The 247,810-nt window shown below is 44.0% G+C and overlaps 1 protein-coding gene across 3 annotated transcripts; it reads left to right on the top strand.

Annotated features, from left to right (window-relative positions):
* The first annotated feature begins 33,712 nt into the window (after nucleotides 1–33,712).
* On the top strand, nucleotides 33,713–193,434 carry TBC1D7 (TBC1 domain family member 7). 3 transcript variants are annotated; one of them, XM_069219740.1, is made up of 8 exons: nucleotides 33,713–33,848; nucleotides 44,537–44,652; nucleotides 78,152–78,232; nucleotides 127,041–127,228; nucleotides 140,353–140,490; nucleotides 171,593–171,738; nucleotides 178,007–178,136; nucleotides 185,900–193,434. In XM_069219740.1, the coding sequence occupies exons 2-8, from the start codon at nucleotides 44,538–44,540 to the stop codon at nucleotides 185,984–185,986; spliced, it is 885 nt and encodes a 294-aa protein (XP_069075841.1). In that variant the 5' UTR covers nucleotides 33,713–33,848; nucleotide 44,537; the 3' UTR covers nucleotides 185,987–193,434. The 3 variants fall into 3 exon arrangements, with proteins under 3 accessions (XP_069075841.1, XP_069075843.1, XP_069075842.1); XM_069219741.1 differs by lacking the exon at nucleotides 33,713–33,848 and adding an exon at nucleotides 36,394–36,470; XM_069219742.1 differs by lacking the exon at nucleotides 78,152–78,232.
* Nucleotides 193,435–247,810: the final 54,376 nt, after the last annotated feature.

Here is a 247,810-nt window from a genome sequence, read left to right as displayed (position 1 = left end):
TAGTTTGTAGTATCCAGGTAGTATACAGGCCAGGGTGGTTCAACTGGATGCCCTTTCTTCCTAGATATAAATAACTATGTAAGACTTGTCAAAAACAGATGCCCATGGGAAGAAATGAGGGGAGGAGTTGGGGAGAATGAGCTCTCCAAGGTAGTCAATGATTACTACCTTTCCTAAGGAACAACCTTGGACAGCTCAATGCATTGAATGTCAATAAAAATGGTTAACTAGATAAAAGGAATGCAGTAGACATTAGAATATGATTGGATCCTGTGGTCTCGTTTTCACCACAATCATGTCACTCCTGCCTTATATGTGCAAAGTTTATGTTTTGGTAATTTAACCCAGTTTTATAAAAGGTTCGTATATAAAATGTCTGTTCACTGTTGCCGTACTTAAGATGTATTTTTTAGTTCTCTTCTTTATTTTCCTTCACAAGTTGTATGTGACAGCAGCAGTTGTCTGTTCCATTATTTTCTTGCCTTTTATCATCCATATTTTTGTTGTTTCCAAAGGTGTCAGTATCCATTGTAAAGTTTTTAATTAAAAGAACAATACAACTTTCATGTATGTTGCACTGTAATGGGTGATTGAGAACACTACAATTGTATAACCGCTTCTTTGAACTACTCCCCTGTCTATATATTATTCGAGCTTGGGTCACAGTAGAAGGGAACAAATATCAAAACATGAGGCAAAAGCACAGGTGCCTCAAAGATTCTGGTATGGAAAAGTTCTGTGACAGATCCAACCATCAACCCACTGTGTCTCCTCCTCTGCGGGCCGATGGTCGGATATTCCACAAGCTGTGGGACAAGCTGGTATGGTATTTAGAACACAATATTTATGTAAGACAGTATTCCAACCACAGTATTCAGGCACCACATCTTCAACATTCTTAGTTACACACATTACTTCTTATCACATACCTATCCTTATTCTTACCCCCAACAAACATACCTAATCCTGTTCAGGAATGAACACAACACAATCCAGAAAAGTGCTTAGGACTCAGCTTAATGAATGGCTTAATCAACGTAAGGTAGATTTTAAGTTCACAATGAACTATGACGTCAAGAAAATAAATTTTTTAGATTTATGGATTTTATCAAAGCAAGGTCATTTAGGAGTGAGTTTATATTAAAAAAAACAACCAACGGCAATGCTTTGTTACATTTTGCCAGCGGTCACCCAAGAACACCGAAAGAAAATCTACCCTATGGTACATTTTTATGGATCAGAAGGAATTGCAGCAATAGAGATGATTATTTTGACAATGCGAGTGAGCTGATCAACAAATTGGTAATGGAGGATATCCGAAAAAATTAGTAAAGGCAGCTTCCAAAAGAGCGTGGTTCACCCCTAGAGAATCTCTATTGACATGCATAATTACTTACAGTCCCAAAGCCAATAAAATAAGATCAATTATTGAAAGAAATTGGAGAACATTGAGTCGATTAGGAATTGAGAAACCTTTATTTTCTTCCAATAAAGCACAGAATTTACGTGAATATTGGGTAAAAGCATTGTACCCTGTAGAAAAGAAGAAAGATTTAAGAATGATGCTCCAATGTCCTCCTTTACAAGAACATTATAAATGCAAAAACTGTATAGCATGCCAATTTACGAGTCATACAAAGAAGGAACGGGTGAATGGTTTTGTGCACCATCAAACATGGTTTTCTAACTAATACTAAGAATGTGATCAATTATATTGAATGTCCGTGTGATTTGGTACATACAGGACAAACATCACAGCCAGCAAAAACCAGCCTCTTGCAACCTAGATCTAGAATCAAATGTGCAATTGAAAATGCAGCATTGGTTGAACATTATCTTGAATTGAATCATAAACCAGACGAAATCTGGTGGACAGTACTACAGGTGGTACATTAAAAAAAGATGGACGATAGAGCTCTACAAACCTGATCGGAATGGAGGCCAGACTAATGGAAAAATATGGAACAGCAAGACAAGGCCTGAATGACCTGGATGAAATGTGGGCTCTGGTTTAAGAAGACTCTAAACCTCAGCAGAAATTGTTTTATTGTCAAAATAGTGATTTAATGATGCAATGTCAAGTGGATCACACTGTTTTATGTGATATATATAAAAAAAATTGGGTGTTCTTGAGAATAAGGTTGTTTAATAGCTACGTTGTGCAAACTATTACAGGAACATCAGGAAATAATTTTGGTTCAAAACTTGGTTTTAAGCTATACACTCATATGATTTCATCCCCAGAAGGAAAAATGTGAGATTGTTTAAGATGGCCGCCACAATAAGCATAATAAGAACGAGTCAGGTAACATCTAAGCTTTCCCAGAAAACATTTGTTAGATAAGCAAGAACGTTTTTCTCCTGAAGAAAAAAGGTGCAATTCTTTTAGATCCTGAGGAACATAAATTCTCTTAGAATATGATGTAGTGGGTGGTTATAGACAGCTCGTGACGCAGGCCATTGTTTAAGATCAGGCCATATGAGTATTAAGATGCCCGCTATGTTTGAGACAATAAGGTTTGATCCCCTTTTTGTAAATTTGCCGTCGTAACTCTGTTATTAGATATAATGTGCTCAGCAGCGACAAGTGGCAGCTTGACAAGCACGCTTTCGAAAGTGGTATAAGTAGCGTGAACATAGCGATAAGCGTCAGTTAAGAGAGTATTGACATGCCGGCCACCACATTTGAGACATTTAGACTTTAGTCCCCTTTATAAAATGACCGCTGCAATTCGAGTCATCAGCATTACGCATCCGGAGCTTGGTAAGCAGCAGCTCGAGAAGCACCCGGATGAGAGTTGCAAGAATGCAAAAATTAGCGGCAGATAAGTGAGCACTTACAAGTCTTATGGACTTGCAATTGATTCAACAATGATTATTATGTTAGGAAACGATAACTTGATTTATGTAATTCTATTCAAGACAGGAGATTCAGGATAACATGCGACGTTTGAGCACATCTGTTAAGGTATAGATAAGATTCGATTTCACATGAGGAGGTGAAAATGATAGCTTCTAACATATATTTATAGCTGCACTTTGCTTAAAATGGGCTTCTTGATTTGAGTAGCGACATATGATATACTGTATGATTAAGCATTAAGTCATCAAACTGGTGGGGTGTAGTAGACACCATGGAATGGGGAGAAATATTTTATTTAATCATTTTTTTTACTTCCTCACGGTGAAGGCTTTTAAGGTTTAGATAAGATTTGAGGGAGTAACGCGTATTGTTTGTATTTATCAGGTACTTACCTCTCCATTAGTCCACAATTGGAGAGGTTGCAAAGAAAATTGATTTGACTTTTAAGTATCTCAGATAACATCTCTTCTTAAAAATGATGGAAAACAAAAAAAGACTAGAGATGTGATTAATTAGGCAACCATATCTGATATGTGAATTATTGTTATTATTAATGAACATAACCACATTGATTTAAATTATGGAGAGCTGTGAAGGACCTTGTATATATGTATATATGGTTATTTGTCTTTTTGTATAATTGTTTTTGTGAATCGTTTTTTGGCTATCCTTAATGTTGGAAAGGTAGAATGAAATAATCATGTAATTAAATTGCAATCCCAATGATTGATTTATAGTTTCATTGGATGGGAATCAACGTTTGATTTTTTCCTACTATATGACCATTTGTGTTCACATATTAGGACTCTGCTTCAAGCAGACATCTTTTCCTCGAGCGAGCTCCTCCCTGCCTCCTTTGTCATGAAGTCTGATCTAGTTAGCTCCCTTGTTTAACCAAAGGAGACAGAAGCAGTACACATGTTTACTCTGGCAACAGGTGTGTTTATTTTAATGCTCTTTACCTATTCCCACTCACTACATTCCTTACACTAGAGGGGGATTTGTGGCACGATTTACCTTTTGCTTACCGCCCTGATCAGGTGGAGATGATGTGTGGCCTCGGTTCTTGTAAGTCCTGCTCTGACTGAGGTAGGGGATACCCCTTCCGGTAGCCACGGTGCTGCTGACAATAGTACACCACCACAGTCCGTGCCCTCCAGAAGTAGTCCCAGAGAAAAAGCCCCAAAGGGAAAAACCCTCTAGAGAGGAACTCCCTGGAATAGGAAAAAAAGGACACAAGAAATTTAGAACTTCAATGCCTGGAGAATATCACTGAAAAGGCAGGGGAAAAAACAGGAGCAAAAAGTGGAGCCAGAGAGAAAACCAGCCGGCGCGTGACCACCACAGGAAGAAGTGTTGCAACACAAAGAGAAGAAGAATCTAACCCCTTGTATACCCCTTAGCAGGAAGTGACATGAAGGAAGAAGTAGGAACGCCATCTTGGATTGGGGAAGGGGCTATAGAACAAGATAGGAAAGGCACCATTTTAGTAAGGGGAACAGATGCATGCAGGGAAGGGGAAGAAACGAGAATGGTATGCTGTTAAATGAAAAATCATGGCTCCACCAAGAAGAAAGAAGAGGAGAAAGCCCTAGATCAGGGCACCAGATAAGTGAAAGAGCTGGGGAGGGAGCAGGCACTATGAGCAAACATCCGTGCCACGCATTGAACGCAGCAAGACCCGTTGCCCAACCCTGGGCCTCCGGCCTCGCCGCGGCTAAGAAAACAGGCTGCGGTAGGAAAAAAAGGCCACGGTGGGCCCGCAAACCCGGAAAACGGACCTCAGCCCCCAAAGCGACCCGACCAGGGTCACCACCCTCGTAGCCCCAGGTTTGCCTGTAAAAAGACAGAAGAAACGGCGGACCAAAAGAGGGGCATGACCTGAAGAGGAGTCTTCCCAAGAACATTCACTAAGAGGATAGCCTTTCCAGTGGATAAGAAACTGGAGACGTCCCTGGAAGAACCGAGTCACAGATTTCTTGGACCTCGCATTCAGGCACATCATCAACCAACTGAGGAGGACAGGAGAATTGTCTGTGAAAAGCATCAGGCACATAAGGCTTCAACTGAGACACATGAAACACATGATGTATCCTCCAAGTTCGAGACGGACTGATACGGGATTGATTTTTTGAAGGATCAGGAATGGTCCATAGTACCAGGGTTTAAACTTGTTTTGTGACAAACGGAGAGGTAAGAATCTGGAAGAAAGCCAGACCTTATCATTAAGTTGATAAGACGGGCATCACAATGTTTTTTTATCAGCCATCCTTTTCATTTGTAGTTTGGTAGCTTGAAGATTTGAATGTATAACACGTTGGATACCACGTAGTCGTCGAACAAATGTTGTGATGGCAGGGAGTGTAGATGATTCTCTGAGAGTAACAAGAAAGGCATTAGGAACCCATAAGAGCAATAAAAAGGAGTGACCCGTTGTTATACGAGAATTCGTCGAGTGGTAAGTACATAGACCATTTGCTTTGCATAACATTGCAAAAACTACGTAAATATTGTTCAAGACATTGATTTAGGCGTTCCGCTTGACCATTTGTTTGAGGATGGAAACCAGATAACAGGGCCACCATGTCTATCCACCTGGAAGAAGAAAGAAGAGGAGAAAGACGTAAATCAGGGCACCAGATAAGTGAATGGGCTGGGGGGGCAGGCACTCCACGTGAACATCCACTCCGCACATTGAAAGCGGTGAGACCGGACGCCCAACCCTGGGTCTCTGGCCTCACGTGGCCAAGAAAACGGGCTGCGGTCGGAAAAACGGCCTTCGGTCGGAAAAACGGCCCATGGTTGGGAAAAAGGGCCGCGATCAGAAAAAAGGGCTGAAGTGGGTCCCGCGACCTGGAAAACAGACCACGACCCCCACCGCGGCCCGACCACGGGAAGCCGCGGGAGCCCACGGCATGAAAATATGATAGGAAGCTATCTGCTGTCATCCTCTGAACTTGGAGTAGTGGAATAGATTCCATTTGCACTACATGTCCATGAAATTCATGTCTAGTGAACACTGGACCCTTTCTACATTTGGAAATCGAAATTCAGGACCCCCTTCCCAAATTATCTCCAAATACGTTTTTAATATTACCAACCAACAATTTTAATAAAGACATTTTATTACACAAAACTAAACATTACATGCACGTAGTTTACACAGATTTTTTTTTACAAACTGACAGCTGACAGAAGATGAGCTTTTAAGAAACAAATTTATTTGAATCTGATGTTTATGGTTTATGTACTTTAAGCCGTTAATTACATTACATTAATACAGTATTTTCTCTATAGAGTCTGTAATGTAAAGTTTTCGTTTCTTTGAGTCGTTTTCTTCCATCTTTGGAAACAATTTTAAAAAGCTTGATTGTAATTTTCTTTCAAAAGCAAATCAATATTATTTTGATCCGTTGTCGCAGGGCCGCTACAAAGAACGGGGACCATAGCCCGGTGCCTATTTAGTAATCTGGCACTGAGGATAAGCACCGAAATTGGTTATGGAATTTTAGGACTCTCATAAGAAAAGTTCCTGGTGTGCTGGGAGTCTTCCCCTAGCATGTCAGGAATATTTAACAAAAAAGTCTGTGTGTTTGTGTTAATTTCTGTGATTCCTGGATAGAAGGGACTGGCAACAATGTAATCATCTGGATTTGATGGACTAATGCCTCTACTGCAAGGAGCATGTCACAGGTTCGAAGCTCAGCCGGTCCACTAAGCCTGTCAGCCTCCTGAGATCAATAAAATGAGTCCCTCTGAGCTGGGCAACAATAAACATGGGTTATTCAGCACCAACATACTAATGGGTGAATGTATACTTTACAAATGCAAGTGGTGACGATCCACTGTACATTGGCTGACCAGTCCAACACTATTCTCATCAGCATACCATTCACCAAACATATGTTCTGAATGGTGATACTAGATAAAGCAGGGTAGATGAGACTTTTAGCTATTTTAACAGGGCCATCTTCTAAAAGAGGTCTAAATGTTTAAGAGTCTAAATCCTTCAGCAGTAGCTCATATGTTCGAAACCATATTTAAACGCATGTATCACCATTATGTGTGTTCTACATGTGTCCAAACATAATTTTTCTAATGAGATGTATAGCTATTCACAGAGGAGAGTAAGCATGGATATTCCTGCCTTGAAATGTTCTGTTGCATGAACCTTTACTTTCTGCATTTGCACAGACCATGTGTGGATAAAACACAGAGACTGCCATTAATAGGATGTTCAAGCATGAACATCAATGCGCCCAAGTGCTGGGGTACCAGAAATTACATCACAGCCTTTGACCTTCAATTTCACTCACACGCACGCTTACACATACATTCACACACACAGTCTCATGCAAACTCACACTCAAGCCTGCACACAAAATACATTTAAAAGCCTTTTTATCCTTACCTCAGCTGCCAGGGAAGGTCATGTTCCAGCTAATTGTACACCATTTAATAATACACTAATAGTGAATAATGAAACATTATTCACTATTAGTGTAGTAAAAAAACTGGAGGTAAACAAAAAAGAGTGTTGCCATAACTGACGTCCATAAGGATGCAGGCACTATGTCCCCGGCACTGATTTTGCCACCTCTGTGGCAAGGGATTGCGAAGGCAGTGGCTGGAGTTGCAAGGGGTAAGCCAAGGGTTACAGCTGTGGCCCCTGTTTACCTCTAAATGATGTCCATGTGTACAAATGGTGGGTCAAGCTGAGTTGCAGAGACAACCTGTATAGCCAAACCCGTGCTACTACATTCTTAATTATATCAGCATTACCAGGGGCACCATGTGTTTTGGTCTTGATGCATATCCGTAATCCGGGTCCAAATCCTTTGTTGTACAGTTGACTGTTTCTGGATGTCATGATGTCACCACACACAGGAATATGTGGTAGGCTAGTGCCCTCAAGAAGCTGCCACCTTCTCAGGAGGAAAAACCCAAAGGCATAAAGAAACCTTCTTGCTAGACAAGGACTATAAAGAACTGAAGAAAACCAGGAATGCGGAACCAGACAGTGGAATTCTTCAGGAGGGAGGAGTCAGGATTAGCAAGTAGGGGGAGTGAGGAAACAAACGAAAAACACAGCTTTTTTGAGGCACATTTTCCAATCAGACTGTCAAATTTATATACTAAAAGAAAAGGAAAATAAAATGACATTAAACATCACTTGAAATGCAAAGGATTGGGAAAAACAGAAAGGAATTGAGAAAGAAACAGTATAAGGGAAAAGGGAAGCAAACAGGAATTAAAACCTGCATTAGGCATGTGGGATCTTGATTTGCACAGTCAAAGCAACTAACCAAGTTGGGCATCAAATGGGGCTTCTCTTTTTAGGACAGCAGTTTGACACTGATAAACACTACTAAAGAAGTATGATGCTATCTTGATTAAAATTAATTGTGTGGAAAAAGGATGGTAAAGCAACTAAAATAGAAAGTTTAGTTGGTATGGAAGTTTCTACTATCAATACTTATTTCTAGAGTAAAATCCAGCAACTAGTTCCCTAGCAAGTGTCCATGAGGTGATATTAAGGCAAACTGAATTCCAGCTAGAAAAAATCTATTGACTTTTTAAAGAACACAAAAAATCTGCAAGCAAAGCTAGGCCTATTGGCCTTATCAGTGCTTGATGACTTGTTTGCAATTGATATCAGTATTAGCCAGGGCAACACATAAGGAGTGTTGTTTCTGCATGACCATGTAAATGAAAAGTGTACATTTAGCCGAAAGCACTGGAGTCTGGCGAAAGAGACCAATTAGAGGCCTTCACTGCCTTTTATCAAGACATATAGTGGCCTTGCACTGCATGCGCAAGTAACAGCAGGCAAATAGATCCCTGAAATTAGAGTGTTTTGTTATGTCACCAACAGGCTAACATTTTAATTCGTAGGGTCCCTATCACATGCACTTGAGAATGTTCTAATTTCCCAAAAAAGTGTGATGAACACTGTAATGATATTAATTAATAATGTTTCCCAGATAGAATGTAAGCAAGAAGAGAAAGTAAACAAAGGTCATCAGAACCCTGTTTTGCGTCTGCTTCTGGAGCTGCCATTGTGGTTGAAGAGGCCAGGGGTTGCAGGGGAAGTGCCTGGGGTAGCAAGAGAGGAGCCCTAAATGATGCCAGTGAGCAATGCAATAGCTGTGCAGTGCAAGATGGTACTATTTGGGATTATGTAATGCAAATTATCTAAGGAACACCTACACAAAATAAAACCTCGAACCATTGATTAAACAACAAGTATATTATCATAATGACCATGGACTAGATATATAACAATGTGAAAACTTGCATAGCGTTGTTGAATTACATTTTCAATCTCAAACATGTAATGTTTTGTCAACATAGGAAAGCATAATTAACTTTTGAACAAATTGGGTGTGGATAGATAGTGCTTGTGAAAACACATTTCTTCATTGCGATAAAAGTAAACGTGGTGCATGCTCGTAGTGAAGAAGTCATTAAGGGTCAGTCCTGGAAGGTGTCCTTTCAGAGAGAAGAGAGGCACATTGGTAAGCAAAGTTCATAGTTTTCTCTGAAATGATGTAATATTCAATAACTCTATCCTGTGTTTCCCAAACTGTGGGTCATGACTCACTGGTAGGTCGCAGGCCGATATTTGGTGGTTTACAAATGTCCAAGCAAAAATTAAAGACACCTTTAAATTCTCTATTTATTTTGTAACATTTGCTGTGCTTCAATAAAAGAGGTCAAATGTGAGGCTATGTTTTCTGGCAAATTGCTGCTTACTTTTTTAACATGGGGATTGGTGTTTACAAACCCCTCTCACTTTGTAGAGTCAGAGAAAGAAAAGTAGAGTGAATTATATGACAATCTTACTGGGGTACAGTGTGTGTGAAGGGAAACTGAATGATGTAATTTGTGACGCACACAACAAAATGTAAACACCTGTAAATGAACTGTACACATTCAGGAGTCTGGGAAGTGTGATGTAAGCAAAGATTTCAATTGGGATCAAATAAATCAAGTCACAAATGATAAATATTCACTGAAAATAAATTTCCACACATTATCATTTGTGTGCAATATCGTTTTATTTAGTGCTTAATTTGCAACTGAATAAGTGGCAGTGCCCAATATTTTGCCTAGAAGGCAGCAGCTGGTGCAGATACATTTCGGAATTGCAGAAAACCGAGGCTACAGAGTTTGGGTTCCACCTCATGCTTGTTTCTTCACCCACTGTAGACTCCCTCCTCCTTTACCTCTCTGGAGTCTCCATTTGCTTTAGCAACATATATATGAGGACCACCTACCACTAAAAGCATAACAACACACTACAAGGTGTTTCTGTTATGTTCAGAGAATTATAAATATGTAGGTTGTAAGATACATTACAGTGATACTATGAGACATTCTTGGTACCTCTGCTGTGTCCTCCTTATGCTAATTATTCTGCGAGATCTTGTTTCTTCAGCACAGTACAACACAGGCAATACCTGCCACCCCTCTCACTACAACTGGATAACTAATGCCAGAGACCTATGGACAGAATAAATATGATTTTTACAGAACAAAGGTCTTAATCACTGGGTCCAGGGGAGAAAAATTGAAAAGACTTGGCCCTCTTGCAAAAAGAGCCGGTGCCAAGCGCCGGAAACCACCAGCACAAATTAAAGACTGGTTTTATCAGTAAAACTGTATGGCTGTACAAATTTAGTGATCATTTCAATGGAATGACAGTGCACTGCCACACAATACTTTAGTTACATGTAAAAGAAATTGCTGTCTCGTGCCCATGGTCTATGCAATTGTTTCCATTAAGGCCACAATTATTTCTAGTCCCTGGAGATATTATTTTTGTTGAATATTTAATGGTCAGAGCACCTACTGTGTTTGTGTACATGTTTTATGTAGGGCTAGAGTACCACTTGTCTCCTTAATTGAGCCCAGCGTTATCTTAGTATCCTGAGTTTATCGAAAGAAGCCGTGCCACGAATTCTGACAAAGTATCCACCTTTGCATGCTTGAGCATTGAGGAAGCAGCATTTAGTAAAGGCATGTAAATATGACAATGTGGCTATCAGGTATATGTCAGGCACCGGGACACCTCTTAATAGAGCCATGGAAGCACCCAGGGCCCTAGGAGAATGGGTGGAAATGCCATCAGGAGGATCTCTCTTGGTGGTTATACAACAGACCTTAATCCAAAGGGTAATCCCATGTGGAAAGGTATACTTGGTTACCAATTTGTCTTACTTGGCTCTGGTGAAGCCCATAAAGAGCACATCATCTATTTTGTCCGTTCAGGTGTGGTTGAAATTACAAGCCAGGGGTCTAGTCTATGCACTATATTCTCCTTTTTGGTGGGCTAAGGAGAACTAAAGAAGGATGGGAAAGGGATCTACTGACCCATGTGAAAGGCAGATACAATGTGAAGTAAGAAGCACAGAACTAGTTTATCGAAGAAGGAAACCATGATTGGTGGTCGAGCCATTTACCAACCCCATCAGTGGAATTCATTTCCTCTAAGAAAATAGTTTTCAAATTCAAAAGTTGAACAGGAAAACTGCTCAACTTCAAATTGGGATTCACTGAGGAGTGCTAACTCAAGATTCAAATTCCAATGAGGAATATGTGGTGAGTATGAATATATCCCATGGGGAACAGGGTCAAGACTGATTTGCATATGGCTGGGTCCAAACTGGAATGGCATGGTGAGCAAAACAACTGATGGATTAAACCCAGATCCGTGACTAGGGGTGAATGTTTGATTTGGTCTACATTCCGTCCATCAACTGTTCTTTTTGCATTTGTGGCCCAAAGTGGGAAGGGTATGCCCAGACGTGGGTCCCGTGCTCACTAACACCAGATTCAAGCTAGCCTGGCTGAAGAGGGGTGATACCCCGAAACCGGCCCTAGGATGCTTGTTTCTGGTTCAGGGAGGACCTGACCTGGCAATTCGGGCTGGATTCTTCCCATGGGGAACAGGGTAAAGACTGATTTGCATATGTCTGGGTCCAAACTGGAATGGCATGGTGAGCAAACAAACTGATGGATTAAACCCAGATCTGTGACTGGGGGTGAAAGTTTGATTTGGTCTACATTCCGTCTATCAAACGGTTCTTTTTGATTATGAATATATCAGCATAAACAATTCTGCGTTCCCACTGTGTGGCAATCGGGATCAGCTGTAATCAAGCCTCCTGCACCTTTTGTGGGACAGAAGTAAGATTGGAGGAAAAACCTAAAGTAGGCATTGTGCCCAACTCATCCTGAAAGCATTTCTAATGGAACCATTCAGACAGAAGTGTATAGCATAAAACTGAGGACACTTCCTGTTCTGAGTCATGACAAAGAGATCCATGTATAGACACCCAATTTTGAGATCAGTACTGTGACTTCTAGATGACTTTCTGTTCCTGGTTCTCTTAGGAGCGGCATTTCAGACCATCCACCCTCATGTTGATGGTAGTGTTTTGTTACTAGGAAAATCAATGTTGCTGAGCCACTGCCTAATCACCTTCCAACACTGGGTTTATTACTCTACTCCACCTTGCCTGTTGATGTAATGGACAGTGATGGAGTACTTCAACAGAACTTCAATGGCACTCTGAGAGGAGGAGGAGAAATGCCTTCACTGAAGGACAGACCATCTGCAACCCCAACACATTCATGGCAGACATGGCTCTGAGGTGGACCATAGGCACAGAGTTATGTCCCATAGATGGGTGTTTCAACTCAATGAGGAGGTGCCCGTAACCCCAGTAGCCTGAAAATATGGCATAACATACCAACATATTGGATGGACATATTCACCAGTGCAGATGCGGTATGGCAGAATCAAAGAACTGCATCTGAGCTGAGAGACTTCTCTAATGGTGGAGCCATTGTTTCTTAAGGGACCATTGAAGAAGATGTATCTGGCATACAGCACAAGCAGGATGCACGAGGCCATCATGTCCAAAATATCTCCAATCTTCAAGTGGGAGAAATCTTCATAAAGGCTGTGTCTAGCACAACTCCTATGAAGATCAACCTGTGTGATGGGTGATAGGATGTCTAAATGTTGACTCTGAAAGCTAAGCCCTGGAGAAAGGGATGGTGCCCTAAAGATGTTCTGTGGCCAGTACAGTGGACCCTTTCACCAGACAGTAATGACTAGCTACCAGAATACATGGATTTCTGACCTCCACAGTGAAGCCGCCTACATGGCTAGCACCTCGGAAAAAACAAGCAGTGTAGTTGTCAGCCCAATTAGCTTAACTGTACCGAGACCTCCAAGGTGCACTTCATGTAGTGGATGTGAAAAGGTTGAATTGGCAGATGAAACAAGGGGTTCTAGCAGTCCAGGGACACCAGCCAACACTTGTTTTGAGGAACAACATATCCCTAGCTCAGAGGCCACTTTTTGAACTTGTCCTTCCAAATAAAAAGATAAAAGAGGCAAACATCCAGGAGGGGTCCCAGATCTTCATCCTTTCTCTGGGACAAGTAGAGATTAAACTTCTGTGTCCCTTCCCTGTATTCCCAGTATGGGCACCCCCTCTATGGCCCCTTTCTTCAGCAGGACAACAAAATGATGCCTTCAAAATCAAGAGGTGCTGCACAGCAATCTTGGTGTAACCAGGGTCGTTCGGACAAGAAGGGAAGGGCATAATCCTCATGGATTAGTTGGATAACCCAGCAACCTGTCATGATTGTCTTCCAACTGGTAGAGACCCCTCTACCTTCGGAAGTTGGTGGTGCAAGGGGGGAGTAAATCATAGGTTTTGAGGCAGCAGAGCCAGGGGAAGACGGAGGGGATTTAAGCTGCTGTTGCTGCTAATGGCATCCCTTAGATCCACCAATAAACAGGAAGAAGCAATACAGTTGTTGAGGCATTTGTCTTGGCAGTGAAGGTTGCCCCAGCCAGGAAGGTTGTGCCATGGAGTAGTCACAAAACCTTCTGTTCTGCTAGTAAAATTATTTAACTGTGGAAACCATGCTCACTGAGCATGCCATTGCTCTGCTGTTTTTGAAACTCTCCAAGGTGGAATCAGTCTTCTCTTCAAACACCCACTCACTATTGAAGGCCATGATCATGAGAGTCCACTGGAATCTATGCAAGCGTGGAGTGTAAGAGGAAAGAAGTGCCCTTGGATCTATCCAATGAGTCTGTGGAACCCAGTCCACACTTCAGGATCTGCTCGAATGCATCCAAAACATTATATGAACAGATTAGACAAAGGCTTTTCTCATCTGGTGAAGCAAACTGATATTAGTCACTTTTGCCAGCTCCCAGAAGGCATGATCATAGTGACCTAGATGGCATGTGATGTTTGCATTGCAAAGGGTTAGCCCAGCAGAGGCAAAGACCTTTTGGCATCGGAGTTCACTCTCTTAGTTTCTCAGTATGAAAGAGCCTTAGGAACCACATTGGGATTCAACTTAGCAGAAGAAGCTTGGACAAGAAGGCTCTCCACAGAGGGAATTGACAACATTTTGGGACACAGAGAGAGCAGACTCCAGGAGAGGCTCATTAAAAGATAACAGAGGCTCTGAAATTGCAGAGGAAGGCTGCAAGCTTTCAAGCAAGATGCTAGATTTGGTCTCAGTGTCGAGTAAAGGGAAGTCAAATGCTTTTGCTATTTTTTTTACCACTAAAGCAAATTGAGAGACTTCCTCAGCCTGCAGTATTACTAATTTTCTATGCAGGAAATTTTGTATAAGAACCCCTTTATTTTGGGGATGAGCAATAATAAAGATATACTTATAGAGGAGACTTTATTGTTCTCATATAGATGCTGTCTGTTTTCTTTAGGATTTTGTTGCCCATTGAAACTTAGAAAATGTTCTGTTTTTTTTTTAGCATACCCTGTATAACTTTGCAACTGAGATCGTTCATGGTATGCCTTAATTCTGTATTGCTATTTTTTTTATTTTTGTAATAAAACCTGTTAACTTTTTATTGATCAAGAACCCAGTTATTGAGTAAAATCAATTTCCTTAATGAACTGTATTACTCTGCTAATTTGATGTTAACACGGGGAAACACTACCTCAAGAAATTGAGGTTTAACTTCATTTTCAACCCAGTAAAACTGTGGGTGAATCAAATGAGGTAAATTTTAGGGTTTCAAAATTTTGGGGTTTCAGTTTCGCTCTCACAGAAGCACAGAGTTTGCCAGCATCCGATTCAGAGCCCCCGGAAAAGTGAAACCAGCAGGAGCAGGGCCACTTTTGAGGTGTGACCGAGAGGGTAATGGGGCTGTCCTAGAGAGGCTAAGTATGACCTGCCAGAAGGCCTTAATGTGATCAGTCAGCTAATGGAGGTGCAAAATCTGACTTCATATTTTTCAGTGACAGAGCCCACTCTGACAAGGAAGCTTGGCATTATGGTATGACACTAGGACTCTCAATGGTCGGCCGTTTCCTCGAGGAAGATGAGGACTTTTCCTACCCAGGATATTTTTTGGGGCTTTTTTTGTGGGAAGACTTCTTTGAAGATTGATCATACCTGAGGCAGCATCACACCATTTGGTGGTGCTAGTTAACTCTTGCGGGGGAAACATTTTTGGAACCAATGTGGTGCTTGGAGAATATTTATAAGGTGAGGAATCTACATGAAGAAAATATATATTTGAAGCACAGTACATGTGCTACCTGATTGAGCGTACTCATTAGGCACTTGCAGAGACTCCATTAAAACATGGATCTTCAGCTATGGTGATTCTGATATGCTACTAAAATTTTCAATTGGGCCAGTCCCATAGATTCATTCAGATAAAAACTCAAAGAGACCAAATGGCGACCTTGAATGGTGAATAGCCCAGTGGGTGAGAAAAAGTACGTCTTGACATCCCTACTAACAGTGAAGCTGCCAACAAAGGTGGACCATGTAATAACCTGGATAAAAATGAAAAACTGAGCACATGGAACACTGTATATGTTTCTCCAAGTAGGACGAGCCAGATTTCTTTAATAAACTACTTTGGAAATAAATAATTATTTTTTAAATAAACTATTTATTTTCTCATTTAACATCAGACAATGCACTTGATACCCATCAGAGTGTATAGCAAAGTTTTCAAAAGAAAAAAACAATCTTGTGTGACACATTACGCAGTGGGATGTGTTACATCTACTCCCCTGTTAAGGGGGAGGGCGTATGAATTAAACCATTCTGTGAGTAAAATCCAATGATACAGTCAGGCATATAATCGATAAAAGATGCAGGGACAGTGAGGATGTACTGCAGAGCTATATCAAGGTCAAGCAGTTTTAGTGTTGTTGTCAGTTTTCAAGGCAAAGTATGTCCTGAAGGGTTCCCATATGTTGCTTGGATGGGCTTGGGGGTGCTGCAGCTCTGCATGGTTGTCAGCTCATGTCTGAGATAGGGTGGTATCTTTCAGCCAGTTTGTAATCTTTGGTGTGGCAACCTTTCCTTTAGCAGCAGACCAGTTGCTTCTTGGCCAGCAGCAGTAGCACTCCGACCAGTCGTCTGATCAAATTTGGGACATGTATGGGGCACCCGGTAAAACAGTCGTATGGGTTAAAGTCAATTACCATTTACACAATATTTGCTATGGTATGGCACACCTCCTTCCAATACTGTCATATAGGTGGGCATTCCCATTCCGAGGTGGAAGAAACCCGCTGGGCCGCAGGGACAGCAGGGGCATTGTGCTGCCATTGTGCAGCCTGTGCAAATGTTGTGGGGTGCAGTACAATCTGTTAATAAACTTGAAGTGAAGTTGTTTATAGTTAATCAAGGCAAGTTTAATTTGAGCGCAGCAATATTTCCAAATTTCTAAACTTATATCTTGGACTGGGTGTTTTTTCCACTTCTCCAGCGCCCTAAGGTCCATGTTTGTGTATACCTCTACGTCAGTTAGTATACTGCAGAGACTCAACCTTGACAGTCTGGTCTCTGCAGAGCTGGGTAAGTGACGGGAATTCAGAGTCATTTGGTAGGAAATATAGGCCAGGTGGAGAATGCTGCACTCCCAGGTGCATGTAGTTGATTATGTCGAGAGTGATGGTGACTGGCTGCCTAAAAAAATGGTCTAAGCTAAGGAACACGCAATTTACAAAGAACTGTTCCAGCCTCATCAGACCGACCCTCTGGAGTTTGTTCCTCACCCCTACTTCAAAAGTCGAAGGAAGGCAGGGGTTGTCTAGTAAAGGACAATGGGTGAATAAGGGCACTGAAGACACACTCTTTCCTTCTTGTGCCAGGTGACCCAGGTACAACAGCGTACTGTTTGTATATCCTGAGTTGGTCTCAGGAGTTGATGTCTACACAGGCCCGAAGGTCCTCAGGCAGTACCTGAGTACGCTCTTTTGAAATGTGGGGCGTCTAGTGATTCTTTGTACCAGCAGGTGATCTAGTATGGCTGTGCAGCGTGATAGTATCTTTCCAAGTCATCATCAAAATATCTTTATTCAGCTGAAGCCAGAAAAGCAACACATCATTACTAAAATTCAAAATATTAACATTTCAGCAAAAGGCATGATGTCAGACAGTAAAAGTTAACATATTATTGAACAATTTAAAGAGCATATATATCACAAAAGTTTACAATTCATAAAGTTTCCTAATAGTAAAAGCCAATTTAATCAAATTTAAAATTGCATAGCAAATGTCTAATGAGCTTAGGCACTGCAGAAACCCAAGCCCATCCTTATGATGCCTCAGATTTGCCTTACGTAAAATAGGAACCAAAAAGGAAGACCGAGGGGCTGAATATAAACAGCAAAACAATGTGAAGTGGCTCGTACTTTGCATAGAAACATTGTTACAATAACATGGAGGAATATCTTGTTGCCAAGCACCTAGCTGGGGGAGGCAATTTTAAAGAGCAATGTGCATAAACTAAAAAGTGTGACATAGGAAGAACGAATAGGGTTCACAATCCATTCTAGATACGGTTCCAGACTCCTTGTTGACACTTACAATCTATTCCTTATACCGGGCCTTCTCTAGGCGTAGATTCATGCAATAATTTAAATAATGCTGTTTAACTAATTCTTTGTGTTTGATCACAGTTTTAAGAGTTTTTAATACCATTTTGAGAGGCCTAAATCTCAAACATTCCCCTCAGATAAGAAAGCCAAGGAATCAGATCTACCCTGCCAAGGGACAGTCAGTAATACAGGTTCTGACAAGTCCAGCCTCCTGGGTTCCCCAATATTTAATCTAGAGTAACAAGGCAGTAAGACCAATTAAGTCCTCCAAATATAATATTCAGAGTTCCTCATGACATATAAAAGTGGCAGGACCTCCGGAGACTTACAGTCTCAACTTGAAATGATTTTCGGCACGCTGAAGAACCCACGTATTGCAGTAGCCCCATAGCCCTGCACCGTATCCCCCCGCCAAGATACATTTGCTTTTATAAGAAAACTTAGCATCTCTTTGATTGGCCTGTGCTTTAGTCTGTGTACAGATCTAAATATAGCCTCAATATTCCTGTTATAATGCTGGGTTTTAGAAGTTAACAGTGGGATCCAGCTACAAAAATGTGCTAAAAAGAATAAGTGGTGAGAGTGGGCAACTCTGCCTTGTGCCTTTTCAGATTGGAAATGAGGCTGACCGACAGCCATTCGCATGAATCCCGGATAGGGGCTTAATAAATAAAGATTGAATTAATTTCAGGAGTTTGTAAGGTGTGCATAGTTTGCAAAGTATTGTAAATAGGAAGGGCCACTCAAGGGAATTAAATGCCTTTTTGGTGACGACCAGGATCACTATTGCAGTGACTTCTGGACGCTTCAGTGGCATGAAAGCAAAAAAAGTGTGTAAATTATAAAGTGTGGCCCAGCCTGGTACAAATCCACATTGTTCCAACAGAACCAGGCTGTGTAACAAAGAAGGCAACCTGCTCATGACAACCGATGCAAGTATTTTGTTATTTAGGATCAGGAGAGATAATGGTCAGTAGGGTTGACAGAGTTGCCCATCTTGGCTGGGCTTCAGTATTGCAGAAATTATTGCTTTCCTTGAAGCAGAACCACAGCTTCCTGGTATAGAGTAGCTAAGTGTGGTGCCAGTATCTGTTTAAACACTTTATAAAACTGAGACGTGAGGGCATCGGAGCCTGGGGATTTTCCACTTGAAACACTGTCTCTGGCTATAGTGATCTCTTGTCTGTCAATAGGTTTAAGGAGGAACTCTTGAGGTGCCTCCTCAATCCAGGCTAAGACAATGTCATCTAGGTGCGTTTTCACGTCGGAAGTTGTTGTTCATGTGCGACTGGCGGACTATCCTTCTGGTTCCCCTGTGTAGATCTGGAGAGAATGTATGTAGTCCTTCATGCACATACCCTTGAATAGCCACAAGAGGGTTTTGATGGGGTAGTCTCCTTCACCACATCTGCAGGCTTCTTTGTCTTCAGCTAAATATCTTGATTTGATATCCATCAGCTCTTGCACCTCTGAAGCGGCTCTACGGACATCTGCAAGTGTTTGTGCCTTGTGAGTCTGTTCACAGGGTTCTTCTAATTGCTTTAACTGACTTTCTGGCTTACTCAGCTGTGTCTGAATCAGTCAAACTCCTACATATTTACCTAACTTGAAACCTCTGATAGAAGACCGTGAAGATCTCTCAGACTGAGGCAAAGTGTTCCACAGAGCCAATATTGTTCTGGAAGAACATCTCGATGTTGTCGCAGAGATCTCCGAGAAAAACTGTGCCTCTAAGGGTCCCATTGGGAAAGTGACAAAAGTGGTGGAGTGGGCTAACTGCAAGAGTTTCTATTATGAATACAATCAGGGAATAATCAGAGAGTGTGCACAGTAAATGTTCAACTTACGATCCACAGGAGAGTCTCAGCTGATCCAAGCCAAAAACCAATGCAAGAATGAGTGATGCGGATATCTTCCTGTGGCTGTCATCCCTTCTCTATCAGTTATTTGCTGTAGCACACTAGCAGCTCAGGGGTAGTCAGAGCAAGCGGGTTTGCTGATATCAATCTCAGAGCACAGGTTGAGGTTGAAGTCCCCTCCCCATATTACGTTATGTGCTATCCGCTGTCTGCGTAAGGACATCACTTTCTCAAAGTACTCAGGGCTGTCAATGTTAGGAGCATAGTGGTTGGTAAGGGTTAGGTGCATTCCATTTAGTGTACCTTAAATGTAGATATATCACCCTTCAGGGTTGCTCTGATGGAACAACAGGTTAAAATGCAGAGATTTCTTAAGGAGTATGGCTAAGCCCCAGTTTAAGTGCTGTAGATGGCAAAGTAGTTAATCGGTCCCCACGTAAATGCAAATGTCACAGGCTTAGAGGGTCCAAGATGGGATTCCTGTAGGAACCCTATCTCAATGTTATGTTTGGTCATGTATGTCAGAATCTGGTGCTTCATTTTTTGGTTTCCGAGGCCTCTGATATTCAAGGTTATTGTTTTTATCTTAACCATATGGAGTTCTTGTGTGCAGGATGGTGAGATTGTCTAATAATGTCATCTAGCCCTGGTGTGTATGTATATTGTGGTGTGTTTTTCTCAATAAAAATAACTAACATCTCCCTGTCCCCTCACACTGAATTCCACAACTATATTGTATTCCCATGCATCTTACAAACAACACACAAACAAAAACCAAAGCACATTGTTTGAGAGGGGGGCTAGTGCCATCCATCCATCACTCCCCAGTAGGTTGGACCCATGTCTCCAAAGAAAAGGATACACAGTGTGTTAATGTGCCTCCAAATGAAGTGGTGGCTGTTGCGTCATATCTTGAGGGAAATAGTCCACACAGAACTATCTGTGCTGCTTATCACACTGCAGCGTTGCAAGTATCAGGGTTATGGTGGTGATTCTTATGTCTAGTAATCAAGCAAGTACCAGGTAAAGTCACTGTCCACAGTGTTCAGCCCCCATAACACCTCCCACACGGAATTCCGCAACCATCAGTTTATTCCCATCAATTTCACAAACTGCCCCCTTGCACCCTCCCACACTAAAATCGCCCAACTATCAGTGTATTACCGCACATTTCACAAACAACATGCAAACAAAACCCAAAGCACATTGCTTGAGAAGGGGACTAGTGCTAGCCATCCATCACTCCTCAATAGGCAGGACCCACGTTTCTAGAGAAAAGGATGCACAGTGTGTTAATGTGTCTCCAAATGAAGTGGTGACTATTGCATCAGATGTCGAGGAGGATAGTGCACAAAATACCATGGAGGCACCTCTTAGGTCCAGTGATCAAGCAAGTAGCAGGCAGAGTCACTATCCACAGTGTCTTGGGGCTCCACACATCGGAAGGGTTTGGTTGATTGGTTGAGTTCTTCCCTGCTTTTTTCCCAAATGTCAGTGCCTCCTTGAGATTAGTGTAGATTTGCACATTATTGTTTCCTTGGATGCAGAGTCAAACTGGGTAGATCATTCCATACTAGATCAATTTTAACTCTTAAAGAGACAAACCATGTAGTGAGCACCTATGATGGGCTCTTAAGGAGACAAACCATCAATCTCAGCTACCATCTCTGATAGCATGTCTCCCTTATAAGTAAAACGCCTAAGAAATGCAGCTTGACATGAGGCCGTGCAACTAGGCCAAGACCTCGCAAAGTGAAGGCCTACAATTAATAAAGCTAATACATAATGCATAACCCTTAATATGACATACTACTACATTTATCAAACATAAGCTCAACGTTTCAAATTGATAAGCCATTAATAACTACACTTTGTGAACATTGGTGGCCACTCTGGTGGGTGCACCTTCAAATGCATGCATTATTTTTCTCTAAGTTAATACATTTTCTATGCAAATCAAACACTCAAAAGACATGAATATTCATTAATAAACTCAGCGTTAACACTGGCAAAACATGCTCTTGGATAAGAAAGCTTCACTACCAACTAACAAGTGTTTTCAGAAAAGCACATGTGAAAATCTTTAAATGTAATAATCACTCAGTCTCTTTGCTGGTCTAAACTTTCCACAAATTGGGTTAGTGGTTATGTGTAAACTTACATTAATGTATACTTGCAGTGTTTTCAAACCAGAAATATATTTTTAGTAACCAGAAAAAAGCATAGTATTTTTTATTTGCAAGTAAGCAATCCTACTCCTGGCCAGCAATGTACTGTGAATTGCAAAACAGTACCACACATTGAGCTAAAATATAACATGAAGGGTTGCAAAGAGCACTTCAGCAGGTACAAGATACTAGAGAAAGCGAAGGGGCTGTTCATTTGGCTTGGAAAGAAACAGAAATATTTTTTCACATTTGAGCTGGATGTCTACTGTTTTCTGTGCTCCAGTCGTGCAGCAAAGGTTTTTTTCTGCACAGAACGACATTTGACCATGAACACTGCCTATTTAAAAAATAATATTAATTCATCAAATTTGAATGTGGTCTTGTACAAGGTGTGCATACATATTTTTATAGATTCAATGTTATTCACAATAAAAATTAAAAAAAATTGAAGACAGTGCACAGCCAGTACTAAGTTCACATCAGAGCATATCAAATATTAATTCTAAATGTCTGTCCTCCAATAGCTTCAAGTCCTCCTAAAAAACATACTTTAACATTTATGGTGACCATAGTTCGAAAGCTGAAAAACAGGCCAGGGCACAGACTTAGAAAAGTGGCCACAAATTGACAGCGCGCAGACACAGAAAAGCAAATATAAATTATCGATCTTAACTGAGTTGCTATTTACCTGGGTATTTGGGTATTATGTAATAAAAGTGCATATTATACACTAACCATAATATTTTGCATTGCATAGATGTATTTTCCAAAGTGTCTCTTTTTTGCAGGTTTGTAATAATATTCAATAGAAAAATGGTCAACATGATACTTTGGAAATAGCCCTCCAATGCAAAACAATTCACCGCCAAGAAACTATGAATTCTGTACTCATGGAAGACAAGAAAACACAGCATAAAGCACCAATCATATCATCTATCTGACTGACACAGCGTGTACTTCTTAAAGATATCAATGTCAATTCAATTGGAGGCCTACCTTTAGTCGCTCTCAAGGTGGTTACTTTGATTATTTTGTGATCTAAGGCAGTGGTTCCTAGCCTTCTGACTTCTGTGGACCCCCACTTTATCAGTAGTGGAACACGAGGACCCACACCAAAATCATTATTGGAATCTGGGTACCCCCCAATGAGTCAATACTGAAACCTGGGGACCTAATCAGTTAACATTACTACATTTTCTAAGCAGTCATTGACCCCCTGAGGAGGCTTATGGACCCCCAGAGGTCCCCGGACCACAGGTTGGGAACCATTGATCTTAGGTAGTTTGTAGCAGAAACAGGAATCATCCCATTCACTTTTGAACCACTGTTTTTTTTGCACAAATTAAAATTATAAAGGACGTTGTTACAGGTGAGAGCTATTACAAATGTTTTCTTAAAATCTGGAGTTTACTGCTTAAGTTATTGTGAGGAAGCAGCATCTTGTAATATTATGTTACATTTCAATTACGACATTTTTGTTATCACCAAGAAGGGATCATTGTGTATATTATCGTGCAACCCTGAGCCTTTTCATAGAACCAGTATTCAGTACCAATGCACACTTCATGTCAACCTGCAATTGTTGAAGAATTGTAATAATTAAGTCTTTCTATCTTTTAAAAAAAACAAGAATGATCTCCCATGCAGATCTGAAATTCCACAGCAGGTGATTTTCTACTTCGAGGTTTGACACTCTTGAATACTGAAACCCTTCCCTCTATGTAATGACTCTTGTTTCCCATTAATTTTTAAGCAATTGTATGGGGTCACCGTTTCTTGTCTCCTTTATGTGAATTCAAACAGTGTTCTCATTTGATGGTGCCTGGGGAGCCCCACTCAAGTAAGCAAAATAAAGGAAATCTACACAAGGAAGAATGTGCATTGTGGGTTGCAGAGCTTGGGAGTCACCAAATAAAATCCAATTGTGTCTGGTTACTACTTCTGAACCTCTCATGTGATCCCTCTTATATGATCCCTACCTGGGTTTCCACCATTCTATAGCCTCAGTGTGTCATGTGATGGTATCTCTTCTGTGTGGAGCACAGGAAGCATCAAGTGGTGCTTTTTCATTGCATCTCCAAACTTTTCATGTACTGCCTTATCCATCTAGGTCAAGAGTACCATGTGGGAATGATAGATGCCCTCCTCAAAGCAGCCCCATGAGCCTCACATGCAGCCATCTGCATGGTATTCGAACACAATGTGTGTTTCTAAGCCACAAATGCACAATTAACTATCTAATGTTTGAATTATGTTTTGCCACCACCCTGGCAGTCCATGCCCATCGTACACCACTGATCAACGTCATCATGTGCTTCCACTGAACTACAGCACAGGGACCAGGGTGTGCTACCTACTCTCTGCAACAAACACCAGGCCACTAGGTCCTCCCCTTCCCCTTCTGTGCCACTCAGATCATACTACAACTCCGCATTGTGATGTGTGTCACCACCTGGCAGTCACTTACATTGCATTGCCCACTCTCTGATGTCTCACAGACATAAAGTGCCACCACATACTAAACTCAAACAGCATTGATTGTGGTCATGTATGCACATGTGTTATTCTGGTTTAATCCACTACAGAATCATGTGTGCCCACTTTTCACATAAACCCCGGGGGCATATCTACTCACCTCCTCTCAACAGCCCTAGGGGAATAGTTTGCAGTCCGAGTGCTATCTCTGTTGCTATACAGGTTTAATGTGATTCCTCCTATTGCCAACTGCACATGTATTATATGCTGAATCCCTTTATAAAGCATTTCACATCCATAGCTAGCAAGTACCTATGTCAAGGACAGTACTAATCTGATCATCTATAACTGAAGATCTTATTTTTGACGGTGTAGTGGTATGGTTAGCCACCTTAATCATTCAAGCCTTATATGCCATCATTTGTCAATGAGAAGCATTGAATGTTATGCAACAGACACTAGACACAGGTCCTCTGCCTTCTTTTGTACCCACCAATTTCAGTGTGCTTGTTGGGGCGGAAAAGTCCTATGCATAGTTAAAGATTTGTACCCCTACGCTAAGTGCCCACCTGTACTGTTATCTGGATCCCTAAAGCTGATTTTTTTGTCTCACATGAACAGGGAACGTGTGTATGCGCCATGACAAAGGCCTCCCTCATGGATTGCCGTCTTGTAGGACTGGTTGGGAAGCCCAGAGCACTACCCTCATAGTGGTGGAATGCTACCACCTTCACTAAGTGTTAAGCGGCAGAATTGTGGTGGAGGGGCATACCTTGAGTGAACCTTAATAGTGAACATGTCTTTTTTACCCTGTCACTGCCCACATTTTTTAACTGCTTCATCACTGGAATCTGAAAAATCCGTGGATTCCCAGATATTTGAGTCCCAGATGTCAGGATCCAAGTTTTTTTTAATTGATTTTACATTTCCGATACTGATGTTGCGCAACTCTGATAGCTGCCTTCTCGGCGACAGATTGCTAAGTATCTGCTTTATCTTGTAATAGCTTATTCTGACAAGACAGCATGGTTACATTATTTTTAGCTTCAAGTAGCTGCCTATCTAATTTATGTTTTTCTTGTACCAGCTGCCTACATTTTACATGCATTTTTCTATAAGCAGATAACAGGATCCATCCCCTTCTGCCTAAAATAGATAAATCACATCCATGTTCCAGAGGTACTTTCAGTAAACACAGTAAAACATTTTTGGGCTAAACATCGCTAAGACATCCGTCCCAGCTCTCACATAAACCTGCATACAAGACCATTTGTTCGCAAGGACATTTTAAGGTTCATTCTCCCACCCTGGAATCTCATGTGAAGCCTTGGAAAGCGCCTTTGACTGAGGATTTGATTTCTTGTCAAACATTTTTCACTTCAAAATCTTTCACTTTTCAACCTCCGACCTCATACTGCTGACTATGCCAATTTTTTCTGCTTTGCTTCAGACTGAAAAGGAATTCATCTCTTAGAGTGGACGCATTGCTCAGAGTATTCCTGTTGGGGTGGTCTCTCCTGTCTCAGCTGTCAGGAGTTCCACAGCTTGACATTGGCAGATAAAGGATAATGTTGTTGGATTCAAGCCCCATGGGGATGCATTTTTAATTCTTAATATCTAGCTTTACTGTGTGCATGCATAAATACACGGAGTCACTATATATATATATATTGTTGATGTATTGCATTTTCTGTGATTATTATTATTTCACTGCTCTGCTGTGATTATTTTAAGAGTTGCATGTATGTTGCTGCATTCAGATTCAGTGCTCACGTTCTTCTCTTTGTGTTTATGAAACCTGGGAAGTACCTTAATAAATGCATTACTCAGACTCAGAGTGCTGCATTCTTTTAGCTTTGTTCCCTCTCAGTCTGAAGCAGAAGCAGAACAGAACATTGCCTGGGAAGGGTACAGTACAGCGATAGAGCATAACTGTGTAGTTAGTGCATGTACAAGATGTATAAATGCATGCAAGGAATTCAATTCATGAGAGATGTAGTACTGTACAGTGCGTGCACAATGAAAGCATGTGCTGGGTATAAGCCTGCCTGTGTGAAGTACAATACACAAAGGGTGAAGTGTTTGGCTGTGAGCATATGGTGAGTGTGTGTGCTGGCACTGTGTGTTTCCAAATAACACACCCTGGTACAATACAGAGGAGCTACAGTACTCAGCAGTGTGTGCAGACTGCATGTGTATGCTGAATGCATGTGTCTCTATAGTGGCATAATGCCTTGCGGGACACTACTGGAAAATAAGTGTGCTATTAATGTAGACTGGGTGCACCTGTGCCTGCAATTGTACATTACATGAAGGAATCTGGGTTCCATGGTGAAGACATGAGGAGAGGAATTCCCCCAGATTTGTGCATTGCTGCATTCCTGTGAGGTGGGTGGAACAAACACTAGAGGAAGGGGCTCTTCCTTCTTTACACTTCAAAAAGGTTGCTCTTTAATTCAGTGATAGATCTCAAGCAAGGGGCCTGGACACATTTCAGGAAGGAGTCATAATGAGTATGGCTGGGAGCCTGGGATTGACCTTTTGATGCACATATCACTGTGGCTGACATCCAAGTGTGAACCCTGGTCACTCCCATAAATTGTGTTGCGGATCAATCAGCTTGTGACAGACATACTTTCAAGGGGGAAGAAGAAAAAGAGAAGCGGGCACTCCAAAAGAAGCAGACCCCCAACATAAAACTTCAAAGACTCAGACCCTAAATCACATTTTGGTGGCTAGAAGGGCTCTATGACAGTAAGGGGAGGTTGAGACCTCAAACTTTGTCATCTGCCAAGCAGCAAAACAGGCTTTGTGAGAACAGGAAGCTCTGCAAGACTTCTGCCTTTGACTGGGGGCAAAGGCCTGTTACACTCCCTGCTTGGTGAGAGGGCATCACCCAAGAAAACCAAGAACACTTGCCCTGTAGCAACAGCACCTGCCTGCTTGCCAAGACCAGTGTGCACTGTGAGGAAGAGTAATGCGTTGGAGGGAGCGAAGTCCAGTGGGGGCCCTACCATGAGGACTACCTGTGCAATATGTGAGGATTTGACTGTGCACCAATTGTGTCGTAGCCTGTGAGCAGAAGAGCCGGTTTGGCAACCCCAGTATGCCAGGAGGGGGCTGCCGTGGACTGAACTGTGAGACAGAGTCTTGCGGGACGAGCCACATTGTGGTGACCCTGAATGCCAATAGAGACTATCGGTAAAGTTGCTACTGTGAGAGATCTGAGGCTCATAATCGCTGTGGTGGGGGTGGGTGCACTAAAGGAATCTGGGCTTGTGATGTAAAGTACCACAGCAACCCTGTATGCAGGATGGGTTGCCAGTATCAATGTTACCAGAAGATTTTCGGCTGTCATTTGAGGAAAAGTCTGAGACTACGTTTGGCGGGTCGAGCATGTACACCAAGAGAACTGACCCTGACAGACTCTTGAGATAGCAGAGGACGACGCTGACGATGTTGCACCCTCGCTGGACCCCAGTTGGGAGCGGAAGAAAGGATTCCAATGACCCTCTCGCACCTTGAAGGTTGACTTAACACATCTTTGCGAGCTGCTCTGATAACTTTAGAACTCCAGCAGTGCAGCTCAAGAGTGCAAGCCTGCACTGCCAGGTTCTGTCTTTATGGCTAGGAGCAGCCCAACTTCTCCGAGCAAAATCAGAACTCACTAGTGCCCATGCCAAGGGCACTTGCTACAGTGCTGAACGCTTCTGTGCTGCAAGAGCAGGTAAGACTTGAACTGGGCGTGTTGGACCCTAGGGCAATCCCTGCTAACAATGCTGCAGCACCATAGTCACTTTTGACTAATTCCTGACGAGTCAAAGGGGACCTCTCGAGTATGACCTATTAGTGAGCATTCTCTGGATCTGGCCACCAGTTAATGTGGAATAAGCCTGATCATGTTACAAAGCAAAAGGTGGGACAGGGATTTGGCTGACAACTACAAGAGCTCTGACCTCAAGGGGATTGTGTTGTTGCTTCTGAATGTCATTATTCCTTTGCATGCGTACAGTTAAAGATGTATTGTTCATACTGTTTGCACATTGAGTTATGTTCACTTGCCTATAACTTCCCCCACCCCTGCAAGGGAGTTTTGGACTGTGCATCCATAGCTACCACTTAGAGTCAAGTCCAGAAGGGGTACTTGGTCCAGTTGCTCAGGACCCACAGTATGGCAGATCCCAGAAAATCAAGAATAAAAGACCTCAACCACCACAGTAGGGGCCCAGTAGCCCCTGCATGACCTATGGCCCTCCTAAAGGGGTTCTGAATGTGCAACTGACTGAACTGGCTCCATCTATAAATTACTGCAACTTTCAGGAACAGTTCTATTAAACTAAGAGAGTTGCAATGGGGTTACACTTAGCTATGAGCCTAGCAAAAGTCTTCATGGATCAAATGGCACCTTATACTTCCAGCCTCAAGTCCAACCCCTACACATCTGCAGTCGCCGGAGTATCATGACTCTCCCTGAAGCCACCAGTCCATGAAGTCAAACATCTTTTGTCAAGTCTTGAGCTGCAATCCTACTACAGCCCTAGGGGCATTATATGTTGCCTCCTATCCAGAGATTCAGGTTCCGTACCCCTGCCTACATTCCCTTAAGCAATATGTGATAGTACATGCCATCAGCTACAATAGAATCTCTCCTTACAGCAGCATGGATACCTTGAGCTGCCTAGTTTAATCAGCCCAAGGGGGATAGACTGTTGCCACTCCATAAAGTCCTAGGGAATAATAAACCTACTTATTTCAGCCATGTAGCTTTAACATCATGAGCTGCCCTTTCCTAATGTCCAATAGCATCATTGGCTTCTCTTGTTTTGCAACATCAACAGCATAGGTACTAACTCCATTTTGAACAAACAAAGCTATCATATGCCACCCACACCCTGTAGCACAGGAGAATGAAGTGCAGCAGTATTTATGAAGTTCCATGGCATGAGCTGCTGTAAGCCCTTGGAGCCCATAAATAATGTTTACCTTTTGTCCCTTTAATGCAATTCCAGTGCATCATGTCATAAGCCATCTCTACCAGCTGCTAGATGGAGGAATGTCATGCATGACAACTCTAGCCAGTGTTGGGTAATGAGCAAGCCATTCTGGGATTTTCTAATACATACTTGCAAAGATAAACATTAAACAACTTTCGGAGTGTTAAGTACTGTTGGCCAAAAAGACAAACCCTACTTAATGTATTACACTAAAGGTAGGGCCATTTGGCAGATTCCTCTGGGGTGTGTCTGCTATGTCACTTACAGATGTGCCCTACTTAAAGACTTAACATTACTCTAGGTGATAAAATACCTATTAGTTATAGCCCTTCACACCATGTGCTGCTATCGCCTAGCATTCCTTGGGGCGTCATGTGTTGCTCCCTCCCTGCAGTGACCAAGAAGGTCCTCACACTCTGTAGCCCCCTCCTAGGCTTCAAAAGTTTCCCCTTCATCAGGCCAGGGTCAGCTTGTGATTATTCCTAATTACAAACAGAAGCAACTATTCTGCCTTGGACTTACAGTCAGATGTACAGTGTGCATTTACCCATACAATAATTTGCTCATATGTGACTCACCGAACCATGCAACAATCCGTGCATCTTGTCACCCAGTGTCTTCAGGACACTAAATAAAACAGAAGATAATCATAAACGTCTGAGATCCCCGCATTTGGTTTCCATATATGTAAATTGTGTATCTATGAGCACATAGGAAATGTTTGCATTGTAATGTTAATACTTCAGCTGTAATTGCAAAAGAGGGCGTGAGAAGACTGTGTCCATCATTCCTATGAAATTACATGACAACACATGGTTTATAGAGGTGGGCGAGACAATGAAGGCTCAAGCCAGATGCCTGGCTCTGGCTAAGCTCTAGGTCCTCATAGACACTTGAGCCCAAAACGAGCTGTCTTTTGTGGTTTCTGCTGACAACCCATGTGCAAACCTGATGCAGCAGGAATTAAAGACAAAGGCCTGATTTAGAACTTGGCGGATGTAATACTCTGTCACAAACATGACTGATATCCCATCTGCCGTTTTACGGTCCTCATAGAATAGAATGGGATCTTAATACAGCAGACGGGATATCTGTCATGTTTGTGACAGAGTATTCCCCTCCGCCAAGTTCTAAATCAGGCTCAAAGTATTAGTGCTTTAAATGTCTGGATACTGCCCAGTGCGGAGTACATGCACTTCATTAGTATGAACTAGAGAATAACCTGCACTTCTGCCATACATAGGTAAATTACCAGTGCATTTCAGGAGCACACCGGTGCTTTACATAGTATCAAGACTGCTCTACAGGGAGTGCAGAATTATTAGGCAAGTTGTATTTTTGAGGATTAATTTTATTATTGAACAACAACCATGTTCTCAATGAACCCAAAAAACTCATTAATATCAAAGCTGAATATTTTTGGAAGTAGTTTTTAGTTTGTTTTTAGTTTTAGCTATGTTAGGGGGATATCTGTGTGTGCAGGTGACTATTACTGTGCATAATTATTAGGCAACTTAACAAAAAAAAATATATACCCATTTCAATTATTTATAATTACCAGTGAAACCAATATAACATCTCAACATTCACAAATATACATTTCTGACATTCAAAAACAAAACAAAAACAAATCAGTGACCAATATAGCCACCTTTCTTTGCAAGGACACTCAAAAGCCTGCCATCCATGGATTCTGTCAGTGTTTTGATCTGTTCACCATCAACATTGCGTGCAGCAGCAACCACAGCCTCCCAGACACTGTTCAGAGAGGTGTACTGTTTTCCCTCCCTGTAAATCTCACATTTGATGATGGACCACAGGTTCTCAATGGGGTTCAGATCAGGTGAACAAGGAGGCCATGTCATTAGATTTCCTTCTTTTATACCCTTTCTTGCCAGCCACGCTGTGGAGTACTTGGACGCGTGTGATGGAGCATTGTCCTGCATGAAATCATGTTTTTCTTGAAGGATGCAGACTTCTTCCTGTACCACTGCTTGAAGAAGGTGTCTTCCAGGAACTGGCAGTAGGACTGGGAGTTGAGCTTGACCCCATCCTCAACCCGAAAAGGCCCCACAAGCTCATCTTTGATGATACCAGCCCAAACCAGTACTCCACCTCCACCTTGCTGGCGTCTGAGTCGGACTGGAGCTCTCTGCCCTTTACCAATCCAGCCACGGGCCCATCCATCTGGCCCATCAAGACTCACTCTCATTTCATCAGTCCATAAAACCTTAGAAAAATCAGTCTTGAGATATTTCTTGGCCCAGTCTTGACGTTTCAGCTTGTGTGTCTTGTTCAGTGGTGGTCGTCTTTCAGCCTTTCTTACCTTGGCCATGTCTCTGAGTATTGCACACCTTGTGCTTTTGGGCACTCCAGTGATGTTGCAGCTCTGAAATATGGCCAAACTGGTGGCAAGTGGCATCGTGGCAGCTGCACGCTTGACTTTTCTCAGTTCATGGGCAGTTATTTTGCGCCTTGGTTTTTCCACACGCTTCTTGCGACCCTGTTGACTATTTTGAATGAAACGCTTGATTGTTCGATGATCACGCTTCAGAAGCTTTGCAATTTTAAGAGTGCTGCATCCCTCTGCAAGATATCTCACTATTTTTGACTTTTCTGAGCCTGTCAAGTCCTTCTTTTGACCCATTTTGCCAAAGGAAAGGAAGTTGCCTAATAATTATGCACACCTGATATAGGGTGTTGATGTCATTAGACCACACCCCTTCTCATTACAGAGATGCACATCACCTAATATGCTTAATTGGTAGTAGGCTTTCGAGCCTATACAGCTTGGAGTAAGACAACATGCATAAAGAGGATGATGTGGTCAAAATACTCATTTGCCTAATAATTCTGCACTCCCTGTAGATAGTACAAGGACTGCTCTATTTCCACATAAGGAAATCCAAAGCATTAAGGGCGATGTAAATCAGACAGAGAAAGAGATATGTATCTAGTGATTGAATAGCACAGTTCAATCCAGAAAACCTCAGCTCAATGCCAGCTTCATGGTTGTCCAACTTGTGTGATAAGAGACATATTTTATTTAACTGCCCCTCCTTTTTCTTCATTATTGCATAGTAGGGCACCTTGAAATGTGTGAGAACAGAATATGCACTGTACAAAATCCACTGGTGCTTGATGTAAGACTGTAACGTTACTACTAACATAATGAGAATCTAGGCCACATACAGGTTGCACGACAGCTGATTGCACATTCACTAATGGCATTGTCATCAGGGTGAGAAAAGCATGCATGTTTCCATGTTCAGTTTAAAAGCTACCACTTTTAATAAATGCCTGTCAATGTGGTGATTAAACATGCCAACAGTTCTGATTCATACTGGAAACGCCCGATTTTTTTTATGCCAAATGGCTTTATTTTTTGCCGTCTTCCACCTGAAATTGCCTCTCCGTCAAGTCAATGGGTGAAAAAAACATTGTCCTGATTATTTTATTAAAATTTCACACTTTCCTCTTCTAAAATCTTGGCATGGATGAGTGGTATAACATAGTGTAATGAGGTGAAACTATTCTGAATGTCAAAAAAAATAAAAAAAGACTTCTGAATATTGCGAAGACTATCACGTATGTATATGTTGCTTGTTTCACGATATACATGCCAAACACGTTCATGACGGCTCGAACACGGAATTTTAGAGCCACACCAGACCCATGGCTCAACCACTTCTAACATTTGTCAATTTTCCCTACACCTTTGATTTGTTAGGACTGGCGTCATGCTTTCGACATTCGAAGAGCAGCTGGGTCCAGTGCGGTTACCCGACACTACACAAAATTAATACATAATAACCTTATTCGTACCTTTGGGACCTAATTATTCGTGCAAACCCACGTCTTTGTTAGTTCATAGGTGATGCGGGTCAAGACTGTAAACTTAAAATCAATAGAAGTTCTATTACACCCTGAATGACTCAACAACCCTAAATAAGTCGGGCCCACAAATTAAAGTCTTAAAGCGGCGGCAGTAAACCGGAGTCGCGTCTCAGGAACTATAGGTCACCCCACTACGTACAAGCCGCTCGCCCTGGTCCCTAAAAACGCGGACTTTAACTGCAGACAAGAGCCGCGCGGACCAATCCAGACGAGCCTACCACCCAACAGACCGTCGCGAAAACCACAGGAACCGACTTCTACTACTACTAGTGAAATTAACTCAGCATCGCCTCCACCCCCCACAAACAATCGTAACCCTCATTCTCCACCCAGCTAAAACTTTCTTATTGCCGTTTAATCTCTAACTCATTAGCCCAGCACTCCCGCTGGCGCAGAATTTATGCATTTCAGAGGCACGTGTTGACTTCTCAGCCAATTAGCACTTGGGAATCCGTTGACTGAGATGCCGACGCCGGTCCAATCATAGGTGACTTTAAACGTAGCAAGCCTTTCCGGTCCCAGTGTTTACGACCGAACGTGGGATTGGTTGTCATGCAACCCGGAAGTACCGAAATTACAGATAGCGTTGTCTGTAACTGGATCAATGATTGATAATTGACGTTGGGTAGCTAATAGGTGGGCACGGCTGAACTAGTGACGAACGGATGGGCAGAAAATGGGTATGAAAATACTGCAGTTAATATTTTCATTCTAATAACGCGTTTACACATTTCCCAAAATAATGTGTAATACAGATATTTCTGATTGAATTAGAAACATTTATAAAACGTATGGATAGATTTAAAAATTCTGCACATACATAAAAACGAAATTTTTGTCTGCAGCAAGAGTAAAACGTGTTATGTTCCACAGCTGAGCTATATAGATTATGAGCCACGCGATGATTGGAAGCCCTGGATTTTTCTTTGTTTAATGATCCTATTGCAGTCTTTCCTAAACAGTGAATTATCTACTTTAGGTATCTTGGATTTCCCTACAGTATAGTGACGGCCTTCTACATTTTCGATAGATGCATGAGTAGCAACGCAGAGATTGCTTGATGCCCCCCCCCCCCCCCCCCCGCCATTCAACACTTTCAAGGAGATTAGCTCCCATGGCCCTTCTAGAAAATAGTCAGACTGTGCATGGACTGCTCAAAATAACGACAGACTCTGTTATAGGAACTTCAGAATACGTGAAAAACTGAAGAATCAGGAGTCTGGTATAGAATAGTCCCTAAGTGAGAATGTTGTTAGGTCTTGTGCCACCCCATGTCAAACAAGATCAATTTAGAAGCCATCCCAGAGTAAATGGATGATCATCCAACTATCTTAGAAGTCATTTTCACATCATCCGACATCATCAGGCTCCTAAAGTCATCAGCAGAGTTTAGAAAAGTGTGCTGGATGATTTGAGGATGCCTTGAAAATGACTGTCCGATTACTTGGCAAGCTAGGTTTGTTCTTGATGATTTCAGGATGACTCAAAAATGAGTATCTGACGATTTCACAAAATGGGATTATTACTGGTGATTTGAAATGAGTATCTGGTTACTGCACAAGATAGTCTTTTTTAAAGTAGCCTCAAGAACCATCCTATCAGATTACTTCTAAAGTACTAACAAATGGAAATGCTTCCTGATGATTTAAGGATGTGTTACTAATTACCTCAAGGCCATGACTATCATTTTGGTTTCACTTTTGTTAGAAAGTTGTAACCTGTGGCATGGTTTCAAAATTATTTGCAGATTATTGCAAATTGAAAACCATTTAGATGGTATATATACGTTTTACACTAAATGCAAATAAGCATGAAATATGCTTCAGAAATCAATGTGTAACGTTAATAGATTTATTGGCTTGTATGCACACTTTAAATGAAACCTGTGATTTCAAATTTGGTTGCAAATTGGGTTAGCACAAGATTTTAAGTGGGGATGTAGCTCTTTTAGCACACAGCTTTCTCGTAGGTCATCGAAAATTGTGCCAGCCATTTCCTAAGTGTTTACCAAGTTGTTTGTTCTAAGGTAGTTCAGTAGGCTGATTGCCGGTTTCTGGTTTGAATCTCAGCATGGTGATGACTCATTCTCCACTGCACAAGATGGCTACAATGAGAACATTTGGACAATGATGACTTTTATAAGTGCCACTGAAAAAGTCTATGGAGTACCACATTATGTTTCAGGGATGAATATATAATGTAATTTCAAAAGATGCAAAACTGCTCGGCGCGTTCTGCACCTGTCATTGTTTTGACATAACCCACACTAAAACAGAAGGGATCCCAGCACTACAGAAAATATAAAGATTTACAGTTACAATTATAAATATTAAGTAGTACACATTCTAAATGTTATCTACCAACAAATATTTATGAGTCATGAATTTTCTCCTAAATTAGAAATGAAGTCAAATAGTTCTAAGCGGTAGAAAGTTAAAATATTGCTATAACTTGCTGTAAAAATCACGAGTCTCCTTCGTAAATGTAGCTTGTTGACTTAAATGACTAGCAGATTACGAAGACAGTGCCTGCTGCAGTGTGTGTCTGCAGACCACTCTGAATTTGAAACAAACAAAATGAGCATATTGGTTGTGAATAAGCGTGGCATCTTTTAGTGTGATCCCAGCATATCGCAAAAGATATTTAACATTAGGAAATTATCTAAGAAATAGACTATGAAATCGGCTCACAAATAGAAATCAACACAGCGCTTCCTAATAAATGTGCCGCATCTACGCGATTTAGCAGGGTGTTCTTACAGACAGTTGTTACCATTTCATCAACCTAATACAGTGTGTCCTGGAGTTAGTTAATTCTCAGCAACCAAGTAATTCTTTTCTGGGGCGTTCCCGTTTAGATTTTCACACCTCTACACAGTGTGAATGCTTTCTGCCAGCATGGAGCCAGGGACCCCACACATCCGACGCCTCCCCCTCCCTTCCGGCAACAACAAAGCATTTGTTTCTCAAAGGATTTTGACGCCAGGGCTGTGGGTTAAACCAAAATCAGGAAAAAAGGGAACATTATTACAAAAGTTTCTTAGTACATAAAGCAGTTTGTACTTCCATGGTACTTTCAAAAATGAAAGTAAAGCAGCAATAATGAAAAAGTCTGCATTAGGAGTGTCTTGGTGCCCTATTCTAAGTTTACAATTTATGGAACACTCCGCCCCACCCCCCCACCATCCTTAAGGAGGCTGCTGGTATAACCCAGGCTTCCTTTCAATGAATGACCTTTACTCCTCAGTTGAGATCGAGGATGGACGTATTCAACGTGCGGATGGGAACGCGTTGCAATTCCTGGTGAGACAGAGATTCTGAGCCCCGTGAAACATGGAGGCCCACGGCAGACTGACAGAGACACGAGGAGACAGACAGATGTCAGGCCCCCCTCGAGGGACAGAGGGAGACTAGCAGAGAGGTCTTAAAGGCAGAGGGGCAACGCTGCATAGGGGAAAAAACGGTTGGCCTTGGCCAGTGTGAAAGGTATGCAGGTTCATGATAGTACAAGTGTCCATATATGTGACACCTTCAGCTGCTCTGGGCATTTTTTTTCTCCAGCAGCACAGCCAGTCCAGGTTTTTATTCAACAGTACTTTGCACATTGGGATTTCTGGATGCATACTACAAGTCCCAGAATGCAAAGTGGCCCTGTCTGAAATGCAGGACTTGGTGACACAACGGCGTGCGTGTCTCTTGCACTAGATCCAAAACCACCATTCTGCCCAGCTATCACAGACATCTAAGCCTTATGACCTGTTACATATGCACCTCCCCAGCCAACATTACGTCTCTACCTAGCTTGACGGACCCCAATCCAGACTTACTGACACCTGCTCATGAGGTTGCAAATTTCCGAGAGACAAATACTGGCCATTTGTTCATGTTTTAAGATTCTGCAAAGCCCCGAACATGATAAAGAAATAAAACTTTATATAAAAGCGTCTGTATTCGTTTTTAATACTGCTTTTTCTGCCTTTGTTTACTTTTATTGTCCGAGGGGTCATTAAGGTAGCTCTACAGCACGTATTTAAGTGATTTCTTCTTATGATTACGGTTTAAAGTATGTACTGATAAGGGGAGAATACTCAATTTGTTATCGTTCTAATTTTTGTAATATGTTAGTACTGACATGTAGTCCTACCTCTCTAAAATAATGCTCATGCCAGTAAAAAAAGGACTATGTGGCAAACTAGCTATCCATCAGCCAACACAATGATTTCTTTCCCTGTGCTTACAAGATTTTCAAAACTAAAAACCAAGACATGCTACAGACAGACGTAGGATTACAATATGTCAGTACTAGTACAGAGAAACACAAAGCATCTGGAACATTGCTGTTGACACTTCATTAGAATCGTACATCAACATACCCGCTTCAGGCGCAACACATAAGGGAATTTTCATGGTAATCACAGAGTAGAAAAATAAAGGACATTTTTGTGATGCACTTTAAGTGTATACGTTGTTGCTAACACAAGGCAATGAGTTGTGTTAGCAACAACGCAATGAGCAAGGCAATGAGTTGACAAATGAAGAGTGAGTTCAGGTTGTCATTCTGGGCCAAAGGGGACTGATGAACCTGTCATGTTACCAGATATTCCCTGCTTTGTGCCCACTACCAGTTGTTTTTAGGTCAAAGTGTACCAGACAGCGCTGCCTACTAAACTCTACCTTACCCAAATCGACCCCTCTCCACTTCACTCCAATGCACCTAATCTACCCCACCCCACTCTACCACACTTCATTCCACTCGACTCAATCTACCCCACTTCTTTTTACTTAACTCTACCACATGCTACCCAAATCTACCCCACTCAAGTCCAGTGTACTCTAATCCTCCCCACTCCCAAACTACCCTACCCAAATGTATCCCACCCTAACTCAACCTACCCCACTTTGATGTACCCACTCCAACCTACCCTACCTTAATCCTCCCAATCTACCGCACTCCATCCTATCCGAATTTACCACACTCCATTCCAATCTACCCCACTCCACCACACGCTACCCATATCTACCCCACTCCATCCAATCTAATTTAATCATCCCACTTAAATTTACCCTACTCCAAATTATCCTACTTTAGCCCAAACTACCCTGCTCCATTCTACCCATCCAATCTGCCCCACTTCAATCTACCCCACTCTTCCCGCAATCTACCCCACTCCTATCTTACTCAAATCTACCCCTCTACACTCCAGTTCAATTTACCCTACTATAATCTACTCCAATCTAACCCATTCCACCCTAATCTACACCACTTCACTCCACTCTTCCCAAATCTACCCCACTCCACCCCAGTATATCCCACTCCACTCTGCACCAATCCAACCCTCTCCACGCATTCCTCTTCAGTGTACCCCACTCTATTCCAAACCCCCTTAATCTAATCCACCCAGTCTACTCCACTCTACTACACTACACTCTTCCACCAGTCTCTCACTCCATTCCAGTCTCGACTCCAGTATATCCAACCCAATCTACCACATTCCATTCCACCCTTCCCAATCTACTGCACACCACTTAGCTCACTCTACCACATACTACCCAAATCTACTCCACTCCATCCAATCTAATCAAATCCACACACTCCAATTTAACCTACCCCACACCAAACTACCCTATTCCAATCTACCCCATCCAGTCCGTCCACTCCACCTCACTCCACTATTCCTGAATCTAACCCATTCCACTCCATTATACCCCACTCCAATCTACTCTGCTCCACCCAAATCTAAAGCAAGTCAACTAAATTCACTCCTATCTAATACTGTAATCTATCCCACTTACCCCTTTCCAATCTACCCCACTCCACGCTACCCCAGTGTACCCAATCCCACCCCACTGCACGCCACTAACATTTAGTCATGCTGAACAACGTCCACACTAGTGTATTTAAAGACTACAGAACATTGCCAAAATCAATAGCTCTTTCATAGGGGAGGCCTATTGGCCTGGCCAATGACTTTTTTTTTCTAGGAAGTAACACTTTGCAATCAGCAAAAAAAAAACATTGTTTACAAAGGTGCCTTAAAATAAGACTAGATCATACATGCCAATTGGCCCAATTCAGGTGAGAGATTCTCACTCTTTCCTGTTAAAATGTTGGTAAGTAGGAGGGGCATAATCATGAGATGTGCTATGCCACAAGTCAGCTCAGGTGATACCACTTCTGACAGGGATGGAAGAAATGGCAGCAGGCAGCTGGGCTAATAAAGGACTACCTGCTTTCCTACTGCAAGAAAGTCAGAGGTGTGATCATGAGCAACATTTACTTGCATTGTTCATGATAACCCCAGCCACAGGTAGCCAAGTCTAGACACTTTAAATAGTCTTCTAGGCCCAGATGAAAAGAGAACCAGGAAATACAGTGGAAATGGCTGAGCTTTAAATACTGTTATGGTCAACCCTTATTGGCATATTAACGTCTTGGCCTGGTAATGTTGAGACCAGTCAGCAGATTTTTTCTGCTGCTAATGCTGAGACCTGTCCCTGACAGCAAAATAACTGCCAGTGATATCTTCGAGAATGATAAGGATATGCAAATTATGACATGAATAGTTGCCGACATTACAGCTGCATCCCTCGGTAATACCTGAGACATTTTCCTAATTATGTGTAGAGTAGAAAATGTGTGTAGAATAGAAACTGTCGGCTTTGTACTTTCATGCCATAGACACAACACAGGCCCTGTACTCACACTCCTTGCACACTACAAGTCCTGAATTCTTATCCCTCAGCACACAGCACAGATCTTGGACTCCTATCCCTCATCAGACAATGCAGGTCGTTGACTGCCCCAGTTCCTTCCCAACCCCCATCCCTCATACTCCAGAGCAGACCACACCTGCCCTGGACTTCAACATCCTTTCCTTGATACGCTGCTGCTGGACTCCCACCCCTGGCACAGGATTCCCACCCTGACTTACAGGTCCTGGACCCAAACTCTGCAGTTCAGGGCATGGACTCACCCCAACAATCATGAACTTGACTCCAACCCTAATACTCATCACAGGCAATTAGCATAGTCCCAACACAGAGCACAGGCTGTGAACTCCTGCCCTACTGCATGCATGGAGGCTTTGGACTCCAGTCCCTACATGGAGGCCCTAAACACCTACCCCATTATTCAACAACAGGCCTTGGACTCACACCCAGCACCCAACACAGGCCTTTGATTTGCACCCTACCACACAACAAAGGCCCTGAACTTGCACTGTTTGGCATATAAAACAGTCCATAGACTACTACTGCTGTACATATACAGGCCCTGTACTCTCACATCAGACCCAAAACTCTGCCCTGAGTTCTTTCCCAGCACACCCACTGGTACACAACACATGTCCTGGCCTCCAATATCCTGATACTGACAGACGATCACAGCCCTTGAAATATGGGTGTTGGGCTCCCACCTCTGAGGTACAACACAGGCCCTGTCATATCTTAGCACACAAAACAGGTTTCGGGCTTCCATTCCTCGGCAAACACGAGCCCTTGTTTCCCATCCAAGCAAACAACAGGGCCAGAATGAGTTACTTGCATGTAGTCACATGATTTCTAATTCTTATCCTTATTACCTCCCAAGAAGCTTTCAAATACATTCTCCTGACATCAGTAACCCACCTCCTTGCTGCTTAACGTCCTTGCAGTAGTTCACCTGCTCACGGTTTTCACCCTCTATAAAAAGAACCTTAAAGCTTCCCTCACCCTAAATTGTTTACTTACTGAACCACTCTCCAAAAACTGCTCAACCAACTGACACTTTGTCACAAATGGAGTTTCCTGTGTCTCAGTCACTTGCCTACAAGCAGCCTTTTGCTTATAGCTTCTCTTGCACTCAGACGCCCACCTAAGGATGCTCTGTCATTCATAGTATCCATAATGTTCCAGTGTACACCCTTAGCCACAAACCCACTACTTCTACATTTAATTTGTCACCTATCCCCATCACAGGTCTTCTTATCTGCATATTCTCTCATACCTAAAGCTACTTATTTACAGCTTCAGTGCCCTTAATTGTCCAGCCACTTACAGCATATCTCATCTAGTAAGTCATCACTTACAGCTTTCCTTCCTCAAGCTGATTTGCTTGTAAACGGTCAGCCACTCATAGCCTACCCCATCCACTCACCTAAAGACAATCACTCACAGCTTCCTCTGCCCTCAGTCACTATCTTTCTTATGTTGAACAACCCACTCTGCACGTTTCCTTCAACTGTTCAATTATGGATGCTTAACCATTTTCTCCCAAATTTGATCTTACTCTATATTTGACCCAGAGCGACTCAGGAGCTCACAGCCTCCCCTACTCTCATCAATCACCTGCAAACACTTTGCCACTCACATGTTCCATCAGGCGATCATCTGCAGACACTCAGCCCCCTTGCCCTCAACTGTTCACCTCTTGTCACTTATTATTGCTTGGCACAGCATGTTCTTATGGCTCCTCATAAACAAAACACCCACTTCCTATTAGGCCTTCATCCATTCATGCCATTTATCATCTTTTAATTGTTCCACCATTTGAGTTTCCCTCCATTGACCTTGCCCTCAACACTATACTTGACCTGTGATGTAGAATAGGCAACTGGCAAACATTGGTGACTTCTCCTCGTAGGACATAGATGAGAGGTTCAACATGGTTCTGCAAAACTGAGAAGGGGTAGTGGCGGTGGTGTGCCTCGAAGACCTGTGATTGAGGAAATTAAATGGCTTCCATCATGGACGATCTCTAGAAAAAGGTTTGGAACCACGATGTACAAGTTCAGATCTATCCTAAAGTTTTTTTTTTGCTTTTGTTTACATCATCAAGTAGTAATCCTCACTCATACTTAAGTTATTACAGTGTCATCTCAGATTATTTGAGGCTCATTCTGAAGTTGTCATATAATCATCCTAAAGCAATGCGCAGGCTTCTTCAGGCTGTCGTAGAATCATCTTGAAGTAATCAGGACTTATCCTGAATTGGTGATGGTCATTCTGAAATATTCTGCGCTCATCTCAAAGTTTTGATATAATCATCAAGGAGCAGTCTTCACTCATCCTGAAGATGTCATAAAGTAATCTAAGAGTAATCCACACTCATTCTCAAGTTGTCCTGGAATCATTTTGTTGTGATCTGCACTAATCCTCAAATTGTCCTTGGGTAATTTTGTAGTAATCCACACTCATCCTCAAATTGTTCTGGAATCATTTTGTAGTAATCTGCACCAATCCTCAAATTGTCCTGGAATCATCTTGTAGTAATCCACAGTCATCCTGAAATTGTCCTGGAATCATCTTGTAGTAATCTGCACTAATCCTCAAATTGTCAGCTGGTACTCCTGGAATAGTACGCAGTCATCACACACTTTCAAATTAAATCATCAGGAACTCATCCTAGGGTAGTGTTTGTGATGACTCTGTAGTCATCTCATTTAAATATTTCGCCCTATACACATACTTCAGGATGGTTTCGGATGACTTCCCCAGATAGTTACAAGAATAGCTCAGCTGAAGTCATCTGATGACTTCAGAATGACTCTAGGATGATCTTCCTTTTTGACCTGGGACTCTCTCATTTACCTATACATTCCCTTAGTGAGTAAGCCACCAGCTGGAGACATCTGTTTGTAGCATACTTGTCGCTCATGCCTCAACTGTACATGTTCTGTGAGCGATGAACACCTGTTTGTGTGTGCCCTGCAGAGCTTATTCTGAAATGAATGGAACATTCTCCTTTACTGCCTTCTATGAGAGGGGAGCTTGTTTTGCTATTGCCATGATGCACGTGTTTTGTGAGGAAGCAAAACTTGCACTGCTGCTGCCCGATTTGTACTTCCTGTGATGGAAAAAGCTTTTATACTACTACCTTATAGACGTAAATGTGCTCTGAAACAGAGACACTTGCACTGTTTCTGCCCAGGGTGACCCTGTTCTATGAAAATGGGTTGTTGCCACTGCTATTGCTCCAGCTTATAAAAAAAACGAAGGAAATATTGAATTCACGGGAACTTGCAATGTAATATGGCCGTGATGGCCTCAGCATCTCAATATTTGATGTGAGATGCTGAGACCTTTAGTCATGAACCAGGTGCCCGACCCAGCAAGACCACCAAAACATCATCACTTCCATTTCATCTTCTTGTGTCTAGTTCACATTTCCAAACTTGCACTTTGCTTAGCTTTGACCTTTTTAGGGTCGAACCTGCGAGTGCATGCACTTGCGCATGCGTCTCGTATGCAAGATGCTGTTGTGTTCAGTAAAGGGCTCCAAGCCCGCCTGTCACTCACCATTGCGTCGTAATTCGTCAAGGCATTTCTCCCGTCATTTCCGTTCCTCTGTGTGAAGCAGGGATCACACACTAATTGATTTCAACTTAATTAGTGCATTCCGCTGCCCCCAGCATGATCAAGGTACTATTTTGTTCTAACTTCCAGTGCCCCGCAAACAGAAGGCTTGTGACTGGCTAAAATGTGCGCAGTAGGGCAAACAAAATTGCAAAGTTTTATTTTTTAAAGCTAACTTTATTTTGTTAAGTCACATTTACTCAGTTTCCACTCATGTTTTTTTTTTGTTTTTTGCTCGTGGTCGCTGTTGTCAAAAAAGATGACAATTGTTCAGACCTATTGCTTTGCCAATGCTTGTTTTTAAAAGGCTGCTGCAATAGGACAGCCATCATGTCCCACAGTCGGCAAACCCCGCTGTAGAAATGATACCGATTTGTGGGAGGTTTTGTACTATTGTGGTAACTGCATTTAAACCCCGGGCTACAGTTGGTGATGTCCCCCTTTTCATACCCTATATGGTTTGCAAGTGTTACGTTCGGCTTTCTCAGAGGTGGTAGAGAGATTTTATTTCAAGTCTAACTTTTGGACTTATAGCTGTATCATGCTACCACGGTTCAGCATTTGGACCTCAGGGTATAATTCAGAAAATAATTCTGCATCTTTCAAAAATAAAAGGAAATATATAGAGATCAGTTTGTTCAAACATTTAAAGCCACAAAGACAAGCTCAGAGACACATTTTCTCAGGGTGTGATTGTCTGAAAAAATATTTAAGTAAAATATAAACATGAATCGCACACATTGCCATGTGCTGTTGAAGCAAAATGCACAGTGCAATGAACATTTGCCTACCTACTTCTCCGGGCATTTGTGCTACAGTTAAAAGTAATGGGACCAAAAAGAGCATGCTAATGTTAGCAGTGAGCATTTCTTTCCTTAAGTTATTTGTACATTGGGTTTTGTAAAAATTTTATGCTGGGAAAAATGTTAAAAAATGTTTACAACAAACTTGCAACCAAGCTGATTTCGTTCAAAGTTTTTGAAGTGCTCACAATGTTGCTTCTAGTATGCTATATATGCTTCTGTTTTCAAACTTAGAATGATGGCGGATGATCCACAGAGGAACTTTCGCTCCATTTATTATGAAAAAGTTGGATTTCGTGGGGTGGAAGAGAAAAAGTCTTTGGAAATCCTACTGAAAGATGACCGACTGGGTAAGGTGCATTTTAAATTTTCTTTTACATAAATCCTCCGTTCCGAAAGTTTTGCAGTGAAATTAGCTGCCGAACAAACATGTCTTCCATAGAAAGGACATCTAGATAACACAGATAAATATGTTGTTCCTTTCTAATAATGTCAGTAAACTGTTTTATAGGTATTTTTATCACTTGGCACTTCTAGTATTTTCCACCCTAGAAACAGAAAGACATTTCTGAAGAGGATAGATAGTGCTGTCGGAAAATTATCTGCATCAGCAAAGATGCAAAATAATGGTTGAATTTTATTGTGGAAAGTAAAAGAAAATGAAAATTCTTATGTCACAACTTTATAGTTGTATTGGATACCCTGCTCTCTCCTGATGTAATTACCTGGCCTTGAAAGTGAGGACAGGCTTATAAATAACGTTTCTTTTTTTTTTTTTACCAAAGTACTTAAAAGAAAAGTTATTATTATAGCTGAATTGTGATTAATCGAAAACATCAATAGTTAGAAATATCACATTTTATTTTTGGTAAAAAGATATGCCTCGTAAAAAACAGTGCTAATTTATTTAAGCTACTTGTAGGAGATTAAACTCTTGCCATTTCTGAGTGTGTGGATTGAAGTTGTATGCGGCTGGTGACCAATCAAACACATTTTCACCATACCTGGTAGTACTTCCCTTCTAGGACCTTAGTAGAGCCACCGTGTTTCAAACTTCTTTGCATAGCCCTCTTTTCATTTTATGCCTCACCTAGCACTATATTAACACCATTATAAGGGACGCTATAAGGCATGAGATGATGCTGTGGGTGTGTGACCTCCTAAATTAGGCAAAGGTGAAACGTAATAGGGCAGTGACATCTACTACCCTCAGAGATCGACTCAAATCTTTTGACTCAGACAGGAGTAATAAGATCATCAAATCAAACAATGCAAATTAATAACCATAAACAACCAAAATTTACAATGAGGAGTCAGCAGTTTATACACACCATGACCTATGTTGTCATGAATCACCACACCAGTTTAGTAAATTGTAAACATTTATTGCCCTTACATTAAAAGCAACGTAAATGATGCGCAAAAAAAAAAAAGATAGCAATACAGAAACAAAAGGAGCTGTCCAAAGCGTCTGAAAAATCTCAGTCCGACAAGTGCAATTACCATTAAATACTCCAAAAGAATTATACAGAACGACAACAGAATTATTTGAGAAATGGCAATAGATTTCATTAGTTGTGCAGTTGAAACAATCATAACCAATTAATAAACATTCAATTTAGTTATCGGGTCAGACATCCTAGCTACCAAATTCTGATTAGAAAAGCATGTGTGGGGCTGGGCTTTGTCATATGAAAAAAAAAAAATAAGACAAAAATTAATTGGAAAACATCTAACTATGACGCTATCAAAAATATGCCATTGGATTTCTTAGGGGAAAAAACTGCAAAGGAAAACCAATGCACATTGGTTATACCTCTTCTAAACTTGACAGCAGTTAGCAGAGTCTTTGTCAGCAGAGCACAGGAACAGCACGTCTTCAGCGATCACCATCAGGAGCATGAAAAGGGGCAACAGTTCCCTAATGTTGGGGCTAAGGTATCTGAACTGTTGAAACATAAGTAGCTGGACAGAAAAGCTGTGCAGAGTTAAAACTGGAAAGAACTGAACTGAACTGAAAAGAAACTGAACGGAACTGAACTTACATCACCTAAAACTTTGCCTAATTAAATTCTCTAGGTTTCTATTGGACAGGTCTATGAGGTGTGATAGTGAGCATCCTATTGAATTTCATCTCTTCTTCATTTTGTATCTTTCTTCATTCCTTCTCCAAGATAGGCTTAGGGTGAGGCTCCTCCGGTTGGCAGTTTCCGCAGAATAATAACATTGTAAAAAACAGCACAGAAAACGATTCAGCACTGTACTTGTGGAAAAAAACTAAAATGTAGGCCTTTTTACTAATGCTAATACATGAAGACACTACATGCTACACACTTCCAGATTAATATCACTTCATCTGTTTGGACATGTGAATAAAATGTATCATTGTAGAGTCTGTCTTTGAGCTGATTTTATCTTTTTACTGTTGCAAATAAAAACAGGTAGTTCAGAGCTGATTTATCGACCAGGCTTCTCTGTTACAAAAGATCAGTAATGTTGTTAAAAGTGAATAAATGGGTTCTAGAAAACATAACCTCAAACACATATTCTTGTCATCAAAGATGAAAAGACTGAGTTGCTCAAAATAAAGTCAGAGGCGAGGGAGAGAAGACAGTTGTCTGAATTTGTGGTAGCATGAAATCTCAGAAATTGCTAATTTTTATTTAGGAATCAAGTCTATATGTTTAGTGAAGTATCCTAGACTTTAGCTTGCTCAGTCTCTAGAACCTTACAGAGGCTCGTACACGGGTCTGCAAAGCTATCATTGGTGGACAATGACTCCCTGTCTCTCAAACATGCCACTGAGAAACTGAGATAACTAAGTCGTTGCCTCTGCAATTCCATATGCTAGGGTCTGAATGAAATAAAGATCACTTTGTGGTAGTGGTATCATAATGCATGTAATGGAAGACTGTACAGTAATATGAATGAGAAACCCGAGTACCATGCTATGGCTTTGAGAACAAAAAAAACCATGAAATGCAAATAAACAAACTCGTTTAAAAAAAAAAAAATACAGAGACTCACAAACACTCATTCTCAGTATACATTTTCTCAGGCCTACCTGCAGGACAGTTTACCAGCATAAAGGAAAATTACAAAGCTAACATTTTAATTTCTAAAAAATCCATTGTAAATCCCCTAAACAACATTTTTCAAATGATATTTCAAATGCAGTAAACAAACAAAAATAAACTTTTAAAGCTGGTAATGCATGGTTTCACACACCCCCAGTTCTACAACTGCATGCAGGCCCCTTTTATGGCAGGTTTTATTTAACTAAAATCAACCAAATTTCCACTATTCTCTAACAAAATGGATCTGCATTTCACACTGTATGTAGTCAGTGGAGACATCATTTTACTCTGAGTCATATACAAATACATCTGCTTTCCTCCCTTTTTCTTTTTTTTTAATGCCCTCCAGTTAAAGATTTTTCCCTGTATGTTAAGTCTTGTGAATCTGGCTCACCTCCAATCAGTTTCCTGATAACGTCCCGAAAGACCTCCCAAAGCTTACTAAAACAAGTTAAAATATCGTCAAGCTCTTTTTACAATCTGGAATCCCACCACTGACCTAAGGCAAGGTATTGTGAAACAATTCCTAACCCAACATTGACATGTAGAACCCTGCAAATTACTATTCCATCTTTTTATTATCAGCTTTGAAAAACATTCTTGAAAACATTGTGGCTAATTTAGAACTACTAGAAATAAATTCACTCCTGGAGGATGTCCAGGTAGGCTTCTTGTCCTTACAGAAGCTCTGAATCAGTATTATTTGCCGTTCTGTATGATTTGTTGATAGTTGCTGACATCAGTTTAACCAGTATCCTAATTTTATTGGACCTGTCAGCCGCCTTCGACACTTACGACCATACCATTCCGATCTCGGGGTTGTCTGAAAGTGGGATAAAGAGAACAGCCTTAGCATGATTGAAATCATTCCTTCATGGCAGTATCCGAAAAGTAATGCTGAGTAATTTTGTCTCTTCCCGTTTTTTAGTTAAAAGTTGGCTATCTCAGGGCTCCACGCTTTGGACCTACCTGGGTACAGCAGGTGTGTGCACACACTTTCTGCACCCTGGGGCACTTTGATACTGCAGAAGGGGGCACTGACGCCTGCGTGCCCCTGAGTAGTACAGATAGCGCTGATGCAGATGTAACACAGGAGCTATCCTAAGGGGGTTTTCCCCCATTTTCATGAGAATCACAAATTCTCCTGCTATCAAAATCATAATTCTAATTTTGCACCCTGAGCATATAACTAACAACCTGTAGGATGCTGGCCTGGTTTGTAGTGGGTACCTTGGGTACTTACACCAGGTCCAGTTATCCCTTGTTAGTGAATGTAGTAGTTTTCTGGCAGCTTAGGCTGAACTAGGAGACTTGCAAAGCTCATGCAATACAACTTATGGTTACACAATACTTATACACAAGTAAAGACTATACTCACTGTTTCCAAAAATAAAGGTATTTATTTGGGGTGACACAGTACCAAAAATATCTTAGAGGCAATACTCCTTCTGGAGGTAAGTATTATACACAATATATACACTAGACACCAAAATTAGACAAGTAAATAGTCATAGAACAATACAAACAATGGGAAATCCTATAGAATGCACTGGGAGAAAATCTAGGGGCAACACAAAGCATATACTAAAGAAGTGGAATGTGAATCACAAATTCCCCCCTAGATAAGTGTATTGTGTGCAGAATCGCTGGGAGAGTAAGAATACAGTAAAGGTAAGTAAATTACCCCACCTCAGAGCCCAGATAAGCAGGAGTAAAGTACTGCAAGTTTCCTTGGGACACACTACACCTCGTTTTTGGGATTTTGCAGCAGCCAGCCAAGTCTGTAAACAACAACTGCTGGATTATTGGACCTGAAGACCTGCAAAGGAAGGGGACCAAGTCCAGAAGTTGAAAGACGTTCCAGGAAGGACAGGATCCCCTGCCAACCCAGAAGAGGGTGCAAAAGAAGAGTCCCCGGTTAGTCGAAGACTGAAGAAATGCACCCTAGGAAGATGCCAGTGGGTTCCAGCATGATGCAAAAGATGTCCCACAGCATGAAGATCGTTGCAGACGAGATTTCGTGTTGGAAGTCACCAACAAGCCTTGGCTACGACAAAAGTAAGTTTTGCAAAGAAATGGCACTGGATGGACCCAGGAGGGACCTGGGGGCTTCAACTCTTTATGAGGAGGAAGAGGGGTCTCTCAGCACTTTAGAGAGCCCTCAGGATGCCAGCCAGCACCTCGAGAGTCGCAGGATCCGGGGACAAAGGTGGTGCAAAACGCGGTTGATGCAGCACAACAAAAGAAGGTCCAACACCGCCGGAGAACAACTCAGCGAGTTGAGCGTCGCAGGATGGCGTGCTGGGGATCTGGGCCAGGCTTTGCATGAAGTAATTTTGCAGATAGTGCACAGAGACCTCAGGAGGTGAAGAAGACGCAGTACACAGGGGTACCGTCGCTCTCAAGGAAGGCAACGTCTTACCTCCTCCAAATTGCGTCAGCAGGACCTCAGGACAGTCTATGTCGATGATGTCCACCCTCTGTGTCCTACGGAGCACGCTCGTCGCCGTGAGAGGAGTCCAAGGATACCGGTCGTCTTCTTGGAAGGTGCTTGCTTGGAACAGGGGAGTGACTGTCACTCCACAGGAGATTTCTTTAGCCCTTCTGGTGCAGGATGAAGACAGGGAATCCCCAGAGCTTGCACACCGTGGAAACTGTTGCAGTTGCTGACTTGGAGCTGAGGTTGTTGAGAAAAGTGTCTCTTGTAGACACTTTGTTGCAGTTACAGCGTTTCTTGGAGCAGGCTGCGGTTGATCTGAGGTCAGAAGAGTCTGAAGTTGTTGCACAGGATTCTTGAAGGAAACTTGCAAGCAGAATCAGAAGAGAACCCAGAGGAGAGCCCCTAAATAGCCCTGAGAGGGGGATTGGCTACCTTATCAGGTATGGACCTATCAGGAGGGGTCTCTGATGTCACCTGCTGGCACTGGCCAATCAGATCTCAGAGCCCTCCAGAGTGCCCCCACACCTTGCAAAGCAAGATGGCTGACGCTGAGACACACTGGAGGAGCTCAGGGCACCACCCCATGGCTGGTGATGGAAAGGGGAGTTATCACTCCCCTTTCCTTTGTCCAGTTTCCCGCCAGAGCAGGGGAGAAGGGGCCCCTGAACCGGTATAGACTGGTTAATGCAAGAAGGGCACCATCTGTGCCCTTCAAAGCATTTTCAGAGGCTGGGGGAGGCTACCGCTCCCCAGCCTGTAACACCTATTTCCAAAGGGAGAGGGTGTAACACCCTGCTCTCAGAGGAAATGCTTTGTTCTGCCTTCCCGGGACTGTGCTGCCCAGACCCCAGGAGAGCAGAACCCTGTCTGTGAGGTGGCAGCGGCTGTAGCTGCAGTGCAAGACTCAGAGAGCTGGTTTGGCAGTATTGGGGGTCCATGGTGGGGCCCCCAGGATGCATGGAATTGGCTCCCTAATTCCAGATTTGGAATGGGGGGACAATTCAGTGATCTTAGATATGTCACATGGCCGTATTCGGAGTTAGCATTGTGCAGTGAAAATGGCTGTGAAATAACATGTGCGTTATTTCACGCAGGCTGCAATGGCAGGCCTGTGAAGGGTTTGTCTGAGCTCCCTATGGGTGGCAAAATAAATGTTGCAGCCCATATGAATCTCCTGGAACCCCAATGCCCTGGGTACCTAGGTACCATGTACTAGGGACTTATAAGGGGGATCCAGTATGCCAATTGAAATTGTTAAATGTAGTCACTGGCCTACAGTGACAAATGTAAAAGCAGAGAGAGCATAAACACTGAGGTTCTGATTAGCAGAGCTTCAGTGACACAGTTAGACACTACACAGGCATACACATTAGGCCACAAGGCTAGCAGGATCCCAGTGAGACAGGCAAAACACACTGACATATAAGTTTTTATCTATGAGCACTGGGGTCCTGGCTAGCAGGATCCCAGTGACACAGTAAAAACAGACTGAGACGCTCTCACAAACAGGCCAAAAGTGGGGGTAACCATGCTAGAAAGAGGCTGCATTCCTACACAACCCTACTGCCTATGGTCTCTCTGCTATAGCTACGTTTAATTTAAAAAATTTTTCCCTATGGAGGTTGTTTTAGCATTACAGCTTGCGGTCTTACTTTTTGTGAATACAGTAGGAGCACCTTTAGGGTGAGTGTCTCAGTTTTGGCATTGAGTGAAACTGTTTCACTGGTATTAACTTGTGGCTTAGGATAAGAATTCAGCTCCAAGTTTCATTATCCAACATGTCTCCTATGTTTGACAATGTAGTTGGCCACTGATTTGTTTTTGTTAGAGGCAGGTTTCTGCTGTGTAATATGGCACGTGTGGAACCCTGTTTGTGTGGACGCAGCGGAGTTGACAAACTAGATGAGCTTTTACGCATGTCATGTAACAAGTGCATGTTTTTCTGTGGTAAAATAAGGATTGATAAAACAGTGATTTTGTTGAACGCCAGTTAAGTTCATGCACACGGTCCAGTTTACTTTCTAGGGAATTGACATACTTGATAGATGAAAATGCATATCATTAATACGTGTACACTGCTCTAGGGTAAAACATGACCATTGGTAAGATGGAGGCTAAGTGTAGCACCGTTTCTGTACATTCATTCTGTCCAGTTGACTTTCAGGGGTGGCTCCTCCTTTAGGGTGGAGTAGCAGCCACAGGGATTTGAAATCAAAAACAGCTAGTCGCCTACATTCCAAGGGACCAGCAGCATTGAGTAAAACAGTTATATTTTGGTTACACAGCGGTCCGCCTACAACCTTGGGGGCATGCAGCGTTGCTAAGGCATTTTAGGTATGAAATACAAATAACCCAACCAAACAACCACCCTCCCCCTCCAATCTCCTTCATAACATTAAGCTAAATAGTCAATGGTGGCAATATGTTGAGGCAACTAGTAGGTATGTAAGTGTGCAAAATGGCCAGTAAGATTAGATTGGGGCCGAACTGCCCATCGGCTCGGGCGCTGGTAGTAAGCGAAGACATTTAAGATAAGTCGGGCAGGTTAAATTGTTAAATTTGGAATAGAGGATCTGGATAAATGGTGCCCACAGTTCAGAGTAAGAGGCTCTCCTCTGGTCAACAGACAGAGACAGTTTTTTCATCCCTAATATTAATCCTAGTTTATAGAGCCAAACGGTATAGTTAAGAACCCTGCCCGTACCCCATGAGGAGAGAATTACCTGGTGGGCCACGCCCAGAACAAAGGCCATTTGCCTCCTCTTCATAGGGCTAAACAGGTAGGTCAAGGGGTTAGAAAGTCCCAAGATGGTGTAGGCTGGGAACCTCTGGATAGTGGTGTTGACTGCTTGGTCTACGTTCTTTAGTATGTTATGCCAGTAGATGTCTAGTTTCGGGCAGTGCCAAAGGAGGTGGAGTAGTGTGCTTGTGCATGGATGTGAAATTATTAAAACAAAATAAAAAAATAAAACTATTTGTCCAAGGAACAACAGGCTACAGAAATCTACTAGCCCTGCACAAAAATCATCTTATCAACTTGCCTGGTCTACTGCATAAATCAGTTATCTGGGCTTCCAAAAAATGTACCTGTTATGTGTAGCACAGACAATGGCACTATTGACTTTACACAGTTAAGCTTTTGCTTGAGAGAAAAAAGTGATATAAAATTACATGGTGTCTACTGTACTCGAAAATCAGTATTAACTATTTACATAGTTTACATTTTGCATTAGGTATTACACAGAAATAAAATACAGTAACAAGCATTTCAGACCACAGCTGGTATTTACAATAAATCTGTGATCCAGCCCTATGCCAGAAATTGATGTAAATGTTTGAGTGTATCTCAAATAGTGCTAAGTTTTCTCTGGCAATGTGAAGAATAGCTTTTCTAACTCATCAGGGAAGAGAAGGAGTGTGAGGGCTCCTTTCCTAGGAGACAGTTCTGCAGATCTCATTTCAATTTACAACAAAGCATCATCTGTCAAGGTGTGAAGGATTCTCACTGTTAGCTCCCAGCAGGCTTTTGATCTTCCATGGTAAAAACTGTAAGGAGTTCTGAATGTGAAAATCCGTTTATATGCTTATGATGCACCGCTGAATGAATCCTGTGTGATCAACAGGGCTCAAAAAATTCACTCGACCATTGGCGAGTCTTATTTGCTCAGGTCATGCTATTTTTAATACCTATTTGTCCCTTCTGGTGAGTTGACACTGAACATGTGTTCTGTTCAGTTGAAAAGTGGAGGGGCAATAAAAGATGCCTTTAAATCTTGTTCTTATGTCACATTTGCTCTGTGTTCACAGTCAGAGATCAAAAGTCAGTTTTTCTTACAATTAATTTTCCTTCTGACTGCAGAGTTCCAAGACTTTGTAAGGTGAACTGTGTGACCTACTGCTTGTAGTGTAAAATAAAATGATATAGAGGGTGTCAGGTTTTTCCTGACACACAACATTTAAATGACTATGTCAACTGTGCAAACCTTTCAAAATATATTTCAGTAGTTGTGAAAGCCCTTTTTATGTTTGTGTGATGAAAAAATATTTTAATAGGATGAAAACAAAACAGAATACTTTACATGTTGATGTGCAAAGGATATGTTTTCTGAAACCCAATTTTCACAGATTGTTAATACACTATATAGTTTTATCAGTAAAGCTGTAAGTTAGTGGAGAGGCTTTTGGACATTTCTTGGAAAGTTAATGTGTGTAGATGACAATATGTCATGGTTTAGTAATATATTTATTAAAATTGAGTGTTTAAACAAACAGAGAAACATTCCTGCCCTGATGGCAATGTTGTTAGTAAACTAAAAGACGTCCCAGGTTATGTGGGCTAGACCTCATGGGTATGTGGGCTAGATTCTTGTGATGCATGAAGCAAACTTTAGTCTACTTAATGAAACAAAAGAGGGTTTTTGTATTACAGAAATGCTGAGCTCACATATTTGAAGGTACAATCATAGGTAAGAATTAAGAAAAAAGTCGACTCTGTAAACTATTTGCCTAGGATCACACAATTTAAGACCTGTTTACGGGTCAAGTACATTACAGTTAGGTCGAGTAGATTATTTTAAGTTACTCGACCTGCAGGTCTAGTTACATTTTCATGATTTTCCAAGCCCTGACCAATATAAACATGATATTGGAAATTAAGTCTGTGCCTTCAAAATGGTTATGGTTGGAGTTGTGAGGTTTCACCGCTAATAGTTAACACAGTGCTATGACAGAATTAGACTTCTGCAGCAAAGTTAACACAGTATTTCCATATTGGGTGGCCAGCATTTGCCACAATAAATATCCTTGAGTGAGAGCTATCTACTTTTTAAGAAAATCCAGTTCACTGCCCAAAGTGTATTTTGAAACTTTCAAGTTAGACTGAAACCAAAGATACCTCTTCATCAGAACAATAGATGTTTAAATATTACGGTCTAGAGTGTGGTTTGGCTCAAATACTGGTTGCCTACCTCTAGGTTGTTAAAAATTGGATGCTCAAGACGGCCATTTCTTAAATCATGTACACTGTGCTTTAGGCAAAAGCCCAAGAATGCATGCAGAAGGCGACTGTCAGGAGAAATCTTCAAGCAAAAAAGCACAAATGATTTGATGCAAAAAAGCTCCTTAATATGCTCAAAATAATCCTTGGCTGGAGAGCTATTTTCCAGAGGCTGGGGCATGTTGCTTGCCTGAGTGCAGGGTAGGCATAGGAGAAACCAACCATACATGGGGGCTTGGGTATCAGTTTTACAATGAGCTGTGCAAACATGCTTTGGCCTTTTGTCCCAGAAGGTCATCTCACGAGTTAGGAGATGGGGTTCAGGTTTGGTCCTAGGAAGCTAATATTAGGAGAGTTGGAGATAGGGAAGAGTCTGTGTGTTAGGCCATATACCAGAAGAGAAATAATAAATTAGGTAGATTGGAGGAAAATAAAGGTAACACACACACACAGCGGAAACCATCCTTCTTCAGGGCAAAGTGCATTTCAAGCTGCGTTGATGTCTGCCTGTGAACAGCAGCTAAAGAATAAGTGCAATGAGATTATAAATTCAGCAAAGCCGGTGCCCTAAACTAGGGAGGGTAAATGAAAGTGATTGTTTTTTTCCATTACAACACATGATCTAAACATACCCTGATACACAGACATGGTCAAATGTACGACAGAGACAAAGGCACTTGGAGACATTCACAGCAAAGTTGGTGAAAGGAGAGTTTTTCATTGGGATAGAGAAATGGGGAAGAGATTGCACAGATATCCTGTGATGGCTGATGGTTTACAAAATGAACCCCTTATTACTGGTGGGTTCCACAGGAAGCTATTGTTATTTTTGGGGAGTTACTGAGTGAGCTTTTAGTAGGATATGATTTTCTGAAGGGAACCAGGGATTCTCAGCTGGAGATGGCTTAAGAGTCATGGTGGAAGCTGCTGATGGCTTTGTGGTTACATGTGGAGCTAGTGTTAGGAAGTTGGCTAGAGAAAGGGAGGGATGATTGAGAGTTTAGCTATAGATTTAGACATGATATCGATGCAGTACTATGAACAAAAAGGATAGCAGTGAGCTTTAGACAGGTGAAATAAGAGATGGAGGGTGGCGTGATGGAGGCTTGATAGAGAGGTTATACTGTCAGCAAGGTGGGGATTTGATTGAGTGCATGAAAAAGGAACGGGTCAGACGTGGCTAGAGATGGTTCTGGAGTTTGCTGTGGAGGAAGAAAAAATATGGGTATTATGCATGGCTAAATGTGCTGTGTTCGTTAAGGAGGCCATGGGCTCGTTTTGGTGGCTTTGTAGGTTCGGACCAGAGTTTATGGTTGCTGTAAGCCATTCTATATAAAATGATTCATGTTCTTCTCTGGCTAATTTTCCTACTCAGTGCCTCTACTGAGAGCACTCTAATGTTTGCTGTTCCTTTGTTTAGTTGCCTCTAACAAGACTTCTGCTTGTGATTTCGTGCCTTGTGCGCAGTATGTTTAGGGCAGATGAATAACTTCAGTACTCCCTGAGTTGGGGCTAAATCTTGCGCTCTGTGGTCCTTTCTAAATGTTACCGCCATTGCGAGGGATAGCTATTTGAGCACACTAGTGGCAGTTTGGCAAGAAGCCAACCCAAAGTCAGAGAACAGACTGTGAGACACAGGAAGGCGTTTAAAGTGTGAAAGCAAAGCATGTCTAAGCATTACTGATGAGAGGGGACACCTGGGCCTTGTTAGTCTATCAACGTCATGCCAGAAGTGGTACATGACACCTTCAGACTCGCCAGACTCCCTCCTCACGTTTTCTATGATCATTGTTAAGATGCCCATTTTATGCCCTTCATATAAAAAATTGTCAAGCATATTTACAGTTCTCCACTTGTGGTATATCCGGGGTAAACGTTCCAGATGTTGGCCTGGTATTGGCATAAAATGCATCATGCTATTGAAGATCTAAACTGTTTGCTAGATTAGCATCTGTTAAATGAGGGCACCTGTTCTTGGTCCACTCACCAAAAGGGTCGAGTTGAATCTAAAAATAGTTCAACCTCATAAAATAAAACTCACTATAGCCTGTGTTGTGTGTCAAGTAGATTTTTCGAGCCCTGGATTCAATTTCCCCACTCCTGTTGTTATAGGGTGCTTGTTTTACCGCAACCTCTCTTGCACACTTCTGCAACCTCTCCTGCACTCTTTTGAGCATTCTTGGTTCTGTGTATGTAGCCTTGATGGAGTCATCTACTAGTATGACACTGTTTTGTATGCCGTTTCTCTACTTGCCTGTGTGGGCTGTGTGCTGGACTCTGTAAAAGATGCCATCCCAATCTTTGGCAGAAAGGTTTCTGACAAGTTCCACCTCCCATCTGATCTGTCCCTTAGTCTTGGTCGGTGCGCACCCTTTACCCCATAGGGCACAGAGCTTGGCAAACTAAATGTTTGTCCTCTTTTTCCAGAAAAAAAATATTTTTCGAAGGGGTAAGGGGCCTCCCTCCGTGTAGTTTAATGGATCACCCTGTATCACCCAGTGTCACTCTTGGAGGTATTGAATATGAACTACTTCTTCCAGAGCATAGCCAGATTTTAGCTGCTCAAATGAAAATATCCCCTGGGTGTCAAACAGGCATCCTGTGCGTTTACACCCTCCACCCTGCCAGCGCCGTTTCTATCTTGCTGCAACTCCAGGGTCAAGTCCGGGTTAAACAGGATTGGGGTCATAGGGGATGGGAAGGAGGTCAAGCCAGCCTTGGTTGTTACGGCTTCTCGTATTCTGAAACGTGAACTAGTCACTAGTGAGGATTAAATACCCCAAGTCCGGTGCTTACGAGGGAGCCAGGGTCTTTCCACATATGAGAGCCTGCCGCTGCCTGATCCATGAAGCATCAGTGCTTCTCAGAGCATGGTCGGCTCCATTCCACAAGAAAACAGAGCTGGGTGGCATAGTAGCGCAGTAGCATGGGCACTGCAATTCTGCCTTCCTGGGTTGGTCAGTACAGTTGGTGTTTCTGAAGGAGGTGGGGTTTCTTCCCTTCCCATATAAATTTATTGAATTCTAATAGCATTGAACGAACAGCCTGCTTCAATGGGGTTAGGGGAAGCGCCCGAAAATGATATAAGATGCACAGTAAAGTTGTAATTTCAAAAGCTGATATTCTGCTCAACCACAAAAGGCGAAGGTGACACTAAGGGGGTCATTACAACCTTGGTGGTAAAAGCCGCTTACCGCTGTCAGAAGACCGCCAACATCCCGCCGCGGCCGCAGTAAACCACCACGGTCATTCTGACCCACAACAGGCAAACCGCCAAAATACAGACATCCACAAAAGTCCGCCACACCAAAGGTCAGCGAGAAACTGGCGATGACCAAACCTCCACCGTCACGCCAACAGAAATACGCCCACACTATCATGACACACGAATCCACGCGGTGGTCTTTCAACCGCGGTATTCCATTGGCGGGACACACAGCCGCGCTCAAAATACACACACTCTTACTAAACACAGCCACATTGGACAATTCAAAATACACACACCTGAGACACATACACACACCACACCCACACACCCAATTAAATATAAAACACACACCCACATCACCCACAAACCTCCACTCCTGGAGAATCGGTACCACGCACAGAGAAATAGATACCCGAGCTCCCAGACACGCATATTACATTCACCCAGCAATATTACCACGCACTTCACACAACACACCAATACACATCACCACACAATCCACCCCACACATCACCCACACCACCCCATGGCACCGCAAACACACCCCTGGTTTTCTGAGGATGAACTCAGGGTTATGGTGGAGGAAATCGTACGGGTAGAGCCACAGCTCTTCGGAACACAGGTGCAGCACACCTCCATTGGCAGGAAGATGGAGCTATCGAGCAGAATAGTCGACAGGGTCAACGCTGTGGGACAGCACCCAAGAAATAGGGACGACATCAGGAAGCAGTGGAACGACCTACGGGGGAAGGTGCGTTCAATGGTATCCAGGCACAACATCGCGGTTCAGCGACTGGCGGCGGTCCACCACCTGCTCCCCCAGAATTTACAACATGGGAGGAGCAGGTCTTGGCGATCCTGCATCCTGAGGGCCTCGATGGAGTATCTGGAGGAATGGACTCTGGTAAGTCTCATCTTCACTACTTCATCCCCCCCACCCCACCAGCATGCCAACTCATACCCCCACCCACACCCTCACCCCCATCACACCTACTCCTTGCAAATGTCTCACCATCACAACCCACCCATCCAAACCCCAAGCCCTGCATGCGACCACAAAGCATGGACACCCATCACCAAAGCATGCCCACTGCACATCCCCATTCCCCCCCAAACCACCGTCACAAAAGCCCCCACACAGGAATGCAAGCACTGGGGTACACGGGCACCCACCCATTGCACGCTATGGCACACACAGATGCAATAACCATCCCTTTATACCCCTGCAGGACCCGAACGCCACGTCACCGCGCAGGAGGGTCCACAAATGTCCACTCCACCCCCAGAAGAGGCCCACAGTGATGACAGCACCTCTGTCGACCTGGATCTAGATGACCAGCCCGGCCCATGGGGGCCTCGGGACAGTCGGTTCCCCTCAGACAGCCACAGGCCACAGCAGACCTTCCCCCCTCTGGGAACACCAGCACAGCACCCACCCAGCGGGCCCATCCCTCTGTCCCCAGGACACGTCAATCAGCGGTGTGTCCACCACTACAGGGCACCCAGGTTAACCCACCACCCCAACAACAACAGGGACCTGGGGGCAGTGGTAGTGGGCACACGGTCCAGGGGACAGAGGCCCAGGGAAACAGGGGAACTGGGAGGGCTGCAGTGTCACAGGGGGGGGACAGGCCCATGGAACCCACTCTCCACGAGGCCCTCTCCTCCATCATGGGAGCCTACCATCATTCCCAGGAGACGATGGCGACGGTACTGGCCAGGTTTCAGGAGATCCAGCTCCTGCAGGAGGAACAGTATTTGGGGTTCAGGGAGGAACTATGAACCATCAGTTCCGCCCTGGGCACCATTTTAGGGGCTCTGAATCTGGTAGTCATCACATTGCGGGACACTGTGGCACCACAAAGGGCCACTGACACTAGCATGGACCAAGAACTGCCTACCACCTCTGCCGGCGCTAGTGGACAGGAGGCCCCGCCACAGGACCAACAGGCCACCAGCACCCCACCCCCTGCAGAAGGAGAACCACCCCGCAAGCGGGCCCTGAGATCCAGGAAGAAGACAGAGTAAGATGCCAAGACCCCCGCCAGGAAAGGATACCTTCCTGATTGTCATCCCACTGTCCCACATTGTCACCCTGTCCATCCTTAAACTGCCCCTGCTCCACTTTCCACAGGCATTTGGACAATGAACCTGTGATACAAATAGTCTGGACTCTGCCATGGACAATCCTCCACCATCACCCCTCACCGATTTGCAACCACCCACCAATATAGAGCACTGTAATAAACACAGTTATTGCACAAAACAATCAGGAGTCTGGCTGTGATTTTGAACAAATGTATTAGGCATTAACGTGCCAAAATGCTTATTTACATTGTGATGCCAACATACCAATGTCACACAGCTGTAGTTCATGGGGAAACAAAGCAGATGTCACGCAGTGGGGGCCACATCTCTGAAATCGGAAGGGAAAGTCACAACTCAGTTACCATACACTGGGGGAAAAGGACAGACAGTAGGGAGGTAGTAGTGTTTAAGTATATGTAATATGCTGGTGTGTATTCTTACCTGTGTGTCATTGGCAATACTGCGGTATTACTGTGTTCCTGTTGTCTATGTTGTCTTCTTCAGCTTCCTCGTCTTCACTCTCCACAGGCTCCACAGCTGCTACAACACCACCAGCTGGACCATCCTCCTACAGAAAAGGCACCTGTCGTCGCAAAGCCAGGTTGTGAAGCATACAGCAGGCCACGATGATCTGACACACCTTCTTTGGTGAGTAGAATAGGGATCCACCTGTCATATGGAGGCACCTGAACCTGGCCTTCAGGAGCCCGAAGGTCCACTCAATCACCCTCCTAGTCCACCCATGGGCCTCATTGTAGCGTTCCTCTGCCCTTGTCCTGGGATTCCTCACTGGGGTCAGTAGCCATGACAGATTGGGGTAACCAGAGTCACCAATTAGCCACACACGTTGCCTCTGGAGTTGACCCATCACGTAAGGGATGCTGCTATTCCGCATGATGTACGCGTCGTGCACTGAGCCAGGGAACTTGGCATTAACATGGGAGATGTACTGGTCTGCCAAACATACTATCTGCACATTCATCGAATAATAACTCTTCCTGTTTCTGTACACCTGTTCACTCCTGTGGAGGGGAACCAAAGCCACATGGGTCCCATCAATGGCACCGATGATGTTGGGGATATGTCCAAGGGCATAGAAATCACCCTTCACTGTAGGCAAATCCCCCACCTCAGGGAAAACGATGTAGCTGCGCATGTGTTTCAGCAGGCCAGACAACCCTCTGGACAACACCTTGGAGAACATAGGCTGGGACATCCCTGATGCTATGGCCACTGTTGTTTGAAATGACCCACTTGCAAGGAAATGGAGCACTGACAGCACCTGCACTAGAGGGGGTATCCCTGTGGGTTGGCGGATTGGTGACATCAGGTCTGGCTCCAGCTGGGCACACAGTTCATGAATAGTGGCTCAGTCAAGCCTGTATGTCAGTATGACATGTCTTTCCTCCATTGTCGACAGGTCCACCAGCGGTCTGTACACAGGAAGATTCCGCCATCTCCTCGTATGTCCCAGCGGACGGTGCCTATGAAGGACAACAGCGAGCACAGAGTCAATCAACCCACAGGTACGTAAACACAGCTTGCACATAACACGATTCTCACTCCATTGAATGCTTTGTATGAGTGTTGATGCAAGGCCTAGGTATGTGTGACGCAGTAAAAAGTAAGCCATGTGGGCCCCTGAAATGGCGGCTGCCTGACCTGTGAAGTGCGACAATGGGATGTGAGGTAAATGCGCTGGTGTGGAACACCGTGGTGGTAGGCGGTCGAAGACCGCGGCACAAAGCAGGATTGGTTAACATTGAACCCTATGGGTCTCATGAGCCAATGACGATGTGCGCCGGCGGTCGCGGTACGCACCGCCGCGGGCGTGACCGCCATTTTCTATCTGCTTAATCACTCGATACCTGATCTTCGACAGGAGAGGACCTACACTGCAAGTGCTGCTGTGACCTCGGTCTGGAAGAGACAATGGCTCATGCGACTGGGGAAAGGGCCCCTGCCTTCACAGCTCAGGAGTTGGAGAAACTTGTGGATGGGGTCCTCCCCCAGTACGCGCTACTCTACGGTCCTCCAGACCAACAGGTTAGTACTGAGGGAGCATGCTTTATGGGCAATGCCTGTGTTGAGTGGGGTGGATGAAAGATGGTGGGGAGGGGAGCGATTGAGGCATGCATCAAACGACGGTGAGAGCATGTGCCACATGGCAAGGGTAGGGATGGGGGCCCACTCACATTGACTATGCAGAAGGTGATGACTATTTTTCTCCCCCTGTACATTTCACATAGGTCAGCGCCCACCAGAAGATCGATATTTGGCGTGCCATCGCCAAGGACGTCCGGACCCTGGGGGTCCACCACAGACGGGGCACCCACTGCCGGAAGAGATGGGAGGACATCTGCCGCTGGAGCACGAAGACGGCGGAGGCTCAGCTGGGGATGGCCTCCCAACGTGGGAGGGGTGCCAGTCGGACTTTGACCCCCCTGATGTCCCGGATCCTGGCGGTGGCCTACCCCGATTTGGATGAGCGCGTGAGGACATCACAGCAGACACAAGGGGGTGAGTACACTCTCATTCTGTTGACTTTGCGCGCAGTGGAGGTGTCTATGTGGGGGAGGAGGGCTGTGGGTATCCCTAGGCCAGGGCGATTTCTGTAGGCTAGGCCCCTCCGTAAGGCATGGCCCTGTGCCCCCGCCCCCCACCTCTGCAGGGTGCCTAGTACAGCTATTCATGGCCCTGTGTCATCTATGTGTGCAGATGTCGTCCATAGGCTTGTAGGCCATGTCCCACGGATTGAATAGTCGACCCCAAGTGCGCGGCGTAGTGCAGGGGGCTTCTGTGTCGTCCTGTCCGCCAACGGTGTCGCCAATGCATGCACTCAACATGTCTTTATTTTCTCCCCCCCCCCCTTTTTTGTGGTCTTCCTGTTCATGTGTGCATTAGCATCATCAGGCGGAGGAGAAGTGGCATCGGAGCACGAGGGAGCTGCATCCCACATGGCCATGGAGGGCCATGCATCGGACTCCGAATTCACCAGTGGGACAGAGGGCGATGGGAGCTCCACAGCGGGGACTCGGGCAGACATCGGTGACACCGACTCGTCCTCTGAAGGGAGCTCCCTTGTGGTGGCGGCAACATCTGTGCCCGCCGCAACAACAGGTACAGCCGCCACCCACCGCACCAGCACCGCCCTCCCAGCAGCCCCTCAGCGTTTGCCCCGTGCCCGCTCACCCAGGAAGGTGGGCATCTCCTTCGCCTTAGGCACCTCAGGCCCCGCCCCAGTCACCCCTGCTGCCCTCCGTGAGGAGGTCATTGACCTCCTGAGGACGCTCACTGTTGGGCAGTCTACCATTTTGAAGGCCATCCAGGGTGTAGAAAGGGAGGTGCACCAGAGTAATGCATACCTGGAGGGCATTCATTCTGGTCAGGCTGCCCTTCAGCGATCGTTCCGGACTCTGGCCTCAGCACTGATGGAAGCCATTGTCCCTGTCTCTAGCCTCCCCCCTCCAACTTCCTCCACCCATACCCTATCACCTGTACCTCTGCCTATCCCAGGGACACCATCAGACCAGCCTGCACACACCTCAACACCCAAGGGAAGCTCAGGCAAACATAAGCACCACACATCACACAGGCATTCACCCAAGCAACATCCACATACAGACATACCAACACCCACTGCCTCCACTGTGTCCCCCTCCTCCTCGTCTCCCTCCTCCCTCCCTGTCACGTCTCCACTCACACCTGCATGCACAACATCTTCAGCCACTACGTCCTTCAGCAGCACACACACCAAAACCCCCCGCACACGTGCAGTCACCACCCCCACTGCCATTTACACGTCCCCTGTGTCCTCTCCCAGTGTGTCTGTGACACCCTCTTCCAAGATACACAAACGCAGGCAGCCTCCCACCCAACAGCCATCCACCTCACGACAGCCTCCAGCCCAAGCACCTGCACCCAAAGACATCAAACTTTCAACTCCTACAACCACAACCTCTTCCTCCACTCCCATACCCACTACACCTACCCGTCCCACTGCTCCTAAAAAGCTTTTCCTGTCAAAACTCAACCTCTTTCCCCCAACTCCCCCACCCCGTCCATGTCATAGGACTACAGTCAGCACCTCAGCCACGACAAAACCGGCCCCCGTCACCACAGTCTGCCATGGACTGTGGAGTGCCCCACCCTCCAGGGCAGCCAGTTCTGTACGAAGCCAACGCACGGGCAGTCCACCCCCGGAGAAACATCCCAAGATAGGCAGTGGTCGGCGCGAGAGGGTGAAAACACCAGGGACTAAAACCCCTACCATGACTCCGGCAGGAAGTGTGGAGACAGCTGGCACACCGCCCAAGGTGGGGAAGGGCCACAGGCGATCAGGGAAGGCTGGGAAGGGCAGCACGCCCGAAAACACCGCCATCAGCCCAGCTGGCCAGGAGGGCCCCGCCAGCCCCATCCCAGGTGGGCAGGAGGCCACCAACAGGCCCGGCACAGCTGCCCAGGAGGGCCCCGCCAGCCACAGGACAGGTGGCAAATGACCTCCCCGCCATGGCCGGATCCGCTGCACTGGGCCCTTCATCTCAAGCACCACTGAACTGGGCACCGCCGTCTCAAGTACCGCTGAACTGGGCCCTTCATCTCAAGCACCGCTGAACTGGGCCCTTCATCTCAAGCACCGCTGCACTGGGCACCGCCGTCTCAAGTACCGCTGAACTGAGCCCTTCATCTCAAGCACCGCTGAACTGGGCACCGCCGTCTCAAGTACCGCTGAACTGGGCCCTTCATCTCAAGCACCGCTGAACTGGGCCCTTCATCTCAAGCACCGCTGAACTGGGCACCGCAGTCTCAAGTACCGCTGAACTGGGCCCGTCATCTCAAGCACCGCTGCACTGGGCACCGCCGTCTCAAGTACCGCTGAACTGGGCCCTTCATCTCAAGCACCGCTGAACTGGACACCGCCGTCTCAAGTACCGCTGAACTGGGCCCTTCATCTCAAGCACCACTGAACTGGGCCCTTCATCTCAAGCACCGCTGAATTGGGCACCGCCGTCTCAAGTACCGCTGAACTGGGCCCTTCATCTCAAGCACCGCTGAACTGGGCACTGCCGTCTCAAGTACCGCTGAACTGGGCACCGCCGTCTCAAGTACCGCTGAACTGGGCCCTTCATCTCAAGCACCGCTGAACTGGGCCCTTCATCTCAAGCACCGCTGAACTGGGCACCGCTGTCTCAAGCACCGCTGCACTGGGCACCGCCGTCTCAAGCACCGCTGAACTGGGCCCTTCATCTCAAGCACCGCTGAACTGGGCACCGCCGTCTCAAGCACTGCTGCACTGGGCCCTTCATCTCAAGTACCGCTGGCCCATGAGCGGCAGGGACTGGCCCGCATCTGTGTCGGGCAGGGCTGCACGAAGCACTCTGGGCACCAGGCCCCCTCCAGAACCAGTGGAGACTGTTATCCACTTGTGAGACTGTGGCTTTGCACTCCCCAGGATGTAACAGTGGGCAGCCCACCCACTGTCTGGACTTGTGAGACTGTGGCTTTGCACTCCCCAGGATGTAACAGTGGGCAGCCCACCCACTGTCTGGACTTGTGAGGCTGTGGCTTTGCACTCCCCAGGATTGAACAGTGGGCATGGAGGCACCTCATGGATCTGGCGTCGTGCCCTCATCTGGCTGAGGTGCCCCCCTTCCCTTCCCCCTGAGGTGCCTGTAGTTTTGCTATCTGATGCCCCTGCAGTGTTCTCTCCGTTGGAGTCAGGTATCCTGTGTGGGCTTTGCCCATGTGATTTGGGCCCAGTGGTCCACGAACAATGCCTGCTACAATGCTTGGACTTGTACATTTATGTATATAAGAGTTTTTGATGTGTATATATATTTTTTTGGCAGTAATACAATATATTCCAATGTTTAGAATCATTTCCTTTTGTATTTGCATTCTTCCGGGGGGTTTGGGGGGTGTCACTCTGATGTGTTGCTATGCATGATGTGTGTGTTGTAGTGGGTGAGGGTGGGTGTGTCGCGTATGTGTGTACCCGTAATAATTTCCCGTCCCCCCTCCCCTGTGTCGTAGGTGCAGTACTCACCGTTGTCTTCTGCGCCGGCGTTCGTGCTCCTGGTAGAGGAGCAGGAACACTATTGCTGGGAGTATGTGGAGTTCGTGTTCCATGCTGTCCTGATTCCTCGTGGGTTGTATGGAGGTGAGCGTTTTCCCTTCGAAATGGCTGTTTCCGATGTGTTTTTATCTGTGGGCTACCGCCCCGGAAAAGGTGGCGGATTGGTAGGTTGTGATACAGTGGGCGGTACATTGTCTCCCGCCTGTCTGTTGGCGGTGACCGCCGCGCTGTTTGTTTGTACCGCCGTGGCGGGCGGTGTGTTGATGTGGCGGTCGCTGTTGGCGGTTTCCGCCAGGGTCGGAATTCCATTTCTTTTCCCGCCAGCCTGTTTGCGGTTTGCCCGCCTCTTTAACACCGACCGCCAGGGTTGGAATGACCACCTTAGTGTTTAAGGCAGCAAGTATTTGCGATGTAAGGGAGGCATAATTGATTGTTATGGTTTGAGGGCTAATGCAAGCTAATTTAATGCCACAGTAAGGTATTGTGTCTTTTGCCCACTCAAAGGGGAACAGTGAACAAAGATGATCTTCATGTAGCGGGTGTTACCAAATGGTTTAGGATCTGAGACATTTACATGTTAACGTTAAATCCGGAGAGATTCCCAAACGCCCACAGCTCTGTGATGAGGGTGGGTAGCAATGTCTTCGGGTCTTTGATAGCTAGAATTACATCATTGGCATAGAGGCTGATGAGGTGGTGGTCACTGCCAAACGATATCCCAGACATATCTGGATTAGCCCATATTCTTTGAGCCCCGGGGCTCTGTATGTAAGGTGAAAAGAAGAGGGGAGGGGGACACCCCTGTTGTGTTCCCCATTGGATAGGAAAGGACTGGAACAGCACTCTGTTGACTCTTACTGATGCTCTGGGTACACTATAGGTAAAACAGACCCATCTGCAGAATTTGTCACCAAGGCCAAATCGTCTTAGTGTCTCAAACAGAGAGGGCCAAACTTGGTCAAACGCTTTCTCTGCGCCAATTGAGAGAAGAGCCTCTCTTTTTGGGATCCGTGGTTCTTATCCATCAGGTGTAAAATAGGTTTAGTGTTGTTACCACATTGGCAAGGATGCTGATAAAAAGTTCAGCATTGATTTTCACAAGGGATATGGGTCTGTAGGACCTACAGAGCACCGGGTACATGCCAGGGATTGAGGTTTCAAGTCTGGAATCAGTGAGGAAACCAGTATCAACAAAGGAGTTGGTTAGGTGTGTGAATAATGGAGCCAGTTCTTGGCAAAAGATTTTGTAGAATTGGGACGAAAAGCCATTGGACCCAGGGGACTTCATCAGTTTTAGGCAGGCAGTGACAGAGATTACCTTCATGATCCAAATGGGGTTTTCCAGCTCTTTAGAGTCGCAGTGTGTGTGGGGTAAGTGGAATTGCCTCTAGATAACCCGAGAAGTCAATGCCAGGGCCACTAGAAGGTGTATTTAGTGCGCTATACAAGTTTTGAAATGCTGGTGCTATTTTTGCATTGGTATGTACCTCAGCAGATGGTCCGAGTCTGATTACCCGGACCAAACCTGTAAAATTGTGGCTCTGAGACAGCAAGCTAACGTCCATCCACATTGATTGCTACCTAGATAGAACTTATGTTTCAGGCGTGCCATTGGATACTCTGCTCTGTCTAGGTCTAAGTGCTTTAGGAGTAACCATGTTTTTTTCCAGTTCCCTCCATACTCTTGGGTTCCCAGTACACTTTTGCATGGCTTCAAGTTCTGGGACTGTCTGTTCTACACTTAGTCGTTTCTCCCAGCGGTGGCAGCAGTTGTCCTCTACGGATATTGCTATGAGTTCCCCCATACCACTAGTTTTATAGTCTCCCAAAAAGAGGCAAATTAAGTCTACCCAGTGTTGTTGTTTTGGAGGTAAACAGCGATCGCCTTGTGTAGCGAGTCAATCGTGAATTGGGTTTGGAGCAAGTTCTCCCTAGGATGCTAGCACTTCTGTTTGATCTGGCTGGAGTGGAGGCATAGTACTAGATTGAGGGGCAGTGTGGCCGGATAGGGACCTGAGGCAATGAAGGGGTCGCTCACAAGGGCCTGAAGGGCTGGGGTTGCTAGAAAGTGGTTGATTTGTGCGTAGGTTTTGTGTGCTGCTGAATAGAATGTATAGTCATGTGTGTTGGGTAGTGTCAGCTGCCAGACATCTTGTAAGCCACAGTCCATTAAGCTGCGGAGGCCCTGAGTTGAAGCGGCCCCAGTTTGATCAGTGTTGAGCAGAGCGGTTCAGGTAATTGTCCATTAATAGTTTCAGGTCATTGTCCATTACTAGATCCTCCTACTAAGAGTGTATCATCAGGGAGTGATGCACAGGTGCAAGGGAACTTATGAGAATTGCCTCTTGGTGTATGTTGGGTGCATAAATGTTGGCAAGCATAGAATGAAAAGAGCCCACCCTAAACCTATAGGCAACTAGTTGTTCTTTAACTTCTATTATCTTAGACAGAATCTCACCCTTAAACCCTCTAGATCGCTACCCCACTCTGTTTCGTGGAGCCAGGCGACCAAAGCTGGTGTGGAAACCATCAGAAGTGCAACGTAGGTGTATCAATGGGGAGAAGATGGGTCTCCTGTAGGAAGCAAAAGTCACTGCCTCATTGTTCCAGAAGGGAAAAAACAGCTGCTCGTTTAGTGGGGTTATTGAGGCCTCTTACATTTGCGCTTGTTACCTTAAGTTCAAGAAGGATTGGCAAGAGTAGTAATGCATCATGGGCTACCTTGAGTCGAGGTGACAGGATGTAGGGCAGAGGAGTGGCCTACCTGCTGACCATTACCATATACCCCTTAACACCAAAAGCAGACCATCAGGGTGAAGGAGTAAAAGACAATAAAAACAAGCCCATTGTAACAACGGTAACAATGTTCTAAACTGAAAAAGTTAATTGCAATGGATTTTAGGCTGTAGAGCATGGGCCAGCGAGTGGTGGTGTCATCTCAGTGATGTGTGTTGAGAGTTGGCCCTCTTCTACCATGGGCCGTAGCAGAGGAAAGGCGAGCTGGACCGTCCCGATTTGTCTGGGTAAAGGCTGTTTGTGAGGCGGGTGTTAAGAGAGGGCGCCACCAATTCCAAAAGCCAGGCTATCCAGCACTGCCCTGCATTCCTGAGCACGCTCCTCCGGATCTGGGCAAGGGTTCTTATTGTGTTTTCCTTCTTTCTTCCATGTTGATGCCTGGTGGGAGACCACCGGTGTGTGCCAGGCTTGGATTGGAGAGGGGACTCGTTTGGAAAATTGAAGACACAGTAGGCATCCCTGAGTGTTTTAAGTTGGTGGTGCTGACCTTCCCAGTGAAAGAATAGTCTGAAGGGGTGCCCCTAGCCACAAGCTAGTATATCTGGTGGTTTTGGATTTCAGGCCTTCAGGGTTCACGACATGGTGTACTCTCTCAATCTGTAATTCAGCATCCTCCTCTCAGTAAGACTGAGCAGAACAGCTCCTGAGTGAATCCTCAGAATTATGAGCCTACCACATAGATTGGGATCCCCGAGGCAAATGTTGTTGCAGTGCAACTGATTTTCAAGGCTTCAGTTCGGGCTCTGAGGTTGTTGTGTGGTTCATGAAGGCAGATGATCTCTTGGCGGAGCGTCTCTACCTCTTCACCTTTCGAGGTTTCATTATCTTCCAGGGTAGATACACGTTGCACCACTGAGGGCAAGTCTTGTTCAGGGGTGTGAAGTTTAATAAAATATCTACTTGTCCATGGGACAGGTTGCTTCTTAAATCTACTTACCCTGTAACAAATCCACTCGTCCGTTTGGTGCCATTGTGTGCGGCGACAATGTAGCAGCAATCTCATTATATAACAGCTCTGATAATAGCTGCTCTGATTATGCTAGGGCTCATTCTATAGTAAGGTTTGAATACCATCAATTACCTTATTTTGCCACCTTTCCACAGATCTTCATATGGTGAATGTAGGTAGCAGTAAGCAATAGTTCCAGTTTTGGGATGCCCTTTTGAGTCTGTGCAAATGTACTAACGTGCATATTATAGGGTTTTATTTACCAGCTCTTCTCTTTTCACATACTGACAAAGGTTAGAAATGTACTCCTTGACGAGGTCAGAAGTAAAACTTCTTCCAGAGTAGGAAAAAATATGGTTGGAGGGAAAGTGTGCTTGTAAATACTAAACAGATGTTTGCGTTAGCAAGTCTACACATGCATATTTGCTCATGCTACTATGGAGTTCACAAATATTTTCTAGGAGTATGATTTCCTGGCTTACTTCTGTAAGTTCTTGTGAATTCATGAAAGCCGTACATCTGCACTAATGCGAGGACATATAGAATTGATGCACCTTTGTGACTTTCTTTAAGAGGTCTGGTGTTAACCAATATCTTTTATTTTAATTAAAAGTGCTTCTCTTTCTCCATCGGCTGGCTTCATTGTGGCAGCGCTCTGCTCTTTCACAAGGAGCATATCGGCACACAAAGTTTTGTTCAGTGCCTGGAACTACTGTCGCACAGTGTGGTTTTTGAGACCAAATAATTTTGTTGCTTCCCCCCTCCACAAATGTTTGTTATAAGGATGAGGGCCCAGCTGCTTCCACAACAATAACGTTTCACAAACACCATGTCAAAACAAGATACGGACAAAAAACAAAATGCTGACCTCAGATGTCAGACTTCTTGACTTTGCCAATGTTTGTTCATTTTCGTGTTTCCGAACACATTGTTGCAACGGATTACATTGGTTTTCCATTGTGAATATTTTTTGGAAATACTAGCATGTATCATCACGTTTTACTAAATTATGCTTCAAAGAAATAGTACCTAAAATTTCACCGTAATTTGGCAAAACATTGTTTTCCTAGTTGCATTTGTTTGTGAACATTTCAGTCTTAAAAAAAAAAAAAAATCAATCTTGCTTTTAAGCTTCTGCAAATATTTGCATCTAATCAGAGAGCATTCTAGGAGCATTCTTCGTAGCCTCGTATAGCTAAACTTTGCAAACATGTGTACACATTTTTATACTGGAACCTCTTGTCAATAGTGCAGTCTGAGCTTATAACATTTGCCAGCTCTTTGCGGAGGCGGGAGTCCAGCCTGGGACCTCTGATTCCAGCAAGGTGGAGCAGACTAGGACCGACGGGCTCCCAGGAGTCAAGGCCCAAAATCGTTGTTCGTTCCACTCGCTGTGCTTTTTTCTCGGTGTGCTGTTCGCAGTGTCCATGCAAGGCGTGGGCCCCTCCAGCAGTGCACCTGTCACATTGAGTGCTTTAAGGCCAGCAGCATGCAGGGAAAGCGGTAGACAGCCTGCATACCCGCCTGTTTGCGACCCTGTAGGAGAGCAGTCTGTGACATGACCAGGACTTCCTGTCTCAGGCTGCCTCCATTTTAAGATGTGTACGGAGGGTTGGTTCAGGCCTAGCTGCGACTAATGGAGTGCTCGATGGTTGGGGCCTCTCTGTTGCTCAGAGGTTGTCCCCAGTGTCTGGAGAGGCAGATGCGCTGGCGTTCCTATGCCTGGTTCACAGCTAATCACTGCAATTAATGGCCTGGGGGTGGAGGAGCGTGAAGTGCGACTTACTACGCTACCATCTTGGCCAGCACTCTAAGTTTCAAGTGCACATGTCTCTTTGGCTGACCGTTTTGTGACGGCAGCCAGACATGCTCAGTTTGAACCTCTAAACCCAGCTGTCTTGGACACCTGGGTTTAGAGCAAGCACAGGCCTCCAGTGCCCTTTGGAGTGCTGAGAGAGCTCCGTCCATCCAATACTAGCACTTCTCTCATGCTGTCTAACAGCATGAGAGCAGAGCAGTGCTGAAATTAGTTAGGGTATTTGACTGGGCTGGGGCTGGAGGAGGGAAGAACACCGGTACTGGAGCGACGATGTGCAGCAAGGTAAGTGCCTTTTTTAAAATATATTTTGTGTTTGTGTATGCCCTAAATCACAGACATGCATTACATTACTGTTTTAAAATTAAACATTTTAACTTTAAAACGATAATGTAATGTATGTGCATGAATTTAGTAAACATAATTTTGTTGCGTGCATGCACCCACCACCCATTTTCCCACCCCACTATTCTCCGTAGTTGGCAACCACCAATGGGTCCAGCACTTCTTTGAATGGTTCCCACATTAGATATTTGCTGTCTGTGGTGATTAGTGTTTGTATGCAATAACATGTTCATCTCTTTTGACATTCATACCTTCCCTGTAACAAATCTTGTGTCTGTCATTGAGGGATTGCCACATGTTAAACATCTGTTGTGGGTATTAAAGCTCCACATGATTTTATTGATCATGTATTGCATTTGCATTACTACTTTAATAGTACTAGCTCGGATTAGGATGGCTTACCATGGAGTAATACTTGACTAGTTTTGTGTTTGTTCCAGTTAATATTAACCCCTTGGGTGCCCTGGATGAGCTGGTCTCGCCCTCGTGAAGCGATTGGGCTGCAGAAATGCCCACTAGGCTCCGGCGAGTTTTTTGTTTGTTTGTTTATGTTGTGTTTACACATGAGAGGAGCGGCCCCTTGGGCATGGGCCGCTCCTCAGGCGGGCAGTTAATTAAAAGGCTTTTTCTGCCCCCCCTGGGGGCGGATTAGCCTATTTAAATTAGGCCGATCTGCACCCAGGGGCGGCAGAAGCCACTAGACACCAGAGATAAAAAAAATTGTAGACGTGGGGAGCGACCCCTTAAGCAAGGGTCGCTTCCCTGGGGGCAAATTGTATTTAGGCCATTTCTGCCCCGCTTGGGGGCTGATAAGCCTATTTTTCTTAGGCCAATCTGCCCCCAAGGGGGGCATAAACCACAAGACACCAGAGATATATTTTTTTATGTATATAACGAAGGGGAGCAACGCCTTGGGCTAGGGTCGCTCCCCTGGAGGGGGGGGGGGGTGTTTAATTATTAGGCCATTTCTTTTTAAATTAGGCCGATCTGCCTCTAGGGGTGGGGTTTGGGGTGACAGAAGCCACTAGACACCAGGGATAATTTTGTAAAAAACATTTTAGATGTGGAATGCGATCAGCCTATTTTTCTTAAGCAAACAACTAGACACCAGGGATTTCTTATTTGGACGTCACTTTCATGCAAGGGGAGCGACCCCTTAGGTAAGGGTCACTCCCCGGGGGGAGTAACTTATTTTAGGCCTTTTCTGACCCCCTTGGGGGCAGATCGGACAATTTTAATTAGGCCAAACTGCCCCCTTGGGGGGGGAGGGGTCGAGGGGGCAGAAACCACTAGGCACCAGGGATTTTTAATTTGCTCTTTTTTTACAGATGGGGAGCGACCCCTTAGGCAAGGGTTGCTCCCCTGGGGGGCAATTTTATTTTGGGCCATTACTGCCCCCCAGCAGATCTGCCTATTCTTACTAGGCCAATCTGCCCCCAAGGGGGGGGGGTGGGTGGGGGGGTGCAGAAACCACTAGACACCAGGGATTTTGTTTTGCACCAATTTCACACAAGGGAAGCGACCCCTTAGTAAGGGTCACTCCCATGGGGGGGGGGAGGGAATTTATTTTAGGCCATTTCTACCTCCCTTGGGGGCAGATCGGACTGTTTTTATCAGGCCGATCTGCCACCAGGTGGGGCGGAAACTGCTTAGGCACCAGGAATTGGTGTGTGTGTGTGTCTGTCTGTATGTGTGTTGTTTGGGGGGGCAGCCCCTTGGGCAAGGGTCGCTCCCCATGGGGGGACATTACTGTTGGCCATTTCGATCGCCCTATTTTTGGAAGGCCCATATGCCCCGAAAGGGGGCAGAAAGTCCAGCAGAGACCAGGGAAGAATTCCTTTTGAAAAAAAAGAGGGTGGGGTATGGCCATACCCCCACCCCAGATAAATGGGGACAAAGTTGTTCTGAAATACTCACAATGTCCCAGTGACACTCTGGGTACCTTGAGAGGGAATCCCAGGTGTCTGAGGAAAGAGAGTCTCAAAAGCACAACAAATAAATAAATAGACATAGAGCTCCATCTAATGAAACCAATCAATATTAAATTTATTAAGTGATATAAATATTCACAAACCCAAATTAAGCCAAAAAGAAACTGATAAATAAACCAGACTTAGACCCTGGAAAAATGTATACCCTAAAAAACAATAATCACCCTCATACTAATTCACTCATACCATATTTAAAAATGTGACAAGGCCCCAACATGATACAAAAGGAACAGCAAATATCATGCCAGAAGGAATACATGTATTAACACCAGGCGGGCCAATCAGTCTTGCTAGAAATGTCACAGCAGAATAGTACTGAATTAATATCATGATCTGCAGACTTAGATGTCCCCCAAAAAATATCTTCATATATGCTATATTGTGTTATCATTCCAACTTTCTGGTTTTTGTTTTTTCTTTTTTCTAATGTATGTCCTTCTTTCTGTTAAATGGATAAGTCAGTTATAGTATAAGGTAAGATACCCATGTTGATCCAAACGGGCGTCCATGTCTTGTATAGTAGTGCAGACGTACGTTTCGGTGACAAGCGGCTCAACATGGTCACTCACCTTCTTCAGGGCACAAACAGTTGGTATATACAAAATAATTCCAGGGAAAGATCTAATGTACACCTGTTCTATATTTCTGAAATACAGAAAACAAGATAAATATATCTCTAATTTTAAGACCTCCTAATTAGTAATATAGAGAGAGACAAACAAAGGAAAGAGAAATGAGAAGAGAATCCAGGGAAAAAGAAGAAAGAAGAGCAGAAAGAACCAATAAGAGAAAAAAGAGGTTAAAAAATTCGAATTCCACCACCACATGTGAGGCTCATGCAGGGGAAGGCAAAAGAGAGTGTCCTCCGCTCACTCTGTTGGTAATATACAACCCTATGGCCCAGGTGTAATTTGGATAGGCATGCTGTAAGTGGTTTATCACAGCGGAGGAAGTCCACCCAGGGGTGATCCCTTTATTGGTGCCCAAGGGCTCTCTATTTAAAAGTTGACAAAAAATAATGATAATGCCTTACTGTAGAGCAGAGGGGCTGCTGGAATTTCTAGTAGTAGTCTCCACTCAATATAGTCACTTCTCTTTCTGTATTGTTACTCAAAATACTTGAACAAAATCAAACATATTTGTGAAAATATAAAACCTAATGTTATTCTTAACCTGCAAACGCTACAGTCAAGAGGGCACAGCCTCCCGATTGCACACCCTCCAGTTCTTGTATATTGTCAGATAACCCTGAGTCCATATCCCCTATCTTACCTTGTACTGATGTCATTGCCAAGTATGAGAGGCGGAGTATTACTCTCATACACCATTACAGTGTAGAGCCTCTATAATTGTATGCTCCATGGATCCATATACTCACACTAATAGGTCAAGAAAGCAAATGCCAACGCCGACTAAGCTGTCAAAGTTGTTCTGCCCACTGGTGGGCAGATGGGGCAGTTACCCCCAATTCATACCGTGGCAGGGCAGAAAATCTACTAGATGCCAGAGAACTTTTTAAAAAAATAGTGTGGTGGTGGCTACCAACCACTATAGGCATGGTTATGCCCCCACCCCAACTGAAGGGGGTAACAGTCTTTCAGCTCTGACCCCGCACACTAAAACATCTTATCCCACGGCAAGCAGGAGGACATTTGATTTTTTGGGGATTTTGGTTTTACATTTGGGCCATGAGAGCTTGTCTAACTCTCAAAATCGTCCCACTTGGAATGGTCAGGGCTGAACTTTATGGACTTTGGGACGCTGCCATGTAGAAAAGTCTACGAGACCTAGACAAATCTGAAAACTAAACAACTGGGTGAGGCCAGTGTGGTGTGCTTCACATGCACCCTGCACCATTTTCTTACCCACAATGCCCTGCAAACCTCCAACTTTGCTGGAAATCACAAATGTTTTCCACATTTTTTTGATGGAACCTTCCGGAATCTGTAGGAATCCACAAACTTCCTACCACCTAGCATTGTCACATCTATACCGATAAAAATTCTGCCCCACATGTCAGCCTAAAAACATTTTTTCCCAGCTGCCCTTTTAGACCCATTTTGGATTCCCCCTCATTTTGGACATGTTTTTTGACTCTTCCCTGTCACAGGCACTTTGCCCACCTACGCAACCGAGGTATCATTTTTACGGGGAGACTGAGGGAAACGTTAGGTGGTAGGAAATTTGCACCGGTGTGGTGATCCACACAGAAATGTGGGTAACATTTTATTTTTTAGCTAAATTTGAGGTTTGCTGAGGATTCTGGGTAAGAAAACACTGGGGGGTCCATGCAAGTCACACCTCCCTGTACTCCCTCCGGTGTCTAGTTTTCAGAAATGTTTGGGTTTGGCAGGTTTCCCTATATGGCTGTTGAGCCCAGGACCAAAAAACGCAGGTGCCAACCCCCTTCCTCCTCCAATAAAAAAACAGATAGTTCTGTATTTGATTATCTTTATATTTTGATGTGTCCACATAGTGTTTTGGGGCATTTCCTTTCGCGGGCCCTAGGCCTACCTACACAAGTGAGGTACCATTTTTATCAGGAGACTTGGGGAAACACTGGGTGGAAGGAAATGTGTGGCTCCTCTAGATTCCAGAACTTTCTGTCACCAAAATGTGAGAAAAAAGTGTTTTCTTTGTGTGAAAAATGTTGAGGTTTGCAAAGGATTCTGGGTGACAGAACCTGGTGAGAGTCCCACACGTCAATCCATTCTGAATTCCCTTAGGTGTCTATTTTTTAGAAATGTCCAGGTTTAGGCAAGAGCATGTGCTCACTCACGCAGTGGCGTGGGCCCCCTTATTTCCTTTTAATTTACAGTCCCGAACTGGATCTCGATCTAATGAGGAAGAACAACACATGGGCAAAGGGTGAAGCACAAGGGCGAGTGAGAGCAGCAGGAGGGCCGATGGGGAGAGAGAAGCACATGAGTGAGAGAGCAACATGGAGAGCGGGGAGCCAGGAAGCACATGGACAAGAGAGAGAAACATGTAAAGTGGTGGGCAGCAACACAAGCGCAGTTGGAGGAGAGAAGCAGATGGGCTGGAGAAAGCAATACAGAGAGTGGGGTGCAAAGTAGTACATAGGTGAGAGAGAGGAATATGCGTGCAGGTTGGGGAAGAGAAACACTTCGGCGAGAGAGCAATGTGCATTGCTGTAAGGTTAGAGAAGCACACGAGTGAGAGCGAGCAATACAGAGCATGGACTGGAGAGAAGCACACAAGAGAGGTACCTGTAAAATACATTTGCTCGCATGAAACTAAAAGAAAAAGTAGTTTCCTAAAAATAAGCATTGGAAAGTACAAAGGCCAGCCAGTGAGAGAGATGTTAAAGAAGTTTTGCTTCAGGAGAGGGACAAACACAAGAATGACAAGCTGCAGCCACGAAAGACATCAAATAAGCAAGCAAGTGAGAATGACCATAAAGCAAACTAGTGTTAAGCAATGGTAAATGCAGATAAGCGCCTGGTCAGCCACAATTAGGTCTTATGAACCTAGGGTATGTTTAAACTGAAAAAGATCTCTTCCTTACTGAATGCTCTCTCTGTGCTGAAAGTTCAGGTGATGCTTCTTTGTGTGGCTGCTTCTATTCCTCTTCTATTCCGTATGAAGAACTTATTGTTAGGTGTCAAGTCTTAGCTCGCTTCTCCTAAGAAAACTGCAAGCCAAAAGGACGTAGCAGTCGGGCATTAATTGTTAATATCTGTGACTTTTGCCTAGTTGTAAGGGATAAAGGGGAGAAAGTGTTCTGGAATTCTCTTGTAAAGTGAGGCCGCTTTTCTGCGGTAGAACCACTTTTACTATTAAAATGAGCTGTCCAAGTTAATGTGGAAAATATTTGTCTTTCATTAAGTCTTTTATGTTTTACAAAGTATTTATGTAAAAGTTTATTTTCAGTTATCTGTGATGTAATGCATTCTTGGGTGTTTTTTCAGAAGTATCTCCAAAGCAGACAGTTTTTTTCCGATGCAAAGCAACTGAGTTAATTGGTGTTGAATGCAGGTATTGTTAGATTTGATGGTTTATATTGATGCCAGAAAGTGTGAATATTGTTTCCTTTGTATTTTCAGACACAGAAAAACTGTGCATGTTCAGTCAGCGATTTCCCCTGCCATCTATGTATCGTATCCTGGTGTGGAAGGTCCAGCTAGGTACAGTATTAATTTGTTTATACTGTTTGTATAACACAGACCGAGCCACAAATGCAATGGAGTAATTCCCATAAGCCTAGAAAAATACACCAAACGTTATCTTGTGATGAAGGGATAGTTAAAAACTTCAGGAGTTCTGTAAATAAGAGCCTTATGGCGTAGCTGGGGCTTTTCTCTTGGATCGTTGTTCGTTGGGTGTGCCTGCATACTTCTGCATCACAGATGGGGGTAGGGGCATGCTTTCTAACTTTGCCTCTTTGATTGCTACACCTCCTGCAGTTTACAAATGTTTTCTGTGTTCTGGACTCCTTGTGTCCTAAATGCAGCCTATTTCTATTTTGCAGATGTTGTGAGAGAGTAGCCTCTTTCTAGCATGGTTACCCCTATTTTTGGCCTGTTTGACAGTCTGTTTGATCGTTGACACTGGGATCCTGCTAGACCCCAGTGCTTATGGTTTGTGGCCTACTTGTCAGTATGTTCACTGTTTTCGGCTGTATGATTTACTGCGTCACTGGGAGCCTGCTAACCAGGACCCCAGTGCTTATGCCCTCTTTGGTTCAAAATTTAGTCCTTACACACTGGTAACCCAGTATTTCACTCCAAATTGACATACTGGACCACAATTATAAGCCCTTGTATATGGTACCAAGGTACCCAGGGCATTGGGATTCCAGGGGATCTGTATGGGCTTCAGCATTTCTTTTGCCACCCATAGGGAGCCCATACAGAGGCTTCTACAGGACTGCCATTGCAGCCTGTGTGAAATAGTGCATGCACTTTTTCACAGCCATTTTCACTGCACTAGTTCACTTATAAGTCACCTATATGTCAGGCCTTCAGGCCCTGAAGGCTAGGTGCAATGCACCTATGTGTGAGGGCACCCATGCACTCGCAGAGGTGACCCCACATTGTCTAGGCCCATTTTCCCGGACTTCGTGAGTGCAGGGACGCCGTTTTATGTGTGCACTGGACATAGGTTAATATCTGTGTACAGCTTCATTATGGAAACTCAGAATATGGCCATGTAAGGTGCCTAACAAATGGCAATTGTATTGGTTGCACAATCCCATACACTTTGGGGGCTCTGCAGTGGACCCCCAGTACTGCCATATCAGCCTTCTGAGGTTTTCCAGGCAGCCCCAGCTGCTGCCATCTCACAGACAGGCTTCTGCCTTCTTGGGGCTTGAGCAGCTAAATCACAGGAAGGCAGTACAATGCATTTCCTTTAGGAGAGGGTACACCCTCTCCCTTTGGAAATAGGTGTTACAGGCATGGGAGGGCTATCCCTCCAGAGCCTCTGGAAATGTTTTGAAGGGCACAGATGGTGCCCTCCTTGCATAATCCAGTCTACACCGGTTCAGGGACCCCCCCAGTCCCTGCTCCATGCTCTGGCCCGAAACTGGGCAAAGGAAAGGGGAGTGACCACTCCTCCATCCATCACCACCCCAGGGGTGGGGTCCAGAGCTCCTCCAGAGTGTCCCTGAGTTTTCCCATCTTCGATACAAAGGTGGTGGGGCACTCTGGGAGTATCTGATTGGCCAGTGCCAGCAGGTGATGTCAGAGACCCCTCCTGATAGGTGCTTACCTGATTAGGTGACCAATACCCCTCTCGGGTCTATTTAGGGTCTCTCCTCTGGGTGTTTCTTCAGATTCGGATTGCAAGACTCCAGCAGGAATACTCTTCATCCTTTACTTCATCTTCTACCGACGGATCAACCGCTGACTCTACAAAACTGCAACAAAGAAGCTAGGATGACTTCTGCAACATTGTAACTTTAGCTCCTGCCAGCAACTGCAACAGTTTCCAGGTATGCATCCTCTGAGAATTGCCTGTCTTCAGCCTGCACCAGAAGAACTGAAGGAATCTCCCATGGAGTGCTGGAGTCACTTCCCTGCTTCAGCAGGCACCTCTCTGCAGCGACGACCAGTGGTTTGGGTCCCCTCTCTAGACAGGTGTGGATCCAGCAACACAGGTGGTGGACTAAAGTGACTCTGACAGTCCCAATGTCCAGCTGTCTAACTTTGGTGGAGGTAAGAGCTTGCCTCCCCACGCAAGACAGTACCACGTGCACCGCGAGACTTGCAGTTGCTAAGGCTTGTGTGCGACCTTCCAAGAAGTTCTTCGTGCACAGCACAGCTTAGGCTCCTTTGTGTCGTGCTGCGTGGGCCTCCATTTACACCTCCTTTGTCCCAGTGCTGTGGGACTCCTGTGCGCACTGCCTGGTCTGAGGGCTGTCTGAGTTCCTGAGAGTCCCCTCTTTCTCCCCCTTCTGGGTAGAGGCCACCTGGTCCCTCCTGGTCCAGGGCAGCGCCGTTTTCCCCCAACCGCATGTTTTGCTTGAGCCAAGGCTGGTTAGCCGAATCCAGCGACCCAAACCAGACTGCATTCACCCATCCGGCATCGGGCATCTTCTGCATCTGTCTTCTTTGGTCCAATACTTACTTTGTCTTCTCACTGGTGTCTCTCCTTTTGCACCTTCATCCGGGCTAGCAGAGGCTCTTGTTCTCCCAGGACTCTTCAGTGCTTCTTGTCTCGCAATCTCTTCTGGTCCTTGCATTATTTTCTATCACGACTTCTCGTGTGTTTTAGGAAATTTGCTGTGTTTTACTCCTGCTTTCCTGGGCTCTGGGGAGGGTATTTTACTTACCTTTGGTGTTTTCTTACACTCCTAGCGTTCCTCTACACACTACACTTGCCTAGGTAGAAAACTGACTTTCTCATTCCACTATTTTAGTACATGGTTTGTGTTCCCCCTAGGCCCATTGTAACCTATTGTGATTTTCACTATTTACACTGTTTTCCTGCTGTGTACTTACCTGTTTTTGGTTAGTAGTGAATATATTGTGTAATTTACTTACCTTAGGGAGTATAGTCTCCAAAGTATTTTGGGCATTGTGTGACTAAAATATAGTACCTTTATTTTTGTAACACTGAGAATTGTCTTTCATGTGTTTGAGTACTGTGTGACGACAGTGGTACTGCAAGAGCTTTGCATATCTCCTAGTTCAGCCTTGGCTGCTCTGCCTACAGCTACCTCTGGACAGCCTGGCTTCTAGACACTGACTACATTTCACTAATAAGGGATAACTGGACCTGGTATAAGGTGTAAGTACCTTTGGTACCCACTACAAACCAGGCCAGCCTCCTACAGATGTGTGTTACATGTGCTGCCCATTCCTTGGATGTGTATCCTTTTCATGGAGTTGAAGATTACCACCACTGTCACCACTGCGCTCTGATTCTGTTGGCATTCTGCTTTCTTTGTGGCTTTATGATTGGTCAGTTTGATGTTGGGAGTCTGCTGCTTTAGCAGCAGCTGTGCTGCTCTGGGTGTCTCTTTGTGGGAGTCATTAGCGGCTTACAGGTTCTGACCCTTGTCTCTCCCCACTTTCTCAGTTCTTGGGCCGCTCGTCGCCAATGTCAGTGCTTATAATTGGATCTGTCCTTGCTCTTCAGTGGTCTGATGCTGGGCTTCCTCCGGTGCGTTCCTTCTTCAAATTTTTGTTGTTGCAGTTATCTAGGTATGTTTTGTTGTTTTTCCATACCAGTACAGGCTTTTGACTGTGGTGTACTCAACTTGCTACCTCTGGAAAGTTTGTCAGTCTCAGTTGAGGAGGAATCGGAAGAAGAATCATCAATGTCCACAAAATAGCCAGAGGAAGTCTCCGCAAACACAGAACTCATCGAATTCTCATCCACTGTTCGTGGAGGTTCATCATAGATGACGTTACCAGTCGTGGAAGTGTTCGTATAAAATACAGCCAAATCCTGTAGCAGTGTGTTCTCCGAAATTGTTACTGGAACCAACAAAAGTTCATTTTCCGCCCTCCCCATGGTCGAGGAAGTGTCTGGAACAGCAGCTGACATAGTTGCATAGTCAGTAGTAGTGATGGTCATCCTACTATGTAGAGGGATGTCCTGTTGGGTAGTGAGAGGGGATCGGGAACTACCCAAGGGACCTCCTGGTCTACTGTGAAGAATCGGCCACATGGTGTAATTTGATGTCGTCAATGGAGATGAATCTGTTTGATTTAGAACCAGACAACGGCGGAAGGATGACAGTCCTGGTGCCTTTTATCCCCAAGACCGGTACAGGTGCTCTGTATGCTGGACCAAACTCTTTTTTCACAGCGATCTTCTCACGAACCAGATCCCCAACGTTAGGAATCCAGCCAGTCGAAGTTTTCGCCAAGTCCCTTATTCCCAAGGTGGCAGCACTTGCAAAACATTTATCATCACGGAATTGTTGAAGCTCCTGTAAAACAGCGAGACGTTCTTTTATGTCAAATGGTGTTTCTGCTGCCACCATACCAGGGGCATCAAGATCGGGAACATACATAGTTGTCCCAAAGAGAACCTCATATGGAGACTTTCCCCCCAAGGACCGTCTTGGCAGATTATTCAGTGCTCTCTGGACCCCATATAGGTGATGTAACCAACTGCGGACTGAACCTAATACTCGAGCTGTTAAGGACTGCTTTAGATCACGATTCCGCCTCTCCACGACCGAATTTCCCTCGGGATGGTATGGTGAGGAGTAATGGAGTTCAACACCCATCGTTCTCATGGTGTCCCTGAAAGCCTTAGAGGCAAATGCAGGGCCCTGGTCCGAATGGAATGCTGCAACCGCATATGTACCGATAAAGATCAGCAAATCTTTTATAACAGTCCGGGCGTCAGCTGACCGCTATGGCCATACCCACAGGAATCTAGAACAGGAATCTACAGCCACTAAAATGTATTTGTATGCACCATCAGGTTGCAAAGGACCACAATGGTCCAGGTACACACAATGGAGTGGTTTGTCTGACACTAAGAGAGATGTCTGCGGAGGGCATCTGATATTCGAGCCCTTAATCTGCTGACAAATGTCACAGCAAAGGACATACTGTTTAGTCCGTCTGCATAGACAAGGCCACCAGTACCGTTGTTGTAGAATGGTGATAGTGGCCTGTATACCAGCATGTGCAGAAGCGACACCCTCATGTGCAGCTGTAATCAGTTCCAATCTTTGGTCTTCATTTGGGATCACTCGATCACCAACATCAGGAATTGTTGCAAAAGCAACATTCTGGGCACTGATATGATAGGTATAGTTCGTAGGGTATCCTTTCGGAAGTGTCCTGCCTGCAGCCGAGGCTTTAACGGCAATCAGTATTTCATTATCCAACCTCGTCCGAGAACGAGTCACTGCAGCCACAGAAGCCGTAGCTACTGATGCTTTGGCTGCTTCGTCAGCCAATGTATTACCGGCAACATGTATTCCTACACGTTGGTGCCCTAATGTATGAGCTACATGGACACATGGCAGCTTATCCTTAAGATCAGCACCCCTTCCCCACAGCATTTTGTGTTTAATGGTGTTCCCTTTAGAATCTCTAAACCCGTTCAGTTTCCAATGATTAAGGTATTCATTGTATGACTGGACGCAATAATACGAATCACAGACAATCAAAGTCTGTGTTCCTGGCTCTGAATGTTCGAGCGCTAGAAGAAGAGCCTTAAGCTCGGCCAACTGGGCTGTGCAGTCCCCCAAGGTCCGAGTGTAGGTATTATGAGGATGGAAAACTCCATCTTCCATTACCCTGCACACGGCTGCGCAAGCTGCCGAGTATTGATGTTTAGTACCCACAGCCGGTTGTGCCGATCCATCAGTATAAATGATTGTATCATAACTGTCTATTGGCAATATGTGTAAGGGAGCGGGGTACTCCTGTTCATACTGGAGAAATTCCTGTGTCTGAAGTCTTGGGTCAAACACATAATCAACATCAGTGGCGGTCAGAGACGTCGCCCACTGAATCCAGCGTGGATGCAATGCCTTAGCGTTTGGAACGCTCGCTTTAGTGACAGCCTCTAAGGCCGGAACCGGGGAGACAACAACAATGCGTTTCCCCTGGGCAAGCGGTCTCTCCTTTATGACGGCCATCTGAACTGCCGTCAGAATTTTTTCAGTAGGAGCAAAACGTTTCTCTGCATTGGAGTACAAATGTGATTTGTATGCTATTGGCACCGTGTCACCCTCATTAAAGGTGACATAGGTAAATCCTAGGGCACCAGCTATTATTCTGATTACCAAATTCGTTTTATTGTCCCGTGTGTACAAGTGTTTAGCTTCCAGCATGTCTCGTTGTATGTCCCTTAGGATGTGTGTGTGTTCAATTGTCCATCGCCTGCTAGAATAATTGGGCTGAATTAAGTCATATAGTGGCTTGACGCGTTTAGCATAATCTGGAATGTATGTTCTGCCAAAATTAAAGAAACCCAGTAATGACTGCAATTTCTTTAGCGTGTTCGGAGGCTGTAGCTGAGCACACTTCTCTTGGAAGTGCGGGGCCAGGCTCTTCCCCTCGTTTGATAGTTCATATCCCAGGAACAATACACTAAGAAAGGCAATCCTGCTTTTCTTAAAATTAAATTTATATCCGTAGGCAACAAATCCCAGAATTATCCGATCGACCCTTGCAAGATGAATGTCAAGGGTGTCATCAGTGAGATAGATATCATACACATAGGATAATGCCTCGGAATCAAGCCCGTGCAAGATTGATGTGACACGGGCCGAAAACAGTCCTGGGCTGTTTTTATAACCTTGGGGTAAACGACAAAAGCGTTCTGAGAACCAAAGGAAAATGCACTTAGGTCTCTACTTTCATGTGCTAAATTCTGGCAGAAAAATCCATTAGAGATATCCAATGTAGTTTTGTACTTTTTACGCACTATATTATTAATCAGAGCTGTGCTGTGTGAATTTTGTATAGCATAAGTGCGTGCATGACTATTCAAGTGCCTATAATCAACCACTATTCTATATGAATGATCAGGTTTCGCAACGGGAAATAGCGGATTATTCATTGCCGATGTACAGGGCTCAATTACTCCTTGATATTCAAGTTGTGACAGTATCTCCGTCACTGGAGCTTTTGCTTCATGTTTAACAGGGTATTGTGGCTGCGGGTGTGGTGTAGACTGAACGGGAATAACATGACAAGGAGAGTCCTTGTCCCATCCTACATGATTACGGTATAATGCAGGTGCCTGCGCTAAAGCCCATTCAGCAGCATAGGCTTGTTTGTCTGCCTCCGGAACAAGATCGGAGAAAAAAGGCAAAATGACATCTTCCACCATGTGGGAGCTTGCGGACATGTTCAGGTGGCCAGTCTCTCTCGGCCAACAGGATATCACTAGTAAGTTCATCCCAGAATATTACACTAATAATGCGTTCCACGTCTCCCTCTATCTAAAGTGTTAAATCATAAACCCGATCGGGTGGGAGAACGCGGCCATCCGCCGTCTCAACTGCGATGTAATCGCTAGTTGATGTCGCATCCAGATGATCTTTCAGACTCTGGCGACATATCGTGACCTCTGCCGCGCTGCCCAACAGATTCACTGCCCACCTCTTGTTCCTCAACAGTGTTCTCAATACTATTGGCATTTTTAACTGTCAGTGCTGCCACCTTCTTCTTTTTAAATTGTGGCTTTTGCTGAGGAGTCTTTTCTTCTTTTTTAATGGTAGACTGCGGCGAGTCTTTCTTTTCTTTCACGTATTCCTGACGTCGATCTTGATGGACCCCTCTCTCGCTACGTCTATCCGGTGCGTCCTGAAAGGAACGAGAAGGACGTGAATCAGTATATCTGTCTGGAGTTCTAATGTTATCCCTATTCCTGAGATTATACCTCCTTTCGGAGTACTCCGGATGTGGAGAATCAGCTCTTTTATTTCTCCTATCTTTGAAATCTTTTTGTTTGTCCCAGCGCTTCTTAGAGCCCTCTTGTGCCTGATTTGTACCTTCCTTATGGGTGGTATTTGGTAATTCAAATTTTTTAGGTTTGGCTCCCAAACCATCCCATCCTATACTAGTATAGGTATCGGATATTATTCTTGGCAGCTGTCTCTCTTGTTCCACATTTGGAGTTTCCCGGAGACGCTGGCGTATTGCCAGTGCCACCGCTTCCCCTTTAATATTACTTAGTATTATCGAGGAGACGGCATCAAAGTTACGCATCAATTTCATCCCCAGATCCAGGGCCGGTGCGGCCCCATGTTCATTTCGTATTTGTTTTAACACTTCCGGTAAATTGGCAAGTGTAGGGGTACCATGTGTGGTAGTATAAACGGCAGCGAAGACTGTACCCCAATTGGCACATTCATCCACCGAGGGAACCATCCCAAATGGCAAGCACATAGTGAGCAATCTATGTTTGTCCTGTGGCCCCGTATGGGGGAACACAGCTTCCAGCTGATTTGTTTTCTGGGCAATCCAGAACGGTATTTTTTCCCGTTCCATGGGCACTTTACCCATAATGGTATGCACTGTTTGTGGATTAATCCCGGTAGCCAATTGATATCCACCAGCTACTGGCGGTGCTGGACGCGCTGGGGTAGTATTCAATGTTCGCATCACGAACTGAACCAATCGTCTATAAAATGCCACTAATTCATTATATAATATTCGTAAATCTGCGATCGGCATATTCTGTATGCCTGGGTGAGGTGTATATGTGGCAAACATAGGCCATGTAGGTCCCTCATTACTTAAAGGACCTAGCCTCACCCGTCTTAGTACATGTGGTAGGGCGCCTTCAAACCAGTTCTGGTGTTCTTGATATGTGAACGATATTTCATGATACTGGTATGCTTCGTATCTTACGGGTGCGTCTGCAATGTCATATGTGTGAAATGTGTGCGTCCGTTGGTCAGCCTCAGGAAAGGCAACCCAACAGTAAAATGTTTCTGTTTGGTAGGCTTCACTTGCTTCTACAATCAGAGTAACTTCCCCGCCCTCTTCCGTAAGGCCATGCGCTATTAAATGTTGTGTAAGTGCATTTCTAGCATTTGCAGGAATGTCTATGGTATTGGCCATATTTGTTGTTAGAGAAACGGAACACCAAAATAGGGGAAGTTTTTCCTTTTGTGAGTTCGAGCTCGAACAACCTACAGCCTAATCAGGTATTACCTTTTTGGCTGAGGAGGATTCTCCCAAAGACCACGGACGTCTCCGTATAATGGTACTGAGGGTACCTGTTGTCTGTGAGACAGTGATAGTCAGGGTAACCGTAAATTAGTGCCTAAACACCATCGTTGGTGGCGCCATGTCGTAGTTTGGACTCTTGCTCTGAGCAAGACTGTTGGTCTCAGGATGACAGTACTTTCGTTTGTAGGTGACTAAGTCTCTTCCTACAACTAGTTGTAACTGTTGTCCAAACCTTACCGGCTTACTAGCAGTACCCCACCATAAACACAATAGTCAAAGGTGATTTGTAGCAGTCGCTTACGCATGGACTCAAAGTACAATATCTCAGGGTTGTCGTGGTTAAACGGAAATTACCCTTTTCTCACAGATTTATTATGTCTCATACAAACAAAGGCAATAACACAGATGCAGTAAAGTTATAATAGTTTTTATTCAACATAACTGCAATTTGTGATAAGTTGCATGAACTGCAATGATTAGGATAATGAATATACCAAGCAACAGTATTGTGAAGAGGAGAGTCATTGTTATGAAGATCCCCACCATTATGCAATATATGAAAGAAATATATGTATATGTAAAAGATGGAACAAGCCCTAATACCTCAAGGAGAGTAGGTCTAACCTCCTACCTAAAAAAGGAGAGCTGGGTTTGTTAAACCTAATCTGCCAAAGCCGTGTCCATGAGGGGAGCCCCCAACCCTCGTTACCTCGGAATGAGGTCTCTATTTCAGACTCCGCAGGGACACGAAGACTGGGTCAGTGTCAAGATGACTGCAGCATCGGTATCAGCGATGGTGGCGATGCCCTCTGGTCGGAATCCCTCTGATTATCTGTCTAAAAGTGTGTTGTATTTATACAGATCTACAAGGTCCCCTGACATAAGTGTTATTCATAACAATAGATAACAGGCATGCTTGGGACGGCAATTAATATCAACAATATCTCGAAAGTATAGAGAGGGAAACCCCTAAGTGTGAATGCCTACTGTATGTTTGTCTTTCGTGCTTGATCTTGACGCCTTGGCGCAGTGACACTGATAATAGAACCCATAACAAGTGGCCTAACTATAAACAAGGCCGCCATTTTTAAAGGAAATAAATAATTAAATGGACTAAGACAGAGCAAGCTAAATAGGTTAAAAGTCACTGGGTGACGGGGGCACGAGTTTACAAGCCGACGGCTAAGCTAACTCCTGTTATCCCGTTAAAACAAACTAGGATTCACTACAGTCTGCTTGCTTTGGTCTGCGTCTTTGAGCCATTCGGAAGTGGGGTTCAAGACTTGCTGTAGGCTTATGCCTTTGTCAGTTTGAAGATCTGTTGTCCCTTTGAGAATTTGTGTGTTCTGGCTGTAGAGTGGATGTTAGTGTCACTTTGGCTTGTTTAACGTATTCAGTGTGTCCAGGTACAATTCCATTGTGCCTTCATTTGACTTGTAGGTTGAGGATCCATGTCACTGTGGCCACTTCTTGGGTTCACCTTTTGGTTTCCCCTCTGTTATGTCTCTTGTTATCATGTTTTGGAAACAAAGGATTTGTGAGCAGGCATTAGGCTAGGAAACGTACAACTTTCTGTGCTCTCCTCCATCTTGTGATGTGTTCTGCTGTTAACAAGTTCATATTCTGGCATGGCTTGTTTGGCATTCTTTCTTCTGCCCTGTTCCGTCCTATCCATGTATCGGATTTGAGCTTGTTTTTTTGTCTAACCTATCTTATCCGTCTTCCTATGGGTGTCTTACTCTATGGGGCTTTGAAACCCCTCTTAGTCTTTGGTTTTCTCTGGGATCTGCTCTTTATGTGCTTCTTTATACAACAGGCCTATTATGACTCTGCTTTGGGGTTTCTGCCTTGCTTTCACTGTTGTCTTGACTCTGCGTAATGGTCTGTTCTAATGCACTCCTTTTGCTGTTTTGTGTTTGGTTTTATCGTGTTTATGAAGAAGTTGCTCATTTGTGGGAGCAGATGGTTACTTTATGGTGGGTGGCTGCTATTTCCAACCTGATTTGGTCTCATTGAGTTCTTTAGAGCCTTGTGAGTTTGCTGTCTTTCTTTGGCTCTAGAGGACAGGATCAAGTCCTGCTGTAGACATTCTCTCTGCAACTTACTCACTGTGTTACGTCTTCTATGTTTTCTGTCCTTTACTCTGTGTATCTAACCTGTTTCTCTGCAGTGTGTCTCCTTAGTCCCTTGCCATGTTCTGATGTCCCCACGCACTTAAGGATTTTTGGCCTCCTGGCCTGTTGTAAGTCACGGCTCAGCTTTGATATGATTGTCTAATCAGGGTGGGGAGCTCTTCAGCTCAGTTATTGATTCTCCAGTGTAGTTCCTGGTTCTCATTTGGCTTCTGCAGACAGGAGTTTTTTTATTTTATTTCTGTGTGTCCTGCATGGTTCAGTGGGGGCAGCTCAGCCTCATGCTGCCAGTTGCATTTCCTGTGGAATGGCGTTTACTACTATGGTTCTTCTGTCTGGAAATAGTTGGCTGGGGTTCATTGGGCTGAGGTTTGCTTATTTTGTTCTTATCTGGTAGAACCTTTGATTTTATGCTGCTTTCCTGTCCATTAGTCGGTCCATTTAATTAGTGTGATTTCTGCGCTATATCAGCCTGTTGCAACTGCCTCTATTTCCTTGTAGCACACAGGCTGGGTGTGTGACAACTGGTGCTCTTGTGTTGACTTACCATCTATTGGATGTTGATGGGCCTGTGCTTTTCTTGTGACAAAGGACTGTTGCTTGCTCCTTTTGCACTTGGTGATGGATGGGAGTATGTCTCGTGTGTGTCCTTCCCTCCTTATTGTTGAGTCTCAGCACCAAGGTGGTTACCCTTAAGTGGCCTAGCTTTGAGACCTTGAGTGCATGGTGGAAGACTTGGAAGCTGGCTACATCTATACAGTAACGACACGGACAAAGAATATAGATGAAGAAGTAATGACCTGATTACCTACCAGTAATCTTCATTGCTCCACCCCTTCTCTTTCAAGGTGTCTGGTTGCAACATGCCCGTTTCTTTCCCTTCAGCTGACCTTTTCTTTGTATTGAGTGGTCTTGTATTCCCCAGGATGTGTAGAGAAGTGGAGTGTGGTTTTAAGATTTCTTGAAAGAGTTTAAGGGGAGAGCTTTATTTTTCTGTACTTACAAAGTTGTTGCTTATCACTGGGGTGGGACTCACTCACTTAGAGTAAGGTTTGTGATGAGGTAGATTTGAAGTAATGAAGATTGCCAGTATGCAGTCTGGCTGTTCTTCAAAAGCAGGATAGGGATTTCTAAAAATGAGCTATGAATTGTAGGTCTGAATCCAAGTTTATCATGTTAATTAGTCTGTGTAGACATACACGTGTGCCAAGAATAGATTAGCTAAGTCAGAAACCGTGGGTATCTCCATGCAGGGCATGAAGTGTGCCATTTTATTGTACAAATCCTCTGCCACTGAGATGTAAGTAAATGCCTGGTCCTTAGATAGTTCTACCATGAAATCAAGCAATATAGGTTGCCGACGATAAGGAGGTATTAGAAAGGTTGTAGTAATCCCATCAGACCCCTTCCGGATGTTTTTGTTTTAGAGATGGCACACATACTAATTTAGATTAACACATCCAAGTACATGTTCAGCCAGCAAAAAGCGTGTTGCTATAGTTTGTGTGTACTAGTTTGTGCTTGTGTAACAAAGTTCTAGAAATGTCTTCTAAAAGCAAAACGTCATGGACTAATGGCTGTGACACTGTATTGCAGTTTTTTGGGTGGACAGAAGAGCATATTCGAACACATGGAACAATCATGTACTGTCTTGCTCAGAAAATTCATTTCACACATCTTTTGGCACAGAGTTGATGTTTGCTGAGTAAATTTGAGAGGTTATATTTTTCTTTTGAATGGCAGAACAAGATATTAGAAAGTCTAGTTCAGGATCCATGACCTGATATTCAAGTTTTAGGTAGTGGGAGCGAATGTTGCCCATTTTGTTTTGGGTCTCATGTCAATATCTATTAAGAAACAACAGTTGGGAAAGAAAAAACAACTTATGTTTTAGATATATAATTTATGCTTACTTTAGGCACTGGAGATGTTGATAATTGATAATGAAGATGGCAGTGTGGCACACTCCTGCCAAATGTTGTTTCAAAGTGGAAGCCTGTGTACTCCACCAGAGAAGCACAAGAGACACATTTCTCCAGCTTTACATTCAAACGATGTTTCATTAGCAAAGGGGTACCAAATTTACACATGTTGCACATGTTAAAGAAAAAAGTAAATGAATAAATCTTTGAAATACAGCTACGTAGCAGGAGCACTACATAGCCCAGCTGGTGGTTTTCTTTTCATCTTCTGGCTGCACATGTACAAGACTAAGCATTGAGTTCCAACTAGCTATTACAGATGGCATTCATAACTCTGCCCAATAATTCTGAAATAAAGCCTAACAGATATATGTTTGGAACCTTTATTAAATACACTACCTTGTAATTAATATTATTTGAGGTTCACAGTAGGCGTAGTCCACAATTTGGGTTTTTGTTTGATCAAAATCTGTCTCTTTTACCGGTGTATGTCAACAGAGTTTCGACCTTCATTAGTTTGAGGTCATCATCAGGACAAAAGAAGCACAAGAAATATGATTCCTGCCAGGGAACAAACAAATAGGAACTCAAGCAAGGATATTTAAATGTGAGAAAATGAAACAAGACATTTTGTGTCTATATCTGAGATACCTGTAACACCTTCAGGAAATCTGCAAAACAGTAAATAGATAAAGTAAAACAAAAAGGTTAATCAGATGATGAGAAGTTTGAATGGTGCCTAAAGCACACCATCAAAGTGTGAAATGTAAGTAACACTCATGGACAACTGTCTATATTTATGAACCAGTTGTGATTGAGAAACTGGGTGGAATAAAATTATTTAACTTGCCAAAACATCAATACGAAATTAATGACCATTGTAAAAATGACACTTACAAATTAATCGTATCAACCGGTAGCGTACTGTAGTTGGAGGAAAGTCAAACGTATCTAAAGAGACGATCGGATTAGCAAGGAAGTCAGCCAACACAAATTGTAAGGAACCCGGTAAAGCGATCACCAGGGTAAAAGTAAAAATATATTCACTGGTGAAAAGAATTAATAGTGTTCAGTATCGATTTATTATAAGGAATTATAAGAAATGGGACCTATACCTGTAGAGAAATATATTTGGCTTACAGGAAAAGACTATCATGGAGAGAACTGGCGTGCTGCACGAGTAAACGCTGAAAATAAGGGACAAGCCTGCAACATACAGAGCATATGAAATGCTAGACTGTGCATTAGGAAAGAATCAAATGGCAATGTGGATGAGGAGAGTATAGATACCTCACGCTGTGTAGAGATAAGGAAAAGGCCGGAATTGTGTCTACGTGTCCTGAATGGATATCTTAGCAATGAAAAACGTAAACTAATTGTGAAAGTATGAAAATAGGAGGCAGGAGAAAGAAAAGAAAAAGAACATAAGACTTATTAACAGGGCTTTGTCAGGAAGCATCTATCTCTTGTGGGAGGCTTATTTTCTGACAAAGTCCATTTACCTCAAAAAGGCAATTTTTTGAGGTGAACAGCTGTAGAGGTCATGGAAGATTGAGGGAAAAATCCACACATGTAGATCAGTAAATGATTAAAACCAGTGCCCACATGACACACAACGGTAATGGTTGTTTCACATAACAAAAATAAATAATAACACACTGGATGGTTACACATTTCAAATCGCAGCAAAAGTATGGTCATATCAGTAAATGAAGGCATAGGAGAATCATTGAAAGAGCTCCGAATGGAATATAGTAACTCTAAATTGGAATGGACATTACATTGTAACCATACCATTCTATTTATCCAATGCATTCAATCGGTTATTGACCCACTTTGTGTGAGCAGGTGCAATAAATCACCAACCCTTAATAGAAGATGGGGCTGATCAATCAGCTGCCAGAAAAAGTTGTTTTCATTGTGGTTGTGAGAGTTAAAATGAGATACCATAGGAAACTTCTCCACACTACATTTGAACCCGCTTTTGTGTTGGGAAATGCAGACCATGATCATTTGTATGGCTTACTCAATATTTAACAAACCGCAAGGACAGAGGTGACGTATATCACATTAATGGATCGACAATTGCTGTTTCAACTAATAGAAAATAGTACCATATTCAACAAGCATTTGCAATGCAAAAGACCTCGCATTTGCTTCAGTAAGAGCAATTGGCATTGTAAATTCATAACTGAACTTTTCTTGCTACATAAATTGGTTAACCCTACCTCATAATTTTGGCTTTTTTTGCCATGTAATTCCAGTGGCCCTGCATATAACTAAAGCACTTCCATTTACCTTCTTTCTCTGTTTGCAGCAAAAAAAAGAAAAATGTTGCAATTTAGCATCTTAATTTAAATCTGCCATGCTAGTTCCAATAGAATACCACTTTCACCACCCCACCACTAGAGTTCCTGGCTGGCTAACACAATTCCCCAAAAAAAGACAAGGTGACAACAGAGGAGGAATAAACTAGAAAGGTCACCCAAAAATATATCAAGAGTATTCTAACAGTCCTAGTGTGATAAGGAAGTTAAGTTGGTCTGAAGTATGGTCATAGTTGTAATAAGGAGAGATTATTAAAACATATACAATTATTATATAAATCTTTATCAGAAATAAACTTTTGGCATTAGACTGTAATGATCAAAACAGCCCGTAGTGGGCACCAAAACAAAATATAATTCATAATAAACATGGACATGTAACCATATTGTTAGCCCCTAGAGGGGATAACCCCAAGAAAAAAAACAGGAATAAGAAATGCAATGTAACCATATACTGAGCCTGTCGAGGGTACATTTAGGACTACCAGGCCTACTGCAATGATATTACAAACAAGGCCTTTAAAACAACCCTTCTCCCATCTGTAGAACAAAAGTTGTAGCCAGAAGAAAGCTTAAAAGACACTGAATGTTAGGAGGAGTTGTTATTTTGGGGTCCCACTAACCTAGTGTGGGGACCAAGAAATGATGTAGACAGAAAGAGCACTTTGAAGGTGGTCCCATTGTCCTAGGACCTCCACAGGCTGAGTTATGAGCAAACCTGTTTTGTAAAAGTAATGCCTTGCAAAGCAATATGGGTTAAGTTTTCCTTAGTGCAGTGAATTTTGTAGTATCGGCTTTACCGCTGTGCCAGGAGAGACACTTTCATTTTGAGGATTCCTATTTTACATAAAGCATTCACTAATTTCAAGTGTTTTAAGGGGAGAGCCACAAGAAATTATTCTGATTAGGTAACTGTGAACAATGTGACCAGCGCTCACTGATTGAGTTCATGCTGTTGTGCCAGTTTGTGCTGTGAGCGCCATGCCCGCCATGCAGCACGAAGGAGAAAGACAAAATAAATAGTTTGCCCACGCTGATCTGTATTGCAGTCGTGCAGTAATCCATTTAACAGGGGCAGTCTGCATAACGTGACAAAAACAGCCTCAATGGAGGGACAAACGTAAAGCATTTACCAGTGACATCAAGTGATTTTTGAAAGGCAAGCCCTTGAACTAGTGAAAGTGATGAGCGTGACATGGGCATGGTTATAAGCCCACTATACTTGTAACAGGTCAAAGTGCTGGCATGCTTGACCTAAAACCTTAGTGTAAAGTATTTGTGGGTATACTGCACATTTCTGAAATTTAAAATGGCCATTGAGAGGAGGAAGACCCCACATAGTGGTAATAGATTAACTGACAGTGGTTTGGGGTTCTTGCAGTAGCGTGGACCAAATTATCCCCCAGGTTATGTCCCTTTCTATATGAAATAAGCGGAGGGTCTGAAAATAGTTCATGGCACCGAAGTATGTCCCAATTCTTTTTACTTATTTTACCCCCTTTTTTGCTTGTTTGACAAAAGGTTAATGCAAAAGGGATCTGCGTGTTTGATTTACTTTCTCTGGGGTGAGTAGAGACTGCCTTGGGCAGTACCATGCGTGTTTTAGTGATCTACAGACAATGCATTTAGGATACCCCTTATTAGTAATTTTTCAGCTATGATGGAAGCCTCACAAAAGTAATCCTTATGCCATTTGCAGTTTCTGCAGATCTATAGAATTAGACCATGAAGCAAGTAATTACGCAGGCCCCTGGGACGATTGCTGGTGTACAAAAGAAAAGTGTTTCTCTCTGTGGGCATCCTAAATAAGTTTGTGCCAATTGTGCCGTCTTGTACTTTTAGTGATAGCTTGAGGACAGGTAAATTATTGTTTTTGGCATTGAATTTGAAACTGAGATTCATCTGTGTGATATTAGGCTGGTTGACAAAAAGTAATAAGGACTCGGCACTGCCTCGCCAGATGAGAAGAATATCATCTGTTTAACATTTCTATAGCTGAATATGGCCATGGAAAGGATTATTGGGTGTCACAAGTTGGCAAAATTAGGGGCAAAGCAAGCTCCCATAGAAACATATTTTTTTCTGTTAAAAAAAGGTGTCCTTGTACAAAAACCTAATTTCTCATAAGGGCCATTTCGAGAAGCACAATGATAAAATCAGTTTGAATGCATGTAGGCAGGGGTCTTGAATCTAATAATCCTTGCCCCCGATATACCTCCTGATAAAATTGCTGTCTAGAGATTTTAATTTTTGATTTGTGATTTATGATCACTGGAGATGTAATTTAACTTGGGTAGACATTGCTAAACTGGGTCAAATTTTCCTGGACAACATTTTTAAAAATGGCGGATGTGTTGCAGTGATGACTTAATATTTTAGGGACCATGAGACCTAAATACTTAATTTTGGTGTCAAAACACAGGGTTTGGGGGTCAAGTAGTCTTATATTGACAGAAAATAACTCCTCAGAGCAACCCCGCTGCCATTTTCTAAAATGGCGACTATAATAGAGGAAGAAGAGTCATATATAGAAATGAAACAAATAGAAATGTTTTTTAATTCTTTTATGTATATATCAAACAATGTTTTTGATCTGAATATGAAAAAAACGTTTATCACTTGTTTTAGACACATTTTCACATTTAACTTTATTTGTTTTGGCAATCGCTTCCGGTGCATTTGCAGAGTGTTCAACATTTGAGAAGAGCAGGGACATCTTTTTGAAGACAGGTTTTGCAAGTACATGTGTGTGTGTGTAAGTTCTGTGGGTAGAGGCTTTAGAAATTTCATTGGTTTTAGCACCCCATCAATCTCTTCCCAGCCAAATTCACATGGATCTTTGTCTACATATGCATGATACAAAACATTTACACGTCTTCTTATCCAGTAGAACGCTCTTTTAATGTGTCCATGCACAGATTTTGACGTTGTTGGAAGATCACTTAGTGGACTTATCCCTTGAACTCACTGTACCGAAGATTCTCAAATGTGTGACAGTCAGAACTCATTTTCCACAAACGCACAAGGTAGTTTTCTACGGCTTTAAAGTCATTCTTCTTCTATCTCAGCAAATCCTTTGAGAAACTTCACAGGTTCAGCAGTTAAAGCTCCAAGCTTTGTTCCAGTTTTGCTCATAGTGTCATTACCTTAAGAATTTGTGCCTTGTAAGAACACTGGGCATCTCTGGGACAAGTTTCTTGTACTGAATATGAAGCGGGATTAAGTGTATTTTCTTGTCTGTTCCATAACTTATCCATAACTCTGACAATTCTTGCCATATGAACATTGCAACAAATATAAGTAGCACAATAATAACATCTTTGTCATTTGACAGTACAATGACTCTTAACAAAACCATTTCGAACAGCTCACTAATCATGTGACAACACGAAGGTCAGCTTCCTCTAATTTGCTATTAAGTTCCTGAACAATATGGCTCATAGCTTTTGAATATCTCTCTGCAGGCACCAGCTTCTCATTGACAATCATTCCAGTTACGATAATTGGAAATTCACTGTTCACTGATGCATCAGCAATGTTTTGGCAAGTTGACATCTCCGAGTTCATCTTGTTTGATGACAGGAATTTATCAAGTTGCACAGATGTAGGTGTTGAATTTTTGATGGAGGCTAGGTCAGTTGTTCTTCTTGTAGATATCCATTTGATTCCCTCACATTCTTTGACAGATACTTAAAAATAATTGTCAAAGACAATGTGCAGTCCTTGCAAGGTGCACACTGACTTTGATATCTGTAGAACAGTCTAAGCAACCTCTTTTACGTTTTGCATGGATGAAATCTTGACTAGTCACAATTGTGACATATAGGCCCTCATTACAACATTGGCGGTATTGACTGCCTACTGCCACAGCGACGGCCGCCAACATACTGCCACCGTGGCTACCAGCCGTCAACGTGTATTATGACCACAGACGGTTTTCTGCCAGAATTCTGCAGAACCCCGCCGACGGTCATGGCGGCGGACGGCGGTAAGGCGGCGCTGCTACCAGCAAAACACCACCGAGCAATGATATGGCCTGGCAGAGTTCTGCTGGCGGACCCTGCTGCTGACAGCAGGGCCGCAGACCGTCTCCAGCCGGAGGACCCCCTGCAAGCAGGTAAGTCGGGTTCTACGACCGGAGAGGGAGGTGGGGGGTGTTGTGTGTATGGGGGGGGTGTATGTTTTGGGATGCGTGCATGCAGGTGTGAGTCGCGTTGGACGCATGTGTGAATGAGTGATTGTGAGTGTTGTGTGTTGTGGATGCATGTGTGTGACAAGCTATGTCAGTGTGTGTAGTGGTTTGTGGGGATGCAGGTGTGCATGCGTAAGTCGTGGTGGGTATGCGTGTGTGCATGTATATGTGCGGGGGCAGGAGCGGGAGAGCGAGGGTGGGGTAAGACTCTGGGGAGGGGGCGGGGAGACCCCTATCAGTGCCAGGGAAAGGATTCCCCTGGCACTGATAGTGCCTACCGCCATGGTTTTTGTGGCGGTAGGTTTGGCACGAAAACCATGGCGGTAGGCATGGTCGTAATCCTGAGGGTGGCATAGTGACGGCCACCGGGCTGGAGACCCAAGTCTCCAGCCCAGTGGCCGTTACCACCCTGGCGGTCGGTGTGTTAAAGTGGCGGTGTTGAATGGCGGTAACCACCAGGGTCCAAATCCCATTGTTTTTACCACCGGCCTGTTGGCGGTATTACTGCCGCTTTAACACAGACCGCCAGGGTTGTAATGAGGGCCATAGTCTACAACAACAGCAGTTTTCAAAGAAGACGCCTTTTCAAATTGAAATTCTTCAGGTGAAAGTTTTTTTAGGGCTCTTGTGTGAGTTTGTGCATCACTGGTTTGGTTGCAGCATCTCCATCAAATAATGCGTTTGTTGGAAGAAGATCATACAACAGAATGTCCTTGATAAATAAATTCACCCCTTTCTTTTGCTACATCCATCTCTCTATGTGCTTGCGAATTGTAACCTGTTTTGTAGCGGCTGGTTGGACAAAGCTCTTACTTTGGCAATAAAGGTGTGGAAGTTTAGCTTTAGTGATTATGTCAAACAGCTTTTTCTCTTTCACTACAAATCTATCCTGCTTCAGTTCTGCTTATAGTTTCGATCCATCTTCCAGGACATCTAATAGACATGTCTTTAAAGCATTATCCACATATTGTTTGGTCACAAAGTAGTGTAGTCAAACAGGCTAAGTCATTTCCTTCCTGCTGCATGAAATGAAGAAGGCTGCCAACATGAATATTAAAACGTTCCCCTCTCTTTCCAACAAGTTTGTGGCAAGGACCAGTTTAACAATGGTCCATTAATTTTGAATTTGTCATCTCTATTTGAAAACATTGCAAATAGAAAGGACTTCATGGTAACTAGCTGCCAATGAGCAACATATTTACTTTTATGTGTCTGACCAATAATTCCCTTGGAGCTTTTCTGTGATCTCTGGATCATCTGTTCCAGTTTCATATTTGGAGCCACAGCATTGAACCTTCCCTCCCTGTCTTTCATTACAAAATGTTGTTGGATGAATTTTCTGTAGAGGTATGTTTTTCCACCTCTAGCTTCTTCACTCTTTCTAAATACCAGGACCCATAGCTTAGGTACTTTATGCAACTGAATTTGGAACACACAGTAATCAGTGACTCCACAGTCTTTACAATCTTTCTCAATCACCTTACCTATCAGCATGTACCAAGTTTTTCACTGCAGCTATCATGTGTAAAACATTTCCTAAGTACTTGCACAGTTCTGATTTTTCTAATCATTCTTTGATAAAGTCTACAAACTTGGTATTCGGATTTTCTGACTTTGAACTGAGTGTATTGAACATTTTCTGCCTTTGCAATATGTCTTTTGAATGAAATGCACCCTGTGCTTTGTTCACTTCTGAGATAAGGTATGCAAAATCTAATTTGTCAGTCTTGTTCCAGAAAGGATTCCAACGCAGTGTTTCTACAGCCTCAGATATAAGCATACCTTGCAACAAACGACATAAAGATTTCAGCCTCAGTAAGTGCATCTTCTATGCCCCATCCACTGAAATAACTTCCTGTACACCGACACCGCAACTTTTGTCGTGTGGAAAACACCTGTCATTGTATTAAGATAATCATATTCTACTGGATTGCTCATAAAAATGTCAGCTACAATATTGAAAACACCTTCACTGCAGAAAATTGGCAGGGTAGGCTGGTCTTCAAGCTGAGCACACACATTTTTAAAAATTTGTTAGAGCTGTGTATAGTGTTGCGTGCTTTGTGAGTGGAGATGGTATTACTGGTAAAATCCCAACCTTCTTCAGTAGGGGAGATCAGAGCATGAATTCCAGCCCACATAGGAACTGGCTTTTCTTCATCCTTCAGTCCACACTGAATAGGCGATATGATAAATTCAGTTAAATCAGCTTTGCGGACCACAGCATCAGGGAGAAGAAGATCCATGTCCTGAACCACTTTGAAATTTTCTGGTAGACTGGATCGTCTTGATGACTTATAGTGATTTTGCACACGTTGGTAAGGCAGTTGGGTTATAGGTTTGCAGCTTTGTTTGTTTATACCTACAGCTCACACACCTTGTTTTCTAGCAGCTACTTCAATGGTACATTCTTAAAAAAGCACCATGGCAGTATCATGTGTTCTACATGTTTCAGACAAAGAAGAACTGTCTTCATAATCAAAATTATCAAGAGCAGCAATTGTAAATCCTTTCCTGGTAAAGTAACTTGTAAGTGATGTGCTGTTGGATTCACATGAGTTTACAGCAGGAGCTGCTAACAAGTACCTGCTCCGTGCTATGTCATTGTAGCTTATTGATACACCTGTCCTATTCATTGAACTGATTAGCTTAATTTTTGCCATGATGTAATTAATACAACATGATTTGGAAAAGACAGTACATTTGCACAGCATAAGCCTGTCGGTTCATGCGATTGCCCTCCACTTCTTCGCTTATGTCTTCAAAGCCATCATCAATGTTGTTGGCTTCTGTTCTGAACTCAAGAACTTTAGTTTATATCAGTTTTGCTTTGCTGACATTAAACAGTGATGTAAAAAATGTTAAGACAGCATCAGGCATTCTTGTTGACTCCCATGATTTGCAGAGCTCTGGGGCATCAAATAAATTTGTCATTAAGTCTAAAATCGAAACCTTTCATGAGGTTTCTTAGAATTGTTCCTGCTGATTTTACTGCATCATGTGATCTTATTTTGTCAGCAAGAACTTCAGGAACCAGATCCACTGAGAACACCACAAGTGTCTCATTCTTTTTGTTAGAGTGACAAAATCAAATTCTGTCATTGTACATTCTCATTACCAGAAAAATCTTAATTTCATTATTATGGATCTGTACAGTTTCATCAATGTTTACCATTAGTTCTCTAATCTCACTGAGTGTAAACCCATAGCCAGCACCAATGAGTGGCTTTAAAACTTAATTTGCCTTCTCAAAAAGTGCAAACTTAACTGAAGGCTGGTGGTTATGTTGCTGCTGAGAGCTCATTGTACATTCATATTTTAGAATATATACACACATGCATTTCAGGTGGACATATAAATCTGCTGCAAATAAATTCACCTCGCTGTTTAGATTAGCTATCTGGCTGACAACTTCATCTTGGAATAAACTAGCTGCAGATAAAAACATGTTTGCCCTTTCAATCTCATATACTTTGTAATTTGTTATTTTGTCAATCCCTTCGGCAGTTGTTCTGGCTAAACCACAGACAACACATTGAAGATTCTCTGCTTTCTGAGCAGTTGTTGGAGGTTGATGAGGGATAGCAGTTGATCTTCTGAGTGGATGGGCATTGGGTTCGGTTGTCATCGCTTTCTCAGAATGCTCAGATTCTTGTTGTGATTCACTGGTTTCTGTTATATTTTGACTATTTTTTCCAGGCTTTTTTCCATTCTGTACAACTTGTAGCCCTTGTTGTTACAACAGCTGCAGTTGATGTTAGCTTTTCTTTCGGATTAGTTTGTCATATGACCATTTTTCTTTCTTGTCGGAGTCTTCAGATTTTTGAGTTAGCAATACTCAATCAGGAGGTAAAGATCCTCTGCTACCACCTGCTTCACTCATGTTTATGAATTTGAATAAACGTAAGACCTGAAACAAAAACATTATTAAAACCAATTACCAATATGATGGCTAAAACACATAATTATAGAGCAGCCATTTTGGAAAAAGTAGGAAGGAGTTATTATCTGTCTCTATAAGACTACTTGACCCCCAAACCCTAGGTTTTGACACCAGAATAAGTATATAGGTCTCATGGTTGGTTACATATTACACCATCACTGCAATACATTTCCCATTTTTTAAAATGTCGTCCAGAAAATATCGGACCTGGATTAGCAATGTCTAGCCAAGCTAAATTACTTCTCCGATGATACAAAATCATGAATGAAAAATGAAAATCTCTGGACAACAGTTTTTTTACAGAGGTATATCAAGGGGCCAGGACTAATCCTCATATTCCTGTAATCTATATTTTACCCAAAATAGACATATACATCTCTAACCCCCTGGGATGCCGTATTGTCTCTGTCTGTGGTTGTGTTCTAGAACCACTGGGCACATACATAGATGCCATGATCGAGAAATCTGTTCCCCTTACAGCCACCTTTATTAATGACATAATGGACCTTATTGGCCAAAATAGAGGATATTAATTTTGACCCTAATTTGGATTTACTGGTTGGACTCAATATTGAATCCATCTATTTTTTTTTAAAATATGTTTTTATTGTTTTACCAGCCAATTGGCAACATTTAAGTGAAATACAAGAAGTTACATTATGTTTCAACATGCATTGTTCATATCGATTATTTTGCTTGCGCATTCTGCAAGTCCTGTGTGAGTCCACAGTTACCCAGCTTGGGCCTTACGAATTGTATTTTTACATACGAGGTGTATTCGGCATGTGCAAAGTTATTAAAGAAACAAGAAGAATAGTAAGAGAGAGTAAGATAGGAGTTAAGGTGGTTCCGGCGGTCACGGGCAGAGGGGGGGTGGGACACCAGGGGGGGGGGAGGGCACAGGTATAGAAAAAACAGGCGCTGGGGGAGAGAAAGGCACCCTCCTCGAGTCATGCAGCGCGTCCGCGTGCTCATCCCGGTGAGGTCGTCGCCCCCACACACAACCGTGCTGCCCCAGAACAACAGGGGTCCAGCCCGCCGCTACTTGTGGGCAGCTGTGCGTGGACAGTGGGTCATAATAGGAGGAAACAGCAGGGTTCCGCGTCCACCAGCCCTATCGCATGTCAGCGTATTACAGCCCTCCAGCGATGCGTCTAGGGGTTCATGCGAGGGGTATTGCGGTTTTATATTGATTCATTTCTTCCCCCATGCGTATCAATCAACCTCTATAATAGTATTTTGCTGTGGCTGCTGGGGTGACGGCAATTATCTCTTTCTCGTTAATTTAGGGAGGGCGTTCATCGTCTTTGTTTTCTGCAGCTATCACAAATAAATTCCATACATCTAGGCCTTTAACTAGTATACCTTTATCCAGTAAATTCTGTAGTGTCTGTGTTTCTGCTTTGCCCCACCGTATCACCTCCTCTCGCCACTGGGCAACACTGGGAGCGCCCGGGGCTTTCCACTTCATGGCAATAAGGCGTCTATACAGCACCAATGCCAGGGCAATGCATTTATATGTACGTTTTTTGGGGTGGGGTGTTATACCCAGTAAGCACACTTCAGGAGTGGGGGATAATGTGGTGTTTGTCCATTCAGCTAACAACGTTATTATATCTATCCATGTGTTCCGGATCGGGAGGCATTCCCATGTCATGTGATAGAAAGTGGCCTCTTCTGTGTCGCATCTGGGGCATGTCTGCGGTGATCGGGGAAACATGCGCGTTATGCGGTGTGGTGATAAATAAGTCTGATGCACATAATTAAACTGTGTGTATCGGAAGCGGGGGTTACGTGAGACCTTGCGAGTCATTTTCATCGCTTGTTCCCATGAGTTTAGTGTTAGTGGTTCCGGTAACACACGATCCCATTTATTTTTTGCATGTTCCTGTTTGTGTTCAGACTGGGCAGCGTGGATGTTGTATATATTCGATATGCTTGATGGGGCATTAATGCTCCCCAGCAGCTCGTGAAGCAAAGGGGAGACATCTGGTTCTGAATTGCCGCTTCTCCACCACTCTCGCATTACCTGTCGGACTGCCCCGTAGGCTATGAATCCTCCCCGACCCAGCGCATGCTTATCGGCTAATGCCTCGTAAGTTTGAAGTTGCCCATCTTGGTAAATGTCCCCAAGTGTATGTATGCCCCTGCTACCCCAGGTGTTCAGGCCCACTTTGGCTGCTATTTTTGGTAATGTCGGTTGAGCCAACAGTGGGATCCTCGGGGAGTACTGCGGATCTTTTCCGCGTTGCAGAGCGTACCGGCCCCAAGCCCAGTGTGCGGTGGACAGCAGCACATTACTTGTGTGTTCCGGGTCGGTCCGATTCATGAGGTATTGCAGTACCTCTGTACCGCCGAGATCTAACAACACCCTCTGAGTTTCGGCCCCAGAGGGGTTTCCAACCCAAGTGGATATCCATTGTATCTGAGCAGCTGCGTAGTACGCTTCAAATTTGGGGGCGCCCAACCCCCCCAGTTTAAGCGGTTGGAGCACTTTTGTTAATGCGACGCGTCTGCGGCCATTGCCCCATATTAGGTCCGTTAGTAAGCTATTCAATAGTTTGAAAAAGGAGCCCGGCAGTACCAAGGGTAATGCCATGAAATAATAGAGGAGTCGTGGCAGCACTATCATCTTTGCAATAGCTACTCTGCCCACAGGGGACAATGGGAGTGAGCACCAGAAGGATAAGGAGCCCCTCGTTGATCTGATCACTTGGCCAGGGTTACCATCTCTAAGATCTTGACTATCATGGTATATATTTACACCTAGATATTTAAATGTTGTATAGCACCATTTCAAGCCACCCGGACCCGATAGTGTTCTGAGTGCCTCGGGGACCGGGCGCATAGGGAATATGCAGGGTTTTGCCCAGTTCACTGTTGACCCGGCCACCGAGCTAAATTGTTCTAAAAGTTCCAACAGGCCCGGAAGGGCTCCCGAATGATCTCGTAGAAATATCAGCGCATCATCTGCATATAAGGAGACTATCTGGTGCGTCTGGCCATCCAAGACACCCCATGTGGGGGCCATTATGCGAAGACGGGCGGCCAGATGCTCAATAGCTAATGCAAATAACAGTGGGGATAGCGGACATCCCTGTCTGGTGCCTCTACCAATGTTGAATTTTTCAGAGATCGTGTCCCCCGTCTTAACCCTAGCTGTTGGGTCAGTGTATAATGTTCTCACCCAGCCAATGTATGTTTGCCCGAAGCCCATCCGTTTAAGTGTCTCTGTTAAGAAAGGCCATCCCAGCGTATCGAACGCTTTTTCTATGTCCAATGAAACTGCCACCTGCTGCTCACCGTCTACCGGGGAATTTCTCATCAGGCGTAATAAGTTCCTGATGTTGTTGAATGTGCTGCGACCGGGTATGAAGCCTGCCTGGTCTTGATGTACCAACTCTGATACGTATGGGAGCAGGCGGTTGGCTAGTATTTTGCTGAGTAGTTTGCAATCTGTATTTAGCAATGATAATGGCCTATATGAGCGAACATCCAATGGGTCGCGACCTGCCTTCGGTAATACTGCTATCAATGCCTCACGGCATGTATCAGGGAGCTGGCCCAGTTCTAGTGCTTCCTTTAGCATTACCAGATATGGGGCTAAAATCTGGGATTGAAACGTGCTGTAGTATTCGATAGGTATACCATCGCTGCCGGGCGCTTTGCCGTGTGTTAACTCCTGCAATGCTTGTTGGATTTCAGCTATCTCTATCGGACTATCTAGCTCTGTAGCTTGAGCGGCGGTCAGGTGACTCAGGGTAATGCCGCTGAAGAAGTTGTTTAATTGGGTATTGGTGGGCGGAGGCCGTGCCTGGTACAGCGAGCTATAATACTCTCTGAAAGCGTTATTTATCTCTACCTGTGTATTAACTATCCTACCTGTTTCCAGGCGGATAGCGCCTATGGGGGTGTTCCGGCGTTCGTTATTTGTAAGCCATGCTAATAATTTACCGGATATGTCGCCTTCTGCGTGCGTGCGGGCCATGTAGTGTCGATAGTCGAAGTGTCTGAGGCGGCTGTCTGTCTCGGTCCATATAGAGCGCATGTTAGTGAGTTTCGCTGATGTTATTGAGCCTTTAGCAAATTCGCATTCAGCTGACTGAATTTCTTGTTCTAATACTCGGAGTTCGCGCATCAATGTTTGCCGCACTCCTACTGTGGTTGATATACATACCCCTCTTATAACTGTCTTATGTGCATCCCATTCAATGGCCCTGGAACTGGACGTCCCATCATTCAACGTGAAATATGCTGAAATGTGCGTAGCTATATCCTTCCTAAAAGGGGGGTCTTGTAATAATTGCGTTTGCAGTCGCCAGGTAGGAATAAATGAGCGGGGCCTGCCCCATCTTATTTGTGCTATGAGTGGGCAGTGGTCTGAGATTACCCTAGAGGAATACTCTGCTCTCATTATTTTATGTGTTAGGTTCTGTGAGGTGAGGATGAGGTCTATTCGGGTATGTAATAGGTGTACTGGGGAATAATAGGAATACGCTCTTTCATGTGGATGCATGTGCCTTCATATGTCGATCAGTCGCCGCTCCTCCATCCACGCACCCAGCATTAGGGAATTTTTCATTGTTGGGGCGGCCACGAGCGGAGGGTGTGATCTATCTTTATCTATGTGTGGAACACAGTTCATGTCTCCTCCCCATACGCATGATGGAGTTAGGTCGTTGGTTAATTGCGAAACCTTAGTTTGTAAAAATTCGCCTTGTTTGATGTTCGGGACATATAGCCCATTTATCACGAGTTCCTCCCCATCCAACAGCCCCTTTAGTTGTATAAACCTGCCCTCCTTGTCTTTTATGCTGTGTTGTACTGTGTAAGGGACACCCGGTGCTATCCAGATCAGCACCCCTCTGGCGAAGGATGAGTCGCCAGCGCTGTATATTGAGCCCGTCCAGCACTTTTCTAACCGAGCGGCCTCTGCAGGTGTAATGTGTGTATCCTGTAATATTGCTATGTGTATGTGGTGGCGTTTTAAGTACGCATATATTCTGTGACGTTTGTTAGCACTGGCCATGCCCTTCACATTCCAAGTTATTAAATTATATCTGGGTTTCTTGTTCATTATGTTGTGTAGAGCCGTAGAGAGCTATCTGATCAGTACCCACCCTGTCCGCCTCCCCCGCACCCCCTGCCGTGCCCCCGCCAACCCACCCCAAGCCCCCCACCCACCCGGCCCCCGCGCTCCGAGGAGGGAAGAGTAAGCCCATAGTGGGCTAAGAATAGAAAAGAAAAAGAAAGATATAACAACCAAAAGGATATTGCGGACTGTGTACGTCCGTTAAACAAAGTGGCACAACCGGTGCCTAAAGTGGCTTCCAGGGAAGTCAGTTACATTCAGATACCGTTCAGATGTAGGGGGTCGTGGATTACTCGAGGTCGGGCCCTTGGGACGCCCACCTACAGGATACTTCACGCCTCTGCAGTCCCATGCGCCTTTGTACAGCTTTCAAAGATTCAGTCATTGCTTCTCATATTAATGGCTGTTATTCACTGAAGATCTCGGGTAGAGAGTCCCGGTGCTGGGGGCATGCAACACCTTAGTCGCTGCCGCCGCCGGGGAGGGGCCACGGACACCAGTCCTTCACTTTTCAAGCTCGTCCGCCGATCGCGGCGTGAGGTCCGGGCCCACCAGCAACGGGGAGGGGGATGGGCTTGTGTCTCCCACGTGTGAGGCGGTGTCATTGGTGTCCGTTTCGCTCCTGGTATCCAGCATCGCACAAGCAAATGAGTTAGTGTCTTTTAATATTTGTGCTCGGTCCAACGCCAATTGCGCTTTTGTGGGGCGGGAGGATGTTTTAGTATTTTTTTTCTTCTTTCTGGAGCTAGCGGTAGACCATGCTTTGGATAATGTGTCTTCCTTGGCCGGATCGACCAATCCTTTAGCGTGGATCCATGTCCATGCATCTTCAGGGTTAGGGAACATTAGGATTTTCTCGTCCATGACGATGCGTAGTCGTGCTGGGAACATAAGGGAATAAGTGATGCCCTTTTCTCGCAGCAACTGCTTGATCTTGCTATACGCAACTCTCCTGCGTTGTACCTCCATTGTGTAGTCAGGGTAGGCAGTTACTCTGCTGTTCTCCAGCATGATCTGGTCAGACGTTCTAAAGTGCTGAAGGACCAAGTCTCTGTCCCTATAATTTAGGAAGCGAGCTATTAGTGATCGGGGCGGTGCTCCCGGGCGAGGTGGTCTGCTCGGAATTCTGTGTGCTCTTTCGATCACTGGTATTGTAGTAGGGAACTGTTCTTTAAGTGTGTTTTTCAGCCAGGTCTCTAAGAACACCTCTGCCTTAGGGGATTTGATTCTCTCAGGGATTCCAAGGAATCTGATGTTATTACATCTGGACCGCCGTTCAGCTTCCTCAGCCCTACGTTGTAGTTGAGCTATGTCCAGTTCTATTTGTTGCATTTTAATTCTCATATCTACTACTTCTGGCTGGATAGTTTTCAGTGTCGTTTCAGTGTCGTGGACCCTTCCAGTTAATTTGCGATGGTCAGCGCGCAGCAATGAGACTTTCAGTACTGCGGCGTCAATTTTCCCTTCCAGCGAGGATTTAGTATCCATTATTGCTTGCATAATTTTATCAAATTGGAGGTAATGCGTGCGTAATGTTTCATTCAGCTGTAGAAATGTGGACGATTGCGTGTCCGCATGGCCAGTCGGTTGGGGAAGGTCTCCATCTCCCAAAGACCCCGTTTTGGGGTGTTTTGGTTTGACCATGATTTTCTTGCTGTCCTGCCCTGTTCGTTCAGCCAGGGTTAACAGCCGACTATTAGCTGGGAGTGTCCGCCCCCGCCTTCAGTCTCCCCCCAGTACGTCCTCTAATTCTCTTGGCTTAAAGTTCAGGAGGGAGTTGCATGTCCCGTCCTGGTGTTGGTGTCTATTTTAGTTCCTCCAATTTCTTACTCCGTCCCTGTAGGTTTGGGCCCGGTCTGGTACATAGATGCCCCTCGCCGCGTAGCAGCCACCGCCCCGGATAGCAAGCAGGACCCAGTTGGGCCAGGTACTTTGCGTAGTGCCCCTCACCAAAGAGGGCAGCCCGTAATTCAGTGCTCCCGGCGATTCCCCAGTTGCAAGCAATGAGAATACCAGTAGTGATATCGAAGGGCTGGGGAAGATCGCTGCAGGCTCGCGTGGCGCGGACAGATAGGAGCACTGGTTCCGCTGTAGGGCCGCAACGTTGCCCCGCCTCCATGTTAGCGGAGCCTCAATGGGCGTCGGGTCCAGGGCTCTTCAGTTTCCATGTGGTGGGACCCAGTGATTCTCCCCGCGAAAGTAGCAGGCGGGTCCCGAGCGTCCCACGCAGGCACCCACCGTGATCGGTGATCCATCCAGGCCGCACGGTCGGGGTCAGCTAGAATGGGGCGCCCCCGTCAAGTTGAGGGGCGTCCCCCGCTCCATAGTCCCCACGCCGAGCCAGGGGGCACTAGCCAAGGGTCCAGAGGGCCTGGCGCCCTCTTGCTCTTCTCTCGGTCCAACGCACGGCGCGTCCAGGCGGAAGACGCGATCCCGGGCAATGGCGGCGGCTCTGTCTCTTCGACCCCGGCTCCTCTCCGCGCGCCGCGCCCTCCTGGGCGCCACTCACCCAGAGCTTCCGCTGGAGTCAGGCAATGTTTCTGCTGTTCACCCATGCACTTTGGGGCACAGCAGGGCTCAGGATTTTAGTACATTGGTGGGCCGAGAGCGGAGCTCCTCAGTTAAGCCTCCGCTCCGGCCGCCATCTTGGCCACGCCCCTATTGAATCCATTTATACCAATACTTCACAACGTGAAGGCACTGAAGTTATCTGTAATCTATTAGATTCCATACCTTTGCTTAAACGCATTCCAACTGATTTTATCATTGAGCTAGCTCAAAGGGACCTTTGGCCTAACTTGGTAAACCATGTTTCCATATGCTGAAACCTTTACAAGGTGGAATTGTTTTTTTATCCTCTAAAGTTCTCTCATTCCCTCTATACGGTGCAAGCTTTGGTACTGTACAGATTCTCTCCCAATAAAGGAGAGGTCTGAGAGCCACTAGGTGCTCCACTCTTCTAAGGGTTACATTATAGAGCAGTGGACTGAGCAGAGTAATTTTGTGTAGATGTAATTAGGGACCTTATAAAATAGTTTTTGCCCAATGTCAGCTTTTCAACATTATCTATTACCCAAGGTTCTAAGCATTATAGGGTAGCTGCCTCTGCTTTTGACTTGTATACTTTTATGGCCAGGAAAATAGCTCTGAATGTTGTTTCTGATTCTTTTTGAGTATTGATATCGCACTGTGTTGGAAAACAACTCTACTCTTTTTGTATATGTGTAGTTCAGGACAACTTACTACGGTACAATATACCTAAGTGCTCAAATTTAGGAACTCGTTCAAGGCTTTTCTGTCGCAGACATAGATTCCCTTTAAAAGACTTATGGGGTCTGTTTACCTTGTATTTAGTCCTGTTTGTGTTCATTTCCAAACCCTTAACTTCACAGTATGTATTTAATTTAACAGGGAGTAGAGGCAGTTCCTTTGAGGTTTGTGACATCAGGAGGGTATCATCTACAAATAAAAGTGCAAACACTGGGACCCCGTCTAGCTTGGGTGAATTATTAGTACATTTGGAAAGACCTTATGTATCATCATTCACATAAAGTGAAAAGAGTGTAGACGGAGTATGCAGCCTTGTCTCACATCCCTTCGTACTTGGATGCATTCAGTTAGTTCCCTCTGGGGTCCCCAGCAAACATGGCCATAGTTCTCGAGAAGGAGTGTTTTTATTTGGGTTAAAAGTTCTGGAGGGACACCTTGCTTCATGAGGGAGTCCCATAGCAAACACCTTGGAAATAGGTTGAATGCAACCCTCAAATCAACTAAAGCAATCTATAAGTGGCCATCCCTTCACTTTAAATATGTCCAAGTAATAGGAATAATTCTAAACACCTGGTCTACTGTGATCACTCTTGACCTAAAGCCTGCCTGATTGGGTGACATGATCGTATTGCCCTCCATCTATTCTATGGTCCTGTTCAAAATTTGCTTGCCATATACCCTTTCGAGAGTATCCAAAAGACTAATTGGCTTATAATTGGTAGTGGTCATGTTGCTCGCATTTTTTTATTTTTATTTATAAATATGGATAATCTGTACTCACTTCTTCCAGTAATCAGGTACTGGGGCTCTCGCAGCTATGGAATTACATAGGATGTCCAAGTTGAGAGATCATGCCGTGGTAGGTAAGAACCCAGGGCCTTGTCTAATTTGAGTGTCACTATGGCCTACTTTGACTCTTCCACACGGACTAGTACATGTATTGAATTATTCCCAAACAAAGAATTACCCTGTAGTTTGGGAAAGTATGACAAATGGATCGCCATTCCCATTTGAGTAAAGTTTTGAAAAATGTTCGACCCGATTATTGGGGGTTAAAAATCATTTCAGCTCTTAGCTAATCTCCTTACTACCATGAGCTATATTTTTCCAGAATGTTATATTATCCCAGGTCTTTGCTGCCTCAGTCAGATCCATCCAATCTGTATTGTCCCAGTTGCGTTTGGCTAAAGCCAACACTCTCTTATATTGTACCAGTGCTGCACAAACATCAGGGGAGATTTAGATTTTAGAAACATTATCAAGGCCTTTTTGGCTATTCAACAATCCTTCGAGTACCAGGGATTTTTTTAGACTATTCTTATTTGGTACTTTCACTGAGGTTCCAGATGGTACATTAATAGTCACGGTTTTGATTCTCAACTAAACTATTATGAATGTCAACTATGAGGATAGCAGATGCAGGAAAATCAGCAAATGGAATCCGAGCATTGGAGTAATAATTGTAAATTTTAGTTAAAATATGTGTGTTGACCTTTATTTTTGTCCACTCAATAGATCTACTGCCAATACTGACCGTTAGTTCTACGATCCGGGATCCAATAGATAGGCTCTGTTCCCTGACCAGGGTTCCTGACATTGTTAGTTGTAAAGGATAGTGATCACTATCACCCATTAGATTTATCTTCATGCCTTTCATTTTGTCCTATAATGAGACACCTAACAAGATGTAATGTAGTTTAGCTCTAATCATACCTTGCTCGAAGGTTTATGAAGTTTGCCTGTCAGATTTAACCTGCACTTGCAGACCTGCAGGCCATGTGCTACAGTTAAGAGGGCCACTTGAATGGCGGCCATGTCACGTGGAACGGTGAAACTAAAATCAAGAGATGTTATACTCCATGATTTATCCTCCTTCTCTGTAACAAAGCCAAGGCCACAGATATGCCTGTATGTGATATTAAAATCCCTCACTATAACAACTATGCCCTTCGTTTTTATGATATTTAATAAATTCTCTGGTATAGCTAGAGTGGGGGATACCATATTTCTTTGTCTCAGCCTGATACAAATATTAATAATATGCAATATGTCCCCCTTTTGTCTATATATATATATTAGTAGCCCTAAAATATCAGGGGAATCAATATTCAAGACTTCAGCGCAGACCTTCAAGAATATTTTTGCCCATATAAAAAGGGCCCCTGATGGCCTGCCACTTAGAAAAAGTATGGCATTTACATAATAAGTCCTATATCCTGGTTTTCAAGGTGACTCTGTTAGCCAAATTTCCTGTAGCAAACAGAGTTGAAATTGTTCAATATAATCCTTCCAATCAGGGTCAACAGGTTTTTACCTTGGACCTGATATGTTCCAGAATAGTAGGTTTAATGACTTACTAAATTTAATGATCTTCTTCATTAAGAGGAGGAGTGTTGAGGATTACATCTGCAGAATGATCCAAGGGAATATCTTCACAGGGATAGAACACCCTTCTGGTTTCCATAAAAATATTCAAATGACCAGAGTAAGTCAATAGACCTCTTGTTGGCCAATTAATAATCTGAATGTAATGGTCAATGTGGTCCTAGCAGGATCTGTGAAACACTGAATGGGCAAATTGTTGGCCTGTGGAATATCTGCTACTGCTGTGGTAGATAGTAATTAGGGCTTAGTCGTGTGTCTCTATATTTAGTTTGAATTGCATTAATGAGTGCTTCAGTGGAGCTGACCTTAGCTCCATTAAAATGAGACCGATCACCATATCTTAAGCTCCTAGAAATGTCCTGACGTTATTCCCTCCAGTGTCGCACGGAATTCACTCAGCTCTTAATATGTCTGCATGCACTAGCGACGGACCTTGGCGTTCATATGGAATCCAGTGTATTATTTTAGTTCTCAAACAATCACCATCCTCCCTTGCCTTTTGACATAATTTAGGGACATTTGTCATATGCACTATATTTCCTATTCAACTGGGAATGTTTTTTTAAAATGTGTTCATTGGGTCGTCGCAGAAGGGTAGTGTGCGAATTCACTCTATGGGGTGGGGGGGAGGTGGGGGTTGAGCAAAAGCTTCCCCAGGAAGTCCCTTTGAGAAGGAACTACAATAAAAGCGTTGGGAGGGAGATATAAGAAGATGCCTAGACTTGTTATACACCCTTGGACCTATGTTAGCACTAGACTCCATTTCATTCTCTCCACTTGTCCAGGGGCCTTCTGAACCCACCCCATGTACACTACTAGTATGATTATTTAAAAAAAACTGAGGATGCATGTGTTGTTTTGGAGATAGGAACCATATTCAGTGCTCTAAGGCACTGGGTCTCATCACTATGAATCTTATGTAGTTTAGTGGTCACTGGGAGGCTTAACTGTGGACTATTACTAAAACCCTCCCCCTGGACTTGGGTGTGCACCAGTAAGGTTCTCACTCATCCTTTTAATTCTCTGATCTCATTTGTCAATAAATCTATTCTAGAAATAAGCTCCCTCATAGACTGATCTCTCTGGATGCTAGTATCTGGTTTACCAGTTGTATCTGGGGAATTACTGCACTCGAGGGATACCAAAGGGAAGAACCAGTTTGTGCATGAAATAGAAAGGTCTACTTCAGCTTCTTCAGTTGAAGTTCGGCTAGCCGAATTCAGTGTCTCAGTGGATAGAACAACAGTTATTTTGCACTACTCCCAAATTCAGTTTCAAGCAAAAGCTATATGGCAGATTTTTTTTTTTTAACATAGAAAAAACTTGAATAGATGCCTTGATTTTGGCTGTGACATAATGATTACTCTTCTTGCAGGGGATGAAGAGGAACAAGATTTATTGACCTCCAGCCCAGAACAGCCCCAGGATCAAACTGCAAGGAGAATATTACTGGCCAACCAAACAAGGGCTCCTGCTTAAATATCACTCTGATATTACTATCCAGCCTTATGTGGGAACCCTAGTATGATGGACCCCTTTTCGAATATGAGTACACCACAGAAGGATTAAGTATAGCCCTAAAACCCAACCAGATATATAAAGCTCTAGTAAAATTATTGTGCAAAATTTAAGACTATGTATAACATTCAGAGCTCATAGAATGTTGTGCTATAAGATAAAACATGACATTACACTTAAAACAAGGATAAAAAATGATCCAATCTGTTCAAAAAGTTGAACAATGTTGGGCTATGCGAGCTTTAAAAATGCCTGAACAAGGAGATGGAAATCCAGTAGTAAGTTCCTCTGGGGCTCAGAGCACTATGAGGCCTGTTATGGCAATTGAATGGTCACAATCAAACCAAACAGGCTGTACCATGTGCCAAAGTACAACTTCAGTCAGTCCAAAAAAGCAAACCCAAGGGTTCTCAGTTAGGTATATGGGTTACTCCTGTGGTATTTATCATCAGGGGGAAAAAAAGCAGTTGCGACACCACCTTGAGTTTCTGGGGCCTGTACATCATCTGGTTCGCACATTGAGTAGGGTTTGTTTCCAGACTACCTCCTTGCCTTCTGAAAAAAATAATAACCATCATCAATAGGCCCTGCGGGAAGAAATCCTCAAACTCCTCCTTCTTTACCAACTAACTTATTTGAACAGAGGTTGCACTGTTTCAGTGGTGTCTTTATTTTGAAGAATGTGGTTATCGGCCTGGCTTTGCAGCCAACCCAGCCATCATTCAGGCATGTTTCCGTTTTTACATCCGGTCAAGTAAAGATACATGTGCGCATTTAGGACATGTTTTTATAATCTTTCGGCTGTGGAGCTGCACACCGGCAGAGTAAACTTACTCTCTCTTTATGTTTCGTCCTGGCACTTGCAATCTAGAGCATCCCTCTTCTCCGCTCAATTAAGCCTGAAACTCGTGAAAGATAATGGTGTTCAGCTTGTGTCCAAAGAGATGAGATATTAACAGTTACAGGAGAATTGCACTTTATCACCCAAGGCAAGTAGATTGGTACAAATAATGAATGTACTCTGGTTGAGTGTGTCCTGTGGCCAATAAAAATATAAAGCTGATATATCCGACGCTGTTGATAGCTTGTTATGGTCAGACTGTACAAGTCTCAGTAATGTCACTGGTAAGCGTCCTTTCAAGGTCTTGAAAGGTTGCATCCTGGTGTTCAAGAATAGTCTTGCGTGGCTAAGGAGTTGGGTTCCTTAAACAGAACATGAACAAGTGATGTATGTTTTGATCTGACCCGAAGTAGAAAGCTATCAAATTAAATTGAAACATGGGTATGGCATAAAGCATGGTTATCAGTTGTGTAAAGAAAACATTTTTGTTGGGATGTGCTTAAGTATTAAAGAGCCTTTGCATGTACAGAAGGGGCTGTCAAAATTTAGGGCACCAGTCATAGCTGAAGTTGTGAGTGGTAACACAGTTAACGTTAATAGTAGAATTGAACAGAATTGTCAAAGTAACAAGTGAACAATGAGGTTATCGTTTAGAAGTGACAAAGGAGTTTATGAAGATGAACAGAGTGAATAAGGACTATCTCTAAGGATCGAAATTAAAAATGTTTTTAGAAATGCAGAGGAACGGGATGGATCCTGAGATCTACCACTAAGTATCGAAAGCAAATGGGTCATTGGAAAATCTGTAAGATATTGTGAAGCTTAATTGGTTCTTCTGCTTCTCTGTTGCTTGTTTCATGCACCTGGTTGTAATCTTGGCTATATGCCATGTCTGAATTTTCACTTATGCAAATGTAGTTGTACGTCATATTATTATTGTTAATGTTTATGTAAGTAACATAATTTTATTGTTAATGTTTGTTTTCATGAAGAGAGGAAGATGCTGTGGTGATGTATGTTTAAGCAGAAGCCCTTGTTTGGTTGGCCAGTAATATTCTCCTTGCAGTTTGATCCTGGGGCTGTTCTGGGCTGGAGGTCAATAAATCTTGTTCCTCTTCATCCCCTGCAAGAAGAGTCATCATTATGTCACAGCCAAAATCAAGGCATCTATTCAAGTTTTTTCTATGTTAAAAAAAATGAAAAAAACACCACCCTCTTGTTAGGCCTGAGGGCCTTCATAAAATGTATCACGAAACCAGACTTTCAAGTTGCCCATATTATCCATACTTCAATCCATCCATTGGTGTGATTACCTGGTGTCCAATGTTCTGAGAATACGTAGTTTTATGTAGCAGCTCTTGCAATTCATGGTGAACGGATGTCATTTTCAATTTGAAGCCTTGCCATGCAGTCTGGTATCTGTCCCCTGAGCTATTACAAAACATGTCTTTCCACTGGCAGCTCGTCAATGTCATCTTGGTTTGCAGGGCTTTCCATTTCTGGATAGTTCACTCATCAAAGCACCTATCAGGTAAGAAGGAAGCACAGCAATACATACAGCACTCAGCCTTGTACATAATTCTGATATTAATTGAGGCACACTGCAGCCTGTCTCCAGCCATAAGCACGTATACCTAGAATTGTAAGGTTTTACAGCTGCTCTAAAAGTTTTTCCTTATCATTAGCATGACGAAAGACCTATGGCCATAGCTTAGGACATTTATTTGAGTTAGGGCTTGCAAATACAAGTTCCTCCCAGGCAACATGTTGTCATGCATTCTGCTACTACCTCAGTGTTGCCTGTGAAAGCAGCACCTATGGGAACATTTGGACTTTTAGTACCAACATATCTCCAATCAGGCTGATCCCTTAGCTGTTACTCTATCTATGACTCAAGCTCTTTTAAAGTGGATGGTGAAAGAGCACACGTTTGCAGAGCAGGACTTTCATACTCAAGATGTTCACAGTGAAAGTGGGCACTAAAATGGTGGCATGCTCATCTGCAAGAATTCACCACAAGTTGGCTTTGAACCTGCAAGGACAATCTTACTGAATCAAGTTGTCAGTGGAACATAGCTGGTTCCACAGTGTATGGAAGGACGCCCTCAGCATCAAGGACACTTATGGTCAGAAGTGGAAAATAGAGTCAAAGTGGCGTACGCTAATTTTGCTTGTGGTGGTGGTGTATGGGGACCTAAGGATGAAATTATCAGAATCTGTCTGCAAACTTTGGCTGATCTCATTAGTGCCTATGGAAACTTTGCCAAATCATCCTGGTGTGGCTTATTCTGTTCTGCTTCGCAGACCTTTGGGACTTGTCTGTAAACAGTTTGATTCAGTTCAAGATGGACGCTTGCTGCCCGACAAAAGACCACAGCTAACTGCTCCTTCACAGTTCAGCCCCTCTCCAGACTGACTGCTTCAGACATACAGTTTGGACCATCAACTATACCTCTAGACTGCCTCAGGATCTTGTGAGCAGCAAAAGCTGCTTCTGCTAACAAAACGTGCAGTCTGGAATAGAAGATATTTTGTATTTGGGCCAAACCACAGCCGCCAAGCCCTCAAGAAATCCTGCCCACCCTCTTCCATTCGTTCAAATCAAGACTTCTTTATTGCTCATGAAGAGTATATCTAACAGTTGTACCCAAATAAGTACAGTCTTCTGCCACATCATCTTTGTTTTCTTTTTTTTAAATTATATATTTTATTTATTGGATGTCTTTGGGTAGTTACAACAGCAAAGAAGAACAAAGCCATGGAAACAACATTACTGTAAACAATCCTCAGTACAATGCAATGCATTGCAGCAGAAAATAAAATCCAGTCGTAACATACACGAGGGTTAGTAAAGATTGACATTGAAAACCCAATATGGCTTCATCCCAGTGGACAAATCACCTACAAAAAAAACCCATTATTAATGCAATAGGTCTTGCATTTGTTTGAGTTAGAGCTATTGGCATTGTAAATTCATAACTGGACTTTTTTTGTCACATCAATTGGTCAACCCAACCTCATAATTTCGTCTTTTCCTGCCATATAATTCCAGTGGCCATGCAGATAACTAAAGCACATCCATTTACCTTCTTCCTTTTTGTGCAGCATAATGTTGTCATTTAGCATCCTAATTTAAATCTGCCATGCTAATTCCATTAGAATACCACTTTCACCACCCCAGCATTAGAGGTGCTGGCTAATAAAATTACCCCAAAAAAGTGACAAGATTGCCACAGAAGAGAAATAAACTAGAATGGTCACCCACACATATCAAGAGTGTTCAAACAGTCATAGTGTAATAAGGATGTTAAGTTGGCCTGAATCATGGTCAACATTGCAATAAGGAGAGATTATTAAAACATATACCATTATCATATAAACCTTTATTGGAAATAAACTTTTGGCATTAGACTGTAATGCGCAAAACAGCCCCTAGAAGGCACCATAACAATAATAACATGGCCATGTAACCATCTTGTTAGCCCCCAGACAGCATAACCCCATGAAAAAACAGGAGAAAGTAATGTAGTGTAACCATATACTTAGCCCCAACAGGGTGTTTTAGGCCTACTGCAATGATATTACAAATAAGGCCTTAAAAACAAAATTTCTTCCTGGTGTAAAACAAATGTTCTAGCCATGAGAAAGCTTAAAAGACATTGAATGGTGGGAGGGGTTATTATTTTGAGGTCCCCACTATTTTTATTAGGCCCATCCACCCCCAAGGTGGACAGAAACCACTTAGGCACTAGGGATTGTTGTGTGTTTTGTTTTGGGGGGGGGGGGGGCGGGCCCTTGGGCAAGGGTCACTCCCCATGGGGGCACATTACTGTTGGCCTTTTCTGCCTCCCTTGGAGGCAGAGCGGCCTATTTTTATTTCGCCCATCTGCCCCCAAGAGGGGCAGAAACCACTTAGGCACCAGGGATTGTTGTGTGTGTATTTTTTTGGGGGGCCGGCTCCTTGGGCAAGGGTCGCTCCCCATGCGGGCACATTACTGATGGCCATTTCTGTCCCCCTTGGTGACAGATTTAGTATTGTTTTGTGTGTGTGTGTGTGTGTGTGTGTGTGTGTGTTTTGTTTGGTGGGGGGCCTTTGAGCAAGGATCACTCCCCATGGGGCCACATTACATTTAGCCATTTCTGCCCCCCATTAGGGTAGATCAGCCTATTTTATTAGGCCCTCCTGCCCCCAAGGGTGCAGAAACCACTTAGGCACCAGGGATTGTTGTGTGTGTGTTTTTTGTTTGGGGCGCAGCCCCTTGGGCAAGGACAGCACCCCTTTGAGGGAGCATTCATTTTGGCCATTTCTGCCCCCCTTGGCCTATTTTTGTAATGCTCATCTGTCCCCAAAGGGGCAGAAAGCCCACTAGACACCAGGGAAGATTTTTTTCTAAAAAAAGAGGGTGGGGGTATGCAATACTCCCACCCCAAATAAATGAGGACAAAGTTGTTCTGGCCACCAGGGGGCAGAAGGGGTTATTACCCCTGATCTGCCCCCGGGGGGCAGAAAGTACACTGAATGCCAGGGATTTTTTTTTTTTTAAATAGACAGGTGGGGGCTGCCAACCACTATGGGCATAATCATGCCACCACTACAACTGAAGTGAGCAACAGTCTTTCACCCCCCCCCCCCCCTTTGTAAACTATAGCATCTCATCCCAATGGCGAGCAATAGGGCATTTGACTCTTTTGGGTTTTAATTTTACATATGGGCAAAGAGAGCGTGGCTAATTCCCTATAATGTCCCACCTTGAATGGTGAGCAGCTACACTTTTTGGACTTTGGTAAGCTTCCACCTAGAAAAAACTACCTGACCTAGACACATCTGAAAACTAAACATCTGGGTGAGTCCACGGTGGTGTGCTTCACATGCACCCCACACCGTTTTCTTACCCACAATGTCCTGCAAACCTCCAACTGTGCTTGAAATCACACATTTTCCACACATTTTTGTGATGGAACCTTCTGTAATCTGCAGGAATCCACAAAATTCCTACCACCCAGCATTGTCATATCTATTCCAATAACATTTTTGCCTCACTTGTCAGCCTAAAGACATTTGGAAAAAAACTGCCCTTTTGGGGCCGCTTTGGTTCCCCTTCAATTTCTACATGTTTTTGGCCCTTCCCTGTCACAGGCACTTGGTCCACCTACGCAAGTGAGGTATCATTTTTATCAGATGACCGGGGGAACACTAGATGCCAGGAAAGTTGTGCTGGTGCAGTGATCCCACACAGAAATATGAGGAAAATGTGATTCTATAGCTAAGTTTGAGTTTTGCAGGGGATTCTGGGTAAGAAAACGCTGGGGGATCCATGCAAGTCACACCTTCCTGGACTCTCTTGGGTGTCTAGTTTTCAAAACTGTCTGGGTTGGTAGGTTTCCCTAGATAGCTGCTGAGCCCATAACTAAAAACGCAGATGCCCCCTTGCAAAAATAGGTAGTTTTGTAATGGAGAATGTTGATGTGTCCAAGCTGTGTTTTGGGGCATTTCCTGTCGTGGGCACTGGGCGTACCCACACAGTTGAAGTACCATTTTTATGGGGAGGCTTGGAGGAATGTTGGATAGAAGGAAGTTTGTGGCTCCCCTCCGATTCCAGAACTTTGCAGCACCGAAATATGAGGAAAAGTTGTTTTTTTAGCCAAATTTTGAGGTTTGCATAGGATTCTGGGTAACAGAACCCAGTGAGAGTCCCACTAGTCACCCAATCCTGGATACCTCTAGGTGTCTAGGTCTCCTTAGGTGCCGGCTAAGCTAGAGGCCAAAGTCCACAGCTAGCTGCTTTGCAAAAAACATGTCCTTTTTCATTGGGAAAATTATGTGTCCACATTGTGTTTTGAGGCGTATCCTGTCGCGGGCACTAGGCCTACCCACTCAATTGAAGGACCATTTTTATGGGGAGGCTTGGAGGAATGCTGGATAGAAGAAAGTTTGTGCCTCCCCTCTGATTCCAGAACTTTCCATCACTGAAATGTGAGGAAAAAGTGATTTATTTTTTTTAGCCACATTTTCAGATTTGCAAAGGATTCTGGGTGACAAAATGTGGTGAGAGCCCCACAAGTCACGCCATCCTGGATTCCTCTAGGTGTCTACGTTTAAAAAATGTGTGGCTTTGGTAGGTTTCCCTAGGTACCAGCTGAGCTAGAGGCCAAAATCCACAGCGAGGCGCTTTGCAAAAAAATTGTCAGTTTTCATTGGGAAAATTTGATGTGTTCACATTGAGTTTTGGGGTGTTTCCTGTCACGGGGACTAAGCCTACCCAGACAAGTGAGAGGTACCATTTTAATTAGGAGACGGGGGGGGGATGCTGGGTGGAAGGAAGTTTATGGCTCCCCTCAGATTGCAGAACTTTGCATCATTGAAATTTGAGGAAAATGTGTCTTTTAGACAGATTTTGAGGTTTGCAAAGCTTTCTTGTTGACAGAACCTGATGAAAGCCACACAAGTCCCCCTATTCTGGATTTCCCTAGGTGTCTAGTTTGCAAAAGTGTAAAGGTTTGCTAGGTTTCCCTCCTAGATGCTGGCAGCTAGGCACTTTGTAATAAACGTGTCTTTTTTCATTAGAAAAATGTGATGTGTTCACATTGTGTTTTGGGGCATTTCCTGTTGCAGGCACTAGGCCTACCCACAAAATTAAGGTACCATTTTTATCGAGAGACTTGGGGAAATGCTGGGAGGAAGGAAGTTTGTGTCTCCCCTCAGATTCCAGGACTTTCCATCAGAGACATGTGAGGAAAAAGTGTTTTTTTGCCACATTTTGAGGTTTGCAAAGGATTCTGGGTAACAGAACCTGGTGAGAGCCCCACAAGTCACCCTATCCTGGATTCCTTTAGGTGTCTAGTTTTAAAAAATGTACAGGTTTGGTAGGTTTCCCGAAGTGCCGACTAAACTACAATCCAAAATCTACAGATGAGCACTTTCCAAAAAACAACTTAGTTTTCAGTGTAAAAATGTGATGTGTCCATGTTGCGTTTTGGGGCATTTCCCCCCTGCATGCTCTAGGCCTACCCACACAAGTGAGTTACCATTTTTATCGGGAGACTTAGGGGGAACACAGAATAGATAACAAGTGGTATTGGCAATTGTCTTTCTCTACATTGTTTCCTTCAAAATTTAAGACAATGTGTAAGAAAGAAGTCATTTTGAGAAATGCCCTGTAATTCACATGCTAGTATGGTGACCCCGGAATTCAGAGATGTGAAAATAGCCATTGCTTCTAAACTCTTTATCTTGTGCCCATTACGGAAATACAAAGGCTTCCTTGCTACCTATTTTTCACTCTTTATATTTTACCAAATTAATTGCTTTCTACCCCTTGTATAATGAAAACCCATTGCAAGGTGCAGCTCATTTATAGGCTCTGGGTACCTTGGGTTATTGATAAACCTACAAGCCCTATATATCCCCGCAACCAGAAGGGTACAGCAGACGTAACGGTATATTGCTTTAAAAAATCTGCCATAGTTGAAAAAGTTACAGAAGAAATCGTAGACAGAAATGGCTGCTTTTTTCAACTCATTTTCAATATTTTTTTCAACTGTTAATAGGAAAACCTTGAAGGATCTAAATAGGAAAACCTTGAAGGATCTACACAAAGGACCCCTTGCTGAATTAAGAATTATGTCTACTTTTCAGAAATGTTTAGCTGTCCAGGATCCACCATTGGTTTCACACCCATTTCTGTCACTAACTGGAAGGAGGCTGAAATCACAAACAAATTGTAAAAATGGGATATGTCCCAGTAAAATGCTAAAACAGTGTTGAAAAAGTTGGTTTTCTGATTTGAATTTGCCTGTTCTTGAAAACTGGAAAGATGGTAATTTGAGCACTGCAAACAGTTTGTTGATGACATTTGAGGTGAAAAAAACAGATGCTTTATTAGACAGCACTCTTTTCCCATTTTTCCCCAAAAACACACAATTTAGCTGTATTTTGGCTAATTTCTTGGTCTCCTCCAAGGGAACCCACAAGCTCTGGGTTCCTTTAGAATCCCCAGATTGATGGAAAAAATAATTTGGCATGCTTCGCTTCTGTGGACTAAAGGTTACGAGGGCCTAAGCGCAAACTACCCCAAATTGCTAAAAAAAAAGGCTTGGAACAGGAGGGGGAAAAGACCTGGCAGTGAAAGGGATAAAAAGATAATGACTGGTAGGGGTTATTATTTTGGAGTCCTCACTAACATAGTGTGGGGCCTCAGAGATGATGTAGACAGAAATAGCATGTTGTTGTGAATGTTTTGAGGGTGGTCCCATTGTCCTATGAGCACCACAGGCTGAGTTATGAGCAACAATCGTTTGTAAAAGTAATGCCCTGCAAAGCGTTATGGGACAAGTTTCTGTGCCACAAATATTTTATGTCGATATTACTGTAATGCTTAGAACAGCTATTAGAAAACATCACAATGAAAATAGCATTTGGAAGGAACTTGGTCATGTAATTATATAGTTAGCCCTTGAGAGGGATAACCACACAAAAAGAAAATGGCAATAAATAATGCAGTATATCCATATATTTAGCACCAAGAGGGTGTAGTGCATTACACATTTTCAGGGGTAGCAGGCCTATAGCAATGATATTACAAACAAGGTTCTTAAAACACAAGCTATTATCAACTGTAAAACAGAAGTTCCAGCCATGAGAATGCTTAAAAAGACTCTGAATGGTGGAAGGGATTATTGTTTTGGGGTCCCCACTAAGCTAGTGTGGGGACCCAGAGATGACCTAGACAGTAAGAGTGTGTGGTGCTGAATGATTTGGTGGTGGTCCCATTGTCCTAGGACCACCACAGGTTGTTATGAGCAAAAATGTTTTGGAAATGTAATGCTCTGTAAAGCATTATGGGGCGATTTTCCCAAGTGCAGTGAATATTTAGTATCAGCTCTCCCAATGTGCCGGGAGAGCCGCTTTTGCTTTGAGGATTGCTGTTTTACGCAAAGTAAATTTCAAGTGTTTTAATGCAAGAGTCACAAAAATTACTCTAATTAGGTAACTGTGAACAATGTGACCAGTGCTCCAAAACCGCGTTTCGAGTTCATGCTGTTGTGCCTGTTCATGCTGTGAGTGCCATGGCCGTCATGCAGCACGAAGCGAAGAGAGAAAAGAAAAAAATAGTTTGCCCACGCTGAAGTATTTCGGCAATCGTGCAATAATCCATGTAACATGGGTAGTGTGCAAGGCGTGCAAAATCAGCCTCAAGATTTGTCAAACGTAAAGCATTTACCAATGATATCTAGTGATTTTTGAAAGGCAAGCGCAGGAGTGAATGAAAGTGATAGGCGTGAGACAGGCATCGTTAAAAGCCCACAATACTTAAGACAGGTCACATTGCTTGCACGCTTGGCCTAAAAAAGGAGTACAGCTCCTGACATATCAGTCACATATCCCACATAAAGGTCCACAAGTGGATTGGCCCCACTCGTAGGGGCTAGCCGCCTTCTTCTGCGAAGGTAGATACTAGCGGATAGTAGATAGTTACTCAGAGGATCCCAAATCTCTCTAGGTCTGCATATAGGGGGGATCAAAAGATAGTACGTGCCCAGTTGTTCCTGGCAAAATGGTAAGTCTTGCACCCACGCTGCCACCACAGAGGGGTATACCATCCCCCAATGGCAAGCCACCTGCCTCATTGCCATCAACAGGGTGATGGACACATAGCGGTGCTCCTCCTATGCTGTATTTAGAGTGAATCCTAGCAGGGCCAGTTTGGGTGAGGGTGGCAACACCATACCAGTCATTTCAGAAAGAGTTTGGAATATTTGGGACCAATATGTGGCTATTGTTAGGTACAGCCCAGCACAATGGATAAAATCTGCCTCAGTGTTGCCCAACAGGCACCAGGAGTCTGAGTGTAGTCCCCAAGCACATAATTGCAACGGGGTGTGTTATAACCAGTGTAGGAACTTAAAGTCTATAAGCTGAAGTCAGCCATTTGGGGCGAGAGCCCTAATCTCTACACAGCAGAAGGCTCATTCATTAGAGGTCACGTGTCTCCTAAACCCCCTTCCCATGCCTCCCTCATCCACCGGTGTGATGATAGGGACTGTACCCTGAATTTTTGTTTATTAGTGAGTAAGCAGGTGCATGATCCCGTGGTTAGCATGACTGCCAAAGCCTGGCATTCAGGGCGTGCACGTGGAAAGTCCAGGTAGAGTTTTTACTTTGTGCACAGATCTGTGGATATAAAAATGAATGCAGGGGTGTGGTCACGTTTTGGTCTGACACATCAGACACCGGTATAACCTCGCTGTTCGGGAACAAATCTCCCATTGTCTTCACACCCCATGAGGCTAGTCTGGCCAGTGTGTTCGAGCCATGGCCGCTTAGCCATGGAAGAAAGTGTGTGAGGGCCTGGTGGGGGGGGGGGGGAGTAGAACCTGTCCCTCCTACAATGCTTGCGTATACCCTCCCATGCCGTCTGCCCGTGTGCTATGTGGATTTCTACACATGTATGCTTTGGCCGTTTTCCTGTCTGCATGATTAGTAGGGCCACACCCTGCTGTATAGCTATATGTGCCATGTATGGGTGGAGGATGAAGCCAATAATATGTATATTGCGCTGTCGCACAGATAAAGAACAACTCGAAGTCGGGCGCCGCCTGACCTCCCTATCCATACAGCAAGTCAAGGTTTCCCAATTGACCCGAGGCTGTTTAGCTGCCCATGCGAGTTTAATTATGAGGTATTTAAAAGCATTAACGAATGGTCTGGTCCGGGGGATCGGTATGTTATCGAATAAGTTCAGAGGTTTTGGAAGGAGAATCATTTTCATCAGGGCAGTTCTGTCGTTCAGGGACAAGGGGAGTCTAATTCAGCTCGCCTCCTGCTCTTCCATTTTTGATATAGTAGTACCATAATTTTCAGTGATTATGGCCTTCCTGTCTCGACTCATCCAAATGTCAAGGTACGTGAGGGATGTACTGCACCTAGGATTGGGCATCTTTTCTTTCTAACACGATTGTCAAGGACTTTATGAGAGATTTGTTTGTTGAGAATTTCTCTCTGTGTATCAGACAGGTGTCTCCTTGGGCCTTTAACACTGTGTAAGGGCCCCTCATAAGCCCTCCTTACTGTTCCCTAATGCCCTCCCATTTAGTAGTAAGTATTCCCCTTTTTCCAATCACTCCCTATTATCCCTGCAACATTTATTACTGGGAAATAAATTAGCATATTTCCCCATAGAAAAGATAGGAAAGATGGAAGTGTAGATTTCCACTCACAGGTTTGTGAATTGCATTTTGCAGTAATTAGTACTTCTTTGGTACGGCTTTACATACTGCAAAATGCAGTTTGTGATTCAGGCCCATAGTTAAGTGTTCTTTATTCAGCAGTCATTGATAGAGCTGTAGAAAAGTATCAGTCAGTTCTTGTTGAGTGATCCGGGGTTTTACAGAGAAAGCCCCACATATAATTTTCACTGTGGCATGCAGTCCACCTCTCCATCCATGACACATATTTGGGGGAGCTGTACAGCACACCCAAAACGCAGTTTTTGGAAATAGTAACTGTGACACTCTTTTTCCAGTGTTGTAATCTACATTCAGATGAAAACTTAGTGGCAGGAATGTTTCGACTAAACCCATCCTTGACTGATATTCAACAGAACTTTTCCAAGTAACTCGCCAACCTCATCCTTAAACATAAAGGCTTTTAAGTATCTTTGTGCATATCATATGTCCCCGTTAGTACTTTAAAGTGCAATAATACTTATGCAGTTGGGAAATCTTTCAGAAGGTACTCTTGTACTAGTGTGTACAATGGTTTTTCTTTGCCGGACAATCATTATATGTGAGACAAATCGTGATTTTGCTGCAGCAACTCAATGCTTGTTTAATTTGTGGATTTTTGTTGATGTTTGATATTTTGGGCAGGTTGCAGAAGGATACATTTTGTTTAATCACAAAATTTCCCATTTCATCATGACAAGCGCTATAAAAATGCACAATTTTAGGTTTGTCGTCTAAACTGTTTGCTTTGCCATGTGACTAGCACACAGATTGTTTAGAAAGCAAACTTGCTTGTTCACATTTTCCATTTCTGTTGACTACCGGAGGTCTCAGCTATATACTACTAATTCTTTAAGCCTCAGTAATATTTGTTTGTCTAATTATACAGTGAGAGAGGCACATTGTGGTGTGTGTGAAATATTGGATTGTGCTACTTTGTTGAATAGAGCCCTCTGTCAGTCATATTGTTACCTTGTTATGTAGGAATAATCCCACCCCATCGTGAATCTCATGCTGTGGTGATGATGCATCGAAAGGAGCAATACCAGGATATACACCATGCCCTTCAAGTGATGCGCTTTATTCAGGATTCCACCCCGAAGGTTGAGGTTTACCTCCGCATGCATCATCTTGAGTCCGGCAGGCTCTCCCGTACTCTGACATATCCACTGGTGAGTAGAATGTCTTTGTGGATGGACTCGGAAGTAAAGCATATGCTAACCCTAAGAGACAACATTGGTAGAACATATATGCAGTTATTCGAAATGTCTTTAGGTTTCCACGTTGTGTTATGCTATATAATACTTGAAAAGCATCTCCATTACCACCAATCAGTAAAATGTATTTGCAAATTACTGCTGTTGCACACTTCAGTCAGAGAAATCTATAGGCAAGGCTGAAATGAACGGTCTTTACCGCCGTGTTCAGGCTGGCGGTCATTTAACTGACCGCCAGCCCCCCCGGTACCCTGCCGGGCGCATAAAAAACATTGTTTCTGCTCGCCGGCCCAGCAGAATGCCTGGTCGGGACATTGCCGGCGGCTCCACATGGAGCCGCCGTCAATGCCTCTGTGCGGCGGGTGCCGCTGCACCAGTCGCGCAGTTCACTGCCCTTAAATCGGGCGGTGACCTGCACAATGGGGCACTGCACAGGGGCCCCTGCACTGCCCATGCCAAGTGCATGGGTAATGCAGGGGCCCCCAATGGGGCCCCAGAGCACCCCTTCTGCCAGCCTTCCCTTGGTGTGGGATCCCACCAGGGAAAGACTGGTGGCTGTAGGGATCACTACCCGAGGGGCAGCAGCGCTGCCCTGTAGGATGATGATTCCTTCCGCCGTCAGGCTGCCTGTCGGAGGCAGCCTGGAGGTGGAGGAGGGCCGCTAATGGCGGCCCTCCATGTGTACATCATATGGCGGTTCAGCCTGCCATGCCGGTGTCGGTCTTTTTACCCGCCGCCGGCATTGCGGGCTGAACCGCCGGAGATCATAATGACCCCTATAATCTTGTCACAGTAGGCTAGGCTAACACACCAGAGGACATCAATGAAGATGAGTACTCGTACACTGGATTTTGAGATTCAGGAAATAGATGAATCGATAAAAAGCAGAAATCATTCCCACAGGGACTGTTGAATGAACAAATTGCCACAAAACCCACAGGTCGATTAAATTGATAATGTTACACAACCTAGACACAGTACCTTGTTTTCTAAAATAGGAGTGAAATATATATTTGAGGTACAGTTTTAAAGACTTAGCTTTTCCAAGCCACCTCCTTTCTCTGGTGACCCTGGAATATGACTGACTTTTCCTTTGTTCTGCCAGAATTTCAGTATAATACAGAGATTGAATTAACCAAGATTGTGAGAATGTACCAGAATTTGAAACAATAGCAAGTATTGCAGTTAATCAGCCGCTCACGGTTAGTACAGTATTTAGTTGGATTTTAGGATTTGTATAAAACAGCGTCCGCTGCAACAGAGCTACCTTAATCAAAATTGGAGAGCAATAGAATTACGTGAAAGCGAGGGACACAGAGGTTTACAAAGAGTTAGGTGGCATCTCGTGCCAATTTGGTGTGTGTGCGTGTGAGAAGATTGTAAAGCTTTAGAAATCCGTGGGATGCATCTGTGTGTTACCCTTAATGAAGCAGTGATCATTCGTAGGCTGAAAGCATGACAGAAGGACAAGAGGTTAGGAAGTCAAGGGACAGTGCAACTACTGTTGGGTCACTTTCCTAAACATAAGTGGAGCAGAGAAGACGAGGCTTTTGTCCTCCTTTAAATTTGTGTTGGTGGTGTTCAAGTCACAGAAGGAGGCCCAGAGCACCAAGCCTTGTACATAGAGGGGCATCGCACCAAACCATTATACTGACTGGTTGTAAGACCAGTATATTATGGGATGTAAATCTTAAATAGCTGACTAGCTTTCAGAGTTTGAGATCTTCGGATCAGTATCAGGCATCTTGTGCACTTCGCTTGGATCTTGGTGAAAAACTAGGATGGACAATGAGAATAGTAATAAGCGTGAATTAGTACATTTGAATGTATCTTGAAAATGTGCTTTTAAGGTTAGTCTTTCCTTTGCAAGCATTTCCTGCATGTTTTGTTTGTTTGCTTCCTCATCTACCTCTTGTTGCATCTCTATTATGTTTCTTACAAAATGTCCTGTTCTCCCCCTTATTCCTCGAGGTATCTCATCTTCTTCATACCACAGTATGTTTTTCGTAAAATTAGAATTTTCTTTGTGTTTTGCTTCTTGCTTTTCAAGGTTTATACAGATCTCATTAATTTTCTCATATCATTTTTTATTTTAATTTCTTATTCTTAATGTAAAGCTAATAAATTTTACCCATTGTCTTGAAATTAGCTTGTTTTCATCAAAGGCCAATGTAGATTATTCAAAGGTGGTGTGATGTCTTTTTGTTGGCAGCGCAACATGAGCCAGGGCCACGATCCTGGCCTTAACAAGATCCTTTTGTCTGCAGCCCGGTTTTGAAGGTCTTGTTTTAATTCAGCCTTCAGATAACTATGGCAAGCACTGTGTGATTTTTCTTTTTGGGAGAGTTTCTAGGGAGAGGGGAACTGGTTGCATGTCTAGTTTGTGTGTATGTGAAAAGCAATAGTAAGGTCATTATCAAAACAGCGTGCTTTTTCACCTCATAAGGAATTAAGGAACTTGTCCCGAATGCTAAACATCTCAATCCTTTCACCTGTCACCAGGACTTTTTACCATTGAGCATTCTCAAAGCCAGTGTTCATCCTTTTACTCCAGCATGGTGTAATCAGATCCTAGTATCAATCTGTTAGGGACGGATTTTTCTCTGATCTGCTTGAATGTGGTCATACCAACCCCATTCCGAGGAAAACATTGACCCCGGTTTTCTTCAGAACTATAGACCTTTGCCTAGCCTAGATTGGCTTACATTAAAAGTAAACATTTCCTTGTAAATCATCATCCTTGCTTCAGGTAACACTGTAGCAAAACTAAGCCAAACTAAAGATGTTAGATGATGTTCATCGGATATTGGATGCAGGTAAATGTTGCCTTCTCGTGCTACTCACCCTCATGGCAGCTTGACACAGTTGACAATGGTTGGATGATCACTATCTTGACACAGTGCATAGACCTTTGTGGTTCTGTGCTGAGCTCGTTCTCCTCCTTTCTGAGCAAATGATCTGAGTTGGCAAAGTTTGGGTGCCATTCCTCAGCCTCCTCTTTGATCACTTGTGGCCTATATCAAGGTTCCACCTTAGCACTCGCATTATTCATTCTGCATCTCCAACCACTGAGTTACCTATGTGAGAGTCCAGTAGTCTCCTATGTGAAGGTTGTACATTGATGACATATAACTTTCTGATGCATGATCCTCCGAAAAAATAGTTTCTTCTCCTAACCCCTAACATCGAGAACAAATTCAATCTGATCTCCTTATCAAATTGAAAGTTGTAGGCTTTACCCCTTCCTACCACCCATATTGAAATCTTTTGGTATCACACTTGATCCTTCTCTTTCAGTTTTTCCTCCCATTAATCAAATTGCAAAGCTCCCGGTTTCCACATCAAAACCCTTCCCAATTTTTTTTTTAGCGGCCTCTCATTTAAGGATTGCTGCCCATGCATCAGTTATTCAACACCAGGACATTGGCAGCATCATCTTACAGGAGTGCTACAGTATTCGCTGAACCCTTTCAAAGCATTTCTGTGTTCCACAGGCAGACATTTTCACTCGGATAGAAAGTTTGATCATAGTACTCCTATCCTTTCCAACTTGACCTTGTAGCAGGTTAAAGCAAGAGTAAAATTTGAGCTGGAAAGTTTAACATACAAATACCTGCACCTGAGCAAGACACCCCTACTCAACATTACTGGCAGACAAATAGGTACACACTAGTCCTTACGGTACCTACATTCTTAACAGTCCAAGTTGCATCCCAGTCATTTTGTAACTCGCTAGCTTTTTTGGAAAGCTCTGTCTGTGTATCTAGGGCCAAAATCTTTGCTGCTGTAATTAAGATGACAAGAAAAACATCACCCGTCTAGGTTTTATCTCAAATATATCAAATAAATCTTCATGTAACCTGTTTCTCCTATCTCACATGTCCACATTTTTTACTGCTAAATTTGTTATTGAAATGTAGAGTGTCCTTAAATTATAAATGCCCACTTTATGTGCAGCCTTTATTGATGGGGTTGTCAAATGAACCCTTGATTCATCTACGATACCCCCGACTTGTATCTTTGTTTTATCGCTGTTGAACAGCCAGCCTCTCTCCAGCCAGGCTTGACTACCTCTGACACAGGTGACCTCTTAAAGGTTGGTTTATATGATGTGTCATATCCATACATAACGTTACTGATGTTGTGATGCTCTGCCACGTCGGTCACTGGGTTATGTGGATTTTACAGAGGCTCTGCAGAAGTTTGGGATTGTGCCATTAATAGGCATAGCTGCTGAGACGATGAACCAGAGTTAGCCTGCTTGTTTTGGATTGGTCCGGATAGAAATAAACTAGACTATTCCATTGGTACTGAATGCAGCGGGGGGGTGCCCAGTTATACAAAACCTATTCTTGCCCTTTGGCATGAGCCTTTCCTGTGTTGAAAAGTGCAGTGTTGGTTCCTCTGGCAGTGCGAAATTTGGATTAAAAGTCACTTATCAGTTTGTTGGTGCCCGAGTATACAAATAGCTAGGTGGTTGCACTTTTTCTTGCCGATTATAGGAATAGCTACAATTTGTCAGGATAACAAGGCTGCTTCCAGTTTTCTAAAAATAACAGGAGTCTAATAATATCTGAATTAGCATGTGTATGCGTTTTGAGAAGATGACAAGTGCTGATTTATCAATAACTTTCCATTGCTGGTGTGTAAAGTAGGGTCAGATTATCTGATTAGGCTAAGAGCCTGGTGGCATCCTGAGGTTGTTCTGGGATAAACTGAAGCTGCAGTGTCTGTTGCTTTCACTCAGTAGCTAGGGTACCAGGTGGTGAATGGTTGACAATGAGCTCTTTGCACTCACTGAGTTAATTTTATATAGAGAGAAGACAAAGTTGGTGCAGTGTTTGGTTAAGGTCCTGTAGTTACCGAACAATTCTGTGGTGAAATTCTCCAAAACTGCATCTGAAACTGGTTCTTTTTCGCTCTGATGCATGTTGTCTTGTAGCCTGGAGAAAAGTGCTGGCAGACATTCTTGTCCGGTGGGATTGGGACTGGGATCTATTGCAGATTGTTTCAGGGCTCCACCTTTTTGCTTCACTGGGTAACCGGTAACTCATCCAGGCCCTTGTAGTTGTTGGGAACTGTCTTTCGGTGCCTGCATGTGGCTAAATGTTTTAATACTGACTTTACTTTTATTACTTTTGTCATGCAGAGTTGTCCTACATAGAATACAACAGTGACTGTCACACCAACGTACATTATCACATTTATTAACATGAAAATAATATCACACAGATAAGTCCACCTAATCACAGTATAAAGTAACTCCCACACTGCAGCAATTTCTATCATGAAATTTACCAGTTACTCTTTATTGTAAAGTACACTCTGATGAAAGAAGGATGCACTGGGTCATAATGCATGCAAGGAAAACTGACCCAAGTCCCCTTGTTGTGTAGAAAATGACAACTATAATTGGAGTGGAGTAAGCCCCTTAAACAAATTGGCCCTGGGATGGCTTTACTGGCTGCACAGTGGCACCTATGGTACTGAATAAATGTGACACTTTTGCAGTTCTACCTTTCTTTTGTTTAGTGACTTAAGTGAACATATATGTGTGGTACCACTTATACTTTTAGAATGTTGTTACTTTGCTTGCTGGCATGTCAAATCCCTATGATTCTGTAACTGTTTTTGTGCATTTGTAAATTTGCAGGCCTTGAAAAATCATAAAAATATTACTAGATTTGCAGGTCGAGTAACTTGAACAATCTACTCGCCCTAACTGTGATGTATTTGACCCGGAAACAGGTCTCAAATTATGTGATCCTGTGCAAATATTGTATTTTATAGTCACCTTTTTCTTCATTCTCACATGAGTGCACATTCATATATGCGGGTTCAGCATGTCTGCTGTAAAAAAAAGTCCTCTTTTGTTTGATTAAATACACTAAATATTTACTTAATGTATAATAAATATAGCCCACATATAGGGTACACATGATCCATGCATGAGTTGCCCCTTAGTTTACCAAAAGCTGTGCCATGAGGGCAGACATTTTTCTCAGTTTATGTTTAAACACTCACTTTTAATAAGTATATTACTAAAGCATGATGTGGTAGCGCACTGCCATTTACAGACAGTACATTTCCAAGAAATGTCCAAAAACCTTCCCACTAACTTGCAGCTTTACTGATAAAACTATATAGTGTTTTAAAAATAATCTGTGAAAATTCGGTTTCAGATTTTTTAAAAATCATTTGCACATCATTGTTTTTCATCCTATTAAAATATTATGTTCGATGGCATCTGTCGCTGTAGATACGCATGTTCTGCAATAGCTCGCCATCTGGTGTTGGGCCGGAGTGTTACAAGTTGTTTTTCTTCGAAGAAGTCTTTCGAGTCACGGGACCGAGTGACTCCTCCTTTTGTCTCCATTGCGCATGGGCGTCGACTCCATCCTCGATTGTTTTTTTTCCGCCATCGGGTTCGGACGTGTTCCTGTCGCTCCGAGTTTCGGAACAGAAAAAATAGTTAATTTCGGAAGATTTTCGTCGGTATTGTTGCGTTCGGGGTCGGCATACCTACATTCAACACCGCATCGAAGATCGAAGAGCTCCGGTGCCCTTCGGGGTAATTTTGCGATCCTCCGTCGGGGCCTGGTCGGCCCGACCGCGTGCTGAAGAACGCCGATGGAACGGACCCCGTTCCGTTTCTGCCCCAAATGCCACAATAAATACCCCTACACAGACCAACACTTGGTCTGCAACCTGTGCCTGTCACCTGAGCACAGCGAAGACACCTGCGAGGCCTGTCGTGCGTTCCGGTCCAGAAAAACACTCCGAGACCGTCGAGCCAGAAGACTTCAAATGGCGTCCGCACCGACAGCCCGACGGGAGTTCGAGGAACAGGAAGAGGAAGGTACCTTCTCGATCCAAGACTCAGACTCCGAAGGATTCGACGATACACAAACCGTGAGTAAGACGTCGAAAACCACACAAAGAAACATTTACAAGGCCCAGGGGACGCCACTGCCACCAGGCCATGGCTCCACCCATAAATTCGGTGACCGACCGTCGGCACCGAAAAAGGCCAAAACAGTGCCGAGATCGTCCGACTCCGGTCGAGACACCGGCACGCAGCCTTCTCGGGACCGAGAAAGTGCTGGAGACAAGCCTCGACACCGAGATGCCGGTGTGGACACGGCTCGACGCCGAGACAGCGGCACCGAAACAGATCGACGCCGAGAGGTTTCGGCCCCGAAAAGGAAAAAAGTCACCTCGGAGCCGAAAAAACACGCAGACACAGTTTCGACGCCGAAACAAACTGCAAGCGACCCAGCTTCAGGCTCTTATACAGAAGAGCACTCGCTAACCTCCCAAATGCAGAAGCATAGGTTTGAGGAAGAGCTACAAGCAACGGATGCGGACCATACGCAAAAGCGTATCTTCATTCAGCAGGGGACAGGAAAAATAAGCACCCTTCCCCCCATTAGGAGAAAGAGAAGGTTGGAGTTCCAGACGGAACAAGCACCACAACCAAAAGTGGTGAAAAGAGTTACACCACCACCCTCTCCTCCGCCCGTGATTAACGTTTCACCAGCACAAACGCCATCACACTCCCCAGCTCACACCACCATGAGCCAGGGTGACCAAGACCAGGACGCATGGGACCTATACGACGCCCCAGTGTCAGATAACAGCCCAGAGGCATACCCTACAAAACCATCTCCACCAGAAGACAGCACCGCGTACTCTCAGGTGGTGGCTAGAGCAGCACAATTTCACAACGTAAGCCTCCACTCAGAACAGGTCGAGGATGATTTCCTGTTCAACACACTCTCCTCCACCCACAGCTCCTACCAAAGCCTGCCTATGCTCCCTGGTATGCTCCGGCACGCAAAAGACATATTTAAGGACCCGGTCAAAAGTAGGGCAATCACACCAAGGGTGGAAAAAAAGTATAAGCCGCCTCCTACAGACCCGGCTTTCATCACAACACAGCTGCCACCAGACTCTGTTGTTGTAGGAGCAGCTAGGAAAAGGGCCAACTCTCACACATCTGGAGATGCACCACCCCCAGATAAAGAAAGCCGCAAGTTTGATGCAGCTGGTAAAAGAGTCGCAGCACAAGCTGCAAACCAGTGGCGCATCGCGAACTCCCAGGCACTACTTGCGCGCTATGACAGAGCCCACTGGGACGAGATGCAACATCTCATTGAACATCTGCCCAAAGACTTCCAAAATAGGGCAAAACAAGTGGTTGAGGAGGGACAGGCCATCTCCAACAACCAGATCCGCTCCTCCATGGACGCTGCAGATACAGCTGCACGGACAATTAATACATCTGTAACTATCAGAAGGCATGCATGGCTCCGAACGTCTGGATTTAAACCAGAGATTCAACAAGCAGTTCTCAATATGCCTTTTAATGAAAAAGAACTGTTCGGTCCAGAAGTGGACACAGCGATTGAGAAACTCAAAAAAGATACGGACACTGCCAAAGCCATGGGCGCACTCTACTCCCCGCAGAGCAGAGGGAATTACAGCTCATTCCGTAAACCGCCCTTTCGAGGGGGGTTTCGGGGTCAAAGCACACAAGCCAGCACCTCACAAGCCACACCGTCCAGTTACCAAGGACAGTATAGAGGAGGTTTTCGGGGACAATATAGAGGAGGGCAATTCCCTAGAAATAGAGGAAGATTCCAAAGCCCCAAAACCCCTACTACTAAACAGTGACTCACATGTCACTCACCCCCTCCACACAACACCAGTGGGGGGACGAATAGGTCATTATTACAGAGCATGGGAGAAAATCACTACAGACACTTGGGTTCTAGCAATTATCCAACATGGTTACTGCATAGAATTTCTACAGTTCCCTCCAAACATACCACCAAAAGCACAAAATTTAACAACACACCATTCCAATCTCCTAGAGATAGAAGTGCAGGCACTATTGCAAAAGAATGCAATCGAATTAGTGCCAAACACACAAATAAACACAGGAGTTTACTCACTGTACTTTCTGATACCAAAGAAGGACAAAACACTGAGACCAATCCTAGACCTCAGAGTAGTCAACACTTTCATCAAATCAGACCACTTCCACATGGTCACACTACAAGAAGTATTGCCATTGCTAAAGCTGCACGACTACATGGCAACTTTAGACCTCAAGGATGCTTATTTCCATATACCAATTCACCCATCGCACAGGAAATACCTAAGGTTTGTATTCAAAGGAATACATTACCAATTCAAGGTACTGCCTTTCGGATTAACAACCGCACCAAGAGTCTTTACCAAATGTCTAGCGGTAGTCGCTGCACACATCAGAAGGCAGCAAATACATGTGTTCCCATATCTAGACGACTGGCTAATCAAGGCCCATTCGTTAATAGAGTGCTCAAATCACACAAATCATATCATACAAACCCTCTTCAAACTAGGGTTCACCGTCAATTTCACAAAATCCAAGATTCGGCCACGCAAGGTACAACAATACCTGGGAGCCATAATAGACACATCAAAGGGAGTAGCCACTCCAAGTCCACAAAGAATTCAAAATTTCAACACCATCATACAACGCATGTATCCAACACAAAAGATACAAGCAAAGATGGTATTACAACTCCTAGGCATGATGTCATCATGCATAGCCATTGTCCCAAACGCAAGACTGCACATGAGGCCCTTACAACAATGCCTAGCATCACAGTGGTCTCAAGCACAGGGTCACCTTCTAGATCTGGTGTTAATAGACCGCCAAACTTACCTCTCGCTTCTGTGGTGGAACAACATAAATTTAAACAAGGGGCGGCCTTTTCAAGACCCAGTGCCACAATACGTAATAACAACAGATGCTTCCATGACAGGGTGGGGAGCACACCTCGATCAACACAGCATACAAGGACAATGGAACGTACATCAAACAAAACTGCATATCAATCACCTAGAACTTCTTGCAGTTTTTCAAGCACTAAAAGCTTTCCAACCAATAATAGTTCACAAATACATTCTCGTCAAAACAGACAACATGACAACAATGTATTATCTAAACAAGCAGGGAGGGACGCACTCCACGCAGTTAAGCATGTTAGCACAAAAAATTTGGCATTGGGCAATTCACAACCAAATTCGCCTAATTGCACAGTTTATACCAGGGATACAAAATCAACTCGCAGACAATCTCTCTCGAGATCACCAACAGGTCCACGAATGGGAAATTCACCCCCAAATACTGAACACTTATTTCAAACTCTGGGGAACACCTCAGATAGACTTGTTTGCGACAAGGGAGAACGCAAAATGCCAAAACTTCGCATCCAGATACCCACACAAACAATCCCAAGGCAATGCCCTATGGATGAACTGGTCAGGGATATTTGCTTACGCTTTTCCTCCTCTCCCTCTCCTTCCTTACCTGGTAAACAAACTCAGTCAAAGCAAACTCAAACTCATATTGATAGCACCAACTTGGGCAAGGCAACCCTGGTACACAACGCTGCTAGACCTATCAGTGGTACCCTGCATCAAATTGCCCAACAGGCCAGATCTGTTGACACAGCACAACCAAAAGATCAGACACCCAGATCCAGCATCGCTGAATCTAGCAATCTGGCTCCTGAAATCCTAGAATTCGGGCACTTACAACTTACCCAAGAATGTATGGAAGTCATAAAACAAGCAAGAAGGCCATCCACCAGGCACTGCTATGCAAGTAAATGGAAGAGGTTTGTTTGCTACTGCCATATTAATCAAATACAACCATTACACACAACTCCAGAACATGTAGTGGGTTACTTGCTTCACTTACAAAAATCTAACCTAGCTTTCTCTTCCATTAAGATTCACCTTGCAGCAATATCTGCATACCTGCAGACTACCTATTCAACTTCCCTATATAAAATACCAGTCATTAAAGCATTCATGGAGGGCCTTAGGAGAATTATACCACCAAGAACACTACCTGTTCCTTCATGGAACCTAAATGTTGTCCTAACTAGACTTATGGGTCCACCTTTTGAACCCATGCACTCCTGCGACATACAGTTCCTAACCTGGAAGGTGGCATTTCTCATCGCCATTACTTCCCTGAGAAGAGTAAGCGAGATTCAGGCGTTTACTATACAGGAACCTTTTATACAACTACACAAAAATAAAGTCGTCCTAAGGACCAATCCTAAATTTTTGCCAAAGGTTATTTCACCGTTCCATCTAAATCAAACAGTGGAACTTCCGGTGTTCTTTCCACAGCCAGATACCGTAGCTGAAAGGGCACTACATACATTAGATGTCAAAAGAGCATTAATGTATTACATTGACAGAACAAAGAACATCAGAAAGACTAAACAACTCTTTATTGCATTTCAAAAACCTCATGCAGGAAACCCAATTTCAAAACAAGGTATAGCCAGATGGATAGTTAAATGCATCCAAATCTGCTACCTTAAAGCTAAACGACAGCTGCCCATTACACCAAGGGCACACTCAACCAGAAAAAAAGGTGCTACCATGGCCTTTCTAGGAAACATCCCAATGCAAGAAATATGTAAGGCAGCCACATGGTCTACGCCTCACACATTCACCAAGCACTACTGTGTAGACGTGTTATCCGCACAACAAGCCACAGTAGGTCAAGCTGTATTAAGGACATTATTTCAGACTACTTCCACTCCTACAGGCTGATCCACCGCTTTTGGGGAAATAACTGCTTACTAGTCTATTGCAGAACATGCGTATCTACAGCGACAGATGCCATCGAACTGAAAATGTCACTTACCCAGTGTACATCTGTTCGTGGCATCAGTCGCAGTAGATTCGCATGTGCCCACCCGCCTCCCCGGGAGCCTGTAGCAGTTTGGAAGTTACCTTCAATTATTTATATATGTATCATCTCAACCTTAAATAAGTGCATACTTAGTCACTCCATTGCATGGGCACTATTACTACAATTCAACTCCTACCTCACCCTCTGCGGGGAAAAACAATCGAGGATGGAGTCGACGCCCATGCGCAATGGAGACAAAAGGAGGAGTCACTCGGTCCCGTGACTCGAAAGACTTCTTCGAAGAAAAACAACTTGTAACACTCCGGCCCAACACCAGATGGCGAGCTATTGCAGAACATGCGAATCTACTGCGACTGATGCCACGAACAGATGTACACTGGGTAAGTGACATTTTCATTCATCGCACAAGTTCAAAAAATGGTCTTTCACAGCTACTGAAATATATTTTTCAATGTTTGGAATTTTGACTTCGTTTTATAAATGTGTGTTAGGAAAGATCCGATACCCACAGCCTTTCATTTCACACAGGTCAGGCAGTTCACCTTACAAAATCCTGGAACTCTGCATTCACAAGGATAAGTATTTCCATTACAAGAAGACAAACTGACTTTTGATCTCTGTCTCTGAACACAGAGCAAATGTGACAAGAATAATATTAGAGGTATCCTAATTGCTAATTCAGTTTCTGTCTGAACAGAACACCTGTTCTTTGTCCAGAAGGGGCGAGTAGTTTCTTTATTCCTCTTAACAGAAAGAATACAAATGGCAATAAATGTCAAAACTTAAGTTCACTTAAGGAACTAATCAGTACAGCTGTCACCCCATATGTCTTGATCATGTCTTTGGGGATCACGTACCAGGAGCTTGAGTAGCACAGGGTGAATTTGCATATCCTACAAAAAACAGGCCTCACAGTTGTGCGTCTGTCTTTCCTCAACTGCATTACATTGATTGATTAGTATATTAACCAGGACTTGTACCTCAACTTGGCTCTAGAGCCCAAATTGTCTAGCCCTGAACATAGAATAGCATAGCTGCCCAGACAACACATTGACTGTGTCCAAAAGCTCAATTTGCCAATCTAGTGGTCATCACTGCAATAGAAGCAGTGTAATGACATACACCCGTTTCATGACTTGTAGGCAAATTTGTACCCTATGATAGACAGACCACATTCTTCAATATCTGTACCAAAGCACTTGTTCAGTAAGCATTACTTCATCATGTGTACCAAAGCTCATGTTCAGAGAGAGAGAGAGAGGAAGGGAGAGATCGGTAGATATCTCTCTCTAACGTAACATTTATGAGTAGTTTTACAGACTGCTCATGAACAGTGTTGATGTTTCAGGACCCAAAAGATGAGCAATTTCTGGACATCGCAGGGGCTATGGAAGAGATGGTGGATGATGATGTCGACTGCTACTGGCTTGTCCGAAGTTTTGTAAACCTACTAAACACAAAGTATAAAGATTCACTGCCACAGCTGGTGAGTACTTTTGGTAATTTATTGTATTGGGGTGAATTACTCAGACAGTGTCTAATGTGAATGTACTTTTCTGCCAGAAAAGCACTGCTGAAATAAAATGTTGTTTGTAGCCTGTATATCAGATTTTTACTATAGGGGGGTACTCGTGCTGACAATGGTGGGTACTGGCCATGAGCATACTTGCTGGGGTTACAGAGGCCAGGAGGGTGGTTGTGTGTTAGAGGACTCAACACGTGCCTTTGGCCTTACTATTAGTATAGCTTTAGTGCAGTTTCTGGCTCCATTCATTAGTTGGTGGTTTTCACACTGATGGTCTGGGACAGTCGTTACTACACAGAGAAAGTAGTGTGATTGTTCTACATCATGGATGCTATAGCATTACCAGGATACCATGGAGCCCTAATTTCTGGTACATCAAGAGTGCTAATTGAGTCAGGTTCTTCTGATTCCATATTCAAGTTCATTTTTTGACACTGTCATAGGTAATTCTTTTATCTTTTGGAATTTTGTCCTAGTGTGTATGTTTTAAGGCTCTGATACAAATGCCTACTGGTATTCGCACTTTGTAATAGAACTCTTACTTGACCTGTGAATGGTTTTAAAGATTAGTGTCCTAATTCTCTTGGTCATCCAGAGTTTGTTGACGGCTCCTGTAGTGATCACCCCAAAGTGGGTCAGCGATTATTTTGAAGACATCATGATGAGGATTATGAACTCTGTTCTTAAATGGCAAAAATACCACAAATCACGCATGTGATGTAGTGTAGTAATCAACATTAGCTGCCCTGATCTTTGTTAAAAAAAAGTCTGTGTTCACATCAACTGTAGTCTTAAAATGTACCTATCTGTGAATTACAGAACCAGTTGATAAGGGGATTCCCCCAGCAACTTAAATATAGTGTGAACCACCAAGCACAGGCAAGAAACAAATATATATAGTACATTGCAAACAGACTTTTAATGGGAATCACATGGTTTTGTGAAACAAAGGGAGAACACGAATGCCTCATACAGTGATCATGAAAAAAGAAGACAACTACTTTCAAGAATGTAAACTTTCTTATGCTGAAAAAGAGGCTCTAAGTGACACAGACAGGCATTCCCTTTAGGCACAGTTAGCATGAGTAACAAGAACATGTCTGCAGCAGTTGCACTAACCCCAAGGCAATGGTTTATGTTAACATCGGATACACTAGACTTTCAGTACTGATAAAGTTGTTCTGAAGCCTCCAACTTAGGAGACTTTGGTCAGGAAATAATAAAAACACTACTGGGGTATTCTGTGGGTTTGAACCTCTCCATAAGGTACAGCTAGTTGAGGCACTTTTCAGGCTAGATATGTTTCTTGCTCTCCTGAGGTTTTTGAGCTTTGGTATACATGAATTTGTAGGGCCCTGGTCTAGCTACCTCCTATGATAGAAGTTGCTTTGCTCTGATTTCTGACCCTCTGGTACTCAAGAAGGTATTTCAAGCCAAAGCCACATCTTATAATCACAAGGAACACCAAGGGTAGTTTCTGTGACTATTGCCTTTCTATAAAGCTGCTTGACAAGCACCTTAAGAGAATTAGAAAGAAGGTGTAGCAAAGAGTTCAGGAAGATAAATCAGTGTTGAGCCCACACCTGGCTGTGCTGACTTGGACACAGCTATAGGATGAGGTTCTTGATTGTCTTGGTTTTACAGAGTACATACCTAATAGACAGCACCAGAGACATCTTTGACATTATGCTTAGCTTTGTCAAGGAAAAGGGGTATCAAGGTGGGGAGGTGTATTAGAACATTGTCAACTCAACATAAAGATCCCACAACTAATGCTCCTGACACAGCAGTAACTTCTCACTGTCCTTCTTGCACATGATCATGCCTGGACATAGTGTTGTTGAGTAGTATAGAACAGAGTTGAGTGGCATAAAGAGTGTTGTGTGGATTAGAGTGGAAAATGGTGCTGTAGAATGGTATAGATTGTGGTAGAGTGGAGTTGCATAGAGTGCAGTCGTGAAGTAGAGTGAAATGGCAAAGAGTGGAGTAGAGTGATGTGGCATGGAGTGTCTGGAATGGTGTAGAGTGGCATGTAGTGCAGTGGAGTAGTGTGTCATAGAATAGAGTGAGGTAAAGTGTCATAGAGTGGCGTAGATGGAGTTGCATAGAGCATTGTAGCCTGAAGTAGTGTTGCAGAGTGGTATAGAGTGGAGTAGAGAGTCATAGAGTGAAGTGGCCTAGAGTTAAGTGGTGTAAAGTACAGTGGTGCAGAGTAGATTGGCATAGAGTACAGTGGCTTAAAGTGCAATGGTTTTGAGTAAAGTCATATTGCGCACATTGGCCTAGAGTGCAGTAGCATATAGAATTTAGTGTGGCATAGTGCAGTGGTGCAGAGTAGAGTGAGGAGGTGCAGCGTAGATTGCAATGGCGTAGAGTGCAGTGGCCTAGAGTAGATTGTTTCAGAGTAAATTGAAGTAGTACAGGTTAAAGTGAAGTGATGCAGGATAGAGTGCACTGATGTGGAGGGCCGTGGTGCAGAATAGGTACAGTGGCGTAGACTGTAGTGGTGTAGAGTGCATTGACATAGAAATGAGTGATGCAGAGTAAAGTGGAGTGGCATAGAGTGCAGTGGTGCAGGGTACCGTAGAGTTCAGTGACAGAGAGTGCATTCTTGCAGAGTAGAGTGTGCAGTGGTTTGGAGTGAATTTGGGTAGCCTGCAGTGACGAAGTGTTGCAGAGAAGAGTGCTGTAGAGAGCAGTGGCATACAGTACAGAGGTACATAGTAGAATAGAGTGGCATGAATTGCAGTGATGTAGAGTGAATTGGTGAAGAGTGGCATAGCGTGCAGTGGCGTAAAGAGTTGTAGAGTCTAGTAACATAGACCGTATTGGTGCAGAGTAGTTGGCATAGAGTGCAGTGGCGTAGGGTGCATTGGTTTTGATTAAAGTGGTGTAGTGTAAATTGGAACAGAGCAAGACATTTTTTTCAGTATGTCCTAGATAATAGAGTTTCCTCGTGGGACTGTACCTGTTGCACAAATAGAAATCTTGACACATAAGTGTGTGTGCAAAAGGTAGAAACGGGAGAAAGAGACGGCTGCTAAAGTGTTACAAAATAATACTGGTGAGAGTTTGTTGTTGTTTAGAAAGAACACATTGGGGTATGTTAGAGGTGATAATTCAAGTAGGTCAGATGTAATTTAATGAAAAAGTGCTCAGTGGCAGAGGTAGTGTGTCCTGAGTTGTAGTGGTATTCAATAAATATGGAGCTGTATTTTATTGCAGAACAGCAAATTATTATTGTATATTGATCTTATTTTTGACATTAGGTGTTACTGCATGCAGTTCATAGAATGTAATTAAGGTGCACTAAATAATGTTGCATAGGCTGGGGCTTGAAAAGTAATAAAAAACAAGATGAATTTAATTAGTGAAAAAGCATACATTTTTAATTGTTGTCCATTGTGGAAGGGCATGAAGGAGGCAGTGTAGTTGTTGTTGACCTGTGGGTGGGTGGAGGAGAAATTCTCAGAGTGGCTCTAAGACTGTGATATCTGTTTGTTTACAAGTGGCAGAAACATTAATGTTACAACTTGCTCAGTTGTGCATAAAAGCACAAAGGACTTAAATTACCATCATGGAGCCAGTGGACTTGCTGCCTGAATGGAAGTTAGGACTTTGTAAAAGCATTGGGGAGTGGAGAGGTATGAGGTGAGTCTAGGGACTGAAGAGGAATATGTAGATGGGAGAAATGAAGCTGTGGTTTATGCTCCTTGTGTTTGTGTTGGGCATGGTGCCACTGTACCTGCTGCACAAACGTAATGTCCGGTCTGGTAATTGAAGTTCAGAGTGACTGATAAAGAAAGCAGTGTATTGTTTTGGGTGTGTGCCCGAAGAAGAGTAATACATTGTGGTGTTAGTAAACAATAGTCATACTTTGTATTTTAACATGAAGCTCAGGCCAAAATGTATATCCGGGCAGTGGGTGGTATCTTCTAGTGCAAGTAAAGAATGTGTGTTATTTCTGTCTGTTTAAAATTTAAACTGAAACATTAGCATAGGTTTAATGTTTTTGTGTGTTCTTATTGTCCTGATGTCATTGTACTTGCTGTTCGAAAATAAAGTAAGCTCCTGGAAGTGAGTGTTCCAAAGTATAGGGAAGGAAGAGGGGATTTGAGGTGCTTAGAAGAGCAGTGATGGGGTGTTGTTTGTGAAGAACAACTTTGCCTTTTTGCCTATGCTGAACTTGACACCGGGACACCTTTAGCAGCGCCTGCTCTGTTGTCTGCTTTCATTCTAAGCAGCAACATGCGGGCAAAGGGGGGCTTTTAAAATGTATTTTCACCTCCAGCTTGGCCAAAGATAAATGCTGACGTTTAGGGGCCATCAGATATCCTTTTGTTCCAAACGATCCTGGCTGGGTCTGTCTGGAGGCTCACGCTTAGATGCAAATGGAAAGAAGGGCAAGGAAAAGCTCACAGCTAGCTAGCACTTCACATGTGCTGAAGAGAGGCATGCTTTTGTTCAGTCCCTGTTCATAAAAGAAATGCATGCACCGTAAGAATGTCAGATACGTTGGTCTGTCCCAGTATTTGCACAAATAAAGTAAATACCACTATTTTATATTTTTCTTATTGCTACTCTTCCCAGTGCAGGGTGTCAGAGCGCTTTACATAACATACATATTGTACATCGACAATAAATCATGCAAGTATGTGAATCAGTGTTCAAGATGTTTGTTGCATAAAACAGTGAGAGTTCCAAGGTATAGGAGTCGCATGTCATAAAATTCGGTCTTCCACATGTCACTTGATGTGCTATTTAAGGGTTATTTTACAGCCTCGTAAATGGAGAATAAGAAGGGCACCATCGGGCTTCATGGGGAGGGTAATCTGCATGCCTCTTTCCTGTAAAACTCTCACTTTGAAGTCAGTGAAAGCAATCAGCAAGCTCCCTCGGAAGACTCAGTTTGACATTTGACCTTTGACTTTAAATGCACAGCAAATGTGACAAGATAAGAACACGATTTAAAGGTCTGATTACAGAAAGTGAGTTTGGGGAAGAATACGGTAATTAAAGGTTTATGCAATAAGAGGAATGACCTCAAGCTGGTCAGCCTAAAGCAAATAAAGCCAGCAAATAGAAAGCTGGAAAAAGTGAGTTACAAAGCCAATACTAAGCAGCAGACAGAATGCGTTCCTAGGTCAACATTTCTAAATGTCCCCAAAATGTCTTTAGCAAACCAGACAGTGCAGCTGTCTGGTGGGCTGCGACCTAATAAGAAATTGCAAATCATCAGCAAGCCCAAACAAATTTCTGTTTGTGAAGACCTGTAGGACTTTGTGAAGTTTTGCTGCTGTAATTCTTAAACGTCTTGAAAACTTAATGTAAAAGCCTTTTGGAAAAAGTGTCTCTATTTATGTAAGAACTTAGACTTTGGTTGAATTGTAGAGGCAGTATTTTATAAAATGCAAGCTTTGGCTGTACTTTTACATTGTTAATGCCAGTTGTGAGAGGGGAAAACTATAATTTTATTGTTGACTTGGAAACGTATGTTTTGTCTTGCCCTTTTCACCAAAACTATTCACAATTAAGAATAAATTAGGTTTTATGTATGAAAAGCAATGACTGAACTTGCATCTGAATTACTCGCAACAGGTGTCCTTTAATACAGTAACTATTCAATACAGGGCCCACTTTATTGTAGTTGTGGGTGTTATAGTAATTTCCTCTACTTCATTGAAGGCAGTAAACTGAAATACAACTTATTGTAACAGCCAGAACTGAAACATTCCTCCCAGTCAGTGGGCCAGCACCTTTTGATTTAAGAACCTCCTGATCTTAATTGTGCTACTCCATGTTACCTGCAATTACGTAACAAGCAGTGGAGGAGAGAGGTATCGAGTGGGAAAATGAATGTCCAGTGTCTCATTAAATTGAGACATTTCCTCAGAACTAGCTTGAATTTCAGTAGCATAGGTCCAGATATGGAAACTAAATTTCTTCATTTTCAAGAGTACATTAAACAATTCAAAGGCATGTAAAATACATTTGAAGTACATTATCAATCTGCCAGCCCCGGCTGCTTGACAGAAGTCCTCTGAAAAGAATAGGAGTTAAAAGCTGCGGCTCTTTGGAGGAATAAGCACCAAACTGAAATATCAATGGCAGCTAAACAAGTTGTGACATAATACTTCTAATATAGCACACTCTGTGTGTAAACCATCTTTCGATGCTGATCTGACAGTTGCCTACAATTGTCATGATAGAGCATTAGAGATGGTGCTGTTTAAAGAAGCTTTGAAATGGGGGCGTGGCCAAGGAACATGGCCGATGGGACGCGCTTCTAGTACGCTCCTGTCCCCGGCGAAATCCTCCCGCAATCCTGGAACCTGTTTTCGTGGTCCGGTGATGCAGAGGCGGCGGCGCTTGCACCGTCCTGCCGGGCTGCGCTGGAACTGTGTGGGCCGCATGACTCTCTCCCTTTGCTGGGAGTACGCAGAGTGGTCGTGGGGGGGCTGGAGTGATGTGGACACCCCCGAGTACACAAGAGGCTGCCATCCGCAGCCTGTATAGGAGGGGTCGGTGGACCCGTGGCTGAGAGCGACCTATCTGTGGTGACGGCGACGTGAGGATCGAGCCCGGGACAAGGGGCCTGCTTTCTGGGCTTGCTTCCCGGCTGGCCTGTGGGCAGAGAGGCTTGTTGTGCTGCTGAGCCTGTTGGACTTGTGTGGGTGTGGTCTCGGGGGACAGCCCTCCGAGCTGGGAGGTGTGCCGCTGTATCCCCCCTGAGGCCCTGGAGTGACGGGCTGCCATCCTGGGTATTTGGGCATGTGGAACCGCGCTGATGGGTGGCGAGCGTCGCAGTGAAGGCTCCAGGAGGTATTCCTAGACATTTTAGTAGAGGTGTTTTGGCGTCTCTGTTTCTTCACTATCCATGGCTTTCGCTGTGCTATGGTCACTATACTGACCTTGTTGGTGAATGTTACCTGTTTGCCTCGCAACAGCTGGAGAGACTAGCGGCCATTTGATCTTCCTGCTTGGCTGGACACTGAACTTTCAAGAAGTGGAGTGCTGCGAATACTGTTTTTGTGGTGCCTCGTTGTCAGGACTCTGCGAAGGGGTCTGCTACGGAATCCTTTGTGGAGAACTGGATCAAGGACATGTTGCAGCCAGCTGGGCTATCTAGAGTTTTTGTGGTGGATAGTGCCCATCGGGCCCTTTTGCGCCTCCGCGGCCTAGTGCCCTGTCTACGCTTGCTTAAATACAAGGACCAGGACTGTGTTCTGCGCACTGCACGGGAGTCGGATAAGGTGTTGTACGAGAACGGCAAGATCTCAATTTATCCTGATTACTAATAAGGTGCATAACTCTTGTAAAGGATTCATGGAGGTCAAAGCGAAGCTCCAAGCCATGAACATCAGATACATGCTCCTGTATCCAGCACGTTTGAAGGTCTTGTCGGGTGGCAAATCACACTTTTTTGAGCGCCCTGAGAAGGGGTGGTGTTGGTTGGAGATGTGGGACAAGGTGGCCCCTGGAAGACCGGAGATGTCTGTAGGCATCGCCCGACGGGCCTCTGGCTCGGAAAGCCCAGACTGGAAAACACATGGTTCTGGGCGGCTTGCAGAGTCTAACCACAGGGTTGAGATACAGCGAGATGGAACAATGGCGGTGGTGCCTGCTGACTTGGATGGGGGCACAGCTTCAGAGCAGAACTTGGAGGCGGGCGGGTATGCCGAGATGACCTGACTGTTAGTCTTGCTGTTTGTTGTCGGTCCTGAAGAGGTGATGCAAGACTGGGTGGGGGATGGCCCTCCGGGGCGCTATTGGTGCTTTGGTTCTCAGGTTCAGGGGGGTTCTGGGTGTTTTGTGTTCTGATGCCGGGGGGTGTGGTCACTCCACAGCAGTGGTAGGCCATTTGTTGTGTAGGGTGGGGTTTAGGCTGCGGTCCCGGCAGCATTTATGGACTGGACTTACAGTATGGTCTGTTTTGGTTGTTTTACTGTATTTCTGGGGTGGGTTGGGGGTGGTGGGAGGGTATGTTCATATTTACAGTTTATTCAACGGTGCGGGTATTGGAGCGGGGTGTGCAGGCTGTCCTTCTCTGTTTCGGCATGGGGGGGTAGCGCACAGTGGGTGTGTCCTCTAGGTGGGGGCATCATTTTCTACTGCCATGGGTCTTATTAATATGCTGACTTGGAATGTCCAGGGCTTGAAAAGTTATACAAAACGCTATAGGGTGCACTCATTCCTTCGTAGGCACAAGGTTCATATTGCTTGTCTTCAGGAGACTCACATGACGGACTAGGAAGCGCTTAAATAGGCTAAGAAGTGGCGGGGACAGATGTTTTCATCCTCCTTTTCTTCCTATGCATGGATGATATCTGTGTGGGTGGCCCCGGGGTTCCCATGTGTACAGTGAGGTGGATGTGGAGGGCCACTATGTTCTGGTGGAGGGCATGTTGGATGGTCTACCCATTGTGATCCTTGATATATATCCTCCCAACACGGATGATTCCTCCTTCTAATCCAGAATACCTGACATCTAAGCCCTTGGTCTGGGCGGGGGGCTAATGGGGAGTTGGATCACCACATGTGATGGTGCACTTGGGTCTCTGTGACGGTTGGAGGGAACTGCACCCTGACGGTAAGGAATATATATGTCATTCTAGAACACATGATACTTATTCTCGACTGGACAGGTTTCTGTTGGGTGGCTTCGACAGTTCGCAGGTCCTGGATGTTATTGATTTGGGTCAGTTCTTGTCAGATCACGCGCCAGTTCGGCTCCAGTTCCAGTGGGGAGAGACAGCCCCACGTGCCGCTCGAGGTTGGCGTATGGATTCGGACTCGTAGATTGATCAGGGATGTCGGGAACGAGGAGGTGCTTCCATAAAACAGTATCTGGACTTAATTGGAACACGACTGCGTCTCGCAGGCTTGGAATGGGAGGCTATGAAGGCAGTCATTCGGGGAGAGTGCATAAGCATGGTGGGAGGGGGTGCACAGACAGTTGGAGCAAGATCTTACGGCCTTAGAGGTGACATTGGGGGAGGTACAACGGCGGCCGCCCGAATTGAGTACGGCTAAGCGGGAGGAGCTCAGGTTGCACAAAGAGGTGAATGCATGTTGGGACACACTAAGCAGAACAACTTTGAGAGGATATAGGCAGCGGTTGCATCGAAAAGGCAACAAATCAGGCAAACTCCTAGCGTGGATCCTGAAATGGGAGGTGAAGGCTCTGCCAATACTGGGTGTAAGGAATACCAAGGGTGTACTCCTCACGGGGACATTCTACGGAAATTGGCATCCCACTTTCAAAGGGTATCTAGGGCTGGCACTGTATAATCGGAAGGGGGTATGGAGCAGTTTCTGCTGCAGTTGCGGTTGCCGGGGCTGGACCCGGACAGTAGGGATGCGCTTGAACTCCTGATCACTGTTGAGGACGTGGGAGAGGCAGTGACGTCATTGGCAAAATCCAAATCCCCTGGTAGTGACGATTTTCCTGTGGAGCTGTATCAAGCTCTTTCCTCCCCACTTAGGTAGAGACTGCTGGAAGTTTTTGAGGAGGCGCGGGCGTGGTAAGTTATCAGACACCATGCAACAAGGTATAGTGTGTTTGTTGCTCAAGCCGGGGGCGGATGCTGCGGACCCCTCTTTGTATCGACCGCTAACCATATTGAACAGCGATGTCAAGATACTCTGTAAGATTTTGGCCGCTCGGCTCAGAGGAGTGATTCGGGGCTTGGTGCACGAAGACCAATGTGGGTTCATGCCAGGTCGTAGTACGTCCTTTAATCTGCATCGATGTTCTGCATGAAACTAAGGCAATGGAGTCGGAATTGGCGCTGGTGTCTCTCGACTTGGAGAAAGTGTTTGACACAGTGGAGTTGGAATATTTATTGGAGGTGTTGCGGGGCATGGACTCTGGCTCCGGCTTTTGCGCCTGGGTTCGATTATTGTACAATGCCCAGACAGCTCGTGTGCATGTAGGGGGAGAGACATCAACTGTTTGGGAGATGGGTAGGGGTACACGACAGGGGTGCCCGCTCTCGCCTCTCCTGTTTGCCCTGGCTGTGGAGCCTTTGGCGATTTGGCTTCGTGAGGATATGGTGCAGTGGGGGATCCCGGTGGGTTGGGCTGTACACGTAATTTCCATGTATGCTGATGATCAATATCAATATGAAAATATTACTTCTGTTCCCTCTGGGGCCTCTTGTTGGGGTACCTCCGGTCGGGCTCCCTGGGGTGGGGTTGCGCTGGGAAGAAGAGTATTTTCGGTACCTGGGTATCTTATTGTTGCTAACTCTGTGGATGTGTACAATAAAAACAATGCTGGGCAGGTGGTAGCAGCCCTGGAGCGCTCTGTTACTTTCTGGAATAAGTTGCCTCTCTCCTTTATGGGTCGGGCCGCTTTAGCAAAGATGGTGTTTTTGCCCCAGTGCCTTTATCTGGTACAGAACTCCTTTTATCCGCTGCCTGCTCTGCTTTTTAGACGCCTGGATAGCCTGTTGATTTCCCTAGTTTGGGCGGGCAGGCAAAGTAGGTTGGCGCTGTCTGTCCTGAAGAGTGACCTAGAGGGGGGAGGACTGGCGATCCCCAACATCAGATGTTATTATTATGCAGCTATGCTCAGTGTGCAGCGAAATGGATGTCAGCGGTTGATAATTGGGAGAAGAGGTTGTATGCTGTTATGTGCGATGGGCGGTCTCTGGCGCACATTCTCATGTCTGGGGGTAGATCTGATCCCGCTGCACCTCATCTGGGGAGGACGACTGCTGGGATTTGGGAACAGGTAGTTAAACAGGTGCTCCGGCTGGCCGCCTTTGATATGGAATTAAGGATATGGGATCTGTCTCCGTTTCGGGTTATGGCAAGGACAATGTTGATGGAGGCCTGGCGATTGGGTGGTTGTGAGGTGGTCGGTGATCTTTTCCCTAAGGGTGAATTTCTTTCATTTCCTGATGCTCAGGATTTGATTGAGTTGAGCTCTGGCTAGTTTCTGCAATATGCAAAACTTGAGAGTGTGACCCGCGAAATCTGGGACAGTTTCCCGATGGCCCGTAAGGCCTCCTCATTTTTTAATGGTCTTCTTAATTGGGGCGAGGATACGCACCTGATCACTCGGTTCTACAAGGCACTACGGTAGGATCAACCGGGTGTGATTAGATCAGGACATAAGGCGTTGGAAGTTGATTTGGGCCTGCCTATTGAGGATGCTGACTGGGATGCGGCCTTATCATTGGTCCGAACGGTTTCCTGTAATCATAGGTTTATACTTTTGCATTTCAACTTTGTGCACAGGACATATATCACTCCCAGTAAGCTAAATAAGATTGACCCAGGTCGATGGGCTTGTTGTCCTCGATCTGGTGAGCTTGGTGTTTAATTTCTGCATATGGCTTGATCCTGTAGAGCTGGACACATTTCTGGCAGGAGGTGATGGTGGCGAATGCCGAGGCTACTGAGCTTGAATAGGAGGCCACTCCGTTGTCTTGTCTCCTGGGTCTGGTGCGCAGGCCACCGGGTAGGGGGGTTGTCTATAGGATGGTACAGTTAGCGTTAGTTTTGGCCAACCGTAGAGTAGCGATTGGTTGGATAAGTGCGCGGACTCCTGTGACTTCTACTTGGCTGCAGGATCTGCTGGAGTGGAGGCCTGCGTAGGAGCAACACATGCGGTTCACTGATGAGGAGGACGCAGGTTCTGTGAGTAGCAATGGGGCAGTGGGGGATGGGGATACTTACTTTCCCTCTTTGCACTTGTGACGACCGAATGTGGAGTTGATCTATCTCGACTTGATTATGTTATCTAATGTCTGGTCTCATCAGGATGTGGGATGGGTTTTTTGGGATTGAGGACGGGATTGGGGATGTAATTATGCCTTCACTGAGGAAGCAATGCTGTGTGAGCCCCTTGGGCATCATTATATGTCAGTGATATCTTGCTCCGCTGTTACCTGCACTGTGTTGAATCTTTATGTTGGTTTGTAATTTTTCAATTGAAAAATAAAAACAGATTTTAAAAAAACTAAAAAGAAACAAAAAAGAAACTTTGGAATTCCACCCGGAAATCAGATTTATAAGATTAGATGGGATTCTCTTCAAGAGGTTCACATCCAGAACAGTGGCTCCCCTATTGAAAGAGAGTTTAAGGAACCTGATGCTCCCCTGGCCATTGTTTTAGAAGCTTAGGTTGCTTGATGAATTATTTGGAGAAGCCTTTTCTTGCAGATAGCTGTGAGAAAGGCTGTGTGTGCCATTGAAAATTGAATTAGGCCCATTTAACCCACCTTGTCGGTGTGTGTCAGGAGAGTCATACCAGGGCCACTCGAATTATGCGATTGTGCAGTGGTGGCAATTTTCTCATAGTTATAGATTTGCTGGAGTTGCCACACAATCCATTATTTGCCGCATAGATTGCAGATTCTACTAAAAAAAACTGTTTCTAGCTCTAACAGTTCCAAAGTTACTAAAAATGCAGTAACAAGTCTTACCGCTTCATGTTGTCACGTGGGCTCTCATTATCCTAAATGAGACTACTGGATTTCTAGGCAGCAGGATCGTTCACGGTGTGGGGGACTGAGTCGGACCCACTTGGAAAGACCTCTGTCACCCTAAACTCGGTTTTGCTCCGGCTAACTAGCAGTGCCTCATTTCTCCAAAAGGGAAGAGATAATTAGGCAGCCGAGCGCATGACATCTTCGGAACTTCTCAGGGAAGTCGTGGTCACTCAGATCCAAACCAACTCTCTCATTTACAATATGATCTCATATACAAATGACAAAGGCAGTGTAAGTTTTATATAATGTTTTAATAAAACGACTGCATTTTAGATATTAAGGCGTGAGCCGCAATAACCAGAACCAGACAACACAGTAGGATTGAAATAGTCACGAGGAGAGTGAAACATAAGAATAACGCTATCATGGTGTTTAACAATTTCTACTCTCTCTCAGCTAGTTCTATTTCGAGCACAGCATGTTAAGCTACTAACTTGCCTTTCTGAATCCCTGGGGAGACATCAGCCCTCATACCTGAGCAAAGGCCTGTGATCTGGTTCAGCATCTGCAACGAGGCAGTTAGCATCTAGTTGTGGTTCCCTGGTCGGAATCTCCTTCTTGCATGTATTGGGACAAGGAAGTGTTTATATAACTAACATGTCAGCGTGATCACAAAATGTCCCTACGCAGGAATGCCAAAGACTAAACTCCTACCACGTCTATCGGCAATGTACCAGACTGTATCCTTGACTAAAGCACAGAGTGAACAGGAATGTGTTATGGAGAACTCCAGTGCTGAAGTAGGCTAAACAGTGTGATATAAAAAATAAAACAAGACCGTAGAACTGGTTATTTGAAAAATAACAGTACGAAGCCGAATAAAAGCATTTAGAGCAAAGTGCACAGAGGCTCTAAGCTGCGAGCAAAGGAATAAAATACATCCAGGGCAAAATGCACAAAGGCCTAAAGCCTGAAGCTAATGCGCAAAGGATATGTAAAACTGACCACACTACAATGTGAGGCCCTTTAAATAGGTCAACTGGTCACCCTCTTCTTGCTTATTGTGAAATTTTGGTGTTAAACTGGTACTAATAAGGTACAACCAATGCCCAGACAGTGTTACCAAGCTTAAAAATGATGAAATACTGAAGTAATACTTTTTGAAATTCTGCTGCATCATGCCGCATAATTTTCCTTTTCTTGTCTCATAATTTACTGAACTATGCCATATAATTTGGCCCCCTCCTGCTGCATAATTCCAGTGGCCCTGGTCATACCAAGATGGTGGCCTCTTGTTCATGAAAATCAATATTCTAGGGCTTCTGATAATAACAATAAACAAGGATATCCTACGTGTTTCCCTCTGGAAGCGTTGACTCCATATAACAAAGACGTGGTAACAGTATGTTCACAGTTTCGACCAGTGAGAGCAAACCTTTTAAATTACTGTAGAGATTAAGGCACATTTGTTATCTAGAGAACTGTGGATTTTCTCATGACCCCTAGTAGTTAAAGGCGATGTAACCACTAACTCTTCCTTGGTGAAGAGAAGGAAATGATAAAGGAAACAAAGTTACACTATGATTGATAGCAGTGACAGCAAATGTTAGAATTAATTAAAATAAACTATAGTAAGGTATTATAAAACAAGATGGTTGTCTCTACTGTGATGAATTGGATATGTAATAATATAGTTTACAAAACATGTTTTGAAAAAATTACCTTTCAAAAACGTGTGTGTACATTTTATATATATCTATGTGTGTGTGTGTGTGTGTGTGTGTGTGTGTGTGTGTGTGCAAAGAGTGATTGATCGGAAACAGGTATAATACAAACCATACAAATAATTAAAAAGGGAAGTCTAAATTCATAAAAGATGTTTAGTTCAAAATAATAAACTACATAGAAAAAGGTTGTCAAAGTAACATGTTTTCGAAAAATGTAAGAAAATACGTTTTGGCAAATTATTTTATCACATTGAACTGTGATAAAGTCAGAACCTCTTTTGATCATAATGTAACCTTTACTAAAATAAATGTATTGAGTTTGCCATGGTGATGGTAGCCAAATATTGTCATGCAACCGATCATATTTAACAGAATCTCTTGTTCATAGGCTACTGCGGTCATGATAGATTCACTTACCACTTGTCCCACTTGGCTGCCTACCGCCCTTCTTTAACTGGAACCTGGTTTCTACGCATCAGGAATATTCCCTCTTTCTTTTAAAGTACATAACTGTGGAACTGGTGCATCATTTTAGAGATAGTGTCTTTTGCCTTGTCTTTTATGGGGCAATAGGATGAAACTGGCAATTATTCCTTGATTGCGAAATTTCTTTTACAACACTAGCAGGAATGGCATGAACAGACATGAAAAGAGGCAACAATGGTCTGTAGTGATGCACATCCTGTTTGTCTTCCAAAAATTTCAAGGTTTATGTGTTCATAGGCTACAACACACCTGTTGCCCTGATGTGAATGATATAGCCAGAAACATTTCTGTTTAGATTACTGATACTAACATAAAGTAGCAGAGCACTCTAATTAAAGGTGTGTTAATAATCAAAGGTCAAGAGTATAAGTTAATATTTTACTATCAGTTAAATAGACATATACATTGAATAAAAAGGACACTGTATTACAATTCGATAGAAATGCATCAATCTACATAGAATCCAACTTTCTCCTGCATTATTTTAACATAAAACATAGTCCTTGAGATGAATGACGATTTATATCCATCATGTTGTAGAAGTTGTGAACTGTATAAATGTTCTTAGTCAAGTCGAAGATTCAGCTGACACATGTTTCGTCCCTCATTAGAGCGTTCTTGAAGGCAGCAAACTGTACCACATATACTATACTCAAAGATAACAACAAATTATATTTCTGATCAATACCAGTACTCGACAGTAAACGCACTCTAGGTATCGCTTACAAGCCGAGGGACATGCTTGCTCCGTGTAGACTATAATCATAAGGCTTATCAAGGCTCTTCATTCAATATCCAAACACATCTGTCTAGTACCTAGGTTTGCCACATAGGAGTTCGGACGTACCACCTCACTGACTTGTATTGATTTGAAACATAACTCTTTGTGTTTTTCGATTCTAAAACCAGGATTTTCATCACTGTTCCTATGGAGGCTCTTTGACCTATATACCTCATAACTTTGAGTTACCGGAAACATACTTACCTTAGAGGAGGATGCTATTAGGATCCATATCCATTTTTCATTACCTTTGAGTAACTTTTATGCGGTACAGTTTGCTGCCTTGAAGAAGTCTCTCATCAGGGACAAAACACGTGTCGGCTGAACCTTCGACTTGACTAAGAACATTTACACAGATCACAACTTCTACAGCTTGATGGATATGAATCATCATTTATTTTGGGATAAACAGAACTCTTTATGTGAACCAGAGTGGGTTTAGAGGCGCCTTGCTTGTCTATTGGTGGACAATATATCAGTCCTATCTCTGAGAACCCATCTAACTGACTCTGCAACAGGTCCCGGTGCTACCTGCGTTGCTTGGTGGGGCTCTACATGATTTATAGCTCACCTGTTGGGACAAGTCATAAGTTTTGTATATAAATATATTTGTGCTCACACTGATACAACCATTATTTTTTACTATTTGGTTACTAATTAAATTTGGCACAAGCATTAGTCTGTCTCATACAATCTACACACTGGATGGATTAGGACAAAGCTGCGTACTCCTCCCATTTGTATTGTTTGGATACAGCAAATCCAAGTGCAGGGTTCCACAATGCAAATTGCTCTCCCCCTAGGATGGTAAACAAACAAATTAAGAACCTGTTCTATTCTGAAAATCAGATGATAGATCATTCATCTCTGATTAACTCCATGGCATTTGGGCCAGAGAAGGTGGCCTTTACATGAATGTTGAGCAATAATACCCTGTAATGTGTTAATTGTTAACCTGGCCCGGGTGTTATCAGTCATTCATTATCATGAGAACAGAAACTGGATATAGTTTATTGTGAAGCTCTGCGCACAGCATAAGGCTTGAAAAACGTTATGAGCCCGTATGGAAGCCGTTCTTCATTCCCACTAGTGAAAGCATTGTAGTTTTTGAAAATAATGAATTTGTTAAAGGTAATGGTAAGGTTTTAATTAATTGTCAATAGATAATTACTTAAATTCAGCATTGAGAGAACAGAGAAATGCTCTGCTATTTTCAGCTGAGGACTAATGCAGAATTATTCCTCCCCTTTCTCCCATGACTCCCAGAAGGTTATCTCATCTTCCACCCAAACCCAAGGCAGTTCTGTCTTATTCCCTAGAATTGTTGTCAGACAAACAACTGTCCAAGGCAAGCTAAGACAGGTAGTTGGTGTGGGCACTAACTATATCACCATTCCATGAGTTCAGAGGTTGCCATACTTGCAATGATTTCTATGAGGAAATCAAGAGATTAAGCTGGCTGTACACTTAATCTGAGAAGAGCTTTTCTTTTTTTTAATTACTCCGTTGATAATCATCTTATAACAGGTGGCTTCAGCATTGTGATGTTGAAACATAGATTGGAGCATAATGCTTTCAGATGAGCAATGTCCTCCTAAAATGTTGATTGTCTCCAGTTATTTTCCTGTCTTTGTATGTTCTGCTTGTTTTTAATATGTTCTAAGGTATCCCAGTTGCTGATGACTTTGACTTATAAGAACTAGTTTTGAAAGGAGCACAGCATTATATGTGGTTCTTCAAAATATGGTAGATATTGAGATGGGTGATAATATGTGTTGGGGCTAAAAGTGTCTGGGGGGGCTGATTAGTTCTTCTTGGAGTTTTCGAAGGATATCCTTAAAGAAGCAGAAAGTAGCTTTCATCTCTTTTTCTTGCCCTTTATGTGGGGAAGTGGCATTTGTGATGGTGAAGGAGGTGGCTATATGATCAGTCCAGGAATATGGTGGCTGGCATTGAATGTTCGGGGATTCAAAGCAATTGGGGTCCAGGCCATTGCCTTTGAAGTGAGTCAAGATAGTGATATGTATTTTAATTTGATGATGTTGAGTACATCCTTCATGATTTTTGATGCTGGAGTCACTGGCCAGATTGAAGTCTCTGGGTAAGGTGGGATTTTTGGATGAAGATAGAGGAGTGGAGGTGTAATATTTCTTATGTGAAGTTCTTCAATGTACTAGGTGATCTGTAGATGAGATGAAAGGTGGCTGTTTTGCACATAAAGGGGGAAAGTGGTAGTAAGGAGCTGTGATTACTTAGGTGTGGCCATGTCGCAGATGACGCAGGGCTAAGTTTACTTGTGTATAATTATGAGCCTCCCTCCATTGATCCAGGGAGAAGGAGGACTTCAGAAATGTATGTTGAGAAGGGTTTGCATCACTTTTCTGTGATGAAAAGAAAAGTGCATCTAGGTTGTTGTGTGCGATAATGTGAGGGCGTGACTTACTGCTGGATGTGGTCAAATGAGCATGATTTGAAGATGGTGTGATGTGGGTATCAAACTACATTCATGGTGTCATTAAACAAGAAGGGGCTGCTGGCCAGGTGCACTTCTTGTAGAAAGAGGAGTGCTTTCATACTCTGTTCATCTCACTACACACTACACAAAAGTATCAGGAACTCGGAGAGTGTAACACAGAGCAACTGGCTCCCAGAGAGGATGCTCCCTCTTCACCATTCCACCTCCCTTAATCTGAAGTACCATGGTGTATTTTTCAACATAGGTGCAGCTGCACCTCTTCCTTCCCTCCCCCTTGGTCTGCTAGCCACTAGCAGGCACTGTTTGTCTCTCCCACAGTTCAGGTCCACTGTAGGCCACACTCAGGTTTTCTGTTCTTCAGTGTTTGTCCTCTCAAGGTGGGGTAAGACATGCTGGCTGCAGATGCGTTATGTGGCTGCTCCACCCCTTCAGCACAGATTCAGTCAGCGCAGCCATGTCTAGAGGAAGCGATAGGTGTGCGGCGGTCTTTAGTCCTCTTACGGATACACTGCATTAGCAGCGGATGGGCCCACGAGTTGCGACAATATTTCCTTCTTCCTTGAATGAGTAATTCATAGATTCAGCAGCTTAATCTTCCCTGGATTGAGGCGCCAGTGCACTTAATTCAGCAGCAGTGCCTTGGACTGATCACGCAAACATTAGTGCATCAGCAGGCATAACATTACTTGGGTGCATAGTGTCAAGTGTCTGAGGCAGTAGCTTAATTTCTAGCGGAGTAGCCAGCACGGGGCCACATTAGGCAGTTGCCATGGGGCTAGCCACGGTGTAAGTCTGTTTGTGCACACGTGGGACAAGTGCCACAAGCTTACATAGGTCTCTTCTTCTGTGGAGCAGCACGCTGTGGCACACTTTGGACAAATGCAAATGTCACAGCGGCAACAGCAGAGTAAATTCAAGGACATGTAGCAAGTACAAAGATTTTGTGATTTAGTGATAGTTTCATCTTCAGCAGTGCAGGCTTATTGGCACTCTTGAGCAATTGCCACTGCTGCAACAGTAGGGTCAACAAGGCCATCTGCCCGGGCACACTTTGAGATTGCTGCAGCTCCTCTGTTTCGGCAGTAGTGCTCGGCTCTGAATTTGAAGCACACCAGTCACTCTTTCACAATTCTGTCCATGAGCCTGACAGTTCCACAGAACCTGGGTCAACAGTTGTTGACCACACCAGAACTCTGCTCCTCATGCAGGATTGGCTTGCTTCTTATCCTTCTTTCAGGCAGGGTCCTCCAGGAATTCCAGGGCAAATAACAGATCTTCTTTCAGGCCAGACTCCAGGTGATGCCCCCTCACCTCTAGGGAACTGGATGTGTGGTCAACCCTAGCTGTGGATGCTGAGTATTTCTGGGCACTGTATGGGACAACCCCTCCACTGCCGAAGACATCATGGAACTGGAGCAACACGTGGATCAGCAGCTCCCACTCCTATGCAGGTAGAGCAGACCAGGGAGGTGTATTCTCTGTCTGCACATTTAGAACCAGTTTGGATCAATTCTTATTCCATTTGTATTTCTCAGGCTGTCTTCCAGCCTCGGCCTTTGTCTAGAGTGCTGCTCCTCGCAGCAGTCGTCTCTAGGTCTGAGTACCCACACCAGAGGCACAAGAAAGTGTGAGCATACTCTGCCTGGTGACCATAGCCACACCTGACAGTGACAAGTAACAGAGACACAAGCCCTCCCCCTTTCTAAAGAACCTTTCACACTCTGACTACAGGAGCTGCAGTCAAAGCCTTCACCCCTACCATGCACCAGATAGCAGTATTTACAGAGACTAATTAACAGCTGTCTGCATCAAAATGACCTACTTGAATTTCTAAGGGCAGTTTCATTCCCCACTCCGTCATCTAGGTCCCAACCCTCAAGTCTCAGGATTGTTAGCAATACATTTTCACTGTCTGTGAAATTCACCTTGTGCACACGAACAGGCCCAAAATAGATCCCACAGACCTCCTTCCCTCTGGTTTAGACATGCACAATATGTGCAAAATGCAAAACACACACACATACACTTGGGATATCCGGGTAGGGATCTGGGTTTATGAGTAACTTTACAGGAATGGGCCAGTGAGCCATCACTCCTGTGCCTCAGATACAAATATCTGGTCACATTTAGAACACTAAAACACTGTATGCTGCCACCACCAAGTTGCACACTTGAACCTGTGACAAGGTGTAGTCCTCTGTCACTATATAGAGCACTCTTGGTATGCCCCTCCAGGACAAGTCCAGGAGTAAAATCACGCCAAGGGACCGACCTAGGCCTTCGTACACATGCTAGATTGTTGTGAGGCTCGGGCCAATAATCCAAAACCCATTATAGCAGATACAGCAATTTGACACTCTGCTGGACACATGACTATACACCTTGCAGGAGAGAGTCCCGTCCCACAGAGAAGGGGGTATACCAATGAGAGGTAGGCTGGTGCTGTTGGTAGTATTAGAGGTGAGGGTATGGTGAGCATGTTTGCAGGGTGTAGGTGTGAGAATGGGAATGGTGTGTATAGTAGTATTTGAGAGAGACATGATGATGTGTGGCATACCATGGCAGAGGGGTTTCTGGCCCTAGAGTCTTCAAGCCCAAAAATAGTTTTGGTGGGCAATTAGTGATATTACTTCCTGTATAGACGGATGCTGAGAAATGGAGGAGTGTCAGTTCCTGTTGATATGAATCCTGTGAAGCACAGAGATGTCTTCTTGTTGGGATGGATGCTGTAACTCATTGCTCATTTGCACACAAGTGTTTTCACAAGTGATTCAAATCTTGAATATTTATCTATAATACAGTCATCTGTGCTTCTAACTTTTGTGATTCCGTCCTGGACTGTAGTTTACTACTTTTCCTTCTGTAAAGAACACCTATTTTTGATGTAAAAAGTATCATAAACCTATTTAGTCAAATAAATCCATTTATGCACAATATTTCTCTCACTCTACACTGCAATGATAAGCTTTGGCCTCCATCATTTTTTAGTGTGCTTGGCTTGTGCGTTTGTCAGCACTTGAAGCATGCCAACGTTTTTGTGTAACAGCTTACATCATGAGCATGGCCATTCACTTTCTGCTGTGACTACTCTGGAAGTTCCTGTTCCTAGTGACTTGTAAATTGTTCTCTCAAGAAGCTACTACACTCGGTGCTCTGAAACAAATGTTTGTTTTTGTAAAACGGTGTTTAAAAAACACAGCTTAAATGTTCTTTTATCATTATTCTTGTGTGACTCCAGGAAAATGACACATTTGACATTTCATGTTGGGTTTTCTGTTAAAACTTCTGCAAAGAACATTGGCAAAACCAAAAGGTGTAATCTAGGCGCTTTGCTGATGTTTTTTTTTGCTATAAATTTATGGGATGTGCATTTACTGCAACCAATTAAATTAAGAAAAGTGATAAGCATCAGAGTCCCATTTCTTGCCATAACATCCAAGCTGGTGAGACTCTGAAATTTCATAAGTTCAGGAAGGCAGTGGGGGGGCTTTTTATTGGTTAAACACATATATGGTCCTTCTGCCGAATGTCATCTACACACTCGTTAACATCCTCTCCTCTGCTGGCATGCAGCTTCTACTTTCCATCTCAGACAAGACCTCCAACACATGAAAGAGGTTTGCCGCCTTCATGACCAAAGTCACTAGCCAGATGAAAGCCAACAGTCACAAGATCAACACAGACACGACAGAAGTAATGATCTTCGGCAAGATCACTTCACCAAGGGACTACAACTGGTGGCCAGCCAAGCTCAGACCCACACCCAGCGCCCACACCACGAGCCTCAGGATCATCATGACCAGAAAACTGGACATGACCGCACTAGTAAACGCAAACACTGCATCCTTCTTCTACAACCTGAAGATACTGAGGTATATCTTCAAATGGCCCCCAGCAACACCATAAAAACCGTCATTCTTGCCCTAGTCACCAGCAAATATTACTATGGGGAACACCCCAGTGCTTAATTTGTGCTTGTTGTTTCCGGTGCTGAGCACCGGCACTTATTTTTGAGGGCCGGAGCTTTCTTCTGCCTCAAGCATTTGCTGCGAGCAAAAAACACATATGGTAAAAACGGAGGAAGGGAAAAACAAAAAAGTGTCATAAAGGAAGAAAGTAGAAAGCGGCCAGAGTGAGCCAAAGGGGCAGGGGCTGGCTTTATACGGACTGAAGCGGTGCGCGATGGCTTCAGGATTACGCCACCTCAGTATTCCGTGTTCCCACATTTAACAGCAGCAGTCCCGGGTTTAAGAAGGGGATTTTGAGCACTGGCACATTTTTATTTACAAATTAAGCACTGGAACGCCCTGTACCCCAGAATCACCAAGCCCCATCACCAAGCAACTCCCCAGAAGACTACAAACCATCCAGAACTCTGCAGCACAATTCTCCTCAGCCTCCCTCACAGAACTCGCATCACGCCACACCTCAGGGAGCTCCCCTGGCACGCCAGACACAAACGTGCTCATTTCAGACTCCTCACACATTCAGGGCAGTACACAACTTGGGCCCCACCTAACTGAACAGTTGCATCTCCTCCCACCAACCAGACACCGCTTTTCCTCAGGACTCCTACTCGCACACACCCCACGCATATAGACAACCCATTAGGGGAATGAGCATTCTCTTGCACTGCTCCCAAAGAATGGAAAACCCTCCTACTCCACATCAGAGCCTCTTCTAATCCTCCATTCCATAAGTAGCTGAAGACCTTGCCTTTCAGTTAACCGTTTGGTTAGTCACACACACCTGCTCAGCGCCAGGATACCCTTGCAAGCCATAGAGCCCTTTACAAATACATATAACGTATGTCTACATGCCAACATTGTGCAACAAGAAATAGGAGATAAAAAAGGGAATTCATTTTTCCCATTCACAAACATTGAAACATAGGTGGGAAACAGCTAAAATAAAATCATTTTGTGTGTTTAAAAGTTGGGAGTCTCCGTCCCGAATCCGGTCTGTTGGCATGCATGAACTGGACATTGTAATTTGTTCTTTAAGAGACGTGTTAAATGGAATCTCGAATATGCAGTGGCATAAGCATTTCAGGTAAAAGGACAACAGTTTAGCTGTGAAAATGGCATGATGTAGTAAACTTCCCTGGTGGTGAAGGGGGGGGGAGGAGAGAATGTATAATACCTCTGGGGTATAAAAAAAGTAATTTAGAGATGCTGGTAATCAGTATAAGGAAGGTTACTAACAGCTGCCCAGTCATTCCTGCAGCATTCTGATATTCCACTAGATGGCAGTATATGGTAGTTGCAAGGCATTTTCCTCACACAGTAAGCGTTAGTATTTGGGGAAATGCACATTCTTTGTTTCCTTCTTGTGTTTGTATATTATGCAGTCACGAGAGCATCCCCACATTGCTTTACTTTTGTAGGTTGCCCTGCACAATCCTCTTTGGCTGTGATCGTATCTGGGAAGATTTGTTCAAATCCAGTCTTTTTCGTGGTTTGTTAGTCTTCGTAATATTAGTTACTCAAAAATATTTACTACTCTAACTGTGCTGTCCTTGACAGGCTAATTAATGTTGCTCTTGCGTCTTTCTTTCCCCTTAATCTACCTGTTGTTATACTGCCTCCTAACTGCACAACCGAAAACGGGTGTTGTTCGGCAGTGCTTAATTTGCAACATAGTGACTGCCGGGGCTCATAACTCTGCTCAAAAGATAGCGGCCGGTATTAAATGTTCATTGCCTAATACAAAGGCTGAGCAGTGCAGAATCCACCTCATGCCTCTTTAATCCACTGCTAGACACTCCCTGCCCCTTTATCTCCCTCTTGAACGCTCCTGCTTTCTCCCTTGTAGGCGTTTTTTCCGTCTGTTCTTCCTTATTTCCCGTTTGTGTGTTTTCCCCTCTGTTGCTCACAGGGAATGTTTGATAAGAAATGCGTGCTGATAGGCCCCTCCGGCAACCACAGGCTCAAATTAAGCACTAGCTGTTCAAAACGCTGGATTAATTCTAGAGCAGTGTTCCCAGTCTGTGGTCTGGGGACCCCTGGGGGTCCGTAAAGCCGCCTTAGGAGGTCCACGACTGCTTAGAAAATTAAATAATATTAACAGATTAGGTCCCCAGCTTTCAGTAATGACTCATTGGGGGGTCCCCGGATTCAAATAGTGATTCAGTGTTGGTCCCCTGTTCCAGTAATGATACAGTGGGGGTCCACAGAAGTCAGAAGGTTGGGAACCACTGTTCTAGAGCGAATTTGACTGCAATCTTGCAAATGCTCATCTACTTTAGCTACATCAAGGGAAAATGGGTCTATGTCTTGGTGTATTTCATAAATAACATAATTATTGGAAACAGTGATATGTACATAAAAAACAATTCAAGGACAATATAAATATGAGCATAAAATATGAGCATGAACTATATTACTAAAGTCACTGATGTGTATATTGCAGAGTGGCAGTAGCCACTCTGTAGTTTTAGTTAAGAGAAATAGGAATTCCTCAGAATTTTGCTTGGTAATAACTTTGCCACCGTTTGAAGAATCTCCACTGATGACGTAAATTTTCATGGTTGATTAATTAGGGGGGTGCAAAGAAAAAAGGGGGTTCTAAAACATGTTTTTCTTCCAATGCATTTTAATACACTTTTTACTCGAACGTAGCGGCAAAACGGCAGAACAAATTATAATGAAATTTGGCAGGATTAAAGATTATGGTTTGGAAATTTTCCTTTCTGCAATTTCGTGAAAATTCGTTCTGTAGTAATCAAGGACAAAAACCTGGGGATATGTTTGGCCTTGGTATACTCTAGTAATTTTGTGGAATACCACGGCACATGGTGAAGACAAAACATAATATTATGGAGTAATGACTGTCTGTACAAAGTTAAAAGACAGTCATGTTGTTTAGACCATACTTTGGCTGTTTTCTGGGTTTGGACCAGAGACTTACATTAGGCACTTTACAAAACTGCTAAAGTAAGGTAAAAATATTTATTTCTATATATATTTTTTTAAAGTAAGAGTACTGCTTTCCTCCCCAAGAAGTACCACAGTACCTTTTGAATTAAAAAAAAAAGTTGGCAAACAAAAATAAACAACAATTACTTTTTTATAGTTTGTCAGAAGCCCTTTTTTCATTTAATTTCAGTAGGTACATCCAAGATAGTACAGCGGTACTCTGTTACCTTTCATTTCTTCCTATAGGTTAAAAACACAGGATTAAAGTAGATCCCACGTGCAAAGCAGAAACTCAGACATTTTGCTGCTGGCTAAAAAGTCGATGGAAATTGTAGGCTGTGCCACACCACTCTCCAACATGCTATTTCATTCTGTGACACGCCACTCCAGTCTAGGATATGCCAGTCCACTCTAAGTGACTCCATGCCACTCAAGGATACACCACTCCAGTGTACAACATAGCACTCCACTGTATGGCATGCTACTACTCAAATGTACGTCAGTCTGCTCTAACCACCTCCACTGCAAGAGACTCTACGACACGTCTATGCCATTGCACTCGACTGTACTGTACGACATGCCACTCCACTGTCCCAAGTTAAATCATACAGAAAAAATTGGTATATGACAAAAGACAATCTGCGTCACTCCACTCCACTCCAGTCTACGGCCCATCACACCACTCTACGCCACTCAACTCTACACCACTCCACAGCAGAAAACTACTCCACTGTATGCCCCTCCACTGCATGACACACCACTTGGCAACACTCCACTCTGCGACACTGTACTCCAGTCTATGTCGCTCCGCGACACCATTCCACTCAATGCCACTCTGCGACACTCCATGATACGACGCTCCACGGCACCACACTCCGCAATACTACACTCAACAACACTCCACTCCATGATTTGAAACACATTTTTTTTTTTTAAATCAAAGAAAAAAGCAAATATTAATGCCAAGTTATAGTTACAAAAACATTTTTTTGTTTTTTGTATACAAAAACAACTTAAATTACACAACAATTAGAAATTCTAAAGTACTATAGCATGCACACCTCGATCCACACTGGTGTCAACTCCCTAGCCATAATACAACAACTAATTTGCGCCTTCAGTTCAATTCAGACTGGTTTTCTACAGCACATAGCTACTCTACTGGGCCCCCTAGTGCTTATTTTTGACAACCTCTCCAGATTACCTGCATGGACTCCAAGCAATCTCAGCCTTCAAAAAGTAAGTTTTGAGAAGTTTTCTAAAGACTGATTTAGACTGCTGACTTCTAATGGGGACAGGAAGGGCGTTCCAGAACCTAGGAGCCAGAAAGTCAAAGTCACGGACCCCACTTCTTGATCTTTTGACCTTGGACACTGACAAAAGCCACAGATTGCTAGAACAAATGACCTCCCAGGAACATAGGTGGCCAATAGGTTCCAGATAATGAGCAGGCATGTCCCATTAATGGCTGAGGCGCAATACACATGGCCTTGAAGAGAATTAGCTTTTCAACTGAGAGTCGGTGAAGGGCTACTATGGCAGGTCTGATAGATTGGTGCCTTGGAATTTTATGAAGGGTTCTGCCTAATACTTTCTGGAAAACCTTGAGACATTTTATCACATATTTTGGGCTTCCTAAGTAGAAGGAGTTCCTGTAATCTAAGCGTGGAGTTATTAGGCCCTGCAGCACTACCCTCCTCATGGAGTGTGGTAACATGTGTAGATACCTTCTGAGGGATCTAAGGACACTGAAACAGGATCCTCCAAGTTTTTAGGATTGAGTTTCCATAGTAAGTTAAGTAGTATTTAAAAGCCTAGAGTCTTGACTGCTGGGGCTGTTTTGGGGAATTCTCCAAGTTGTCCAGGTCATCCCAATTGTAACCATCTAGATTGGTTGTTCCCAATCACAAGTACCTCAGTTTTGTTGCCGTTGAGTTTCAGACAGCTTGCAGACATCCATTCTGAGACCTCTCTGAGGCAAGAATTAAATTGCATAGAGGTTAGACTAATCTCAGGGGTTCCTGCCATGATAATTTGAGTGTCATCTGCGTATGACTCGAAGGCAAGGCCATGAGATCGTACCATCTCTGTTAACAGCTGTACTGCAATGAGCCCTGGTGGACCCCACTATATAGGGAGTGGATGGTTGAATAGAATGAACCTTCACACACTTGGAAGCTCCTGTTTCCTAGGAAGGCTTCCAGCTGCTTAGTAGCATCCCCTGAAATTCCTACTTCATGCATTCTCTGGATGAGAATAGGATGCAACATCACGAAACGAAACTAAATGATGGAGGGAGCGTTGAAACTTTTCAAACAGTCACCCCCAGTCACAGATCTGGGTTTAATCCATCATTATTTTGCTCGCCACGTCACCCCAGTTTGGACCCAGCCATATGCAAATCAGTCTTGACCCTGTTCCCCATGGGAACAGTCCAGCCCGAACTGCCAGACCAGGTCCTCCCTGGACAGGAAACAAGCATCCTGGGACTGGTTTCAGGGTATCACCCTTCATCAGCCAGGCTGATGCTAAAGTTGTGCTAAGTGGGAAGGGTATGCCCAGACGTTGCTCACTGTGCCACTGGATTCAAGCTAGGGAGGACCTGGCCTGGCAGTTTGGGCTGGACTGTTCCCATGAGGAACAGGGTCAAGACTGATTTGAATATGGCTGGGTGCAAACTGGGGTGGCATGGTGAGCAAAAGAACGATGGATTAAACCCAGATCTGTGACTGGGTTGAGTGTTTACATTGTTCAGCACTCTGTCCATCATCCTTTTTATGTTGCTAAGGTTGCCCTAAGTGGGAAAGGTATGCCCAGACGTGGGTCCCTTGCTCACTGTGCCACTGGATTCAAGCTAGCCTGGCTGATGAAGGGTGATACCCTGAAACTGGTCCTAGGATGCTTGTTTCCGGTCCAGGGAGGACCTGGCCTGGCAGTTCGGGCTGGACTGGTCCCATGAGGAACATGGTCAAGACTGATTTGCATATTGCTGGGTCCAAACTGGGTTGGCATGGTGAGCAAAAGAATGATAGATTAAACCCAGATCTGTGACTGGGGGTGAGTGTTTGCATTGTTCAGCACTCCGTCCATCATCCTTTTTGTGTTGCTGACAATAGGATGCGACACAGTGTCAAACGCATCGCTAAGGTCTGGCGTTATCCTAGCTGCTGAGCCACCTTGATCTAAAATCGCATGAATTTCCTCAGTTGCAACCAGTAGCGCGGTCTCTGCTGCATCCCATTCTGAAGCCGGTCTGAGCAGGGTAGAGAAAATTGTGACTTTCTAGGAAGCTGGGCAGGTGTTTATTGACATGCTTTTCAATGATCTTGCTGACTGCTGGGAGCAAAGAAATAGGTCTGTAGCTTCCCATGCACTGCTTATATCCTTTCTTATTGCATCACGTATGCCACATTAAATCACAGCATTCATAGCAAAACTTATGACATCTCATATGACTTCATTTATGAGAGCAATGTGCATGATAGAGAGCTAAGTTATAATTAATGTAGTGTGGTTATCAAGTTAACAACACTGTACAGGGACCCAGTGGCCACCTCCTCCCATTCCCAGGTGCCCGCATTTGTTCAAATGATTTCCTTATCATGGTTGTGGCACCTCCTTTAAAATACTCTAGGTTGGATGCCCACGGAATACCTTCCATTTATTGTCTGGGTAGTTCGAACCCTGCTCTGGGGAGTAAAAGGATCCAAGATTTTCCTTCCCATGTTAGATAAGTCTTAGGGAGGGAGACCTCTCACTATCACATATCAAGAATTATAACCTGGTGTCCCTCCATGAAGAGATTAATGAGTGGGCCCACTTCCTAGATAGAATAGCTATGGATGTAAGATTTTACATGCATTTATATTTTGGAATGGAGAAAAGGAGAGCCTACCAGATCCCACATACACTGCCATGAAGGTGAGGAGGAGTGCTGTGTCCTTGGCAGGGTGGAAAAATAAACAGATGGGAGAAAGTTTCCAAGCTGGAACATTTTAAAAAATGAGACTCCCTAGGCATAACCAAATTGTGGGGGATGGCAGGCAAAGATATTTTTAAGAGGTTTTGCGATAGCTAGGATGACTATCATATGGAGAGAGTGGAATGCTCCAACTACACCCGGACGTGGTATACATTGATAATAAACTGTGTCAATTGGTTCGGGCTACCAGACTACTGTAAGGTGGACGGCATGGTACTGATTGATACACTTCCTTTAGGTCAATCTCCAGAATTTACAAAACCACACAATCTCACTAGCATGTTAGTCAAGCTCAGGCAAAAATATCAACCTGCCATAAGCAAACTGGAGTACAAGGAGACACGTGTACACTTCTGAGAGTGGCCATAGAATCTAGTCTCAGACTTATGTGATTAGTAAGATGTTATGTATATTTGTAAAGCGCACTGGGGGAAATAAATTCCTAATTTTTGTTATCACCCTATTTCTTGTTTTGAAATGTTGGCATGAAGGAACATGTTATGTGTATTTGTAAAGTGCTCTATCACCCGCAAGGGTATCCTGGGGCTGAGCAGGTGTACGTGCACCTAGCCGTACCTATTTTAGATTTGCTATTCGAAAAGCCAGGTCTTCAGCTTCTTGTGGAATTCAGGAAGAAAGGAAGCAGCTCTGGATGTGATTCCAAGCTTTAAGAGTGATGTAAGAGAGTACTCATCCTCCTGATCTGGTTCTGTGTATGTGTGGGATGATGGCGATTAGGAGTACTGCAGAATGGAGGTGTCCGAATGGTTGGTGGAAGGAGATGTGACTGTTCAGGTAGGTGGGGCATGGGTTGTGGAGTACATTGAATGTCTGTGTTAGGAGTTTGAATTGAACACATTTATATATTTTGGAAGCCAGTGTAGTTTGCAGAGGTGTGCTGTAATCGGAGCCCTGTATGGGAGGTTGAGGATGAGTCTGACTGTTGAGTTCTGGATGGGATCTAGTCTTCCTGTGAGTTGCTTGATGATCCTTGCATAGAGGTTGTTGGTGACTAGGACTTGAGTGATAGTTTTTCTTGTGTTACTTGAGAGCCATTTGAAGATCGTCGTCAGCATCTTCAGGTTGTGGAAGCAGGACGCACTGACGACATTGACTTGTGCAGTCATGTCCAGTTTGCTGTAAAGGATTATTCCTGAGGTTCCTGACGTGGGTGTGAGTCCAAGGTCAGCCGGCCACCAGCTGGACTTCCATGGGGATGTCTTCTTGCTGAAGGTCACTACTTCTATCTTGTCTCTGTTGAGCTTGAGGCAGTTGGCTTTCATCCAGTTACCAACTTCGGTCATGCAGTCGGTGAACTTGTTTCTTATGTTGGAGGTCTTGTCTGAGAAGTATGAGTTGGTTGTTGTCTGCATAGGAGAGGGAGTTGATGATGTGTGTGTGGATGACACTGGCCATTGGCCATGTATGTGTTGAAGAAGATGGGGTTGAGCGATGAACCTTGAGGGACTCTGCAGATGAGTTTGCAGGATTTCGATAAGTAAGATGCCAGTCTGAGAGCTTGTGTTCTATCCATTAGGAAGTAGCAGATCCAGCAAAGAGCGGGTCCTTGGATGTCAATCTTGTGCAGGCTCCTGTATGTATCAGATAAAAGAAAAAGAAAGGAACCTTTCTGCACAAGCAGAGCCGTTTTGGGGGCAGGTCTTAAGGGAGAGGTTTTATGGTTCCCTCAATGCAGTGTTTAGGATATAAATAGCTTTTACTGCCCTTTGGGCAGAGGTGAACATATGGGAATGTAGATTTAGCCAGGCATTTATTGCTCTCTACCCTCTAGGGTAAAGGTTGATGCAGCCAACATCTTTCATTAAAAAGTCATGGGAGGCATGATCTGTTGTATGCCTTCTGTGAAAGTTGTGTAATCGTGGATACCCCCGAAAAAAATCTTAAAATCTGGTCTCTCAGGTGTGACACTTGGAGCCAAGAATGAGACCTCCACGGGTAAGCATATTCATTCATCCTTTCAATTATTACTTTTTTTGGTCAAAATGGGTATATATTATTGAAGTAGGTTAACATTTTGTGTGTATCCTATTAAGCAATGTTTGGATGCCTTCTATGATAACATTTCTGTTCCTCACCCGAAAAACACTCAATGTATTGTATTCTTCTTCTTGGCTTTTTAGGCTTCAGCTTTGTTTTCATTGTTTAGTGTTATTTCAAACATATTAATGGAATTATAGTAAAAAAGGCTTATCTTGTTTATCTGTGTCATTATTTTGCATTCCTTTTCTAGCCAAAAACATTTGAGCATTTCTTGTCCCTGGAAGATAGCAGACTCGTGGCCCATCTTAAAACCTGCTCTGCTATGAACAAACTTCCACATGACCTGTGGTTTAAAAAGTGTTTTGCAGGTTGTTTGCCGGAGCCCAGTCTGCAAAGGTAAGACTTGTGTGATTTGTAATGGATTCCTTTGATTTGCCTTTTTAATCTGATGGTCACCGTTTTTGGGTAATCCATTCTGCTGAATCTCTCTAAAGGAGGGTAATAATGATTTTGAGTGCAAACAAGATTAAATTGTTGTTGCAAGCCCTCCCTTGTAAGCGCGCTGTTAGCAAATTGTTGTTGTGACCGGGATGTCTCAGGATGTGGAGATCCCTGAAGTGCCTCCGAAGAATTTCTTCCGTTCCCTACACAACCAGAGACAAACGCTTTCTAGCCACTGCAGCCACATTTCTTTAGTGTCTTTGCTTTTGGACACGGTCAGAGTTCCTAAGCAAGGGTGCCACTGGCACCAGAGAAATTGTGCTACGGCCATGAGCAGCATGACCATCCCAATAGTCAGTGTTTCCTCGTCTCGCCACCGTCTACAAACCCAGAGAATACGAGGAGCAACCCTTTATCTGCAGGACAGGAATCCCTATAAAATGCACACGTCTGGTCTCCACAGACATATAGATTTAAATTTCACGCGAAAGTGTGTTTTCCCATTCTGATAATGTATCAGAATAACTCTTGAAGCTCCTGTAATGTGGTTCTTCCTGGAAGTGAGTCAGCTGGCAAGTGGCATTTTCTTTTTCTGAAGCCAAAAGCAAATATTTTTCTCTACCTGTAAATTGATACTCATTGGGCTGAAGATGAGTTTGCTGAAATAATGCTAAAGCAATTATTCTGGAGAAATTGAGTGACACCACCCCATTTCATTTTATTCTGCTCCAAGCCATTTCTCAATCAGCCCTGTATTCGGTCAGTCTCCAAGCGTGTTATCTTCGGTTTTTGACCCTCCACAACTCCATGGCGTCTAGTAGTATCCACTCATTCTGACAGAGCAGCCCCATCCTGTAACTCAACCCAACCTGCACTTCCATTACCTACGCATGAAACTGCCCACCACCACATGAAGTGGGGAGTGCCCAAACATTATATAATTCAACTGTGAAACCAAGCATTAAGGAAACACAGAGGAGGTAAATGTATAAAGCAGTTTTCTCAGGCATTGTCTCCGTGCGCAAGAAATAACACTCTCAGACATAGCAACCAAAAATGAGACATCATCAACAGCAGTCATCTGAGAATTAGTCGAACTTTGTGCCATCTATATTATTATTTTTTACCCCATCCCACCCAACTAGCCAGGAAGAAGCCATGCTCAAGGCTTCACTCTTCCATTATTGTCTACATCTTTCATCGATAGACTGAGGATCTCCCCAAACCCTCAGGAGCAGCTGCCACTGGTCAAAACCCTTGCTTCTCCCCAGTTAGTAATAGATCATTGTTTCCAACAGTCAGAGTATTGCTGTACACCCAGAGAAGTGGGGGACTTAGCAGTGTTGTCTGAAACACAGTTACCTTTTGAGGCTAGTAGCTATTGCTAGGATTTTCTGATCTAACAGGCTGCCAACTTGCCTGCCAGCTGCACGCTTCTTCCAGAGTTTGGAAAAGTCACATCTTGCTCTCTGTAATAACTCACTGCTGTTCAGAGAACAACAACATACCCATAAGGCCACCTAACTGAGGCTTGGCTTTAGCTGCATCAAAGCTCTGCCTCCACAGAGCCTAAGTAAAGTCCGGAAAGAGATGCCCTCATGTTCTTGCAGCCTTCAGAATATCCTTTCTGTCACAGTAACTTAGAAAATGCGCAATTATTGCTGCCCGGGGCCATCAGGAAGCAGAGTGGGAACCCTTGGGTGCACTCCACTAAATAGAATGCTGACTAGCTTTTGGGTTTCAGAACCATTGATTTTCATCACTCAGCGGGCAGCTTCACATTTGGTCCCTATGCTCTAAAGGCCTGTCCAACCCTGTTCAGCACAACAACATTTATTTTGTGGGGGTGCTGAACAGGACAATCAGACAGTGGCCAATGGGCTGCTCTGACTGGTCAGTGTGTGGACCTCTGTCTTAGACCGAAGCCTGCTTGACAGTGCAACTGTCTGCTTTGCAAAAGACATCTTGGGGACATTCGGAAAGATTCACCGAAAATGCATTCCACCCACTGATTACCATTGGCTTTGTGATTTGTAATTCACATTTGCTTGCTTTCTATTGGCTGGCTTTATTTGTTTTAGGCTGTCCAGCTTGTGTTGATCTCTCCTGAAGAACGTTCCTTATTTACTGGATCCTTCCAAGTGCTTCATTAATGTAAACAGGCCATTAAATCCAGTTCTTCTCTTGTCACATTTGCTGTGCATTCAGAGACAGAGGTCAAATATCAGGATCTGTCTTCCGAGGGATCTCTTCTTCTCTGCCTTCAAAGTGAGAGGATTTATGTGGCCATTTTCCAGCACACAACAAAGTTTAGCTGTGGGTAATGAATAGTACAGTCATTTCCTAGTATATCAGAATTAGAAAAGCACAGCACAAATAAAGCACCATTTCTTTGCAATTAAAATGTGTGGATAAAATAAATATTTTAAAACAAATTTAAAACAAATCAATACATTAGATTATGATATTTCCACACATTATCGTTTTGTGCTATATAGGTTTATCTCTAAAACTGTATGTCTTTGCAAATGCAATGGTACATTGAAAATGAGTCGTCTGTAATGGCAGTGTGCTACCACATCATGCATACTCGACTTTACAACACTCCACTCTACTCTGCACAACCCCTTGCCTCTGCACTCTACTCCTCACCACTCTATGCCAGTTCACTCTGCACCACACCACACTATTCTACAACACTGCACTCTAAGTCACTGCACTCTACTCCATTGCACTCTACTCTGTACCCCTCCACTCTGCGCCACTTCACTGTACGCCACTCTATGCCGCTGCACTCTATCCTGCACCACTCCACCCTTGTTTGCACTACTCCACTCTACTTCACTTCACTCTTCTCTGAAACAATCTTCTGTATGCACTGCACTCAGCATCACTCCGTGCCACTCAACTCTGCGCTACTCCACTTGCTGGACTATATGCCACTACACTCTACTCTCCACCACTCTACTTTATGCCACTGCACTCAACACCCCTCTACTCTAAACCACTGCATTTGATGCCAGTCCACTCTGCACAACTGCACTTTATGCCATGATTCTCTGCTCTCCAAATCTTTACGCCCTTGCACTTTACGCCACTCTGCTCTATGCCACTGCGCTCTACCCCACTCCATTCTACTGTGCACCACTATACTCTATGCCACTACTCTGCACCACTTCCCACCATGCCACTGCACTCTTCGCCACTCTACCCTACAACACTGCACTTGACAACACTCTAAAAAACTTCAGTCTCCTCCACTGAACACTATACCAATCTACTTTGCACCACTGTACTTTATGCCACTGAACTCTATGGCACTGCATTCTTCTCTGCACCACTCTACTCTACACCACCCTGCAGCACTCTACTCTGCACTGCTGCACTCTACTCCACTGGACCCTGCTCTGCACCACTGCACGATACACCACTACACTCTATGCCTGTGCACTGTAAGCCACTCTATTCTACTGTTCACTACTCTTATCCACGCCACTGCTTTCTGTGCCGCTGCAGCACTCCACTGTAGGACACTCTATGCCGCCTTATGGCATATGCTACACCACGCCATTCTCCTCTATGCCACAAGCATTTAGCCATACCGAACAGTAGTCACACTGGTGTACAACAAGGCCAAAACACATTGGCAAAACCAATAGCTCCTCTTTGTCTATGATCGTTAGCCATTTCTGGGTCTGTTTTAGAGTCTGCTAGGCCGGTTTTTGCTATTGCTTTCCCATATATTAAAGCAAACATTGCCTGCAGCAAGCTCAAATCCACACAGTCATCCATACTTTGCAGAACACTTATACCACGTCATTACAAGTTCAAACTGCTCCCCTCGAATTAATAAATGGGGTCACTTTTATTTTGGTGCCCAGATCTATTTTCTGTCTGTCGACCCTGGTGCTGAACCTTCCCTTGCATCTATTTGTTTCACAGTTTTCTTTTTGTTTCAAAATATTATTTTATTGTTTTACAGAACAATACATATCACTTTCAGATGTAGTTAAATGATGTGCAAGTCATGACACATTCCCCACAGGGGTGTATAGCAGGGTATAGCAGTCCTTTCCGACAGCAACAACACAAATCACAGCCACCTGCTCTAGCCTTCGTTATGCTTTATTTAACTTTCTGGAGACACAGTTGTCAGTTCTGCCTTCCCACTTGTCCCAACTCCAGCAACATCACTGACCCTTACTTCCAGTAGCAAGTCAAGTCTCTGGCTGGCCTGTTTAGGCTGTAGAATTCCTCCAAGACCCTCATATTTCCTAAAATGTCCTGAGGCAACCCCTTGCCTTCACAGCTTTCTTAAGTACCTTCAAGTCTCCATTATTCTCAGGGAGTTCCTTTTGCTGTGCCTACCCTTATACATTTTCTTGAAATCATCCCTTGGAAGACTCACCTACAGATTTACAGTCTCAATTTTATGTTCAAACACCATTGTGGCATGTCTTACTGTGGTCAAAACATCCAACATTAAAGGTTTAGAGTCCTGGAAATTAGGGGAAATGTAAGGTAATACATTTATTAGTCAAGGCTTTTTTTTTCTGTAGGAGCATCTTGCCCACTTAACTTCCCATTCTGGTATGTGTGGGAGTTCACTTATATAGAGGGGGGTACCCGTTTGTTCATTAAATGAACGGCAATTTAAGGGGGTGAAGAGACAGGAGAAGGAGGGATGGCATCAAGCCAAAGCTTTTTTGGTTACAGTTTGTGTAGCCTCTTTCCAAAGAATGTCAAATTTCTTTGCATTTGTAACAGAAAGTTTCAGTTCTATTAAGGACACGGAGATGAGGATTATGCTATCACTTTCCATCCTTTATTGAACTCCAGCAGACTTCAACATGAAAATATTACCGAACTAGTTTTCCCATAAAACCACAGGAAAGAACTACAAAAAATTGCCCAATCGCAGTCTGTCCGTTCCATTATAATGCTCCGTTCCTCCTGAATCATCCTCTTTCCATTCCTGCGCCAGCAGAAAGATAAGTACTGTTTCTTCATATTGTTCGAATTTTCTGTTTTGACCTTTCAAACTACGATTGTGCTTGCCTGTTACTTGCTATGTACTGCTGCTGGAACGTGTCTCAATGCTCCTTTGGGGCTGATCCCGGGGCTGCGCAGGTGCGGATACAAATGCAGCCCCCTAGAGGGTGGGTTCATTAGAGACATGCTTCGTGCCTCTCGCGTCTCCACACCTGATTCGCTCTGTCTTTTTTCTGGCTACCGTCAGACACGAAGAGCCCATTGTCTCCTTCCATTTCCCAGGACGCCTGGAAGCCGTAACGCCCCAACAAGGGTCTGTTGTGAGTGAATATTGGAGCGGTGTGACACCGCTGCATACGGGTTTGTATTCCTCCCCTGGGAGTGTAGCTGAGATAGATAGCATAATCCTCGCCTTAGGTCCGGACGTAGAAAGCACAGTTCATCAGTGACCTTTCACATGTGGCTGGTAAGCAGCATACACAAGGAGAAAGGGGATTCCCCTCGTGAAACATCCCATGGAAGGACCTGAATCTCTGAATGCAGGCTGCAGAACTTGTACACTGATCAGTTGTTAAGTGTGCCACATCAGTTAAAGAGATAGAGGATGGGAGTCATCTGCCAGCTACTAATGTGAAGTGGACCAGCGTGTGAGAAAATCCATAAAAAAGGAGAACTTATTAAAAATAAAACATTGTAACTCACGAAATTTCAATTCCAAGAATTACCTTCAGCTGTAGGGCTAGGGCTGACAGAACTAAGCTACTTAAACTACCATAGTTGTTATGTCATTTGGAGAACAGGGATCACTTGTTTGTGATTCAAAAATCATAAATAGCTTTGTACAGTTTTAATCTCAGGCATACGTGTATTTACACTTACTAATATTTGGGAAACTGGCCTAATCCCCCGGTTTGTAAGTATTCATTAACTCTTTGAAGTGTCGTGCTTCTGGGTAAATTGCAAGTTGAATTCATTCCTTTAAAATGAAGTGTGTATGAAATTACCTTGTTGTGATATGCCTTGATGAAGGACAGGTTGAACTTGTGGCAAAACTGTGCAGTGTTTGCTTACTGGTTTCCCACAGCGACAGAGCTTTGCCAAATATGACCTTTGATGTGGGAGTGAATTGACATTTTTTTGTGCCATCATTTTTTCTGTGTTTCAGAAACATCTCAGTGCAATTGGCAGCAGTGTTTTGTAGTGTTTTACATATTTTGAATGTTTTTTATAGGGTGTGGGACAAAGTAATAAGTGGCTCTTGCAAGATCCTGGTGTTTGTTGCTGTTGAAATTTTAGTGAACTTCAAAATGAAACTATTGGGGCTAACCACGGCTGAATCTATTGCTCAGTTTCTGCAAACTGTAAGTACTTCAGTGTGTACTGTGTGTCTTGGCAATGAACTTAAACTACATTGGAAGTGGGTGTAATAAAAATGTTGAGTACTTCACCAGCATGTGTATGTGTTATTGCACGTTCTAAAATAATGGTTTCAATAAGTACAAAGTAGCATGTGTCTTGCTAGTGCGCCCTTGCTAGTTTGGATGCACACAAGGCATTCAATACTGTGGACTTGCTCTTCATTCTCTGTGTGCTGCAGCCATACGGTCTGGGGATGGACTACCTGAAATGGGTAGAGGGCGCCTGTATACAGGCAGTAAAGCTACAGTGAAAGTGGGGCATAGATTGGCAGACAGCTGGGCAGTGGAAAGACGAACACAAAAGGGCTGCCCTTGTCCCTGTTGATTTTTGCTTTGGTGATTGAACCATTGGCACAGGTGATAAGCTTCAGGCATGGGTATGATGGTATACTAGTTAGAGGCAGGTGAGAGATTAAATCCTTCTATGCCAGTGACATCTTACAGACACTCAGAAATCCAGGGGACACATGAAGGGCAGTGGACCACATTACAGGGAGGTGGAGGGGCACTCTGGCTTCCGGCTGAAAGCCGATAAGTTGGCCCTGTACCCTATCGCAGCGAGCCACTTTGTGGTAGAGGACCTCCCCAACATAAGGCTGCAGTCAACCTCAGGCAAGTATTTAGGTAAATACCTGAGCTTCAGTGTGGCGCAGATGCATGACGCAAATGTGGGTGCCCTCTTGTCGGGCCTAGGGTGTAGTGTCCACAAATTGTGAGGTTCCTGATGTTCCTAATAGGGGACACAGCGATCAGTAAAATGATAATGCTGCCTAGAGGGATTTATATCCTGTAGCATAGGTCTATTGGCATACCGGAGGCATGCTTTCTGTAGGCTGGATGGCTTGCTTAGACAGTAATACAGGGGCACTGGTAGCGCCAAGATCCGCTTACTTGTATTGAAGCTTTCATGGGATGGAGGAGATCTTCAGGCACCAAACTTTAGAGCGTACTACTGGGCCTCCCAGCTGCAGCACATTGTCCCTTTGTTTGTCTAGGAGAGTGCGGACCCAGTGGTGCAACTCCTGAGATGCCTCCTGCACCCCACACAGCTACTTGCACTTCCCTTGGTGGCCCATAGGGAACGGGTACATGGCTGCTGCAGATATGGAAGCTTATAGAGGTCTGGGAACGTGTGTCCAAGAGCAGTGGTGCCTACTAATATATGCAACAATCCATCAAATACCCAAAAACACCCCTATTCATAAGAAACATGAGAGAGAGAGTGCGGACCCCTAATCACTGGGATATTTGTATGAGGATGGCAGGTTGATTGAGTATGCAGCCTTCTGTGACAGGTGGCAAGTGGCCAGTAGGTGCTTTTTGGCATGCGCCAGTCTGGCGGCCGCACTGCAACAAGCATGGCCAGGATTCCTGCAGGAGCCGTACACTCATATCTTGAACCAGACACTGCCAGACATGGCTGGCAGTGCAAAACTAATATCACAACTCCATGCGCTGCTGCTTCCACAGATGACTATCCACATTGTTGCACTTAAAGAACAATGGGAAAGTGCCTCGGAGAGGAACTAGGGGATGGTGAATGGGGGAACATTATAGGCAATTGCAGACAAACTACATAATGCTCGGTTGAAGCTGATCCACTACAAATGTGTACACAAAGATTATGTAACAGCGCAATGGTAGCACAAATTAGATTCTTCTAAATTGGGGATATTCCTGAAATGCAACCTGACAGTGGGCACATACATACATATCTGGTTGGAGTGTCCGGGATACAGAAATATTAGAAGGAGGTGATCCCTGCACTTCACAGGGCTTGACACTACGATGCACGGTGCCGTTGTCTTTACTGAGATTGGTGCCCCACTGCAGAAACACTAAAGACATGGACAGGGTGACTGAGCTAGGTCTGGTTGTGGCTAAACAAATGTATAGCACTAAAATGGATCATAAGTAGAATTCCCACTATGCGGTAATGGGTGAGGGACCTGGCCTGATGAGTGTGAGCAGTGTGTGGGGTGAATCACAGACTGATTTTTAGGAACCTTGATCAGGGTGGTATCATGGAAGGGACATGGAGGACATTAGTATACAATGGGTAATGGATGAACCTGATGGGGAAACTGACCCACAACAGGATGTTGAATAGAATGTTAGAGGGAGGTGTGGAAACTTTTTGATATACAAAGATTATGTACCAGTGGCTGTGTGAATGTATGGTGGCATCTACAATGCCAGTAGCCAACTGTTATTTGAACAGTGCTGACTGTGAGCTTAATTGGTGGGGGGAGTGTTATAAGAGGGATGTTATGTCTTATGTTAGAAACAATAAAGATATATTTTTTTAAGTTTGCTGGCTTAAAAGATACAAAATCTATGAGCCCTAATGTATCAAACTAAATGGACGATTTCTGCACCAAAATGCACGGTTTCTAGACTAGAATCTACCTTTCTTCCAAATTTTGTACTAACTCTTTTCAGCAGTTTATGTGGTATTGCTGTTCATTTTTCCTATGGAAGAATGAATAGGGAAAACTTATTTTGCCCCCCGCCCCCATACATTTTCTGCAGCCCGCTTGTCAAATCACCACAAAGCTTTCCAGGAAGGAGCTGAGGTACATAAGACTTTTTTGTGTGAAGATTCATCAAATAGCACTAATGTTATAAGCAATCCAAAAACTTGCTTTTTCTGGGGAAATGTAGTTCTAATTAGAACTCCCCAGTTGCCACCACCACTGGGAAATATATTATTATCTTAAGCTAAATTTTCAAAAGAGATCAATACAGTGAACTTTGGCCTGCATCTGTGAGAAGTTGCCCTCAGCCATTTTTCGCTTCAAGAAGCTTTAGGATAATGTTGGATTCTACCCTGGAGTTTAATCACCAAAGTGACAAAGTCTTGTCTTTATATATATATTCTATGACAAGTCTTTCCTTTTTTAGCTTTTCCACACAGAATCTTGGTGGATAACTCTTTTGTTCAGTCCATTTATTTTTTTGTAATTCTGTCTGTTTAGTAAGAAAAATAATTTACAATTTTTACATGTTCAAATCAGCACAGTAAGATTGATCTTGAATCTCAGAAAATTAGGGAAAACCTCTACCTGCTTCAGTAGCTTTTTGCCATTAAAAGTATTGTATTTAAATCATCTTGCTTTGGTTAAAAGGTGTACTACATTAGGGCCTCAAAGTTTCTTTGTAAGAAATGTTCAAAGCACTCCACTCCATGCTCACACTCTTAAGCACGGATTGTTTTTCAATGCTTAACTTTGGAAACGTGGGGAACAGTAGCCCCATGAAGATTCAACATGAACCCTATTTCTGCAAATTCAAAAAAAAACTTTAAACAGCCGCTCAACAACTGAATAGTCATGTTTTGAATACCTGCTCGGAACATATCTTAATTTGTACCTGCAAGTGATATTTGTACGTTATAAAATACTTTATGATAATAAAACTACTTTTAGTAAAATTGTATCTGGCCATGTTCATTTGGTTAGCGAAGCACAAAGGTTTACATTTAAGTTTATTGGAATGCATTTCAGCTCTCAGAGGTCATAACAAAATTTCCCATAAATTTCCATGATGTGAAAATTCAACACTATGATATTTTGTTCAGGGGGTGTAAATCTTTATGGGGATTTTCCATGTAATTACAGATTAAAAGCACTGAAAGAGTCAATACATCATAGAATACATTTGAAATAATTTGACTCTTTTTAAATAAAATACTGTATGTCATTTTATATTATAGTTCTGGGAATTCTTCTTACTAGCAGACATGTGGAACCAAAATGGGGTGCAGTGTGGGCTCCCCCTTATGCAAATACATTTATTCATCACATTGAAAGCAATTAGGTGTTGGGTAATCATGTGTGGAACCCACAATTGAGAGTTTGGGGACGTTACATTGATGATGTATTTGGTGTCTGTGGAAAAACAATTGAAGAGATAAAACAGTTTGTAGAACACCTGAAAATGTCCGTAACACTTTTAAATGTACTATAGAGAATTTCCAAGAGCAAGATTCTTTTCATGATGCCAAAGTTTTGAAGAAATGTCTGGAATTGAGAACTGATTTACATTTATATAAACTGATAAAACGACATTTTGCATGTATCAGAGATCCACTCTTAAGTCCTTACTGAAAGTTCTACCATTTAGCAAGATGTTGCAAATTAAAAGTATAATCATGGACGAAACAGAATTGAATATACAATTAAATAGAATGAAATTAAACAAATGAATGTTTTTATCAATGCTGCAACAAAGTGGCAAAGAAGAAAGTGGATAAAACATTAAGGCAAAAAGCATTAGAGCATGGTTTACACAAAACAGACTGAGATATTTTCAAGACAAAAAAAATAATATTGGATTGATAAAAAATGATATAAAGTCTAAGGAAACAAAAGTACTTGTCTGTAAAATATTACGGAACATGTCCATGTTTGAATTCTACCTGTTGTGGTAATGTTATAAAAGGTCTAGAGTTAATGCATTCACAAACTGGAAGAAAGTTCTTACTCAAGACTATGCAAGATATGATAGATGCCCTGAAGCGCCCCGTAGCAAATTGCATATTAATCAAACAATGAAAAAAATATAATTCATTTAGATGAGCATAGCTTACACACTAAATGCAAAAATTAATATTGATTGTTGTAAGACAGGTCTTTCAAAATACTCATAGGTATCTCAGGTCCAAGTTCCAGTTTCTTGTGTGTGAGGATGTGAGGCTGTAGCCTTGTGGAGGAAACATAAAAAGACAATGAGAACAACTGGAAGTCTGGTGGATCTACTTTCTAGGCTGTAGACTACCTACTAAATACATCTTCAGGGCTTTCAGGAATGCATTCTGTTTGTTGATTACCATTGGCTTTGTAGTCACACTTTCTGGCTTTCTCTTTGCTGGCTCTGTTTTCTTTATGCTGTCTAGCTTTCGCTGGTCATTCCTGTGGCCCAAACCTTGTTTACCGTATTATTTCACAAACCTACTTTCTATAAACTGGTCTTTAAATTTTGTTCTTATCTTGTCACTTTTGCTGTGCATTCAAAGACAGAGTTCAAATGTAATGCTCTCTCTTCCAGGAACCCTAGTGTTTTTTTTCTTTCTCTGACTTCAAAGTGATAGAATTTATATGACAAACCTCCTGAGTAACCATGTAAGACAAGAAAGGATGTAGGGATGTTTTTTTTTTGTAGCACACAAAAAAGAACTATGCTTGTGGTTCAGAATATATCATAATCAGTTCAAATGAAGCACATGTTTTGTAAGTCTGAAGTGTGGTGGAAAGAAATATTCAAATACGATCAAAGCACATCAATACACTTGGTGATGACATTTGCACACATTATCGTTTGTTTGCAGTAAAACCATATTTTGGTCCTAATGTAATGGTCTTTTCAGTTTAAATGTGTTTCTGTAATGGCAGTGTGCTGCCACACCATAAATACCCCACACTATGCCATTCCACTCTATACCATACCTCTCCATTCTGCGACGCTCTACTCCACTCTAATACCCCTCCATTCTGCGACATGTCATGCCACTTAATTCCATGCCACTCAACTCCATGCTGCTCCAATCTACATCACTCACTCCATGACTCATGCCACTCCATTCTACACATCACATCACTCCACTCTACACCCCCACACTATTTACCCCACTCTAATCTATCCCACTCCATTCCAGTGTACCCCAGTGCACTTTGCTACACTCCACTCTACCCCACTCCACTCCAGTCTATGCTACCCCGGTATACCCACCCCACCCCAATCTATCCCATATCACTCCAGTCTACCCCACTCTAACCCAGTCTACCCCACTGCAACACAATCTACCCCAGTCTAAACCAATCTACCCTATTCCAGTCCACTACATTGCACCACTCTACTACAGTCTACCTCACTCCAGTCTAACACACTCTACTCTACCCCACCCCAATCTACAGCACTCCATTCAAATCTACACTTCTCTGCTCCTATCTTCTCCAGTCTACCCCAATCCACCCCATTCCAATGTACCCCAACCTACTCCACTCCAATCTATCCCGTCCCAGTCCGCTTCACTCCACTCCAGTCTACCCCAGTACAATTTACCCCACTCCAGTTTACCACACTCCGCTCTAAACTCCACTGCAATCTGTCCAACTCCTATCCATTTTATTCTGCCCCACTCCACTTTAATCCAGTCTACCCTACTCCAATCTGCCCCCCCAAATTTACCCCACCCCAGTCTTCCTCAACCGAATCTACCTTACTCCAACCTACCCAAACCTAATCTAACCCTATTGACTATCAACCCCTACTATTCCACTCAAGTTTATCCCACGTCACCCCACTCCACCCCTACCTCACTGCAGTCTACCTCACCACACTCTACTCCAATCCACCATGCTCAACTCCAGCCTACCACACTCCAATCTACCCCACCTCAGTCTACCCACTCAATTCCAATTTACCCGACTCTGCCCCACCCTAATCTACTCCACTACGCTCCAATTTTCCCTTATCTATCTCACTACACTCCAGTCTTTCCAACTCCACTCTGCCCCACCTCTCTCCAATCTACCCCACTTCACTCTTCTCCATTCCACCCTAATCTATGCCACTACTCCCATTCTACGGCACTCCATCCTAATCTACCCCCTCTACACTCCAATCTACTACTCTTCACTCCAGTCTACTCTTCCTCATTCCAATCTACCCACTCAAATCCAATTTACCTCAAGCCACTGCACTCTATTGGTCCCCAATCTACCCCTCTTCACTTCAGTCCACCCCAGTGTATCTCACTCCACTCTACCCCACTCCATTCATCCCTCTCAAATCATCCCTCATCAATCTACAGACTCATTCCAATCTATCCTTCTATGTTCCACCCAATCTGCTCCACTCAATCCTAATGTACCCCACTTCAGTCTACCCTGGTCCAATCCACTTTTCTCCAATCTATCTCCCTCCACTCCAATTTCGACCCCACTCCAATCTATCCAACTCTACTCCCCTCTATTACAATCTACCCAGATCCACTCTACCTTAATCTAGCGCAGTCCAGTCCACCCAATTTACCCCACTCCACTCTCCCCAGTCTATCTCACTCCACTCCAATCTCTCCAACTCCACTCCACCCCAGTGTACCCCATTCCAACCCATCCTATCTACACCACTCCACTCTTCCCCAATCTTCCATACTCCATTCTACTCCACCCACTCCACATCACTCCATCATACCACGTGCCACTCAAATCTACCCCACTTCAAAAAAACAAAACAAAACTACCCCACTTAGGTCCAATCTAACCCACTTCACTCAAATCCACCACCGTCCACCCCACTCCAGTCTACCCTACCCCACCTAACATCAGTAGGACAGGTGTGTGTTGCCTGAGATCAATTGAATCGGTTTTATTGGACTAAAAGGCGATCACTTTGAGAAGGGTGTAGAGCAATTCTGAAATTATGTTTATTTTCCTTCATCATTTCAGCTGTTGTGGTTCACATAGCTGAATGATAAAAGTTCACAGAAATGATTTAGCTAAGATAATGTTTTTTTTTGCATGTTTGTATTTTTTTTAATGTTTTCGTCTTGGTAAAAGTGTACGACAGACTTCAAGAAGATTTAGTGGTTTAAATAGATCTTAATTTTTTAATGTTTGGTTGGTGTAAAACGTTTGGAAAGAAAACATGAAAATTCAAACCTGGTTGTTTATAAAACTTTTTATACATTGTATGATTTTCAGATTCCTCAAGACCACACCGATGCCATTGTTAGCAAAGCTATCGACTTGTGGCACAAACACTGTGGAACACCTGTGAATTCTGCATAAAACCTTCGAAACTACTTACGATTTCACGGCCTGCGATTGATTGCCCTACATTTTTTTTTTTTTTTTGAGTTTATGTATTATATATGATTGTCTTGCTCCTTGTAAATAATGGGTTCTGAAGAAAACATTTGTTAATATGGCAAACCTTTGTAAATAGGTGTTTGTACAAAAAGATGGCACTCAGTTGTCAGATTTCATGGCTTTGTGGCCTCAGGCATTCTCAATTTCTGGTAATGCTTCCGGTTATGGACATACTGTCTGCTAATCAGTCTATCTATTACCAGTCTGAAAACTCTTTATTTGAATGAATGTATCTAACTGTCAATTATGCTTCAATAAAGTTTCACAGTACTTGGTATGTATTAAATAAGTCCGTTTTAGGTGAAATGACCGTCTGTGATTGGTAACTGGTTGAACTGGATGCTAGTTTAAGCCACCATCAGTGACAAGGCACCAGGGATTGGCCGTGTCAAATATTGATTCCAGCTAGATTGCAAAGGGCACAGTCCTTTATTGAGTACTGGAGTTGTTTTACCCCAGTTCAGTATCGTAATAAAAATTGCTCAGGACTGTGTGAAACCCCTGCCTCTAGTACTTGGGCCCGCATGGTTGCTCCTTTTGCTTATCTAGATATTTCTGTTGCTCGATCATTTATTATGAAGCAGGGGTGTAGTCTAGGCTCCCCTTATTTTTAAAATTTTGAGTTGAAATGTTAAGATAAATGGTGGCTCAGAAAGCTATTTATACTATATTGAATCATTTGAACAATTTTGGCAGAAGATGGGATATTTATGACAAATGTAATCAATCGTATGGTGCCATCATTTTTATATTTCGTATTCTGAAACTATTTAAAGAAAAATAACAATCCCTGCTAAATAAACACACTGCGCCTGCATCTAATGGTCATTTTGCATCCTTTTGAGTGCCACTGACTGGTGGGTGAACTCGAGCTGCAAAAAATAGTTGAAATTAAGCACATTTGCAGGCTCTGAGTTAGTCTTTAGAGAGGCGGCCTGATAGCAAACATAGATCCATACTGTCAACAACCTCTTGACAGAACAATAAGCAGCGCAGTTCTTTATCAGAACTATCTGGGTCCATAAAATGTTCCAAGCAAACTGTCTAGGGTAGCAGTCTTGTAAACAAGTAGGCAAACAATGCAAATTAAACAACAGACCTTTCTTTGCCACCCTGGTCTCCCTCTTATGTGGTAGCCGTGATGACGACGGGATCGAATATAGGCGCTGCCTCAGTGACGTAGTTCTTTTCTTTCTGCACCACGTGCTGATCCGGAGAAGAGCTACCCTGGTCACTTTTTGACTGGCCTCAACTCTTTTGTTGAATATTCTGGTGACTTTTGGTGTGTCTATGCTGTCCCCAAAGACCGTGTTCAAGCCTTGCGAGGATTGTCACTGAATGATGTCGGTGACGGATCCGCATCGGGTCTGTTTGAGCTGTCTAGAGCGCGACCGCAACCCGAAGTCGTGCTCCGAGTGCCAGGCCATGCACCCGAAGGCTTTGAGGGAGTGGTCCCTAAAGCTCATGGCAGCCCGGACTCGTCTCCGCATCATTCCCAGTCTCGCTCGAGGGGAAGGTCTCGAGACCGGCAGAGGAGTCATCACCACTCGTCGTCCTCCAAATCATCGGGACATTCAGGTAAGAAGAACAAGAAGTCAAAGAACGCTAGGCATTCTTCAACTTTCTCCCATCGCTGGTTTAACGCGATGCAGGAAGAACGTCGATGCTCTATGCTTCCGTCTGTGGAGCTGCTACTGGGTCCGCTCCGCGCCTCCCTGAATTTCCAGGAGCCAGAGCGACCCCTGCCCAGCTAAAAGAATTTTATGAGGCCATGCGCCTCATATTTGGGCATTCCAACCCCTCTACAGCGCCATCAGAGCCGGGGGGCTTCGAAGGGGGCCCTTTTAGGTTTTGCGCCAGGAGCTCCGGCTCTGGCCACCGAAGGTCCCTTCGATTCCGCGTCAGTGCCGGTCATACCACTGAGACCTTCCCCGGCGCCGGCGAAGTCATCGAAGCTCCTGATGTTGGTTGGGCCCATAATTGACGATGACCCGATCCCAATCCCTGACGACCTGGAGCCAGAACGGCATTGGTCGACTCCGATTTCGATGAGACCTAGCCACCCCAGGTCAAGTTCAGACCCTTTTTTCTTTGGGTAGGAATATGAGGAAGAATTGGAGGGGTCACTCAACCCTTATGAATACCAGCATGATGAAAATATGGACTGGGCTCAGGAATTGGGCGACGCCAGCAGTCTTGATACCTTCTCAGACACTGGCATGCTGTCTTCGCCTACCTTGGCTACAGCGGAGGGAGCTTCTTATTCCATGGTGGTCAGTAGAGAACGGCTGAGGTCCTCGGCCTTGAGCTGCCTACTGTTGCAGTCCGGACTTCTCCTGACGGAGGTGCTTCATCACGAAGCCGCTGCTTCAGAACCTCTCCTTCCATTTAACAAAGCCCTCACTGATGTTTTACTGGGTACCTGGTCCAAACGCAGCACAGGGCTCCTGTGAATAGGACAATCATTCGCCACCCTCGACCCATCCCGAATGACCCTAAATTCCTTGCTCAATACACCACGCCTCAGGGATTGGTCATTTAGGCATCCTCGTCATCTGGCGCATTCCCTTGGCTCCCCCAGATAGGGAATGAAAATGGCTGGATAATCTTGGGAAGAAGATGTTCCTTCCTCCAGTCTGGCGTTGTGGTCAGTGAACACTGCATGCCTTTTGGGCTGTTATACCCACTCCTTGTGGGACACTGTCGCACAAGTTCTGCTGCAGATCCCGGAGGAGGCCCATGCGATCGTCTCCCAGGCTGTTGCCAATGGGAGAGATGCGGCCAAGTTCACCATAAAATGTGGGCTGGACACAACCGACTCTCTGGGCAGATCTGTTGCGTCGACTGTGGCATTACGACGCCATGTCTGGTTAAGAACTTCTATTTTTCGGGTGATATCCTACAGACCATCCTGGACATGCCATTTGATGGCGCTTATCTCTTCAGAGATAAGGCAGACTTGGCACTGGAGAGTTTCAAAGACTCCCAGGCTGTGGCTCGGTCGCTTGGACTTTCCACTGCCCCTCGGCCCCACCAGTCTGCCTTTTGCCCCTTTCGTGGCCATGGAAGGGGCTTCCTGTTGTGTGAACTCCCTAGCCATTGTGCCACGCATGCTGTGCAGCCCCTGCGCGGCCAGGGATGCTGAATCCCACGGCCTTGTGGGACAAAGAACCAGAGGTCTGCCCAGTCCACCCCGCCCTGGCTGCAGCCTCCAAAACTTCCTAGTCTGTCCCCCATCTCAGACCAGTTGGTGGCAGGATAAGCCATCACCTGCCCCATTAAGAATCCATCACAACGGACAGGTGGGTTTTGCAGATCGGCCGAAGGGGCTACTCCCTTCCCTTCGAGACTTCTCCTCCGGCCATGTCTCCATCATTTGGCCCTCTAATGGAGCATCATTTGGTGCTTCTCTGCGAGGAAGTTACAGTTTTTTTGGCCAAGGGGGCCATAAGAGGGTTCCTGCGCCAGAAGTTGGCTATGGTTGCTATTCCCGCTACATTCAGGTGCCCAAGGAGGACAGGGGCCTGTGTCCTATCCTTGACCTCAGAACCTTCAATCTCTTCCTCAGGAAGGAGAAGTTCAAAATGCTCACCTTGGCTTAGGTCCTTTCTTCCTTGGACCCAGGAGACTGGATAGTGGTGTTGGACTTGCAAGATGCTTAATTTCATATCCTTGTCTTGCCTGCCCACAGACGTTACCTACGATTCTTGGTGGGTCACAAGCACTTTCAGTTTACCATGCTCCCCTTCAGCCTTACCAGCGCCCCTCGGGTGTTCACGAAAGTGATGGCGGTGGTCACTGCTCATGTGCGCAGGTTGGGAATTTCATTTTTTCCCTACCTTGACGACTGGCTGTTGAAGGCAGACACGCCCCCAGATAGTCGTCTCCCACCTTCAGACTACAGAGAACCTTCTGCATTCGTTGGGGTACACTATACACATGCCGAAGTCACACTTGACTCCCTCTCAGACACTTCCTTTCATCTGAGCCATTCCGGACACAGTGCAGTTTCGGGCCTATCCTCCCTATCAACGAGTTCGGGATATTTGGGCTATGATTCCGATGTTTCAGCCTCTATCCCGGGTTTCGGTGAGAATGACTGAGGCTGCTGTGCCTCATGGGCTCCTGCATCCTATTAGTACCAAATGCCAGATGGCATATGCAGGCTCTGCATTGGTACCTGTAGTTCCTGTGGGCGCAGCACCAGGGGAATCTCAACGCCATGGTCCAGATCTCAGAGGGGACTGTGAAAGATCTGCAGTGGTGGCTTTAGATTCAGGATTGGGTCAACGGCAGATCCCTCTCCCTTCCATGTGGGGTGGCCACATAGTAGAGGTGCAGATCAGAGATCTTTGGTCTCCGGTGGAGTCTGAACTCCACATCAATGTTTTGGAGCTCCTGGCGATTCGACTTGTATTGAAAACATTCCTTTCCTCTCTCAAAATGAAGGCGGTGCAGGGATTCATGACAACACCACCGCCATGTGGTACTGCAACAAACAGGTCGGAGTGGGGTCGTGGACCCTTTGTCAAGAGGCTCTTCAACTTTGGACATGGCTGGAACATCAGGGCATTTCCCTGGTGGTTCAACATCTGGCGGGCTCTCTGAACGCCAGAGCAAGCAAAATCAGTCGTCGATGCATAGTCGATCACGAATGGCGTCTCTATCCGGAGGTGGTGCAAGCTCTCTTTCAACAGTGGGGAGAGCCTTGGATAGATCTGTTCGCCTTCGCAGAGAACGCGCAATGTCTGCTGTTTTGCGTGTTGGAGTTTCCAAGGCGGTTCTCGCTCGGGGAAGCCTTTCGTCTTGAGTGGGGCTCAGGCCTCCTGTATGCCTTCCCACCGATACCACTTCTGCCCAGAGTTCTCAAGAAAATCAAGAATGACCAGTCCGAAGTCATTGTTATGTCTCTGGACGGAGCACGAAGAGTTTGGTACCCAGAGCTACTGAGCACGGCCATGGATCCTCCAATAAGACTGCCTCTTTGGGAGGATCTTCTGTCGCAACAGCAGGGGATGGTTCTTCACCCGATCCTGTCCAGACTCTGCCTTCTTGCGTGGTGATTGATCAGCAGCAGTTGAAGGCTTTTGACCTTCCGCCCAAAGAATGCGATGTTATCTTGGCAGCCAGGCATCCCTCCACCAAACGGTATACACCTGTTGTTGGCACAGATCTGTGGCATGGTGCACGGACAAATCCGTTGATCCTCTCTCTGCCCCTCTTTCTGAGGTTCTTTTATTCATTCTTTCATTAGCCAGTCAAGGTTCTGCTTTGGGCACTCTTAAAGGCTACTTATCAGCTATCTCGGATTTTCTTAAATTGCCAGGTCAACCTTCTCTTTACAAATCCCGTATTGTAGGTAGATTTCTTGAAGGTCTAACCCACTTGTATCCTCCCACTCCATTTATCATGTCTCAGTGGGATCTTAATCTTGTCCTCACTTATTTGATGTGTGCTCCATTTGAGCCATTACACAATTGTCCCTTGTGGCTCCTTTCCCTCAAGACTGTCTTCCTAGTGGCTACCACGTCTGCTTGCAGAGTGAGTGAGCTTCAGGCTCTTTCTTCTAAGCCTCCATTCTTGTCTGTACATCCTGAAAAGGTAGTGCTACGCACAAGGGCCTCCTTTCTTCCCAAGGTTGTAATGCCTTTTCATGTAGGCCAATCCATCACTTTGCCTACTTTTTACACACCCCACATCCTTCTTATGAGGAGAGACTCCACCGTCTGGATCCAAAAAGAGCGTTGGCGTTCTAACTTGATAACACTAAATATTTGCGGGTGGACGATCAACTCTTTGTTGGGTATGTGGGTGCGGAGAAAGGGAAGGCAGTGCAGAAGCGTACCATCTCACGATGGGTGCTTCTCTGCATCAAAATGTGCTACGCTTTGGCGAAGAAGCAACCTTCAGAGGGTTTGCGTGCTCATGCAACTAGAGCAACTGCTGCTAGCACAGCGTTGGCACGCAGAGTTTCTGTCCTGGACATCTGCTAGGCAGCAACGTGGGCATCATTGCACACATTTACCAAACATTACTGCCTGGACAGTCAGGTCTGCAGAGACGGCTACTTTGGTCGTTCAGTCCTGCAGGGCTTTTTAGTATGATTTTGGTTCGCAGCCCACCTCTGAAGATGGCATTGCTTGGGTATCTATTCTAAGGTAAGGAATCTGCAACTAGAAGTCTCTATCAAATGAACAAGTTACTTACATTCAGTAACGATTTATCTAGTAGATACCTAATTTCTTTCTAAAAGACTAGTAGATTTAAATTTTTATAAATCAGGCTTCAGATCAGTAATGTTCTTTGTGTATTTTAAGAAGTTCATACTCTTGTCAGGATATATGTGCAGCAATGCTGAACGTTCATCATCTTTCAGACTTCGCCTTTATCTGCAAGTAAAATGTCTAATGGTAATTGATTTTGCAAAACCATTACTTTAACAGCTAGTAGTTCTGTGTTAACCACTAATAAGCTCCAGAAGTACTGGTTACTAATTTTCCACTACAGTTTAAACCTTTCTTATCTTTTCATCATTTAAAATTACTTCTACTGGTGGAAAAAGTGCACAAAAATATCTCCAAGTAATAGTATCCCTTCACTAATACTACCTGTATACCTGTTTGCTGGTGTTGTCAATTCATCTACACTATATTCATGATACATTTTTGGATCTAAGTTAGATAGCAAATATTCTCCCATTCAGGAGGTAATCTGACATAAGCCTCTTGTCCACAAATGAACTAAACTCCCAGAATAACTGTTTCTTCTTATAGAATTTGCCATGAACCTCCTGATAATTCAAATGTGTGTTCACAATTCCCATTCCCTACAAGTTTTTTCCTAGGTTGGCTTCTAAACATATATTTTCCGCTTTTGTCTTCTGTCTGATGTCAAATTAGGAAGAATCGTTTTCTATCTGAATGCCTCTCCTTTCTTCGAAACATTTTTAAAAACAGGTTCATTTTTGCTATATAAAATGTGTGACCTTTTCTTCCCTAACATCAGGATAAATGTCTTTGCTAATGGTCTAATTAAACAAGTCAAGTTGTTTTCATATGCCTTAACAGTGTTTATAGTAAGGAAAGGTCTAAAGTAATGCCAAGCTGTTTACATTTCTTTTTCCTGTTGATGTAAATTCATACTCTTCTGTAAAGATACTTTGAAAGAATCATGTCAAAGTTTGGAATAATAGTATTCAATGTGTTCTTGCCTATACATCGAACTAAGCAAAATACTACATGTAATGGCACATGACAAAGCTATGTGATGCTATGTCACCTCCTCTGTAGCTAATGAAGGTAAGTCCTTTGCATGTAAAGCTTGTGTGTGTTCTTGAACTAACATAGAATAAACATTTGTTGAGTAATCTTTCACATACTGTACAAATGAAGCTTTCAGATTTTCCTCATTAATTACGTGTGCAGATGTCATGTTAATAGATTCAAATATAGATTTCTCCTTCTCTGGTGTGAAGTGTATCACTAACAATGCTATGGCTTCTAATTCTACTACTAAAAATGTAATGCCCATAATAATCTTGCATCAAGCTCTAGTTAGGAAACACGTTTGTCTAAAGTCCGTTTGTTTTCAAACAGAAAGTGCAACAGCAAAAATGTTAATAATTTGTTTTCAAAGTTGATTGTTGCACAAACAGCCTTTCAATGTTTCTACTTTTTCTTTTAGTTCACTTAGCTCTTTAATCTTTATTTACAGCAATCTTCGTATAGTCATCTTTAACCTTACTCTGTATTATAAAATGTTATCCCTACTCTTCTGCTGCAGCCTAAGACCTAGAGACATCTTAATTCTTATTGTTTAGTAATTTATCAGTTTTTATTATAGTCTGTTGCATTTTTCATTCTATAAAGTTTTTCAGGCAACTTTTGTTTCTTTCAGAAATATTTTTCTGGAGCTTTTCACAATTACAGACTCAATATGACATCAGGGTAGTTCATACAGCTCTGTACTTAAATCAAGCACATTTTATATTGGCCATTCATCGTTGTAAGTGATTGTTCTTGATCCAGTATCTGTTCTTTCACCTGGATCTTCTTGTTGTTCTGGTGATTTCTCAACTGTCACTTCAGGTTGAGCTTTTGTTCCTTTTTCTTCTTCAAAAACTTCAGTGCCATTTACTGGGATTTCAGTATTCTGGATTGATGCAACTGTCTGTATTTCTTTTTCCCTGTCTCTTCCCTGCTGTTGTGCCTCCTGCAGTATTTTTAGGTCTTGGCTCTAAACGGCGTGCATGCTCTGTCTTAAACCAAGACATGCTATATCTACTTCATGGGCTTCAGCCGGCCCATCAGCTTCCCATTTGCTGGCTCCCTAGTCGCACCATTATGCGTTCTTCCCAGTTGTTCATGACTTGCATACATCAAGGGTCTTCCAGGGTTTAGCGCTCCCCGAGAGCACCGAGCAGTTACTCCTAAACCTACGCAGCGGCCCTTTAATGGCATTGTTTCGGGACTCTTTTTCATTTCTTGAAGAGCGCTTTTCACGAACTCTCCTATTTTTACATGCACCATTCTCAGTGACCCCAGAGCACTTACACCCGCAGTGCGACTATCTTTGGGGTCCAAATACCGGTGCAGTTTTGTTGCAGCTCTGCCCCATCCAAGCTCCACCCTAAGTACTTAAGCAGCGAAGGACGTGGGCCGCTGGTTACTCACACTCGCACCCACCCTCCCGTTCACTACCCACACTGCCCTTCGATTTACCACCCCCTCCTGCCCTCTCATTCACTACCCCCTCCCGCCTTCCAGTTCAACACCCCACCCTCCCTTTCACTACCCCACCAGCCTTCCTGTTCACGAACCCCACCAGGCCTCCTGTTCCCCACCGCCACCTGCCCTCCCGTTCACCACCCTATTGCGAAAGACAGTAGGTTGACCATCGCCGAGACCTATTGGTTTTGCCAGTGCTTGTTCCTTGTTGCTGTGGAACTTGCATTGGTACTGTCACCAGTGCCCTTGGTTCTGGTTCAAAGAACAATATATCTTCATATGGACCTCGGGCTGTGCAATGCAAGCACACAGTTTGGTACTTTGGCACATATAATTGCAGTATTTATGATTAAAATCACCTAGAAGAGGGCCTTTCCACCTTGGCTACTTGGCTTTCTTACGTATTTATTTTTCAGCACCCAGGCACCGTGGCTGAGGTCCTGACAGCTCTTGTTGCAGACTTGCAGTGACAGCTTCAACCTGTCGATAAACAGAATGTGCCACATCAGCCAATCTTTGGCAGTCATCAAGTATCATGTCATCTGTGATGTACACAAGTGCATTTGCAGGTACAGCAGGCAATCTCATTGCATGCCCCATTAAGATTTCATGCAGCGATAATCCTGTCTTCCTGTGAAGGTGTACTTCGAAGACTTGTCAACATCAATGGCAAGGCATCTGGTAATTTCAGGGAAGTGAAGGCACAGACTTTTGCCAATTAGGACTTTATAGTTCCATCAAGCCGCTCAACTATCTCAGATGCTTCTAGATGATAGCTATCATGTAACTTTTGCTCCTTTTGTAATGCTGCACACACCATCTTAAGGAACACATTGAAATTAGCCCAGCAATCTCACTCCAAGTAAAACGGGGGGAATTAACTCACTCAACAGCCTTTTAGCTGCGGTGATACTTTCATTTCTCCATGTCCGGTAGAAATAGAAATATCACTCTAACCAGGACATATCTCAACCCATTACAAACCAGCATCTCAATAAAGTCCATCTGCATCCTGCTGAAGAGACCACCTGCTCTCCCTCCTTGACTCAGTGTGACTAGTGTTCATTTTTCCCACATTCATCTGTTGGCATGTTACACAATGTTGGCACAGTCTTTCTGCAAGCATCCTGAATATGGGTTTAAACCAGTTTTGTGTAAATAACCTCACCATTGCATCTCTCCCTAAATGTGTGGGGCCATGGAAATGTTGTGTCATAGGAGATAATAAACTGACTTGTAATGCTGGTCTCCCATCTCCTGAAATCCAAATGTCATTTGCATCTTTCCCACACCCTTCTTTGATCTGGCCCTGCTGTTCTGCTTCTGAAACATCTTCCCTCAATCTCTTGCGCTCTTCATATGTATCAGCTTCAGACATCAACTTTGAAAACACAGTGTCGTCTTAAAATTCATCTGTATATATATGCCATTAAATGTGCAGGCCACAAGTGCACAGTAACTTGCCACTGCATCTGCTTATCTGTTTCTAACTGTGACAAATCCATTGCCACTTCTGTGAGCTGCACAGTTAACTTCAATGTCAATCATAAGCTACAATGCATCTAGCAATCTCTTTACATGTTTGACATTTCTTATTGTCGAGACAGATGAAGTCATGATACCCCTTTGTGACCATAACTGTCCAACATCATGGACCAAACCAAATCCATACCGACTATCTGTAACTATAGTCACTCTCATTTGGTCTGGTATATTGCAAGCTCTTGTAAGTGCAATCAGTTCTGCAACTTGTGCTGAGGTAACACCTCAAAGACTTGAAGCTTCTATAATTTCTTGAATTGTACAGACAGTGTGACCTACTGTCAGGACACCTTCATTGGTTCTCAAACATAAGCCATCCACAAAGATTGCATAATCTTGTTCAATCAATGGTTCATCTTATGTGTCAGGCCTTGGCTTGGTGCATAGATCCGTGACATCTAGATATTCATGCTCAAAATCATCATTATTTTAATCATTTTCTGGCAACAGCATCAAAATGGATGGGTTTAAAACATGACAGCATTTTAATACAGTGTTCTCTAAGGCAAGGATCTGCTGTATATAATTTGTAAGCCTAGAATTTGTCATGTATAATGTTTTCGTTCTTGTAATCAGAATTGCCACAGAGTGAGGGACTATAACAGTTAAAGGATGTCCCATCACTATGTTTTCACACCTTTTTATACTGACAGTGACAGCCGCCACTGATTTAAGACAACTGGGTAGCCCTGCAGCGACGAGGTCAAAAGTAATTGAAAAGTAAGACACCGGTTTACTTCAATTTTTGTGCATCTGAGTAAGCAATGAGAGAGGGCAGCCATCCCAATCACTTCAAAACAATGTAAACATCTTACTGTCATCTGGCCTTCCTAGTACCAGGACACAACAGAGACATTCTATCAGCTCTAGGAAACCTTTCAAGCACTTATTATCCCATGGAAGTGGTTCAGGCACATCTTTATGTGTCAGTCACAGTAAAGGCTTAGCCACTAGGAAATTGTTTGGAATCCACTGTTAACTACAGCCAACCATTCCCAGAACATTCTGACTTCTCTCTGTGTTTTGGGTTGACTCATTCTCAATATTTCCTCCGTTCATTCCTTTGACACTTTTCTTCTTCCTGTTTCAATGACATGTCTAAAGCATTGGACTTCTTTTTGACAGTATTGCAGTTTGCTGGGAGACACATTACCTCCATTCTCAGCTAGTTGATTTTAGATAGCAATGGTATCTTGCTCGCAAGCTTCTCTAGTACTCAATGCCACAAGTAGGTAATCGATGTACTGTAGAAGAACTGAATTTCAAGGCATCTTCAGAGACTCAAATAGAAGGACTTTTAGTATCCCCTTGTGCAACTCAGCACCATGTCAAACTGTCTCTAGAAACACAAAAGAGAGCAAGAATTGACTGTCTTCATGCACTGGGATGGAGAAAAGGGCTAGGCAAAGATCCACAACGGTAAACCATTCTGCAATGCACAGAATTGGATGGAGAAAAAGGCTAGGCAAAGATCCACAAAAGTAAACCATTCTGCAATGCACAGAATTTGGAAAAGGATTGTAGCTGGATTTGGTATCTTGGGATAACATGGAATAACAATGTAATTAATCTTTCTAAGGTCCTGGACAATCCAATACTTCTCATTTGGTTCTGCAAGCCCAATATTTTGGAATTGCAAGGACCTCCAACTATCTCTCTCAATAGCCCTTTCTTCAACCTATCTTCAGTTACTGGTGAAATTCCTAACACTTACTCTGGGGTCAAATTGGTGGTTTGCTCGGGAATGATGACATTGGGCTTCATAGTGATATGAACTGGTTCTACAACTTCGATTAGTCCGATGTCGTTTCTTGTAAAGCCCCATACTTCCGGGTTCACTTCCTTTCTCAAATCATCAAATCAGGGCTAATTCTACATTTTTAACTGCATACAGTCCTGCAGCTTCTTCTTCGACTAATTTATATTCTACATCCTCATCATGTGTTTGGAACTCAATCTCATTTGATGCACAATAGATAGTGCAATTTAACTTGCATAACAAATCTCTTCCCAGCAGGTAGACAGGACTCGAGTCACACACCATAGACTAGTGTATTTCTTCAAATTAACCTATTTTTGCAGTGACTTCTTCTAAAATTTCAAAGGGACTTCTTCTGAAATTGAATTTTTAGTCTTTTTATTTGTAACAGACAACTACAACTTGGGTCTTCTTTCCCAAGAAGGGCAGGTCTAGGACTTCCGCTGCTTTAACAGTGGAATGGGTAGCTCCTGTGTCAATAAGAAATATAACTTGGCGGCCATATTCCTTACCTTCTACAAATGGTCCACTCTGGCGTACCTCTAAAACTGCACCGAGTATGCAATCTTCCTCCCCCCTCCGGCACCATCATTGCGAATTGTTAGAGCTAAAGCTCTCACTGTCCAACATAGGGAACTGTTGAAACGGGTTCTGGTTCTGAAATATGTTTTTATTTACTCTGGGCATCTGATTCATATTAAATCTGGGATTACTTATATTTTGTGAAGTCAATGCGAATTGTGGCACCTGCATCTTTGGAACCTGTGTCTGCATTGCCACTTGCATTTGCTGAAGGGGTACATTCTGCATCTAATTTCCTCCTTGCATTTTTCACTCATTCTATCTGGTTTCTGTCTACGTCCCCTCTTCAAATACCCGATCTTGTTACAAAAATCATAAGGACTCCTTTTCTTCAACTTTGCAGTATATACACCAGAATTCAGATCAATTGGAACTCCTCAACCTCTCCCGAGAACCAATCATATCAATCATACCTTCTTGAACACCTTGAATCCTGACTTGAAAAACAACCCGCTGCGTTTCATTCTGAAAACCAACACCTTGCTTTGGACAGACGTTTCTTGCAAATGACTGATTCTGAAAACATTTTTATGCCAACTCTCTTTTATATGCAGACTAATCTGATCCCAATAACAAACTCTGAGATGAAGATCCTGTATCGCTCGGCTCAAGATGCGGCTGACCAGTATGCTGTTGAAATGCCTTCAACAACCATTCATAATAGTCATTGACTGTCTCTTTCACCTCTTGCTGAATTATATTTAATGTTGCATAATCCAAATCTTTTGGAGGAACTCTGCCTTGCATTTATCCATCACAAAAAGAGATGGTGCATTAGTGAGGGTATCTTTCGGTGGCTCTGAGTTTGGCCAATGTACAGCAATCTTGCATTCAGCCCACAAATCATTTGAAACAACAATGTCAATGAATGTAGTCAAATCAGTCTATAGCACTTTTGAAATGTTAACAATTCTTTCAATTTGTGTGTATCACTGCATAAGGTTCTGTCTCGATTTTGGAAAATTGTTCGGAAATGCTGCAAGATCTACCCTACTCCATGGCACATGAACATACCCTCTCCTGATATGTCTGCAAGTGATTAAGCCAAAGCTTCTCCTGCATCTGGAAGACCTAGAGCTGGCTTTCCCTTCACTTCATCCCCATCTGACTGATCCTTTGCTCATTTGCTCGCTAGTTTCTCAAAACCACTCCGTTTATGAATGCATTTCACTAATTCATTAATATTTAATTGCATTCCTAAAGAATCCATTGTTTCCATTGTTCATCATCTAATTGTACCCTGAAACTTATCTGCAATTGGACACTTTTTGAAAGCTCGACATCATATTTTCTGGCTAATTCAGTCAATTTATCATGTGTAGTTGCTGCATACCTAGTAATTTCTTTGCTCGAATTAATAATTTATTTTTCTTTTTTTTGGTATTAAGTCATGTGTTCCAGATCTAAACATCCTCTAATTACTTCTTCTAGTTCTATTGGGACATTTAGTGGTCTTTCTTTCTGTGTTTCTTGTGTAATGACACCCTGATTCTCTGCCTTCGCATTGCTCATGACAACTTTCTCAAACCACGGGGGGAAAATCCCATCTTCAAATAAATTTGTCTTGTCTTGTATTGTTTGTGTTGTGAAGACAAACCTTCTCCCTTCCCTCAATGAATGATTGAATAGTCTGCAGTGGTGTGCATGCAACAATCTGTGAATTTTACAAAGTCAGGATAAACCCTGTTGCACATGCTCCTCCAACAGCTCCTTGAGCTACTGTATTTGGGACAATATTAATAAGAGCTGTTGCTGTGCAAATCCCTACTGGCTGTGCTGTTGTTACTCTAGCAATACGTACTGGTACAGTCACAAAATGTTTCTTTTCGTTCTTTATTTTAATCTCAAGCAGACCCATACTAGGTAAGGAACGAAATGCGGTGGCTGGGTTTGCTTGAGATGAAAATAAAGAAAGAAAAGAAACATTTTTGCAAATAAAAAGAAAAGAAAAACAAGGTACGGAGACTTGGGGATTAATTGATTGTGCAACGTCTTCAATGCCAGTAGTGCGGATGTGGTTCAAAATAAGATCCTAAGATTTGGATTTTAATTGGATTTAACTACATAAATAATTTGCCCTCCTTTAAGGATAGTTAGTTGGACTGTTGTTGTTTTGGTCTTGTATTTCTCAGATAAATACTGGCTCTTTTTCTAAACTGGTGGGGAGTACTTTTGTGGTGTTTTCACTGCGTTACTCTGTGTGTGTGTGTGTGTTTTTACACAAATACTTTACATATTTCCTCTGAGATAAGCCTGATTGCCTGAGCAGGGGTTGTCTTAGTTGTGTGACTCCCTTACTCTGACTAGCGTGAGGGTCCTTACTTGGAAGTGCAGACCACTTCCAACTAGAGACCCCATTTCTAACATTTCTCTTAACGTAACCCATCTTCTTCTTCCAGCTTTGCTGAAGCTGGGAATCTCAGTTAAATATCGGTTTTACAAAGTGTAGCTCGCCAACTCATTCAGGGAGAAATCCCCGTAGGCCAATGGATCTTTGACATTAGATGAGGATAACCAGGAGCTGTACGTCAATTAAATAATCATCACTTTCTCAAATATTGTTTTCAGTCAATAGAGAGTTGATGTAAGTTTAAAAGCTTTATTGATCAATTATTTTCATATATTATACTTATTGAAATCGGCATATATTATCATCATTACCAATGACTGATTAATTAATCAAAATAAGCAATTAATATATTGGAATAAATGCACTAAGCTCGTGCTCCATAAAGGATGAATCTCTATTCTAAAGTTGAGGATTGTATGAGGGCAGAATGAGAAAAAGTCAGTCATAACTCATAAAGAGCTCCAGAGAGAGCGGTCAAAACATAAAGCTTCAGACCCATATATCAGTTAGCAGAACTTCCCATAACGAGAAGTTCATGAAATTCAGTATAGTTTCTGGAAGGGAAAGTAGCAATTGGAATACATCTAACCTACTCTAGGAACATGCACTCTTATAAAGACTTTGCAACATATTTCTTTTTCATTCTTCAGTCAACCAATCAGCTTTCAATGTTTTCATGGGAATGGGAACATTTTGTTGTCTTCTCACTAAGGGAACAATAGTGCACAGACAGCAGTGTTCAAGTGAATCATTTTTATCAACTCATTTGTATAAATCCACGTTGGTTCTCATCATTTGCTTTTCCTAAGAAAATTGCAATTTCATGTTTAAGTTTCTACATATTTTTACTAAAAAACAAGCTACTTATTCATACCCTATACTAAGTCATTGCATGATTGGAAACATTTTGCAGAGTTAAACTAAAACGTTTTAACACATTATTGTATTCTATGAAAATATGCCTATGGGAAGGTCAAAACTAACTTCTTTTAGTCTTGTCATCACTTTCAAATGCATGTCATCCTGTCACAAATTAAACATTTCTTATTCTTGACTTAGGTCAGTTTCACAGAAAATGCTACTTCAGCTATTCAAGCCTAATACATATAAATGTGTCAGCCTACTACATTTCATTGAGTTTATAGCGTTATTTTTCTCCTAAGGCCGCATTGTTAATTCTACTTAGTGTTGCAGTAGTTTTCAATATTTGTAAAACACTTTAACACAGCCTTTGGCAAAGTCAGTTGTTCTGAACCTCGCTGTCAGCCTTTGGGCTTTGCTAGTGCTTATTTTTTTCTGAGGTATTGTTAAATTTTATTGCTTGGGGAAGCTGGACACTTGTTAAGTAAAAGAAACTGACTTAAAGCACAAAGGGGCACATTTACAAGCCCTAGTGCCTTCTTGTGCCACCCCAGCGTCCTTTTTTTTTTTTTACGCTCAGGTGGCATCAAGGAGGCCTTTTCCCTGCGCCAGATTTACAAAGTGGTGCAATGCAAGCATTGTGCCACTTTGTAACCCTTTGCGCCATATTATGCCTGCGCCAGACATAATGTATGTAAGGGGGGCCGTTCCCCCATTAGGAGGCCAAGAAAAATAGTGCAGTAAAATTTATTAGATTTCTGTGCACCATTTTTCCCTTTATTTTTAATGCCTGCTCGAGGCAGGCATTAAAGTGACACTTCCTTTGTTACCAATGGGCCGCCCCACTCATTGCTGGACTAGCACCATCATTTTTGGTGCTAGTCGACCAATGTTCCACTGTAGCATAAAAAAGTTTGACTCTATTTTGCCAATGTGTGCCATGGTGCACCGTATTGTAAATGCGGCATTATCATGGTGAGGTTAGGGGGGGTCAGATGGGCGCAAGAAAGGTGGTGCATCATAGCTGATTTGCCACTTTCTTGGAAATATGCCCTATATTTTTTCGCATAATTGCCATACTAGGCAATGGCACTTGAGAACTTTTTTGCATGTGGATATATTGAATGATGATGAGTGGATGAAAGCCCCTAAAATTATGTTATAGATATAATTTTAGTAAAATCAAAAGCTCTTGGCAAACGCCAGACCTAAAAATCAGCCACATATGGAAAGGCAGAAAGTAGGTAAAAAAACAGCTCCTGGCCTCCCACTCCCAAATGAGACTCACAAAGTAGCTTTGCTTTATGGGAAGCTGCACTAATGCTGACTGATGAATAAAATCCTGTCTAATGTCACGCATCCTCAAAAGTAAGGACACACTACAAAGTGAAGAGTCACACCGCAACCCACTTAACTTACACAGACATTGGACGCATCATTCAACAATATGATGAAACGGGTACAGTGCATTTTACTAAAATATATGTATCAAAATTGACACAAATGCCAAGAAAAGTAACCCACAGAAATGATGTTCTGCACAGATGTGCAAGGATTACAACCCAGTGTGTGAATTAGGATCCATGTTGTAATAGGAAAAATGTCAATGTAAAAAACACTATATTTGCATACGGTATGCAAGATAAAACAAGTTAACCTAGGCCTTATTTTGTGTACTGAGCAAGCGTATCCTCTTTTCATGGGCTATACCACAAAGACCACAGCCATCCTATATCCACCTACTGACAACAGTAATATAGCTAACGTTAATGAACACCCCTTAGAACGACATCCTACATAAAAAACACTCACTGGCAACTAATTTAGCAATCCAAATGATAATAATGTTGAATCCCTGGTGTATGCTGTGAAAATTAATAAAACTGAACACAACCTGGGAATAGCCACACTTTTGAGATGTTGCACAACTAAACCAACGAAGACAAAGACGTATGTGGGAGTGACAGAAAAGACATGATGACAGCAGGGAAAACTGAAGACATTATGGGGGTCTTTATGAGTTTGGCGGACGGAAAAGGCCATCTGCAAGCTCCCATGGTCAGGTTACCCCCAATGAGGTCTCCTTCCCATGGGCCCCATTACGAGTTACCTGCTGGCCCAGCCCACAACATTGACGGCAGCTCATAATTGAGCTGGTGGCAATGCTGCGGTGCGTAGGGTGCACCAGCACCCCTCGCACTTTTCACTGTCTGCAATGCAGACAGTGAAAAGCACAACGGGTGTTGGCCATGGGTTCCCCAGCACTGCCCATGCCAAGTGCAGGGGCCCCCATGGTGTCCCATGCACCCCGTCTCTGCCAGCCTTTACATGGTGGGGCTACTGCCATGTAATCGCCTGTGGAGAAGGGACTCGTAATCCCCAGGGCAGCGCTGCATGCAGAGCTGCCCCGGCGGATTAGGACCGTCAGCACCACCAGCCCCTCCAGTCCCTCCAGTGGAGGAGAAGTGGCGGTGCTGGTGGTTCGACCGTGGCGCAGCCGCCACGGTCATGTGGCTGGCGGCCGCCACTTTGGCAGCAGTCCAACCGCCACCGCAGCCCTGGCGGTCTTAAGACTGCCATCGTAGTAATGAGACCCTATGTGTCAAATGCAAGCAATAATAAACAGTCGGTTTCGGACCCACATAAATCAAAGCACCACTACATCACAATCCACCAAGAGACAGAACTGTCTCTCACATGTACCATGAACTCACAGAAGTCGCATACACTACCAAGAAGTATGAAAGAAGAATGTCAAACAACTTGCAGCCTCAGGACAAACCAAATCTGAGAAGAACAAATACCCAGCATAATGACTTCCCCTAATAACCTTGATAAATCTGAGGGGCGTTTTCTTGCCATCATCATCACTAATCATGGCCTCCCTTATAATAAAAGTGTTCACTTTACCAGGGGAACTTGATGGAGGAATAAAGCTCTTGTACCTCGGAATGGGGCAGGGGGACTTTCCTCAATCATAGGGAGTCCCTAAGCTACTGACACCATTCTGCTGGCTATACAACAATGAATGCCTACCCGTTAAAAGAACAATGGTGCAGTCAATAAAATTGATTCCCATCTTTTTACCCTTCTCATGGGCAGACATAATTGCTACCTTGCCAGCACAGATTTTATCTACGTTCGCAAGCACCCCCGGGGTTGGTAGGACTGTTTGGTGAGCAGGTTCTAGTAGAAGAAGTGAAGAACACCTCGGACTCTACACAAATCTGACTCAGACTATTTAACAATCTACTCCTCTGTTAACAAGTGCTACCTCTTTACTGTCTTAGGCAGTTGCTTCTGCAATGAAGGCTAATTCACCAGCCTAATTTCTGGTTCTAATACTGCAGATCCTTAAGCAGTGATGATTGCCTTCCTTTTCCACTGCTCTGTCCTGAATCTATACTAAAGACAGTATATACTACTGTATCACCAGGAGAGTCAAGTTTGTTATCTTAGACCTGAACAGTGATGAGATGTATCATCATATACATACACCAATGCTGTTCATGTCTGACTGATGTCATGGCAATGCTGGTCATGTCTGACTCAATATGTGCAGCATACATAAGATGCTCAGATTCTGTACGGCTTTGCAACAAAATTAACAAATGTAATGTTATTACTTCAGCCATGCGCACCAGGAGATGCCCTACCGGTGCATGTAGCACTCTCTTGACACACACACATGGTCTTCCAGATCTTCTATATGGCCTTGCAGCCAGGCTGCTGTCTTTCTTTGCTTTATAACTGAGGGTAGTACTTCAAGGCCCCCTCAGCAATGGCCCGGGATTCCTCCTGGATTTAGTTAGGGCCCCTCTCACAGTTACAGTCAATGATGTTGAGGACTCAAGGGGCAATGGGAGCTGCAGATGCCAGTGGATGAGCATGCTGAGTGGAGTGAAGATACAGCAAGAGTTTTGTTTTCCACTTCTTTTTTTTTGGCTTAATGGTATGTGATTGAAGATCCACCAGCCACCCTCCACAGTGGTCATGCCCATTGTGGACCAAAAAACCTGTCTGGATGCATGTAGGGAAGAATTTATGTTGTCTACCATGGAGAACCTTACACCTTATGCATCCACTAAATCAGGCGGTTGTGATAATTTTTTTATGAGTTTGTATTTCACCCTCACAGGTTCATTGTGCAACATGATGTTCTCAACCAGGTCATCTGCAGTGCCATGTTTTTTTCCTCAACAGTTTTATCATGAATTATGCGGTATGGTGAATCCAGCAATATGATTGCATTGTTGTCATGGGAGGACACCTGCTACAGTAGCCATCCCCCTAGCGATTGTTCTTCATGAGCATATGTAACGGTAGCCATATGTTGAGGGTGTGCCTCTGTGGATGAACTGGTTCACTTGACATCATTCACGCTATGATGGGTGATAGAAGGCAGTGGTGGCTCTAAAGGTACATCAGGTGTAATGTTCCCTGAGACACTGGTCTTCCTGGTTTAGTGGAGGCATTACGAGGTTCATTTCCTGGATCGGCTGCATCCAGGGTAGTGCTTGTGTGATGTACAGCCAGTGGACTTGCAAGGGACTAGATTGCTAAAACGTGGTTATTGGTGTATGTGAAGGGCTATTGCCTTTCATTCTAACAATCACCCTACCTCAGCATACTGTGATGTTGCACATCCATAACCTAAAGGCCATATATACACATCACACACCTCTTTTCTTCATGTGGACTATTTATATGAATGTTGAGGTCACTCATTTCAGGTGTCCATTAAATCTTCTTTCTTTGTCTTCACTCCATTGCACTGAACTGCATTGATTCTAAGTTGTTGGGACACTTATATGGCACATTATCATAATGCATAGTCTTTGCTTTTCCGGACGACATTTTGGAAAAGTTGTGCACTTTAATGATGTCTGAGAGTTTCACTTTTATGTTTGACATGTAAATTCAGTTTTGGCTATACTGACCTTTAGCTTATGCTTTGCTTTCAATGAACATGCCTATGTACTGTCATATTTGTCAGGTCTGTATCATACATGTGGTTGATGAACCGTTGGGTAACACTCTTAAATTTGGTCATACGATAGCTCTTTTTAATGCCATTCGAAAGATAAAGGTAGTTGGCATTAGTCAAAACAATTTCCAATCAACAGCATAGCGTTTGGCTTCACAACAAGGACCAGGAATCGGGGGAAAATAAGTTTTATTATATGTTAACTGTCAGGTGTTAGACCTGGCATCCTTGCCGTGCCTCCTCTAACTTTTTGCTTCTACTTCCCAGGTTGTTGCTGTGTGCTGGACCAGGGTTCTGCAAAGTCGGTCCTTGAGAGCCGGGTCCATGCCAGATTTTTAGCATATCCACATTTAGATAAAAGATGTTTCAGAAATCTACATTTTTCTAAATGTGCATATGCTAAAAATCTGGCATGGACCCGGCTCTCCAGGACCGACTTTGCATAACCCTGTGCTGGACTCTCTGCTGTTTTTGTTACTCTGGGCACTTTACCACTGCTGACCAGTTAGTGTAAGCGCTCCCTATGTGTAAATTGTATGTGTAATTGGCTTTTCCATGATTGGCATATTTGATTTACTAGTAAGTCCCTAGTAAAGAGCACTAGAGATGTCTGGGGCCTGTAAATCAAATGCTACTAGCGGGCCTGCAGCCCTGGTTGTGCCACCTACATGAGTAGCCCTGTAAACATGGCTCAGACCCACCACTGTAGTGTCTGTGTATGCAGGTTTGAGCTGCCAGTTCGTGCTGGCAAGTGTACCCACCTGCCAGGCCCAAACCATCCCTTTTTATACATGTAAAGTATCTCTAAGGTAGGCCCTAGGTAGCCCCATGGGCAGGGTGGAGTGTATGTTGAAGGTGGGACATGTACTGATGTGTTTTACATGTCCTAACAGTGAAATGCTGCCAAATTCGGGTTTTACTGTTGCAAGGCCTGTCTCTCTCATAGGTTAACATGGCATATCTTTAAAGGGCAGTTTCCCTTTGAGAGCAGATAGAGATTTAGTGTTGGGGTTCTCCGAACTCACAATTTTAAAAAACATCTTTTGGTAAAGTTGGTTTTTAAATTGTCTGAAAACGCCATTTTAAGAAAGTAGGCATTTTCGTGCTTAAACCATTCTGTGACTCTGCCTGCTTGTATATTCCCTGTCTGGGTCAGACTGACAGTTGGGCTGTTTGTGAATCCCCTCTAGACAGTGACACAAAGGGAGCTGGGGTGTAGCTTGCATAGCCTGATGAGCCATCTGGGGTAGAGTGGAGGGAGGACTGGTCACTTACACCTGAATGGGCTGTGCCTGCCCTCACACAATACAGTCTCCTACACCCTGGTGTGATTCGGGAGCTGGGCCAGGGCAAGGCAGGATCTTGTGAACAACAGAGACTTTCTTTCAAGTTTGCCTACTTGAAAGTAAGAAAGGGGTATAAGTAGTGGACCCAAAACTCCAGATTTTTAGATTACTTCTAGACTCAAGAAGAATCTCTGCCAAGGAGATAAGTTGAGGAGGAGTACTGCCCCTTTTTCAGTGACTGTGCTTTGCTGGGTTGGCCTGCAGTTGCTGCTTCTGTCTGAAAGAGGACAAACACTGGACTTTGTGGTTTATTCCTGCTTGTGAAGAATCTCCAGGGGCTTGTACAAGGGCTGAAATCCACGCATAGAACACCGTGCGGGGAAACTTTTGACGCACCACCTGCAACGGGGCTGAAAAATGACACACAACCCGCATCGTGGCTAAAATCAACTCTCCACCTGCATCGTGGCTGGGAGATCTATGCATCGCGGCTAGAGAAACGATGCAACAACCGCTTGCAGCTGCTGATATCGACGCAAACCCCACGCATCGTGGTTTTCTAACATCGTGTGAAAAGATTTCTCACGCATCATCACTGGGTGTAAAAAAGCAACGCAGGCCTGCGCGGATCCAAGGTACCCATCTGGAAATCGACACCGCTGTCTTGCGGGAGAGAAAAACGATGCATCGCTGACCCGACCGAAGGAGAAACGATGCACGCCTCACTTGGGAGTAAGGAATCAATGCATTGCTGATTTTTTTGCTGCATGCTTGGTTGTGCAACTTTATTTTTCACACAAACCAGGTACTTTGTGTAAAATCCACGTTTCCATTGCTTTCTATGGACAAAGACTTTTATTCTTTTGAAAATTCATATCTTGAATTTTGTATGTTAGATTTTTGTTGTTTTAGGTCTTGTTTGATTTAGATAAATACTACCTATTTTTCTAAGCTGGTGTGGTGTCCATTTTGCAGTGTTTTCACTGTATTACAGTGTGTGTTGGTAAAAATGCTTTACACATCGCCTTTGAGATACGCCTGAGTGCTTGTGCCAAGCTACCAAGGGGCTGAGCAGGGGTTATCTAAGTCAGTATCTCCATTGCCCTGACTAGAGTGAGAGTCGCAGCTTGGACAGATTGCAAGCTGACTGCCAACCAGAGACCCCAGTTCTAAAGGAAAACTGCATTTCATGTGAAAGAATAGTCAGGCATAGTCAGGACAACTTAAACATATAGTACAATTGTGCACATTTAAAATGTGTCATTGTGCACATGTAACTTCGAACACATTAGAATGTCAATACATATGTTCAAGTTAATTTAATGTTACAATGCATTTAAAAATACATGAGTGTGATTGCAACTAAGAACTACATTATAAATTAAAATGTGAAAACAGTGCACACATTTACATGAATTCTCATTTCTACTGGTAATACATTTTAATAATGTGAGTATGGTTTTATTTCACCTCTAACGGGTACATTACATTTCCTAAGGTTAAGGCACACAATATATATGATATATATATATATGTATATATATATGTATATATCAAATTCTACAGTGAATACACTTCATTTTTGGATTAAGTACAACACTTTACATTAATAACATTAGATCACACTTAGTATGTATCGCTAAATGCACATATGTAATGTGTCCATGCCAGTGACATAGTGCACCATACACCTGCCACATGCATTGTGTGTATTCCATGTATTCATATTTTGAACTGTCTGTCCGAAATGTAGGCACTGGGACCCTTATTTTAGTCAGGCTTGATAGATAGGTGTAAAGCATTGGCAAGGCTAATTTAGAGTACAGATGCCGTAATTATTGAGATGCTGTTCACCCTACACATGCCGACATCTGTCATATTCAGTAAAGCAATATACATAATTACATGTTTTGGTTTGATGCAAACCAGATCTTATTGAAAATTAAACACATCTGAATGATGGTCAGCAGCTTGTTCTTTGCAATCTACTATCACAGAATTGGTTCAAAATGTTGGTGCATTGGTGGAAGTGATCTGTCTTACTAGCATTTGAATCTGACACATATAGTTCACACACAGATCTCTGCAACACATATATTAATCCACTGAGCTGTCTCACCAGTTCTAAAATGTGTGATTCCCCCTGTCCAAGCTACATATAGGTCTGCAGTGAGTCTATTGAACCACTGATCTATGACACAGGGATTGGCAACATTGACCTGCACATTACTGATAGGACTGGAATATAGATTGCAACACTGTAGGAACTTCAGCAGCTTTCAAAAACTGCTAGATTTTAAGCTTGATCTGTAGTGCATTTGCTGTCACATCATGCCACCGGCAGAATGGTTAGGTGAAATGTCTATTCGTGCATGTTGTGGTCTTTAAATATGGTGGATGGTTGTCTATCTTGTCAACTTTAACCGGTAGCATATTTGCAAGTGAGTATGGCCTTCCGAGTGGTTATTCCACTGGCATATGTGGCCCTCCCATGACTAACGATCTGCTTCCATAGTGGGTCATCACTGTACATTAAATATGGCAAATGGGCAGCTGTCGAGTCCTTAGTAGTGTGAAATCTACTATTCAGTGGGTCCACAGATACTCTGACAAACTAAATGAGGCCAGCTGATTTATGATAAATGACAAAGGGCCTGATTTAGAGTTTGGTGGGCGGGTTACTGCATCACACACATGATGGATATCCTGTCCACCGTATTATGGTGTCCATAGTAAATAATGGAATCCTAATACAGCGGACGGGATATCCATCACATTTGTGTGGAGTAACCCCATCCGCCAAACTATTTCAGGCCCTTAGTGTTTCTGTACAGTTACGTAGGCCTGCCTTTTGACGCCAGGTTGAAGTACCCTTATATGTTTAAATCTAGGGAGGAGTTGCAATAATTGATATTTAATTATTTACAACTTTCTATAGCACCACGTTTCCAGAAAGGAATGAGTGCATTCAGCAAAATAGTTTAGAAGATGCAGTGTTAAACAGAAGAGAGAGATAGCATAAAGAATAGAGCAGGAAGCAGAGGAGAAGGACTGCCAGGAGTACATGGAAGGGTTAGTTAAGGTGAGTGTGGAAAAGGTGGCGATTAATTTCTAAAAATGTTCTGAAGGTAAGTCAGGTTGGATTCTGATAGACAGCGGAAGGTGATTCCAGAAAGTGGAAACTGGAAAGTGTTCCAGCACACACATGGGAACTCCAACTGGCCTCCAGTGAAACAACAGGCCATGATGGTCAAGTAGCTGGGTCTATTGGAAGCCACTGTCTTCACACACGAGGAGAAAAGGGCTTCACCCACTCTTCCTATCTATCAAACCATACCACACAGAGCACAATAGCCCACCTGTCAACCAGCCACTATATAGGATCATGTCCTACAGGAATATCTATTTGATATTTGAGTAGACACCTCCCCTGTCATATGGTGGCATGCTTCATCACTAGTGTTCCCTATCACCAAGGTTGGTGAATGCCACCCAGATGGACTAAACCAAATTTGAGGAGATTTTTTGTGAGGTCGTAAAAAATATTTTTTTACTGAACTTTTTGCATGGTTTCAGTTAAAAATGACTGGATAATCCTTAAATTTTTCTTTATTAAGTGAGTATCTACGTAATAATGAAAAAGTTATACGTGACTGGATGTTTTACTGAAACAGTACTTTTTACATCCTTCAATGAATTAGCCTATCAGAAGCCAAAAATCTTTGTCAGCCTTGGATTTAGGAACCATAGAATAGCTAAAGTGCCAGGCAGCCTCAGCACAAAAGTGTTACCCTTTTGGAGAACCCTTCATGAATGAATCGCATACACAGAAAAATCTGGAGCTTTGCTTTGCAGAGTGAGGTAGCTGGCAAGAGATGACCAGGCCTAAGGAAGTGGGAGAGGACTGCAGTACATAGTTGGGCCACCGGCACAGGATTCTCAGCCTCATGCAGGTGTAGTCGACAATCTGCAGTGTTTGGGCCGCTCATATCAAAGACAGAACCACAATTAGGCCAGGGTTCGGCAGGTGAAGACTGCAAGTTTGAGGAGCTCACCCTAGATAAGGTCTCACACCCCAAGAAAGGAAAAGTGGAGGCCGCAGTAGAGGTCCCTGAAGATGGAGAAGACAAACAAGAGAAACACTTGCTCAGTACTTCACTCCAGTCTCCTGTCAGTTCGACTGCCCTTGGTGATGATTTAGAAGACAATTTGGTAGTAACTGAGGAAGGGAGCTTCTTCCTTTAGTTGACCATCTTGGATTAACCATTTTGATTGTATGGCCACCTCTGGTTTTCAGTATCTCCCACCTCTCCCATATTTCACTGATTGCTTCTTACCTGGTATATAAAAGGCATCTATCATATTGGTATGCTTGAGGCAGGGTTTTGGTCTGATAAACTAAGGCCCAGATGTATGGACTTTGTGGCACAGGGCACTGTAGCGAGTCACCTTACTGCCCTGTCCTGCATCACAGGGAAAAGACAGGAATGCTCCTTATTTATCCAATACAGTGCATTCCTGTCCTGTCCTGCGCTGGAGCCCTTTTGGCTGCCTAGTGCCAACACAGGCACCCTTGCACCATGGGACAAGGGTGCCTGCATTGCACGCAGGAATGTTTTTGTGCAAGAAGGTGCACCTTCCTGCACAAACAAATCCTGAGAGGCTTTGCCTCTGTCTATGAGTGCTGTAGAATGCAGCACACAGAGGAAAAAACAAGGAGGAATAAAGACATTTCTCCCTGTCACATCTCACCTATGGAGGTGTAGGATTTTGGGACATTCTCAGGTTCACTAATGTTGGTAAATCTGGGAATGTATCACAAACCATGGGATTTGCGTGGGAACACCCATGCAATGCACATGGAATGTCTCCCTAGCATAAAGTAAGTCAACGCAGCAGTTTGCACTGCATTGCCTCACTCCATATTTTTGAAACCATTCAAATCCAAGCATAATGGCTTTGCATGGCTTCGAAAATATAACTCAGTGGTTTGCGCCACGAATGTACAGCATTGCATGGTGCAAGCATGGCACAAACCCCTATAATATGCCTCCAAATGTATGGAGAGCCTCAGCAGCTGTTGCTGTGCTGCTTGAGTTAGGTATTTTCATGCAGAGCAATGGCTACCGTTTACTCAATAAATATTGTGATATCCTAAAAGCAAAGAGGGGCAGTGCGCTTGCAAACAGCTCTTTGGGCACAAGGTGGCCTATTGATTGAAAAGCCATGCAGTGCAGCAAAGCAAGTCACCTCAGGGAAAGGGCAGGAATGTGCCCTATTTAAGGCAATATGGTGCATTCTTTCCCTTTCCCCTACGCTGGTGCCCTTTTGATAGTCTAGCACCAACAAATGCACCCTTGCCCCAAGGAGTGTTTTTGGCAGGAAGGGACACCTTCCTACACAAAAACAATCCTGAGAGGCATATTCCTCTTTCTAGGTGTACTGCACAATGCAGCACACCTAGACATAGGAAGTAACAAAGCTAAATAAAGATTTTTCTTCTCAATACGCCTCTCCTGTGAAGGTGTATTTTTTTTTACGCATTCCCAGATTTACCAGGTCTGATAAATCTGGAAATGTGTCAAAAACTTTGGGAGTTGCATGGGAACACCCATGCAACACCCCTGGGATGCCTTCCTAGAGCAGAGTAAGGCAACACAGTGATTTGCACTATGTTGCTTTACTCCAGATTTATGGAGCCACTCAGGGCCATGCAAACTAGCCTTGCGTGCCTTCATTAATGTGACTTAAGGTTTGCAGCTCTTTCGCACCAAGTTGTGTGGTGCAAGTGCGACGCAAAGCACACCATAAATAGCTTGCAAGGAATTTAATGAAGATGTTCAGGTGTGTGACACATGACCTTGATAAGTCCCTGATAAAGACTTTATTGAGTCCCAAATAAAAATGGTTGGGAGTGTGTGTGATAAAATACCAGCTATTCAAAACATGGCTATATTTACATATATTTATGTATATGGGAAAATGGTCCTCGTTGGCCGAATGAAACAAATTCAATGAATTAATAGAGATTAGGATTTTTCAATGTATAGGCAAGTGATACATGAACTTCAATGCAGAATCTGAGAGAGTGAAGTAGAGACACTTAGGCACATTGCTTTCTGTTATGAGGGACTGAAGAAGCCTAGTGATGTTTAACGCTTATGGCTGTTCGATGAAGCATTTTCATGTATGTTGGAAAGCACCAAAAACAGGATGTCCTAATAATAAATCCTTAAAAAGCAACAATAGTTTATAGTGGTGTGCTAATTGTAAAGCAGTACATTTTAGTGTTTCAGCAATGTTATCATGTTTTGGGTTATGGGTTTTATAGGCTTTAAGAAACCTGATTTATCAAAGGGAAAACACTAACCCCGATTGACAAACATGTTGCTCCTCTTTGGTGAGACTTACTCTTTCCGTACTCCTAGTTTAGTCGTGGGTTGCACTGGTACTCATAGCTTAATCTTGGCTTGTAGATGGAACTCAAGAGTAAGCCAAGAGTATTACAGGAGTAAATCCCAGCAACATCTTTGTGAATTGGGCCCAAAAGGTTTTCACAATCATTCGATGAAGCTTACACAACAATATTATAAACAACATCTTTCAGTGTTTTAGCCTTCTCTTGTGGTAATAGGAACTCTCTCTGGATCCCAAGAGTTGCTCCGAAATTTCACTGACCTGTAACTCCTCTGCTTATTAGGGCTCACAAACCCCTAACTTGAATAGATGCAACCATTGAGACCCACTTACTGTATATATCACATCAGCTGTCCAAGCTCCTCCTCCAGGCCTTTCAGTTCATGCATCCACTGAATTTATTCAGTTTGAGTTTGCACAAACAAGACCCAAGCGGTTAACGAGCACCTTACACAAGAATAATTACAGTGCATAAGTATGTAAGGTTTGTTTCGTTACATAGTACTGAAAACTGGATATACAATGATAGTGCTTTAAATTGAAATCTAGAAGTACAGGTACTCACTCTTTAGAATACCTGTTCCGTCCGGGATTCTCTCATGAAAGGTAGGGCAGCGGTACTGAGAAGTGCAAGTACTCTCCCGTTCAAATTAAAGAAGTTCAGTTACTCTCCCTTTAAAATTAAAGAAGTGCAGGTACTCTCCCTTTCAAAGAATCGCAGGTACTTAGCATGCACAGTACCTCCTCATTTAAAGCACTACATGGTGATATTAACTATCAGAAGGATCATTTAAATTCCTTAGTCAATTTACACGAGCCTCATGAAGATACCTCCCACTATGATATGCATCTCGGGCCGGTACACCTATGTCGTGGTTAATTCAGTGGGTGGTTGCCTTGCCACCCAGGGTCTCTGCTGTCAGAAAGCTATTATTCTCTGCAATGCCATCAAACAATTATAAAACTTATTTTTGTCAAGAAAGGAAGCCTGTAGCAGGTGTTCTTCAATTAGTTGACAAATATATAGGAAACCCCCATTCTCCCAAAAGTGGTTATTTTGTGCCAAGTGATAAGCCCTGGAACTCATTTTTGGGGACTGGGACATATTTGTTATCATGAGACTTTGACGCAGAGGCCAACGAAAGGCAGAAAAGGGCAAAAGAAGGAGGAAGAGAAAAGCATGAAAACAGTTAAAAATTGAGTAAAATGGTATAAAAAAGATGTTGCAGAAGTGAGATAAAGAAACATCGAGGCAGATTTAAGAGCCCCTTGCGCCCCTTGTGTAATTACTGTCCAGGCCCATTAGGAGCATGGGATTGCAGCGTAAAGAAATCAACATGGTGAAAGAGCGCCTATGTCGCATGTGAAATAGTTTTTGTGCAGGAAGGGGCACCTCCCTGCACAAAAACAATCTTTGGAGTCGTTTTTCTCTTTCTATGTGTGCTGCAAAATGCAGCACACACAGAAAAAGGAAAAAATAAGGAGAAATAAATATCCCCTCTCCTGGGGATACATATCTTTTTGGTGAATTCCCAGGTTTACAAGGTTTACAGGTTACAAATCTGGGAATGCGTCAAAATCCATGGATGTTGCATGGAAATACTAATGCAGCACCCATGGAAACTCCTCCCTGGCGCAGAGTGATGTGATTGAGCGGTTTGCGCTGCATTACATTACTCAAGATTTATGAAGCCACGCAGGGCCACACAAGGTGGTCTTGTGTGGCTTCATAAAATTCACTTAAGATTTGAGTTGCGTGGTGCAAGAGCGATGCAAACCAGACAATCAGTATGGCCGTATGAGAGTAGGTATATAGCCAGGATAAAAGCAATCATGAAATAAAACCCAGTTGAGAGAGAAATCCTTATTCTGGGTCTCCTGCATGGATGGCTTACCACCCTGGAGAGATATCCCAGACGATCCCTACCCTTCAGCCTCTGGAGGCAAGGTTTAAACAAGCATTGTCAGAGTCAATAGTCCTTGTTTTAATACCTATTAGCTTTGGCAACGTTCTGAAGCTATGCTGTACAGAAGTGTGGATCCTTTGCAGTGTGGCTAAAAGATTTTTTTTTAAATGTTATGCTGCAGCCAGGGCTAATATGCCTTTATTTTAAAGCATATTCTCACTGGATTCATCATAGTCCTTTTTTTAAAATTATTTTTAGCCACGCTGCACAGTATGCTATACATCATGGTTACAAATCATGCCAAAGTCGGCAATGCCCATGCTGTACAGCATGAACAAAAAGCAATGGCAATAGGCTCAAAGGCGAGACCTTTGCCTTTGCCAAGGTTAGTTAGGCCTCGGCACAACACCCCTGTGATTCATAAGTACAGCTTTGAGGTGATAGGCTACTAGTCTACTTGGATTCAAAGGCCCATATTTATCAAGGTTTTGCATCACCCTTGTACTCCGCAAGGGGGCACAAGGACAACGTCAAACCTAAGTGAGATTTATCAAGCCATGCAAGGCTACCTTGTGAAGCCATGCATGGCTTGATAATCTAGAGTCACGCAAGGCAGTGCAAATTGGTGCCTTCTGTTACTCTGCCCCAGGGTGTTCCATGGATAGAGCGTAGGTGTTCCCACACATCCACCCATGGATTTTGGCATGTTCCCAAATTTACCATTAGTGGTATATCTGGGAATGTGTCAAAATGCTACGCCTCCCCAATTGAGGTGTAACAAAGAGAAATATCTTCATTTCTCCTAGATTTTTCAACTGTCCGTGTGCTGCATTCTGTCTCTCAGGATTGTTTTTGTGTAGGTGATGTCCCTTCCTACACAAAAACAATCCTGCCTACAACACAGACACCATTACAACATGACAGAAGGGTGCTTGCATTGGCACTAAGCAGCCAAAAGTGCACCAGTGATCTGAAAGGACAGGAATGCGCCTTATAATGTTAAATAGGGCACATTCCTTCCCTTTCATGTGATGCTGCGTGAAAGACTGATAAATCTTATAGACATTAGGGATCAGAATCAAGAGCTTCAATCCTTTTTGACTGTTACATGACAAGAAGTGGTATAGTTGGTGGAAGTGAATTTCAAAGGCTGTCCGTGCTGGCTGAACAAGATTGTCACAGACCCTTTTTTTTAAAAGTTATGGTTTTGAGAGAGCGCATGAGCATGATTTAAAGTCACTCATTTGATAGATCTTTTCAAGTTGAATGAGACGCTGGTGGAGTTAACAATAATAAACAACTCACATTTCGTGAAGATCCTGTGGCCCCACAATAAGGACCAGGAATCGGTGATGGACATTAAGTAGTTTTAGTTCCAATCAATCCAATACATACAATTTCATGAAAATATTAAAAAGACACAGGACTAAAGCTGGCAACCTGAAATATCGCAGTTGGTTCAGTCTCATTAGATTAAGATACAAAGCAATAACAGCCACTGCAATACAGACACTGAGAATTAAAAATAAGTGTTCCATGGAGAAGCTCCTGTTCTCTTGCCTAAACATCAGATGATTCTAAAATCATTTAATCAGGATTCTAAGTAAAAGTGAGGATGGCTTTAATTAAATCTTAGGGAAATTTAGAAATGAAAGAAGGTGTCGGCATAGTGATGACTCCAGTAGAAGTCTTCTAGCAAAGGGAATACCTGTTTAGCTGGAAGCTTCACACTTGCAAAAATAAGAATAAAAGAAGCAAAGAGGTCTGTACCCCTCGAACTCTAAGAGAATCTGCTTCAACTCTAAAAGCATAAGCATCAATTAGAACCTTCAACATCAATCAGATCTGTTCTCTCCTCACTATGAATCAATCATCTCCTTGTCCATCGCGTGCATTTGCAACATCACCTGAATTTCTCATCCCACATTTTAGAAATGGGGTCTCTAGTGGCCAGTGGTTTGTACTCTGTCCAAGTAGGGACCCTCACGCTAGTCAAGATAAGGGAGTCACACAGCTAAGATAACCCCTGCACATCCCTTAGTAGCTTGTCTCAAGCAGTTAGACTTATCTCAGAGGCAATGTGTAAAGAATTTGTACACACACACAATAACACAGTGAAAACACAACAAAAGTGCTCTATACGAGTCCAGAAAAACAGCCAATATTTATCTGAGTAAAACAAGAACAAAACAACAAAAATCCAACATACACACACAAAGATACAGATTTTCAAAGATTAAATCTTAGTATAGCAGTTAGCCCCAGTTGGAACTATTGTGTTTCTATCACAACATCTTGACTGAGTTGTTCTCAACAGTATGCTGCCACTCATGAGGGAGTGAGCACCGATCAGGAAGTCGCATGGACCCCATGTACGGTACCTTGGAAAGCAATGAGGAAACAAAAACATTGCACTGTATCGGGGAGGTGAGGCGTCGCTGGAACTGTTGCGGTGTCGGTTCCTCACTGCTACCAAGTAGGTGAGGCGTTGATTCCTTGCGGTTGCAGACGAGGTGATGCGGCGTCTGTTGCAAGGCGTTGGTTCCTTACAACAAGGAAGGGTCGATGAATCTTGCTTGCAATGGGGTCGGGATGCATTAGTCCACAGAGGAGCAGGAAGACTGTTGAGGCTTTAGGAGTGGTGTTGGGGCCCAGTGCCACAATAGACTGCCCTTCACCCCATTATTTCTTTTAAAAATATCCTGCCATCCAGCAGGTTTTCTGTATCCTTCCTGGGAGAGTAGAAAAAACGTGTTGCAGATTTTGTGTTGGGGTATAACCCAATACCTGGGTGAAACATTTCAACCCCTTATTGTCCCCCACTGTGAAATCCTTGGTGCCTGGTGGCCTTTCTATGCCCCTAGGGCAGATTAGGGCCAAACCCCCATTCAGGGCAAACGTCCAATATGCTCCCTGGGGAGCAAAAAGACTGTATTGCCCCCTTTGGGGTGAAGGTGTGGCCCTTTGCCATGGTGGGATGCCCCCATGCCTGGTGTGTAGTGGGCTTTCTTCCACCCTGACCAGGGGCAAATCTCCAAAACCACCTTGGAGGGGGACAGAAAGGCTGTGTTTTCCTTTTTAAGGTAGACACATGGCCCTATGCCAGTGTGAGTAACCACCACCCCTTTAAAAAATAGCACCTAAAATTCCCTGGTGTACAATGGACTTTCTACGCTCCAGTGGGGGCAAACCCTCAACCTGCCTCTCAGGGGACAGAAAGACTGTATTGCCCCACCTTAGAGTAGGGGCACATCGTTATGCCAGGTGTGTCTGCCCACCTCCCTTCCAACTAATTTCCCTCTTGAATCCCCAGTGTCTAGGGGGCTTTCTACCCTTGTAGGGAGAAGGTTAGGGATATGCACCTTCATTTGCCTCCTTAGGGACAGAAAGACTGGTAGTGCCTGAGGGAAGGACGAACAAAGGCATCTCACCTACCCAAATAACCTTTGGTGTATCTCGCAAGCAGGGATCCACTATGGAGGATGAGCACTGGAAACAGGACATTCTCACCTTTCCAGCGCAGCCTCTCCTTCACTGATCGGTACAACAAAGGCAGAGTTTTTCCACCAAGCATTGATTAGGAAGTGAAACCGGTAGGCACTATTGGCACCCAGTAGTTTCACTTTCAATCTGTAACGTCAGTGCACTGTATAGTTCACAATCTTCACAGGTGGGTGGGAGAAGCGATGATGGCTGAAGTGGAAGCCATTCTGCTTCAGACACAATCTTTAGGAAAGAAAAAGTAAGCCTCTGGTTCTGGGGAGGCGCTAAAGAGGTTAACTACACACACATTTTTAATATTGCAGACATCCTGATTTGAAGCATCCCAAGTATTTCAGTACTAGAACACACACTTTTTTAATGTCTAACCTCGAATGACTGTATTATCCCTTAATTTTGAAATCCTAATCCTTAATCACTTCCCGAATACTATATATTTGCAGAGATTTCATGTGTTATGATTAGTGAGAAAGAGTCAATTAAATTGAGGGTGAGAGAAAAAGACAAATACATTAGGAGTAGTAGTATTAGAAGGAAAGAGAAATAAGAAAATAATTCAGAGACTTTGCACAAAATATAGTGTTGGTGCACTCTGCAAGAGCCAAATATGGGCCCCTATTTATTAACATTGTGCATTGTGGTTGTGCCACTTTTTTGGATTTGCCAAGCTGGCCAAAGGTCGATTTGTGTCACCTCGGGTGACACTTTAAAAAAAATAAAGTAACACAACTTTGTGCTTTGCTCTGCGTTCAGTTACAATATATTGGGTAGAAGTTGCATAGGTGAAGCATAGGTTGACCCATGCATCCACCTATGTTTTTTGGCCCAAACCCAGATTTTCTAAAGGCAGTAAATCTGGGTGTGTTCCCCAGATGGTGCACATACCAGAGAGGGGCGTATAAAAAAATAGCTTTATTTCTACTTTTTACTTCCTCTTTGATTGAGTGCTGCATTCTACAGCACACATAGAAAAATGACTATGCCTCTGAGGATTGTTTTTCTGCTGGAAGGTACCTTCCTGCACATTAACAATCCTTACCACAACAGTGCTAGGCACCCATAAGTGCTTCAGCACATGGAAGGAGCTGAAAAGCGCCATATCTTTGTAAATATTGCGCTGTTCATCTCTGTCCCGTTCATGCAACATATTGCAGCAACTTGCCTTGCCCTTTAGTAAATCTGCCTCCACGTGTATAGCGAAAATCCGTTCAAGAAATGAAAATAAAATTAGTATGATCCAGCATCCATCAAGAAGAGACAATGAAAAGCAAACAGGCAGTACAATGTCTAGGCTTAAAGTGAGAAATCCCAACTTCCTTACTGAACTCTGTGTGATTTTGAACAATTTAGTTGGTCGAACTCAGAAGTGTTTAATTTGCTATGTGATAGGAGTTATGCAACCAGAGGGATATTGCTCCTCTCTGAAGCATCAGATTTTTAGATACATACAACTGGAGTGCTTGAGGGTTGAACTTATATGATAAACCTGCTGCTGGTGGTCTTTTTATATTTGTTCTGTCATCGGAAATAGTCTTCGCATTTGAGGGTTGACCTGTGAATTCCTTGCATAATGAGAGATACATTTGTTATATTATATGTATTTGTAAAGCACACAATTACCTGCAAGGGCAGCCTGGCACTAAGCAGGTGAGTGTGCCTAGTTCTGCCTGTAGTAGGTGGGTTAATTGAAAAGACAGGTCTTCAGCTTCTTGCAGAATTCAAGAAGAGAGGAGTAGCTTCTGATGTGGAGCGGCCGGTGGAGTTCCTTGCTTTAGGGGTGATATAACCTTTATATACTCTCATGCATTGTGTATCCACCACTCTTACCTTGAGAGGTAGCATTTTCGAGGTGAGTTCAGAGGTTTCCTGAAAGTGCTTATACCATTGTGATAATTGCATGTTGATATGTTTATATGATATTGTGAATTTTTCTGTTTATAGCAATGTGATTTAGAAAATGTGACTAATAAAGTTATATTTGTATTTAGACTGGTTTTTCTTGCTATACTTATTTAAATTATACACATTTTTCATATTTTGGTTCATTATTTTATTATGGTGCTGAATTCAACTCATGATTTAGCAGGAGAGTTTTTTTTATAGTTAATCATAGATTGACATACGGGTGGCTCATTTCCTCTACTGTGTGAGGAAAACTCCTGTAAGATTTTTTTAATCTGGGGTTGCTCTGCTGTGTAAAAGAAAGGCCCTTAATATCAGTATACAACAAAAAGAAATATCTCTGTTTCAAACTGATGTATCAATGTTATTTGTTGCTTTTAGGATATCTCTGCTGTGTGAGGCCAAAACCTGTGCGTTTTGTTAATTCTAATATAATGCTCTTCTGTCTGAAAGTTGCCTCCTGAAAGAATGCTGTAACCTCAGGTGCATGTTTGCTGTCAAAAGATGACACCTCTATGATATGTGTAACCTAGTGCACAGCTCTGCTTTGTGAGGCTTGAGCCTGTTAACTTTTTCTCATCTGATCGATAGCTCTGCTACATAGTGCCTCAGCTCTTAAGTACTGTCTAAAAGATGTAAACAATTCTGAGGGTTTAATGACAGACAAGATCCTCTTCCACTTTGTCCTTATGAGGATAATTTGAGCCATGCAATGGACAAGTCCTAAGTCATGAATAGATTAACAGAAACGAGATTGCTGGATTTTTGAAGGGCTTTCCACAGTGGTGTTGGATGTGTGAGGCAAGGGTGTCTCACTGACAAATATTTGTAAAGACAGAAGGACAAAGAATCAGTAGACACCTGAAGAAAACCGACTGGTTGCCAGACATATTTAAAACAATAATTTGCAAAGCCAATAGGTTTCGCCTATGTGAAATCTATTGGGTTTGTGAATGTTGTTTTACTTTCCAAGGCTGATGCAAACTGAATGCCGCTGCTTGTTACATGTTCACTGCAGGGTGATTTGCAGGAGTTCACAACTGAAATTTTAAGTGAGCTGACTAACGTTATTTGTGATTATAGAATCTTTCTTACAAACAGAGACAGGGAGAGAATGTGGTGCTAATAGTTAGAGCGGCTGACTTTGAAGCTGGGGAACAATGGTTTGAGTCCTGGCAGGAGGCTCAATATTCTGTGATTCTGGGCAAATCACATAAGGCCTGATTTAGAGTTTGGCGGAGGGGGTTACTCTGTCACCAGCATGACAGCTATCCCGTCCTCTGTATTACAATTTCATTATAGCCTGTGATGCTTGTAATACGGCGAACATGATATGCGTCATGTTTGTGATGGAGTAACCCCTCTGCCAAACTCTAAATCAGGCCTTTAATCTCTCCATGCCTTAAAATTGATGTGTTCGTCTGCAATGCAACTGATGTTCATGTAAAGTTCTCTGATAACTTCAGATCGAGTTCATGCTATCTAAAATTGCAATTCCAAAAAAATAAATAAAAAGAACTAACAGTGGGAGAGGGTGGTAAACAAACACAAGGGGCGTGTGGGAAGCAACAGCGGGAGAGGGAGGTGATGGGTAGCACAAACAGTGGGCAGTGGAAAGAGTAAAGCAGCACAAGGGAGCCGGAGGAGGGCAGGGAGAGTGTAAGCAAAAAACAAACAGCGATTCTGTGCCAGGAGATGACAGTACGCATGCACTTTTACAGAGTGCAGGTACATTTTTTTTAAAAGTACATCAAATGTGCGCAGCCAGTGGAAGGGCACTGGCCGCCAGTCAGAAATGGTAATTGGTCCAAGCTCCAGGGAACAGCCAAGAATGAGAGGAAGTGAAGCCTGATGATGTGAGATGCTGCTACTGACCAGCAAGAAGCAGGAAAATGAAAGTGACCACGAAGCCCACAAATGGTAACTAATGGGTGAGTTGTAAGCTCCTTTTCAGATTTTTTTTTTAATTACAAGAGATTTCACAAGCACAGCGTATGCGTTGTGCAGGAGATACCTAAAAATGGGTTCTGGGTCAGCCAGCAACCAGGGACATCTATGAACCCACTGTATTTCTGAAAACCAGACAACCAGGGGAGTCCAGGATGGTGTAACGCGCAAGGATCCTACTACATTTTCTTACCCAGAATGTCCTGCAAACCTCAAACCTTGGCTAAATAATTTGTTTTCCTCATATTACTGAGAGAAGATTCTGGAATCTGAGGGAACCCACAAAATTCCTGCCACCCAGGATTCCCACACTTCTCCCAATAAACACAGTACCCCATTTCCAAAGACAGGGAAACTGCAGTCAGGCAAGTCCTAATTGGGTGATGCCTAAAACCTTGGCTGGCCTGGCACTGTGAGCATTCAGTAGGGTAGACATGAAACACTAGGGAAGTTGCTTCCCTAGTAACATAAGCATAATCTGAAACACCTCCTGCTACCTTCCTGTGCTCACTATCCATGCAAGACCAATATTTTCTTGTAGAACCTTCCTGGGTTTTTTGTTTGCAAGAGGTGGCGTTCTGCTTCCATCCTATAATTTCCTTTCAGATAGTTTGACTTTCGTTTCTAGTGAAAAATTATATTACAGTGCAAAACAAATCTTGCAAAAGAAGAACAAGTAATATTGTGTTGACGATTGATATTATAAGTCTTGCGGTGAGCCCATGCACATTGTGGAATATTGTGTGCAGTAGGTTCTAGGAGGAAGAGGGCTGGACACAGTGCTTGGCTTTCATGTGCACAAAGCATACTGTACCTAATGGCTTCTGGGGATATGGGGGGCGGGTATAGGGTGTGGTTTTCTCTAATCATACCCTTTGACCCGTGTCCCCTGCACATTGCTAAAGGCAGTGCACAACAGGTTTTGGTGACATAGGGGCTAAGTACAGAACATGACCTATGGCAACACCATGTGCCCAGCTCTATTGCACAAAGCAAAAGGCCTTGTGCAGAGGGCTTTTTGATTGCTGGCCCTGGGTCAAAGGTATGGCTGAAGACTATGTCAGGAACATAGAGCATGTTGTGTATGCCATAGGTCTGTGCACTGTGGCTTCTGGGGCAAGGATGCATGGGGCAAAATATACTGAAATAGGCTATCATACTAGTTATGTACATTTCATAACTAAATATAATATCAATTATATATAAAGATTGTTGAAAGGAATTATTGTATTTATTATATCTTGCTAATGTTTAACTTTTACTTATTTTTGGGGGGGGAAAAACAAAACTGAAAGCGAAACCCTGCATGTGTGACTTGAGATCAGATGTTTATAAAATAATATAGAATAAAATGTGCTGTTTACTTCATTACATGGAATGTTTTTTACTGCCAAATGGTGATTTTTCTGACTTGAATAAACAGTTCATAAATAGTAGCTGTTGTTGATCTTTGTTCTTGATGTGGTATTTTGAGCATTTTGTTCTTAAGTGTGTTGTGATGTTAAGCATTCAGATGCTTTCTGTAGCTGAATGTTGTGTGTGTGTGGAAGCCAGTTTATAGCGACTTACTTTATCCTCACACAGTGCATGCTTTAGGTTGAGTCTGAGAGAGATCAAGTTTTATTAATATATTAGTAGCATAGAAGTAGCTTGTGGCAGCTAATAAATCTGTAGTTTTAAAAGCCTAACAGAGAAGATAACATAGAAATGAAAACGTACACTTTTAAATCGTGGTGGACATTTGTGCCTACTATTCGTATTTTGACACCACATTTAACATGAAATTATTGTACATTCATAAATGTGCGAATTATTAATGAATATTAATATGAAAGTATTACTGTTAGGTAGAAATAATAGAAATAAAATGTATTATGAGTAATAAACAAATATGAATTAAACACACTTGTAATTAGTTAAATTAATTCTATTAACAAGCAAAGAAAAATAAATATACATTTAAAATTGCTTTGACATAACATGAATAGTGTTTTAGGTAAATAATTTCCATATTTGATTTGAATTGTAAGGTGTGCAATAGGTTTTATTCATGTATTAATGTGTATTAAGGCTTCCTTGACTTGACTAGGCCTGATGGGTAGTTTTTCAAGCAGTAGTGGAAAATCACTTGTTTATTCTGTCCCCTCTGACCTGAATTCTTTCTCTAGGCTGCTGAGGCAATGTTAAATGTTCTATTGTATTGCAGGGTAAGAACATGTTTCAAGTTTATTTAACATAACAATATTTGTTTTAGCTGTCAAATAGAACAGGAAATCACAGTGTTTATGTAAAATAATATTAATTTAGTTTATTGTGGATTGTGTGAATGGAACAGCAAGAAGCAAATCATTAGAAAATGTAATATTTAGGCGGGATTGTATTAAATCATAAAGCAAACAACGCACTTTTGCTGAGAACATTCTTAAAAATATCAGAACTTGGTGGTGACATCTACTGTGATTGAATGCTGAAACTGATTCACATAGTGTGCCCACCTGAAGAACCAATGAATGAATTTTGCATACTTTAGTTAGTGAAACACTTTGAAACTGAGGTCAGACCGTTTTGAGATCTCATTAGAGTCAGTTCTATGCTTATTTAAGTCTGCTCTCTCACTCCTATAGTCCAAGTTTCCTGATGAGTTTCCTCTTCATAGTCTTAACTGCACTATTCTGTTATGTGGTTCAGCACTTATAAGGCCAACTAATTCTGAACTGCGTATTTGCCCTATGTGCAGCCTGTGTTCTTCACTGTTCTGGTGCTGTTTTCAACTGACTCTGGAGGAAGGTGACTGTTCCTGTTGAATCATCCTGTATGCTGTACCATGAGGAGAGGTATAACATAATGTGGTTTCTTGTTTCTCTTTTAGCTTAGTCGCTTACATCAATGTATTTTTAGCAAGTTGCCCAAGTTAGATGTTTTCCAAATTATTTTTACCTTCTTTTATTTTTGCTTTTGTTCTCATGTGTTAGCCCGTTCCCACACATGCTAGTCCCAAGTTTGGTTAATGATAAGGATGGCCGAGCTCTCAAAATTGATTGGTAAAACTGTATTTTGATGATTTACTGATGTCACCATCATCTGCTTTGAAATCTGGTAGTAATGTTTATATTGTGCTGTTGCTAATCTATATAATTATTTTGGAGTATTTAACAGTATTAATGTTTAGTAGGTTGAATCTTTTCAGACATTTTAGTCAGCCTATGGTTTTCATGTATGTTTATAATTTAGTTTTGTGCACCATTTACGTGACATTGATTTTGGAATTGTAATAAATCTTTGAAAGTTTATTCAGTTTTCTTTGGTGTTCAAATTGTTATGCTGTATAGTATTGTTTGGGATATAATGTAATTTATTTGTTATTGAATGATTCTGACTACTGCTCTCTTCACCAAGTCCAAAGATTCAGTCGACCTCATAGGTGAGATAAAATGATGTGTGTCTCACCTCCGAGCGCTTGTGGTTGTTGAGCCTGGAACTGGAGAGTAGGAATTTTTCCGGATCCTCAGCGCTCCAGCAAGTCCATTTGCTTATTCTCTGTAGGTGGAATAGTTAAGAATGTCCTCATTAAAGACTTAGAGAATTTGGTGGTGGCTCTCAGATCACCTGTTCTAACATTTGTACGTCATCTTCATCCTCATCCTAGAGGTGTGCTGTCGAATAACACCTATTTCAGTATATGGAGGAGCATCTTAACAAGGCAATGCCTTTATTCGAAATGTCCGAAGAAGGGTTTTTGTATACAACTTTCAAGACATAAGTTCTTCTCAGCACAACGAGGTCTGTATTTGCTTCTGTGAACCGGGAAAAGTGTACCCTGCTTCACTAGTTTTTAGGTTTCACCTGCACAGCACTTGCACTGTGCTTGGGAAATCTTTTGTAATTAAAAAAATGTTAAAAGTGTCATACCGCCTGCCCATTACTGACTTTTTGTAGTCTTTGCCGGTCACTCTTTTTGCAATATTAGAAGCGCAAACTCGACCGGAAGGTATTGGAACACTTTACATGAGCACCAGTTGCATTACAGATGGACACATTAATAGACACAGAGAGATTAAGGACCTGATTTAGATCTCAGCGGACTGAATACCCTTTCACAAACGTGACAGATATCCCATCCACCGTATTACGATCCACATAGGATATAATGGGATCGTAATACAGCGGATGGGATATCTGTCACACTTCAATCAATCAATCAATCATAGTATTTATAAAGCGCGCTATGTACCCGTTAGGGTTTCGAGGCGCTGAGGTGGGGGGGGGTGGAGAGGCTGTTTAGCGGTCGAAGAGCCAGGTCTTGAGGAGCTTCGGGGATGCCCGGAAGCATTCAGTGGAGGGCCCGGGGTTGAGGGCGCGGAGCTCTTCGGCCGAGAAGTGGGCGCGGGAGGCGCGAGGACCAGGGGGGGTGGCGCTGGGCGCGGTACAGGCGCGGACGCGCAGCGCCAGCCATTAAGAAGGGAGGGGGGAGGGAGGAGCAGCTGGGAGGCGGGAGGGAGCGGCAAATGGGGGCGCGAGGGGGGCGGGGCCGCAGGGAAGCAGCGGCTGGGGTCGAGGAGCGCACAAGGGGCGAAAGGCACAGAAATCGGGCAAAAACAGTCACAAATGCAGGAAAAAACACAATATGGACACAATACTGGGATTAAATACGATCGGGGAGACAGCAATCAGGGGGGCACAATGGGGCAAAAAGCGCCGGCGGCGAGGCGCAGAAAAGCGGAAAAAAGCTGAAAAACAAACTTACGGGACGGCGGAAGCGGCACTCGGGTCAAGTGAGCCCACTAGCCACCAGGGATGAGGCGCAGGAGGATGCCTGCGGGTGGAGGAGGGCCTCGAACACGCAGACGGCAGCGTGGTCGTGGGGCAGAGGCAGAAGGCAGCAGGTTGGTGCTGCGGTCGTGAGGGGCGAGTTCAGGACCTGAACCAGGTCCGAACTCGCTCACTGGCGACGCGCAGCGCCAGCCATTAAGAAGGGAGGGGGGAGGGAGGAGCAGCTGGGAGGCGGGAGGGAGCGGCAAATGGGGGCGCGAGGGGGGCGGGGCCGCAGGGAAGCAGCGGCTGGGGTCGAGGAGCGCACAAGGGGCGAAAGGCACAGAAATCGGGCAAAAACAGTCACAAATGCAGGAAAAAACACAATATGGACACAATACTGGGATTAAATACGATCGGGGAGACAGCAATCAGGGGGGCACAATGGGGCAAAAAGCGCCGGCGGCGAGGCGCAGAAAAGCGTAAAAAAGCTGAAAAACAAACTTACGGGACGGCGGAAGCGGCACTCGGGTCAAGTGAGCCCACTAGCCACCAGGGATGAGGCGCAAGAGGATGCCTGCGGGTGGAGGAGGGCCTCGAACACGCAGACGGCAGCGTGGTCGTGGGGCAGAGGCAGAAGGCAGCAGGTTGGTGCTGCGGTCGTGAGGGGCGAGTTCAGGACCTGAACCAGGTCCGAACTCGCTCACTGGCGATGCGCAGCGCCAGCCATTAAGAAGGGAGGGGGGAGGGAGGAGCAGGCGGGAGGCGGGAGGGAGCGGCAAATGGGGGCGCGAGGGGGGCGGGGCCGCAGGGAAGCAGCGGCTGGGGTCGAGGAGCGCACAAGGGGCGAAAGGCACAGAAATCGGGCAAAAACAGTCACAAATGCAGGAAAAAACACAATATGGACACAATACTGGGATTAAATACGATCGGGGAGACAGCAATCAGGGGGGCACAATGGGGCAAAAAGCGCCGGCGGCGAGGCGCAGAAAAGCGGAAAAAAGCTGAAAAACAAACTTACGGGACAGCGGAAGCGGCACTCGGGTCAAGTGAGCCCACTAGCCACCAGGGATGAGGCGCAGGAGGATGCCTGCGGGTGGAGGAGGGCCTCGAACACGCAGACGGCAGCGTGGTCGTGGGGCAGAGGCAGAAGGCAGCAGGTTGGTGCTGCGGTCGTGAGGGGCGAGTTCAGGACCTGAACCAGGTCCGAACTCGCTCACTGGCGACGCGCAGCGCCAGCCATTAAGAAGGGAGGGGGGAGGGAGGAGCAGCTGGGAGGCGGGAGGGAGCGGCAAATGGGGGCGCGAGGGGGGTGGGGCCGCAGGGAAGCAGCGGCTGGGGTCGAGGAGCGCACAAGGGGCGAAAGGCACAGAAATCGGGCAAAAACAGTCACAAATGCAGGAAAAAACACAATATGGACACAATACTGGGATTAAATACGATCGGGGAGACAGCAATCAGGGGGGCACAATGGGGCAAAAAGCGCCGGCGGCGAGGCGCAGAAAAGCGTAAAAAAGCTGAAAAACAAACTTACGGGACGGCGGAAGCGGCACTCGGGTCAAGTGAGCCCACTAGCCACCAGGGATGAGGCGCAAGAGGATGCCTGCGGGTGGAGGAGGGCCTCGAACACGCAGACGGCAGCGTGGTCGTGGGGCAGAGGCAGAAGGCAGCAGGTTGGTGCTGCGGTCGTGAGGGGCGAGTTCAGGACCTGAACCAGGTCCGAACTCGCTCACTGGCGATGCGCAGCGCCAGCCATTAAGAAGGGAGGGGGGAGGGAGGAGCAGCTGGGAGGCGGGAGGCGGGAGGGAGCGGCAAATGGGGGCGCGAGGGGGGCGGGCCCGCAGGGAAGCAGCGGCTGGGGTCGAGGAGCGCACAAGGGGCGAAAGGCACAGAAATCGGGCAAAAACAGTCACAAATGCAGGAAAAAACACAATATGGACACAATACTGGGATTAAATACGATCGGGGAGACAGCAATCAGGGGGGCACAATGGGGCAAAAAGCGCCGGCGGCGAGGCGCAGAAAAGCGGAAAAAAGCTGAAAAACAAACTTACGGGACGGGGGAAGCGGCACTCGGGTCAAGTGAGCCCACTAGCCACCAGGGATGAGGCGCAGGAGGATGCCTGCGGGTGGAGGAGGGCCTCGAACACGCAGACGGCAGCGTGGTCGTGGGGCAGAGGCAGAAGGCAGCAGGTTGGTGCTGCGGTCGTGAGGGGCGAGTTCAGGACCTGAGTATTCACTTCCGCCACGATCTAAACAGGCCCTAAGTAATTTGCCCAGAATCACACGATGTTGAGCCTCCCACAGAGACTCGAACCCAGTTTCCCAGCTTCAAAGTCGACCACTATAGCCCGTACACCACATCCTCTCCCCTGCTAGTCCTTATGCCACATCCTCTCCCCTCTCCGTATCTGCTCTGTATTGATAAACATTGTGATTAGTATATAAGATGGCTGGCACTCTTTTGGATCGCACAATGAAAATGCAGTCCCTCTATGCATTCCACGGCAACACCGGCCATTTTGTACATTAGTCTTGAAGAATAAAATAATGATATCAGTCTGAATCAGACTGCTAAAACGATCTGCTCAGAAACAGCTACTTGCATGTTATTAGATATTGTTTACTGAACCGATCGAGCACCATTTGTCTCGGCACTCATCAGCATGTTTCTCACTCAGATTTTACTGTAAATTGTTGCAGCCTGAAGAGTATTTTTTCCTACTCTCACCACAGGACATTTTTGATTGTGCGATTACCATTTTGCAGGCTGTTTCCAGTAGCCTTTCAAAGATTCCTACAAATGGCACTGCCCGGCATTACGCCAAAGACAGATGAAAGTAACCTGAGCTGTCCTCGTCTTTCCGGTAGAGCGGTGGCAGTTCTTTGCTCCTAGTAGATATTTTATTCAGCACAGTTGTGTATTTTCGAAAAGGTACCGTATATGTTATAAACTGCCAACAATGTGGTTAGCAGGCACATGTTTGTCAGTGGCTGCATGAGTTTGAGTGACTGTTAAAAATGGGATCTGTAGTTGGCAGTGATTTGCACCCTTTCCAAGTAGGGACCCTCACTTTAGTAAGAGTATAGGAGTCACACAGCTAAGATAACCCCTGCTCACCCACTTGGTAGAGTGCGAGCGCACACACACACACACACACAATCTAACCTACACAAGCAAAGATATAATTATTTAAAGATTAAGGCATTAAGGCCCTCTTTATGACTTTGGCAGTCTCAAAGCCACAGCCACGGACGCCAGGAGACCACCAGTGCTGACGGTCTCCTGACCACCATATTATGGATACTGCCTGATTTCTGCCACACTTTGGCTGGAAATCCGGCAGTAGCCATGCTGGCGGTAGGAGGCACCAGGGCGGTGCTACCACCTGCACTGCCCTGCCAGAAGGACTCCAACAGACGTATTATGTCCAATAATACCGCCTGGCGGTGTCCTGTGGCGGGCTGCTGCCAGCTGTAGCAGCGTCCCTTCCTGTTCCCTGCCGGACGACCTCCTCGCCTAACAAGGTAAGTCAGGCGTGGATGGGGTGTGTTGTGTGTGAGTGTGTGGTGTCTGCGTGTACGTATGAATGTGTGTGCATGTGTGAATGCGTCTGTGAGTGTTGTGGTGTATGCGTGGTTGTATGCATGTGAGTGAGTGCGTATCTGCAGGTCAGTGTGTATGCGTGTGAGCATGTTAGTGTGGATGAGTGCCTGAATGCGTGTGAGCATGTGTGGGTGAATGTGTGTATGGATGAGTGTGATTGGATGCGTGTATGGAAGTGGAGGTGAATCGGTGTATGCGTGGTGCATGTGGGAGTGTTTGTGCATGAATGCTGAGAGGGCGGTAGGGTGTGCTGTGACTCTAGGAGGGGTGGGGGTAGGGGGTGCTGTGACTTAAGTGGGTGGTCAGGTGATTGCTATGGGGTGTGGGGAGAGCCATCTACTACTGACCGGGAAGGAATTCCCTGTCACTGGTAGCCCTACCGCCATGGTTTTGTGGCGGTGCTACCGCTGCAGAAACCATTGCGAAAGGCCAGCTCATTATACCGCCTGCGGTTTTGTGTGGACCGCCAGGTTGGAGATGCACATCTCTGGCCAGGCGGTTCATACCGCCATGGCGGAATGATTGGAAATGTGGCTGGTTGGCAGCAGCCAACACTCATAATGTGGCGATATACACCACCAGCCTGTTGGCGGTGATAAGACCGCCAGGTCAAAATGAGTGCCTAAATGCAGTATATCACTCAGAAACACAATAGCTCCAGCTGGGGCTTTCACGACACGTTGACGGAGTCATTTTCAACAACCCAACTTCACTCGCAAGGGAGTGTGGGCTGGTCACAGAGTCACATGGACCCCAGGTACAATACCTTGGAAAACAATGAGGAAACAAGGATGTAGCACGCAGTTGGGGAGGTGAGGAATCGCTGGAGCTGGTGCGGTGTTGGTTATTACTACTAACAGGGGGGTGAGAATTTGGTTCTTTACTGCGAAGCAGGGGAGACGAGGCATCTGTTCCTTATGGTTGCAGAGAAGGTGATATGGCGCTGGCGGCGAGGCATTGGCTCCTTATGACAAGGCGGGGTCGATGAATCCAGCACGTCAAGACGCGAGGCATCAACTTTGCGGTGTTGTGATCACACCACGGTGCCACAGGTGCTACAGCGGAGTTGGAGCCGGGTGCCACAGACTTTGTTGACACGACAGTCTGAACTCATGCTGTGGCGGGACTTCGGAGGTGCTGCAGCAGCATTGGGCCAGTGACGATGGTCACAGTTGTTGCACTCAACGGGGACCACTGCTCCGGTGCAGGCAGTGGCACGAAGTCACACAGCACTGCTGTTTCTGAATTCGCTTTGGAGTCGATGTGCTTGGTTTCTCCTTGGTTGCACCAGAACCCACTCCTAAAGACTGAGAAACTGGATTTGGCACCACTTGGCAAGTCAGGACTCTCAGCAAGGGAGCCCAGGTGTTGGAAGATGAAGTATTTGACGTCTCTGAGACTTCTTAACAGGAGACAAGCTCAGTCCAAGCTCTTGGAGAACCTTTGGAAGCAGGGTGCAGAAAGTAAAGTCCAGTCCTTTCACTCTTATGACAGAAGCAACAAGCAGCAGGCCAGCACAGCAAAGCAACAGGCAGATTAGCAGTTCCTCCTACAGCATCCAACTCTGCTTCCTGGCAGAATGTCCTCAGTCCAGAAGAATTCTAAATATGTGATGTCAAAGGTGCAGTACTTATACCCATTTCTGTCTTTAAAGTAGGCAAACTGCAAAGAGAAGCCTTTGTGGTGCACAAGACCCTGCCTTTCCCTGCCCTGGGCCCAGACACTCAATAAGGGGCTTGGTGTAAGGAGAGGCATAGCCCTATTCAGGTGCAAGTGTCAGTTCCTCCCACCGCTCTAGCTCAGGAATACCCATCAGTCGGGTGATGGGCAATCAGGGTATGCAGGGCACACCTCAGCTCCCTTTGTATGACTGTCTAGAGTGAATACACAAACAGCCCAACTGTCATCCTGACCCAGGTGTGTATTTAGCAGACAGGCAGAGGCACAGAAGGGTTAAGCAAGAAAATGCCCACTTTCTAAAAGTTTCAAACTTACAATTCAAAAACCACCATTACCAAACTATCTGTTTATAAATTGTGAGTTCAGAGACCCCAAAATCCACATCTCTATCTGCTCCCAATGGGAAAGCGTATTTCAATGCAATCCCCATGCAACAAGTCTTGCAATAGTGACAACCAAATTTAGCAGTATTTTACTATCAAGACATGTAAAAAACACCAGTACATGTCCCACCTTTTAAATACATTGCACCCTGCTCATGTGGGGAAGAGGGATGGTCTACTTTAGGAGTGACTTACATGTTGTAAATAGGAAGGTTTGGCCCTGGAAAGTGGGTGCATTTACCAGGTTGAAATGGCAGTGTAAAATTGCACACACAGACAATGCAGTGGCAGGTCTGAGACATGTATACAGGGCTACTTGTGTGTGTGGCACAATCAGTGCTTCATGCCCCCTAGTAGCATTTGATTTACAGGCCCTTGGCATACATAGTGCACTTTGCTAGGGACTTACTAGTAAACCTAATATGCCAATCATGGAGAAACCAATCATCAATGCAATTTACACAGAGAACACTTCCACTTTTGGTCAGCAGTGGTAAAGTGCCCAGAGTCCTAGAGCCACCTGAAACGAAATTCAGGACAGGATCAAAACCAGGAGGTCAGAAGCAAAAAGACAGGGGAAACCATGCTCAGAGCTGACAGATCTAACAGTGACTGCATTTCCAAGTGCGTGTGTTTGGGTGAGGCAGCAAGGATGAGATGTTGTCTTGCTTATTTATGCAAGTGGCTGTTCAAGTACAGCATGGTTAAGACTGTAAGTGTATTTGTAGGGGTCTCTATGTGAGACAGCACAAGGACAGTATGGTTGACCAAACAAAATAACTGTTACATGTTTGTGATTTTGCATAATACAGCTCAACGGAGTCAAACTGTATTTTTTAAGTGTACATATGAAACTGGCATGGTTTAGTGGCTACATTTGTAAGTTTGTGCTCGTGAAAATGAATGTGTTCCACGTAGTTGTCACACTGAATTATTAAATGATGTGTTAGACTGCATGATGAGTACAGCACTGATGGTTCTGACTGCCTTCATAAGTGTCTGTATCTAACTGAGGTTGCATAAGTACAGCATGCTTGAGTCAGTGACTGCATTGGTATGTACGTGAGACTGCATACGAGCAGTATAGTTGAGTGAGTGACTGAATTTGTGTGTGTGAGAGACTTTGGCCTACTGTCGCTACATTACCATCATTTTTTTACATTAATGTGGCTATAGTGTGGCAAAATGCAGCTCCATATTTACAAAGTGGTGCAATGCACGCATTTCGCCACTTTGTAAAGCCTTGCACCACATTATGCCTGTGCCAAGCATTGTGTGTGCAAAGGGGACATTTCCCCATCAGGGGGCCTGCAAAAATGGCACAGTGGAATCTAAGAGATTGCACTGCACTTTTTAGCGGCATTGTTAACGCCTGTACAGAGCAGGTGTTAAAAGGAGGCATGCCATTATTTTGAATGGGCTTCTATGTACTTTGCAGGATTAGTGTCAAAATTGTTGGTGCTAATCCTGGAAAGTACAAAATTAGTCTTAAAAAGTATGACGGTCTTATACCTAACCTGCGCCATGGTGCACCGTATGTTGACATGTATGACATGAAGAGCCACTTTTCTTAAATCTGGGACTTTGTGCGTTTAGCATAGTTCAAACACACTGCATCCACAAGCAATGTGTGTGAGACTGCATAAGTACAGAATGCCTGAGTCTGACTGCATTGGTGTGTGTGTGAGAGTGCATGAGTACAGCACAGTTGAGTGAGTGATTGCATTTATAATTGTGTTTGTTTGAGACTGGACTTGTTTAGGAGGCTGGCCTGATTTGTAGTGGGTACCTCGGGTACTTACACCTTATACCAGGTCTGGTTATCCCTTATTAGTGACGTAGAAGTGTTCTAGCAGCTTAGGCTGATAGAGGTAGCTATAGCAGACCAGCTTAGGCTGAACTAGGAGACATGCAAAGCTCATGCAATACCACTTATAGTTACACAGTACTTATACACAAGTAAAGACAATACTCAGTGTTACCAAAAATAAAATATCTTAGAGGCAGTACTCCTTCTAGAGGTAAGTATTATACACAAGATATACACTATACACCAAAATTAGACAAGTAAATTGTCATAAAACAATGCAAACAATAGAAATGCTATAGATTGCAATGAGAGAAAATAGGTCTAGGGGCAACACAAACCATATACTAAGAAAGTGGAATGCGAATCATGAATTCCTCCTAGACAAGTGTAGTGTGTGCAGAATCGCTGGGAGAGTCAGAATACAGTAAAGGTAAGTAAATTACCCCACCCCAGAGCCCGTAAAAGCAGGAGTAAAGTACTGCAAGTTTCCTTAGGACACACTACACCTCGTGATTGGGATTTTGCAGCAGCCAACCAAATCTGCAAGGAACAACTGCTGGATCCCTGGCCCTGAAGACCTGCAAAGGAAGGGGACCAAGTCCATAAGTCGAAAGAAGTTCCAGGAAGGACAGGAGCCCCTGCCAACCCAGAAGAGGGTGCAAAAGAAGAGTCCACGGTTAGTCAAAGACTGCAGAAATGCACTCTAGGAAGATGCCAGCGGGTTCTTGCATGATGGAAAGGATGCCCCACGACGTGAAGATCGTTGCAGACGTGATTTTGTGTTGGAAGTCGCCAACAAGCCTTGGCTATGACAAAAGTGCGTTTTGCATCAAAATGGGGCTGGATGGACCCAGGAGAGACCTAGGGGCCTCAGCTCTGTGTGAGGAGGAAGAGGGGGCTCTCAGCACTTTAGAGAGCCCTCAAGATGCAAGCCAGCACCCTCGGAGGTCCCAGGATGCGGGGACAAAGGATGTGAAAAACACAGTTAATGCAGCACAACAAAGGAAGGTCCCACGCCGCTGGAGAACAACTCAGCGTGTTGAGCGTCACAGGATGAAGTGCTGGGGACCTGGGCCAGGCTGTGCACAAAGGAAATTTGCAAATAGTACACAGAGGCCTCAGGAGGTGAAGAAGATGAAGTACACAGGGGTACCGTCGCTCTCTGGGAAGGCAAGGTCTTACCTCCTCCAAATTGCGTCAGCAGGACCTCAGGACAGTCAATGTCGATGATGTCCACCCTCTGTGTCCTTAGGAGCACGCTCGTCACTGTGAGAGGAGTCCAAGGGTACTGGTAGTCGTCTCGGAAGGTGCCTGCTGGAGCAGGGGAGTGACTCCGTCACCCCACGGGAGATTTCTTCGGTCCTTCTGGTGCAGGATAAAGACAGGGAGTCCTCAGAGCGTGCACACCATGGAAATTGTTGCAGTTGCTGACTTGGAACTGAGGTTGCTGAAGAACAGTATCTCTGGTGGATACTTTGTTGCAGTTACAATGTTTCTTGGAGCAGGCTGCGGTTGATCCGAGGTCAGAGGATGCTGAAGTTGTTGTAGAGGATTCCTGAAGGAAACTTGCAAACAGAATCTGAAGATAACCCACAGAAGAGACCCTAAATAGCCCTGAGAGGGGGATTGGCTACCTTATCAGGTATGGACCTATCAGGAGGGGTCTCTGATGTCACCTGCTGGCACTGGCCACTCAGAGGCCTCCAGAATGCCCCCACACCTTGCAAAGCAAGATGGCTGAAGTCTGGGACACACTGGAGGAGCTCTGGGCACCACCCCTAGGGTGGTGATGGACAGGGGATTGGCCACTCCCCTTTCCTTTGTCCAGTATCGCGCCAGAGCAGGGGACAAGGGGTCCCTGAACCGGTGTAGACTAGCTTATGCAAGGAGGGCACCATCTGTGCCCTTCAAAGCATTTCCAGAGGTTGGGGGAGGCTACCCCTCCCCAGCCTGTAACACCTATTTCCAAAGGGAGAGAGTGTAACACCCTGCTCTCAGAGGAAATACTTTGTTCTGCCTTCCCGGGACTGGGCTGCCCAGACCCCAGGAGGGCAGAACCCTGTCTGTGAGGTGGCAGCAGCTGTCGCTGCAGTGTAAGCCTCGGAGAGCTGGTTTGGCAGTACTGGGGGTCCATGGTGGAGCCCCCAGGATGCATAGAATTGGCTCCCCAATAGCATATTTGGAATGGGGGGACAATTCCATGATCTTAGGCATGCTACATGGCCATATTCGGAGTTACCATTGTGAAGCTACATATAAGTATTGACCTATATGTAGTGCATGCGTGTAATGGTGTTCCCACACTCACAAAGTCCAGGGAAATGGCCCTGAACTATGCGGGGGCACCTTTGCTAGTGCAAGGGTGCCCTCGCACTTAGTAACTTTGCACCTAACCTTCAGCAAGTGAAGGTTAGACATATAGGTGACTTATAAGTTACTTAAGTGCAGTGAAAATGGCTGTGAAATAATGTGTGTGTTATTTCACACAGCCTGCAATGGCAGGCCTGTGCAAGGGTTTGTCTGAGCTCCCTATGGGTGGCAAAAGAAATGCTGCAAGCCATATGGATCTTCTGGAACCCCAATGCCCTGGGTACCTAGGTACCATATACTAGGGACTTATAAGGGGGGTCCAGTGTGCCAATTTAAATTGGTAAATGGTTAGCAGAGCCTCAGTGACACAGTCAAGCACTACTGACACACATACATTAGGCCACAAACTATTAGCACTGAGGCCCTGGCTAGCAGGATCCCAGTGAGACAGGCAAAACACACTGACATATCGGTTTTTATCTATGAGCACTGGGGTCCTGGCTAGCAGGATCCCAGTGACACAGTAAAAACACACTGACACACACTCACAAACAGGCCAAAAGTGGGGGTAACCATGCTAGAAAGGGGCTACTTTCCTACAACTTGTACCGCATAGCTTAGTCAAACTCCATTCACAAGAGATGCTTGTGAGACTGCATGAGCACAGCATGGTAGAGTCTGACTGCAGAAATGGTCCAGCACCCACCGCGATGCTCACAGGATGTGTGCAGTAGATAATGGGGAACAACATGTGTTGGCACCATGGCTAGTGACCATATCCTGCACCCAGAGTTAGCTAGTCCGAAGGCTGTGGGGAGCAGATCTTATCAGCCCAGCGCTAGGTAGAGGATATGACTTCAGGCCAGCCCATATCCTGATGTGCACGGCCCAGGGCTGTGTGCTGCAGGTTCGGTGGTCATGAGTGTTATAATCATCATGTATTTTCTCTTCTAGGCATCCCCCTTTCGAATTATAGACATATTGATTTTTAGACATATGTTTTAAATATACATGCCTATTTATTAATGTTGTTATTCTTGTTAACATGATAATTCAGTTGCTTGAGTATGTTCACACTTTTTGTATGGCTTGAATGTTCACTGATCGTTACTAAATAATGAAGTTCGGAAACTTCGTAGAAGTTGACATCTTCTCACTTATTGTTGTTAAACAAATAACAGGAATTCATAGAAACTAAAGTGAAAGGTTAGAAGGGCTATAATGCTAATCGTATATTTTCAAAACGTACAACAATGTTCAGACTATATAAACTAGAAGAGAGTGTTATGAGACAGAGATGTACTTAGCAACACAGATTCGAGACTAAGGGTAATACAGAGCCGTAATCGCATTCTTTGCTAAAGGTTACAAAAGTTAACAAAAAAGTGATGGGTTGTATGCCTGAATTAATCCCAGACACTAATAATTACTCAGAGCAGCATCCCACTCCCTCATTTTCCCCACCATGCTACCTCAGACTAGAACCTGCCATATGCACATCAGTCTTGTTTTTTTGCCAAGTGGAACAGTGCAGCCAAAACTGTCAAGCCAGGTCATCTCTGAACCTTAACCAAGTCTGGGCATACCCATCATACTTAAGCCGTCACACTAAAGAAAACAAAAAAGTGATGGGTGATTGAATTAATATCAGCCACTGGTAATTACTCATGCTGCATCACGGTCCATCATTTGTTTTGGCCACCAGGCCACCTCATATTAGACACATCCAAATGTAAATCAGCCTCGCTTCTGCTCCAGTAGAAACAGTCCAACCCAAAATGCTAAGCCAAGTCCTCTCGGAACCGGAACTCAAGTCCCACGACCAGGTTTCTCCTTCTTTTATGAGAAGTATGTTAGTTGGGCTCACAGCAGGGAACAGGGGCCTTACAAAGACTCCATCCACTGGTCTCATTCAGGGCATTCATCAAGAGTGCCCTTAAAACTGTTTCTGATATAACAAGGTGAGTGAAGGCTGCATAGTAGAATCTATTTTTAGGTCTGGCATTAGCCAAGACCTTTTGATTTTACTAAACTTAGATGTATACTATACTTACTTGAAGGGACTTTCAGCCAGCTCTCTTCATCCATTGTAATGTTCTTGGGTCAGTCACATTTTGATTCTAACCATTAAAGCACACACAATGGGGCAGTGAGTCAGTCTACTTTAGCCACTGGCTACCTTCACTTAGAGTGACTGAATTTTGCTCTTTAAAATGGGGCACATCCACACACAATGTAGTTTCATTCAGTGCCAGAGTATGTTATGTTATGTTATTATTACTTTAGTGTTACCTTTGTGTTTAGTGCCTAATGTGATAGCTGGACTTTCTACCGGCTCTGTATGTTGCTTTTGATGTGAGCATAGGGCACATTCCAGCATTAGCATTTCCTGTGTCCTGCTAATGCAGTTGTATATTCCTTTTGGAGTGACCTTTGTTTATCCAACTGCTGCTTTTTCACAGCATACCAGATTGCGTCCCTTTGAAACTCTATAAATATATCCTGTTTTTAGTAAGTCATGCTTAAAAGTATTTTAATTTAGGCCTACAGCTATACTTGTAAATCAGTGGTCTGTATGTCCTGCTTGCATGTCTTTCTATTCTGTTTACAGTGCTCACGTATGCCATGCTTATATAGACATTAAACTGTTATATTACTAATTTAAGCTTTGCTGTTTATACAAATGTCCTATCTATCTATGCGACCTGATCTGTCTGTTTATCTGACAGTCTATATACCTATCTACCTTTCTATCTTTCTACATCTACCTTTATATGTTTTTACATCTACCTGTCTATCTATCTACATCTACTTGTCTATCTACCTACATCTACCTGTCTAGCTACCTGTCTGGCAATTTACCTGCCTAGCTCTAATCTATCTATCTATCTATCTATGACTTCTAGCTTCAGATTCCTTAGAATTATCCCCAGGCATCAGACTGGATCCAAAATGTTTTCATGAGCAGTAACGCTGCATTCTGGTAGGTGTCGTCCTTCAGCTCTGTGTGGCTTCATCAACGTCGTCCACACTAGAAGTGACATGCGTAGTGTCTATATAAGCACCACCCCAGCCCACTGACATTATTTATTTTCTTTCCGAGCCAATCATCGCAGAGAGAGCTACCCGCACTCATTTTTTGACTGACCTTTTTCTGACTTTTGTCAAAGTGTTTTTTCAAGATTTATCTCCTGGTGTGGCATGGTTGCCCACGAGGAAGGCTGGCTTCAAGCCCTGCGGCACCTGTCACCATCAAATGTCAGTGACGGACCTGCAACTCATCTACCTGTGGTGTCTTGAGTGCAACCACAATGAAAATACCTGTCATGCCATGCATCCCAAGACCTTGAAGTAGCAATCCCTCAAGCTCCTTGCTGTTCGACTTGCATCGCTGCAACCGTCTTGACACCGGTTGAGATTTAAGTCCCAGGATTGGTTGCAGAGCCATAAGTCTCCATTGCAGTCGAAGAGGTCCCACTCCGGTAAGTCCCTCAAGAAGAAGAAGATTAAGAAGTCGAAGAGGTCTTCAAGGTCACACTGTCTGTCAAAGAAATTCAACAAGACGAAGGAGCATTGTCATTGGAGGCCTGGCACCGCAGTTGAGTCTGGGTAATTTCTGCACCTTTCCGGGAGCTGGCGTGACCCCCTCCCAACTCCAAGAACTTTATGAGGTCATACACCCCATAGTTGTGTGGCCTGTCCCAGGTGGAGCGTGGATTTGGGAGGAGTTCCTACTGTATCTCTATTGGCGGGTACGCCCGTGGCACCAGTTGGATCCCGTGGCTCCACGAATAGCTCTGAACCAGCGCCTGTCATACCACTCGACCTTCCCCAACACCAGTCCTGATGTAGATGCTCCTAGTACTCCGGCAGTACCATCCACATTCTCATCCCCGACTCTGACACGAAGTAGAAGGAGTGTCACCTGATGCCAATTCCAGCACTGATTGGAGCCATACCCTCGATGCCAGAGCCTGAGCCCTATTCCTTTGGGCTAGGACTTGGGGAAGATTGGGAGGGGCAACTGGAGCCAGAAGAATACAGGCCTCTAGACCCCAACATGGACTGCTGTGAGGAATTGACAGTGGACAAGACACCTCCCCAGATACTGGCATGGTCTGTCCTCCAACCCTGGCTATGGAAGAGGGAGCCTGTTTTGCTATGCTGGTGAGAAGGGTAGCCGAGGTTCTGGACGTAGCCTGCCCTCAGTGGCAGTCAAGACTAACATCTTGACAGAGGTGCTTCAGCCAGGAGTTACCCCCTCAGAACCGCTGCTCCCATTAAATTAAGGCCTTAAGGACGTCCTTCTTAGGGTCTGTCCCAAGCCCTGCACAAGGGCTTATGTGAAAACGACAATTGCCTGCTCTCATCGCCTCACCCCAGGGGACCCCAGTTTTCTCACACAACACCCTACCCCAAAGAGCTTGTTAGTCCCATCCTCCTCCACTTCGTGTGTAAATCCTGGTGCAATCATTACTACCTCACCAGATAGGAAATCCAAAAGGCTGGACACCTTAGGGAAGAAAATGTTTTCTTCCATCAGTCTGGTTCTGCGGTCTGTGAGCACTGGGTGCCTTTTGGGGTGCTACTGTCATTCACTTTGGGATTTGGTTGCCTGGGTGCTGCCCATGGTCCCGGAGAAGGCCCAGGCCTTACTCTCCCAAGCTATGGCATGGGCGAGATGCAGGTAAGTTCATGATCAGATGTGGGCTGGACCCGACCTGCTCACTAGGCAGAGGGGTTTCTTCAGTGGCCTTACAGCACCACACCTGGCTGAGGACTACTGGCTTTTCAGGGGACGTCCTAGCTTCATTTATGGACATGCCCTTTGATGTCTCCTGTTTCTTCGGAGACAAGATGGACTCAGGGCTTGAGAACTTCAAGGATAGCAGAGCTGTGGCCAAGTTCTTGGGCCTTTCCAAGGCGCCCCCACCCCACCAAACCCTAGTCGGCCTTTAGCTCCTTTCGTGGCCACAGAAGGGGATTCCACCTACATATTTACCTGGCCAGCCACCATGGCACGCAAGTTCCCCAGCCTCTGCATGGGAGAGGACACTGTACCCACAGGCCCTACGAGTTGGGCAGCCACAGGTTGTGCAATTCCACTAACTCCCCTCCCCCGACAGTTGCAGCCGCCAAACCTCTTTAGTTTGCCCTCCAACATGGGCACCCAGTAGGAGGCAGGATACACCACCACCTGCTCCACTGGAGGTCCATAACATTGAACCACTGGGTTCTCCGGATTATCAAAAAGGGACTACTTCCTCCCCTTACTGGCAACCCCTCCACCCATGCCACCCTCTCGCGACAGGCTGGTGAAGGACCATCTTTCCTTACTCTGCCAAGAAGTGGCAACTCTCTTGGCCAAGGGAACCATAGATGGGGTGCCGACGCCAGAAGTATGTCAAGAATGTTATTCCTGCTACTTTCTGGTGCCTAAAAAGAACAGATGCCTTTGTCCTATCCTAGATCTGCACCCTCTCAATTTCTTCCTGAAAAAGGAGAAATTCAAAATGCTCACACTCACTCAAGTCCTGTCTGCCTTCGACCCGGGAAACTGGTTGGTTGCACTGGACTTGCAGGACTCATACTTTCACATTTCCATCTTGCCTGCCCACAAGTGTTACCTCCGGTTCATGGTAGGCCACAAGAACTTTCAATTCGCAGTGCTCTCTTTACCAGCAACCCTCAGGTGTTCACCATGGTGGTCGCAGTGGTTGCAGCTAATCTGCAGAGATCAGGAGTTCTAGACCTCTCTCCCTTCTCCACCCAGATCTGACAGAGGTGACTGATGCATCACTCTTGGGTTGAGGAGATCATCAACGTACTGGAGCTCCGGGGATGTGGCCACATTGAATGCCTCTCTACCCTCCATCATGGGAAGGCTAGAGCAGGTGTTCCTGGACAACACAACCATCATGTGGTACTGCGACAAACAGGGTGGGCTGGGGTCATGGGCCCTTTGTCAAGAGGCTCTTTACCTCTGGGTGAAGGTGGAACGTCAGGGCATATCTCTGGTAGTTGAACACCTTGCAGGCTCTCTGAATGCTAGAATGAACAAACTCAACCGATGATACCTAGCGGATCATGAATGGCGTCTCCATCCGGAGGCAGTGCAAGGTCTCGTTCAGCAGAGGGGACAGCCTTGGTTAGAGTTGTTTGCCACCACCAAGAATGCCCCATGGCAGCACTTTTGTGCGCTGGAGTTTCCAAGGAGGCTTTCGCTTGGAGACACTTCTCATCTCGAGTGGAGCTTAGGTATCTTGTATGTCTTTCCACCCATACCACTCCTGCCCAGAGTTCTCAAGAAGATCAGGAATGACCAGGCCCAAGTCATCCTTGTGGCTGCAGACTGGGCTCGAAGAGTTTGCTGTCCCAAGCTGTTGAGCATGGTCATTGGTCCTCCGATCAGGCTGCCCCTTCAGGAGGATCTCCTGTGACAGCAGGGGAGGGTTCTCAACCCAAACCTGGCAATTCTCTGTCTTCATGTGTGGAGATTGAGTACTGACAGCTTTTGACTTTCAGCCTGAAGTCTGCAATGATATCTTGGCAGCCAGGTGTCTCTCCACCAAATTGGTATACGCCTGTTGCTGGGGCAAGTTAGTGGCATGGTGTGCAGAAAAGCAAGTTGACACCCTTTCTGCTCGTCTTTCTCAGGTCCTTCTAATTATTTCTTCTCTTGCCCAGCAGGGCTCTGATTTGGGCACCTTGAAGGGCTATCTTTCTGCCATTTCAGCCCCTCTGCGGCTGTCAGATCAGCCTTTTCTGTTCAGATCCTCTGCTTTGAATAGGTTTTTGAAATGTCTTCAACACAATTTTCCACCTTCACCCTTCATGCTTCAGTGGGACCTCCATCCAGTACTTACTTTTCTGATGTGTGCTCCCTTTGAGTCACAGCACAACTCTCCTCTCAGGCCCTTACCATCAAGACGGCCTTCCTAGTGGCAATGCCATCTGCCTGGAGGGTAAGTGAGCTCAAGGCTTTGTAATCTAACCCTCCATACCTAAATATCTTTCCAGGCCAACTGGTTCTTTGCACTAGGGCTTCCTTCCTATCAAAAGTTGTCACTCTCTTTCACGTAGGCCAGTCCATTATCCTGCCTACCTTTTACGCTCTGCCACATCCTCAAAGGAAGAGGAGTGACTCCAACGACTGGACCCCAAAATAGCATTGTTGGTCTACCCTGACCGCACAAAAAAAATTACAGATGGAAGAGCAATTCTTCATGGGATATGTTGGAGCGAAGAAGGGGAAGGCTGTGCAGAAACGGACCATCTCCTGATGCATTGTGCTCTGCATTAAAATCTACAACACACTGGCCAAGAAGCAAATCCCTGAGGGTTTGCATGCTCATTCAACCAGACCAAGGCTGTGACCACTTCATTAGCAAACGGAGTTCCGGTCCCAGACATATGCCACATAGCAATGTGGGCTTCTCTGCACATGTTCACCAAGCACTACTGCCTGTAGAGTCAGATCAGTCAGGATTGGCACTGTGCTTTTTCAGTCCTGCAGGAATTTTTTGTGTGAAACTGTTTTGTAGACCCACCCCCAGGGAGGAATTGCTTTAGTATCTATTCTAAGGTAAGGAATATAAGGCTAGGAGTCTCTATCAGATTGACAACTTAACTTCAGTAACACCTTATCTGGCATAGACTCTTACCTAGCTGCAGATTCCTTACCGACCCACCCATCCTCCCCGCTTGGCGAATGGATTTCAGGGCCCTAGATTTCCACACCAGTCACAAAGAGAAACTGATGTCAGCATGCTGGGGTGGCGCCTATATTGGCACCTTGTACGTCACTTCTGCCACAGACAACAGCGACAATGCCACAAGGAACCAAACAATGCCCACCTACTTGTGCTCATGGGTACCGATCATGAAAAATTTCCAGATCTGGGCTGATGCCTGCGGATAATTCTAAGATAGGGAATCTGCGGTGAGATAGAGTCTCTACCAGATAAGGCATTACCCACGGTAAGTAACTTGTTCATCTTTGCAACACTATCTACCTTTCTTTGCAAATCCATCTATATTTGCAACTGTATCTATCTTTGCAAATATATCTATTTTTGCAGATCTATCCTTGTAAACCTATTTATTTTAGCAAATCAGTCTATCTATGCAACTTTATTTATCTAGGTAACCTTCTCTATCTATGCAATGTTTTCTATGTATGCAACCCTCTCTATCTGTTTATCTAGTTCTCTAATTTTGCAACCATATATGCCTGTGTGTGTCTGTGTAGCTAGTTAGCTATGTTTCTAACTAGCTATACAACACTATCTAGCTATACAACCCTCTATCTTTTTAACCTTCTATTTGTAATAAATATTTACAAAAACTTTAAAAAGTATTAGTAAAGGCAAGAGACTGGCAGCCAACACCAGACCACTTGGCTTTTTTAGGTCTGGTGTTAGCCAAGACCTTTTGAATTCACTAAAATGATCTGTATACGATAGTTATAGTGGTTTTCAGTCCCATTTTATCCATTAATCTGTTGTTGTGTCATTCACCTTTTTCTTCTACCCACTCCATCATGCATCACTGCACAATGGGTCAGCCCACTGCAGCCACTGGCTGACTTCACTGTGAGTTATTATATCTTCCCCTTTCAGAAGGGGCAAATCCACACACAAAGGAGTTCTCTTTATGGCCAGGACTACATTGCTAATATGAGCTTTTTTTTTTTTTTTTTTAAAGTTAATTTTTACTTTAGCCAATGTTTTATTTTTAGAATAATGAGGGCTCAGGAAATTCCCCAGCAACAATGTTTTACAAAGTCCATGTCAGAATAAAACAAGAATTGCCAAAGCCAAAAGACAGGCAGCTAGAGTCAGATCTGTAAGCTTTGCCAATGCTTGTTTTCTGCTGATCTTAGTATATAGCCCATCGACTTTCTAACCATGATTTCTTCATACATATTGCTCCACCTTTTCTAGCCAGGTTATGATTCTAAAGCTGGAAAGCTGTGCTCTGTATGCCTGCCATGCTTACTCGCCTCTAGTTTGCAAGACTGACTACTCATACTGCAGGAGTTCATGCCTAACATCAATCAGCCATAACATCAGCTTCTATTTAGAAATTATCTTTTGGAGGCTTGTACCACAAAAAGACACAACGCACCCTACTATCAGAACATTACTACACCGTCTTCACCATAAACACTCACCAAACTTCTGATATCCCAAAGCTGGGTTTTTACTGAACATCCAAATCCCTACCAAACAACACACACCACTGTTCCAATCTAAACTACAAACGTTCACTCAGCACATGCTAGCTGGGGCCATTCCTCCATCATGCACACAGCACCAAAGCGTTATATTTGCCCAGCCCATCCCAATCAACGGCTGTGTCATGCACCAAAGCAACCTACACCCTTGAAACAAGCAGATACAACTAGCAGAAACGTAAATAGCAGAAACGTAAGA

The sequence above is a fragment of the Pleurodeles waltl genome, chromosome 2_2 (assembly GCF_031143425.1).
Source record: "Pleurodeles waltl isolate 20211129_DDA chromosome 2_2, aPleWal1.hap1.20221129, whole genome shotgun sequence".
Lineage (NCBI taxonomy): Eukaryota > Metazoa > Chordata > Amphibia > Caudata > Salamandridae > Pleurodeles > Pleurodeles waltl.
This window is presented reverse-complemented; position numbering and strand designations above follow the sequence as displayed.

Excerpts from the sequence above, each read along its gene's own strand:
- TBC1D7 (XM_069219740.1), top strand. The coding sequence starts at position 44,538 with ATGATGGCGGATGATCCACAGAGGAACTTTCGCTCCATTTATTATGAA. Across the intron at positions 127,229-140,352 it reads GTACTCTGACATATCCACTG|GACCCAAAAGATGAGCAATT; the intron begins GTGAGTAGAATG and ends TTGATGTTTCAG. Across the intron at positions 140,491-171,592 it reads AAGATTCACTGCCACAGCTG|CCAAAAACATTTGAGCATTT; the intron begins GTGAGTACTTTT and ends TTCCTTTTCTAG.